The 288,358-nt window shown below is 43.0% G+C and overlaps 11 protein-coding genes and 2 long non-coding RNA genes across 25 annotated transcripts; 5 read left to right on the top strand and 8 right to left on the bottom strand.

The window, feature by feature from the left end:
• Nucleotides 1-1,649: 1,649 nt before the first annotated feature.
• On the bottom strand, nt 1,650-33,258 carry tent4b (terminal nucleotidyltransferase 4B). Its single transcript, XM_014176094.2, has 12 exons — nt 32,410-33,258; nt 12,658-12,781; nt 10,387-10,433; nt 7,027-7,147; nt 5,741-5,848; nt 5,302-5,430; nt 4,892-5,102; nt 4,495-4,621; nt 4,234-4,337; nt 3,048-3,202; nt 2,761-2,904; nt 1,650-2,538 (listed from the first exon to the last, which is right to left on the bottom strand). Exons 1-12 carry the CDS (start codon nt 32,922-32,924, stop codon nt 2,377-2,379), a joined length of 1,947 nt encoding a protein of 648 aa, XP_014031569.1. The 5' UTR covers nt 32,925-33,258; the 3' UTR covers nt 1,650-2,376.
• Nucleotides 33,259-36,839: 3,581 nt separating this feature from the next.
• On the bottom strand, nt 36,840-44,949 carry LOC106587571 (HEAT repeat-containing protein 3). Of its 2 annotated transcripts, none has more exons than XM_014176088.2 (15): nt 44,673-44,949; nt 43,751-43,923; nt 43,359-43,446; nt 42,746-42,849; nt 42,426-42,535; nt 42,173-42,313; nt 40,208-40,512; nt 39,711-39,855; nt 39,386-39,540; nt 39,104-39,186; nt 38,708-38,844; nt 38,468-38,556; nt 38,163-38,306; nt 37,813-37,989; nt 36,840-37,698 (listed from the first exon to the last, which is right to left on the bottom strand). In XM_014176088.2, exons 1-15 carry the CDS (start codon nt 44,802-44,804, stop codon nt 37,585-37,587), a joined length of 2,097 nt encoding a protein of 698 aa, XP_014031563.1. In that variant the 5' UTR covers nt 44,805-44,949; the 3' UTR covers nt 36,840-37,584. The 2 variants fall into 2 exon arrangements, with proteins under 2 accessions (XP_014031563.1, XP_014031564.1); XM_014176089.2 differs by having other exon boundaries at nt 39,765-39,855; nt 44,673-44,948.
• A 304-nt stretch (nt 44,950-45,253) lies between these two features.
• Nucleotides 45,254-48,201, bottom strand: LOC106587574 (nuclear envelope phosphatase-regulatory subunit 1). Of its 2 annotated transcripts, none has more exons than XM_014176091.2 (6): nt 47,983-48,201; nt 47,265-47,336; nt 47,026-47,099; nt 46,631-46,740; nt 45,856-45,910; nt 45,254-45,691 (listed from the first exon to the last, which is right to left on the bottom strand). In XM_014176091.2, the coding sequence occupies exons 1-6, from the start codon at nt 48,017-48,019 to the stop codon at nt 45,650-45,652; spliced, it is 390 nt and encodes a 129-aa protein (XP_014031566.1). In that variant the 5' UTR covers nt 48,020-48,201; the 3' UTR covers nt 45,254-45,649. The 2 variants fall into 2 exon arrangements, with proteins under 2 accessions (XP_014031566.1, XP_014031567.1); XM_014176092.2 differs by having other exon boundaries at nt 47,995-48,152.
• Nucleotides 48,202-48,233: 32 nt separating this feature from the next.
• LOC106587573 (arylamine N-acetyltransferase, pineal gland isozyme NAT-10) lies at nt 48,234-49,740 on the bottom strand. Its single transcript, XM_014176090.2, has 2 exons — nt 49,573-49,740; nt 48,234-49,328 (listed from the first exon to the last, which is right to left on the bottom strand). The coding sequence occupies exon 2, from the start codon at nt 49,320-49,322 to the stop codon at nt 48,450-48,452; it is 873 nt and encodes a 290-aa protein (XP_014031565.1). The 5' UTR covers nt 49,323-49,328; nt 49,573-49,740; the 3' UTR covers nt 48,234-48,449.
• A 1,307-nt stretch (nt 49,741-51,047) lies between these two features.
• Nucleotides 51,048-55,448, top strand: LOC106587525 (short-chain dehydrogenase/reductase family 42E member 1-like). Of its 3 annotated transcripts, none has more exons than XM_014175989.2 (3): nt 51,048-51,298; nt 51,689-51,754; nt 52,697-55,448. In XM_014175989.2, exons 2-3 carry the CDS (start codon nt 51,693-51,695, stop codon nt 53,787-53,789), a joined length of 1,155 nt encoding a protein of 384 aa, XP_014031464.1. In that variant the 5' UTR covers nt 51,048-51,298; nt 51,689-51,692; the 3' UTR covers nt 53,790-55,448. The 3 variants fall into 3 exon arrangements, with proteins under 3 accessions (XP_014031464.1, XP_045564389.1, XP_045564390.1); XM_045708433.1 differs by having other exon boundaries at nt 51,049-51,298; nt 51,689-51,846; XM_045708434.1 differs by having other exon boundaries at nt 51,049-51,846.
• Nucleotides 55,449-55,986: 538 nt separating this feature from the next.
• LOC106587570 (Wilms tumor protein 1-interacting protein homolog) lies at nt 55,987-88,221 on the top strand. The gene is made up of 8 exons (XM_014176087.2): nt 55,987-57,999; nt 72,895-72,996; nt 79,748-79,815; nt 81,577-81,639; nt 82,044-82,174; nt 82,337-82,388; nt 84,270-84,338; nt 86,478-88,221. Exons 1-8 carry the CDS (start codon nt 56,484-56,486, stop codon nt 86,628-86,630), a joined length of 2,154 nt encoding a protein of 717 aa, XP_014031562.2. The 5' UTR covers nt 55,987-56,483; the 3' UTR covers nt 86,631-88,221.
• An 18,056-nt stretch (nt 88,222-106,277) lies between these two features.
• On the bottom strand, nt 106,278-120,354 carry LOC106587569 (glucose-6-phosphate isomerase). 2 transcript variants are annotated; one of them, XR_006762199.1, is made up of 19 exons: nt 120,052-120,354; nt 119,149-119,239; nt 118,891-118,959; nt 118,591-118,710; nt 118,294-118,377; nt 117,991-118,137; nt 117,453-117,524; nt 117,304-117,348; nt 117,135-117,188; nt 114,875-114,935; nt 114,671-114,714; nt 114,422-114,574; nt 113,936-114,065; nt 113,648-113,724; nt 107,875-108,003; nt 107,509-107,584; nt 107,324-107,390; nt 106,662-107,009; nt 106,278-106,579 (listed from the first exon to the last, which is right to left on the bottom strand). XR_006762199.1 is itself a non-coding variant. In XM_014176086.2 (18 exons), exons 1-18 carry the CDS (start codon nt 120,168-120,170, stop codon nt 106,886-106,888), a joined length of 1,662 nt encoding a protein of 553 aa, XP_014031561.1. In that variant the 5' UTR covers nt 120,171-120,354; the 3' UTR covers nt 106,598-106,885. The 2 variants fall into 2 exon arrangements, 1 of the variants encoding a protein (XP_014031561.1); XM_014176086.2 differs by lacking the exon at nt 106,278-106,579 and having other exon boundaries at nt 106,598-107,009.
• A 2,303-nt stretch (nt 120,355-122,657) lies between these two features.
• On the top strand, nt 122,658-167,107 carry LOC106587568 (granule associated Rac and RHOG effector protein 1). 5 transcript variants are annotated; one of them, XM_014176082.2, is made up of 14 exons: nt 122,658-122,694; nt 149,198-150,559; nt 155,825-156,037; nt 158,250-158,390; nt 158,728-158,823; nt 158,972-159,133; nt 159,960-160,118; nt 161,532-161,629; nt 161,952-162,077; nt 162,286-163,325; nt 164,292-164,457; nt 164,764-164,901; nt 165,029-165,107; nt 165,299-167,107. In XM_014176082.2, the coding sequence occupies exons 2-14, from the start codon at nt 150,056-150,058 to the stop codon at nt 165,614-165,616; spliced, it is 3,240 nt and encodes a 1,079-aa protein (XP_014031557.2). In that variant the 5' UTR covers nt 122,658-122,694; nt 149,198-150,055; the 3' UTR covers nt 165,617-167,107. The 5 variants fall into 5 exon arrangements, with proteins under 5 accessions (XP_014031557.2, XP_014031560.2, XP_014031556.2 ...); XM_014176081.2 differs by lacking the exon at nt 122,658-122,694 and adding an exon at nt 123,818-123,959; XM_014176083.2 differs by lacking the exon at nt 122,658-122,694 and adding an exon at nt 123,835-123,963.
• A 321-nt stretch (nt 167,108-167,428) lies between these two features.
• LOC106587582 (SS18-like protein 2) lies at nt 167,429-175,040 on the bottom strand. The gene is made up of 4 exons (XM_014176111.2): nt 174,754-175,040; nt 168,268-168,344; nt 167,659-167,739; nt 167,429-167,549 (listed from the first exon to the last, which is right to left on the bottom strand). The coding sequence occupies exons 1-4, from the start codon at nt 174,820-174,822 to the stop codon at nt 167,519-167,521; spliced, it is 258 nt and encodes an 85-aa protein (XP_014031586.1). The 5' UTR covers nt 174,823-175,040; the 3' UTR covers nt 167,429-167,518.
• On the top strand, nt 174,626-176,531 carry LOC106587583 (uncharacterized). 2 transcript variants are annotated; one of them, XR_001324467.2, is made up of 5 exons: nt 174,626-174,701; nt 175,319-175,410; nt 175,630-175,811; nt 176,044-176,177; nt 176,301-176,531. It is a non-coding gene; the product is annotated as an uncharacterized lncRNA (long non-coding RNA). The 2 variants fall into 2 exon arrangements; XR_001324466.2 differs by lacking the exon at nt 174,626-174,701 and having other exon boundaries at nt 175,127-175,410; nt 175,904-176,177.
• Nucleotides 176,532-178,031: 1,500 nt separating this feature from the next.
• LOC106587584 (uncharacterized) lies at nt 178,032-184,669 on the bottom strand. The gene is made up of 3 exons (XR_001324468.2): nt 184,535-184,669; nt 179,158-179,276; nt 178,032-178,941 (listed from the first exon to the last, which is right to left on the bottom strand). It is a non-coding gene; the product is annotated as an uncharacterized lncRNA (long non-coding RNA).
• Nucleotides 184,670-185,053: 384 nt separating this feature from the next.
• LOC106587566 (protein LSM14 homolog A) lies at nt 185,054-193,524 on the bottom strand. Of its 2 annotated transcripts, none has more exons than XM_014176077.2 (9): nt 193,207-193,524; nt 192,432-192,595; nt 192,180-192,327; nt 189,480-189,647; nt 189,182-189,256; nt 188,810-188,989; nt 188,445-188,616; nt 188,033-188,312; nt 185,054-187,870 (listed from the first exon to the last, which is right to left on the bottom strand). In XM_014176077.2, the coding sequence occupies exons 1-9, from the start codon at nt 193,325-193,327 to the stop codon at nt 187,847-187,849; spliced, it is 1,332 nt and encodes a 443-aa protein (XP_014031552.1). In that variant the 5' UTR covers nt 193,328-193,524; the 3' UTR covers nt 185,054-187,846. The 2 variants fall into 2 exon arrangements, with proteins under 2 accessions (XP_014031552.1, XP_014031553.1); XM_014176078.2 differs by having other exon boundaries at nt 185,054-187,867.
• An 820-nt stretch (nt 193,525-194,344) lies between these two features.
• On the top strand, nt 194,345-287,691 carry LOC106587565 (transcription initiation factor TFIID subunit 4). 2 transcript variants are annotated; one of them, XM_045708205.1, is made up of 14 exons: nt 194,345-195,654; nt 204,251-204,411; nt 216,563-216,745; nt 217,037-217,159; nt 217,825-217,914; nt 218,609-218,782; nt 222,217-222,289; nt 223,184-223,298; nt 237,399-237,568; nt 240,237-240,367; nt 241,375-241,500; nt 244,628-244,684; nt 260,011-260,133; nt 287,171-287,691. In XM_045708205.1, exons 1-14 carry the CDS (start codon nt 194,358-194,360, stop codon nt 287,339-287,341), a joined length of 2,994 nt encoding a protein of 997 aa, XP_045564161.1. In that variant the 5' UTR covers nt 194,345-194,357; the 3' UTR covers nt 287,342-287,691. The 2 variants fall into 2 exon arrangements, with proteins under 2 accessions (XP_045564161.1, XP_045564162.1); XM_045708206.1 differs by lacking the exon at nt 287,171-287,691 and adding an exon at nt 263,617-267,730.
• The last annotated feature ends 667 nt before the right edge of the window (nt 287,692-288,358 follow it).

Here is a 288,358-nt window from a genome sequence, read left to right as displayed (position 1 = left end):
ATCAGGCCTTTATGGTAGTGGCCAGACGGAAGCCACTCAGTAAAAGGCACATGACAGCCCGCTTGGAGTTTGCCAAAAGGCACCTAAAGGACTCTGACCATGCAAAACAAGATTCTCTGATCTGATGAAACCAAGATTGAACTCTTTGGCCTGAATACCAAGCGTCACGTCTGGAGGAAACCTGGCACCATCCCTACGGGGAAGCATGGTGGTGGCAGCATCATGTTGTGGGGATGTTGTTCAGCGGCAGGGACTGGGATACTACTCAGAATCGAGGGAAAGATGAACAGAGCAAAGAACAGAGATCCTTGATGAAAATCTGCTCCAGAACGCTCAGGACCTCAGACTGGGGGAAGGTTCCTTCCAACAGGACAATGTCCCTAAGCACACAGCCAAAACAACGTAAAAGTGGCTTCGGGACAAGTCCTAATGTCCTTGAGTAGCCCAGCCAGAGCCCAGACTTGAACCCGATCAAAGAGCTCTGCACAGACCTGAAAATAGCTGTGCAGAGACGCTCCCCATCCAACTTGACAGAGCTTGAGAGGATCTGCAGAGAATATGGGAGAAACTACCCAAATACAGGTGTTCTGAGCTTGTAGCGTCATGCAGACTCGAGGCTGTAAATCGCTGCCAAAGGTGCTTCAACAAAGTACTGAGTAAAGGGTCTGAATGCTTATGTATGCAATTTCAGTTTTTGCTTTGTCATTATGGGGTATTGTGTGTAGATTGAGGAGGGGAGAACAATTTAATTAATTTTAGAATCAGGCTGTAATGTAACAATGTGGATAAAGTCAAGGGGTCTGAATACATTGACTATGACGCTGAAGAAAAGGTCTAAATGCAGTATGCAGGTGCCAGCTGTGAAGAGTCGAGTAATGCCACCATCTAGAGGTTAGTTGTGAAACTGCAATCAGATGTTGACATACCATACATTTCAGCGAGGGGTTGTTGACACATTACCAAAGAGGTGTTTGTTTGCATTATATTCTGACCAAAAACTCAGCTCCCTTTTAAAGTAGACCAGCCACATATTAAAACAAAATGCCACTTACGACTCAAAATGGTTTCCAAAGTAGCTTGGTCACTCATCACTGGGGGGGAAAATGGGGGGAAACAGCAACATTGGTATTGTACCTGACCAATTATACTTCCCCAATATCCCACTTGTCCCATCCAAATATAAGATACAAGAATATGGTCTCTAGTGTTAATACGTATAACATGTATAGTACTATATATTTATATCATTAATAAAAAAATACATGAACAAATACAAATTTTCATAATGGGTAAATTACCAAAGGGAAAAGATTACCTCCCACACCTATGGATCTTTGTTATATATCAAGTGGAGAATTTTTTTAAAATCATTATGTCCTCTAACTGTAATTCTATGAGTCTGGGAGAACCTCTAAAAACCGTCGCTGATGTTGTATAGAGCTGTGTGTATGAATGAGTGATTTGTCCCCAGCCAGCCAGTAATCTATAGGGCTGTGTGTGTGCGCATTACCTGACTAAGGCATACTACTAACACTGTTAGTACATCCCAAATGGCACCCTATTCCCTATTTAGTGAAAGTGGTGCACTATATAGGGAAGGGGGTACAATTTGGAAAGAAGCCTGTCAACACATTGAGAGAGCAGCCAAGTAGAAAAAGAATGCTGATGATTTATGTTGGCAATGAAACCCAAATCTGCCACTACTCAGATTAGCAGGCAAATGTGCACATCTACATTTGAATCAGTATTATCCTGTAAAAAGTCAAACAATTTTTGTGATGTTTTCTCAAGATTTCCGCATGTTTGTCTTTTTTTGTACAAATCTTTGTATAATCTGACTACACAACCAAAAAATAACCGCCCATAAAAATAAAAATAAATCATCATCATCTCCACTTACAGATTGCATTTTGGGTTTAGTCTTTCAATCTGTGTACTTTCTTTCTTTAATATAACATTTTGTAAATTTTTGTTATTTGTGTATTTTATTCTTTAAAAAAAACGTTTCTTGCTGTAGTTCGTTCGCCAGCCAAGTTCCAGGTATTGCTCGTCAATCTACATTACTTTCCAGACACTTATTCCTCCAAAACACCAGATGGCGCTATGGTAAAAGGCAAGATTTGTAGGTACTGGATGTGGTGTGTAGCTCCACTGTAGAACATGTTTATGTCAAGTAAGAAAATGAGCATTTCTTTCAAGAACTAAGCCCCAGCATTTCCTATTTCTTTTTTTTGGGTTATTTTTCAGCTATAAAAAGATGAGTGTCACTTGAGAGAAGGAAGATCCTTAATACTACTACTCAGTCAGTATGGGGTCTGGGCAGCAGAAGTGGGACAGTCAGGCTGCCAGTCTGTTGCAGAGCAGACCAAGACAGCTCTATCTGCAGAGGTCCTGGGCCTCTGAGTGCTGCTGAGGTTTCCTTTTCTTGCTGTTGCCCTGGTAGTGTGGCTTGCTGCTTGGGTGGCTCTTGATGTTGGATGAGGACGAGTTCTGCTGGACATGGTGGGTGTTTTTACTGGACGAGCGGAACAACCTGGCCTGGGAAACAAGACACACACACACACACACACACACACACACCTAGTTAGATCAGTAAACAGATCACTGGTAGGCCTATATGTGCCATTGAAATGTAACATCTAAATGGCTATCTATGTACCGACAGTGTGTTGTAACGCTCTGGTCATAAAAGTTCAAGGCATTTGTAGGTACAGTAGAGTTTTTCAGTGGTTGACTTAGGCTTCGTCAAGCTGACCCTACCTTGCCCCCCTTGTTGTCAGTAGGAGTGCTGGTGGTGTGCCTCTGTGTTCTGTGATTGGTCACGCCACCTGAGGATTCTCTGTGGGCGCTGGAGCCCCGCCCAGGCAGTTGCTTCACTGTCTTACAGGGCGTCCCGTCAGAATCCTGGGGACAACCCATCACAACTCAGTAAATCAGGTCAGCAACCAATGGGTGCATCACATTAAATGTAGTGTTAAGAGTTGATTTCCTCAGGTATTGTGGTTTTAGTGTGCACACATGGTGTGTTTGAGTGAAACAAAACTCACAACGTCGCTGGAACTAGATACCGTGGAGGATGAGGATGACGCTAATGAGGAGGAGTTGGAGGAGGTCTTGCTGCGAGATGCAGTCACCTCCTCCGTCAGGTTGTTGTTGCACTCGTCCAGCTGCTGAGGCTTCACCAACAGTGTGACATCATTTCCTACGGCAACAACAGTGGTAAGACTGTGTTTTAGATCGACTAAATAGCAGTCGGACTTCACTGATCTACAAATCACCTTGGATCCCAAACTACTTATAACGTAATTACCGTAAATTCCAGACTATAAGCCGCAACTTTTTTCCCACGCTTTGAACCTTGCGGCTTAAACAATGACGCGGCTAATATATGGATTTTTCCCGCTTTCAAATTTTTTTCTCTCCAAAAAAACACATTCTGTGACGTGCTCAGTTTTTGGCGGCATAAAGCTTTCATTAGACCAATGAAATTGACGAACGGGTTAAGGTCAAACAATGATGAGAGCCACAATGAAAACGATCCAATATCGGATGAAGCAATTCTGAGGCTATTCAACTCCGACACCGAAGGAGATGACTTCAGTGGTTTCAGTGCACAGGAGGAGGAAGATGGTGACCAATGACTTTCTTGGTAGGCTACTGTTTACTGCAAATTTTTTATTTTTTGTTACAAGCCGTGCTTCGTTAAAGCCTATTTATTTTTGTTACAAGCCGTGTTTCGTTAAAGCCTATTTATTTTTGTTACAAGCCGTGTTTCGTTAAAGCCTATTTATTTTTGTTACAAGCCGTGCTTCGTTAAAGCCTATTTATTTTTGTTACAAGCCGTGTTTCGTTAAAGCCTATTTATTTTTGTTACAAGCCGTGTTTCGTTAAAGCCTATTTATTTTTGTTACAAGCCGTGTTTCGTTAAAGCCTATTTATTTTTGTTACAAGCCGTGTTTCGTTAAAGCCTGTGTAAAGTTCAATTGTTTCAATATACCGGTAGGCACCTGCGGCTTATAGACATGTGCGGCTTATTAATGTTCAAAATAATAATTTTTAAATAATTCAGTGGGTGCGGCTTATATTCAGGTGCGCTCAATAGTCCGGAAATTACGGTAAGATGACCAATTTTGCACCTTGTCTTACTGAAACTGATCCCCTCAAACACACTGACTATCACCTCGTTAGATCTGAGACAGTGTCAAGACTTACAGTAGTACTGTGAAAACATACCATTCCGTGCAGGTTCATTCTGAGACTGTGGTCCCCAGTGCTTGGTGATCCAGTCCCTGTACTCAGCCACTTCCTGGGTCACCCGAATTATTCTGCCGAGTATACTGGAGGAAAGAAAATAGGACATCAGATTAGAATAACTTGTTTGCAGTAGTTCAAATAGGGTATTTAGTAAATAACTTAAGATTTTTTTAAGATAGCAGCCAAAGAATGTGAGAGCTGTCGTTGGTTAAAACGAGCCCTAGCTCACCATCTCCTTACCTCTCAGACTCGTTGTTGGGGTAGTACTTGGCGATGGGCGATACGGCGTGGTTGAGCACTACGTAGGCATAGTCAAAGGCCTGCTTCACCTGCAACACACCGTATGAGCTGCGGCCAACGTCATTATCTGCAGGAGGCAAGAGGCATGGTTAGATCATCTCTATTTGGGAAGAGTGACAGATTTCAGACATTGTCTGATATTGAGCTGATTTTTAAGCCTTTGCTATGGGCACCTGGGACCTCTAGCCGTCTTATTCATGGCCGTTAAAGTGTGTGATAGATTCTTAGGTTCAGTGTTATCAGTAGTTGACTGATGTTACGGATCTTGAGCGTCACAGTGCTAAAATGAGGTATCACCTGTGCAAGTGCACCCATGCTGAATGGAAGGCCTTGTTACCTGGTGCTAGGGGGTCCTCAATGAAGAGCATGGAGGGCCTGTAGAGGTCAGTGCTCTTCTGAACCTCGTCTTTGGCCACATAGCTGCCGCCATCTTTGATCCGGATACCCGTCTTCAGGTAGTTGAAGTGGCGCCCATAGAGCTCAAAGAACTCTATAAGGAGAACGCCCACGTTGGCATTGGGGCTGCACGCATCTTCTCTGTAGTGAAGCTGAAATACAAGGGCAGAGGATAAGAGGTCAACTGCATAGAGGAACAAGCCAAATCATCTTAGTTTACTGAATGAGAAAGACTTAAAATGTGTCAAAAGTCTTAAACAGTAAATTAGTAATGTTAGATGCGATCTATCCTGCACTGTGTGTGGGGGCTACTTGAGAGAATAGCAGAAGATAAGAGCAGAAGTCTCTCACCTGCAGGAAGCTGACAGCCATAAGGAAGAGGCTGTAAGAGCCGATCCCTCCAGTGAAAACCTCGTTCAGATCCCTCTGGAGCAGGAACTGCTTCAGCACCAGAACCAGCTTCGGAAGCACTGGGTATTTCTTATGGATAAAAGAAACATGTGGTTATGGTTAAACCCATGGCTATGGTTATAGTGCCCTCTAGCGGGGAAAGTCTCAAACTAGGACATTGGGTAATAAGGGACTGAGGAGGGACGTAGTTAAGTGGAGGAGGAGACGTAGTTAAGTGGATTAGCTACCAACACCTCCATTAGAACCCAAAGAACCTGACATAAATATACTACAATCTATGCGCGCTAACTGTCAAGCCTGTTTCTTCAGCTAGCCCTTTTACCGGACTGCATTAGGTAAAAGCAATGTACCCTGAATAAGAGATGCCTGCTTCACTTACCTTTTTGTAGTCTTTGATGAGAAGGGCAGCTTTGACTCCATTCTTCACATTGAAGCTGATGTCCACCTTCACCTCTGTGCGGAAGTCTGTCAGCTTGATGATGGGTACCTGGAACAATGGAACATAGTGGTGATGAGGTTGGATTTACACATACAGTCACTCGAGGCAATGACACACTGCACACAGTTAGTATGCATGCACAACGTGCAGATCACTCAACACTATATACGTCAGCTACCACAGCAACTGAAATGACACTTAAAGAGCTGCAGTTAGTTTCATGATGGGTGGCCATGAATAAGTTAGTCCTAAATATTTCCAAAACTAAAAGCATTATATTTGGGACAAATTATTCATTAAACCCTAAACTTCAACTAAATATTGCAATGAATAATATGGTAATTGAGCAAGCTGAGGAAACTAAACTGCTTGGAGTAACCCTGGATTGTAAACTGTCATGGTCAAAACATATTGACACAGCAGTAGCTAAGATGGGGAGAAGTCTGTCCATAAAGCGATGCTCTGCCTTCTTAACAGCACTATCAACAAGGCAGGTCATGCAGGTCCTAGTTTGGTCACACCTGGACTACTGTTCAGTCGTGTGGTGAGGCGAGGTACCACAAAGACGGACTTAGGAAAATTGCAATTGGCTCAGAACAGGGCAGCACAGCTGGCCCTTGGATGTACACAGAGAGCTAATATTAATAATATGCATGTCAATCTCTCCGGGCTCAAAGTGGAGGAGAGATTGACTTCATCACTACTCGTATTTGTGATAAGTATTGAGATGTTGAATGCACCGAGCTGTCTGTTTGAACTACTGGCACACAGCTCGGACACCCATGCATACCCCACAAGACATGCCACAAGAGGTCTCTTCACAGTCCCCAAGTCCAGAACAGACTATGGGAGGCACACAGTACTACATAGAGCCATGACTACACGGTATTCTATTCCACATCAAGTAACTTATGCAAGCGGTAATATTACACTTTACAAAAACAGATAAAAATACACCTTATGGAACAGCGGGGACTGAAGCAACAAACAAAAGGCACAGACACATGCATACAAACACACGATAACGTACACACTATACACACTTACACAAGGATTTTGTGTTGTAGATATGTAGTAGAGTAGGGGCCTGAGGGCACACACTTAATATGTTGTGAAATCTGTTGTAAATGTATTGTAATGTTTTAAAAAAAATGTAGAACTGCCTTAATTTTGCTGGACCCCAGAAAGAGTAGCTGCTGCCATATTAAATACAAATACAAACATACCGTGGCCTTGTCCAGCACTTTGATGGAGTTCTCGTCAGTCACGTTTTTCTTCCGCAGGGCCTCTTCCAGGGTCCAAAGGGGCAGGTTTTCCCAGTTCCCAAACACCACCAGATCGATGTCACTAGGAAGTGGAGTAAGTAGTAGAGGTCAGGGCAACATCACATTCAGATCTGAAGAGAGGACTCTCCAGTTCACTTTCACACACATCTTATTGTCACTAATGCAGAGTCCCCAGTTACAGAGTGTGTGTGTGTGTGTGTGTGTGTGTGTGTGTGTGTGTGTGTGTGTGTGTGTGACGTCGGAGCGGAGAGCGGTCTGGCTCGTCAAGAAACAAGGTTAAAAACAGCTTTGGATCAGCAGTGCTAAAATTACCACAGCCTTAATCCCAAAAAACAAAGGCAAATAATTACACCATGGCCAGCCACATCACTCTTTCTCCATATAACCACTCACAAAGGGGGGAATTCTGAACAGAGTTAAACGTGCGTAAATGTAACATTATTCCCTTTTTATGCACTTCTCTCTATTCTGACCTTGAACTTAAAGGAAAATTCCACCCAAAAACAATATTTTGGTATTTGTTTCATTAGTCCATTGCTGATATAGTCCCAAAATGTTTAGCCTGTCAGCAATCAAGTTTAAGATGTGTAACTTGAAAAATACAGCCGGTATGATGCATTTGCCTTATATGATGCAAAATGCATCATATTGACGTTACGCAACTGAATAAGGCAAGTCTGAATACCAAATACTGATTAGTGTGTAGGAAAGGCCTAAGAGCTTACCCACTTGGCACAGACTCAGTTAAACATCTGGTTTTGATTTACATGTGGTTGAGTTGTCACTTAGCATAAATTAAATTAGTAAAATCAACAAAAACAATCACCTGTCATTGGATTTAGGTTAAACAAGAAATTCCTTTACCTTGATTACTTTTTCAAAATCAAATTTAAAAAATGTGTTGAAATTACGTGGAAAAAATGTTGATTAAACCCGTTTTTGCCCAGGGGGTAGTTTTTGTAGTTTAACCCCATCAGTCCCGAGAGCCCAGCAAACATCTGCCTTTCATTTATCTGACTTACATTTATCTGCATGTCCAGCCCTTATACAATGCCTTTCGAAAGTATTCAGAACCCTTACCTTTTAACCATGTTACAGCCTTATTCTAAAATGGATTACATTTGAAAAAAATCCTCAGCAATCTACACACAATACCCCATATTGACAATGGGAAAACAGGTATTTAGAAATGTTTACAAATGTCTTGAATTAAAAACTAAAATACCTTGTTTACTTAAGTATTCAGACCCTTGGCTATGAGACTTGGAATTGAATTCAGGTGCATCCTGTTTCCATGATCATATTTGAGATGTTTCTACAACTCGGAGTCCACCTGTGGTAGATTCAATTGATTGGACATGATTTGGAAAGGCACACACCTGTCTCTTTAAGGTCCCACAGTTGACAGTGCATGTCAGAGCAAAAACCAAACAATGAGGTTGAATGAATAGTACGTAGAGCTCCGAGACAGGATTGTGTCGAGGCACAGATCTGGGGAAGGGTACCAAAACATTTCTGCAGCATTGAAGGTCCCCAAGAACACAGTGGCCTCCATCACTCTTAAACGGAAGAAGTTTGGAACCACCAAAACTCTTCCTAGAGCTGGCCGCCCAGCCAAACTGTGCAATCGGGGGAGAAGGGCCTTGGTCAGGGAGGTGACCAAGAACCCGATAGTCACTCTGACAGAGCTTCAAAGTTCCTCTGTGGAGATGGGAGAACCTCCAGAAGGACAACCATCTCTGGAGCACTCCACCAATCAGGCCTTTATGAAAGGCACATGAAAGCCCGCTTGGAGTTTGCCAAAAGGCACCAAAAGACTCTCAGACCAAGAGAAACAAGATTCTCTGGTCTGATGAAATTAAGATTAAACTCTTTGCCCTGAATGCCAAGCGTCACGTCTGAAGAAAACCTGGTACCCTCCCTACGGTGAAGCATCATGTTGTGGGGATGTTTTTCAGTGGCAAGGACTGAGAGACTAGTCAGGATGGAGGCAAAGATGAACAGAGCAAATTACAAAGAGATCCTTGATGAATACCTGCTCCAGAGCACTTAGGACCTCAGACTGGGACGAAGGTTCACCTTCCAACAGGACCACGACCCTAAGCACACAGCCAAGACAACGCAGGAGTAGCCGGACTTGAACCTGATCGAACATCTCTGGAGAGACCTGAAAATAGCTGTGTGGCAACGCTTCCCATCCAACCTGACAGAACTTGAGAGGATCTGCAGAGAAGAATGGGAGAAACTCCCCAAATACAGGTGTGCCAAGCTTGTAGCGTCATACCCAAGAAGACTCAAGGCTGTAATCGCTGTCAAAGGTGATTCAACAAAGTACTGCATAAAGGTTCTGAATACTTATGTAAATGTCATACCAGTTTTTTTTTATTTTTCATACATATGCAAAAATGTGGAGAAGGTCAAGTGGTCTGAATACTTTCCCGAAGGCACTGTATTTAGCCTTACAATGAAGTGTTTTATTGTGAGGCTAAAACAATTTGACAAAACAGTTGCATCTGAGTTTAATCTACACATTTAAAAAAAAATTACAAAATTATCTGCCAAAGTAAAAATCTGATTTAAAAAAATATGAATGCAGTAAGTATAGAAATGTATTTTTTTCCAACTGGGAAATGAATATCTAACTAGTCAGTGACAACTGTGTGGAGTTTGTGACCGCAACTGAGTTTATTACAGTATTATAGACAATATGTCCTGGGATTTCCTATGATCTTCTATGCAGAAGAACCCCTTACCTTCTAACGACGCTTATGAGCGTCAGAGAAAAAGATGGCTTTTAATAGTTTGTAGCTCAAACCATTTGGACTCTAGACGTTTTGGTAGAACAGACTAAATCAAATGGTACAACCCAGAAGTGCGTAGCTCAAACACACTGTTTAAAAGGGGTTAGAAGTCCAAAACACACCAGCGATAAGGTGGGACTCATTGGGTTAAAGGTCAGTTTACACTCACTAATGGTGCGCGGGTCAGCTGTTTGTTCACCCGCACCCACCCGCTATTGCTAATAACCCATCCACAACCGCATGTGAAAAAGTGAATCTGAGGCCCGCAACCGGCCCTAACCCGGATTTTTTAAGGTATTGTTTGCTCTTTATTCAACCCGCCACCCACCCACCCGCCCTTCATCCACACAATATTTAATGGCCCTAAACCCGACCACCCCACGGTTATATCCGCAGGGTCTGCAGGTTATGAGTCAACCCGCATATCACCAACATACTATAAGAGAGATTACGATAGGAAGGCCATTATGTACTCCATTACCTGAATCAAACAGCTTACCTGGTTGGCAGATAGAGGCCCGTGCTGAAACTCCCAAACACTTGAACCTGTAACAAAGTCAAATGTGTTATTCATGATTTCACTTATCAATCAGAGAAGCCGAGCTATACATTAGCTTTGAACTGATACAACGGCAGGTAATTTGTTACAAAATAAAGACAAATTATTTGATTTGACTTCTGTCATGTCACGTGATATGCTACTCGCCTGTGACAACAGTCTGATACTTGAAGACAGGTGTCAACTAAAGCGATAAAAATATAATATTTATGCTAAGTGGGGAGGGAGTCTAACATGCATCAACTTACTTCACCTTTTATGCAAGTCGGGGCACAGTCATTATCTGACAACCATGCACTGTTCCTGGGAACTGAACCAACCATTACTACTGTAGTTATGAGAACAAGGATAAAATTATGCTTTAAACCCCAACGGTTTAGACAAAATAGAAATGAAATAAGCTTTTTATTTAATGTGTCCAGATTCCAGACAAATATCCCGCTTTATCTGAGCTTTGTGGGCATTAACCAATGTCACATCACATAACAGTATTTCACATTGGTTCTGAGGGCTCAAAAATAGCCTTTGCTAAGCCTTAAACCAGCCGTTATTCCCTTAAACCTCCCTCCTGGGCTGAGCTCCTGCCTGAACCGACCAAGGGGGTTAAAGCCTGGGCTCCAATCTGCTTACTAGAGGCAGGGCATGTGATTGTGATGTGGGTGGAAATGAGAGGGGTGATGGTGATGGATTGCCACTGTGTGGACGAGTTCCAATTCCAGTGAGGGGGAACACACATCCACACAGGTCCCCAAGGTGAACTTAACTCATGGCTCGGCTCTCTACTGTATAAAGAGCTAGTAGTCATCACTTACATTATCGAGAGACGGAGTGAAGTTAGAGAGGGAGAGAAAGACATGGTGGCCGCCTCCTAGACTAATTATTCAGCTATCTGGTGGGTTCACAGTTGTTCAGTTCACCCAGTCACAGACAGGTCTCGTATTGAGTGTGTGTGTAAGAGGTCAGGTGATTGCTGGAAGTCTTAGTCCTGTTCTTGTTGTGGACAGGATATGAACTACTCTCCTGCCTCAGTGGATGGAGTAAGAGGTAGGAACAGCAGTGGGCTTTTCTGTCTAGCTCAGGGATGGGCAACTGTTTTACAGTTTTTGAGATTAATTCCTGCGATACTACACAATTTGCCATGGGACAGAGAGAAAAATGTGCAGTTTTACAGCGAATTCCCTGTAATTCTACATATTTTGCCATAGGGTGAAGAAATTAAATGTCTTTATATGATGTCTGAGTAAGAGGGACTAATAAAATCCATAGGGGACCCCCGGTCGGTAATTCGACCATGAATACTACAAGATAGCTGACCACTAGACATTTTAGCTGACATGGGCTAATTGAGTTACTGTCAGTGACTGACATAAGAGAACTGCTGATGTACAACCACATTACAAAACTGCACCTTGTGTATTCTACTATTCCAACCCAACAGTAAATTGAGACCCAGACTGAGTTCCTAAAACAAACAAAAAGTGATCCGCGGGCCTACAAAACGGCAGTTGTCCATCCCTTGTATAGCTGAGAGCAGACACACACAGCTCTATCAGCAGGCTCAAAGTCAGCAGGAACAAGGACACCTGGAGCACTGTCGATTACAGGCCAAAATATAACAGCAGGGAGATAAGAGCGGACCGACCAGGTGCTTTCACAAATGGCTGCTGGTCACACGCCCCACCATATATGGCCTGTCTTTCATCATCATTACAGCTCAGCCCATAGGGAGAGAAAATCACTCTCCCCTACAGAGTCACGACTCCTTTCAGACAGCTATAGAGCCAGCCAGAGAAAGACTAGAAAGATGTAGAGACAGCATTTCTACATAGAGCAGCAAGTTCTCATGCTGTCTCTAGCAATGAAGGGAATTTGTTAAATGAGGGAACAGGAGAATGTGAGAATCTCAAGCAGCTTGCTGTGTGGGTGAGACCTGTCTGTGTAGCTAGAAACCACTTCCATTCCAAACCTTTGCTCTGCCTGTCAATTCTAGTAGTTGGTGTTGGCTTTTATGAAAACATGAACTCTGCATGGTTGCAATATTTATTTGAACGATGACCCATATTAGCCTGGGCCCAGATCTTTTCAACTATGTAAAAGTTTCAACAACCAGAGGAGTCTGCTGTACACTAATAATGGTCAAACAGATCTGGGACCTGGCTAGGCCTGTATGGGCTTAGGACTGGAACTGTAGCGATGTGAGTGATCTCTTACGTCAGCAGTGGGCCACAGGTCTTTGATGACCCTCTCGATCCTGTCCACCACCTCCATCCTCATCCTCTCCTCCTCCGCCCGAGGAGACATGTGTTTGTAGAAGTCATTGATCTCCTCATGGAGCCTGCAGAACACAATGAAAACAGCATGATCAGGGTTAGGGGAGACAAAGAGAGACTGAGCGAGAGAAAGAATAAAGGGAGAAAGTAGCATGGTCATGGGGATAGTAGGATAGAGTCTGAAACAGATCAAAATACACTGACAAAGATTGAAGGCAGAATATATTGATTGAAGGCAGAATATACTGTAAGACAAATATAAATAACAAGTCTACAATACATATTTTATTATGCCAGTCAATGCAATCTGTTAACAGCTTTCACAGGTAGCTCACTGAACAGCCACCAGAGACAATTACCCTGCCCTACAATCTAATGAAATAGTGAAAACAGAGACAATTACCCTGCCCTACAATCTAATGAAATAGTGAAAACAGAGACAATTACCCTGCCCTACAATCTAATGAAATAGTGAAAACAGAGACAATTACCCTGCCCTACAATCTAATGAAATAGTGAAAACAGAAATGACACTTCCTCAAACACACTAGGCATTCATGAGGAGTTAATTGCAAAGCATCATTATTACATAAACTGGCTTCTTTACTGGAGGTGTGTTGTGTTAAAGGCTAACTGCCAACAAACTGTAATCAAGTAGCATCTACTGAAGACTGGAAGAAATGCATTAACTACAGGATTGACATGTTTTGACAGGCTGACATGTGAGAAAAGATCACAAAGCCACAATAATGCAATACATCTACACCTTTGGTACAAATCATAGGGCATATTCCCACTGTTAGGGGTATGGACCAGTTCTTCCCTGGTACCAAAGCAGTTGGCATAAATGTAATGTCCCTTGCCTGATTCAATAGTTTGGGAGGACAATGCTAATAAGTACAAGTGTTGCTGTCCTTGAGTTAAAAATGGATGCTTAAATCAACTTTACTAAACTATCAACAGGTCCGCTTCCCTTCACCTTGGCCCCGATAAGTCAGGCAGGTAAACTTGGTCCTTGACTGGGTGAGTATGAATGCCAGGGCTCGTTTAGGGAGACCAGGGACTGTGCCAGTAATTGACTGACTGGGGTTATTTCTGCCTGAAATTCACCCTGCTGTCTGTCTATTATTAAAGCTGCAGATTGACCAACACATCCACCCACAGGGCCTAGACCAGAGGCTATATCAATAACACTAAAGACTGTGTCATGACGTTGGCCTCTTTGAGTACAGGGAGGACAGTTGACCCCCTCCCCCCTTGCACCATCCCCCAACCTACCTTCCCCCACCCAGTCCCTGTGTGAAGGAGTGGTAAAATTCCAGGAGAATCTCTTGCCACATGGCCCATAGAGAGACACAGGAAATTCTTCCAACTCACAGAATTGGGGAGCCAAGCGACATTTGTGTTCTGGAGAAGGTATGGAAGACTGGTGAAGAATCAAGCTACGAACTGGTCCGCTTGGTACAATTTTGTGACACTCAGAAGAGACAATATAGCCATATTACCATAAAACTGTTTATATAGCCTCAGCGATGGGACTTGCATCCAAATGGTTGTATAGAATGTATTAACCTCTATGGGCAAGGCGGGACGAATTCGTCCCACCTACGTAACAGCCACCTGAATTCAGTGGCGCGATTTTTGAATCGTTTGAAATACTATTACTTCAATTTCTCAAACATATGACTATTTTACAGCTATTTAAAGACAAGACTCTCCTTAATCTAACCACACTGTCCGATTTCAAAAAGGCTTTACAACGAAAGCAAAACATTAGATTATGTCAGGAGAGTGCCCAGCCAGAAATAATCAGACACCCATTTTTCAAGCTAGCATATAATGTCACAAAAACCCAAACCACAGCTAAATACAGCACTAACCTTTTATGATCTTCATCAGATGACACACCTAGGACATTATGTTATACAATACATGCATGTCTGTTCAATCAAGTTCATATTTATATCAAAAAACAGCTTTTTACATTAGCATGTGACGTTCAGAAAAAGCATACCCCCGCAAACTTCCGGGGAATTTACTAACAGTTTGCTAAATTACTCACGATAAACGTTCACAAAAAGCATAACAATTATTTTAAGAATTATAGATACATTACTCCTCTATGCACTCGATATGTCCGATTTTAAAATAGCTTTTCGGATGAAGCACATTTTGCAATATTCTAAGTACATAGCCCAGCCATCACGGCTAGCTATTTAGACACCCGGCAAGATTAGCCTTCACCAAAATCCTATTTCCTATAAGAAAAATGTTCTTACCTTTCCTGTTCTTCGTCAGAATGCACTCCCAGGACTTCTACTTCAATAACAAATGTAGGTTTGGTCCCAAATAATCCATCGTTATATCCAAATATCCTCTGTTTTGTTCGTGCGTTCTAGACACTATACGAATGGTAAATAACGGTCGAGCGCATGGCGCATGGCGTGACAAAAAAAATGTCTAAATATTCCATTACCGTACTTCGAAGCATGTCAACCGCTGTTTAAAACCAATTTTTATGCCATTTATCTCGTAGAAAAGCGATAATATTCCGACCGGGAATCTGCAATAAGCTAAACAGCCGAATGAAATTTCTCCACGGGGGCGAATCGTGCACGCGCCTCATTCAATGGTCCTCTGATCGGCCACTTGGATAAGGCGCTAATCTGTTTCAGCCAGAGGCTTCCTCGTCATCGTTCAGGTTTTTCCCGGGTTCTGAGAGCCTATTGGAGCCCTGGGAATTGTCACGTTACAGCTAAGATCCTTACTCTTCAATAAACAGATGCAAGACGCACGACTCCTTGTCAGACAGGCCACTTCCTGCATGAAACCTTGTCAGGTTTTTGCCTGCCATAGGAGTTCTGTTATACTCACAGACACCATTCAAACAGTTTTAGAAACTTTAGGGTGTTTTCTATCCAAACCTGAACAATAATATGCATATTCTAGCTTCTGAGTTGGTGTAGGAGGCAGTTAAAAATGGGCACATATTTTTTCCAAAATTCTCAATACTGCCCCCTAGCCCAAACAGGTTAATAAGGATAAAGCTATTTGTAATACATTGAGATGCTAGGTACTGATGTTAAACTCTATGGGCTAGGTGGGACGCCCACCTACTCAACAGCCAGTTGAATCCTGTGGCGCGTTATTCAAATCCTTAGATATGCTATTACTTCAATTTTTCAAAAATATGACTATTTTACACCATTTTAAAGATAAGACTCTCGTTAATCTAACCACACTGTCCGATTTCAAAAAGGCTTTACAACGAAAGAAAAACATTAGATTATGTCAGCAGAGTACCGAGCCAGAAATAATCAGACACCCATTTTTCAAGCTAGCATATAATGTCACATAAACCCAAACCACAGCTAAATGTAGCACTAACCTTTGATGATCTTCATCAGATGACAACCCTAGGACATTATGTTATACAATACATGCATGTTTTGTTAAATCAAGTTCATATTTATATCAAAAAACTGCTTTTTACATTAGCATGTGACTAGCATGTGATTAGCATTCCCACCGAACACTGCCAGTGAATTTACTAAATTACTCACGATAAACTTTCACAAAAAGCATAATTATTTTAAGAATTAAAGATACAGAACTCCTTTGTGCAATCGAGGTGTCCGATTTTAAAATAGCTTTTCGGTGAAAGCACATTTTGCAATATTCTGAGTACATAGCCCAGCCATCACGGCTAGCTATTTAGACACCCACCAAGTTTAGCCCTGACCAAACTCCGATTTACTATTACAAAAGTTTGATTACCTTTGATGTTCTTCGTCAGAATGCACTCCCAGGACTGCTACTTCAATAACAAATGTTGGTTTGGTCCAAAATAATCCATCGTTATATCCAAATAGCGGCGTTTTGTTCGTGCGTTCAAGACACTATCCGAAGTGTAAATAAGGGTCACGAGCATGGCGCAATTCGTGACAAAAAAAATTATAAATATTCCATTACCGTACTTCGAAGCATGTCAACCGCTGTTTAAAATCCATTTTTATGCAATTTCTCGTAAAAAAGCGATAATATTCCGACCGGGAATCTGCGTTTAGGTAAACAGACAAAAGAAAACAAAGCATGAGGTCGACGCGGGCACGAGCCTGAGTCTCACAGTACTGTAACCAGCCACTACCCAAACGCGCTACTTTTTTTCAACCAGAGCCTGCAAAGCCACGATTCAGCTTTTTGCCGCCTTCTGAGAGCCCATGGGAGCCGTAGGAAGTGTCACGTAACAGCAGAGATCCTCTGTAATGGATAGAGATAATCAAGAAGGGCAAGAAATTGTCAGACAGGCCACTTCCTGCATGGAATCTTCTCAGGTTTTGGCCTGCCATATGAGTTATGTTATACTCACAGACACCATTCAAACAGTTTTAGAAACTTTAGGGTGTTTTCTATCCAAAGCCAATATTTATATGCATATTCTAGTTACTGGGCAGGAGTAGTAACCAGATTAAATCGGGTACGTTTTTTATCCAGCCGTGTCAATACTGCCCCCTAGCCCTAACAGGTTAACTCAGTCATCGGCACGCCCCCAGGGACACAGACAGGACCAGGCGTCATTTGACAAGCCTGTTCTATGGTCACTATAAAACCCCACCCTGATCTACTTTCTTCAGACCAGGCCTCCACTCCATTGTGAGTTGGCCAATAGGTTTGAACATCCAATTCCGCTACTGAAAGTGAACTATACCACGTGGTTAACTTTTAGACTATTGATACCGACAGAATTAGAACAAGTCTTTGATATCAATTAATAGTCTGTAGCTAGAAATTATATCATTGAACGCGAAGACCAACGAAACATCCATTCTATAACGACATTAATGAATGTCGCTTCGAAAGATCCATTCTAAGAGAGCGAGAGAGAGAGAGAGCGAGAGAGGACAAAACTCTCTAACAGAACGACGCTCCAACAAGGATCCCGACGACACACTGAGCGTAAATATATATTGATTGCAATTGTTCCCGAATGAGTGAGCGCTCATGTGCAAAGGATTAGCATATCAATTGTTAATATTAATGAACTCTGTGTACCTCCTCAGCTGAACTTTTATGACCCTTTGTCTAACAGACCAGCCATGCCTGTTTAGCCCACTAAGGCACATTACTCTACCAATTCTTTGTGACGATAATTACTGTTTGTATACTTTCTGTGAATTACTTAGTTTAGTAAATAAATGATTTTAAGACAATTGATGTATGGATGACTCTTAGTAAAGGCTGGGTTCGTGCAGATACAACAATTTACGAGGTTTGGAATGAGACTGGACGCGAGGTAAAATACACCATTTAAACCAGAAGATAATCGGCCTATACTATAATAAAATATACAATGTTATAATATAGGAAAGTTATATTAGGAAAATTATAACTTTGTAATCTGAATATTTTCCTTGGTGCCCCGATCTCCTAGTTAATTACAATTAAACGATTAATCAGTTTAATCGCGTGATAAAAATTACAGGGAGTTAATTGATAAACATGTTTTCAGTTTAATGGTACCCCAAAGACACGACAACTGGGTCACACAAACATTCACACGTGGTACTGATTGCCGCCCACACACACACACACACACACACGGTGCAGCCTAAGCCAGCTGCCACCTCAACCTTTGACCCAACCAACACACTTCCTTGTCGTTCCAAACTCTACTGGTTAGCTCTTGTATGTTCTGGCCAGTGCTTAGTGTGGGGACAGGAAGTGGAGCAGGAACAGAATGGAGAGAAATCAAGCCAGTCAAAGGGGATCGGAGCAGACAACACGTGGACACTACCTCTAACACTCAGTGACCAACCAACACAGTAAGGCCGTAGGGAAACTCAGTCATCGGAGGATAAAATACGTCTTTCCTTATCTTACAAAGGAAACTCTACTAACTTGATTTGAATAGCAGGCTGCACATACAGCATTATGATTGTGAGTAGAGCAGAGGCAGCAGTCCTGTTGTGTGAGTAGCTGTAATGTGAGTGAACACCACATACTGGAGGGGGTGTAGTAGAGGCCAGGACAGCTGGGGCTGTCATGGACTGGCAGTGGAGCAGGTCACTCTGCCCTGGCTGCCCCTTTACTGGGTCTGTTCACACACAAACACAATCCCAGTCACCCACAGGGCCATGTAAACACAGTACCCAGCCAATGACAGGCCTGCAGCACAGCTTCCTTTGGCAGGAAAATCAAAGAGAGAGTGGGAAAGAAACGGTAGCTACTTCTGAGCTTGTTTAGCCAAGCTGTGTACCTGAGAGGGCTCAGTTGTGAGAAACACTAGTAGCTACTGTAGAGGATTCAGCCTGCCTGTCATTTGGGTAGCGCTCTGTGGAGCGCTGCGTTTTAGATAAGTCTTCCCTGGCGCTTACAGCAGTCTATGTTTCACCTAATCCTCATCGACACCCAGACAGACATTCCTGGTGTAGCAGCCAGGAGTCCTATTGAAGGGCCCTGACCCGGTTAGACCCCAGCCGATAGCCGCCCCAATCACCAGCCTGTCTGTTGGCCCAATCTACACAGCAGTCCAGCCAGCCAGACAGTCATGCAAGTTCAATACCATCAGTCCCTGGGTAGAAGTACTCCTCCCTGACGTGATGATACCAGGCCTTTCAAGCTACATCACTGCAGGTGTTAATCCTCAAACAATGATCCCTTTATATTCACACAGAGGAGTGTATCACACAGCTTGTAATATACACAATAGGCTGGTAAACTAATCTAACTTCTACACCTTTCCTCACCCAAGCACCAGCCTCTCCCATTTTAAGTAGGCCAAGCTAACTCCTCAGGGCAGGCACGTTAATTGTGTGTGAAGATACCCACCATGAGGTTCCCTGTCCTGAGGTACCATGAGCTGTTTTTCTGGACGGGCCAGGGCCTCACATTACAGTGTATTCTGAGCTGACTGAAGCAGAGAGCACTATGCAGGGGATTCCATCCTTATCTTTCCATTTGTCTCTTCATTTCTGGTGTTGGTCAGACTGACATGGGAACAGGAGTTAAGTACCTTCAACACGTGATACACACAGGCAGCAACAGGCCCACAGATAGCCTCTGCAGAGGCAACCTGGCTGACAGCATTCATCACGCCCAGCCAGTCACTGCAACAAAGACTGCACCGTGACCACACCTAGAGTCAACATAGCACGGTATGACTACAGTGGGAACTAGTGATGGGGGAGGGAAATCTACACAAAAACATCTAAATTAATGACAGATTTAATTCTGACTATTTTGAAGAAGTGTATACTGGCTACAGCGTCTCAACATGGCCAAACAGTACTATTGCCGTTTGCTTTTCAAGTGAAGGTCTTTTAAAGAGAATATGTGAGCACTAGAGGTCAACCGATTAATCGGAATGGCTGATTAATTAGGGCCGATTTCAAGTTTTCATAACAATCGGAAATCGGTATTTTTGGACACCGATTTGGCCGATATTTTATTTGTATTTTTTTGTACACCTTTATTTAACTAGGCAAGTCAGTTAACCTGTTGGGGGTAGGGGGCAGTATTGACACGGCCGGATAAAAAACGTACCCGATTTAATCTGGTTACTACTCCTGCCCAGTAACTAGAATATGCATATAATTATTGGCTTTGGATAGAAAACACCCTAAAGTTTCTAAAACTGTTTGAATGGTGTCTGTGAGTATAACAGAACTCATATGGCAGGCAAAAACCTGAGAAGATTCCTTACAGGAAGTGCCCTCTCTGACAAGATCTTGTTCTTCTTGTCTCTGTTTATTGAAGACTGAGGATCTTTGCTGTAACATGACACTGCCTACGGCTCCCATAGGCTCTCAGAGCCCGGGAAAAAGCTGAATGATATCGAGGCAGCCCCAGGCTGAAACACATTTGCGCGTTTGGCAAGTGGCCGATCAGAGGACAATGGGCTTAGGCGCGTGCACGAGAATATTATCGCTTTTTTACGAGAAAAATGGCATAAAAATGGATTTTAAACAGCGGTTGACATGCTTCGAAGTACGGTAATGGAATATTTAGAATTTTTTTGTCACGAAATGCGCCGTGCTCGTCACCCTTCTTTACCATTCGGATAGTGTCTTGAACGCACGAACAAAACGCCGCTATTTGGATATAACAATGGATTATTTGGGACCAAACCAACATTTGTTATTGAAGTAGAAGTCCTGGGAGTGCATTCTGACGAAGAACACCAAAGGTAATAACATTTTTCTTATAGTAAATCTGACTTTGGTGAGTGCTAAACTTGCTGGGTGTCTTATATGCATATATATGCATATTCTAGTTTCTGGGCAGGAGTAATAATCAGATTAAATCGGGTACGTTTTTTTATCCGGCCGTGAAAATACTGCCCCCTAGCCATAACAGGTTAACTACACATGGTTGATGATATTACAAGTTTATCTAGCCTGTCCTGCGTTGCATATAATCGCTTAGGTACACGTTGCTCCAACCATAAACATCAATGCCTTTCTTAAAATCAATACACAGAAGTATATATTTTTAAACCTGCATATTTAGCTAAAAGAAATCCAGGTTAGCAGGCAATATTAACCTCTCTAGGGGAGGTGGGACGAACCACACTATTCAACAGCCAGTGAAAAATCAGAGCGCCAAATTTAAAACCACAAGATGTCATAATTCAAAGTTCTCAAACGTAGGACTATTTTATACCATTTTATAGATAAACTTCTCCTGAATCGAACCACGTTGTCCAATTTCCTAAAGGCTTTACAGCGAAAGCAAAACATTAGATTATGTTAGGAGAGTACATAGACACAAATAACCACAGCCATTTCCAAGCAACTAGCATGCATCACAAATACCCAAAACACAGCACTAACCTTTGACGATCTTCATCAGATGACACTCCTAGGACATCATGTTACACAATACATGGATTTTTGGTTCGATCAACTTCATATTTATATCTAAAAACAGCATTTCACATCGGCGCGTGACGTTCCGAAAATATTTTGCCTCCAATACTTCCGGTGAATCAGCGCTACAATTTACAAAAACACTCGTCATAAACGTTGATAAAATATTAACCTGTTGGGTCTAGGGGGCAGCATTTGCACGTCTGGATAAAAAAAATGTACCCGATTTAATCTGGTTACTAATCCTACCCAGTAACTAGAATATGCATATACTTATTATATATGGATAGAAAACACTCTAAAGTTTCCAAAACTGTTTGAATGGTGTCTGTGAGTATAACAGAACTCATTTGGCAGGCAAAACCCTGAGACATTTTCTGACAGGAAGTGGATACCTGATGTGTTGTATTGACTTTAAACCTCTCCCATTGAAAAACACAGGGGTTTAGGAATATTTTGGCACTTCCTATTGCTTCCACTAGATGTCACCAGCCTTTACAAAGTGTTTTGAGTCTTCTGGAGGGAGATCTGACCGAACAAGAGCCATGGAACGGTGATGTCCCATTAGACACCTGGCGCGCTACTTCATGTTGGGTACCCTCGTTCCAATACGTTATAAAAGGCTATGCATTCGTCCACCTTGAATATTATTCATGTTCTGGTTAAAAAGGCCCTAATGATTTATGCTATACAACGTTTGACATGTTTGAACGAACGGAAATATATTTTTTCCCCTCGTTCATGACGAGAAGTCCGGCTGGCTTACATCATGTGCTAACGAGACGGAGATTTTTGGACATAAATGATGAGCTTTTTTGAACAAAACTACATTCGTTATGGACCTGTGATACCTGGAAGTGACATCTGATGAAGAGAATCAAAGGTAATGGATTATTTACATAGTATTTTCGATTTTAGATCTCCCCAACATGACGTCTAGTCTGTATCGCAACGCGTATTTTTCTGGGCACAGTGCTCAGATTATTGCAAAGTGTGATTTCCCAGTAAGGTTATTTTTAAATCTGGCAAGTTGATTGCGTTCAAAAGATGTAAATCTATAATTCTTTAAATGACAATATAATATTTTACCAATGTTTTCTAATTTTAATTATTTAATTTGTGACGCTGACTTGACTGCCGGTTATTGGAGGGAAACGATTTCCTCAACATCAATGCCATAGTAAAACGCTGTTTTTGTATATAAATATGAACTTGATAGAACTAAAAATGCATGCATTGTCTAACATAATGTCCTAGGAGTGTCATCTGATGGAGATTGTAAAAGGTTAGTGTATCATTTTAGCTGGTTTTATGGTTTTGGTGACCCTGTCTTTGACTTGACAAAACATTACACACAACTCTTGTAAATGTACTGTCCTAACATACTCTAAATTTATGCTTTCGCCGTAAAACCTTTTTGAAATCGTAAAACGTGGTTAGATTAAGGAGATGTTTATCTTTCAAATGGTGTAACATAGTTGTATTTTTGAAAAATTTGAATTTTGACATTTATTTGGATTCAAATTTGCCGCTCTTGAAATGCACCTGCTGTTGATGGAGTGCACCACAGGTGGCACGCTAGCGTCCCACCTAGCCCCAAGAGGTTAAACGGCCATTCAAAGAATTATAGATGAACATCTCCTTTATGCTAACACTGAAAGATTTCAAAAAAGCTTCACGGGGAAAGCACACTTTGCAATAATCTGAGTACTGCGCTCAGAAAAATACACTAGGCAATACAGAAAGCAGCCATTTTGGAGTCATCTAAAATCATAAATTGCATTAGAAATATTCCCTTACCTTTGATGATCTTCATCAGAAGGCACTTCCAGGAATCCCAGGTCCACAATAAATGTTGTTTTGTTCGATAAACTCCATAATTTATGTCCAAATAGCTCCTTGTTGTTCGCGCGTTCAGTTCAGCTACTCCAAATGTAGGAAGCACGCCGAAAAGAAAAGTAAAAATCTATTTACGTTCGTTCAAACATGTCAAACGTTGTAAAGCATCAATCTTTAGGGCCTTTTGAACGTGAAACTTCAGTAATATTCCAACCGGACAGTTCCTGTGTCTTGAAAAACGTTTTGGAACACAGGTTACTTCTCACATTTACGCGCGCGCCAATGAACTAATGGGTCTACAACTTCCCAGCATTATTGTTCAGCCTCTGTTCATCATTAGACGCCTCAAACAACTTTCTAAAGACTGTTGACATCTAGTGGAAGCCTTAGGGTTCATTTTGCGGTTCCTAACTCACTGTGTGTTCCACTGGCAATGACTTGAAAGGACTAATCTACTCATAATATGCATATTCCAGTTCCTGGGCCCGAATAGTAGGCCATTTAATTTAGGTACGTTTTCCATCCGGCCGTGAAAATACTGCCCCCTACCCTAGAGGTTAACCAAGTGAAATTGTGTCATTTTGCGTTCATTGCACGCAGTCAGGGTATTTGCAACAGTTTGGGCCGCCTGGCTCGTTGCGAACTAATTTGCCAGAATTTTACGTAATTATGATATAACATTGAAGGTTGTGCAATGTAACAGGAATATTTAGACTTATGGATGCCACCCGTTAGATAAAATACGGAACGGTTCCGTATTTCACTGACAGGAAAAACGTTTGAGATGATAGTTTCCGGATTCGACCATATTAATGACCTAAGGCTCGTATTTCTGTGTGTTATTATGTTATCATTAAATCTATGATTTGATAGTGCAGTCTGAGCGATGGTAGGCAGCAGCAGGCTAGTAAGCATTCATTCAAACAGCCCTTCATAATGCATTGCGCTGTTAATGACTTCAAGCCTGTCAACTCCCGAGATTAGGCTGGTGTAACCGATGTGAAATGGCTAGCTAGTTAGCGGGTGCGCGCTAATAGCGTTTCAAACGTCACTCGCTCTGAGACTTGGAGTAGTTGTTTCCCTTTCTCTGCATGGGTAACGCTGCTTCGAGGGTGGCTGTTGTCGATGTGTTCCTGGTTTGAGCCCAGGTAGGAGCGAGGAGCGGGACGGAAGCTATACTGTTACACTGGCAATACTAAAGTGCCTATAAGAACATCCAATAGTCAAAAGGTATATGAAATACAAATCGTAGAGAGAGAAATAGTCCTATAATAACTACAACCTAAAACTTCTTACCTGGGAATATTGAAGACTCATGTTAAATGGAACCACCAGCTTTCATATGTTCTCATGTTCTGAGCAAGAAACTTAAACGTTAGCTTTTTTACATGGCACATATTGCACTTTTACTTTCTTCTCCAACACTTTGTTTTTGCATTATTTAAACCAAATTGAACATGTTTCATTATTTATTTGAGGCTATATTGATTTTATTGATGTATTATATTAAGTTAAAATAAGTGTTCATTCAGTATTGTTGTAATTGTGATTATTACAAATAAATAAAATTGTCCGACTAATCGGTATCGGCTTTTTTGGTCCTCCAATAATCAGTATCGGCATTGAAAAATCATAATCGGTCGACCTCTAGTGAGCACATTTGTCCGGTTTGCCGCCAGCTGAACTGAAGCATGCTGACTGCTTAAGTCACTCCATCTAGAGCCACCTGTAACAATAGAGGACAGGGGAGGGGGCCATCCTCGGACATACGCACAGGAAGGAAGCAGTCTGGCACTGGGCCAGGAGATACAGCCATCAGAAATCCATTCATATAGAATTCACATATAGCCATTAACTTGGACACATTCAATTCAACTGACTGACACACACGTCACATATTGATATGATGCGCACGCACACACACTCTTCCATACATACACTCCCACAGAAAGTCCATAGTCAAACCTTTGTCACACGTACCACACAATGACTGATACACTTATCGGGGGAGATCAAACAAATCTCCCACCAATTTGGAGGCGATGGCAATAGAAGTGTATTGTGTGTGTGCCAGTCTCCTAGCAAATGTAGTTGTCTCACACTGCCAGCCTCCTACACTGTGCTTATAACAAACAAAACCTGTGCCAGAGTCAGTTTCATTTCAGAGAGTCAGCCTCAGCATAGACTCTCTATTCCAGCTCAGTTTCATTTCAGAGTCAGCCTCGGCATAGGCTCTATTCCAGCTCAGTTTCATTTCAGAGAGTCAGCCTCAGCATAGGCTCTCTATTCCAGCTCAGTTTCATTTCAGAGAGTCAGCCTCAGCATAGGCTCTCTATTCCAGCTCAGTTTCATTTCAGAGAGTCAGCCTCAGCATAGACTCTCTATTCCAGCTCAGTTTCATTTCAGAGAGTCAGCCTCAGCATAGACTCTCTATTCCAGCTCAGTTTCATTTCAGAGAGTCAGCCTCAGCATAGACTCTCTATTCCAGCTCAGTTTCATTTCAGAGAGTCAGCCTCAGCATAGACTCTCTATTCCAGCTCAGTTTCATTTCAGAGAGTCAGCCTCAGCATAGACTCTCTATTCCAGCTCAGTTTCATTTCAGAGAGTCAGCCTCAGCATAGGCTCTCTATTCCAGCTCAGTTTCATTTCAGAGAGTCAGCCTCAGCATAGGCTCTCTATTCCAGCTCAGTTTCATTTCAGAGAGTCAGCCTCAGCATAGACTCTCTATTCCAGCTCAGTTTCATTTCAGAGAGTCAGCCTCAGCATAGACTCTCTATTCCAGCTCAGTTTCATTTCAGAGAGTCAGCCTCAGCATAGGCTCTTTATTCAAGCTCAGTTTCATTTCAGAGAGTCAGCCTCGGCATAGGCTCTCTATTCCAGCTCAGACCAGTGGTGCTGCTAAGTTTCATTTCACAGCAGCAGTGTCTTTCTGACTGGCTGTCCGTGTGAGAGAGGAGAATGGGTTTCGTTTCAGGGTTAAGCCACATCGCCTCATCACCCAGGGAACCGCCTTAGACCAAGGGGAGCAGCCCAGTGCCTCTGGAGCATGTGACAAGCAAAGAGCAGGACTAGGCAAACCCATTTGGGAGCCCTGGGTTTGGAGGAAAGGCTTTGCAACTGAAACAGGCAACATCTTTTACAAGATATAGATACTGTAGTGTACAACTGAGCAGCAAGTACCAGTAGGTTAGTGAGGCAGCAGAGTAGGTGTGGTGGAGGAAATATGTCTTCACATGAAGGAGATGGGGGGAGAAGCATAACTTCAGGGTCTCATCTGCAGGTTTACGGTTGGAGTGGCAGACTGGTACTGCTTATTGACCAGCTGCTCAGATGGACTGACAGTGTAAAGGTGTGTGAGAGCCAGAGGGTGCACCTGTCTCAGTTCAGAAACAGGCAGTAAAAGACAGAGGAGGGAAATCAAACTGGCTGCCAAAGGAGAGGGTTCACTGGCAGATGGCTTTTCGGATGTGCAAGGGCAGCCCCCGGGTTTAGAATGGCCTCCACCGAACAGCATTAGAGCAACCAGCTATAAATAGTGCAGAAGGACCAGGGACAGAAATAACAGGGTACTGTACTATGCCCATGTTTCATAGCGCTGCCAGAAACAGTGAGCGACACGTCATCCAGCAGGCATTCTCTTCACGTGAACCTGCAAAAACTTCCCTCACTCACTGCTTATTAGGCAGTCCCTCTGTTGGCAGTGCTACATGTGTAAATATGCCTCTCACACAAAAACATGAGTAGGCTAGCCTGAGTGACAGGGCCAGCAATATGCATAGTCACACACACACAGGAAAGGATGTCAACCCAAACCACACACTGAACATAAGGTGGCCAATTCATTAAGCTTTCATCAAATGCCTGACTTATCCTCCAGCAGCACAACGGTGGCTCAGACTGGCTACCATAACCAGAAGATTTGGGTTAAAGACAAGCGAGGGCTACGAGGACCGCAGTTGTCTCTGATCGTTAGTGACCTGCTTGGCCTCAGTGGAGTTATCTGGCACACACTAGCTGCGGTTGAAACCATGTGTTTAGTGCTGCAAAAAAAGCTCCCGGCTCCACAGGCTCCAAAACATCTGGCGTGCTGGAAGTCCAGCCAGAAACACTAGACTACACTTATATTACACCATCCTCTTCAATTAAAGCCCTAAGGCTCGATCCACCATGACATTTAGGCCTATATTCAGCAGTACAGAGACCCATGGACAGACAGATATCAAAAGAACAATCTGACCTTTATTAATTGGGCTGCTAGTTTTTGGGCTTCCACAAATACAATCCGCAGACACACTGCTAACAGATTTGAGCCATTAGCACCAGGCTAAACATTAGCAACAAGAGTCTAGTCTACTCAAACTCGTGTGTTTAGTCTAAACGTACTGCATGTCATGTCCTCTGATCACCGTGACAATTTCCACTCCATCTCTGAGCTCACAGGCTAGACTCCAAATCACTGCATGACCCTAGTCTGCCTGTCAACCAAATCATCATGGCTCCTCCCACTGTGTGAGGCCTTTGAAAAAAGAGCCAGGATGCTACATGTGAGTGGCAACCTATCAAACAAGCATAGAGATCTGTGGTACAGGTTGCATATAGAGTTCATCAAGACTGAAGGAGAGAAGAGAGCACACGTGTGCTTTCATCATGAAGTGATGCCTGTACCTTGGTAGGTCTCTCAATCTCCCTGGTTGAAAGGCATTTATGCAGGCTTATTAAAATGCAATTGCCAGAAATGTTTAAATACTGACCGTGAAAAGAGATTTCAAACATCCAATACTTTAACAATTACCATAATTTGTACAACAGAAACGGACACCAAAAAAACACAGCAGTCTCCAATAATTTAAACTTATTGTCAAACAGTACGACATTCACAAAATAAATATGATTGTCTTTCAGTATTGAATTTGTCTGGGCTGTACCAAAACAAGAAACAACCTAACAACTTGCTACCCCTTATGCTGTTCAGACTACATTAACCCAACAGCTTTCAAATTGGCCAGAAGGGGAGAACATATAAATGTAAAAAACATTCCTCTTTAAGCACATGCGATGGCTGAGATAGAGGGTTTCCCACACGTGCTGGTAGAGGGAAGGGTATATTACCCACAGTCCAAAGGACCAGCAGCATGTATAGCTCTCTGCAAGTCCTCGCCTCACCCCCTGGCTGTATGCCAGAAGGGGGGGGACAATGGCCTTTTCTCAATTAGATTTGCAAGACATGTCAAAGACAAAATTATAAGTAGCATGTCATTTTAAACTGTTTGCATGCTTTTCTCCTTCAAGAAAACAATAGCTGATTCAAAGGGGGTGTGGCAGACTTCAAAACTCTTCCGTGAAGGACTCAGGTAGGATACACTTGTGTTTGTTTCCTCGCCTAAAGAAGGCTATCGAGGAGGCCCATCTTCCGTTTGCCAAATAACGAAATGACAAACTCAACGACCGCTTATCGGTTTCCGGGTCACCGAAAAGAAAAGACAGAGGACGGACATTTGCCCAAATGAGAAAACTCCATTGATATCGCTAACAGCCAGTACAGTACAGACCGACTCATAGCTCTATGAGTGGTGCTGTGTTGGGGTAACATGAGGTGATATCTGGAAGCTGGAGCTGTGCGACTTGGATCATAAATCTCAGAGATGGTTATAAAAACAATAATGTGCCTATACTGATAGTCACCAAGCAATTAGCAGCACATTTAGATGGCCCATGGGTCAACAATGTACAAAACTAATCTGGCACTGTGTGACCCCTGACCTCAACACATAGGACCAAGGCCAGGATTATGTTCAATAGCACACAAGTAGGGCACACTGTAGCTAAAGGTAACGAAACAAACGTTTTTTATTGGACAAGTTCAGATAGTCTCTCCCGGTTTCACTCCATTTTGGGAAGTTTTCTTCTGTTTTGCGCCTAGTGAACACAAGCCAGGTCTTTCCACAGCTAGTTGTGTGTGACAGCACAGTGCAGTCATACAAATACTATTTTAGGCAGTCCACTCCACTCACACACCAATAACATTTCTGGTTCTTTCGCAACAGCTTTTGTTTCAGTGAATCAGAGGTGGCAGAACGCCATTGCTGCTCCAGAGCTCATTGGATGGAGGGCTCTGTGACAGAGAAAGAGCTCAGGTTTCTCTCCTGGAGGGGCGGGTTTGTTTTGGGAGAGCGAAGCCAGGACATGCTCAGCGTGTGTTGCATGTAAACACAGCACCCCTTATACAGGGCGGCTGGACCTTCTGGCCTCAACCATGCAGTCCAACAACTCTGCATGCATACACACCTCCGCCCCTATTCGCCCTATCCCCACCCCCGCAACCAACAACAGTGCCTTACTCGTCCAAGGAAAATCGTTCATCTTCTCCCACCCTTTTCTTTCCCCTCCTCATCAAATTGTGTATGCCACAGTGGTCACAGTCACACGAATGTAAAATCAACCCCTTGACTAATGCGAGCCCGAATAGGCGATCCCTCAGGTATCACAAGCACAGGAAAATGCACCTGGATGTGAATCACTTTCCAATTTTGCGCTTCCCAGTCAGGGACTTGGGGAAGAAAGCTAATGAAACGTTTCCACAACCAGAGATTACAAGCCTGTAAAACACTTTCTGAAAGCGACACTATCAATTGGCAGATATTTAGGCTTTAAATGTATATATTGTGAAATATATGTTCATAATGCAGCTCAGTAACTAAGCATTGTGAGCAGAATAAGAACCAGGAGTGTGGGAGAGAGAGCCTGGTTGTGACTGTGATCCAGGCTGTATAGTAAAGGTTGTGGTATTAGAGTAATCACTAAGGAATGTCCTTACGCAAACAGTGTGCTTCATATTACTATAAATGAGGATCAGCTTAGCTAAGACTTTGCTCTGGGCTCTTGCATGTTGCTAGCCTACGCTTGTCAGGCACGTAGGCACTTGTCAGCCTTTAAAACAATACCCCACCCACCTCAGGACTTCTCTCTAGTTTAAACTAGTAAGAACTGCATTTCTGAAATAGCTGTCACACTAAATTTCTGTCACACTAAGACTATATAAACTAATTGGTCAATATGTTTTTTCAAGACAGACCTGCTCCTTTATACCTGGACGAATAAACAGAGGGGGGACTCAGGCAAAACAACAGTGATAAGATACGGAAGTTATTTGGATGGTTGTAAAGCAGCACATTTCATTTCAGCGTCACTTGTCTGTGGAAATACCCTCTGTCATTATAGAGAAAATGGTTACAGTAACCTAACCTCTATATCTGCTTTGTACCAACCTGACATATTGATCATAATCAGTAAGCTAGTATAGCCAACCTATATGAAAGACGGAGTGTACTCGGGGCTCCCGAGTGGCACAGAGGTCTAAGGCACTGCATCTGAGCTAGAGGCGTCACTACAGACCCTGGTTCGATTCCAGGCTGAATCACAACCGGCCATGATTCGGAGTCCCCTAGGGCGGCGCACAATTGGCCCAGTGTCGTCCGGGTTAGGGTTTGACCAGGGTAGGCCATCACTGTAAATAAGAATTTGTTCTTATCTGACTCACCTGGTTAAATAAGGGTTAAATAAAAATACCATACTAAGAGACTCTACTAGGAGGTCTGGACCTTTATGGCTGAGAGGGTATACTTGCCCTGTAGCTACACGGCCCCACTGACTGTCCCTGATAACTACATTTGTGTCAGAAGTGGGACAATCTGTCAACTCTCAGGCCTTTACTTACGGAACACTTCGAGAGAAGGGGAATAGTTCAGCCTTCCTATATATGTTGTGTACTACGGCTTCTGGCCAAGATTTCTGAACCTTTAAGATACATGTTGTGCATTTGCATCTGCCCAGTCGCTCCCCTTTAAAGGGGGGCAGAACTCACTGATGTCACCTCGCTTTTCCACAGTCATTAAGAAATAGATACCATTTCCAAATTGCAACTTGGGGTTGTGGTTTGATGTGGGTGTGTTATGTTTGCTATATGTACTATAACAGTTATCATTGTTTGTTCCTATTCACTCACAGTAGTTAAGATATCCCCGAACAGCCACCCTATTATGACTTTGGCTAAAGGAATAAATTGTGTTTGTGATGCCAAAGTTAGCACTGAGGATGTGTGATTTGGAGAAAAAAAACACGCTGTTTAATAAAGAACAAGTATTGTTCCTGGAACATAACATTGGTGACGATGTAATATTGTTGTCTCATGTAAAGAAGTCAGAGGGATGCATGCTAATGGATAGATCTGCTGTCTAAAGAAATTGATGGGTTTCTTCAATCTCGCAAATCTCAATTTTGGAAAATACTGACTATGACCAAAAAGTATCCTATTTACACCTTTTAGTACATTTTGGAACTAGAATAGATGCTTCTGACTATTATATCCACCAGAGAAGTTGTTTTTTCAGTTTTAATTGCAGCAAATAGGCAACAGTGAAACAGACGAGAAATACCAGCATTAGTTAGGTAGGCTTAGCCTGACAGTCAGTCACATGTCAACTATCAAGAAAATAGTTGTGCATTGACTTGACTATGGTTACTGCTCAGTACTCGTGCTTTTAGCTAAATGTCATTCGGATTAGATTTTCTTGTTTAGCTCGTCAGCGTAGGGAACACATGCAGATGTTGGCAACCACGAGGTAGCTAGCTACCAAGGTCATAAAACAAACTGCTGGATGTAGCTAACTAACTAGCTAGTTAACGTTGACTGTCCCATTGCTTTCACCTGACCGTAGCTGGTTAGGAACGTCCCCCAAAATGACGGATTATGACGCTGACGGTCAAATTAGCACACCTAAATATGGCTATGATGTCTAACCATAGGAATATGTGCGCTCACTTCACCAGCCAAATTAGCTGGCTGGCTAGTTGTCTAACCAACTAACGTTAGTGTGGCAGAGATATATAACGTTAGCTAGATAACGCGTGATGTATGATTAATTTGTAACGTTATATGAGCTAGCTAACGTTACTACTATCTAGTTTTGATGAGTGTCATTGTTTCTTACCCCAAGATTCCTTCAGAGTAGTTCTTGACTTTCCATGGTGTTCCCGTGTAACCACAGCCTCCGGTCTCGAGGCTACTGTTGAATCCATAAGTGCTAGCCTTGTTATCTCTTTTCCTTTTGTTGGGGTGTCCTGAGACCCCAGAGACCCGAGTGCCCACTTGCCACCCTCCACTGCCCCTCCCCAACGATGAACGGTTGTTGTGGTTGTTATTAGCTTCCAACGGAATAAAGTCTCGTTGTTCGACCACATCTATGTCTTTCGTTGAGTTGGACATTCCCTTGTTCCTGGGTTCGCTGTTAATGACAGCTCCGTTCTTGCTCGAGATCTCGTTACCCAATGTCCCGTTGATGTTCGATTTCGGACTGAGGCTTGACGTGCTAGACAAACTACCCGTGTTACAGTTGTTATTGAAGTACAGATTCCCCAGTCCTTGTGTTGTTTCCCAAATCTGCATCCACAGGCTGTTGGCTGGCCCACGTTGTTCTGGCTGAAACCAAGCGATTCTTGGATCCATCAAACGACAGTGCAGGCACACTGCCCCAGAGCAAGGCTCAGTTCGTGTAGCTAAAGCTAGCCAGGTAGCTAGCTAGCTAACCTCCCTCGTAAGCTTTACAGCGGACTAACGTTAGATATGAAGGTTACTTCAAATTACTATAAAATATCTAAACCTGCTATCCATGAATTAAAACGACTATTAGATACTATTATTATTAAACAGTAGGCGTCGTGTTTAATGAAAGAATGTTGGTAAAGTTTGGATTGAAGAATGAAGGAAACGTGCAGCCATTGCCTATCGAAGCGATTTCTGACCCTTTCCTTCTGATAGTGAGTCCTCAATGGCGGACACTGCGCAGCCGCAGATCCGCACAGAGTGAAATGGTGATTCGAAAAGGGCGGAGAAAGTGTAGTTCTTACGCAAGAGCAGAACATGTTACCTGTTGCGTAACAATGGGCGATTGATGAATTATTTTCACATGAGAACATGAGGTAAACACACTGAAATAAGTCTGTGGGAGGTTTGTAATACAATTAAAAAAAAGCCAAGATAGACCGAACTTAAATGGTTACTTCATGTCATGACATGATATTCTATCCACTCGGCTGATAAATTACATTTCCGTTATTTCAAAGTATGAAAGCAGCATATCAAAGTGGAGGCTATATACCAACAGCTGTGCCTTCTCCCTTCAATGAAACCACCATTGCGGAACTATTTTCTAAATCCAAAACCGCAACTTGCTACCTTGACCCCATGACCACTGCCTTAGTTAAGGCATGCCGCCCTGTTCTCTGCCTCCTAGTGGTCAAGATTGTAAATGCATACATTAGAGTGTCAAGTTTGAGAAACAGACCCCTCACAAGTCCTCAACTGGCAGCTTCATTAAATAGTACCCGCAAAACATCAGTCTCAACGTCAACAGTGAAGAGGTGACTCCGGGATGCTGGCCTTCTAGGTAGAGTTCCTCTGTCCAGTGTCTGTGTTATTTTGCCCATCTTAATCTTTTATTTTTATTGGCCTGTCTGAGATATGTTTGTTTCTTAGAAACTCTACCTAGAAGGGCAGCATCCCGGAGTCACCTCTTCACTGTTGATGTTGAGACTGGTGTTTTAAGGGCACTATTTAATGAAGCTGCCAGTTGAGGACTTGTGTACTTGTCCTTTTGCTCAGTTGTGCACCGGGGCCTCCCACTCCTCTTTCTATTCTGGTTAGAGACAGTTTGCACTTTTCTGTGAAGGGAGTAGTACACAGCGTTGTACTAGATCTAAAGTTTCTTGGCAATTTCTCGCATGGAATATCCTTTATTTCTCAGAACAAGAACAGACTGACGAGTTTCAGAAGAAAGTTCTTTGTTTCTGGCCATTTTGAGCCTGTAATCGAACTCACAAATGCTGATGCTCCAGATACTTAACTGGTCTAAAGGCCAGTTTTATTGCTTCTTTAATGAGAACAACAGTTTTCAGCTGTGCTAACATAATTGCAAAAGGGTTTTCTAATGATCAATTAGCCTTTTAAAATGATAAACTTTGATTAGCTAACACAACGTGCCATTAGAACACAGGAGTGATGGTTGCTGATAATGGTCCTCTGTACGCCTATGTAGATATCCCATTAAAAATCAGCCGTTTCCAGCAACAAAAGTAATTTACAACATTAACAGTGTCTACACTGTATATCTGATCAATTTTATGTTATTTTAATGGACAACATTTTTTGCTTTCTTTCAAAACAAGGACATTTCTTAGTGACCCCAAACCTTTGAACGGTAGTGTACATCCACACAAAACCCAACTCCACTCTGCCACCCCACTCTGTCATTGCCTGTGTCTGTGAACTGAAAACTTGGATGAGCAATACATTTTTTCAACTAAACGATGACAAAACAGAGATCATGGGCCCAATATCCCTCATCAATAAACTGGGTCAACTCAACATGAAAATCTACAGCTGCACCATCCGCTCCAACTCCACAGTCAGGAACCTTGGTGTTACATTTGACCCCACTCTGTCGTTGAACCCCACATCCAAAACATCACCAAGTCAGCCTTCTTTCACCTCAAAAACATCTCACAACTCAGACCTTCTCTCACTGACCCCAATGATGAAAACCTCATTCACGCCTTTGTTTTATCAAGCCTGGACTACTGCAACGCCATTCTCTAGTCTTCCCGCCAAAATACTGGACAGACTTCAACATATAAAAAAATTCAGCTGCACAAGTCCTCATACACACACACCAGACCTTGGGACCACATCACCCCCATACTCATCAAACTCCACCAGCTCCCAGTTCAATAAAGCACACACTGGACTGGCACCCACATAACTTACTGATCTACTGGCACCCACATCATTTACTGACCTCCTGCACCCCTACCTGTTCACTGCGCTCCTCGGACACTGGCCTGCTCACCATCCCTCACACCAGGCTCCGCTCTATTGAAGACGAGGATTTTAGCAGTGCAGGTCCCCAACTCTGGAACTCCCTCCACTCCATGTCAGAAACTCACAATACATACACATATTCAAGTCCACACTAAAGACAGACCTCTTCACACAGGCTTACCCGTAGTCTCTGTTTTAGTTTTTATCTTTTCTAGCTCACTTCCTTGATTGGTCTGTCATGTTTAGTGTTCTCCATGGCTAGTCAGTCATCATGTTTAGTGTTCTCCATGGCTAGTCAGTCATCATGTTTAGTGTTCTCAATGGCTAGTCAGTCATCATGTTTAGTGTTCTCCATGGCTAGTCAGTCATCATGTTTAGTGTTCTCCATGGCTAGTCTGTCATCATGTTTAGTGTTCTCCATGGCTAGTCAGTCATCATGTTTAGTGTTCTCCAAGGCTAGTCTGTCATGTTCAGTGTTCTCCAAGGCTAGTCTGTCATGTTCAGTGTTCTCCATGGCTAGTCAGTCATCATGTTTAATGTTCTCCAAGGCTAGTCTGTCATGTTCAGTATTCTCCATGGCTAGTCAGTCATCATGTTTAGTGTTCTCCATGGCTAGTCAGTCATCATGTTTAGTGTTCTCCATGGCTAGTCAGTCATCATGTTTAGTGTTCTCCATGGCTAGTCAGTCATCATGTTTAGTGTTCTCCATGGCTAGTCAGTCATCATGTTTAGTGTTCTCCATGGCTAGTCAGTCATCATGTTTAGTGTTCTCCATGGCTAGTCAGTCATCATCTTTAGTGTTCTCCAAGGCTAGTCAGTCATCATGTTTAGTGTTCTCCATGGCTAGTCTGTCATGTTCAGTGTTCTCCATGGTTAATCTGTCATCATGTTCAGTGTTCTCCATGGTTAATCTGTCATTATGTTCAGTGTTCTCCATGGTTAATCTGTCATCATGTTCAGTGTTCTCCATGGTTAATCTGTCATTATGTTCAGTGTTCTCCATGGTTAATCTGTCATTATGTTCAGTGTTCTCCATGGTTAATCTGTCATCATGTTCAGTGTTCTCCATGGTTAATCTGTCTTTATGTTCAGTGTTCTCCATGGTTAATCTGTCATTATGTTCAGTGTTCTCCATGGTTAATCTGTCATTATGTTCAGTGTTCTCCATGGTTAATCTGTCATTATGTTTAGTGTTCTCCATGGTTAATCTGTCCTTATGTTCAGTGTTCTCCATGGTTAATCTGTCCTTATGTTTAGTGTTCTCCATGGTTAATCTGTCATTATGTTCAGTGTTCTCCATGGTTAATCTGTCTTTATGTTCAGTGTTCTCCATGGTTAATCTGTCCTTATGTTTAGTGTAAGAGTACTTTTACATTTTTGTGATTTTGTTGCTTTTTATCCTTCTGATTTGTTTGTATATAAAGTCACTTTGGGTGTCGTGAAGAGCACATCAAATAAAATGTATTATATCCTCCCCAATATCAGAACAAGGTAATCAATGTACTTCCAGCAACCCAAATCACGTTAAATAAATCCCCTTGTAAATGGATGGCGAGTTCTGCTTTATTCGACATCTCACATGATCAGTAGACACTGGGGGGAATAAACAGATGGCCTTGTCATACAATGGCAAATGCCTACAGGCAGTAAAGCCATAGCAAACCAAAGGTCAGGAAACACTGGGCCTGTCCATCTCATTTTCCATGACAGCACAACATGACACCAGAGTCATGACATGGGGTCAGATAGCGGATTCTTGGGTGAGAAGCACATGAATACTACAACTGGTCATTCCTAACATGGAGGGCTACAGTATGATAGTGTGTGACGTGAGAGTTGGTTTATAAAGATGTGTAAAATAAACCATAAAATGTTCTGTCAATTTCTTTAAAATACAGCACATTGAAATGTACTTTTATACATAAAGTAAAACAATGTCACTATGTACTGCAACATTAATTCAAAATCTTTTTTTAAATTTTTGTACAGATAATTATGTAAACACTCACCTACCAAGGAAAATAGTTATGCATTTCGGTCAGAACGTTAAAAACAAAAAGATAAGCAACATGAAAATCAGTTATATAGATGTTAAAGGGATAGTTCACTCCAAAACAATGATTTTGGAATGAACTTTCCCTTTAATGAGGGTCTATTAGGGAATTCCCCTCAACCCCATTCCCTCTGTTCTGTCCCAAGGCTCTATGGGCAACTCTGGATCCATTGTAATGTATATTATGAGTAATTTCATCTTATGTCAGCCAGATGGTGTAGTAGTGTCAGGCTGCTGTCATTTTTTCACCACAGTCTCCAGGTAGCCAATAAACCTTCTTAGGTTGACTTTGATGTTGTCCAGCACACACAGCTGCTCAGGGCTGTACTTTCCCTTCCCCTCTTTACGAATCTGCACACAGAGGACACATAAGAGGACAGGAAACAGCAACTAAACAGATGACAACAGTGATTTGCATAAAGAATGCATACAACTGTTCCTAGTGATGGGCTGCAGCTCTATTACCTTAGCCTTGAAGACGGGTTGAAGTGCCTTCAGAGCAGACAGTAAATTGATGTTTTTAGCTGCTCTCTCTGCCTCGTCTCCATCCGCAAAAACATCAAACAGAGCATCCAGGGCCTCTCCACAAACCACAAGGTTGGCATCCTTTGCAGCAACTTGGAGTAAGGCATTGCCAATCATCTATAAAAAGATATTGCAGTGTTATTACATCATGGTCACAAAGCCAAGATGGGTTAAAACATTTTTTTTTTAATTAAAAAGAGGAACAAAAATAGCTTATGATTTCTTCAGAATTAACTATCTAAAATAAATTTCATCCGAATCAAAAACTAGGGATGAAAATAATAAAGTACCTGCAGAGTTTCAGCTGTCCCCTTCTCTTTAGCCAGTGTGCTTCCTGTGATGCCTAGGATGGCCAGGGCATTCACCCTCACACTGACAACGTCACAGCGGGTCGCTGCCTCACTCAGGCTCATCAGCTGCTGGGGGGTCATACACTGGCAACACACACACAAACACAGACAAAAACAATGAGTCATCCAAGAGACACATCGGGATAGTGCTGTGGTACTTTATAAACTAACAGACAGATGACAGTAAGGCTAGGTAAAATGTACTTCAGAGGGAAACTCTCCTCTGCTTCAGTCAGCTGTCTTACCTGTGGGATTTTCATATAGGCTATGATCTGTAAGAGGGATCGCATGGCACTGGTAACTGCCTCAAGGAATTCCTCCTCCTTAGGGATCTCTGAGTTAGCAAATTAACCAAAAATTAATTATGACTGAGACAATTAGTCTCCTTTTTGTTAAGGCCATTGTTGTAAAAGTGAATCAACCTATCTAGTAAAATTACGATTTAATAAAAATAATTAAGAGATGGTACGACATGTAGATCTAACCTGGAGCACTGAAGACCAGCGTGGACAGGTGTTGTGCGACATCCTGAAGAGCGGCTGCTCCCCCTAGGGACTCAGCGTCCATAGTAGACAGCATGTTGTGAAGGCACGTCAGGGCCCTGTACTGCACCCGATGCATCCTGGGGAGGAAATTGATTTCAGTCAACTCCTAAAGGCATGTAGCGGTGTGGTAAACAAAGAGTACACCAGTAATGCCATTATAAGCCAGAAAAATAGAGTACCTCAATCAAATGAGTGTACACTGATGCATATTGGTTCAGGGTTACTAGGATCATGACAAACCTCTCAAATTATCTTGTGATCTACTATATCACAGAATATCTAGTGTCTCATTCTTTAAGGGCAAAGAAAATGAAACCATGCTTGACAGATAATTACTTTTTCATCAAGATTTTCCAGGTAGGATTGTGACGACATACGTCCATGGCCTCGCTGCTGGGGAACTGGGTCTTCTTGAGAACCTTGAACATATAGAGACATGGATGGTTATCACCTTCATACAGTGTAGTGGGTTTAACAGTAGGAACACACATTGGCCTAGTACCATGACATTACTTATTTTATATTTTGCATGTGAAAAACAGAGGGAACATAAAAAAAAAAAAACATGAGAAGTGAAGTGAAACAATTATGCTAGGTGAGGAAAGAAATCCCCCACACCTTTTCTGGGATGTTGTGGTTGATCAGGGCCCCGTGGACCTCAGCAGACAGACACAGTGGGGACAGGAGGCTGGTGTTCCCTTCAGAGAGGCCGTCAGGACACATCTCACTCTCGTCGCTGCTCGACGCCTCTTCCCACTCATCGTCTGATGGGTCTACAAAAACAAACACAATGAGTCACAACAACCGACATACACCTCAAAAGCAACAAAAGCTAATTTTAAATCCTAAATATGCATTTGAGCATCAGACAACAGTAAAAATGCTGTCCTCTTATCTATGAACATGCACCAGACAGCTGTGTCAAACAGTAATGAAAACAAACCTCCCCAGGTCAGTACTGCTCTGCTGCCCAAACACTGCTGCCCACAGCACTCACCATCAGAGCAGCACATGTTGACGATGATCTCCAAGGACGTCTGCTGGGCTGTCAGCAAGGCCGTCGCCTCCCTCAGCTCCTCCTTGCCCCTCTGGAGAAAGAAAAGCAGACTATTGACACTGCAGCAGGGACACAGCCACCTCTTTACGTCCCTGAGTAAACCCTGATTTGTGTGTCCCTCTTTTCCTGCCTGGTGAACAAAGCAGTATCTCCCTGAGGAGAGGGCCACTACAGCTCTGAATACCAACTGAAATACTCTGTGCTACTTTATCAATATTCAGCTGTTTCACAGCATTCAACAGTGAGGAGTCAGGTACGTACTCTGAATATTAAAAACTGAAAATGCAATACTCTTTACTCAACCCTGTCACTTTGGATCTCTATAACCATAACTCAAAAGGGTTTGATGGGTTTGTTTCTGAGTGAAAAAGGACAGGACTTACGGGCAGGAGGTCAGAGAAGTCTTTATCCATCTTGGTTGCCTTTCCATTTGTCCTCGGTCCTACTCCCTCCTCCTCATCATCATCATCCATCTCCTCTACAGCCATATTCCCTGCAGCTGCCTGGTGGTCCTCCATGTTCCCTGCCTCTGAGGCAGTAGCACTTTGGGCCACCTCAGCCTGGCGGAGCTGGGGTATCAGCGTGCCAGCATCCAGCTCCAAGCACTGGGACAGGGTGGCCATCAGGGCATTGAGGGTCTGGGCCTGGCGGGCCGTGGGCAGGCTGCTCTTCAGGTTCCACACTGACCCTGTTAATGGACGAAGCACAAAGCACACAATGAGCACTGGAATCAGACTAGTTATTTAGTTAGGCTATTAACAAACCGCTTCCAAACTAGAGGTCGACTGATTAATCGGAATTGCCGATTAATTAGGGCCGATTTCAGGTTTTCATAACAATCGGTAATCATCATGTTTGGACACCGATTATGGCCGATTACATTGCACTCCACGAGGAGACTGCGTGGCAGGCTGACTCAACCTGTTATGCGAGGGCAGCAAGGAGACAAGGTGCTAGCTAGCATTAAACTTATCTTTAAAAAAAACGATCAATCTTAACATAATCACTAGTTAACTACACATGGTTGATGATATTACTAGTTATTCTAGCTTGTCCTGCGTTGCATATAATCGATGTGGTGCCTGTTAATTTATCATTGAATCACAGCCTACTTCGCCAAACGGGTAATTTAACAAACGCATTTGCGAAAAAAGCACTGTCGTTGCACCAATGTACCTAACCATAAACATAAAAAAAATCAATACACAAGTATATATTTTTAAACATGCATATTTAGTTAATATTGCCTGCTAACATGAATTTCTTAGAGAAATTGTGTCACTTCTCTTGCGTTCTGTGCAAGCAGAGTCAGGAAATGTGTAGCAGTTTGGGCTGCCTGGCTCGTTGAGAACTGTGTGAAGACCATTTCTTCCTAACAAAGACCGTAATTAATTTGCCAGTATTGTTCATAATTATGATATAACATTGAAGGTTGTGCAATGTAAGAGCAATATTTAGACTTAGGGATGCTACCCGTTAGATAAAATACGGAACGGTTCCGTATTTCACTGAAAGAATAAACGTTTTGTTTTCGAAATGATAGTTTGCGGATTGTGTCATATTATATTATAATTAAGTCTATGATTTGATAGAGCAGTCTGACTGAGCGGTGGTAGGCAGCAGCAGGCTCGTAAGCATTCATTCAAACAGCACTTTCCTGCATTTGCCAGCAGCTCTTCGCTGTGCTTCAAGCATTGCGCTGTTCAAGCCTATCAACTCCCGAGATTAGGCTGGCAATACTAAAGTACCTTTAGAACATCCAATAATCAAAGGTATATGAAATACAAATGGTATAGAGAGAAATAGTCCTATAATAACTACAACCTAAAACGTCTTACCTGGGAATATTGAAGACTCATGTTAAAAGGAACCACCAGCTTTCATATGTTCTCATGTTCTGAGCAAGGAACTTAAAAACGTTAGCTTTCTTACATGGCACATATTGCACTTTTACTTTCTTCTCCAACACTTTGTTTTTGCATTATTTAAACCAAATTGAACATGTTTCATTATTTATTTGAGACTAAATTGATTTTATTGATATTTTATTGTATTATATTAAGTTAAAAATAAGTTTTCATTCAGTATTGTTGTAATGATCATTATTACAAATATATATAAAAAATAACAATAAATCGGCCGATTAATCGGTGTCTGCTTTTTTTGGTCCTCCAATAATCAGTAAAAAAAGAAAATAAAACAAAAAATAAGCCAAATCATAATTGGTCGACCTCTATTCCAAACTCTGACTTTAGTCAGAGAATGAATGCAGAGTGAATGACCGGTTGACATTGTGAGGTAAAAAAAAATCTGTAAATAATGTGATAACAAAGATGTTGTAGCCATACCTGCAGCCAGTGTCCTGAGCAGTGTGTGAGCCATGTCCACCTGTGAGGATAGCAGCACACTCTCTAGAGTCCCTAATACAGCATTGTTCATACTACACAGCAACTCTGCGTTGTCCTCAGTCACAGTGTGCAAACAGTGGGCTAAAGACAAAGAGGGAGCAGGGACTTACTACAAAATACATAATCAAGTCAAATATTTAAATGGTGAAAATGCTCATTAAAGTCGTGTGAAAATTGGTTTGATGAGACTAACCTGCAGACAAAGCCAGCTTGATGTTGTGAGTGTGTCGCTCCAGACACTGTAGGATAACATCCAGAATGCCTGCTTTGTTGAACACAGAGAGTGCCTGGCTACTGCTCTCACTGACAGACAGGGTGATGATACAACAGGAGTATGGTGTGAAAGAACCATAGAAACATTGGCAAGCTAACAGAATTGAATTCAATTTTGGATCTCTATGGGAAGGCTTCTCGACGGATGTCCAGATCACTAGGTGGAACTATGAAAGTAGGTTGACCGACCAGCTAACATTTGTGTTACTACTACTGTGACATTAACTACTTTTTTCTTACCAGAGATTCCACAGCAAGTTAACTGCTTCATTGGCTACATCTTCCACTGTGTTTTTCTGCCCTTTTAACGAGAGGGCATCATTGGTCTCAAACCCAGCACAGCACTGTGGAGAAACAGTACTGGGGTTCAGACACTATGAAAACACCAGACCTGGGTTCAAATACATATGTATTTGAGTATCTAATATACTTTTTTCAGTGAGTATTTTCAAATACACAGCCCAGAACAAGTACCTTTATTTGAGTATTTTCAAATACTTATTTCAAATACTGTTTCCAAGTGTATTTCCAAATACTTGTCTTTTCAAATAAAATATACGCCTAGCTATCTTAATACTTACTTTGAATGTATGTGAAAGTAATTGAGATATTTGAAATAGTATTTGAACCCAGGTCTGGAAAACATACAGCCCTATAAAATAGCTATGCATTGATGCGACTAACCATCAAGGAAAGGAGGTATGTAGGTGCTTCACTTTTCAGACATGCACACCATGAAACATGTTGTTCAAAATGTGAAAAAAAAACAACCTTGGCGCAGCAGGGCCACACCCATAAATACATTAACTTTAAGGTGTCAATCATGGGAATGATTGATGAGGGAAGGCCTCACCTCTCGAAGCAGAGCAGTCAGAGGAGTCATGACGTCCTGTTTCACCATGTCCTCACACACCTCATGACCCCCACAGGCACTCAGGTTCCTGATGTGAGAAGAACACATCACTCAGTCGTTGAACGATAACTATCACATCTGTGCTAACAGTTAATTGAGGGTGTGGTATTTCAAGAGGACTCTCAGTGTCTGTTTAGCAAGCCAAAGCATCCTTCACTAACCTACTTCTGTCGTACAGCACATAATGGCTTCAACTACCATCTACATTCACATCTAACATTTAGCACACTCTCTGAGTGCAATATCTGATAAGCTTGATCCTCAGTCCAGACTCCACACCATCCCTCTCACATCTCTCAGGGGGCCTGTTAAGTGGGAGGTTGAGCGCTCACCTGAGTGCCCCTGTGGCAGTCTCCCTGACAGCCAGGCTGCGGTCCAGCAGTAGGGGCCCGAGACGTCTCACCGCATCCCGCTGGAGGAAGCCTGGGATGGTCTGGCTCTGCTGCACCACGCGTGATATGCTGGCACACGCAAACTCACGCACATCTGCACTGGGACTCTGCAACTAAAACATACAGTATAAACAGGGGTTATTTGGATATTCACTTTTTCATACCATCTCTGTGTTCTTTTATCTTCCAGTTGTATATGTGGGAAACACTTTAGTGGCACTGAACTAGATTTTACAACGTACTGAACAAAAATATAAAATGCAACAAGTTTACTGAGTTACAGTTCATAAGAAAATCAGTCAACTGAAATAAATTCATTAGGTCCGGCCTAATCTATGGATTTCACATGACTGGGCAGGGGAACTGCACATGTCAGTGTGGCCTTATGTCCCCAGCACAAGGTGCACCTGTTTATTGATCATGCTGTTTAATCTTCTTGATATGCCACACCTGTGGATGGATTATGAGTTATTTTGGCAAAGAAGAAATGCTCACTAACATGGGTTTAAACAATTTGTGCACACAATTTGAGAAATACACTTTTTGTGCATATGCAAAACTTCTGGGAACTTTTATATCAGCTCATGAAACATGGGACCAACACTTTACATGTTGTGTTTATATTTTTTTCAGTATAGTTCTGTGAAATATTAATGCTTTTTTGGGGGGGGGCACGTGTTTGCCTGTTTTTTTGCATCTGCGGGATGGTCCTTAGGAAGACATTTAATTTGTCCTATGGAAACATTGGTAAACATTGACATGCTTATGAAAAGCAGAACTGACCTGCAAGCTTTTCTAAAATAGAGTGCAACATCCATTAGACCGAAATAAAAGTACTGTAGTCAGATCTTGGGGCTCTTACTTTCTCCAGTAACTCCCCAGCTGGAGAGTCGACTCCATCGTGGTCCTCTTCCACTTCCTTTACAGCAGTTACCGACAGTCCCTCTGCGTTGAACTGTGGACGTCTAAATTTGTTAGTCTTACTTTTACCCATAGTTTATTTCGATCAAAATCCCTTCTCGATTCGCACTTAATCTATCATGTAGTAGGCTGTCACACTCTCACGTTTCGCATCATGTGGAACATCGGTGGAGATTCGTCGGGGTGCCGTAAAATGGTGCTTACTCTCGCAATACAGAAGGGATGTCGTATTTATGTCGCAAAGACGAGACCAGGGCCCCGTTTTTACGCTTCATAGGCTAATATTTCTACTCCCTTCTTTGAAATAATTATCGGTCTAACATGGCTGGAAAACCACAAACTAATTTGCAGTGAATAGTGTTAAACAATGCTTAAAAGTATGAATACAATAAAAACTGTAAAGACCAAATTACACATTGAGATTTACTTTCAAACAAGTTGTATAGACAAACAATCTGGATCAAAAGCATAGCTGTCTACAGGTTGCAACCATATACTACAGTAAATCACAGGAAACACATCTTCACACAAGTATTTATTAGGTATATAACAATTAGTTTAAAAATAGAAAGATATCTAAAACAAAATGCATGTCATCATTAGAAATGAACATCTGAACTCATGGCGAATGAGTTATGTCAAAGGGTGTGTGAGCCCAGAAGCAGCTTTAAGGGAGACCGTAACACTGACTGAGATGCTGTTAAAAAGGCAGTTGATGTCCTCTCCCCTCACAATCCTTCATTAATACATAATGGAGCACATCAACATAAACACCCCTCAGTATTTCCCCAATCTCCTTCCTTCTTACGTTAATTCAGATCCTCCAAACAGGATTCTGGTCCTTGTGTCAGTCTGTCGTTCAGTGGCAATCAACATAGTCATTAAGAACATTTTATTCCCCCCCCCAAGAGTTTGTGGTTATTGGATGTGTGGCCGTGGTTTGAGAATTAGTTTCCCCGTCTGTAAAAGAGACAATTCCATCAAAGTCAATAGAATGCATAGATATACAGGCAATAATTCCAAATCATAATTTTAAATTATGTAAGGAAAGGCCAAAAAACGTGACAGCTGGATTGAATTGATTATGAATTAAGGTAACCTCAAAGATGACTAATGCAACTTACATCATCACAGGACATGTTGTATTCTGCTAAAACTGTCCGACAGCGAGCTGCAATACTTGAGGAGAGTGAGTTAAAGGAGAATTGTCCTATTTCTGAAGTAAATCTCTATTTTCTTTATGTAAATGAAATGTTACAGAAGGGTCCAGACACTTTTCTTGTGATTTGGCTTGTTTTTGAGAAACTAACCACAACAGCTATTTCTCATTGCTTGTTGTCCAGTATCAGGGCAGACATGAACAAAATACATTTTTTTTTTTTAAAACATCCTTTTGGAAACAAACACGGTCTCAGTATAGCGATGTATAGGATTATTAAGGCCACCGGGTCCATAGCTGTCATTTACCATCCAAACAGTATCACTACTTCCTTAATGGATTATTTTCAGTACAGTGATGTAGGTCTTTAGATGTTGTACACATGAAATTGTGTAATTTCGAACTTTATCCGCAACGCTACAATCAATTTTGGTCAAGTAGCGCTGTTTCCCCCACGCAGCTGTGCAGGACGAGCGAGTACACGGACATGGGCCGTGCAGCACTACTGGTAGAAGAAACATCGAGTTGCACAAAATGGAATATAACGTTGCGGATCAAGTTTGGAATGACACAATTTCATGTGTACAACATCTAAAGACCTGCATCACCATACAGAAAATTCTCCTTTAAGGAAGTAGTGACACTGTTTGGATGGTAAATGACAGCTATGGACCTGGTGGCCTTCTTCATTGTCCTACTGAGTAAATGAAGTGTGGAACTTTAAGCAAGAGGAAGGATACATTGATGGTGCAACGACTCGTTTGTGTATTCCAGCAAAGAACAGAGCAATCAAAGTGATGCAGCTGATGGTGAAGAATGGATGGTTCCACAACGATGAGAAGAAAGACACCTGAGAAAGACAGCCAGAGGTACAGAGAGATTAGACAGGCAAACACACACAACCAAATTAAAATCACCTCTAAGGAATACCTGGGATAGGATAAAGTAATCCTTCTAACACCCCCCCAAAAAAGATTTAGATGTACTATTGTAAAGTGGTTGTTCCACTGGATATCATAAGGTGAATGTACCAATTTGTAAGTCGCTCTGGATAAGAGTGTCTGCTAAATTACGTAAATGTAAAAACACACTGATCTGTGTGAAAGGTATCCTACTTTATCACATACACACTGACCTTCTGTGTGTCAGGGTCTATCAACCAGTTCCAGGCTCCAGTCGCCGTACAAACTGAGACCACTATTAGAATCACTGAAACAAATGTGAGATATTGATGTATATCCCCTGAAAACAAGTGGCAGAATAATGTAGGCCTGAATCCTTTACAATAAAATTCAAAATACTCAGGCTGAGAGCCATTTACTCTTGAAATGTTACTGATTATGGTTAGACAGAGTTGGAACTACAAATACTTACTTCGCCACCTCCCGGTTGCAGGTTGCAAACAGGAGACGTATTCTGTCAATCTTCTCTCAAAAGCTTTTAGGTCTGCAAAAACAAGCAGTTTTTGATGTTCTTGATCAAAACCACACAGAAGAAACATACAATATCCTTTTTTTTGTGCTGTGCTTGATTGATTTGGAACCGATGGAGTAATCCAAAAGTAAATAAACGACTGAATGTTTAGTTTGGACTGGCAAAACAAGCCTATAGTTAACGACCTTCTGAGATATCCAGGTTATGAATAGAATCAATCAAATGGGGTAAAGTGTGCGGATACGTTTGCATTGGTTAACAGTTCTGGTGAGCGTGCAGCGGTGGTCTTCTGGGGCTAACAACTACCGGTATGCTAACTATTTATAGCATAGCTAGCTAGCCGGCTAATTAGATAGTGTAGCTAACAAGCCTTTGTGTGAATTTTTTGGTACAAGTTAATGTCGAACCCCCGAGGAGGGAAATCAGCAAAAATGTAATTAGCTTGAGTTTGGCATTTTGACGAATTTACCAATTAATGTCCTTTAAGAGAAAAGGTTAGCCTAGCTAGCTAGGTCAACGCGGCTGGCTAATCAAGCTAACAAACGACTCAAGTGAATTGCAAAGGCACGTTTGTCACCGTGCATTTTACTTTAAAGCGAAACTTCACTTATAATAACATGCATCATGATTTGTGAGAAAAAAAAATGAATTTGCTTGCCATGTTGACTACCTTCGGCCTGTTCCAAGGAATTCATTGCTCTTCTCTCCGGCTGTTGGGCGTGCTAGCTAGTTCTCATGGGCAATTTGGAACAGGCGAAAACCTTAACGTGGATTGGCTGATTTCGAAAAATGTACGGTGATTGGTTTAAACAAGTAACTGCTACGGCGCAACCCCTAGCACCTACTCATCCACTCGTCAGATATTATCTGAAAGTAGGTCGCAGAGACCAAATAGCCATTGAATATATATTTGTTTAAAAGCATGTTTATTGAGTGTTCAAATACCTCACAATCAGCTCTGGTGAAATAAGTTTTTAATATTGACAGAAAATACGAAATGTGTTTTGTAAATCTCACTGATCTCGTTGTGAGGAATCTTTGGTCAGTGTAGCAGCACCTAAATTTGCGAAGGCTACATTACAATTACATCGCATTAAATATTAAATGTTACAGGCAAACAAGTTCTTAAATAGTGTAGCCAGCTTTGTTGTTTATGGGAACCAGCTTGTTTGCTAACAACACATTAAACATTTCCTTCAGCACTTTATCCACATCATCATCAGATATGTCTTTCATGTCCAAAACATCAAAACCATCCTGGTTGTTGTAGGTGACCTCGCTGAAGGTCCAGCCAATTAGAGCTCTGAATCCTGTAGCAGTCTGCAGTGAGCAGATAGACTTGTTGGTGAATAGAGACTTTGGATCTGTCTGAAGGTAGTGGGAAGTCTCTAGGAAATGATCAACCCCACGGGGAACCAGGGTGAAGCCATAGATCTTCTTGGTTGGGCTCTTGTCTACCAGAGGTGAGTTGGTAAAGGCCTCATTGAGAACCAGAGGCTTTCGACCAGTCTTCTCCAGGGTCCACAGGTCTCCATCTTGTATGAGACGGAAGACACCAGGGGATTGTGGCTGGTCCTTCCCGGAGACGAGCTCAAGAGGGTGCCATATTTGGGAGGATACCCCAAAGCTCACGTCTGCAATGTAAGCAGTCCCATCAATGACTACCTTGTTGATGAGGTGAGAGTCTATTGGCCCGAACTGGTTTATGGTGTTGTTGTAGACTCTTGAACCCAGTGTTATTGGATTATAACCCATCTCTTTTAGTACCCAAGCAAAGAGGAGGTTATTCTCACAACACCAACCCCCCCGATTGCTCCTCACAATCTTATTGAAAATCAACTCATGGTCCATAGTGATCTTCTCACCACAGTGAATGCTGAGGTTTTCAAATGGTATTGACATCACATGGTGTTTGTGGACCTGGTTCAGTGTTTCAAGGTCTGGTTTAGAAAATGGGCCGTAGAACCCGATCCTCTTGAAGTACTCTTCCAGATTCATTTTGTCCTAAGAGTTAACAAAACAAAGACACTGCATGAGTTTCTGCTTTTGCAGGATTTACGACTACATATACAGAAACTGACATCTGCTAATGTCTCATTCACAATTTGTTTTTCACATAGAGTAAGATCCTCTTTGCAATTGAAACACCACCATGTAGGCATTATCCTTAAATTGAAGGATAAAAGATTAAAGAATAGACAAAAACTTGTGATACACATTTTTTCATTTCCATTTGATGATTACTTACTTTCAAAGGCAGTGAAAAAGTAGCTTCTCAAAGTATTGCTTGCTGTTCAGAGTTCTTCAGGGCAAGAAGGGCAAAGCAGTTGTGCATTAAAAGAGATAAGAATGGCTCTTGCATAACAAAAAAACAGAACACCCTAGACTTTGCTCATGTACTGGAAAGCAAAACTAAAGTTCACAAGTGAGCCTTGCATAAGGGACCTCACTTGTAAAACACTGGAGCCTTGTGGTGTGTATGGGAAGTGTTGTACATTTCAGATACACTGACATTTTTATTGTATTTTTTATTTCACCTTTATTTAACCAGGTAGGCCAGCTAAGAACAAGTTCTCCTTTACAACTGCGACCTGGCCAAGATAAAGCAAAGCAGTGCGACACAAACAACAACACAGAGTTACACATGGAATAAACAAACATACAGTCAATAACACAATAGAAAAGTCTATATACAGTGTGTGCAAATGAGGTAAGATTAGGGAGGTAAGGCCCTTCTTTGGACACAGCATGCATTTAGTTTTACTTGTATTTAAGAGCAGTTGGAGGCCACAGAAGGAGAGTTGTATGGCATTGAAGCTTGTCTGGAGGTTAGTTAACACAGTGTCCATAGAAGGGCCAGAAGTATACAGAATGTTTTTTATCTGTGTAGAGGTGGAACAGAGAAATACCAGCAGCAAGAGCGACATCATTGATGTATACAGAGAAAAGAGTCAGCCCGATAATTGAACCCTGTGGCACCCCCATAGAGACTGCCAGAGGTCCGGACAACAGGCCCTCCGATTTGACACACTGAACTCTGTCTGAGAAGTTGTTGATGAACCATGCGAGGCAGTCAATTGAGAAACCAAGGCTGTTGAGTCTGCCAATAAGAATGCGGTGATTGACAGAGTCGAAAGCCTTGGCTAGGTCGATGAATACGGCTACACAGTATTGTCTTTTATTGATGGCGGTTATGATATCGTTTAGGACCCTGAGCGCGGCTGAGGTGCATCCATGACCAGCTCGGAAACCAAATTGCATAGCGGAGAAAGTACGGTGGGATTCGAAATGGTCGGTATCTGTTTGTTAACTTGGCTTTCGAATACCTTAGAAAGGCAGGGTAGGATAGATATAGGTCTGTAACAGTTTGGGTCTAGAGTGTTTCCCCCTTTGAAGAGTGACAATGGGATGTGACAATGGGATGTTCCTGTGACAACATCCTGAATGAGGTCCCTGGTGCTGGCAGGGACAACACATAAAATCCCTGCTATATGGGCTCCCGAGTGTCGAAGCAGTCTAAGGCCCTGCATCTCAGTTCTAGAGGCGTCACTACAGACCCTGGTTTGATTCCAGGCTGTATCACATCTGGCCGTGATTGGAAGTCTCATAGGGCGGTGCACAATTTGCCCAGCGGCGCCAGGTTACAGTTTGACCGGGCTAGGACGTCATTGTGAAAAAGAATTTGTTCTTAACTGACTTGCCTAGTTAAATAAAGGTCAAATAAAAAAATAAAAAACATTCTCTACCCTGTCAATAAAGAGGAGGAGTTACCTACCACGTCAAAAGTGTAAAGTAGGAAGTTCGCGTAGCCCATGCACTGACAAGTCATGAAACCGCTCGCAGTTGCCTTCAAGAATTTCACTAGCTCCGCCCAAGGAAGTTGTTTGTAAAATAGTAACAGCCTGTCACACCGATTAATTAATGAAAGCATTAATGCTGGACAAACGATAAGGTTGCTAAGTTAAAACGCCAAGGTAAAAGCCAGTTTTCAATTGAAATTAAAGTGTTTGCTGTTCAATAGCCTAGATAACAACCTGTAGACTAGTAGAATATGTCAGCGATCTTATTGATACAGTACAGGTTTACACAACTGTCATTGTCGTACTCTTATGTAGCTAAACTAGTTTGCATCAAATGTTGCGTTCATGACCCTAATGTAGCCAAACGTCAACGTAGCATTATCAAGTAATAGGCCACAATCTTACATGTATGGCTACAGTAGACGTGATGAGGTTGCAGGTTGTTGGTTGTTATACATTTCGGCACGTGTCTCTTTTACAAATTCAATACTGTAAATCATGCTCTCTCTGAAGGTACTGTGTGGTGTTATTTCAAGCATATTGAACTTCAAGTTTTCTTTTCAGTGAAATGGAGAAGGCGCGAATATGCACGTTTTTGATTACCGGTGGCAGTGGACACTTTGGTTTCCGGTAAACCCATCAAAATATACATATTTTACATTATTTGTTGCCTGTACATAGTCTTCATCTTATCAATACAGAAGAGAACTTGACATTACCAAGTGAGTGTGCAAAATAATTCTGTAACGGTGGTTCTAAACCCCACTAGGGGGAGTTATCATACCAGTTATTCTAATGATGTTATTCACTGTTGTCTATTTATTCTGTGTTACATACTAAAGTGGCAGAACCTTATCACCCCATCAATTGAATCCCTGCTTACAACAAATTGTTGTGACTTACTAATGGTAGCTTCATAAGCAGTGCTTAACTTGGACAGGAGCTCACCGGAGCTGAGTACCGGCACCTCAAATGTTCTACTGCTTAAGCTCCTGTTCCTCTTATAGAATATTAGCTCAAAAGTTTTGTGGAGCTCCTGCACCTAAATATAAACAGTATTGACACCCAAAATGAGTACCTGCACCTATTTCAGTCCAAGTCAAGCACTGTTCATAAGTAGGCTAATGACTTTCCTATTATTGTTTTTTAGTGTTGAACTGAACATTCCTAGAATATCCCTCACTACATGTGTAAGGTTTCCCTATACCCAACGTTCCAGATTAGCATTTGCACACCAGTATTTCTACTTGCACATCTTCATCTGCACATCTATCACTCCAGTGTAAATTTGCTAAATTGTAATTACTTCGCTACTATAGCCTATTTATTGCCTTACCTCCTCACACCATTTGCACACACTGTATAGAGACTTTCTTTTTTTCTATTGTGTTATTGACTGTACGCTTGTTTATTCCATGTGTAACTCTGTTGTTTATGTCGCACTGCTTTGCTCTATCTTGGCCAAGTCGTAGTTGTAAATGTGAACTTGTTCTCGACTAGCCGACCTGGTTAAATAAAGGTGAAATAAAATAAAAATAAAAAACAGGATCACACATTGTTCATTTCTTACAGCCTTTCCTGCTCACTACATAAAAAGGAAGCTGAAGTCATTCTGTTTGATATGAGCCCGCCCAGCCTAGAGGTTCCAGAGGGCATTGTGTTCCTAAAGGGAGATATTCGTCAAAATGCTCAGGTGGAGAAGGTGGTCACTGGCATGGACTGTGTTTTCCACATCGCCTCCTACGGCATGTCTGGCAGGGAGCAGCTGAACAGGAAGCTGATTGAAGAGGTGAATGTCCAGGGCACAGAGCATGTCCTCGGGGCCTGTGTAGAGGCTGGAGTCTCCAGGCTCGTCTACACCAGCACCTTCAATGTAGTGTTCGGAGGCCAAAACATTGAGGGTGGTGACGAAAGCCTCCCCTACCTACCTCTCCATCTCCACCCTGACCACAACTCCAGAACCAAGTCGGTAGCTGAGATAGCCGTGATGAAAGCCAGTGGTACAGAGCTGAAGGACGGGACAGGTGTGTTGAGGGCCTGTGCTCTGCGTCCAGCCGGTATATACGGGCCTGGTGAGCAGAGGCACCTGCCCAGGATTGTTGGGTACATAGAGAAGGGGATATTCAGTTTTGTGTATGGAGATCCGAGAGGTTTAGTGGAGTTTGTCCAAGTAGACATCCTGGTGTCTGCACAAGAACTGGCTGCAGAGGCTCTGACGTCAGAGCACCAGCACTCTGCTGGACAGGTATACTTCATCTCAGACGGAAGACCTGTCAACAACTTTGAGTTCTTCAGACCTCTGGTGGAGGGTTTGGGTTACTCTTTCCCCAAACTACGTCTACCCCTCTCTCTCATCTACTTTGTTGCATTCCTCACTGAGATGATTCACCATCTCTTCGGCCCGATATTTAACTTCCAGCCTCTGCTCACACGCACAGAGGTGTATAAGACCGGCGTGACGCATTACTTCAGCATGGCGGCCAAGGCCGAGCTGGGTTATGAGCCCCAGGAGTATAACCTGGAGGAGGTTGTGCAGTGGTTCAAGAGTAGAGGTCACGGAAGAAAACCTAGGGGTTCACTTCTCCAGCGACTGATACTAGATGGTCTTCTATTAGCAGCTCTAGTAGCTCTGGCCCTCTCATCCCTCCCAGTGGTTGGCAGTTAATCAGCAGGCAGTAATAAAGTGATAAATCTCAATGGCACATTTAAATGTTGAAACTTGTGCTATACTAGTGGTGATGGATTGTTTGGTTCTTCTTTTATTAATTACAATGTTGGCAGTTTGTAATAAAACAAAATACTATTATTAACCAGAATTAGATCTGTTCAAATGAAAGACCACATTCCCTTAATAAATGTCCATGAATGTGTTTTGTGTAAATTCCAACAATAGATATAGCTAGTTAGATATACTATAGCTAACTTTTGTCTTATATTGACAATTGTTGGTCACAATGCATTTTGTTTTTGGCAGGGTTTTTAAAGCCAGAATGGAATGTTTGTTTTAATTTGTGCCTGTCCATGGAAGTACCTGACCATAGTCCACCAACCAAATGCAGTATTTACATAAGGTTTGTCTAAACTTGATTATGTATAAGAGACATATCTTGGTGCAGATGTCTGTTGGTACAAACAAAATTTGGTCCCACTTTAAATGAAGTACAACTTAGAAAGGCTTTATAAAGCATACATAAAGACTTCATAAGCACTACATAAATGCTTCAAAAATCATCTATAAGCATATGTCATAAAGGGTGACAATCATTCACACTGTAGGGTGAATTACCAAATGTAACACACTTATGTTTATACACCATTTAATCAGTATTTTTCTATTGAACCTTTATTTAACTAGGCAGGTCGTTAAGAACAAATTCTTATTGACAATGACGGCCTACCAGAGAACAATAGGTTAACTGTTTTGTTCAGGGGCAGAAAGACAGATTTTTACCTTGTCAGCTTGGGGGTTCGATCCAGAAACCTTTTAGTTACTGGCTCAAAGCTCTAACCGCCCTGATGACATACGCTTATAGATTTATGACGCATTTATGTAGAAGCCTTTATGTATGCTATATAAAACCCTTTATAAGTTGTACTTCATTTAAAGTGGGACCCAACATTTACATTGGTTTTGTTTTTACACCTCAATTGAAGATGGTAATAAGAAATATGACGGACAATGTATTGTAATGTTTAACAGATAAGATTTTTTTTATTTTTATACTGTATAACTTTGAAATGTTTCATGATGACCGACAGATTCTTAGTCAATGTGTGATATTGTAACGGCTGTCGGAAGAGAGAGTAGACCAAGGTGCAGCGGAGTTAGTGTTCATCATGATTTTAATTTAATAAAGAACACCACACAAAACGAGAAAACTGACAGCCAAACAGTCCTGTCAGGTGCAAAACACTCAACAGAAACAATTACCCACAAAACCCAAAGGAAAAACATGCTCCTTATGTGTGACTCCCAATCAGCAACAACGAACTTCAGCTGTGCCTGATTGGGAGCCACACACAGCCCAAAACAAAGAAATACAAAAAAAGCTAGAAAACGAACATAGAACGCCCACCCAATGTAACACCCTGGCCTAACCAAAATAAAGAACAAAAAACCCCTCTCTATGGCTAGGGCGTTACAGATATCTTTTATCAGGTCTGCTGCTGAATTCCTAACCTTTCTGGTTGTTTTGTGACCAAATCCTAATGGGGATCAATCATTTGTTGGTATTTGTAATAACATTTCCTATAAGGGATATTTGTATTTATTTTAGTTAGGTAATGTTCTCATAATATTATTGAATAAAAGTACATGACTGACCAGCCTGTGATTTATATTTCTAATGAGTTGCACAAAGTAATTGGCTAACTTCATTATAAATTGGGGACAAGTCTTAGCTTAATCATCACACATTATATACACTTTTTTTGTATCTTATAAAACATCAATGTTTTTGAGACAATGCAATATTTTGCTGTCAAGAATTAAAATCATAGATGCGAGTCATGCGACAAATGAGAGCTGCATAATCTTGGTGTGAAAAGCCCTTTGTTGATAGACAGAAGAGAAGCCTTCCCTGCATTCGGCATCTAAACTGTAATACATTGTGTTCAGCATGCTCTAGAAACAATCTATTCTAAATTCAGTGAAGCTGTTTCTGTCCCGAAACCGAAAAGGGCAAATGAAATTGGGCCAGGTGAGACTGGTCCTTTGTGCAGTTTTTTAAGGCTGAGATGAATACAGCCATACTCTCTAGGGACAACTCTTTTTCAAACTCAGGCACCCCCTTGCTGAGTTGGTCGCAATCATTGTTTCGCTCCAGCATTAACCACATTCCAGAGAGGCGGAGTGCACCCCGTCCACTTCCTCGCATTCCTTCTCCACAAACGAGTCCCTTGCGCTAAATTGTGTTTAAAACGTGTTTTGGCGCACTCTGTGTATTTTAAAATGTAAGATGTGCCTGTTAGGGGTGTATTGCAATATTTTCTGTACCTCAAATTTACATTTGAGACTCTTTTGGAAAACTGGATAAAAACTGACAAGGGAAAATTCCTCCGCGCAGCGCGCCATTGACTGTAAAGACCTTTCAACTTAACAAAAACTGAAGTTGACAAACGTAACCTGACGTTGAAACTTTGTTGTAAGGGTTTATGTTTTCGAAGAAAAAGATCATGCACTGCTCCGAGATTTCCAAGCACACTGGCCGTTCAGCAAACAGGCGACGATGCCTGGATTGAGCCTGCGTTTTGTTATGATTTCCAAGTGAAATGCAATTACTTCTATCTCACTCGGTAGTCGGTTTGTGGACTAGTGCGCTTTTTCTCTGAATTTCGTTCGTCGCCTCGGGAGCAAACCATGGATCACTATGAGGAAGATTTGGGACTCCGGGCGAGTAAATTAATGGAGGACCTTACCTTATATGAAGCATACAAGGATGGAATGTACAGTTCAAGGAGGGACATGGTTATCAACCCCGATTTGGATTTTTCGTCTCCAACGATACCCGAGCAGAAAAGTAAGACAATGAATGGCAGCTCTGCGCCTCACCAACAGATACACAGCGTTGAGAATTACATGTCTGGGAATAAAGTGTACACTGCGGCTCCCGTGCGCCCCGTGAATGGCAACAGAGCCGTTCCTGTGGATTATTGCACCCCTCAAAGAGACATAGTTTATCCTAATGAAGATAGCTATTGCACCAAATCCGAAATTGCTTTGCCGTGTTATAGCGGCGCGTCCGAGCGGCACAGGAGGTACTCATTGGAGGTGCAGGGGCATAGGTACAGCACTGGTAGCGCGTACGATGGAGTGGTTTTGAACAAGCCAGTACCCTCACCTGGCAACAGATGCAACAGTATCTGTGTTACCACCAGCCACGACGGCAGATACAATGCTACCAGCCCGCGGTCCAGTTTCGCATCCTCCCTCTCCTCCCAGGAGCAAAGTAAACATGCAAGCCCGAGGTCGAGCATCAGTAGCCCGCGCACGAGTTTGGTGGTACCCGGTCAAGACAAGTACACTAGTCCCAGGTCCAGTCTGGTACACTGTGAAGGGAGCAGTGCCCTCAGCCCCCGGTCTAGCTATGCAAGTACAGCCAGCGACACAAGTAAACATTCCAGCCCAAGGGCCAGTCTGAACAGCTATGACTGCTGCAGTAAGCCCAGCAGTAACCGCACCAGCGGCATCAGTATGGGCTACGACCAAAGGCACATCAGCCCCAGGTCCAGCACAGCGAGCCAGTATTCTTGTACCACCAGTCCACGTTCTAGCTATTCAGATTCGCGTTACATGCCTGTGGGGAACCATGATCTGGAGGGTGCAGTTTTGCATGGCATGCCGGTGGCCAGTCCCCGGTCAAGCATCTGCAGCCAGGACGGGTGCGCAAGACCCGGGACAATAGCTAACAGTGTCGTTAGTCCCCGGTCCAGTATCTCCAGTCACAGTTCCAGAAGTTCCCGGAGCTCCAGGGGATCTATGAGCACCTACCCAGATCTCCAACTACCTTCACCCAGGTCCTCAATCCTGGGGACTGGTTTGCAGGAGGACATACTAACACAAGATTGTGGCGATACCAACGGTGTTCATAGTCGTATCCATCTCCAAGCGCTCTCTGGGATGCCAGAGGCCCTGCCACAGCATGCACCACAACAGTCAACCCAGGCAGGTATGAATACAGAGGTGACCGCTGGATCACCATCATCTTCTTATGGGCTCCATACGAAAACACCAGCCTCAGGGCAGAGGTTTAAACTACCTTACCAGGTGACCCCGTGCCGGGAAAGTGGCCCAAGCCAAGCAGAAAGGAGTCTGGAAGCACTCACCTTGGAGCTGGAGAAGGAGTTAGAAATGCACATGAAAAAAGAATACTTTGGTAAGTGTAACTCCTCCTATGAACACTGTTGATTATAAGGAACACTATGAGAGTGCAATGAAGTGAGAATAAAGCTTTAAAGTAGAAAAACAGAAAATGAAATGAAACAATATTTTGATTGATCTTGGCATATCTTTTTTTAGACTACTTGTAAACTTATGACAGCTCCCTAAACATGTCTCAATAAGAGGTCAGAATGAAGCTTTTCTTACACAAAGTCAAATGAATTAGTCAGGTAAAAATGTAAAAGGGCCAGACTACATCCTCCACGTTCCATGTGTTTGGTGGTCTGATAATAACCCTCATGGTTATGAACTTCAACTCTGGTGCCCTGTGGTCCATACATGTGTGGAAGATAAGTCAATTGATGGGCTTCACTGGGTGACTTCATCTTCAGCTGGGTCACTAACCTCATTATAGTGGGAGGCTGAGGCGGCGTTAGGCTAACTGGAGCATTAACTGAGTGATCAGGCCCATTTTGTCCATGGAGCCCGCTGACCACTGATTGGTCAAACAGTGTTGTGGCCTGGCCACAGCAGCCCTGCCACTGATCAATCAGAACTGGCTGGTCACGCCTGAGGTAGCCCTTTGCCTCAAGTCCTTGGGTGTTTTGTGAGGTGAGGTGGGGGTTGGGGGAATGTTGTCCAGAGAGCTACTGGGGATCCTTTTCATTATAAAATCACAGTCCTGATCTCCATCTCCATACCTTGCACTGCAAGTGTAATAACAATAGTGTAAGAACATAGTAATAACAGCCTAACTACATTACATATTGACATAACTGAGGGATTTTCTTATGTGTAACAAGTCAGGTGTTATTAATTGTTGTTACCCATGTTACTACAAAGCAGCTATTTTGTAGTGCTAAGTAATTCCATTGTTTACAATTCCAGTGTAGTTGTGGAGCTTGTACAGTTTGTCTGTTAATCGTCATGCTGTAGTTAAAAGGGGGCGTTGAACACGACTTCAGCCTAGCTTCACTGAGCTTTGTTGTCATCTCAGCTAGTGGCTGGTTGCAACCTTAACAACTAACATGTGTATTCTATAATGCCAACAACGACTCCCTCTGTGGCAGATAAGAGTGGCTTTTGCAGGAAAATACACATTTCTGTTTTGGCAGAGCTAACGTTTACACAGCGCTGAATGGGGCTGAATGGGACCTTCTGTTCTGTCCCAGGGAGCGGAGTAGATACCCTTCAGTGATTCAGTGGTCTTGCTGCTTGGTGAAAACGCCCAGCCATACGGCCAATGAAGCGGGCATTCTCTGGAAGACTTCTCTCTGCCGTTTCTCGCTGTGCTTTCCTCAAGATATATATATTTTTTAGCATTTTTTCTCCATGAGTGCTCTGAGCTGTAACTTTTTTGCAACATATTCCCTCCCTGAGACTTGAAATCATTGTTTTTGAAGGGGTAAACTCTCTCCTCCCACAGGAAAGAAGGGAGAATCTATCCACCTTTTGAATGTGCTGATGAACAAATGGCTCCGGTCTGAGAACAGAACAGTGGTTTGATTTTGTTTTCCTCCAGTGCGCTGGCTGGCTCAGAGTGACGCTGAGACGGCTGTTCATTTGTCACAGAGGAGCAGGTGAGAGCTGTAGAATGTAGCAGACAGAAGCCCCTCACAGTACGCTGGGCCGAGAGAGAGAGAGACACACACACACACACACACACACACACACACACACACACACACACACACACACACACACACACACACGGCTCTGTTTCCGTGGCGACAGTGGAGAAATTGATCGCCCGGGCTTTGAGGTCTGTGCTGTCACACTGCGTTGCTCTGCTCTGTGCTCTGCCTCACTGCAGGCCCCTGTGTGGCCTCTGTTTGTTGTGGTGGCGAAGGAGCTGTGAATCAACAGCTGGCCCGGGACAGACCAGCATTGAGGCCTCCAGAGCAGAGCCGCCCCGCCCCCGGCTCGCCCCCGCCCAGACCCCCCCCCCCGCGAAGCCCTTCATTAACCAGCCAGTGGGGAGTCGGGCAGCACCAGACACTTGGCACACGATCTTGGCTCGCGGGCCAGACATGGCTGTCGGGGGTCAAGTCTGATCACCTGCTCAGAATAATAATGACGGTATAGTAATGTTACATGGTTGACTCAGAAAGGGTTTGGTCAACTTTTATTGTGTTGGTGGTGGTGTCAGTCACCCCAACTCTCAACTCTCACTGCAGCCGCTCTGGAGGCCAGTCTGAGCTACAATGTATGGCTTAGAGCTAAATGGAGCAGATACAGTTGCTCTTTTGACAAAAACACTTATGAATACACAAAACACAAGGCAGCCAAATGTTTTAGGGTCATTGGTAACTCTTGTGTTAGTTGATATGTGAACATAGCTCACATTAATGATACATGTTCATGATGCATTAGCTTAATCACAAATTCACTCTCATTAGTGAAGTGTGAGTATTTTAGCTCCCTATCATGAATATGGGAAGTGTTTAGAGTGCTGCCATTACCCTTCCTACAATAGACCATGAGTAGAGAGAACACACTGTCCCTGGCCTGCCTGAACAACAACAGAACACAGCATAATCACTTAAATATTGTGAGAGATTTCAGACAGAGTTTCTGCCTCATTTCCAGTTTTATGCCATTTCTCAAACATCTAGGTTTTGGACAAACATTGCAGGCAGCTGTACATCAACATAATGATTTCAAGTACACAAACAAATTGAATGTTACTATTTCTTATTATTTCCATTCTTGCTTATGTAGCCTAATAGTCTATTTCATATGTCCCCAACAGTGGTGTACTGCTATTTTTTAGGTGAGGGTGCACAAAAAAATGATGTAAATGACATTATTTACTCAATCAAAGTTTGTACCGACAGATGTAGCCAATTTAATGGCCTATCATTATAGAATATGCATAAAATGCATTCTCCAATTGCAACATCTGCCTTTGTCTAACCATATTGTCCAAAGAAAATGTTCTATTTTTAATACCCTCAAACACAAAGTTAGACATAGGCTACCTCATTTCAAATAGGCCATCATCTCTGTCCATCGTGAATTATTATTCTTCACATTTTACAGCTGAAACATCCAAACTGCATCTCCATGCCAATCATTTGTTTGATCTCAATCAGTTTAATGGGAATATGCAATTAGAGCTTCTTGAATTAGCCTACTGTTTTATGAGCCAATTAGAGTAGATTGTGATAACAAACTATTAGCCAACTGTTTTATGAGCCAATTAGAGTAGATTGTGTTAAACTATTAGCCAACTGTTTTATGAGCCAATTAGAGAAGATCGTGATAAACTATTAGCCTACTGTCTTATGAGCCAATTAGAGTAGATTGTGTTAAAAAACTATTAGCCTACTGTTTTATGAGCCAATTAGAGTAGATTGTGATAACAAACTATTAGCCTACTGTTTTATGAGCCAATTAGAGTAGATTGTGATAACAAACTATTAGCCTACTGTTTTATGAGCCAATTAGAGTAGATTGTGATAACAAACTATTAGCCTACTGTTTTATGAGCCAATTAGAGTAGATTGTGATAACAAACTATTAACCTTGTATTTTGTTTCAATCAATGCGTGCCTAGTGGCGCGCGCTGTTGAGTTGGCGCATGTGGATTTTTTTTTACTATTCAGTTTCAGCTAACCATCCTAAAATGTCATTAGAAATGAGGTGTTTTTGGTGTAACAGTATCGTTATAGGCCTACTATGCTATTATATTTGGTTTTGTTATGTGATCTTGCTAGACATTGATTCAGCTTTGTTCTAACTTTACTAAACGAGTATCGTTGTGTGAAGTGATAGTCTTCTATTTGTAATAATAGTAATAAGTGATGACTATTCGGTGTAAGCAACAGATCTTGATGAGATTTCATTTTAAGCAATTGGAGTGCTCTTCGTAGTGTTGAAAGGACAACGCCAGGAGCGCACAATGATCTTAAAGTAGTTGAACCAACTTGTGGTGCTGAAGGATAGCTCTGCCATTTGGCCAGTTCAGGAACAAACAACTACGTGGTATAGCTATTTGGTTATAGCCTAATGTAAAACAAGTACTTAGCTTAATATCATTGCACTGCTTGCGAGGAGAGCTTTATTGCGAGTATTTCATTGTATTATGTAGCTTACATGCTCTATTATAAATAAACTTTGATTTGATTTGCTTGAGCACAATACAATATACCCTATTACAGAATAAAAGAAAACAGAGGTGAACTATCAATTCATGTAATTTATTTGCATAGATTGAACATATTATCAAATCAATTGACCAAGTAGTGAACATAAATCATTACCATGTAGAATTGCAGGAAATGTTTTTTTTTAAACCACCATAAAATCAAGCTTTTAGTGTGATGTATTCATGCATCATTACCTCCAACTTGGCCCAATTCACAGTTCCAATTGCCCATCCTAACATACCAAGCTACAACAGGCCCTGCGTCTCAACTAATAGCCAATGTAGGCTAAATATCCCAAGCAGGGCTACAGCAACTTCCAGAGAAGGTCATGCTCTCAGGCTTTGCGGTGGCCACTCTGGTTTGGGTGTCCTCGGCAGAACAATGTTGCTCTAACCAAGTGGTCACATTTCGTTCTGGGTTCCACTGCACAGAGGGGGTCCGTGGAGTTTTATGAACATCAAGGCAGACACACACAGGGAAATGTTGTTTTTCAACGTTTTCATTGGCCATTTTGGTCCATCCTCTGACGGGCTTCCACAGTGCACACACACAGCTTATAGTTCATCATTCTCACCACCAGAGAGAAGAAAAGGAACAAACCACCATTTACCTACCTCTAGGCTGCTATACATATTTATTTGGTTTGTCATTCTATCGTTTTTCATAGAATTTTAGTGGTAATTAAATATAATTTATTTCAAATTTATCAGAATTAATTTTCCAGAAATAGTTTTACCAGCTGCGTTTATTCTCAAATTGATAAAAGTGAGGGAGCGCCACTCCTTCACGCTCCGGCAGCACTACACCCCTGGTCCCCAAAGGTGTGGAACTCTCTGAGTTCTGGGCAGCATCACTGAGTGTGCTACTGACGATGAAGGGCAATGTTCTTTCTTCTCCACATGTGTCCAGTGGTGTTGTTCTGTCCAGATCACACTGGACATAATGATTTAAATTAAGAACAAATGTGACTTTTCGTGCTCAGTCCATCTCCCTCTCTAACCCTCTCCCTAGTCCCTTCAGTCATGTAAAACACTGTCCACATCCGTTTGAGAGGGCCTTTCACGCTTTACAGCAACATATATGGGAAATCATCTCAAGTCAACTTGGCTCAAAATGCCATGAACTTTTCCTTAGCTTGTAGCAAGTTCCCTATTCTGTTCAGTTTTTCCTGTCAAGCTTTCCTTCCTCAGGGCATGGCTTCCACCTTGGGAGATAAAGTGGACATGTACCTGGCGGTGTGCACATGGACATGGTCCATTGTTTTGTTTACAATTCTGACTGAAGCTCCAGCAGGACTGTACTATAGAAGTACAGTGGAAATAAGCAAAGCCTTAAACTACAGTGGAAATAAAGTATAGTGGAAAATAAACAAAGGCAGAGAAAGAGGACAAGTTGCTCCTATGAGTATTCAGAAGATATCAGTTCAACAAAGCCTCTAAGAATGTTGCTCTATCCTACCTCATTGTCAGCATATTCCCCTGCAAACATCTCAGCACCGCTATCTGTCTCATAGTCAGATACCGTAGTAGACAGAGGAGGCTTCAGGCAAGTGCATGAGTCTGGAATGCAGCGGAATGGGACTGAGATAGCTGGAGGAGACCTTCGTCTGGAGAATGCACAATAAACTGTGTGGGGGGGGGGGTTGTGATAATGACCTGCTTAGCAGAGATATCGTCAAGTGGTGGGAGTCCACACTCCCTCCAAAAATCAACCACCCTGGAGTGCAGTCTCCCCCCTACCTTCCCCACCTCACTATAACACATTTCAGCTCTACTCCCTGGGAGCACTTGCTCCTTGCACTCAAAGTTCAGACACTCCAAGATCAGAGACCACAGATAGCCTTTGCCTTGTGAAGACTTGTCACTGCTAGCTTCACATTTCTCCAGCCTGTATCTCCTAGGAACAGCCATCTTTTCAAAGCAGAGCAGAAGAGGTGCAAGTGTGGTACAGATGGTATAATAGAGGTGCCGTTACATTTTCAGGACCTGCCATTATCAGTGCAGATCCATGTGTTTAAATTGTATGGCAGCCAACGGTTGTCCACACTGTTCATGGAATTGTTCGATGCCAATGCCCCAATTATGGGAAAAAACTAAAACATGTTCAGAAATATTCCTGGAAGTTCTGGAACAGTGGGGGAGTATTAAAAGACCATTAGCAGTGAGATACAGGGACATTGGCAGACCAGACCAGACTAGAGTAGTATGCTGGGCTTGGAGTTTGGAGGTAGTACAGATCGGCCAGCAGCCTTGGCGTAATCAAGAGAGTCTAACTGCTGTCAGCTGAGGCAAGGCAGATTATAGTCAATGACCATATTTACACATAAATAGGCTATATATGTTTATTGTCACATACACATAGTAGTACGGTTAAGATCCTTGCTGAAGGCTACTAGCCCAATGCTCTAACCGCTAGGCTACCTGCAGCCCTACATGCACACCAATATCCCTGTTTTTGAGTTGACGCATATAAACATCATATCCGTTTACAATAACCCAAATAAGCTCCTATCCTGGTTTTAAGAAACCCAGATAAGATGACTGGGATATGCTGATCTTAGACGGGATACTGTGGCATGTAAACATCTTTTCCGATTTACTGTTGTTTAAATGGTCTGCGCAGACTCAGTTTCACATAGTATCAGCTTTGAAGTTCAGATGGGAAAAGTAATAGTTGGAATAGTAACTGAAGTCTGGACACTGACTGTAGGCCTCACATGTAGCCTATTATAACATTAACTCATGCAGAATGAATTGTTTCTTGCAGTAAAATGATAGACCAAATGTTCATTTTGTCTTGGGAACAGGAGTGGAGAAATATGATTTCTTTCTTCCATCTTGAGAAAATGCGAATGCACGCTTTGGGACCTGTTGTGCAGCCTAAACGTGCATTTTTTTCCTGCGACATAAAAGCTGACCGTATTTCACTTTCAGTCATATAAAATATGCTTCCAAGGCAAACTGAATTACTGTCAGAAACATGTTGGATTGTTTTCACAGATTTTCATTTCCTTAAAAAACCTCTTTGGGCTAGGCGTCCCGCTAGCATCCCAAAACTGGAGGGCGCGCAATTCAAATAAATTATCATAAAAATTGTGGATATTAAACATTTATCTACATACAAGTGTCTTATATCAGTTGAAAGCTTAAATTCTTGTTAATCTAACTGCACTGTCCGATTTACAGTAGGCTTTACAGCGAAAGCATGCCATGCGATTGTTTGAGGACGGCGCCCCACATCAAAATATTTTTCCACTGGCACAGGTTTCATAAATTAATAAATAGCGATTATAAATTCCCTTACTTTTTGAAAATCTTCCTCTGATTTGTCATCCAAAGGCTCCCAGCTATAACATGTAGTGTCGTTTTGTTAGATAAAATCCTTCTTTATATCCCAAAAGGTCTGTTTAGTTGGCGCCATCGATTTGAGTAATCAACTCGTTCAACATGCCAAGATAGGAATCCGAAAATCTAGAAAAAAGGACCCTAGCCCTAACCGGTCAACATACTGATGTCAATTTTGAACGGAAAATCTCCCCAGTCCCTAAATGTCTTCGCTCCGTGAGAGAAGCAGAAATGAAAGAGAACGCTACCGATGTCAACTACATTATTGATAATGCTTTCATTCTATCGATGAATGACATTCTGGTGAGCAAGGCTTTATTTAGTGTTCTAGAGCAACAAGCAATGACAGAAGAGAAGCTGTGTGTATATAATTATAGACTAACAAAGTTGACAAACAAATAGCCTTCCTATTGTCGGAAATTATAAGCAGAAAAATGTCTAAATTAGGTGTACAAACCTTTTTTACCGCTCCCCATTTCAAAAAATATTTTCACCTTTCTTGGGTAAGTTAGCAATATTCTGTTTATTTATGGATACAGAGACACTCATGGGTAGTAAATCAACGGTGCATGTAAAGCTTATCCTGAATAAATCAAATCAAAGTTTATTTGTTGCGTACACAGATGAGCAGATGTTGAAGCAGGTGCAGCGAAATGCTTGTGTTCCTAGCTCCAGCAGTGCAGTAAACAGTACAATACTGATATACAAATAACCCCAATAAAAAAATAAAAGAACTAAAGAAGAACAAACAAGAGATTAATAAATATAAGAAAAATAAGACCATAACCAGGATATGAGCTATTATCCAGAATACTGTGCGCACGTTGACATTGTCAGAGTGCTTGCAGTTCAAGATCCGGAGTCTTCAGAAACACCATGGAACACTCCAATCCAATCTGATATCTTGTTCACTTTTAGTACATCTAACTAGTTCAGGTGCTGGACAGATACAAATAAAAAAGTCTTCAACTCCCACAGTAGTTTATTGAGACGCACAAAACAGACAACATTTCGACCCCACTGGCATCTTTTTCATGTTCACTTTTAGGTGGTTACATAACTACACTTTCCAGTCTTTTGGGTGTCTCGTTAAAGGGAATATAGAGGTAATATGGGATCTACCAAATCTGGACAGTAATATTTTATTTTCTTGCCAATGGCTATTCTAGATATTTATTTTGGCCAAGCTGTTGTGATTAAGATGATTCATAGTTTGGCTCTTTAACCTTATCAGAGAGAATAGCCCTAATTTTTCCTCTTATATTTTCTGAGTGCAGGAACAGTGTCATGAGTTTAAGTTGGAATAGGAAATACCAATATTTGACTTTGGTCCAGCTGAATGACTTGTTGACAGGAAAACATGTGGGCCTATCCTTTGGATAGCCTTGGGGTACCGTAGTCCTTGATTTAAAAAAAAATCATACAGAGTACGAATTACGGAGGATGAATGAGACATGAGCTCCTCTAAAGGCAACAAAGGTTCACCTTTGGGAGGGTCATTAAATATTTATAATTTGACGAGATGCGCGCCAACGGCAAGACGCATCAATCTCACCGGAGAAAGCATCCAAGTGAGCGAAACAGCGCCTGTCTTACTCTTTTTGGCCAGACAGCATCAGATACATGTGATACATATACTGAGACAGAGGGCCGCAGTTTCGATCACTCGGATGCTTTCTCCGGTGAGATAGATTCAACCACTTGCGAATTGAACAATTATGAAACCTTATTGAAGCATTATTTCATATGCTTTTTCTTTTTTTATTGTTCACATTTTTGGGGAAGTATGGCTTCCATTGGCATCCATGAATACACACACCACTGTAGTAGGCCTAATGACAATCGCTGAATGTCATTATGGTGTTTTTAACAGATGTCTCTTTCCTTTCATGAAATGACGTGTGCACAGTGCACTGTTTGGATGCTGGAATTATTTTAGAGTGGACGAACGTACTCAGCCGCAGTTAGCCTACTTTTTGAAGTGATTTGTTTGAGAATCATATTTCAGCATCATTACTGGGTGTGTTCATGCCCCATTAAAATGTAATGCATTTTTGTCTTTACTATTAGGCCCATTAAAAAAAAAGATTTTGCATGCACGAGGCTCCCAAGAATGTATAATTCGCACTCTGATGTCATAGATGTAAAAAGCAGGCATGGGGTCAGTTCAGAATTTGGAGAATTTAATTAAATTCAAACAATGAATTTGAATTTAATTTGAATTGGCCACACCCCACAGGAAGCAGAATTTGAATAGAATTTGAATTGAAGGAAGTAGAATTGAATTCAAAGCAATTCAACAGAGAAGTGAAACATGAAAGTCTCATTTAATTGGGGTGTGGCTAATTCAAATTCAAGAATTGAATTGGAATTAAAAAGCAATTCGCAACTCAATACAGAATTGACCCCAACACAGGTAGCCCTTTAGACTCGTACCCGTATACGGGTTGAAAATGGCAGACTTGGACACTTATAAGCACCTAAATTGGAACGCAGTGGCTGTACTGTAATATGCTATACTTGACGTCAGAGCTCAGGGTCTCTTCCATTAGGCTCTGTATGGGTTTTGACTGACAACCATTCTGAACTTGAGCACCTCATGTGACAAGAAGTTGCCCCCATCCCTCCCGCTAATTGGGCAACTTTTGCAAATGTTTTGATGTCTAATACCCTGACTACAATTGCAAAATAAATTTAGGAATATATGTTATTCAATTATTACACCCACACTGCTCGCGCGCGCCAATGAGCGTCTGCGTTGCCAAGGGCTAAAAGAGAAGTCATTCCTATTTCTGATGCAGATCACGCTGCAAGTCCTGCCTCTCCCATCTCCTCATTAGTTTATAGAAGCAGGTACCCACGTGCCATCTCCTCATTGGTTATACCCACGTGGGTGATTGAAAGACTAACTGTTTTTCCAGTTGTCGTGGTAATACTATGAAAGTGTAGATGCCAATCACCATATAAGTTCAAAGAAGAAAAAGCCTCGGAGGAGAGAGCGCTAGAAACGATTCAGTTGACCGTTTTATGTGTGGATTAATTGTCGGAGTAGAGGACCTTGTGCATTTCAGGTAAAATAACAACTCAATGTTTATATCCCAGGGCAAATTAGCTAGCAAAAGCAAGCTAGCTAAATAGGACAAATTAGCTAGCAAGTGCAAGCTAACTAGCTAAATTGCCATACATGTTTAATGCTTTTCGACCTGTCCCCAAATTAATGTCATTGGTTCAGAGTTTGTTTTGATATTTAAACCTGCGTGTCGTGATCACGTTTGGTGTATGGGGACAAAATAAATGTATGCACGATAGCACACGATGGAGCACACGCGCAGCCAGTTTGGGTTCCGTGTAAGTGAGGGAAATGCTGTATATTACGAGGACTGTATTTCTTTTGGAAGATGAAATGTTGAGGATTATAATAAATACCGCTTTGATGTCATACAAGCAAGCCAAGCAAACGTGAGTCCAAATGTGCACTTCACATTTATATATCATAAAACACAGGGGTGCATCTTTGGTTTTAGAAGTGGGGGGGACATCCCTTAGAAAAATATACCAGTCAAAAGTTTGGACACACCAGACAACTACTACTAAGAATCGAAAATATAAATATATTTAGATTTGTTGAACACTTTTTTGGTTACTACATGATTCCATATGTGTTATTTTATAGTGTTGATGTCTTCACTATTATTCTACAATGAAGAAAATAGTAAAAATAAAGAAAAACCCTTGAATGAGTAGGTGTGTCCAAACTTTGGACTAGTACTCTATATGAACATGACTGGGCATTCTAACATATCTGTATCCATTCATCATCATCAATAGCATCTCCCAGGTCTTCCTCACATTTTTGTTTTACATGTTTTGAGTCATCGGGAAAAGCCTCTATTAACCCTTGATACAGTTTGGAAATCAACTTTGGAGGTTTGTCAGACTGCCTTAAAATAGCATCTGGCTTGTCCAGTGTTTGCTGGACAGAGAGAATAAAGTGTTGTATCTGCAAAAATTCACCTCACCTCTGTCCCAGACTGATCTTCCCTGTCTGCCTGACCCTGCTGAGACCCCTGTCACCATCTAATCCTCCTAAAATGAGGCATGAGAAAGAATTACCTTGGTGTACATTGATTCTATTCTTGGATAATATAATGAATAAATGGTTCAATAATTGAAATGACCCTTATTCTCAGATCCCAGACTGTAGCTTTAAGCTGCTGTCCTGTAGCTACTGTAGGTCTACCCACCAATTCAAGATGAAACTTTGTGTCATTCACAGGCGGGAGCAGGTGTTCAGACAGACGATTAAAATATTTTTGTTGTCCCACAGATTATTTTGATACGGTCCTTAAAACTTAAATATGTAAATAAATATTGATAATCACAAAATGTAATCATCATTGAAAAGGATTACTCATTTATTGGTCTCTGCCTGCAAATCGTCCTCCTAAAAGGTAGGCTATATCCAATAGGACTGCAAAACTTAGCAAGTGTGACTGTCATCATTCTTGCTGCTTCCAGTTCAGTAGCCATACCAGTGAGATCAGGTGCCTGTGTGGTCTCAATTAAATAGAGTAGGCTATAGCCTATGTGTACATGGGCGGAGAAGCACGGAGCAGTTATCTTTCCAAGGAAATGTACTTCCTAAATAGGTCTATGATTAGGCTATAGTTTACTACATTGCCTAGAAAAGGCCTACATATTTATCACCCATATTTCTCAGTCTGATATAGCCTATAGGGCGCAAAATTGCTGGGACCATGCCTGGCAAGTGAGCTGTGTCACATACGCCTAAAATAACATTGCGGGACTGCGGTTGGGTTTGGGACCAGTTCTTGCTGTAGCGGGTTGGAGTCGGACAGAAAGCCAGCGGGTGCGGGCAGGAGCGGGATTATAAAAACCAGTCCCACGCAGACCTCTACTGTGCACCATGACAGTGAAGCTTGTAACTTTAGAGCTGTTTATTACTGTGTCAGTGTGAAAAATCGAGAATTAGCTTGAGAAACTGACAGATAACGTTACATTGACAACTGACTAATACAACTCACATTGCACTGAAAAAACATCAGAATATCAATCTTCAATTGCTTGGCCGATGGTTTCATCGTTTGATTGAGGTCTAGTGTGATTGAGGAAAAAATAATAGCAAATGTAATTCAACTTTTGGCCAGCTCTCTCTGACGGTACATAAACTGGCAAAAGCTTGCCAAGTTCATTTTTAAACATGACAAAACAAAGGCTACAAAACATTTCTATACATACAACTGCTGTTAGATAGTAATAATAGCCACCTCATGTCACTATCTGACAGATAACTAGAGGCTAGAGCAGACCTGGCTGTGGTAGCTACTCACTAGCATAGCTTTTTCATTCACCTCAGTCGAGAGGGGATGAAACATTAGCTAACATCACACAGTTGCCTCGTTTTATATCACATTCCAATACTAAAACTGGGGGGGACAAAAATGCAATTTTTGAATGTGGGGGGGACATGTCCCACCTGTCCCCAGTGAAAGTTACGCCCCTGATAAAACTCATGTAATATACAGTGTCAACAGTGTGATGTTTGGATTCAGTCTTGTCAGGTGAGCTGTCGTGTCCTCATCTTTAGTTTAATAATATTCCCATAATCTCCAAAATGTTCCCTTTTAATTGCTACCATGGTTACGCATATGCTTTCCATATTTTTTCTGTAAGAAACATTTACATTTAGCCCTATCCATATAGGCCAATTATGAGTCTAAGGGGTTAAAACCTGTCAAAGAGACATCTTGCATCTATAGCAGTATAAGTCCAGCACATATTTTAAATTGGCCTGGCTCTAGAAAGTATCATTGCCTTGAAATACTGTCAGAATAAAGTGTTAGAGAGAGGACTAGATGATGACACTCTTTCTTCATTACTGTCATCATGGGAGGAAGTTGGGGGGGGGTCAGCCCCCTGTAGGGATGTTGTGTCCTGTAGGCGTAATGACCCTGGACTCACCCTACCCAGGCTTTGACCCTGCACTCGCTGTGGAATGTGACCCCGGCGGAGGCCATCTTGTGCGTGAGAGGAAAGCAGGGGAATCATTAGTCCAATGCTATGTCCAAATAGTTGTCACCTGCTGGGTGCCTTCCTTCTCTCCTTCCTTAGTAAGGGTTTACCATTAACCTAAAAAGAACCACATAGATGAAAGTTTGTAGTCCACACCTGTGGGTAATTCACCTTTTTCTTCTAAATTGTCTAGTGTTTCCAGGTCAGTGGTCGTCCGTTGGGACATAGCCCACTAACTTTTGCTGAGTCACTTTGTTATTGTGCCACATTAAGAGAATGCTTCCTGCCAACCCCTAACACCTCTGGTTAATGTATTTTTAATTTAGATACAACATAGATCAATGAACCTCACAGAGACATTAGTTTGGTCCAAGTACTGTATATACACCCTTTATAGATCATTGATGGAACATGGAAGTTACTAGCTAAAGCAGTTACAATGACGTGTACTTTACTGCTGTATGAAAGCTTAAGTAGGATTCATGATGAATATGTTGATGATAATGGTTGGCAGGTAGCCTAGCGGTTAAGAATGTTGGGCCAGTAACCAAAAAGTTGCTGGTTCGAATCCCCGTGCCGACTAGGTGAAACATCTGTCAATGTGTCCTTGAGCAAGGCACTTAACCCTAATTGTTCCTGTAACACGGAACCCAAACCGGCTCTGCGCGTGTGCCATCGCGCATAAATGTATTTTGTCCCCCCACACCAAATGCGACACGCAGGTTAAAATATCAAAACAAAGTCTGAACCAATTATATTAATTTGGGGACAGGTCGAAAAGCATTAAACATTTATGTCAATTTAGCTAGTTAGCTTGCACTTGCTAGCTAATTTGTCCTATTTAGCTAGCTTGCTGTTGCTAGCTAATTTGTCCTGGGATATAAACATTGAGTTGTTATTTTTCCTGAAATGCACAAGGTCCTCTACTCCGACAATTAATCCACACATTAAACGGTCAACTGAATCGTTTCTAGTCATCTCTCTTCCTTCCAGGCATTTTCTTCTCTTGACTTTATATTGCGATTGGCAACTTTCATAAATTAGGTGCATTACCGCCACTGACCTCATTCGTCTTTCAGTCACCCACGTGGGTATAACCAATGAGGAGATGGCACGTGGGTACCTGCTTCTATAAACCAATGAGGAGATGGGAGAGGCAGGACTTTCAGACGCTCGTTGGCGTGCGTGAGCAGTGTGGGTGCAATAATTGAATATCATAGATTTCGAAATTTATTTTGCAACGCATGCGACTCGAGCGGTGTGGTCAGCCTGTAAGTCGCTCTGCCTAATGACTAAAATGTCAATGTAAAATAATGATGATTATGTCTACAGATGTTAACCTGTGTCTCTTCCCTCCTCCAGGTATCTGTATAAAGTGTGGGAAGGGTGTGTATGGAGCCAGCCAAGCCTGTCAGGCCATGGGGAATCTGTACCATACCAACTGCTTCACCTGTTGCTCCTGTGGTAGGTGTATATATCCCTCTGTCCGCTACTCCTACTCAGCACCTGCATCATTGGCTGGCATCACAGATGTCCTGTATTTTCATTTCTTAGCACAACATTGATGTTGGTTGCCAGAGTGTCTTTGGGAGTTATCAGCAGAATGCTCTATTCTCTGTTTGACAGGAACACGGATGATATATTGGAACGAGTGGGTTGTAGAGACGGCTGTTGAATCTGCAGTCAACCTGAAAAAAATGTGTTTATGCATGGTGTGTGTATGTGTGTATATGTGCATGTGCGTGCGCGCGTGTGTATTTGTGTGTGTAGTGCTGCCCTGTCACCCGACTCCAATTGTCCTCTCTTGTTTCAAGTGGAGACGAGGGTGAAGTCGGAGAGAGTTTGGAGCAAGGTTGCTTTCATTCATGTGCTGATGTACATGGATGCTGATCCCTTGGCTTTGGAAGAAATGCATATAATTGACATGTAATTGAATACATATACTTTCAGGTGTATTGTGTGGTTGAAGAATGAGGGGCAGTGTTTCTAATCCTGACGTTTCTCTACAGATTCCTTTCGACCTGCTTTGAAAAGTGTACTCGAGTCAGACCAGAGCGATATACTGTAGTCTGTTTCTATTGGTCAGACATTATTGCCCATCTATAATGGTTTAAACAGTACAGAAAAAGGGAATCTACACTTCTCTGTTATTCAGAATTAAATAAGTTTGGTGAAATCTATCTAGAAGTGAAGCAGGTCTTCCCCTTCTTATTCTAGTGGTCTCTGTATATAGATGATAACAGGCCCATCTTGGCTCTTGCGATGGTTTATTCCTAACGTAAACTCTGTGATGTATTATTGGGTCTCTTATGAATGGGAATGTTTGCTTTTTTAAGTGTTTTCAACCCCTCTAAGATGTTTAGTTTTAAAGTGCCTGCAGATCTCAAAACACGCCTAATGATGTATCAACTTATTTGTTGACAAACGGTTTTTGTTTTACTTTTTGACTAAAATGCCACAAGCGTTATTCTGTAAGAGTCAGGAGCTCCGTAGCAGAGAGAGTTCAGTTCTCTGAGACATTGCTGGCTGGTAGCCTTGGGCTTTGTTTAACCATGCATAATTGAGCCCTCCTCTTGGCTTGCTCCTATGGTTGCACCCTCTTTTTCATGAAATGGCCAGGAATGCAAACTACCCCCCTCCACTTCAGCCGGCCTTCCCATGAGGACCTCAATCAGACAGTCACAAAGTGTACCAGGCCTGCTTATCAGAGGGGGCCGGCCTGGCATGGGCTCTGAGCAAACAACACACACATAAACACACACACAGATAAGAGCACACACACTGATAAACGCACAAACCGATAAACGCACACACACACACACAGACAAATGTGTGCGCGAGTAATTACACGCTCACACATCACGCACGCACGCACACACACACACAATCACCCCCCACCCCCACCCGCCCAAACATACCCACACACACTCCTCATTATTTACTAGTCTCAACTATACAGTCATAAGACATACCTCTGTGACCAGTCTCCTGTTTATTTCCTGTACTGGTGTTGACGCCCAGCTCCTGACTGGATCACCAGCCACTTCCTCCTTCCACATGCCTTTTGTCTGCTAGCTCACATGTATCCATGCCTTTAATGGGGCACGCTAGTGATTAACTAGTTACCTATGTGTTACTGTAACACATCCTGCTAGTGCCTCTCACACCAGCCAGGAGAAAACAGCCAAGGGCCATGTATTTCTGAAACCTGTTTATGATGCATTGTGGTTTCCTCAGTCACTCACCAGCTGCACCTGGCTGGCTGGCAGGCTGGCTGGCTGGCACAGGGCACACATCTCAATGTTGTGCTGTCTGCTATGGGGATCTGGCTGGGGTATGGTAGATGGCTGCACTAAGTAGAGTTAGCCTGGCTACTCCCCATATAAATAGAATCTAGTCATTCTATTTCTATGCTACTCCCTCATCTGAGTGTATATTGTGGGATCTGGTCAAGGTTTTCAATGATGTACAACAGCTTGGTAGTGTAACCCATGCTGCTTTTGGCGATGGTTCGACTACTTGATCATGACTTTCGCTGTGATTTAGTTGTGGAGGAGTTTCTGAGAGAGACTGAGTGGGTCATGGTTTTATCCTAGCTCTTAATGATATTAGAGAGACTGAGTGGGTCATGGTTTTATCCTAGCTCTTAATGATATTAGAGAGACTGAGTGGGTCATGGTTTTATCCTAGCTCTTAATGATATTAGAGAGACTGAGTGGGTCATGGTTTTATCCTAGCTCTTAATGATATTAGAGAGACTGAGTGGGTCATGGTTTTATCCTAGCTCTTAATGATATTAGAGAGACTGAGTGGGTCATGGTTTTATCCTAGCTCTTAATGATATTAGAGAGACTGAGTGGGTCATGGTTTTATCCTAGCTCTTAATGATATTAGAGAGACTGAGTGGGTCATGGTTTTATCCTAGCTCTTAATGATATTAGAGAGACTGAGTGGGTCATGGTTTTATCCTAGCTCTTAATGATATTAGAGAGACTGAGTGGGTCATGGTTTTATCCTAGCTCTTAATGATATTAGAGAGACTGAGTGGGTCATGGTTTTATCCTAGCTCTTAATGATATTAGAGAGACTGAGTGGGTCATGGTTTTATCCTAGCTCTTAATGATATTAGAGAGACTGGGAGATTCCGTAGCGTCTGTGTTTTCTATTTGAGAGATGTGCTTGTGGCTTTGTTGGTGTCTTAACTTGGCTGTTCTCTTTAAAGAGAGACTTAAAAACAATTTGTAAGCAGCAGCAGGCCAGCACATGCTCACGTTGCCGGGGTCGAAACATTCCTGTCTGAAGTCCCGAGCAATCTGAGTGAGTCACTACCTCCAGCATCCTTCTTTTACTTACCACGGTACTGGGCAGGTCCTCCCTCCGCCTCTCCCTCTCTGCCTCCTCCCCCTCAGATCCCCACTGCCTGCCTGCAGGTGATAAAGGCCCACTTGTTCTGAGAGGAGAGGAGGAGAGGAGAGGAGAGGAGGGGAGAGGAGAGGAGAGGAGAGGAGGGGAGGAGGGGAGGAGAGAGGAGAGGAGAGGAGAGGAGAGGAGAGGAGAGGAGAGGAGAGGAGAGGAGAGGAGAGGAGAGGAGAGGAGAGGAGAGGAGAGGAGGGGAGGGGAGAGGAGAGGAGGGGAGAGGAGAGGAGAGGAGAGGAGGGGGAGAGGAGGGGAGAGGAGAGGAGAGGAGAGGAGAGGGAGAGGAGAGGAGAGGAGAGGAGAGGAGAGGAGGGGGAGAGGAGAGGAGAGGAGAGGGGAGAGTGGGTGGGGTAGAAACTGAGAGGGTGCAACATGCTTGATGTTTCCCTCCTACAGGAAGAATATGGGGATACTGAACATTTAAAAGATGGTAATGTAGGACATTATTCAGATTATTTACATAAGGAGATATTCATTCAGTATTTATTGTGAGCTCATGTCTTGGCTTAGCAACTATAGTTTTTATTTTTTAATTTTTTAAGTTGCCTATGGCCAACAGCCAGGTCATTAAAAGTCAACATAGTAGCATAGGGATTTTATAAATGACACAGGTCATGTTCAGATGCCGGGCTGGTTGGCACCAGGAGTAGCAGTCAGCAGTGCTACAGTACCGCCACCAGGCTACCGCAACCAGGCATCCATGACTGCTCCACAATCTACCACACTGACCACATGATCACAAGACTTTGATTGCAGGAGTATGACTCACTAAGGATTTCATTTTTCCTCAGAGAATTATTTTATTTGAACAGTTCACTGCAGTTTGTTGTAGTGCTCTAAAATCATTTCTGAATGGTTAAATATCTAGCTGAGAGAATCGCTCCCATTATTTCAAGATGCACAGCCCTTTATGTGCATGTCTGTGAAACGCAGCACTGAGTCATGGGAAACCAATGTTGGGGCTGTAAAAACTAAGTACAGTATCTTGAGTGTAAAATCCCAATCAGGGAGCCATTTGGTCCTGAACTCCATGGAAAATGCCACATGTCCCACCATGCTCAGGGGCTGTGAGCTGAGGAGAAGAGGAGAGGAGCCCTGAGCCCCAGCCCACTGCAGCCAGCCCAGCACTTTCCTCTCCTGTGACAAAGGCTAGAGGGAGAAAGAGCGAGGCAGGGAGCCCTCCCCCTCTCTATGAGGGAACGAGGGAGGGAGGGAGCCCTCCCCCTCTCTATGAGGGAACGAGGGAGGGAGGGAGCCCCCTCCTCTCTATGAGGGAACGAGGGAGGCAGGGAGCCCTCCCCCTCTCTATGAGGGAACGAGGGAGGGAGGGAGCCCTCCCCCTCTCTATGAGGGAACGAGGGAGGGAGGGAGCCCCCTCCTCTCTATGAGGGAACGAGGGAGGGAGGGAGCCCTCCCCCTCTCTATGAGGGAACGAGGGAGGGAGGGAGCCCCCTCCTCTCTATGAGGGAACGAGGGAGGGAGGGAGCCCTCCCCCTCTCTATGAGGGAACGAGGGAGGGAGGGAGCCCTCCCCCTCTCTATGAGGGAACGAGGGAGGCAGGGAGCCCTCCCCCTCTCTATGAGGGAACGAGGGAGGGAGGGAGCCCCCTCCTCTCTATGAGGGAACGAGGGAGGCAGGGAGCCCTCCCCCTCTCTATGAGGGAACGAGGGAGGCAGGGAGCCCTCCCCCGCTCTATGAGGGAACGAGGGAGGCAGGGAGCCCTCCCCCTCTCTATGAGGGAACGAGGGAGGGATATAGCCCTCCCCCTCTCTATGAGGGAACGAGGGAGGGAGGGAGCCCTCCCCCTCTCTATGAGGGAACGAGGGAGGGAGGGAGCCCCCTCCTCTTTATGAGGGAACGAGGGAGGCAGGAGCCCTCCCCCTCTCTATGAGGGAACGAGGGAGGCAGGGAGCCCTCCCCCTCTCTATGAGGGAACGAGGGCGGCAGGGAACCCTCCCCCTCTCTATGAGGGAACGAGGGAGGCAGGGAGCCCTCCCCCTCTCTATGAGGGAACGAGGGAGGGAGATAGCCCTCCCCCTCTCTATGAGGGAACGAGGGAGGCAGGGAGCCCTCCCCCTCTCTATGAGGGAACGAGGGAGGCAGGGAGCCCTCCCCCTCTCTATGAGGGAACGAGGGAGGGAGGGAGCCCTCCCCCTCTCTATGAGGGAACGAGGGAGGGAGGGAGCCCTCCCCCTCTCTATGAGGGAACGAGGGAGGCAGGGAGCCCTCCCCCTCTCTATGAGGGAACGAGGGAGGCAGGGAGCCCTCCCCCTCTCTATGAGAGAACGAGGGAGGGAGGGAGCCCTCCCCCTCTCTATGAGGGAACGAGGGAGGGAGGATGGTGCAGGGGGGGTTGAATGGGACCAACTAGTGACCTCAGGCAGAAAGAATGTCCCCGTTTTCTCAGGCGGCCCGCTCCCTTAGCAGAGCACCACAGTCAGCGAGCGCCCAGGGCTTTGTGTTTCACCTTCCAGATGCACTCGCCAGAGCAAAGGTCACCAGACAGACACACAGCAACATGCCCCAGCTCCGGCTCACTGGGGTGTTGTTGATTTGAATGTAATGGTTTTTATCAGTTTAGTCACTATGAATTAAAAGAGCTCCTCCTCTGTAGTCAACAGGAAATATGTTTTTTCTCTCTCCAGCCTCCAACTCTAAATGCTAATAGTTTCTCACTTTCAGTCTTAAGTCTCACCTATTGTGTGAACAGCATTCTTCGGCTGCTATAGCAATTTATGTGGGTGTTAATGTATTGCTATCTCCCAGCAATGTGACACTGTGTGTGAAATACAGTGATTGCATTCATTTGGGTGTAAAAAGGGGGACATGTCTTTCCCAAGCCGGGACACCCATACAATCAATGGCAGCTCAGGACGGCAATTAAATCTGACTAATTCTGCAGATTTATGAGCTCCGTGCGCTCTGTCTGCCAGGATAAAGTCACTGCGCTGCCAGAAAGAGAAGACTGCTGCTGCCATTTAGTGCATTTGAATGGGCATGCATTAAGAGAAGCATCACAGGGGGCGCAAAGGCCAGGGCCAGTGGGAGTGAGCAGTGAGGAGATCTTTCCTTATAGGTGGAATTCCCTTTTATCCTGTGGAATTTAGTGCTACTGTGCTCATGGAGCCCCAAAATGGTGACTTTGGGGAGGGACTGACTGTTAGTATGGCCCTGGCTATACCAGTCAGGGGGACATCCTTTGCTCAGGCTCCTATATTTAGGCTGTGGTGTGTGTGTGTGTGTGAGCTGTACACAATGGCAGGGGTGGGGGTGAGGAGGAGGGGGAGTTTGTAAAGCTGCTTGGGCCTGGTCCGGCCTGGTCTGGATGGTGGGGCTGTATTGATTGTTTGCTGGTTCTAAGTAGAAGGAGTCCAGTGGTGATCAATGGATGACCAGAGTATTGAAACAGTAGTGTGGACCTCAAACGAGTAAACCTACATTATGCTACTATCATCTGCTTTGGTCACTGGTGTTTCCTGTTGACATCTGTTATTGTTGTGGCATTAATGGAACAGAGAGGAGTCAGGGGAGTAGGAGGCAGAAAGTCAACTCCCATTTCTGTTTATTCTCAACAATGCAGTTTTGGATAATGTATTTCAAATATCATCAGGAGAACCCCTGGAGCATTTCAGCATTGTTCAAAAGGCTGGAAACACTATTTCCTTGATGTATTCACTTTCTTATAGCCTACGGGTTGGGTAAAAATCACATAGCAACACTTTGACAGTCTTCACTTTGACAGGGTCTGATACAGGAACACTTCTATATCCCAGCTCACACACTTACTTCTCTTCTTCAGGGAGGAGGCTGAGAGGGAAAGCTTTCTACAACGTCAACGGCAAGGTCTACTGTGAAGAGGACTTCCTAGTGAGTTACATCATCTGTTGTCCCTGCATGCCTCCTAATGCACATGCATTTATGTTTATGTTATGTTCATTATGCAGATGTTCAGAGGTTGAGTTCTCCATGTCCTTCATACACACTCACCCCTCGATGACAGACTTGGGAGAGGAGCTGTTGCACATTCAAAACCCTCCAGAGGAAACAGACGTTTCACTGCTACAATTAAAGTTAAGCACCACCCCTCCAATTCCCACTAATTTCCCCCAAATTTCCCCAAGGAGCACAATTACCCCACTGCTCCCATCCCATTACTCCCCAGCACTTAGAATTATAGAGGGAGGCGGAGTGGCTGTGGGCAGCTGCAGGCCTCAGACTGCCTCCTGTATGATGTGTCCATCTGCCCAGGTTGGACACAATGGGAAACAGACACAAGTTATTAGTATGTATTGATCTCTTATAGACATCCGTCAATCTATAATCAATAGGAACCAGGTGTTTTATAGCAGTTGTTTTTGTCTTCCAAAAAGATACAGACCTTATTACTACTGAATTAGGTTGTTAGGTTGCCATTTACTTACTTAATGTAAATTAATCACTCCATTACACATAGACATTGCCCATTGGCCCCTAAAACAGACTTTCAATTGGTTCAGAGGATGAGTGCTAAGAGTGCTATTGGGTCTCCTCATACTGTAGATGTAAAGAATAGATCCTAAAGGGGTCAGATGGTGGATGTGACAAAGTCCCTAGCTTCCTCAGAGTATTGACCACCAGCTCTGCCCTGTCATCGGGGCAGATGGTCTGTTTTGGGGGGTTAAAGTGGAAATCTGGAGTCACCCTCCCCAAGCACCCCTCACCACCCCATCTCCACCTGCTGCCCCTGTCCCACCATTACCCTCCCCCTCCTCTCATCAGGTCATGACCCCAGGGTCATGTGCTTTGCAGATGGTCACTATGGGACAAACCTAACGATGGTAATGCATGTATAACTCACATTTAAATCCCTCATTGACTTCAATGTGATATCTTATGTTCAAGTTACACATGTCTTACCTCGAGTTCGGGTACATCTCCTTGTGTTTGTGTGACTGTGGTCCAGACTTTAGGAGACCACCAATAGTAGAGAGCTGAGGACTGGATATGTGCTGTACTCCTTCTGTTAGTAGAGTGCTCTGATGGGTTTGGTTTAGGACAGGTATCGTTACAGCAATGCCACTGGTCTCTCATATACATCTCAACAAAGAGAGGAGACAAAGGAAAAAGGACCAACTCCTTTCACATCAATATAAAGAGAGCAGCAGCACCCCCTGTAGATGGTGTTATTTAGGCTGTACTCTGGGTCCCTACATTTAGGTCATAGTGTTAGGGGTTCTCAATTGGAATTGACTTGGAATTAGACTATTTGGACTGTTTGAATTGAAATGGAATTGAATATTTGTGGAATTGTTCAGGAAAATATTGAATTGGGAATTGAATTATTGGAATTGACTTAACATTGGAATTGAGAGGAATTTAATTATCTCTGAATTCAAAGACTGACATACAATTAAAACTGAATTGAATGGAATTTACAGGGAGAAGGAAATTAGAATTTAGTTTGTGGAATTAACCCCAGCTCTGTCTCAAACATTTAAAGGTGTCAAATTTAGCCATCCTCTCTTTTGTAATGCTGCACTCCCAAGTCTCAACCATACACAGTTATCATTCACCATGTAACACTTTCCATTGCTACATGTTAGAATCGAAACAAACCCAGTGGTACGTTTCTTTTTTTATCTCCCACAGTACTCTGGCTTTCAGCAGACGGCAGAGAAGTGCTTTGTATGTGGTCACCTCATCATGGAAATGGTAAGAAATAACCTAATACTGTAGGAGGGCCTGCTAGATAGTGATACAAGACAATCAGCAGAACAGTATGCCTGTCCCTCTCTGGGATTTCTCTTTAGCAGTACTGTATCTCTTCTTGACATGTGGCATCATACCTCCTAGTTTAGTTTTGTTTCTGTATCTGAATGCCAATGGGCTGGTGTGATTGACTTCTGAGAGGCCTCAATCTCTAGCCTTACTGTTATCTGTGTGTGTGTGTGTGTGTGTGTGTGTGTGTGTGTGTGTGTGTGTGTGTGTGTGTGTGTGTGTGTGTGTGTGTGTGTGTGTGTGTGTGTGTGTGTGTGTGTGTGTGTGTGTGTGTGTGTGTGTGTGTGTGTGTGTGTGTGTGTGTGTGTGTGTGCGTGTGTGTGTGTGTGTGTGTGTAGATCCTACAGGCACTGGGCAAGTCCTACCACCCTGGCTGCTTCCGCTGTGTGGTCTGCACAGAGGGTCTGGACGGAGTGCCTTTCACTGTGGACGTGGAGAACAACATCTACTGTGTTAAAGACTACCACACGTAAGGACATGTGTTTCTCATAGATAATGCCAACATGTGATGAAGTCAGCATGCAAGAGTCTCTTCATTCCACAGTACTTTTTAAATCCTGGTTTGGGCTGAAACTGATATAAATTATACAGCATGTACCAAGACTTGGCTTCTACTCTGTTTCCCCCACAGGGTCTTTGCCCCAAAATGTGCCTCATGCAACCAGCCCATCCTCCCTGCTCAGGTAATGATGAGCCAATGACTGCTTGTATCCTCTCAGCTCCTGGTACTAGTTGTTGTCAGAGTCATATATAGTATATACTGTAGAGGGTTGGGCCAATGCGGTTTCTGTCTGAACGTTCCGAGATTGCCATTTTCTCCTCCATAGCCGTTGCTAAGTGATAATTCAAATTTTTCAAATCAATCAATCAAATTTATTTTTATATAGCCCTTCGTACATCAGCTGATATCTCAAAGTGCTGTACAGAAACCCAGCCTAAAACCCCAAACAGCAAGCAAAGCATGTGAAAGAAGCACGGTGGCTAGGAAAAACTCCCTAGGAAAAACTCCCTAGAAAGGCCAAAAACCTAGGAAGAAACCTAGAGAGGAACCAGGCTATGAGGGGTGGCCAGTCCTCTTCTGGCTGTGCAGGGTGGATATTATAACAGAACATGGTCAAGATGTTAAAATGTTAAAATGTTCCTAAATGACCAGCATGGTCAAATAATAATAATCATAGTAGTTGTCGAGGGTGCAACAAGCACGTCCGGTGAACAGGTCAGGGTTCCATAGCCGCAGGCAGAACAGTTGAAACTGGAGCAGCAGCACGGCCAGGTGGACCGGGGACAGCAAGGAGTCATCATACCAGGTAGTCCTGAGACATGGTCCTAGGGCTCAGGTCCTCCGAGAGAAAGACAGAAAGAGAGAAAGAGAGAATTAGAGAGAGCATATTTAAATTCACACAGGACACCGGATAAGACAAGAGAAATACTCCAGATGTAACAGACTGACCCTAGCCCCCCGACACATAAACTACTGCAGCATAAATACTGGAGGCTGAGACAGGAGGGATCAGAAGACACTGTGGCCCCATCCGATGATACCCCCGGACAGGGCCAAACAGGCAGGATATAACCCCACCCACTTTGCCAAAGCACAGCCCCCACACCACTAGAGGGATGTCTCCAACCACCAACTTACCGTCCTAAGACAAGGCCGAGTATAGCCCACAACAATCTCCGCCATGGCACAACCCAAGGGGGGGCGCCAACCCAGACAGAAAGACCACGTCAGTGACTCAACCCACTCAAGTGACGCACCCCTCCCATGGACGGCATGGAAGAACACCAGTAAGCCAGTGACTCAGCCCCTGTAAAAGGGTTAGAGGCAGAGAATCCCAGTGGAAAGAGGGGAACCGGCAAGGCAGAGACAGCAAGGGCGGTTCGTTGCTCCAGCCTTTCCGTTCACCTTCACACTCCTGGGCCAGACTATACTTAATCATAGGACCTACTGAAGAGATAAGTCTCCAGTAAAGACTTAAAGGTTGAGACTGAGCCTGCGTCTCTCACATTGGTAGGCAGACCATTCCATAAAAATGGAGCTCTATAGGAGAAAGCCCTACCTCCAGCCGTTTGCTTAGAAATTCTAGGGACAATTAGGAGGCCTGCGTCTTGTGACCGTAGCGTACGTGTAGGTATGTACGGCAGGACCAAATCGGAAAGATAGGTAGGAGCAAGCCCATGTAATGCTTTGTAGGTTAGCAGTAAAACCTTGAAATCAGCCCTTGCCTTAACAGCCCTTGCCTTAACAGCACAGCTTCCGCGCTGTGCTGTTTATTTCTGATAGTTTTCTAAATCTCTGAAGATGTCCATCGAAGGCAGATGAGCAATTAGTTGACACCACAACACAGTACCTACGTGGATACACCTTAACCCGAATGCTAATCAATAAAAACGTATGTTTAATTCGCTGCTCTGTTTTGCTTGAGAATAAAGGCACTAACATGGTGTCCCTTCTAAAACCAATGGCATCCGTTCTGACCCAACTCTCTTAATATACAGCTCTGGTTGTTGGTGCCAGTGGAGTGGTGGGGAGGGTCTGACTGACTGTGTGTGTTTCCTGACAGGGCTCTGAGGAGACCATCCGGGTGGTGTCCATGGACAAGGACTACCATGTGGAGTGCTATCACTGTGAGGTGAGACAATGTCATTACCACCCTGTTTGTGTGTCTTGTCTTATTTATGTGTTGAACGTAGCCAGCTCATTGGCTATGATCAGGAATCCATTTTAGTGTAAATGCTATGGCAGTGTGGGTGTATGTTTCTGTGTCTCTGTGAGTGTGTGCACTACACACACAAACTGAACCTGAGTGAGGGGCAAACCAATGTGGTGACTCATTGTCCAGGCACATTCCAGAGATGACCTGTGGGAGAGGAGAGGGTAGGGCTGATAGCTCTGGACTCAGCTGGACATCCGACCAGGGGTTGTTGTTTGACTACCCTGGAATCTCAGACCACTTACTCACTCAGACACATGTACAGGAAATCATCCCACGTGACCTACAAACCTCAGTGTAATCAAAGTAATTAGTCAAGTCAGCCAAATTGAATTCCTGACAGTGCATTCATTAACACAGCAGTTCAATGATAGCTGTGTCAAGTGTGAGTCATTGTAACCAGGGCTCAAATAAAGTGTATCATTGTAAGTGTGTGTGAGTTTGATCAAGAATTCCGTGTTTAATGGAAAAAGCTGGTTGACTCATTTCATTGTCACACATTCCAGGGAATAGCTCATATCCCGTCTAGGTATTAGGTATTATGTAGACAATAGGTAATCATTGCCTCTGTGTGGTTGATAGTCATTACAGGGATCTAAAGTCCAGGTCGGCAGGGGATGGAAAATTCATCACATATTTAAGAAATGGTTAAGAGCCCCGTATGTAATGATTATTTTTTAATTTAACCAGGCAAGTCAGTTAAGAACAAATTCTAATTTACAATGACGGCCAAGGAACAGTGGGTTAACTGCCTTGTTCAGGGGCAGAACGACAGATTTGTACCTTGTCAGGTCAGGGATTTGATCTAGCAACCTTTTGGTTACTGGCCCAACGCTCTAACCTCTAGGCTACCATGCCGCCCCACATAAACTTGACAGGAATACCCACCAGTGGCCTCTCATATCAGTCGAGAGGTATAAAAGGTAGTACAGTAAATATCTGAAATATGGATAGTTTTGATATCCAGCACCTGCTCAAAGGCATTGGATGGGTGGGCTGGGCAATATGGCCAAAATCTCATATCCCGATATAGGTCATTTCATATCCCGATTACGATACATATCATGATATAGCACGTTTTCTGTAATAAATAAATAGCTTATATAAAATGACCACATGTAAAGGCCTATTTCTTATTACATTTTGAATTATACTCAACAAATAAAAGGTACTTACTCATATTTGATTATTTCTCCTTTTATTTAGAACCTTTGTGCAAAGTTTCAACTAAAATATGAATGTATAAAATCTTAAAAGGTAAATAGAATACACTTCAACTATAGTTGCAAACAAAATAAAAATAGGCCTAAAATATATATATATTTTGGGGGGCTTGCCTGTTTTGCATGTTATTTTGGCATTAATACATGTCACATATCAATTTGTTTTTGGTACCTTGGGTCGAGTGTCAGCACCAACTCACGAAACCCCCGTTTTTCGACCCTGTAAATTGGGGGCCATGTCTTTGCAGATGTAAGTTGTAACAGCAGCTGTGATTCTTTGCCATATGGTGCCGCCGGAGTCGGGGTTTGTTTTGAGCACTCGACTGTACTTTTTTGGGTCTCATCTGTAGACTCTCTCCGTACTGTTTCACATGATTCTTGTGTAGGTGGTAAAAGAGGTTAGTGGTGTTTGAGCCTGTTGTCGGGACCGGCCTGCGGCATATTTTGCAGAGGACGGTTTTCTGGTCCGTGTCAGACTTTTCATACCCAAACCACGTCCATGCGACCGAAGTAGCCCCTCTTTTAGCTACGAGCTCCGTGTCTCTGTGCTCTGTGTCACGTTCACTCTCCTCCATGTTTGTTTGTGTTACAAATTTCCGTGTGGAAGAACGCAAAGTGTTGTCCAACTGACAAAAGATATTGCCGTAAAGAGTGTGATTTGCGACACAACAAAATAAACGATAGAGCATAATATGAAACGATAGACGTTTTTCTATCGTCACACGATATATATCGTCATATCGCCCAGCCCTAGATGGGTGTATATAATATTTTCCTTCATAAATGTCCAGCTACTGCAGTTCACTGAGTCTATCTCTCTCCCTCGGTGTTGTAGGACTGTGGCCTCCAGCTAAACGACGAGGAGGGTCACCGCTGTTACCCCCTGGATTGCCACCTGCTCTGTCATGGCTGCCACATCCGCAGGCTAAAGGTCCCGGTGCCCGCCCACCCGCCCCCCAGCTACCCACTACACGTCACTGAGCTGTGAGAGGGCAGGGTCGGCGAGGAACCAACCCCAGCCAACCCCAACCCACTGCTGACCCACCTCCCAGGTGACCTGAGACAACATAGCAGAAAGAAGATGGAATCCCCCGCCCACGGAATCCCGGAACTTCGGAACCTCTTCTTGCATGACAGAACAGAACAGAGAGACCCTGGGAGACTTCGCTCTCTACTTGCCGGCCGTGCCCTGGGGAGAGGAGATAGATACAGGGCTATGGACAAGTCACAAGACCGGGCTGGGAGAGAGTCCACGTTCTCTCTCTCTCTCTCTCTCTCTCTCTCTCTCTCTCATCAGTTTTTTTCTCCCTCCTTCCTCCTTTTGGTCTGTGAACAGTGAAGCAGGCTGAGGCCCCAGCCCACCCAGAGGCCCTGGCTGACGTCAGCACCGTGACCCCTGCACATTCATCACAGTGGGGACTGGCCTGGGTGGAGGGAGGGGGCCACTCTCTCTCTATCCCTCTCTCCATCGCTCTCTTTTTTCCTCCCTTTCTGTTTTCTTCATTCCTTCGCACTGAAGCCCAATGCCATGATGCATTTACTGCTCCTCTGTCAGAGAGAGAGAGAGAGAGAGAGAGAGAGCTGGACATCATCTCTGCCAGGAGGCTGGGAGGCCATGAAACAGGCTGCTACATAACATTCCAGCACTGTCTGGCAGGGTTAGAGGGTTGGACATGCTGTGCCTTCAGAGTGGCCTTCCACTGAGAAACCTCACCGCATGGTGACAGTGACAATGCCACAGTCCAGCTAGCTACGGCTCCTTTTGGCTATGCAAGGGTACCGAGTCTACCAACAACAACCGAGCTCCTTTATGTGACTCTGTGACACACTCTCCTGTCCCATCCCTTTGCTCCAGTGCTCCTTGGCATAGCGGATGTTCGTGGCACCGCATGCGCTGTCAGTAGCCAGTAGCCACAGCGCTAGCCTGGGCTGGCACTCATTCCACTTAGCAGTCTTAGAAGACGTGACCTCGAGAGATTCACAAGCAGTGTCTCAACGATTATATAACGAGAAAAAAAGTTAGAAGCACGTAGATTGTCTTTTATACATGCCTATATATTTTGCAGACATTTTCCACATAAGATTCTAGAAGTGTAGTGTATTTCTTTGCTGCATTATTATTATCAAATGGAATCGGAGGCCAAACGAGCTGTCACAGTCTTAACGGTCCTCTGAAGGGTTGTTTAATTTCTCTTCAAGGACACATGTCATAGAGGCCTCTGTGTTGTCGCTCTGCTTGGTCATGCGATCCACAGACCTGTTAACATGTACAGTTCCACACACTGGTTATTTGACCCATATGGTAGCACTGAGTAAGTGAGTGTCTGACCATCGAGAGTCCCCACATATCCTCCTCATGCACACGTTACTGTGTCATACCTACTGGTTGATCTGATTGTCTGGTTGGTTGTGGGAGTTGCTGGTCCAACCCGTGTCTCTGGGGAATCCATCCCCTGTGTTTTCCCACGCTGGTTGTGCTGTTGTGTGTGTGTGTGTGTGTGTGTGTGTGTGTGTGTGTGTGTGTGTGTGTGTGTGTGTGTGTGTGTGTGTGTGTGTGTGTGTGTGTGTGTGTGTGTTAGAGGTCGACCGATTAATCGGAATGGCCGATTAATTAGGGCCGATTTGAAGTTTTCATAACAATCGGAAATCGGTATTTTTGGACGCCGATTTGGCCGATTTTTATTTTTTTTTAATTTTTACACCTTTATTTAACTAGGCAAGTCAGTTAAGAACACATTCTTATTTTCAATGACGGCCTAGGAACGGTGGGTTAACTGCCTTGTTCAGGGGCAGAACGACAGATTTTTACCTTGTCAGCTCGGGGATTCAATCTTGCAACCTTACGGTTAACTAGTCCAACGCTCTAACCACCTGCTTTACATTGCACTCCACGAGGAGCCTGCCTGTTACGTGAATGCAGTAAGAAGCCGAGGTAAGTTGCTAGCTAGCATTAAACTTATCTTATAAAAAACAATCAATCAATCATAATCACTAGTTAACTACACATGGTTGATATTACTAGTTTATCTAGCCTGTCCTGCGTTGCATATAATCGCTTAGGTACACGTTGCTCCAATACACAAGTATATATTTTTAAACCTGCATATTTAGTTAATATTGCCTGCTAACATGAATTTCTTTTAACTAGGGAAAATGTGTCACTTCTCTTGCAACAGAGTCAGGGTATATGCAGCAGTTTGGGCCGCCTGGCTCGTTGCGAACTGTGAAGTCTATTTCTTCCTAACAAAGACAGTATATATTTTTAAACCTGCATATTTAGCTAAAAGAAATCCAGGTCAGTAGGCAATATTAACCAGGTGAAATTGTGTCACTTCTCTTGTGTTCATTGCACGCAGAGTCAGGGTATATGCAACAGTTTGGGCCGCCTGTCTCGTTGCGAACTAGTTTGCCAGAATATTACGTAATTATGACATAACATTGAAGGTTGTGCAATGTAACAGGAATATTTAGACTTAGGGATGCCACCCGTTAGATAAAATACGGAACGGTTCCGTATTTCACTGAAAGGAAAAACGTTTTGTTTTCCCAGCAGGCTCGTAAGCATTCATTCAAACAGCACTTTCGTGCGTTTTGCCAGCAGCTCTTCGCTGTGCTTCAAGCATTGCGCTGTTAATGACTTCAAGCCTATCAACTCTCGAGATTAGGCTGGTGTAACCGATGTGAAATGGCTAGCTAGTTAGCGTGGTGTGCGCTAATAGCGTTTCAAACGTCACTCGCTCTCAGACTTGGAGTAGTTGTTCCCCTTGCTCTACATGGGTAACACTGCTTCGAGGGTGGCTGTTGTCGATGTGTTCCTGGTTCGAGCCCAGGTAGGAGCGAGGAGCGGGACGGAAGCTATACTATTACACTGGCAATACTAAAGTGCCTATAAGAACATCCAATAGTCAAAGGTATGTGAAATACAAATCGTATAGAGAGAAATAGTCCTATAATTCCTATAATAACTACAACCTAAAACTTCTTACCTGGGAATATTGAAGACTCATGTTAAAAGGAACCACCAGCTTTCATATGTTCTCATGTTCTGAGCAAGGAACTTAAACGTTAGCTTTCTTACATGGCACATATTGCACTTTTACTTTCTTCTCCAACACTTTGTTTTTGCATTATTTAAACCAAATTGAACATGTTTCATTATTTATTTGAGGCTAAATTGATTTTATTGCTGTATTATATTAAGTTAAAATAAGTGTTCATTCAGTATTGTTGTAATTGTCATTATTACAAATAAATACATTTAAAAAATAGTCAGATTAATCGGTATCGGCGTTGAAAAATCATAATCGGCCGACCTCTAGTGTGTGTGTGTGTGTGTTAGTCTATAGACACTGAGTGTACTAAACATTAAGAACTGCTCTTTCCATGGCATAGACTGACCAGGTGAATCCAGGTGATGTCACTTGTTAAATCCACTTCAATCAGTGTAGTTGAAGACAGGTTCAACCGGATTTTTAAGGCTTGAGACAATTGAGACATGGATTGTGTATGTGTGCCATTCAGAGGGTGAATGGGCAAGACAAAATATTTAAGTGCCTTTGAACGGGTTATGGTGTAGGGGTCAGGCGCACCGGTTTGTGGCAAGGACTGTAATGGTGCTGGGTTTTTCCCGTGTGTATCAAGAATGGTCCACCACCCAAAGGACATCCAGCCAACTTGACACAACTGTGGGAACCATTGGAGTCAACATGGACCAGCATCCCTGCGGAACACTTTTGACACCTTGTAGAGTCCTTGCCCCAACAAATTGAGGCTGTTCTGAGTGCAAACGGGGTGTAACTCAATATTAGGAAGGTGTTCTTTATATTTGGTATACTCAGTGTGTACAGAAGTGTGTGTGTGTGTGTGTGTGTGTGTGTGTGTGTGTGTGTGTGTGTGTGTGTGTGTGTGTGTGTGTGTGTGTGTGTGCGCACCAGTGGCAGTGCCATGGTGCATGTACCTTGTTGAGTGAGCAGGACAACAGCCATCCAGCTCCACAAAACGACCCATGCTCTCTCAATCCCTCTCCAACAGAAAGGATGGGTTAAGGCTCTGACTCAGGCCTACCCAGTACCTGCTCACAGTAGCCTAGTCAGAGGAACTGTCCTCTCATACTACTGAATCTAACAGACAAGGAGGCTGACGTAGAGATTACGGAGAGGAGGGGCCGACACAGGCATCATGTGCTTTCTGATGTATCCCTCGATGAGATTCTTTGGAATGTAGTTATTAGTGTATGTTTGGAAAACTGTTGTTTATTTTCTGCTCTGCTCCCAGTTGTACATTTACAAAAGTGAAAAGGCTAAGTATCCCTGGAGAACATGTTTTTGCTGGGAAATTCCCTTTGATGGTAGATAAACTGAATCTCAGCATAGTATGATGAGACTCCTAGTCAAGGAATGTGTAATATACTTGAAGAATGAGGCAATGGCATTTTCTGAACTGTAGTTTGAATAGGACGATAAGACCCACTCATATCAATCTCAAATCATTTTTCATGAAAGCAGAAAATGTTTAAACTTGACAAGAGTGGATCCCCTTTAACGATGTCTTAATACACCTCTTTATAAAAATACTACTCCATTTCTATTGCATAGCACACAGCTAGTTTCCCCATATCTGTGCATAAAGAGGCTAGTTTTTCTTTCATCCTCTGTCATAAATCACTCAAAGTGAAGACTTCTCTCTCTCCTACCAGTAGTTTTCAATAAGCACATATGACACCTCTGTCACATCACTTTTGTATCGCTTTTGTATAAGTGTTTGATTACCTAGATGGTGCATAAAAAAGGAAACTAGATTTATTTATCTAAACATGAAAAAGTCTAAAGTTATTTAATGTATTAAAAATCGGGACGTATCATTTAACTGTAGATTATATAATCTGCTTTTTAAATAAAGTGGTTTAAACCAAATGATGATGTATTTTTTGTTGTTGTATGTGAAGTCATATGATCATTTCTATCCAAATGATGGCACTTTGTTGAACTACAACACAAATACCTTGTTACCATACTATTACCATGTTATTACCATTGTATTGCATGCTGTAATGTAGTGCTGCCATTGGACATAAATCAACAACGAAATGTGGTAAACTTGGGAAGGATATGGGAATGATTTAGCCTGAACTTGGGAGTGATATGGACAACTGGCTTTCCCATGGCCGTGCCTTGTCTCCCTCTGGAGAAGATGGATGCTTACAAAGATGAAAAATCCCAGCTCTGGATGAAAGTCCCATGCTGTTGTTCATGCCGTCAAGTTACCTCTGTGTACTCAGAGATGTTTGTTCTAGAAAGATATCATCGTCAGGTCAGAGCTACTGTAATTGTGGTGTGTAATTACATCCCCGCACGCAGGTCTCTCCAGCAAGTGGTGTGATGGAGGATCCCTCAGAGAGCAGAGCAGAGAGCAGCCCCCACCGTGGTATGTACTGTATGATAGCTCTGGTCCTGACAGTCATCACTGATAGGGCAGTCTCTGGGGTATTGTTGGCTCTGGAAGTAAACAGTCCATCTGCACTTTACTGAAATCAGAGGCCATATGTATCATGCATCTCAGACTGCGATTGCTGACATCGTTTTCCCTTTTGCCCATTGTGATCTATAAGGCAAAACGGATCCTAAATCAGCACTCCTATTCTGAGACGCTTGATACTTACAGCCCCAGACCCACATTACTGGGCTTGTTATGGTTACTAAGTTTTAGTTATGATGAGTTGGGGTTGACCATCAACTCACTCAACAAGTTCTGAATCATAAAACGAGATCTAAGTATCTAACACACACAGACAATCTGCTCCGGGTCTGTTTCTGCTCATTTACCCTTTGTTTTCTGTCTATAATCAGGTTTAAATAACACTACAGGGATTATAAACTGAATCAAATTACCAGGCTGTCTAGATGAACAAGAAGATGGCACCCCCACGGTTTCCTATTGTACAAGTGAGAGGATTTAAATACTACATTTGTGCCAATTGGAGCATAAAGTAGGATGATTACTGTAATGCTCCTCTTAAACTCTTGAGTGAATCCCCCAACTTTATAATACCTCACAATAACCACACGCCTGGAGGAGCCACCTCAAGTATACTGTACAAATACCACACAGTCACACATTGGGCCTATGGAGATTTGGTTTGCAAAGAAGTGGTGTTTGATATATTTTTATTTGTGACAGTCTCTGAGGTTGTTAAGTGTGTGTCATCCCACTTGACAATTTATCATTGATCTTTTGGCATCACATTAGGTAAGAAATAATCACATAATCAGATACTTTGAAATTTAAAAAAATGTATTCACTATTTGCTGTGATTGCAGCATGAGATTCTCTGAGATGACTTGTATTAATTAATTTGGGTCATGTCATGTTCATGATTAGATGTTTATAGAGAACTAATAATACTTTTGTATTTGTAAAGAACTTTTCATTATAGATGAAAAATCTCAAAGTGCATAAAATATAAATAATACAATGACTATGAGGTTAAAGTGCAGACTGTCAGCTTTAATGTAAAGCTATTTTCATCCATATTGGGTGAACCGTTTAGAAATTACTGTCCTTTTGTACATAGTCCCCCTATTTCATGGGACCAAAAGTATTGGGACAAATTCACTTATACAGTATGTGTATTGAAGAAGTCAAAAGTTTAGTATTTGGTCCCATATTCCTAGCACACAATGACTACATCAACCTTGTGACAACAAATTTGTTGGATTAATTTGCTGTTTGTTTTGGTTGTGTTTCAGATTATTTAGTGCCCAATAAAAATTATTGGTAAATAATGTATTGTGTCATTTTGGAGTCACTTTTATTGTAAATAAGAATATATTATGTTTCCAAACACTTCTACATTAATGTGGATGCTACCGTGATTACGGATAATCGTGAATAATGATGAAATGAAAATTACAGAGGCATAAATATCATACCCTCCTCCATAAATGCTAACCTCCCTGTTATTGTAATGGGGGGAGGTTAGCATGTCTTGGTGGTATGATATTTGTTTGTCTTTAAGTTTCATTATTCAGATTCATTCAGGACTATTTGTAATCATGGTAGCATCCACATTAATGTAATAGTGTTTAGAAACATTCTATTCTTATTTATAATAAAAGTGACTCCAAAATGACACTACTTTATTTACCATTAATTTCTATTGGGCACAAAATAATCTGAAACACAACCAAAACAAACAGCAAATGCAGCAAACAAGTTTTTAGAGTCACAAGCTTGATGTAGTCATTGTGTTCTAGGAATATGGTCCCCTAAAATGGGGGGACTATGTACAAAAAGTGCTGTAATTTCTAAACGGTTCACCCGGTTTATATTTAATATTTTATTTTATGCACTTTGAGATTTTTCTTCTGTAATGAAAAGTGCTTTTCAAATGTAATAAAGGATTATTATTACTATCATTTCAAACCCAAAGTGCTGGAGTACAGAGTACAGAGCCAAAACAAAAACGTTTCACTGTCCCAATACATTTAGAGCTCACTGTACAGTGCATTCGGAAAGTATTCAGACTCCTTGACTTTTTCCACATTTTGTTACGTTACAGCTTTATTCTAAAATTGATGAAATTGTTTATTTTCCTCATCAATCTACACACAATACCCCATAATGACAAAGCAAAAACAGTTTTTGTGAAATTTTGGCAAAAAACATACAAAAACTGAAATATGACATTTACATAAGTATTCAGACCCTTTACTCAGTACGTTGTTGAAGCACCTTTGGCAGCGATTACAGCCTCGAGTCTTCTTGGGTATGATGCTACAAGCTTGGCACACCTGTATTTGGGTGTTTCTCTCAATCTTTTCATCAGATCCTCTCAAGCTCTGTCAGGTTGGATGGGGAGCGTCTTTGCACAGCTATTTTCAGGTCTCTCCAGAGATGATCGGGTTCAAGTCCGGCCTCTGGCTGGACCCCTCAAGGACATTCAGAGACTTGTCCCGAATCCACTCTTACGTTGTCTTGGCTGTTTGCTTAGGATCGTTTTCCTGTTGGAAGGTGAGCGCTCTGGAGCAGGTTTCCATCAAGGATCTCTCTGTACATTGCTCTGTTAATCCTTTCCTTGATCCTGACTATTCTCCCAGTCCCTGCCTCTGAAAAATATCCCCACAACATGATGCTGCCACCACCATGCTTCACCCTAGGGATGGGGTATTGTGTGTAGATTGATGAGGGAAATAAACAATTTAATACATTTTAGAATAAAGCTGTAACGTAACAAAATGTGGAATTTCTTTCCCAATTTCTTTCCCAATGCACTGTATATAGCCAAATCATAAAAGCAACAATCAAAGTCTAGGAAGAAGGTTAGGCCTGTCACGATCTTCAGAAGAACTGGACCAAGGCACAGCGTACGTAGCGTTTCACATCTTTATATTGTAAAGTGAAACTTCAGCAAATACAAAACAATAATCGAACAAACGAAACGTGGCGTTCTGGAGTGCTCACAGGCAACTACACCTAAACAAAACAAGATCCCACAAAGCACAGTGGGGAAATGGCTGCCTAAATATGATCCCCAATCAGAGACAACGATAAACAGCTGCCTCTGATTGGGAACCATACCAGGCCAACATAGAAATAGAACAACCTAGATTATCCACCCTAGTCACACCCCGACCTAACCAACATAGAGAATAAAAGGCTCTCTATGGTCAGGGCGTGACAAGGCCAGCCAATAAAAATGTGTCTTAAGCCCTTCTTTAAAAGCCCCAGAAGTCTGATCAGTCCTGAGATTGTCAGGAAGGGAGTTCCAAAGGCGTGGTGCGTGGGAGGGAAAGGCACGGTCTTCCATTGTCCGGAGCCGGGTCCTGGGTGCATGAAGCATTTTGGCTTGACCATAGGGTGCATGGAGGTTCATAGGGGGAGAGTACATACCCCATTTAGGGCTTTGTAGAACAGGAGGATCATTTAATTTTAAAGTCAATTATTTGAGGGACAGGCAGCCAATGGAGGTCAGCAAGGATGGGGTGATGTGGGCAGAATTTTTGTTTGTGTCAGAAGCCATGCAGCACTGTTTTGAATGAGCTGTAATGTATGAATTGAGTGTAAAGGCAGGCCCCCAAATACTGCATTCCCATAATCAATTCTGGAGAAAACTAATGCATGGATAAGCTTTTCTGCATCAGAAGTGGTGAGACAGGGTCTTAGGCGGACTAATGTGGGCATTGAAGGAGAGAGCAGGGTCGAATTTCACACCCAGGTTGATGACTGAGGAGAGGCGAATGATGTGGCCATCTATGGCAGGGAATATGCTGCAGGAGTTGGTGATCTGCTGTGGGGGGCCTATCAGCATTACCTCTGTCTTGCTGCTGATGAGTTGGAGGAAGTTATTCTGCATCCAGTATTTAACCTCTTCCAGACAGTTGGACAAGGTTGACAGAGCAGATGTTGTGTCAGGCTGTGTCAGGGTTTTAATGTAAACCTGTGTGTCATCTGCGTAGTGTAATTGGACACTGTTGTCTGAAGATCTGGCCAAGTGGAAGCATGTAGAGCAGGAAGAGAAAGGGTCCTAGCACCGACCCTTGTTGGACACTGCAGGTTATGGTGGACTCCTCTGATCATGCCTCACCAAGGGTGAAGTACTGCTTGTGGTTAGAGAGGTAGGAGGTAAACCAGTTTAGGGCAGTCCCACAGATGGCTCTCTGAGGCGCTACAGTAGAATGGTGTGATCTACTGTGTTGAAATCAGCACTTGCAGTACCAGTCAAAATTTTGGACACACCTACTCATTCAAGGGTTTTTCTTTATTTGTACTATTTTCTACATTGTAGAATAATAGTGAAGACATCAAAACTAGGAAATAACACATATGGAATCATGTAGTAACCAAAAAAGTGTTAAACAAATCAAAATATATTTTATATTTGAGATTCTTCCAGGTAGCCACCCTTTGCCTTGATGACAGCTTTGCACACTCTTGGCATTCTCTCAACCAGCTTCATGAGGTAGTCACCTGGATTGCATTTCAATTAACAGGTGTACCTTGTTAACTTTTTAGTGACAGGGGGCAGTATTCGGAAATTCAGATGAATGACGTGCCCAAATTAAACTGCCTGCTACTCGGGCCTAGAAGGTAGGATATGCATAGTATTAGTAGATTTGGATAGAAAACACTCTGAAGTTTCTAAAACTGTTTGAATGATGTATGTCTGTGAGTATAACAGAACTCATATGGCAGGCAAAAACCTGAGAAAAATCCAACCAGGAAGTGTGGAAATCTGAGGTTTGTAGTTTTTCAAGTGATTCCCTATCCAGTATACAGTGACTTAGGGTTCATTTTGCACTTCCTAAGGCTTCGACTAGATGTCAACAGTCTTTAGAATGTTGACGCTAGCGTCCCACATTTCCCAGAGAGGTTCAAAGTTTATGAGTGGAATTTATTTCCTTCATAATGCTTTTGAGACTGTGTGAATCAGGCCTTCATGTTCGAATTGCTGCAAAGAAACTACTACTAAAGGACACCAATAAGAATAAGAGACTTGCTTGGGCTAGGAAATATGTACAATGGACATTAGACAAGTGGAAATCTGTCCTTTGGTCTGATGAGTCCAAATTTGAGATTTTTGGTTCCAACCGGCGTGTCTTTGTGAGACATCTCCGCATGTGTGGTTCCCACCATGAAGCATGGAGGAGGAGGTGTGATGGTGTGGGGGTGCTTTGCTGGTGACACTGTCAGTGATTTATTTAGAATTCAAGGCACACTTATCCAGCATGGCTACCACAGCATTCTGCAGTGATACACCATCCCATCTGATTTGTGCTTAGTGGGACTATCATTTCTTTTTCAACAGGATAATGACCCAACACACCTCCAGGCTGTGTAAGGGCTATTTGACCAAGAAGGAGAGTGATGGAGTGCTGCATCAGATGACCTGGCCTCCACAATCACCCGACCTCAACCCAATTGAGATGGTTTGGGATGAGTTGGACCACATAATGAATGAAAAGCAGCCAACAAGTGCTCAGCATATGTGGGAACTCCTTCAAGACTGTTGGAAAAGCATTCCAGGTGAAGCTGGTTGAGAGAATGCTAAGAGTGTGCAAAACTGTCATCAAGGCAAAGGGTGGCTACTTTGAAGAGGATTATATATATCTTGATTTGTTTTGATGTCTTCACTATTATTCTACAATGTTGAAAATAGTAAAAAATTAAGAAAAGCCTTTGAATGAGTAGTGGTGTCTAAACTGTTGACGGGTACTGTAGGTCCAGGAGAATATCTGTATCTGCAGCCATGAGCAGGTGATTTACAACCTTCACCGATGCTGTCTCAGTACTGTGCATGGGCCTGAAGCCAGAATAGAGAGCCTCATAAAGCTGGTTAGTGCTGAGGTGTGAGGGAAGTTGAGCTGCCACTATCTTCTCCAGGACTTTAGATATAAATGGGAGGTTGGAAATAGGCTTGTAGTTTGAGAGGAGGGTCAAGGGATGGTTTCTTGAGCAAGGGGGTGATGGCAGCAATTTCGAAGTGTGACAGCACCTGCCCAGTGTGTAGGAACTTGTTGAACAGGTTGGTTACAAACTGGATGAGAGCGGCTGAGCATGTTTTGAACAGTGATGTTGGAATAGGGTCGAGGGTGTCACTGGTAGTTTTCATTTTTGAGATTAGTTCTAACACAGCAGAAGGTGAAACCAGAGCAAAGTAACTAAGAGGATGACCAGATATGGGTGGTGGGGTAGGAGCCAGAGCGAGATTAGGGTTGGAGGATACAATGTTCTTTTGGATGGTGTTGATTTTAGCCTTGAAGAACTCAGCAAATATGTTGCGTTTTTCGGTAGTTGCTGTGGGATGGCCAGAGTCTGTAGGGTGGAGGAGATGACTGATGATGGAAAACTTTACATGTTTTTTCAGGGGCTAGGCTGTTTAAGTTGTTCCTTAGAGCACTATTATATAGGTTAACCATCTCATCAGGGGTGGACTCATGACATCAGCTTGTAGGGGCAGGGCAAACAGACTCCTGGAAGACGGACATGTAAAGGCATTTGATGTTTCTGAATTTAATAGTGTGCTTGGGCGGAGCTGAAGTGCAGGATTACTCACAGACATTGTCACATCTCTATCGTCAGATACACCTACCTCATGTTTATCCAGGTCTGAGGCAGGGACTTCTCCAGCGATAATGAGGTCTAGGGTATGTCCACGATTGTGTGGAGTTGTTGGCATGCTGTACCAGGTGATCAGAGAGGTGATCAGCTTAGAAAACTCTGTATTAAAAGAGACTGTGTTGCTTTTAAGGGGGCGATAGATTAGTATCATACTGGGGAGATTGGGAGATTTAGGGCCCTTTCACATACAGTATGACTGTATGGATCTTAGAGCGTTTGGTACCCTAATCTGTGCTATAAAGCACATGCGAAACGCAAACTAACCCTGTCTGAAACAAATTCAGGACCTGCGTGAGTAGCACTTCCAAGATCCAGGACTAGAGTACTAGGTATTGTGACACGGCAGCGCGAGTCGCATGGAACTTTTTGCCCGTTGTAAATGAGCTACCCACTGGACACACATGTCATTTCAACGTCTAGTTTTAGTTTACATTTGGTTGAGTTGTCAACTAATGTGAATTCAACATGACATCAGCAAAACATTTCTCCATGTCACTGGATTTAGGTGAAAAGTTGGGTGAAAAAAAGTAAGAAATTCCCTTCACGTTAACTTATTTCAAATCCAATCAGTTTTCCACGTTGATTCAACATCATCACATTGCATTTTTTTGTTGAAATTACATGGAAACAACATCGATTCAACCAGTTTTTACCAAGTAGGTAACTTGCGAATGTCATGTAAAATGTGTCTCGCAAATCACATCCTGAAAAGGTTATTTGTAGAATTCTCACAAACGCTCCAGGAAACCAAACTAGGGAACCGAATTCCATATCTGAAAACGCCCTTAATTTGAAAAACTATGCACTCAAATGATAAGCCAGCAGGGACAGGAAACATTTTCAGGTCAAAGCATTCTTTGTGGAAAACAAAAAGACCACCACCCCTGCAATGGGCAAGGGCCTTTTCCAGATATTTATAACCAGATGGTGTTGTTCCATTTAGTAGGTAGAAATCTCCATTTCTGTGCCACGTTTCCGTCAAGCAGGGACGCAACTTTCACTGGGGACAATTCTGAAATTGCATTTTTGTCCCCCCCCCACTTTTATCATTGGAATGTAATACAAAACAAGGCTACGGTGTGCTTTAGGACCATGCGGACACACTCTTGGCATTCTCTCAACTAGCTTCATCTGGAATGCTTTTCCAACAGTCTTGAAAGAGTTCCAACATATGCTGAGCACTTGTTGGCTGCTTTTCCTTCACTCTGTCCAACTCATCCCAAACCATCTCAACTGGTTGAGGTCGGGTGATTGTGGAGGCCAGGTCATCTGATGCAGCACTCCATCACTCTCCTTCTTGGTCAAATAGCCCTTTCACAGCCTGGAGGTGTGTTGGGTCATTGTCCTGTTGAAAAATAAATTGTTGCAGAATGCTTTGGTAGCCATGCTGGATAAGTGTGCCTTGAATTCTAAATAAATCACTGACAGCGTCACCAGTAAAGCACCCCCACAACATCACACCTCCTCCTCCATGCTTCACGGTGGGAACCACACATGCGGAGATCATTCGTTCACTTACTCTGCATCTCACAAAGGCATGGTGGTTGGAACCAAAAATCTCAAATCTCTTTCGTAGTGGTTCCTTTCCAGCAATTCTACCACGAAGGCCTGATTCACACAGTCTCCTGTGAACAGTTGATGTTGAGATGTTTTTTATTTTATTTTTATTTCACCTTTATTTAACCAGGTAGGCTAGTTGAGAACAAGTTCTCATTTACAACTGCGACCTGGCCAAGATAAAGCAAAGTAGTGCGACACAAACAACAACCCAGGGTTATACATGGAATAAACAAACATACAGTCAATAATACAATAGAGAAAGTCTATATACAGTCTGTGCAAATGAGGTAGGATAAGGGGGTGAGGCAATAAATAGGCCATAATGGCGGAATTATTACAGTATGGCAAATTAAACACTGGGGTGATAGATGTGCAGAAGATGAGTTGTGTTTGTTACTTGAACTCTGTGAAGCATTTATTTGGGCTGCAATCTGAGGTGCAGTTATTCTAATGAATTTATCCTCTGCAGCAGAGGTAACTCTGGGTCTTCCTTTCCTGTGATGGTCCTCACGAGAGCCAGTTTCATCATGGCGCTTCATGGTTTTTACAACTGCACTTGAAGAAACGTAAAAATGTCTTGAAATTTTCCGCATTGACTGACATTCATGTCTTAAAGTAATGATGGACTGTCGTTTCTCTTTGCATATTGGATCTGTTCTTGCCATAATATGAACTTGGCATTTTACCAAATAAGGCTATCTTCTGCATACCACCCCTACCTTGTCACAACACAACTGATTGTCTCAAACGCATTAAATAAATTACACAAATTAACTTTTAACAAGGCACACCTGTTAATTGAAATGCATTCCAGGTGACTACCTCATGAAGCTTGTTGAGAGAATGCCAAGAGTGTGCAAAGCTGTCATCAAGGCAAATGGTGGCTACTTTGAAGAATCTCAAATATAAAATATATTTTGATTTGTTTAACACTTTTTTGGTTACTACATGATTCCATATCTGTTATTTCCTAGTTTTGATGTCTTCATTATTATCCTACAAGGTAGAAAATAATAAAAAATAAAGGAAAACCCTTGAATGAGTAGGTGTGTCCAAACTTTTGACTGGTACTGTATATATTTTTTTTATAAAAAATAATATGTCCCCCCCACTTCTAAATCCAACGTTGCGCCCCTGCCGTCAAGCATAATAGTCCTAAGCCATTGTCACTGATGAACTCTTGTACAAGTAAAGTCTTGTTTGTTACAGAATGCGCATTAAACTGTGCCAGTCTTAAAGGGGCTAGAGTGAGAGGCAGAACATGGACTTTTTTTAACTGTCTGCAGAAAGTCAGAATCTGCACTGCATAGAGGGGAAAGAGAGGGAGGTGTACAGTTCTGTATTGACTATTTTGGCTCATGAATGGATTTCCTACCACCTCTCCATTCTCGATGTTTGAGCTTTTTCCATAGGATTCCAAGTTGAAGAGGTCCTTTTTTTGAGTTCCTTACTCAGGGTTTGTTTTCTCTTCTTCAAACTATGAAGGAATCTTCCTAAGTAAAAGATGCCAATGTGCCCCATTCCTGTACTTTGTAGTCCATTGTAGTCATCCAGGAGATAATAGGTGAAACTCTTCAATGCAGGTATTCAAAAGAAAACAGCTAGCTTTACTTTGTTGATGCAATTTTTTGTCTGATTTCAACATTGAGGTAAAAAATGATTGGATTAAAAATATCAATACCTGATTAGCTACTCAAAAGAAAAATGCACATTAAAAAACACTTATAACAATAAATTACAATGAAAATAGCAGAGCATTCAGCCTAGGCTGCCACAAGGGCGCCATGGCAACAATGCCTTGATTCTCTGTCAAGTGTACAGAGAATAACATCAGTATACACAATTAATGCTATTCTGAGTGTAGAGAGGTTTATATTTGTCATACAAACTGAATTGCCTGACTTTGCTTTTAAAGTAGTGAACAAAATCAATGTTGAACAGGAAATGTGCTGCTTTTGATTTTGAGGTATTCCCCCTCTGAAGTCCAGAACAAAGGCTGTTAAGGCCAGAGGTTGGTCAGTCAGCAGGCCTGGAATTCAGGAGCGGTTGGTTGTGACAGAACAGAGCCTAGAGCTAACACGGATTGGGAAAATGTTTATCAGGGCCAGTGCAGAAAATGAAGGTCAGCACAGGGTTGAGATAGAAAGCATACAAACTGACCTGCTGGACTAGAGTGTTGGGATGGTTCAAGGACAGGTTCAGTGGCAGAGACCACCTTCATATAATTTTAAAAATGTATACTCACCAAAATGTATTTACTTCTGCCGTTTGGTTGTTCTGTGTAATGGATAATTGATAGGCATTGCATTTGGCAGGATTGCAGGAACTGGAAGTAGATAATCTAACTACTGTTATCCCCTCAGGCCATCTCTCTTTCAGACTGTATTGGTGAATGAGTGGGCAGGTAGATTTCACTGGTAAAATATGTACTTACAATAGAGCTCATCCACGGTCAGACGCGAAGGAGGACGTGTGAGGTTCTTACCAAGCCTCCTAAAATACACCTCAACCCATCCAGATAAATCACACTCAATGTCATTGTAATCTGTTATGACTAACTGAGACATGCTCAGGTATAATTCAGTATGGATGTGTACTGTACTGTATATGTGTAGACATAAACAGCAGAACAGTCTGTCCCCAACTGGGTAGCCGAGCTGAGCGCTTCTGAACAGTCATGTTCAGTTCAGTCTTCATGAGGAAGAACTCTGGTGTTGGTTGACAGCTCCAGGAGTTGGGGCACAAAGCACTCTTTATGTGTGTGTGAGGGTACCGCCCTGTTACTCAGGGAGCTCTGTGTGTGCGGTATAGCTGGAGCCCCAGGGACCCACTGTGAGGTGAGATCTGTTACACCATACAAAGGAAAGCCTTCCCTCTGGAGCACAGAGATCCTTCCACCACCAGGAGCCCAGGCTGAAATATGCACACAACAGAATGACCTCATACCCAACATGATTCTATGGTTACAGACACGTTAGTCTGTGGTGTTATATCTAAAAGTGAACCAATGAAATGTGTTAATGTTAAATACTTAACTAGTTAAACATCAAAGCGTGACCTCTGACCTGTTAATATCAATTTGCATAACTGCCCTCTATGACCATCAACAACGTCACCGTGCTGGAGCGATAGAACACCAACTGAAGGCTCAAGTCGATTTACTCTTCACTTCAAAATCACATGGCTTGAATAAATGACAGAGAGGCGGCCAGGGGCCTGTGAGACTAAACAAGCCACAGCTGTCTGTCTGGAGGTTTGGCAGAAATCAAGTTAAAAAGTTGATTGTCGTGGGGGTCATAAAAACCTGGCATGTACTGTATGTCTCAGAGATGTGACTGACAATATCAGTGCCACCCCTGGCAGACTGGGATCCACAATGCCAGGGACCACCCAGAGCCTCAGGCCCCCAGCCCCACTGTTCCCACTGTCCCCCTAGCTTTTATACTTGTCAGCAGTATGATGACGAGGAGCAATGCCTGCCCACGCACTTAGACTAACCTTTATATAACTCTAGTAGCCATGGGAAATATGGAACAGGGCCTGACTAAATGGCCCCTTTTTACAGCTGTAGGCCGAGGGTCCCCCATGTGAGAGATGTCAATAGCAGATTCAGACTGGAGACCAACTGAGAAAATGAGAGGGCCATCCTTATACGAGGGCAATCTGTGAGTTTGCTTTGCAAGTATTTCAGGAGTAATATTTGCCTTAGAAATTAAATATCCCATGGAAAGTGTGTTGAGGTATGAGATCATATTTGATCAATGGCATTCCTGCAAAGTTCAAGTGACTAGCAAACATAACTGTCGAACTGCAGGGTGAACTTCTCCTCAGAATGAAGTTTTCATGGTACATGTTACACATGCAGAAATGTGTCATACATACAGTATTGACTTCAAAATATTACAGGAAGTTTGTGCTTGTCCTCATTGTTAAGCACATAGCTTAAAAGCAGGAATTCAAATCATCTCTCAAGTGGTGATGAGGCATAGACAAACACAAACCCCAGCTGGCTAATAGCCAGTTAACACAGATCCACTCCCAGGTCCTACTTTCTGTCACCTCTGTGAACTTGGGAATGTGTGTACAGACTGGAGGGGTGACGTTGCCTTGGCGACCGTGGTGTTGGGGCGATTGAGGGGCAGCCCTTAAACAGGCCTCAGTGTGAATGACTGACAGGTCAACCAATAAAGCATGCAGGGGGAATGTGGGGGAATGCAGTAGGCATTGTTCTTCAAACATCTCAGGAACATGCTCTGAACTGGCAGTCGTATTCATGTTCAAAATTCATGGTTTCAATGGAACAGTTTGAGCTGCATTCCTGAATGTAACTTGAAAAGTGCATGGGTCCTAGAACAGGTTGGTAGGCTATTCAGCAGACTACTTACTCAAATACTTTTCTCCCTGAACAAGCAGGTGCAAATATAAATCAAGAAACATTTTTTCTATTTTTTCTCTCTCTCTCGCTCCAAAATGATATCAAAACTCTCTTGTTATATTCTGTGCCACTGAGCCTGAAATAACTCAGGCTAAGTTATGATTGAAGTATAGAGTTGTTGCCAAGCAACAGGATTGCTTAGCCCATCCCAGTGTCTTGGGTCCCTGGTTTTTTCTCTTTGTGCTCTTTGGCACTCAATAAACTATAACCAGGAGCAGTTTGGTACAGAGAAAAATAGTACTTCTAGGTTGGGTGAAACAAACATCACATATTCTTGCATACAGTATTATGGAAAAAGCATGTGCGCAGCAAAGTCATCTATAATGTACTTGCTGGTCTTATGATGAGACATACACTGAGTGTACAAAACATTAGGAACACCTGCTCTTTCCATGACATAGACTGATCAGGTGAATCCAGGTGAAAGCTAGGATCTCTTATTGATGTCACCTTCAATCAGTGTGTAGATGAAGGGGAGGAGACAGGTTAAATAAAGATTTTTAAGCCTTGAGACAATTGAGACATGGATTGTCTACGTGTGCCATTCAGAGGGTGAATTGGCAAGACAAAATATTTAAGTGCCATTGAACGGGGTATGGTAGTAGGTACCAGGCACACCGATTTGAGTGTGTCAAGAACTGTAAAACTGCTGGGTTTTTCACACTTAACAGTTTCCTGTGTGTATCAAAAATGGTCCACCACCCAAAGGACATCCAGCCAACTTGACACAACTGTGGGAAGCATTTGAGTCAACATGGGCCAGCATCCATGTGGAACACTTTCGACACCTTGTAGAGTCCATGTCCGATGAATTGAGGTTGATCTCAGGGCTAAAGGGGGTGCAACTCAATATTAGGAAGGTGTTCTTAATCGTTTGTACACTGTATTCTTGCATACAACATCATGGGAATGTACTTGCTGGATTTATGACGAAACATATTCATGCATTGCACAGCAAAGTAATCTGTAATGTACAAGCAGAAATTATGATGAGACATGGTTTGTTTGAAATTCACAGAGTATTTTGTTTAATGGAGTTTTAGCCGCATATCATAGAGCTTAATGATGATTAAACTGTCTCACATTGAGGGGCCTGCATATCACATGATGTTTTCCAGATGTATTTCTGCCTGCTGTTTGTTTTTCTCTATGGATGCTACTTAGCAGTCTGTGATGTCTGGGGATTTGTGGGGATGGAAAATATAGGAGATAGATTGACCTCTGACCCTGTGTTCCAGAGAATAAGCACAGCAGTGATTTGCTCTGAGGCTGGTTTGGTTTACACTGGGCCAAATCTGGGGTCCTCTAATGCCATCTAGTGATGGTTTGGACATAAAGGAACACTTTCATTCCCCTATGAGTAAAACTCATTGGATTTATTGAGTGTAAATGACACATTCTATAATTTTGAAAGTGGTTTCCATTATTCATACATAAATGCATCATTATCCTCAAGGGTTGTCTGCAACTGCAAACTTCTGAACAGAATGCAGGCTAGAATCAACTAAGGACACAGACAATAGCTTGGTGTAAAGATGTTTATTAAAAGCTTTACTCCCCATCAGTGGAGTGGGATAGTCGGATGTAGTTTACACTCCCCTCCACAGGCTCACTCTACAGTAGCGTACCCCTTTACAGTGGTAAACCCATAACTATAAACTGAGTGGTTCAAACCCTGAATGCTGATTGGCTGACTGCCGTGATATATCAGACAGTATACCACGGGTATGACAAAACATTTATTTTTTACCCTTCTAATTACGTTGGTAACCAGTTTATAATAGCAATAAGGCTCCTCAGGGATTTGTGGTATATGGCCAATATACCACGACTAAGGGCTGTGTTCAGGCACTCCGCGTTGCGTCTTGCCTAAGAAGAGCCCTTAGCCGTGGTATATTGGGCATATACCACACCTACTCGGGCCTTATTGCTTAAACATACAACAGTACGTAAAATACAGTCCGATCTCACAACAAACAGACAGGACACAGACAGATGATTACAGACATAGAAAGTGCTTCTACTCCTCTGTGTGGTGACTGATGCTGCATTGAGTCTACCTTCACTACAGCCCAGACACCCCCGTCAGCAGGGGGGCAGGACAGGGAGGATGGATGATGGTGGTGGGCAGGTTAGGCGTGGTTCTTCTTGATAAAGTTAATGAGCCCGTTGGTGGAGGAGTCGTGAGAGTGGACCTCATTGGAGCCATGCAGCTCAGGCTCGATCTTCTTACACAAAGCCTTACCCAGCTCAACTCTGAGATAGATAGATAGATAGATAGATAGATAGATAGATAGATAGATAGATAGATAGATAGATAGATAGATAGATAGATAGATAGATAGATAGATAGATAGATAGATAGATAGATAGATAGATAGATAGATAGATAGATAGACATAATAATGGACGGAATAGAATAGAATGTCACCAGAAAACTCACCAGAGTGGACAGAATAGAATGTCAATGAAACATTTTTTCATACAATATCATAGGATAAAGGCTCTGTGTGTAATCTGTCATAGACTACACATTATCGAGGAGCTTGGTTTCAAATAGTCACACTTACCCCCACTGGTCAAAACTGTTGATCTCCCACATAACACCCTGGACAAAGATCTTGTGTTCATACATGGCTGTGAAACAAACAACACCATACATTGTTACTGGGAACATAACAAGTAAATACATTATTTTGATCAATATTTCAAATATCATTGGTTGTTGGTTCACAGGTCCATATTCAGCTCTTACCAATAAGTGCTCCCAGTGTGAATGGGTTCAGTTTCTTGAAGACAATAGAGTTAGTTGGCTTGTTTCCTTGGAATACCTTACAGCAGAACAAGAGGAAACATTTTATATCACACAACCTGTTGTAAGACAGTTATTGCATACTTGTAATTATACAGTGTTGCACCCTGTTTGAAGCTTCTTCCATCCTGATGCAAAACTTATTTTGTCCACAAGGAGGACGCACGTCCCTATCAGAGCGACAGTGTCTGCCCTAGCAATAGACACACAATCTCCCCAGTATAACAACAGGGTTTAAGCCCATAGAAAGTCTTAGGCCGGACTGGGGCTGCAGTGGACTTGCGCCATGAGGGATCTGCTCCCACTCACTTTGTGTGGCAGAATGGTTTCCAGGGCCTCTCCTGTCAGGCCGCCGGCCTCCAGTTCCTTCTTAGCCTCCTCTGTGGTCTTTCCTTTCATCAGAGCCTCAGTCTGGGCCAGGAAGTTGGCCATCAGGATCTACAGACACAGAGGATACAACAGGTAAGGCATTATCCCATTATGACATTACCCCTGTGCATTATCCCCAGTGTCACGCAGCATGAACACTGCATAGGCTCTTTTGTCAGATAGACAGTAAAAGTAGGCATCACTTGAATAACTGAATGATTTGTTCAGTCACTGAATGGGAAGGTATTTACTCCCAGATCATTCCCACATACACCACATTATTTCAATGTGGATAATTGGGTAATATTCGGTTGATATGTTGATCAATTAGATTACAACCTATATTCACCCACTCAAAAAGACAGCCAGAAGTTTGTTGAATTTCCAAAGTGTTATCACTATGCTTTCAACCATCTATATAAAAGCATAACCAAATTCCAATGGAAAAACAATATCTGATTTTTGGTTTAATTGTCACCAAAATGTCTGTCATTGCGCTTTTATCCATTTAAAAGCACAGGAAAGTTAAAATAGGAATACACTGACAGATATTTTGTTTATTTCTACAACAGATTAATGTGTTATGACTGTGCTTCATCTAATAGCTGAACCAAATGGCCTGGATGGAAGTTGAGACTATTTTAAAAGTACATGGTGCAAATGATCAATGCGGTTTGAGATTCTATATAGCTTATTACAGCAACATGCATGTTTTATAGGATTACATACAGTAAGAAGAAATGTATGGTGACAGTAACTTCATAATGTGACCATGGATGTGTTACTCATTTTAAGGTTGAATGTTACATTACTTTGTAAGAAAGCCTTAACTTAAAGCTATTTACTATAATACAAAAGTAGTATGGAATTTTGTTTAGTTGACAACGCAACCAAATGTCAACATTTAAAAGGAGATGTATCTACTGCCTGGATAGCTCCATCTGAGCCACTGGCTTAATCCCATTATTTAACTTTTTGGCTGAGTTGGACACGTGAATCCAACATATCATTTGTTAACTTGTCGACAAGTTAACAATTGGCTACAGTATTTATTGTATGTCAAAAGTGATATTGAATTGTGTTTGGTTGTCAACGCAACCAAACATCAACATTTGAAGCAGACTTATCTTCATTATCTTCATTGCGGATAGTTCCATCTGTGCCACTACTTAGTCTGGCTTTAATTTTAGTTTGTCTACAAATTAATAATTGTTTGTCTACAAATTAATAATTGATATTCTGGATTACATCTCCATCTCAACCAAAAATCTAAATTAATGAATAGGACTAAATCAAATAAATTCAACCTTTTAATGCTCTTGAAATAAAGTTTGATTTGATTTAGTCCTATTCTTTAACTTTGATTTTTGGTTGAGATGGAGATGTGAAACCAACATATCAATTATTCATTTGTATACAAGCCAGACTAAGTCAATGGCACAGGTGGAACTATCCAAGCAGAAGGTACATCTCCTTCAAATGTTGGAAGCGTTGACAACCAAACACAATTCAATTCAGTATCACTAAATATCAATACATTTGAAATCAACGACAGCTTAAAACCCAAGGCCTATTGTATGGTCTATTTTTAGTTGAATTCTGGGTTGAATTAAAACAATAGCTGTTGATTATTTTGAGAATGCTATATAGTTCTAAATAGCATCATCGATGATATATGAGGGTCACCTTTCATACGCCTCTGTCCCGAAGCAAGAACCAATTAGCCTGGAGCTAGCCTTACTAGGCCCATCTGCTAGGCCCAATTCCCGGCTAGCCGAAGAAGTCCATCAGCCACTCCTTGGGCTTCAATACCTATTTTGCCGATTGGCATGGATCCCCACCGACCCATCACGACTGGACTACCGACGTGATTCGTCCGAGGGGGTCTCTCAACTGGCTCCTCCGTTGCGACGTCCCCTGAATGCCCATCCGCTAGCCTGCTAGCCGCAGCCTGCTAGCTGTCAAGAGCACATCGGACTGTTAGCTTAAGAGGCCCATCGGACAAATTCTTTGGCCACTATACCTATTTTGCCAGTTGGCCTGGTTTACCACACGGAGCCCTGCTGATCCGTCTGCAGACATAACAGCACGAGGGGGCCACAACAGACTTTCTTCCGTCGCGACGTCCCTCAAAGGCCCTTCTGCTAGCTTGCTAGCCCAAGCCCGCTAGCTGCCTGAAGCCACTCATTGGACTCCTATGATCACTCAGCTACGCATGCCTTTCCCTAACGTCAATATGCCTTGTCCATTGCTGTTTTGGTTAGTAATTATTGCCTTATTTCCCTGTAGAGCCTCTAGCCCTGCTCAATATGCCTTAGTTAACACTTTAGTTCCACCTCCCACACATGCGGTGACATCACCTGGTTTAAATGATATTTCGAGAGACAATATCTCTTTCATCATCACTCTATGTACAGGTTTACCCACACTGTATTCACATCCTACCATACCTTTTTCTGTACATTATGCCATGAATCTATTCTACCGTGCCCAGAAATCTGCTATTTTTACTCTCTGTTCTGAATGTACTAGACAACCAATTCTTTTAGCCTTTAGCCGTACCCTTATCCTACTCCTCCTCTGTTCCTCTGGTGATGTGGAGGTTAATCCAGGCCCTGCAGTGCCTAGCTCCACTCCCATTCCCCAGGCGCTCTCATTTGTTGACTTCTGTAACCGTAAAAGCCTTGGTTTCATGCATGTTAACATTAGAAGCCTCCTCCCTAAGTTTGTTTTATTCACTGCCCCAGCACAATCTGCCAACCCGGATGTCCTAGCCATGTCTGAATCCTGGCTTAGGAAGACCACCTAAAACCCTGAAATTCCCATCCCTAACTAAAACATTTTCCGACAAGATAGAACTGCCAAAGGGGGCGGAGTTGCAATCTACTGCAGGGATAGCCTGCAGAGTTCTGTCTTACTATCCAGGTCTGTGCCCAAACTATTTGAGCTTCTACTTTTAAAAATCCACCTCTCCAGAAACAAGTCTCTTACCGTTGCCACTTGCTATAGACCTCCCTCTGCCCCCAGCTGTGCCCTGGACACCATATGCGAATTGATTGCCCCCATCTATCTTCAGAGCTGGTGCTGTTAGGTGACCTAAACTGGGACATGCTTAACACCCCGGCCATCCTACAATCTAAGCTTGATTCTCTCAATCTCACACAAATTATCAATGAACCCACCAGGTACAACCCCAAATCCATAAACACGGGTACCCTCATAGGTATCATCCTAACCAACCTGCCCTCCAAATACACCTCTGCTGTCTTCAACCAGGATCTCAGTGATCACTGCCTCATTGCCTGCGTCCATAATGGGTCTGCGTTCAAGCGACCACCCCTCATCACTGTCAAACGCTCCCTAAAACACTTCAGCAAGCAGGCCTTTCTAATCGACCTGGCCCGGGTATCCTGGAACAATATTGACCTCATTCCGTCAGTAGAGGATGCCTGGTTATTCTTTAAAAGTGCTTTACTCACCATCTTAAATAAGCATGCCCCATTCAAAAGAATTTGAACCAGGAACAGATATAGCACTTGGTTCACTCCAGACCTGACTGCCCTTGACCAGCACAAAAACATCCTGTGGTGCTGCATTAGCATCGAATAGCCCCCGCGGTATGCAACTTTTCAGGGAAGTTAGGAACTAATATACACAGGCAGTTAGGAAAGCAAAGGCTATCTTTTTCAAACAGAAATTTGCATCCTGTAGCACAAACTCAAAAAAGTTCTGGGACACTAAAGTCCATGGAGAATAAGAGCACCTCCTCCCAGCTGCCGACTGCACTGAGGCTAGGAAACACTGTCACCACCGATAAATCTGCGATAATGGAGAATTTCAATAAGCATTTTTTCTTCAGCTGGCCATGCGTTCCACCCGGCTACCCCTACCCCGGTCAACAGCCCTGCACCCCTCACTGCAACTTGCCCAAGCCTCCCCAATTCTCCTTCACCCAAATCCAGATAGCTGATGTTCTGAAAGAGCTGAAAAATCTGGACCCCTACAAATCAGCAGGGCTAGACAATCTGGACCCTCTCTTCCTGAAATTAAAAGCCGAAATTGTTGCAACCCCTATTACTAGCTTGTTCAACCTCTCTTTCGTATCGTCTGAGATCCCCAATGATTGGAAAGCTTCCGCGGTCATCCCCCTCTTCAAAGGGGGAGACACTCTAGACCCAAACTGCTACAGACCTATATCTAACCTACCCTGCCTTTCTAAGGTCTTCGAAAGCTAAGTTAAGAAACAGATCACCGACCATTTCGAATCCCACCGTACCTTCTCCGCTATGCAATCTGGCTTACGAGCTGGTCCTGTGTGCACTTCAGCCACGCTCACGGTCTTAAACGATATCATAACCACCATCGATAAGAGAGAGAGCTCTTGCTGCTGGTGATTCTTTGATCCACCTCTACGCAGACGACACCATTCTGGCCCTTCTATGGACACTGTGTTAACTAACCTCCAGACGAGCTTCAATGACATACAACTCTCCTTCCGTGGGCTCCAACTGCTCTTAAATGCAAGCAAAACTAAATGCATGCTTTTCAACCGATCGATGCCCACACCTACACACCCGTCCAGCATCACTACTCTGGACTAGAGGTCGACCGATTATGATTTTTCAACGCCGATGCCGATACCAATTATTGGCGGGCCAAAAAAGCCGATACCGATTAATCGGCCGATTTATTATGATGATTTTTTTTATGTATATATATATATATATATATATACACACACACACAGCTCTGAAGTGACAACGATACTGAAGAGTCTGCTTAGGAGACAAATACTCTCAACTGTTTGAATAATAAAAATAGAGTTTAAGTTACCTGTGATGAATGCTGAAAATAAAAACTGTAATTTCTATATGCAGGAAATCCTATTTTAATAATGGGCATGGTAAGAATTGACTACCAAAGTGCGAGTCACAATTCCCATGACACCTTCTAGCAAAATCTGAAAAGCGGTTCCTTCATTTATTCCATAGGATATTTTTAGATTAATTTAAAATAAGGTCAGTGTTTGGTTTAGGCTTACACCACCTTGCCAATTTTATAACTGTGTAGATATCCATAGGATATAACTCTGATAAATATAAGCGAAGATACATTTATATAGACTTTCTCTATTGTATTATTGACTTTATGCTTGTTTATTCCATGTGTAACTCTGTGTTGTTGTTTGCTTTGCTTTATCTTGGCCAGGTCGCAGTTGTAAATGGGAACTTCTTCTCAACTAGCCTACCTGGTTAAATAAAGGTGAAAAAAATAAAAATAATAATAAAATAAAATTTGCTCACTTAAACCTTCCCTTTGGAATGACTTGACAGCAATAGCAAATCTAATTCGTTTTTAAGTGGAGATCTCTCAACAATCATTCTCACAATAGCATATTGGTAATCGTCCGTAACAAATATCATAGCTAAGCAGTGCTGGGCTTGGTTAAAACCCTGGATGGGAGGTCAAAGGGTAGCTGCAGATAGATACATTCTCCAGTAGAAGGAGCTGCCCAGCCTATTGTTTTGAAGATCTGACGTTGTTTTAAAGGTACAAATTCAACATATTTTAGATCCAATGTATTTTACACATAGATTAGACATCACAATACGTTTTGCAAATTGACAAATTATGTTGAAACAATGTTGATTTAACCAGTTTGTTCCCAGTAGGTTGGTAGTGCTGGAAGATGTGTCCTGTAGGGGTAGCCTACCTTATGGTGCTTACTTTCCCTGATGGGGTGCTGTGTCTGGGCAGGGATGAGGAAGTCAGCGGGGACCATGCGAGTTCCTGTGGAGGACACAGCAGTCACACTGCATCTGGGACTAATATAACATATTACTCTTCCATAACATACATACTCATCCATTTCAGCTGACCATTAATCAATATGTTGAAGAGCTTCTGGACCAGTCAGCAACATTATTTGGGTATGAGTTAAGAGAATATGAACTTTCAAAAGTCAGATTTTAACTGGACAGTTACTTTAAGGAGGCAGTACCTTGGTGAATGAGCTGGTAGAAGGCGTGCTGTCCGTTGGTGCCAGGCTCTCCCCATACGATGGGGCCGGTATGGTAGTTGACACGTTTGCCATGGATAGTGATGTACTTTCCATTGGACTCCATGTCACCCTATAGACATCACATGAATTGAACATCTTCAGTGTTCCATTTCAGTTAAATTTAAACTAATACTAAAACAACATTATCATCAGGCTATTTAACCTTGACTTAGTATGGACAGTAAAACACATTTCCATTTGATCAATACAAATCTGACAATATATGCGAACACAGCATACCTTCAGGGCAAGGAGTGGGTGTATACATTTTTATAGTATTTATAGTAAATTGCCAAAGTAGACTGACACATTCTTCACTGTGTTTTGCTTTGGCTGTTTACTTATGTTACACTCAGTCATGTCTTAACTGTGGTAATGACTCTTAACCCTGGTAAAGGCTCTTAACCCTGGTAGTGACTGGCGGACCTGCTGGAAGTAGGCAGCAAATCGGTGCATGTACTGGTCATAAGGCAGCATGGCGTGGGTCTCGGCCTGGAAGAAGTTGATGTACCAGACACCCAGCAGAGCCAGGAGCATGGGTGCGTTCTTCTCCACAGGGGCTGTTTTGAAATGGTTGTCCTACAGAAACAAGAGGGGGTCAACTCACACGTATTCATCTGACCAATAGAAAAGTTTCCAAGTCTTTGGACAGTGAGAATAATTGGCTGTACTTACCATCCAGTGAGCCCCTTCTAGAAGCTTCTCGAAGTTGTCATAGCCTGGGACGAAAGAAAAGACCCGAGACTTTGAGTTATACTTCAAATATCTCCTTTTAACAACTGATTACAAAGGTTATTCTACTCAGGTAGAGTAAAGGCAGTTGATCAAAGCATTAGAATATCTAACCGGGAGAATAAACCGACAACATAATGTACATACCGATGTGCAGAGCAATGGACAATCCAATACAAGACCACAGGGAATAACGTCCACCAACCCACTAAAACACAGCAACAATCTGGTTAGAAATGTGCACAATATAAACAAACATTTCTTGAGCTTAATCATAATTTTCACAGTACAACTTTGAATATGCAACATGTATTCTTTCCCCCCAAAATGTAGTGACCCTAACACCAATGTTATGTAACTGAGAAACGTGACTCTTACTCAAATTACTTGACTATTTCAGTGCTGTGCATTCTGGTCTATGTATTTGATATTAATTGGTGTCTGGTGATGTCCTGAGAAGATTCAGAAACCTCAGAGAACTCTGAAGCTTATGTAATTGAATGTGACACAGAGACGGGGCACTGTGCCCAAACTCACTTGGTCCTACAGCTTGCCCCAGAAAGACGCCCCTGCTTCTAGAAATTCCATACCATTGTCTTCAAATTCCTTACCATTAACCCTTATCTATCTGTGGTGACACATTTCAGCCCACTGCAGAGAATGAATACCCCATATTACACAGCACTTCATTTGGGTAATAATATAATAAACAGTGTGTAATAAGTCACAAATAGCCATGTAGGCCTATATATGAAAAGGCAGAGCCCAACTTCTAAATATTCTCACATCTCATAATTACTTTCAATGTGAATGCCACCTTTAATCAGTAGTGGTGCGTGGGTAAAATCACTGGGGAAGCCAATCCAGAAAAAAAGCCATAATACAATCTATGTGTTGTGATAATTGCGTTGTTTGCTCTATAATCTGGTAGTTCATACGCTATGACACCATGATACACTATATAGGCCTAAGGCCGAGTGGCAGAATAAATTCAACCACACATTTGTTACATTACAAAAACAAAGATAAACATCTGTCCGGTCAAGTCCACAAAACATATTGCATGTAACAAACAGTTACATGACCTACCTACAGCATGGTCAAGCAAGGTAATGTTTTCAACATTTTCGGACTACTAAACAACTATTGATTTAGAACACAGAGAGTTACCGCAAGTCGTAAAGAAAACAGGAGCTGCCTCCACTATTCCAGCACCATTATAACTTCAACATTTCAACATCTAATCACCTATTCTTAGTATAATACAGTGACAACTAAAAGATACAAAAAACGATTTAGTCCAATCAACGTAAGTTAAATATGACGTGACTGTCCATGGTAATGATGTATCTCTCTGTGTGTGTGTGTGTGTGCGTGCGTGCATGCATGTGTGCAAGTATAAAAAACATGTTGACTCACCCTACGTGTTGAGAAACGCTAATACCATCCTCCTCTTGTATGTTGCCTAAACGGTCTATGACAGTACACACTTTTAGTTTTTGTTGTCCTAGGCTACCTAACTAACATACTTGCTCGCTAGCCTAACTTCCTTTCATGGGCAACGATATGCCAGGCCAACTAGTTAACATTACCATACTACATCTAGCAACATGTTGAACTTCCATCCTCTCAGGCCAGGGGCCAATGAATTTATGATTGGGTCAGAATCGCCGTTACAGTCATTGACCAGAACGGAAAATTAAGTAAAACCACAAGTCCAAATCCCTATCTCCATCGATGGCTAATTTAGGAAAGGGATGATTTTACCTAGCTATCTAGCCACCAGAGGACAACAGGACAACGAGATTCCACATTTCAAGGCTTTTTCAGATATACGCTACACATACTGAGACAGAGGGGCGCTGTTTCGTTCGCTCGGATGCTTTCTCAGCCTCTTGCGAATTGAAGGAAATTGATGAAACACAGAGTAGAGTAAATATTTTTTCTTGGTCCATTTTTGGGGAAGCCTGGCTTCCCTTGGCATCCATGAATACGCACCGCTGCCTTTTATACATATTACTTCTGAGAGCAAGCAGCTATCTTTGCTCCGACGTGAAAGGGCACGGCATGTTATAGCCGTTGCCCTTTAAATACCAACAATGTAACTAAATGTAGCTGTCTGACCTTTGATGTGACCCAGCCTTTACAGTAACCTCTCCAAGGGAGAAGGTCGCTACCAATAATATAATACTCTTTGAGGGCAGAGCTGGAGAGGGCGGCTTCTGATTACCCCACAGCTGCCAGCCTGTGAGCCCAGGCACCTACTTCACAGGTCAGAAGTCTATGCTATTTATAGTTGTTGCCTAAGTCCCCCGTCAAAAGCCTGTGATTGCAGGAAGAGCACTGTACTACCCCAAATGCACTGCACGCATGACATATTCTGCATCATCAGATAACATGCACTCACATCCCAGAAGCCAAACATGTTGTCAGGATCAATGCCAAAGGCCTTCACTAAGGGCTGCAGAAGAGAGGAGATAGAAAGAACAGAATTAGAATGTTATTTTATTTTACAGCAACACATGCAGAGCATATCACTGCATTTATGATGGTGTGTTGCAAAAATAAGAACTTACGCCGGCAGTGGAGAGCGCCACAAAGTGCTTGGCAACAGCAGATTTCTGTAAAGAAGACAATGTTTAATTTAACATACTTTGCATTCATCTTCAATAATAGAATTCAACTCCTTTCCTTGTATTTTTCTAAAGGTAAAAAGGCTACCCACATCTTTAGCGTGCTCAATGAACCATTCCTTGGCAGACTCTGCGTTGGTGATGGTCTCTTGGGTGGTGAAAGTCTGAAAAGGGACAGACAGTTAGATCACTACAGTAACACCAAAGACATTGCATTTCTAATGTGTGTTTAGGCTACTGTGTATAGTACTAAACCACTAGCAGTTCATACTAATCTCTTCATCAATTCTCAGGGCTGGGTGACAGTAGGAAAGCCATTCAGACACAATTTTGGCTGCAACTCTACAGATGCATAGGAGAGAACGTACGACATGGCATGCAGCACCAACTGATCCCTTTGTTTCAATGGAATCGTCCATTGTATCAAACAACTGTTGCTGCTAAAGCTGAGTGGAACTTTATGAGTTTCCATATTATCAGATGCACAGTTTCTTTGCTCTTTGTCAATGTCTTTTTGTATGTCTTTCTTGTAAATTTTTTAGGCCAATTTTGAAGAAGAATATCTCTCTCTCAAGTGTTCAGACAAAACAATAAAACCAATGAATGCACTGGTACGGTAAAGACAACCACCTTGGAGGCCACGATGAACAGGGTGGTCTCAGCATTTAGCTCAGCAAGAGTTTTGGCGATGTGTGTGCCGTCAATGTTGGAGACAAAATGCACACGGGGACCTCCCTTGGAGTAGTTCTTCAGTGCCTCAGTCACCATTAGAGGACCCTGGCAAAGAAGACACAACAAATACACAGTGATGGCCGAGGTAGCTTTCACACCTAATAGTGAAACATCATATTGCGTTGTTAAATAAAGGTTAAATAAAAAATGTAAATAAAATATTGACACTTTAACAAATGATACGTTGAGAATTTGACTTACCAGGTCAGATCCACCAATGCCGACGTTGACAACGTCTGTGATGGACTTTCCAGTCCAGCCCTTCCACTCGCCACTGCGAACTTTCTACACCAGACACAAACGAGTAGACCATTGAAAAAAGTGCCTACACAATTCAGTCAAATTGAATTTGTTATGCCTTGAATGCCACAGGGAGATAGCTAGCAATTCTATGTATAAACGGTACTGTAACTATTCAAATTGGAAATACAAACGGTCTCACTAAGAGATTTGGGGGATTGCTACGAAATTGAGACCCTTGAGTCAGCTCCCACTCACGTGGCAGAAGCCCTTCATCTTCTCCAGGACTTTGTTGACCTCAGGCATCACATCATGTCCGTCAACCATGATGGGATGGTTGGAGCGGTTCCTCAGAGCCACGTGGAGCACGGCACGACCCTAACCAAACAGGAGGAGGAGAAGATACAGTAAGGACACACACTGATATACGAATTACAGCAAATGTATGTAGTGCCAATTTCTGAGGAGGTGTCAGGTGTGTTACATTTGGCCATTCATTATCACAATGATAATAACATTGGTAATAAACCATGCTCAGGCTAAAGCTCAGATAGGCACCTCAGTGAAGTTGATCTTGTCTCCATGGAACATCTTGTCCCTGGCGGCCTCAATCCCCCTCGACTTCCCCTAGAGAAAACATATATTCATCTATTGGTGGGCAAATGGGCCTTCCATGTCAGAAAGGTTGATAGAGTACTGGACGCACAGCAGAAGAAGAATGTTTTTGTAATGACTGTAGGTAAATGCCAAATTCAGTATGGCTATTTGTAATTTTTGTGTTATTTGAATCATTATGATAGAGAAGCAGCCATTTACCAGTTCGACCAACATCTTCATGACATCCTCAGTGATGAGATTCTTAGAGTAATCAATCAGAATGTCTCCATGATCTGTCTTCAGCGTTGTGCTGTTCAGACACAGAACATTTGACAGGGTGAGTGATCTGTTTCCACAGAGATCCTATTAAATGAGAGATTCTATATGTAATTCTATGTCTGTTTCTGGATTTAGGCAATTCGCTCAATAACCTTTTGCCCACAAGTTACAAAATCAAACAGCCCTTTACTATGAAACAAATATAAATCTGTTTTGTTTCACCACAAGCATTTTGTAGTGAATTTGAGGGGTAGCCCAATCGCACCTGAAGCCACTTATTTCTAATTCCAAGGCAAGCAGGGTATCCCAATTCTACTGTTTGCTTGTGTATGTGGAAGCGCTTGTAATGCACTTGAGAAGGTTAGGGTTATTACAATACAGACAGCAATACAGACAGACATCAGACAACAAACCCGCACATCACTAGCAGTACATGAAGAGAGTTCAGAGTTCACAAGTCTACATATAGTGACAGTGCTGTGCATTTTTTATGGTGTGGAAGCCCATAAGCTACTCTGATAAAAGGCACTACTTCATATTTTGGGGAAGGAGACAGTTGCACCTGAATGAATTATGTCACTGATGCAATTGCAAAGATCTCAAATGGTATAGTCGTTTTTTATTGGCAGTGGCATCTGTTCATGATGACACATTATGTGCTTTTAGCCTATGTCTAAAGGTAATAACCTGAAGTGAAGACAACATTTTCTGATGGACAGCATTTGAATTTAAATCACATTTTATACTGGTGATGTAATAATGTTTTTGAGAATAAGGATACTGTGTGTATCTTCAACAAATGAACACTGACAATTTCAAAATAAATGCCAACCATAAAGATACCTGAATTTGTGGAATCTCTCCTTGTCTTCCTCAAACATCTTCCTCATGTTGAGGTGCAGAGCATGTTCATGGTACCATTTCTCCAGTTTCTGGAAGGTTGGGTCGTGTGTGAGTCCCATGGTGTCGAGAGGTGTTGGGCGCGGTCCTTTCAACTCAACTACCCTGGCTGAGTGAGACGGTAAGGCGCGAGAGGAGAGGCATTTGAAGGGCAACCAACCCGCTACACTCGCCCCTCCTATAATAACGTGATACTTCGGATCGTGCAGCACAGCCACAAATACTGTATCAGTAATGCAGCGATCAAGACTACCTCTTACATCTAGACGTTCCGCTAGCGGAACACCTGCTCCAATATCCAATGATAGGCGTGGCGCGAATGACAAATTCCTCAAAAATACAAAAACTTCAATTTTTCAAACATATGACTATTTCACAGCATTTTAAAGACAAGACTCTCCTTTATCTAACCACACTGTCCGATTTCAAAAAGGCTTTACAGCGAAAGCAAAACATTAGATTATGTCAGCAGAGTACCAAGCCAGAAATAATCAGACACCCATTTTTCAAGCTAGCATATAATGTCACAAAAACCCAGAAGACAGCTAAATGCAGCACTAACCTTTGATGATCTTCATCAGATGACACACCTAGGACATTATGTTATACAATACATGCATGTTTTGTTCAATCAAGTTCATATTTATATCAAAAAACTGCTTTTTACATTAGCATGTGACGTTCAGAACTAGCATACCCCGCAAACTTCCGGAGGAATTTGCTAACAATTTACTAAATTACTCACGATAAACGTTCACAAAAAGCATAACAATTATTTTAAGAATTATAGATACAGAACTCCTCTATGCACTCGATATGTCCGATTTTAAAATAGCTTTTTGGTGAAAGCACATTTTGCAATATTCTAAGTACATTGCCCGGCATCACAGGGCTAGCTATTTAGACACCCGGCAAGTTTAGCACTCACCAATATCAGATTTACTATTATAAAAGTTTGATTACCTTTTGTTGTCTTCGTCAGAATGCACTCCCAGGACTGCTACTTCAATAACAAATGTTGGTTTGGTCCAAAATAATCCATCGTTATATCCAAATTGCGGCGTTTTGTTCGTGTGTTCCAGACACTATCTGAAAGGGTAAATAAGGGTCGCGCGCATGGCGCAATTCGTGACCAAAAAAATCTAAATATTCCATTACCGTACTTCGAAGCATGTCAACCGCTGTTTAAAATCCATTTTTATGCCATTTTTCTCGTAAAAAAGCGATAATATTCCGACCGGGAATGTCCATTTAGCTAAACAGAGGAAAGTAAACAAAGCTTTCGGTCGACGCGGGCACGAGCCTGAGTCTCACAGTACTGTAACCAGCCACTACCCAAACGCGCTACTTTTTTTCAGCCAGAGCCTGCAAAGCCACGATTCAGTTTTTTACCGCCTTCTGAGACCCTATGGCAGCCGTATGAAGTGTCACGGGACAGCTAAGATCCTCACTCTTCAATAAACAGAGACAAGAAGAACGACACCTTGTCAGACAGGCCACTTCCTGCATGAAACCTTGTCAGGTTTTTGCCTGCCAAATGAGTTCTGTTATACTCACAGACACAATTCAAACAGTTTTAGAAACTTTAGGGTGTTTTCTATCCATATGTAATAAGTATATGCATATTCTAGTTACTGGGTAGGAGTGGTAACCAGATTAAATCGGGTACGATTTTTATCCAGCCGTGAAAATACTGCCCCCTAGCCATAACAGGCTAAGTAGCTAAGTTTACCAACCGACTAAACTTACAATTCATGACATAGAGTAGTTTTACCAAATTCCATGACAAAAAAAGTCACACTGTCAATTATAAAATGGAGTGACAACAGTATCAATGAATAATTAAATACAACTTCTACAGTTACATAAACGTCAGTGCACACCAGTAAAATCTAATTAATACACTCTAATAGCCTCCAGATGTGATACTATTTTTATAAAATTATGTTTATAAACATAGGACCAAGGGAAATCTCAATTCATGCTGAATATTGTAGCTCCGGATGATAATTATATTATTAGAACAGCATCAATGTGTGGACCACCTAAGTGCATCTCGTCCAGTGGGAGACATGTTAGTGTCGAATCTTTGTCGCACGCTAGTGTTTGATAAGTGATACTTCACCTTTTCAGTTTAAAAAGACCACTAGAGGGCGGATAACTCCACGGAATAAACATAAATACCCTTGTGCGAGAATTCGAGTCTTGTAGCAAAAACATTTTTTACTGTTTCAGTGGGATTGTTTATAAATACACCTAATCGATTCAAATAATGATCAAATTAGTTATCAAAAGCGTCATGTATTGTTCTTCCACACTTGAATTTGTAACCAATGTCATGCCATATTATCTACATAAAACATAATCTTTGTGATGAAGTAATGATGTTATAAAAATATGTTTATATCTGAAGCTTTCATCTTTGCATTCGCTTCAGTTCGAATTCGCTGTTTTGAGTGTGTCTGATCCGTGTGATCTAGCGATGTTTGTAATTTAGCTCACGTGCTCTGGTTTATATAGAGAAACGTCACATCCGTTGTATACAGACTTCATTCGCTGTCAAGAGGGTGGATGCCTAGCTAGCTGGTAAGTGATGCGCTTATCAACTGTACTTTCATTAAAAACGTTTTATCAAAAGCTTTTAACAAATTTCCTCCCGTCACAAATAACAGTTGTTGTAACAACGAATAATACCCTAGTGTCCCAGTTGTATTAGGTTTGTTTTTTTATTGTGTTCTAGCTTAAAAAAACGTGTCGCAGAGCGCTAGCTACAGTACCTAGATAGCTAATGCTAACATTAGTTGTCGATAGCTAACTAGCTAGTTAGCTGTGGTCTTTGGGAGTTATGTTGCAGTTCAGTAGCTACAAGAAACCTACAATTTAGCAACAGTTTCAAGAAATTCTAAGACATTCAAACTATGAATGCTTGGTAGTGAACTGGCTTTTAGTATTTATTTTAAGATATCCCTGATATAATGTAAATGTGCACTAACTAACGTTAACTAGTGTGATTTGATTAATTGGTTTTGGGACATTATTTTTGCATTTTTGTCTTTGCCCTTCCAGCGAGGCAATTTCAAGGAGGGTCTGGGAAGATAACTAGCCAGCTAACTAACGCTAGGTAACTAAGCTAGGTAAACTTGTCTAAGGAGGGGGCAAACATGTTTACAATAGGTATGGAATCCTTCTAATAGTCTATGGTATTCTGCCAATTTACAGCCTACTAGTTACTTGGCTGCTAACGTGAGATCTTTGGGTGTGTGGTTTATGGGGGCTAGTGGTTAGAGCGTTGGGCCAGTAACCGAAAGGTTGCCGGATCGAATCCCCGAGCTGACAGGGTAAAAATCTGTCGTTCTGCCCCTGAACAAGGCAGTTGTTCAGGGGCACTGTTCCACGGTAGGCGGTCATTGTAAATAAGAATTTGTTCTTAACTGACTTGCCTAGTTAAATAAAGGTGAAATAAAACATGCTTTTCCAAACCGGATAGCGTTTGTTACGGTGATCTTTTCTTATGTATTTTGTGTAACTATTATGTTGCCGAACTTTTTCTCCACTCGAGCCTGACAGGCGATTTCGTTGTAGTTTAGGGCGTTAAAAGGCTGTATTAATAGCTTGCAACATAGTGCCCCGTGTTGTCTGCATGAGTTTCGATGAAACCGGCGTACTGCGCTTGCGGAGATAATATTCCACCTTCCTGCTAAATAGTGATCAGATTCATAAATACTAGCCTACGAGCTACGTCTATGCATTTTTCTATGCTTCAAAGCTGGTTAACTCGGCTCACTTCAACTGACCACACAACCGACTAGTACCAAGCTGGTCGGATTTGAAAGAGGATCACCGATTTTATAGTAGGTAAAATCTAGTGTGGCTTTTTATAACTAGCGAGCCGGGTGGGCATTTTTGCGACCTCTTTACTTGAAAGAAAAATAAACCTCCCCACAACTGGTCTTCCGAGCTCATATCTGCTTACTGTAGTTAGTTAGATATCTACTGACTTTACGCTCGTGATCTATCGGTATTTAGCCGTGCTAGTATATATAGGTTGAGTTATGTCTCGCTTTCATAAACATTTGCTTGTGTGTTATAGCAAGCTAACCAGTGAGTGACAGCCGGAGCAAGCTTGCTGCATCCTCAGAACGGTAGTAGCCCTTACTATCCGTTGCATTTGGTAGCTTGCTTGATAGATAACATCAATAATGCTGCACCGTTGTTTTCGATATTCTACATTGATCTGGGTATTGCATGATTTGTTTAATGTTATAGTTTTTTGCTTGGGTGGTAATGTTGGATTGAGAATTTGATACATTTTGCAAAGATATAGACCAGTAAGTAGTACAGTATCGAACAACTCGAATGAAATTGTATTTGTCACGTGCCAAATACGACTACCGTGAAATACTTGCTTGCTTAGGAGTCCTTCCCAACGATGCAGTTCAATAATAAAATGATAACTTGGAATAAAATACACAAGAATGGCGATACAGTATATACAGGGAGTACCAGATCAATGTTCAGAGAGGTACAAGGTATTTTTGGTAGATATGTACATGAAGGCAGGGTAAAGTGACTAGGAATCAGGATGGATAATAATAAGAGTAAAGAACAGAGCAGCAGCAAATTATGAGTGTTAAAGTGTGTGTGTGTGGGGGGTTTTGTGTCAATGTAGTGTGCGTGCTTGCGCATAGGGTCAGTGCAGATAGTTTGGGTACCATTAGTTGGCTATTTAGCAGTCTTATAGGTAGAAGCTCTCGGAGCCTGAGCCGATGCTCCAGTACCATTTTCCCAACGGTAGCAGAGTGAACAGTCTGGCTTGGGTGGCTGGAGTCTTTGCCAATCGGGCATTCCTGATATAGTGGTCCTGGATGGCAGGAAGCTCGGCCCCAGTGACGTACTAGGCTGTCCGCACCACCCTCTGTAGAGCTTTGAGGTCAAGGGTGGTGCATTTACCATACAGAGTGGTGATGCAGCCAGTCAAGATGCTCTTGTTGGTGCTGTTGTCCAAGGTCTTGGCATGGGTCCGTTCAGCCTGAGGGGGAAGGGGCTTTGCCTTGCCCTCTTCATGACTGTGTGTGTGGAACATCCTTAGTGATGTGGACGCCAAGGAACTTGAAGCTCTCAACCCACTCCACAACAGCCCCGTCGATGTTCATGGGGGCATGCTCTCCCCTCTTTGTATTTATTTAACCAGGTAGGCCAGTTGAGAACAAGTTCTCATTTACAACTGCGACCTGGCCAAGATGGAGCAAAGCAGTGCGACATAAACAACAGTTACACATGGGATAAACAAACGTCGAGTCAATAACACAATAGAAAAACCTGTGTACAGTGTGTGCAAATGAAGTAAGGAGGTAAGGCAATAAATAGGCCAATAGTGGCTAAGTAATTACAATTTAGCAATTTACACTGGAGTGATATGTGCAGATGAGTATGTGCAAGTAGAAAAATACTGGTGTGCAAACGAGTACAAAAATTGGTTGGATGGGCTATTTACAGAGGGGCTGTGTACAGCTGCAGGGATCGGTAAGCTGCTCTGACAGCTGATGCTGAGTTAGTGAGGGACTTATACATCCAACTTGAGTGATTAAAAAAATAAGTGTGTGTGTGTATATATATATTTTTTAATTGCAATTCATTCCAGTCATAGGCAGCAGAGAACTGGAAGGAAAGGCGGCCAAAGCAGGTGTTGGCTTTGGGGATGACCAGTGAAATATACCTGCTGGAGTGCGTGCTATGGGTGGGTGTTGCTATGGTGACCAGTGAGCTGAGATAAGGCGGCGCTTTACCTAGCAAAGACTTATAGATGACCTGGAGCCAGGGGGTTTGGCGACGAATATGTAGCGAGGACCAGCCAACAAGAGCATACAAGTCGCAGTGGTGGGTAGTAAATGGGGCTTTGGTGACAAAACGGATGGCACTGTGATAGACTGCATCCATTTTGCTGAGTAGAGTGTTGGAGGGTATTTTGTAAATGACATAGTCGAGGATCGGTAGGAAGGTCAGTTTTACGAGGGTATGTTTGACAGCATGAGTGAAGGAGTCTTTGTTGCCAAATTGGAAGCCAATTCTAGATTAAATTTTGGATTGGAGATGCTTAATGTGAGTCTGGAAGGAGAGCTTACAGTCTAGCCAGACACCTAGGTATTTATAGTTGTCCACATATTCTAGGTCAGAACCGTCCAGAGTAGTGATGCTAGTCGGGCAGGCAACGATCGGTTGAAGAGCATGCACTTTGTTTTTACTAGCATTTAGGAGCAGTTGGAGGCCACGGAAGGAGTGTTGTATGGCATTGAAGCTCGTCTGGAGGTTAGTTAAGTGTCCAAAGAAGGGACAGATGTATACAGAATGGTGCCGTCTGCGTGGAGTTGGATCAGAGAATCACCAGCAGCAAGAGCGACATCGTTGATATATACAGAGAAAAGAGTCGGCCTGAGAATTGAACCCTAGAGTCTGCCAGAGGTGCGGACAACAGGCCCTCCGATTTGACACACATGAACTCTATCTGAGAAGTAGTTGGTGAACCAGGCGAGGCAGCCATTAGAGAAACCAAGGTTGTTGTCTGCCGATAAGAATGCGGTGATTGACAGAGTCGAAAGCCTTGGCCAGGTCGATGAAGACTGCTGCACAGTACTGTCTTTTATCGATAGCGGTTATGATATCGTTTTGAACCTTGAGCGTGGCTGAGGTGCACCCGTGACCAGCTCGGAAACCAGATTGCATAGCGGCGAAGGTACGGTGGGATTTGAAATGGTCAGTGATCTGTTTGTTCACTTGGCTTTCGAAGACTTTAGAAAGGCAGGCCAGGATGGATATAGGTCTGTAACAGTTTGGGTCTAGAGTGTCTCCCCCTTTGAAGAGGGATGACCATGGCCGCTTTCCCAATCTTTAGGAATCTCAGACGATATGAGAGAGGTTGAACAGACTAGTAATAGGTGTTGTAACAATGGCGGCGGATAATTTTGGGAAGAGAGGGTCCAGATTGTCTAGCTGAGCTGATTTGTAGGGATCCAGAATTTGCAGCTTTTTCAGAACATCAGTTGTCTGGATTTGGGTGAAGGAGAAGCAGGGGGGGTCTTGGGCCAGTTGCTACGGGGGTGCAGAGCTGTTGGCCGGGGTTGGGGTAGCCAGGTGAAAAGCATGGCCAGCCGTAGAGATGCTTATTAAAATTCTCAATTATCGTGGATTTATCTTTCTCCTATAGTGCACAATCATCGCCTTGGTCTTATTGAGGTTGTTGTCTTTGCACCACACTGCTAAGTCTCTGATCTCCTTCTTATAGGCTGACTCATCGCCGCCGGTGATCAGACCTACCACCGTGTTGTCGGCAAACTTGATGATAGTGTTGGAGTCGTTCGTGGCCACAGTTTTGGGTAAACAGGGAGGACACTAAGCACAAACCCCGAGGGACCCCCGTGTTGAGGGTCAGCGTTTCTGAGATGTTGCTAGTGCTGTGACGATTATGGAATTTTGGGTAATTGTTATGCAAATAGACACTGTCATTATCATAATTGTCATTTTAAATGTTTTGAGCTTATAATGCCGCTTTGAAAATGATCTACGACATACGTAATGAATAAAACACAGCTTTGGTGACACCAGATTTAAAAAATGAATGGTTTTGACCGCTTGGGACTTTTGGAAATTAAGCTTCTCTTTCCGACTGTGCCGTTTTGCTCGTAAAATGATTACCAATTTTACCCACTTCATGTAAAACTTAAAGTTTAGCCAATAGCAGTTATCTGCTTGAATATAAAGTTAAATTCCCCCTTCTCCTAAAAATGAATGTACTAAGACTATTATAACGAATTGCTTTTGTTCATGGTTATTGTCCATAATTGTCAGTTACCCGATTATCTGAAAATTGAGCCAGCCCTAGTTGTTGCATACCCTCACCACCTGGGGCTGGCCTGTCAGGAAGTCCAGGATTCAGTTGCAAAGGGAGGGGTTCAATCCCAGGGTCCCTATCTTGTTGATTAACGATGAGCTGTAGTCCATGAACAGCGTTCTCACAGTTATTTCCCCACCTTTGTGTGGCTGAATGTTACACACACAAGACACATTCAATCAGTACTGTCCAACTCAACTGACTATCTTATTAAAGGATTTGAATAATCCCCTCATATGTGCTACTACAACAGAGGTCTTTGGTTTTGTTGTTGATCTGAAGGCAGGTTCTATTGCTATGTCTGCCTTCTGTGGTCATGTGGAATGTATTTCCTGTTTGGGTTGCTGCAGTTTGGCGAGAGAGAGGGGTGGGGGGAAAGTGTGACCTTCTACCGAATATCTTGTTGCTCCACAAGTGATCTGAAGAATGGGGAAGTTTTTACCAATATAAACATCTCTCATTTTTGGGCCATTTTTATCATTGTGGAATCATGTTGTCAATGCTGCTGTCTCTGGTTTTGATTATATATAAAAAACAAAATAGGCCAACTACACTGTTAGTAGCCTAAATGTGTCACTGAGTTTGAGTACAGACCAAGTTTTGGGCATCTCAGCTCTCCTCTGTAGTAAACCAACATTTCCAACACACATTTGTCACAGCCCCCTCTTTACCCTTGGGTTTCTGTTTGCTTTGAGCTTGTCACATTTTAAGACATTGCATTATTGGCTGTCGTCCAAAGCTTGAGGAGATATTCTACTTAACAGAAGTTTGTTTTACTGCATGCAGATTGAAGAAACTATCCTCTATGGAGATTGACTTGATTTAAACCATGTTTTTATGCAAGTAAAGTCATGCTGTATAATTTAATAAAATGATGGAAACAGGAAAATTAGGCAAAATTGTTTGACATGGTGACATGACGCTGTAAGGTTGGCACACCTGTATTTGGGGAGTTTCTCTCATTCCTCCAAGCTCTGCTAGGTTGGATGGGGAGTGTTGCTGCACAGCGATTTTTCAGGTTTGATCAGGTTCAAGTCCAGTCTCTTGCTGGGCCACTCAAGGACATTCAGAGACGTGTCCCGAAGCCACTCCTGCATTGTCTTGGCTGTGTGCTTAGGGTTGTTGTCCTGTTGGAAGGTGAACCTTCGCCCCAGTCTGAGAACTTGAGCGCTCTTCATCAAGGTTCTCTCAGTACTTTGCTCTGTTCATCTTTGCCTTGATCCTGACTAGTCTCTCAGTCCTTGCCACTGAAAAACATCCCCACAGCATGATGGTGCCACCACCATGCTTCACCGTAGGGATGGTGCCAGGTTTCCTTCAGGAGTGACGCTTGGCATTCAGGCCAAAGAGTTTAATCTTGTTTTCATCAGACCAGATCATCTGGTTTCTCATGGTCTGAGTCCTTTAGGTGCCTTTTGGCAAACTCCAAGTGGGCTGTCATGTGCTATTTACTGAGGAGTGGCTTTCGTCTGGCCACTCTACCATAAAGGCCTGACTGGTGGAGTGCTGCAGAGATGGTTGTCCTTCTGGAAGGGTCTCCCATCTCCACAGAGGAACTCTGGAGCTCTGTTAGAGTGACCGTCGGGTTCTTGGTCACCTCCCTGACCAAGGCCCTTCTCCCCCGATTGCTCAGTTTGGCCGGGCGGCCAGCTCTAGGAAGTGTCTTGGTAGTTCCAAACTTCTTCCATTGAGTAATGATTGAGGCCACGATGTTCTTGGGGACCTTCAATGCTGCAGAAATGATTTGGTACCCTTCCTCAGATCTGTGCCTCAACACAATCCTGTCTCGGCGCTCTATGGACAATTTCTTCAACCTCATGGCTTGGTTTTTGCTTTGACATGCACTGTCAGCTGTGCGACTTTTTATATAGACAGGTGTGTGCCTTTCCAAATCATGTCCAATCAATTGAATTTACCACAGGTGGACTCCAATCAAGTTGTAGAAACATCTCAAGGATGATCAATGGAAACAGGATGCACTTGAGCTTAATTTTGAGTCTCATAGCAAAGTGTCTGAGTAATTATGTAAATAAGGTATTTCTTTATTTTTAATACATTAGCAAACAAATCTAAACCTGCTTTTGCTTTGTCATTGCTGAGGATTTTTTTATTTAATCAATTTTAGAATAAGGCTGTAAAGTAACAAAATGTGGAAAAAGTAAGGGGTCTGAATATTTTCCGAATGCACTGTGTGAAATGTCACCATGCACTGATTTTTTTATTTTATTTGTTTATTTTTTATGCATCAAGTCAGTTTGGTGGAAACACTACTGGTAAGAAAATGCGCTTATTTTCTTTATGCAGATTTTAGAATATTGGCAATTGGCCCAATATTCACCTGGATTTGTTTACCTGTAGAGAGAGGACTTTGTCAGACTGTGTCTTCTAACACTTACTGAGAAGCTCTGGTTTGTTGCATCATGCTCGACATAGATAAACCCTCTTATCGCAGATATCCCTGTTGATTTATGTCACAGCTCTGTTGCTATGGAAATAAATGCATTGCTCTGCAGATTTACATTTTTACATTTTTTTTTTCTTACATTTTAGTCATTTAGCAGACGCTCTTATCCAGAGCGACTTACAAATTGGTGCATTCACCTATAATATCCAGTGGAACAACCACTTTACAATAGTGCATCTAAATCTTTTAAGGGGGGGGTTAGAAGGATTACTTTATCCTATCCCAGGTATTCCTTGAAGAGGTGGGGTTTCAGGTGTCTCCGGAAGGTGGTGATTGACTCCGCTGTCCTGGCGTCGTGAGGGAGCTTGTTCCACCATTGGGGTGCCAGAGCAGCGAACAGTTTTGACTGGGCTGAGCGGGAACTGTGCTTCCTCAGAGGTAGGGGGGCCAGCAGGCCAGAGGTGGATGAACGGAGTGCCCTTGTTTGGGTGTAGGGCCTGATCAGAGCCTGAAGGTATGGAGGTGCCGTTCCCCTCACAGCTCCGTAGGCAAGCACCATGGTCTTGTAGCGGATGCGAGCTTCGACTGGAAGCCAGTGGAGAGAGCGGAGGAGCGGGGTGACGTGAGAGAACTTGGGAAGGTTGAACACCAGACGGGCTGCGGCGTTCTGGATGAGTTGTAGGGGTTTAATAGCACAGGCAGGGAGCCCAGCCAACAGCGAGTTGCAATAATCCAGACGGGAGATGACAAGTGCCTGGATTAGGACCTGCGCCGCTTCCTGTGTGAGGCAGGGTCGTACTCTGCGAATGTTGTAGAGCATGAACCTACAGGATTGGGTCACCGCCTTGATGTTGGTGGAGAACGACAGGGTGTTGTCCAGGGTCACGATTTCTGTGTTCACTCTCTCCCTGACCACTGATCCAACGCCTGACTAGCCCTGTCTCTGACCATGGATCAGTTTTTAGTTTTTGTCAGTGTAACTGATGTATTGATCAGCAGATCCCTTTTTAATTTTGTTACGTGTGAGAGAGTGAGCCCAATAGTCACAAGATATCTATTTTTGCCTTTTGTCTCATGGCTTTGTCTATTCTTTCAACTAACTGGACGAACCAGAGTGATATTTCCATTAACAAAGCATTCTAGTGTTGCTCATGCTGCAATGCTTAGAATATGCTGTTCTCTCAGACTCTCATCAGAGTTTAGAATGTCACAATGGAATCTTTGATGGTGGTTAGGGGGAGGGGGGTGTAATGAATCCCAGATGAACAGGAATGTTTCTAGTGTTCCATGTTTTTTTGTTTTCACTTAATTTTGGCTATGAAATATGACTACCATTACAATGTACGGTAGGCATGAAGAGTTTTTTTATTTTATAAAAAAAAACAATTAGTTTGATGGCAGCTTTTAGCAAAAGTGGCAGGACTTTTGTTTTGCAATTTTTCACTGGAGTGTCTGATTGGTGGCCCCCGAGGGCTAGTCTCTCAGATGAATTCCTAGATCCTGAGGGAAGCGGCACTCTCAAGAATGTCATATAAAAACAGGTGTAGCAGCAGGAAGGAACGCCTAATGTTACCCAGGTTTGAACCTCTTGAAAACTACCCCTAGGAAAGACAGTAACCAGGTCCCATTTCAAACCGTATTCCCTTCCCCTTCGGTGTTCACAGATCTGAAATAGCTTGATAGATGATTCATTCCATCTACTCCCTCCAATCAGCTAGGTTGAGGGTCTGACATAATCCTTCAACTACCAATGTCTTTCAGACATGTGAAGGCTGGGGCTACTGGGTCAGAAATTAAGCCATACAAGTGGAGGTTATCCTCACTTGCCTCATCCTGTATTTCTCAATAACATATATTTAAACCTCTGTGCCCTCTAATCAGTGCTAACCCTAAATGAGATTTCTCTCGAGACCAAACAATTAATTCTTGCTCTATTCCCATACAGTAGACTACATCAAATGAAACAGCAATAGTATTTTTGTGTGTCAGGAGAATGATTTCCATACATAATCTCTGCTTCATATTTGTAGAAAGTAAATGTTAGGCATGGCATATACATGGTACTGTACATTTGTGGCTTTTCTGTTTATTGGCAGAAAAATCACATTGATGAATAGGCCTCATGCATGCCACAGCCACATTGCCTAGGCTCTGACAGTGGTAGTGCCAATAACAACTTTCAAAATGTCTGAAAGAGAAGCCCTAGGACTCTCTTTTTGTGGAGCTTATACGTAGGCAGAGTAAGTGTCAACAACATCCCTTCCTAGGATATTAACAGTTTCCTGACACCAATACAGATGAATTAGGCCTATTCCTAAACAGCTTATACTTATACCTTTTGAACAATAAATCCTACTTCATGTGTGTCTGGGTGTCATTCCAGCTATTGAAAATCAAAGGCTAGAGCTGTCATTCAGGTCAGGCCTAGTACAAGATGCTACAAGGTTATTTTCCCCTTTGACTTACCCATGGACTGCTCAAATCTAGGCCAAATAGAAGGTACAACATTTGCGTCTCAGGAGGCATTTCCATTTGTCAGACACATAGCTAGTCTTGACCTGATAGCTTTCTTGGTTTAAAAATATAGTATTCTTGGGGGAATTGATCATTCATTGATATTTTGATAAGTTAGCCTAGCTAGCAGCAGGGAATCTTTCAGAATGCACAAGCAATTTCCTGTAGGTTCATATCAAGCAAAATGAATGATTCCCCAATGACCTTTTTTTGTAGTTACACATACTTAAGATGGTTACATAACACAAATATACAGTGGCAAGAAAGTATATGAACCCTTTGGAATTACCTGGATCACATCAAATTTGATCTGATCTTCATCTAAGTTACAACAATAGACAAACCTAGTGTGCTTAAACTAATAACATTCAAATTATTGTATTCAATATAGACGAAAAATACATTTAAACATTCAGTGTAGGTTGGGAAAAGTATGTGAACCCCTAGGCTAATGACTTCTCTAAAAGCTAATTGGAGTCGGCTAACAGTAGTGTCCAATCAATGAGATGAGATTGGAGTTGTTGGTTAGAGCTGCCTTGCCCTATTAAAAAACACTCTCAAAATTTGAGTTTGCTATTCACAAGAGGCATTGCCTGATGTGAACCATGCCTCGAACAAAAGAGATCTCAAAATACCTAAGATTAAGAACTGTTGACTTGTATAAAGCTGGAAAGGTTTACAGAAGTATCTCTAAAAGCCTTGTTCATCATTCCACGGTAAGAAAAATTGCCTGTAAATGGAAGTTCAGCACTGTTGCTGCTCTCCCTAGGAGTGGCCGTCCTGCAAAGATGACTGCAAGAAAGCAGAATGTTCAATGAGGTTAAGAAGAATCCTAGAGTATCCGCTGAAGACTTACAGAAATCTCTGGAACATGCTAACATATCTGACGAGCCTACAATACGTAAAACACTAAACAAGAGTGGTGTTCATGGGAGGACACCACGGGGGGGGACGACATCTGAAGTTTGCAAAAGTGTACCTGGATGTTCCACAGCGCTACTGGCAAAATATTCTGTGGACAGATGTAACTAAAGTTTAGTTGTTTGGAGAAAAGGCACAGCACACCAACATCAAAACCTCATCCCAACTGTAAAGTATGGTGGAGGGAGCATCATGGTTTGGAGCTGCTTTGCTGCCTCAGGGCCTGGACAGCTTGCTATCATGGACGGAAAAATGAATTCCCAAGTTTATCAAGACATTTTGCAGGAGAATGTTAGGCTGTCTACCAATTTGAAGCTCAACAGAAGTTGGGTGATGCAACAGGTCAATGACCCAAAACACAGAAGTAAACCAATAGAATGGCTTCAACTGATGAAAATACACCTTCTGGAGTGGCCTAGTCAGTCCTGACCTCAACCCGATTTGAGATGCTGTGGCATGATCTCGAGCGGTTCATACTAGACATCCCAAGAATATTGCTGAACTGATATAGTTTTGTAAAGAGGAATGGTCCAAAATTCTTCTTGACTGTTGTGAAGGTCTGATCCGCAGCTACAAAAAACAATTGGTTGAGGTTATTGCTGCTAAAGGAGGGTCAACCAGTTATTAAATCCAAGGCTTCACATACTTTTTCCACCCTGCACTGTGAATGTTTACACGGTGTGTTCAATAAAGGCATGAAAATGTATAATTGTTTTATTAGTTTAAGCAGACTGTTTATCTATTGTTGTGGCTTAGATGATGAGCAGATCAAATTTTATGACCAATTTATGCAGAAATCCAGGTAATTCCAAAGGGTTCACCTACTTTTTCTTGCCACTGTAGCATTGTAATACGTCTCAGATGAAGGACGCCCCATAAATCCAGACTGTTGCGCTGTCAGTCTCTAGTATGGGGGATGGTGCACTGAGTGTAATAGACTGTCATAAGGGGCTTCCAGAGGGGAAGTCTCAGCCTGCTGTATCCTGGGAAACCAATGCAAGCCTGCTCTCAGCTATTTTTCTCCCTGTGAGTCTGTCAGAGGGGCTAAAGTTCTTCGTCACTGCGACTGATTTCCTTCATATGGATTCTGGAGAGGCCATTTCTTTTGTAGATGACATAGAACAACAATGCTTCAGTATGTATTAAGCTATGAAATAAATTCCAAAATTAATGTATTCTGAAATTAGATTTTTTTTCTGTTACGCTGTGTGCGCTGAACTGACATGCATGATTGTTTCTGACACTCCGTTGTTCAGATGAAGGGTTATTAAATAGTCTAAAATGCTCACCATCGTGGTGCTCAACTCAAACAGAGCTGTGTAGCCTACTGTAGCTGCTGGTGATGTAATTCAAAGCCTGTACTTCATCACTCAGGATGTAACTTTCCATTGCTCCTGTTTTTACCATGTAATGTTATAAAAACAAAATCCGACAACCCCATAGTAGAACAGTTGACCTATTTACCTAGTCTGCTTGTTGGTTGTTCTAGAAATATTATTCTCGAGGTGATTTTAATTTGCGGGAGCCATAAGGAGGGAAACATGTATTTTGACAAGTTGTCATTGCAAAACAGTTCTTAATGCCGCAATTGCGGGAAGACCCTTTTGAAGCAGTTTTGGCCTTTGTTAAAAAAAGAGGGGGATCTCATTTGCTACTATGGGTGTGAACTTTAAAAGGAAATTGGGATCCGTAATGTTAAAAATCCCAAACTGAAAAACAGTTTCTATTATTAATTTAAATTGCAGTGTAGTTATCAAAAACCATATTTTCCATGTTAGTCTAACTAGACGATAGGCTATAAAGGCCTGGGGAAATTTGAGGACCAGAGGAAGAGGTGAACTTTAGGTTACTTTAGTGAATTTGTGAGGCAAGCAAGACCGACTTCTTTTTTTTTATCAAGATGCACTATACGCACACACACACAAGTATGTGGACACCCCTTCAAAATAGTTGATTTGGCTATTTCAACCACACCCGTTGCTGACGGGTGTATAAAATCGAGCACATAGCCATGCAATCTCCATAGAAAGACAAACATTGGCAGTAGAATGGCCTTACTGAAGAGCTCAGTGACTTTCAATGTGGTCCTGTCATAAGATGCCACCTTTCCAACAAGTCAGTTTGGCAAATTTCTGCCCTGCTAAAGCTGCCTCGGTCAACTGTAAGTCCTATTATTGTGAAGTGGAAATGTCTTGACGCAACAACAGCTCAACTGCGAGGTGTTAGGCCACACAAGCGCACAGAACGGAAGCAACGTCGGCACAAGAATTGTTCGTCAGGATCTTCATGAAATGTGTTTCCGTGGCCAAGCAGCCGCACACAAGCCAAAGATCACCATGTGCAATGCCAAGCGTTGGCTGGAGAGGTGTAAAGCTCACCGCTAATGAAACGCGTTCTCTGGAGTGATTGAATCACTCTTCACCGTCTGACGGATGAATCCGGGTTTGGCGGATGCAAGGAGAATGCTACCTGCCTGAATGCATAGTGCCAACTAAGGTTTGGAGGAGAAAAAAATAGTGCCAGTGAAGGTAACTCTTAATGCTACAGTATACAATGACGTTCTAGACGATTCTGTGATTCCAAGTTTGTGGCAACAGTTTGGGGAAGGCCCTTTTCCTATATCATCATGACAATGCACAGAAATTGTTTGTCGATCTGTGTGGAAGAACTTGACTGGCCTGCACAGAGCCCTGACCTCAACCCCATCGAACAACTTGGGGATGAATTGGAACGCCCACTGTGAGCCAGGCCTAATCGCCCAACAGTGCCTGACCACAGAGCCCTGACCTCACTAATGCTCTTGTGGCTGAATGGAAGCAAGTCCCTGCAGCAATGTTCCAACATCTAGTGGAAAGCGTTCTCAGAAGAGTGTAGGCTGTTATAGCAGCAAAGGGGGGTACAACTCCATCTTAATGCCCATGATTTTGGAATGATATGTTTGACGAGAAGGTATCCACATACTGTACATCAAAGTATGTGTACCACTTTTCTGCCTGCCTCCTCCTCTCTCTTGCGCTGGCTTGCCTGGGGCGTATTCATTACATTTCTTATATGTAAGCAAACAGAATGAAATGGGAAGGAACTTACCTGAATTTGTCCAATAGAAACTTGTTTTAGTTGCAAAACGTTGCAACTGTTTGGACTAATGATTACACCCCTGCTCTTTCTTCGCTGATGATGCAAGTGTGTGTTCAGTCTTCGGTCTGTGTGTAGAATATCCTATTCATTTATAGGCCCTGCTTTACTGAAGTTGCAAGCCAAGAAATTGCAAGATGCAGCTTTTGGCTGTCTATAAATGGGCCTAGTGCACGGTTCTGCCTGTTGGCCGACTTGCCTATACTGTACCCCTCTCTCTCTCCGTCCCTCGCTAGCTCACTATGACAGATGGGAGTGTTTGTGTTCTCGGAAGTACGGCAACTAGTCTCCTCCTTTCAAAAAACAGTGTCTTAGGAGTTGATTCCTAGTGGAAAAATCGAGAAAGGAAAACAGCAGTGAAGTCCTGTATGGCAATACTTTGAAGTTAAATTAGAAGGAAATGCAAACTTTGCGGAGTTGGAATTGAGATACAGTAATGGTAGTACAGGTGCAACGCTAAACCATCTGAAAGGGAATCACCGTTAGATCCAAACTGTTTGCAGCAGCACAGCTGCCTTGTGAATTCACATGGATATACAGTGCTTTCCGAAAGTATTCAGACCCCTTGACTTTTTCCACATTTTGTTATGTTACAACCTTATTCTAAAACGGATGAAAAAACAATTTTCTCAGCAATCTACACACAATACCCCATAATGATAAAGTGAAAACAGGTTTTAGAAATGTTTTGCGAATTTATTAAAAAGTACAGATGCCTTATTTACATACTGTACTAGTCAAATGTTTGGTAGCCATGCTGGTTAAGTGTGCCTTGAATTCTAAATAAATTACTGACAATGTCACCAGCATATCACCACCACCACCATGTTTCACGGTGGGAACCACACATGCGGCGATAATCCGTTCATCTACTCTGCGTCTCACAAAGACACGCCGATTGGAACCAAAAATCTCAAATTTGGACTCATCAGACCAAAGGACAGATTTCCACTTGTCAAATGTCCATTGCTCCGGTTTCTTGGCCCAAGCAAGCGTCGTCTTCTTATTGGTGTCCTTTAGTAGTGGTTTCTTTGCAGCAATTCGACCATGAAGGGCTGATTTCACAGTCTCCTCTGAACAGTTGATGTCTGTTACTTGAACTCTATGAAGCATTTATTTGGGCTGCAATATCTGAGGCTGGTAACTCTAATGAACGTTTAAAGTACTTAAAGTAATGATGGACTGTCGTTTCTCTTTGCTTATTTGAGCTGTTCTTGCCATAATATTTCCTTGGTCTTTTAGCCCAATTTGGTATCTTCTGTATACCACCCCTACCTTGTCAAAACACAACTGATTTGGCTCAAACGCATTATGAAGGAAAGAAATTCCACAAACTTTTTAACAAGGTACACCTGTCAATTGAAACACATTTCAGGTGACTACCTCCATGAAGCTGGTTGAGAGAATGCCAAGAGTGTGCAAAGCAGTCAAGGCGGGGGGTTGCTACGTGATTCCAAAAGTTTTGGTTTTTTTCATAGTTTTGATGTCTTCACTATTCTACAAATATATATATATATATATATATATATATAATTGAGCTCCGGTGTATCCTGTTTCCATTGATCATCCTTGATGTTTCTACAACTTGATTGGAGTCCACCTGTGGTAAATTCAATTGATTGGACATGATTTGGAAAGGCACACCTGTCTATATAAAGGTACCACAGTTGACAGTGCATGTCAGAGTAAAAACCAAGCCGTGAGGTAGAAGGAATTGTCCGTAGAGCTCCGAGACAGGATTGTGTCGAGGCACAGATCTGGGGAAGGGTACCAAAACAACATTTCTGCAGCGTTGATGATCCCTGAGAACACAGTGACCTCCATCATTCTTAAATGACCAAGGCTGGCCAAAGCTTGCGACTCTGTCAATCACCACATTCTTATTGGCAGACTCGACTGCCTTGGTTTCTCAAATGATTGCCTCGCCTGGTTCACCAACTACTTCTCTGATAGAGTTCAGTGTGTCAAATCGGAGGGCCTGTTGTCTGGATCTCTAGCACTCTCTATGGGGGTGCCACAGGGTTAAATTCTCGGGCTGACTTTTTTTCTCTGTATACATCAATGATGTCGCTCTCGCTGCTGGTGATTCTCTGATCCACCTCTACGCAGACGACACCATTCTGTATGCACCTGGCCCTTCTTTGGACACTGTGCTAACAAACCTCCAAACGAGCTTCAACACCATACAACACTCCTTCCCTGGCACCCAACTGCTCTTAAATGCAAGTAAAACTAAATGCATGCTCTTCAACCGGTCGCTGCCCGCCTGTCCAGCATCACTACTCTGGACGGTTCTGACTTGGAATATGTGGACAACTACAAATACCTAGGTGTCTGGCTAGACTGTAAGCTCTCCTTCCAGACTCACATTAAGCATCTCCAATACAAAAGTTAAATCTAGAATTGGCTTCCAATTTCACAGCAAAGCATCCTTCACTCATGCTGCCAAACATACCCTAGTAAAACTGACCATCCTACCGATCCCTGACTTCAGCGATGTCATTTACAAAATAGCCTCCAACACTCTACTCAGCAAATTGGATGCAGTTTATCACAGTGCCATCTGTTTTGTCACCAAAGCCCCATATCTATTACCCACCACTGCGACCTGTATGCTCTCGTTGGCTGGCCATTGCTTCATACTCGTTGCCAAACCCACTGGCTCCAGGTAATCTACAAGTCTTTGCTAGGTAAAGCCCTGCCTTAGCTCATCTCACTGGTCACCATATCAGCACCCACCCGTAGCACGCACTCCAGCAGGTATATTTCACTGGTCACCCCCAAAGCCAATTCCTCCTTCGGCCGCCTTTCCTTCCAGTTCTCTGCTGCCGATGACTGGAACGAATGCCAATGACTGGAATTAACTGCAAAAATCACTGAAGCTGGAGACTCATATCTCCCTCTCTAACTTTAAGCACCAGCTGTCAGAACAGCTCACAGATCACTGCACCTGTACACAGCCAATCTGTAAACAGCCCATCCAACTACCTCATCCCCATACTGTATTTATTCATTTATCTTGCTCCTTTGCACCCCAGTATCTCTACTTGCACATTAATCTTCTGCACATCTACCATTAGTGTTTAATTGCTATACTGTAATTACTTCGCCACCATGGCCTATTTATTGCCTTACCTCATTTGCACTCACTGTATATAGACTTTTTCTACTGTATTATTGATTGTTTGTTTATTCCATGTGTAACTCTGTTGTTGTATGTGTCGAACTGCTGTACTTTATCTTGGCCAGGTCGCAGTTGTAATTGAGAACTTGTTCTCAACTAGCCTACCTGGTTAAATAAAGGTGAAATAAATGGAAGTAGTTTGGAACCACCAAGACTCTTCCTAGAGCTGGCCACCTGGCAAAACTGCGCAATCGCGGGAGAAGGGCCTTGGTCAGGGAGATGACCAAGGACCCGATGTTCACTCTGACAGAGCTCTAGAGTTTCTCTGTGGAGATGGGAGAATCTTCCAGAAGGACAACCATCTTTGCAGCACTCCACCAATTAGTCCTTTATGGTAGAGTGGCCAGACGGAAGCCACTCCTCAGTAAATGGCACATGACAGCCCTCTTGGAGTTTGCCAAAGGGCACCTAAAGGACTCTCAGAACATGAGGAAACAAGATTATCTGGTGAAGCATGGTGGTGCCAACATGCTGTGGGGATGTTTTTCAGCGCAGGGACTGGGAAAGTAGTCAGTATCGAGGGAAAGATGAACGGAACAAAGTACAGAGATCCTTGACGAAAACCTGCTCCAGAGCACTCAGGACTGCAGACTGGGGTGAAGGTTCACCTTCCAACAGGACAAAGACCCTAAGCACACAGCCAAGACAACACAGGAGTGGCTTCAGGACAAGTCTCTGAATGTTCTTGAGTGGCCCAGCCAGAGCCCTGACTCGATCGAACATCCAACCTGACAGAGCTTGAGAGGAACTGCAGAGAAGAATGGGAGAAACTCTCCAAATACAGGTGTGCCAAGCTTGTAGCGTCCTAGCAAAGAAGATTTGTGGCTGTAATCTCTGCCAAAGGTGCTTCAATAAAGTACTGCGTAAATGGTCTTAATACTTGTGTGAATGTCACATTTTCAGTTTAAATGAGCAAATATAGAAAATAAACTGTTTTTTGCTTTGTCATTATGGGGTATTGTGTGTAGATTGCTGGGGGGAAAAACGATTTAATCCAGTTTAGATTAAGGCTGTAACCTAACAAAGTGTAAAGTCAAGGGGTCTTAATCCGAAGGCAGTGTGTGTTTTTCAAACGGTAAACTTATAAAAAAATATATATATTTTGGCACATCCCTAACAGTTACCGCATTTATTTATTTGCTCTTAAAATTGCTTGCGGCATCATTTTAAAAATGCAGTTACGCTGATTAGCATCACTGCGCAAATGGTACACAGCATCTAGATATGTGTGCAACAAATGTTCAACATTCACCTTCTGCTACCATTTCTGTCAAGCAGTCTACGCAAGCAGTTTGACACAACGTATGCACCACACAGAACGCACTGCCTTTGCAAGGCAAACACAGCGTTACATTGGAAATGAATGCATTTCTGGTTTACCAAAATGCAATGACGCTGTCGGTGTGATCGAGGGATTAGGCACAGCGCTTTTAAATTACATACTTTGTAATAGAAACCCCTAAAAATCAATTGGAGTGAATAAGAACAATCAATATGTGTGCAATGGGGTAAATAGAGATGGATAAGCCCCATGCTTCAGTCTATGTATTTATAGTAGAGGTCGACCTATTAATCGGAAGGGCCGATTTCAAGTTTTCATAACAATCGGAAATTTGTATTTTTGGATGCCGATATAAAAAATATATATATATATAAAAATGTTACACCTTTATTTAACTAGGCAAGTCAGTTAAGAACACATTCTTATTTTCAATGACGGCCTAGGAACGGTGGGTTAACTGCCCTGTTCAGGGGCAGAACGACAGATTTTTACCTTGTCAGCTCAGGGATTCAATCTTGCAACTTTACGGTTAACTAGTCCAACGCTCTAACCACCTGCTTTACATTGCACTCCACGAGGAGCCTGCCTGTTACGCGACTGCAGTAAGAAGCCAAGGTAAGTTGCTAGCTAGCATTGTTTTTTATAAGAAGTTCAATCAATCATAATCACTAGTTAACTACACATGGTTGATATTACTAGTTATCTAGCCTGTCCTGCATTGCATATAATCGCTTAGGTACACGTTGCTCCAATACACAAGTATATATTTTTAAACCTGCATATTTAGTTAATATTGCCTGCTAACATGAATTTATTTTAACTAGGGAAAATGTGTCACTTCTCTTGCAACAGAGTCAGGGTATATGCAGCATTTTGGGCCGCCTGGCTCGTTGCGAACTGTGACGTCTATTTCTTCCTAACAAAGACAGATGACTTCGCCAAACGGGGGATGATTTAACAAAAGCGCATTTGCGAAAAAAGCACAATCGTTGCACGACTGTACCTAACCATAAACATCAATGCCCTTCTTAAAATCAAGATATACTTCTGTGTATTTTTTAACCTGCATATTTAGCTAAAAGAAATCCAGGTTAGCAGGCAATATTAACCAGGTGAAATTGTCACTTCTCTTGCGTTCATTGCACGCAGTCAGGGTATATGCAACAGTTTGGGCCGCCTGGCTCGTTGCAAACTAATTTGCCCGAATTTTACGTAATTATGACATTGAAGGTTGTGCAATGTAACAGGAATATTTAGACTTCGGGATGCCACCCGTTAGATAAAATACGGAACGGTTCCGTATTTCACTGAAAGAATAAACGTTTTGTTTTCGAGATGATACTTTCCGGATTCGACCATATTAATGACCTAAGGCTCGTATTTCTGTGTTTTATTATATTATAATTAAGTCTATGATTTGATAGAGCAGTCTGACAGAGCGGTGGTAGGCACCAGCAGGCTCATAAGCATTCATTCAAACAGCACTTTCGTGCGTTTTGCCAGCAGCTCTTCGCAATGCTTCAAGCATTGCGCTGTTTATGACTTCAAGCCTATCAACTCCCGAGATTAGGCTGGTGTAACCGATGTGAAGTGGCTAGTTAGTTAGCGGGGTGTGCGCTAATAGCGTTTGAAACGTCACTCGCTCTGAGACTTGTAGTTGTTCCCCTTGCTCTGCATGGGTAACGCTGCTTCGAGGGTGGCTGTTGTCGATGTGTTCCTGGTTCGAGCCCAGGTAGGAGCGAGGAGAGGGACGGAAGCTATACTGTTACACTGGCAATACTAAAGAACATCCAATAGTCAAAGGTATATGAAATACAAATCGTATAGAGAGAAATGGTCCTATAATTCCTATAATAACTACAACCTAAAACTTCTTACCTGGGAATATTGAAGACTCATGTTAAAATGAACCACCAGCTTTCATATGTTCTGAGCAAGTCACTTAAACGTTAGCTTTCTTACATGGCAAATATTGCACTTTTACTTTCTTCTCCAACACTTTGTTTTTGCATTATATAAACCAAATTGAACATGTTTCATTACTTTGAGGCTAAATTGATGTATTATATTAAGTTAAGATAAGTGTTCATTCAGTATTGTTGTAATTGTCATTACAATTTTTTATTTTTATTTTTAAAACGGCCGATTAATCGGCAGTGGGTTTTTGGCCCTCCAAATAATCGGTATTGGTATCGGCGTAAAAAAAAAATCATAATCGGTCGACCTCTAATTTATAGCCACTATGCTGCATCAGTTGGGCTACAGGTGATAATGTGTATTGCTAATAGCATAGTCTCCAGAACTGAGCTTATCAGTCCTCCTCCAACATACAAATGATCCTGGGAAGGACCCTGGACACCCTAAGCAATTAGACTAGAGTTGGTCAAACTCGCAGTTTCATACATGTACAAAATTACACTCTTTCCCTAAAAGCAGGATGGTCATTATGGGGGGGTTACATGAAAGGGGAGGTTAACTCGGTCCTTGACAATCGATCTGAGACCGACTTAAGTTTCACTCATGTTCGTTTTGTTTTTTGCTTTATCCCCAGTGTGATGCATGGAAGTGTTGTCAATGAAATTACTCAGTTAGTATGCACATCATGTATAAATTAAATGGCAGATGTTTGTCATCTGTAAATCATGGTACTGAGTCTACTAGGTAAGAGTTGAGAAGGGTGGTATTGGCTACATAGTGTACTGTTTATTTACTAAAGGGCAGTAGGTTTCTCATTCTGTAATATTAAGAGGAATGATATCAGATTTGCTCAATGGGAAATCTCAATTGTGAAAGTAACTAAATGGGCTCTGTTTCCATAGGAACCCCATATCCTGTCCACTCCTGGAGTTAAATAGAAAATTCTTACTTTTGTCCTGGCTAACAATAAAATGGTGTTTGGCAAATCATGAAACCTTTTGACCTTACTCTTTTTAAGTGAACCATTTATGTCTTGAATGGATATGACATCCCATTTTGTGGTTCTGTAGCCTTCAAGTTGTCATTTTACATATGGGGATAAAAGTACCTTCATATCACACACATTCCCTTTTTTTTTAAGAATAACATTGCCTTATTCGAGGATGCTTACAGATGTCATGCTGCTTTTGTAGAAGAGAAACTCAAACTCCATCCGCTAGGCTAGCCAGCAGAGCTCCCTCTTCCAATGCTGTGCCTCGTGAGAGGTCTGTGAAATGTGAGCTTCGTTCGCTATTGGCCTGTTGCTGAAACGGAGCTGTAGTTAGAAGGCTTTGAATAGGAAGCTGCTTGAGTCAGGTCACTGTAGTCTCCAGGGCTGGGCATTGTGCTTCTATCTATGCCCAACACAGTTCATGTGCTTTACTCATGACTACCATTGATAAGAGATTAATCTGAGCATTTCTCTATTCGGCTCTTTGTTTTATTTTTATAACTCAGTCGTAGTGAACTGTAGGAATCCTCTTATAAAGTAATTTTGGTTTCTCCATACATCCTGTAAGTGGTTGTTGGGTTGCTGTTGACCGCTTGTACGATTTTAGGTTTGCATTTTGCCTTGAAATAGTTACTCAAGCCACCTATACCAGTTTGTCAACATTGTGAAACCTATAAGGGAAGTTCCGGTATGTGTAAGACAATAGGACATTTTTAGTTAACAATTTGAAAATAAGCATCTCTCCTTATGACTTGTCTAGGAAACGATTAAACACCAGGGCCAACATTTTGTCCTTCGAGCTATATAAACAAGTGCACGAGTGGCGACGGAATGTAAGCTTACATAGTTAGGAGCCTCAGACCTTTTTAGTCTCCAAGCATATCCCCTCCTTTCTTTCAGCAGCCAGCCTGCTATTGTTACAGGCATAAGCTTCTTATATCACATGTTATAATATCTAGGCCTACTAGCGTACAGCCAGTTAGTCAACCTCATTTCAGAACGAGACTCCCGTATACTACGTTTTTTTTAAGATAAACATTCAAATCATAGACCATATTTTGCCCTTTTTTTTTTCTATGGGAATCCTGCTGCAGCTGGCTGAGGGTGTTTTTTTTTTCTATGGGAATCCTGCTGCAGCTGGCTGAGGGTGTTTTTTTTTTTTCTATGGGAATCCTGCTGCAGCTGGCTGAGGGTGTTTTTTTTTCTATGGGAATCCTGCTGCAGCTGGCTGAGGGTGTTTTTTTTTTCTTCTGTGTGGTGGTATGGAGGAGGCCGGTGCTTGCCACAATGCCCTCCTTGTGTTTTCTGGACAGGCAGAGCCTGGCTCTGCTCCTGTCACACAGTTGCTTGCAGCACTTGTCCTGCCACTTGGCTTGACACTTGACCTGTCTGCTGCCTCGGAGTCTGGGGGTAGGCTACCCCATATCCCATCCATCTACAATGTGACTATGTAAGAATGTTTAACTACGAAATACTAGTAATATCTTCTATTTTTAATGCTTTTCCTGCTCATTTTAATTATTGTAGAGCTATTTGTGCTTATTGCTTTTTTGAAATGTTTCCTTGTTGCATATTTAGGTTGACACCCATTACCTTAGATACTAAAAATGTTTGAAGTAGAATATCAATGAAATGGGGCACATGCTACATAAAAGGGTACGATGGGATTGAAACGGTCTCTCTACCTGTTTTTGACGTGTTCTTGTTTGAATCCATATAAGAGCATTCTGGGGGAAAGCATTCCTTTGCTTCATTGGCAACAGATGTAGAGGACATTTTTGAGCTGAACCTTTGAGTCCTAAAAGCGGTATGGTACTGTCTAGTGTATGGCAGCTGTTTGGCCGAGGAGGCTTAAATAGACCTCATGAGGGGAGACTGAGGGGTTGTCTAATGGTGGCCATGTGGTTGTACCCTGCCATCAGTGGGCCTGGTGCCTCAGTGGCAGAAGGAGCTGTCAGCTTGAGGAACAGCTGCCCCGTCCACCACCATGAGGCTACCTTTAGTCGTTGATGTTGAAAAGAGTAATGGATACACATTTGTTATATGCTGCCTGTGCCATTATTTTATATATCAGTTGACTTTTTAGTGCTGACAAGTTCCTTGAAGGTCTAGCACAGGTTAATCATACTTGGGAGCTCATTTTGTATCTGGCGACAGAGCTTGCTTCAGGAAACCTAAGCTCCTTGTCCAAGTAGCAGCAGCTGAGATACACAGTGAGGGGTGGAGGCAGCACTAACATTAGCCCTGAGTGCACCCTGCCGAAGGAAGGACGTTAAACTGGGCGCTGAGCCAGCAGAATAGACTGGGGACCCTCCTATTACATGTGTTTGTTTGGGTGTAAGCTCTAATACTTTCCGCATTGGAACAAGAAGCTTGGCTGCCGAGAGAGGATAGTGGGACCGGTCACATCAATATTGATGCCGTGCCTTGCCTGGCCTGCTCATCTTAGCCAGACCTTAGGCAGGCAGGGCAGCAGTGTTTCACATGGACACTTGGACACAAACTGAACAGTTTTTAATGGTGTGACGGCTGGCTGGGCGTCTTATCCAGTCAGCAGGACACCAAGACCCACAAACTCACTTTTGGAGTCAGAACAACAAACCTGATAGCCTACACTTCATGGTTTGATAAGTCAAAATGAGAATATCAGAGGCAATATTGGCTTTGTTTATTCATCACAATACTTGGCTGGCTCTGCCTCCTTTTGTTATGACCTGAGTACTACTGTATTTCACAAGTTTCCTTATTGGATTCATAGACCTCTGACGTAACTTCCCTTTTCTGTTCTGTAGTTTCTAGGATTTAGGACCTTTTGGGCTGGACCTGGCTAGTCAGGGTCCTGTTTCCTTCTGTATCCCTATTTTAAGCAGCAGGCAGTGTGGGGCATCTGGCAGTTACCGCAGTCACTGTAATCCATGGGATTTTGCAACAGGAGAGACTGCTCATTTCACTAGTTAGACTACCTCTCTCAAAGCACTGTGTTTGAAGTAGACTGCTCATCTCTTTTTTTCAAAGGAAAACATAAGGAGCAAAATTTTACCTTTTTGGTTATAATGAGAACTGTGAACCTTGACATTAGGTGTAATGGCCTTAATGGTTTTTGGAACCAGTTTGCTCACTTGGAAATTGAGGTACTGACCTGTTACATCCTTTATAACCTCCTGTGATTTATTATTTGACCCTGCTGGTCATCTATGAACGTTTGAACATCTTGAAGAATAATCTGGCCTTAATGGCCATGTACTCATAATCTCCACCCGGCACAGCCAGAAGAGGACTGGCCACCCCTCAGTCTGGTTCCTCTCTAGGTTTCTTCCAAGGTTCCTGCCTTTCTAGAGTTTTTCCCTTGCCACCGTGCTTCTACATCTGCATTGCTTGCTGTTCGGGGTTTTAGGCTGGGTTTCTGTATTTACATCTGCTAAGGTAAAAAGGGCTTTAGAAATACATTTGATTTGATGTCTGTCTCTCCGCTGCTGCCTCCCATGACATGGAAGGTCCATGGGCTTCCCTTCTTATCAGGTCCCCTCTGTCTCCAAGGCAGGGTCTTTTGGTGTAGGCTGTCAGGCTCTGTCTACACACCCCTCTGTTTGTGAAAGACAGCGAAGTTTGAAGGTTTATTTTTTTATTTAACCAGGTAGGCCAGTTGAGAACAGGGTCTCATTTACAACTGACCTGGCCAAGATAAAGCAAAGCAGTGCAACAAAAACAACAGTTACAATTTAGCATTAATACTGGAGTGATAGATGTGCAAGTAGAGATACTGTGGTGCAAAAGAGCAAGAGGGTAAGGTCAGTGGAACATTGTAGATACAAACAGTGGTGGAATGTTTGTGGTTGATAAAGGCCATGTACAATGCACAGGCTGTCTGAGCAGCATACAATGACGGGTGTCTTGGTGTTATCCTGAGGAAAAGCTGTGGCTTGTTTTTTTTTTCCATGAGTTTCTCCCTCATCCCAAAACATTGTAGCTGTTAGCATGGGGCTGAGTGATAACTCGGAGCGTTCCACAACAGAATTAATAAAACATAGTGGGACTGGCCTATACAGTATGATTTACTTAGATTTTTGCTAGCTAGGGCCTACATCTGGAAAGAAAACGGGTACATTTCCAAGTATTGACATGGACATCTCTCCACTACTGTGACATATCACCATTGTTCTCAAGCTAGGTAATGATACATGCAGGCATTTGTTTCTCCTAAACATGCAAATAGGATTATGCTTATTTGCATAATTACATAACTAACAAGGGGAGAAACAACAGGTTTCTATGGACAATTTGCTGCTTAGATTTTGAGGGGATATTGTTAACTCCCACTGTGTGTGTTCCATTAAGACAGATCGCAACTGTTTTCCAACAATGACCGCTTGCAGACATTTGTCTGTGGCTGTATTTCCTTTTGTAGAGGAGTTATTAATGAGTGCTAGGGTTAATTCTTCAGAGCTGCTCTTCATGAGGTACAACGTTAGTACCCGTCAAGAAGTGTTGATTGTGTATGCAGGGATCTACAGTGCTGTCATGTCTACCATTTATTTATGAAGGCTAATATGAAATTAGTCTAATGGGTTAAAGAATTAACACCTGATTATGCTAAACCCTCAATGTTCTTCTGTTTTCTCTTCGGTTTTTGTGGCTGTTGAGTTGGGCTGCTGTAAGTAGTTGCACAATATTGTCACAAAACCTAGTGTAATTCATTTGACTAAATGCTTACTTGAGTTTCTAAGCATTCATAATTATTTTTCTTATCTTCCCAAGAACTACCTCAACTGCCACGTTTAATTGGAAAAAAACAGCACATTTGAATCCTTCCTCTGAAATCATTAACTTTCTTTTGTTTCTCCCTTTTCCTCCCTTAGGAAATGACCTAGAGGCCTTACAGATACATTTGCGCTTTTGTCGCTCTTCTAATCTGCATTTTGTGGAGGAGAAGGGGCGAGATCTGGGAGCACATTTTTGTTTCCGCAGTGATTAACTACCTCAGCTAGCAGAAGGAAACGGCAAGGACGTTGAGGCCGGTAAAGTTTTCAACAGCAGTCCTATCAGCTGGCTTCTGCTCACCGCCACAGACGGTGTGAAGAGAATCTCTGACGGACTGGTTGTCTGTCCTCCGCTCTGCTCCATACACACAGAGAGGAAGTGAAGTGACAAGGCACTATTGTCCTACTGGATAACAGATTTGTCTCTTTTTATTGTCAGACTCCTTGCTGTTGACCAGTGCCACATTTCTTTTCAGATTCTACGCTTTGTTTTTTTGCTTACAGCTTTTAAAGATTTTCTATCTATAAATATAAAAACTATATACATGTTATACAAAAGGACATTTCTGCTTCCATTTGAAGGAATTGTTATGCACATGAATCTTGTCTTGGAATGAGAGAATCGTGGAGTGTTTTCATAAACCATTGACTCCTTTGAGGCCGAAAATACAGATTTGGGAAGGTGCATTTCTACCTTTTTATTTTTGCTGGGACTGTCCACCGTGAGCTGCAGCAGGGCTGCACATAAACATCACACTCAGTCAGCAAGTCGTTACCCTGCTGTCTCTGCATCGCTCTGTTAGTTCCAAAGCATTTTGAGATGAGCCTCTGGCAGAGGGAGCCCTTAAGTTGTCTTTTTCCATAAATTCCAGGACTATTGGGTTGTTGTTTCTATAAGAGCGAGATAGAGCTTCTGGTTGGCAGAAATCCGGAGCTTCCAGAGTCAGCCTGACACTTATGTATTGTTGTAGTGCACAGGAAAGTAAAATGGACTACAAGCGGCGCTTTTTGCTCGGCGGGTCCAAGCAGAAAGTGCAGCAGCACCAGCAGTACCAGATGCCTGAGCTGAGCCGGACCCTCAGTGCCCCCCTGGGCTCCACCTGCTCCCCCATGGGTGGCTCCACCGGGGTGGGCATGCCCGGCAGCTGCCAACCACCTCCCTCCACCCCCAACACCACTGCGGTCGCCGACATCCAGCAGGGCATCTCCAAGTACCTGGATGCGCTGAATGTGTTCTGCCGGGCCAGCGCCTTTCTCACGGACCTGTTCAGCAGCGTGTTCAGGAACTCCCACTACTCGAAAGCAGCTATGCAACTTAAGGACGTGCAGGAACATGTCATGGAGGCGGCCAGCCGGCTGACTGCAGCAATAAAGCCAGAGATCGCCAAGATGCTGATGGAGCTGAGCGCTGGGGCTGCCAACTTCAAAGACCAGAATGACTTCAGCCTGCAGGATGTGGAGGTAAGGGGTTGCCAGGGTTACAGTTACCGACCTGGACACCCACTGAACACCTGTCGAAGTAAAGCTATTACATTATCCTGACAATTAGGCCTACCTGTAAAATAACATGTTGAGTCTTTCCCCTTTCCTCATCAATCACAGTTCCATTTATGCCATTACAATGAGCCTGTCATCCTATAGCTCCTCCCACCTGCTGTCAATAAAGCATGTTTTGCCAAAAGGCAACATCTAAAAAATACCCCATTTTGTTATGAGGGTCTAAACAAGAATTTTTGCAATTTCTTTTGCACTTTTTGCTTTGTTTCTTATGTTCCATTTTTCTAGGGCAAGGCTACTGCTAAGATGCCCAGCTGAAGTCTCTCAGAATGCATGGCTCCTTGATTCAGAATTTCTTGGCTGAAATTAGGCCCTGACGCCCAATGTTAAGCGGGTGCTAAGATCTGAGGGCGAGGTGCGAAAAGCACTGAGGATGTGAGAAGAAGAGGGCAGGAACCATCGTTTATGCTGAGAGACAGTCTGACTGAGCATGCAGGGTGATCGGTCTGTCTATTACAGGCCAGCAGAGTTGCTTACGTCTCAATTGTGAAATGTTGCCCTTAAAGTATTTCTTTATTTTTTTGCAGTGAGTGTTTGATTGGTAAAATAGTAACTGAAATTAGACTTCACTGGCATTTGTGGATGAGAAGCCTTATGTGCTCCTGACGCTACAGCTGTGCCTACTGCCTAGCCAGTCAGAAATGAAGAGGTTCCAGGGTAGTGCCACTCCTAAATAGTACTCAAGAGAAATGCCAATTTATGTATTTATTTATGTATCTGTTTAGGCAGCAAGCAAATTGCCTCTTGTGTAGTGAATATTTGAGGTGTCTATGCTCTCATCCTGGAGATTAAACAGATTTAGGGAGCAAGGCCTCAGTGGCAGACAGTGAGTGAATAAGCTGAATGTTCAGGCCAGGGCTGTTTTATGAGAGGGACTGCAGGGCCTCAGTGGATGTGGTTGTGCCCAGAGCAGGAAAGACTTTTGCACCACAATCTGTAATTTCGACTGTGGTCTTGGATATGCACAGATAAATATTAAAGGAGGGGAAGCCCAACTCAGTGAAAGTTCAGACTGGGCAGGACTGTCTGGCAGCCACACTGACTCACTCTGGCTTCAGCTAGCGTCTGTGAATAACAACAGTGCGTTTGTCAAATGAAAGTGTGCTTTTGCTCTACCTCTCTTGCCAATATGCATGAATTGAGGAACAAATAAGATATTCAGACCTGGTTGATTAGAAGGAATCTATCAACAAAGTCCAAAATGGCCATGTGCATCATAGGCCTACTGTATATTTTGACTAGACCAGTGGGTTTCACTCTATTCCACAGATTACAGCATCACTTTTTATTCAACCTCCATTTCCTCCATAAGCAGCTGAATATTGTTTATGTAAAAAACCATAAGTACATGGCGCACCTTCAGAGTTGGCCATTTCCATGCCCCCAGAGATTTATTACATTTGTGACGGGAAGGACTTTTCCATTTGTGCGTGTGTATGAACATTTATCTTGGCAGTTGTATGTAAAAGATAGAATTGTGTCTGTATGAAGAACAAAAAAAAGCTATTTTGAGTTTGGAGAATTGTGGAATGTTGAAGGAAGCAGGATAATTTCCACCCACCATCTTTTTCCCCAAAATCCAGAAAGTCCAGTCAGTATGGAAAACAAAACGTGTGTTTTTATTGGAGCTTGGCTACCCTGGCTGCTCAGTGTCTCAGCTGCCAAATATGCATGAAAATGTCACTGTTTATTAGGGGGCAGTCTACTGAGTGTATGAGCGAAACCACAGAGGGAGCGACGGTCAGGCCAGCCAGACAGGAGTCCTGGTCTCGATTGCATACTCCTCGCATCCTCTCTCCTGACGTGAGGAGAATGCAATTGAGATCTTCTCCTGGTTCTGAACATGAGGCAACCACAGTGCAGGCAGGGCCAGAGCCAGGCAGACAACTGCACTAGCAGCACTCCCAAAACACCCCTGAAAAATAGAATGGCAAAAAAACACTGTTTACATGTTGCTTACGAGTGCATTTCAAAATACTTTTGGATTATGATTGGGTTTTAAGGCTCAAATGAATGTTTTACTTACTTTTGTGTCATCACAAATCAACAGCATTCTACTTAAAAAGCACTTCAACCAGTAAAATGGCTCTTTGGCTAGCTTTTGCTACAGCCTATATCAATGAGCGTTAGCATTATAGCAAACTGATACATCAAAAATTAGTTATTTTGCAAAGATCACAACCAAATATAATCTTAGCGACTGTTCAAGCAAGTATGAAAACCCCCAAAAGTTTTGTTTAGAAGTAATAAAAACATAAATCTAGGCTGTTGAATGGACACAGATTGCGATGGTTTTCTTACTGCCGCCAAGTGTCGCACGCATCTGTAAGTGACGTCAGTGTGTCGTGTACTGGAAAAGGGTCTTTAGATGTTACCTTTGGAAATGGCCATCCTACAGAAGACAGGCTAGGATGGTGAGGCCACTCACTAACAGCACTAAAGAGGTATTTTAGACAGGAAGAAAACATGAAACACGAAGGCATCTGGTTTTTATTCTCACTCTCCTAGGATAGATGATTTCCCCTTCAAGAAGACAATAGATGTGTCCTCGCACTACATGTGCCCTTAGTTAATGGGGAAGATTAGTTGTTTGATTCATTCTTCTCACTGTTTAAGCCTGCCTTTCAGCCCTGTATGCGGCTAAAAGTTGGCTTGGCCCTGTAGTTTTATTCCTCATATTTTCCATGAGCCGATTTGAAATTTCATCTTATCCCCATGTGTGATTAATCTTTTGTTGCTACCTTTAGATTTTTCTTGCTACATAATCATGTCCTTTTGTAGTTTGATTGTATTTCTGTCCTTTTATAGTGTTCTGTGCAGCTGGTCCAAAAATAATAGTATTAATGGTATTCTAAGAAATTTGACATCACTTTTCAGAATGCAGAGTTATTCATTACCCTTTTTGCCACTTGGCCTTTGGACAAGTAGGACTGATTTTATAAAGTTTTAACCAAAAGCGTAAGTCACTTAAAATAAATAAGTGGTCTTTAACACCATTTGTACATCATTGTATGACTTTGCAAAAGAAAATGCATTACCATCTTTTTAATCATAGAGAATCAGACAAAAATGTCGGCTACACTCTATTGGCTATTCATATTCGAGCCTGTCTCAAATGGTTGGCAACCTTTTGGTAGCCTATAAAAATATTGCAACATTACAATTACAACCAAATACTTTTTATGTCTTTATAAAATAATTCCCTCCAGGGATGGTAATTAATGGCCACATTTTTGTCCCTGGGACGATCAATATGTCTACGTTTCAAAACAGACACTGGGACAGTTCTGGGATGACACCTCCCAAATCAATACAACCACTGCACTTAAAAAAGCAATGAGGCTGATCAGACCATTTTTAGCTTAAAATGTTAACTTTTTATTTCTTCATATTATAAGCTCAACAATGCGCACATGGCTGTTTGGTTACGTGTGAATGTTCCAAAATGCAATTAGCGGGAAACCACCGGAAAAACACTGTTCTCAAAATATCTGTTTAGAAAGGAAGAAAGCATTCAAATTGTTTAACCATAATCTGTAATATGGCTTTTGTTACATTCACTGATCAAGTGGACAAATTTGACCGCTAAGAGATTTTATGTTAAACAATTTGCCACTCAATTCTGTGACAGTCTACAATTTGTTTGATAGTCTGCATTAGGAAAATGAGGAAAGAAAGACCATCTCATATCATTATTCGTTGAGCCAGTGTTTGGTATGCATTAGTCATTTGAGAGTGAGGTGTTACAAGTGTTTATACTGTGATTAGCAGTCCAACATAAGCAGCAGGCGTTTCACACCCTCATAACTCATGGTTCAGAACCAATACTGCATGTTTGACCAATTCCCTTATGTTAACTGTTATTTGGTCCTATTTCAGAATCAGAGCTGAAGAGGGCTCTAAAGGGTTTGGACCTAGCCTTGGAAATGGTCAGTAAGTGTATAGGCCTAGTCGGTGTCTATGCCCCCATGATGTGTTAAAGAATGAGGACAGCCCAGCCTTGTTGTTCCTGTCTGCTTTTAAACAGGGCGGCATATTTCTGTCCTTAACAACTCAGCCAAAATATATTTTCAGCACGTACCTGAAAAAGAACCCAGTGACCACAGTGAGCCGCCTGTGGTGTCAAGTTGCTCTTGTTTTTGCTAACTGGACATACAAACATGTCTGACTCCTACACATTTACAATTATTTTCTTCACTTATGTAAATGTGAACCTCATTGTTTATATGAATCACCCATTGCACAGGGTCTGGAACGGTGCCATCATGATGTGGAAAAATCTGCTCCACTATTAAGTTGAAGGAGAAGAGCGAACTTAGTTTCCAGTTGTAAGCATTGCTTGTTGTGCTTTATGACTACAGTGCTCGGCCTTGACTCTCAGAGTAGACTGATTTTATAACACAAACTGAGCTTCCCAATTATGGTAGAAAGTTATTTGCTGGTGTAACATTGCACTGTTGACTGGTGTTGTGTGGAAAATGAGAGGACGTGTTATCAGGCAGAACATGGCCTTGACATGGAGACATTTTTTATTTCATCCTACCACAACTTGAGCTGTGGCTTTGTTGTTGTACAATGTTAGCCTGTCAAATGTTTTCCATAATGTCCTAGTGATATGAACCAGTTGAAATGTAACTATTTAATAGACAGTTCTCTTCAGTGACTCACTGGAATGCAGCCATTATCCAGCCTTGAACTGTTTTGAGGTTATAGCCCTTCACAATGTACTTTCTTACAAGTTGTTTTTGTGGGTAATAATGTCATGTTCTCAAGCTGGGTTTTCCTCAAACAAGAGCATCTTTAAGCAGTAAATTGATGTGACTCTATTTAGGACTGATTTAAGAGGACTCTGAGGGTTATCAAAGATGTAATCATTTTTAAACAACCAAGTCACTGAAGCCAACATCACTTAAGTAACAGTGTCTGAGTAATGAAAAACAAGGAATGCCAAGGCCATATGCTTTGAGAACAATGATGAATGATCAAGGCTCCCACTAATGTAATCTTGTCAGGGGTGTGATTTCTTTGTTGTTGATATTATAGGGAATTTCTGCTTTTCTGCCTTCTCTCTTCATTCATCATTGACCAATCCCCCAAACCAATAGACTAGTGTTCCTGATTTTCTATGTTGTCCTGATCACAACCTTTTGAATGTTGTGTTCTCTCCAGGTGCTGGGTCGGTGCTTCCTAACAGTGATGCAGGTGCACTTCCAGTTCCTATCCCAGGCCCTGCAGAAGGTGCAGCCTGTGGCCCAGTCGTGCCTGGCGGAGGCCCTCGCCCAGGCCCAGGAGCGACGCAGCAATGTCCGCTCCCAGAGCTCCTGCCCTGGGCCCCTGACGGAGCTGGAGGAGGCCTCACGATCATGGAAGGGTGCAGCCGAGGTATTTGGACATGGAGGCCAGGGCGCCCCCAGGACTCACCAAGGAGCTTCCTGATGTGACTAGCTGGTGGAAATAGGCTGTGTTCAAAATGTGACAAGCTGACTGTTATACATTCCTATGAAATGCAGTCAGCTACCATTACAGCCACAATTTCCACTTATTTCCCGTTGAGAAGTTTGTATATACAGTATATGAGCCTGTATTGCTAGTTTTCCCTCCTCCACTTTAAGCTAGGCCTACACATCCCCAAACAAACCCTAGCTAACTGAAATGGAGGCTGTTTTGTGAGAGGAGCTAGCTGGCTAATCCCGTAGCTAATAACATCCCCCTCGGCACATTTGGAGCTTTGTTCTGTACATTGGAGCCAGAATGGAGAATCGTGAGTGGCCTGATTGATCTGTTAAGCCCTGGCATGTGGGGTGTTAGCCCTGGAGGGAACGGGCTGGATATCCTGCTGGAATGTGCTGCTGCGATATGGCCAGGCCGGGCCTCACTGCACTGTTGGGCAGTTTCCATAGAGGGAGGCGGTCGGTCTCCCCTCTACAGCAGCAGTTATTCACAAATCTACGCCCAACACTGTTCTGAAATGTACAATCTACCAGATGTGTAACCAAGTCACTATTATTGTAGTCACAAGCAAGTCTAAAGTCAAGGTCCGAGTCTCAAGTAGTCACAAGTAGAACGGGTCGAGTCTCAAATCAAGTCCAAGTTGTGTGTTCTAAGTGCGAGGCGAGTCAAGTAAAAAGATGTAATCTATACATGCAATGACTTGTTCAAATACAAATGACTGTTAGAGGCTACCAGAGAGCCCTTTTCATTATTTGTCTACAACACACTTTGATTATGTAATTAATTTTAACAAATTCCAATTGCAAGCTTCATAAATAAATGATACATTTCGAGCAATTTTGACATGCCAAAAGACCAGTATGACATACCGAAAGACCAGTATGCCTATGCTAGTAATTAAAGCCTGCAAAGTAAACAGTTATTGTTTGGTGATCAAGGATATTTATGGAAATCCGCTCTCCATACAGTTTGACATTTGCACTGCACGCAATCCTATAGCTCTACAGAAAATCGTCTGTTTTTTGGCTCATTGGTTCTCAAACTTTTTGACCCGCAACCCCCAAAAAGAAGTGGTTCAAAGCTTGTGACCCCACGCAGGTACATGGACGCACAATTTCTGCGCCAATGTAGCCTGTCATTACAGCCATAAACGGTGATGCAGTTTCAAATGCAACATACAGAAATAAACTGTTTTACACATTTTGCATTTGTAGCTGAAAGTCATTGTTGGCAGCCAATATCAACTAGGTATGGATGTCACTTCTCTGGAGTCCAGAGCAAGCAGAATCATGCTGCCTACCTGTATGCAGCGGGGGTTGCAGGATCGGATGGAAAGCATGGTCTGTCTGCACTGCACGCTATCACTTTGGAGAGCCGCCTACGGTATTGCACTAAAATGCTTGTTGCCAACTGGGTAGCCCTTTTCTTCCTCACAAATACCGTAATTAATTTGCCAGAATATATTATCTTCATCCCATAATATTGAATGCAGTGTGACGTTACAGCCATCTTTTAAACATGTAGCCACCCAAACTAGGCCTATCTGAAGGTAGCCTGTTATTGTTCTGGCAAAGATGCCTCCGTAGTAGATTTTTCAACTGTTTTATCTGGATAATACAAACATAGGCCTACTGTTTTTGTCTGGTCATCAATCAATATGTGCAACTTTTTGGTTCTGAAGCACAGATGAGATGTTTGAGATGACAATTTAGTGCAATACCGTAGGCCTATATTAGAAACCAGATGAAATGGGTGAAGGTATATAAAATCCAAATGGTAGGGTATATGTATTTTTCCCATTCGGTTTCACACTCGAGGCCAAGCCATGATGACTCTGGTACACATCTTGATGACTCTGGTACACATCTTGATGACTCTGGTACACTTTTTTTTCTATTTTTTTTTTTAACAATCTACTGTGTACTTGGTGGTTAGTCTTTTACGTTGATGTTGAAAATGTTAGCTAGCTACTTACCATTCCCTTACAATACAACACTGACACATTTTCTCATGCCTATTGTGTAAGTTGCTGTAATGCAGATTAGCTGTACAGAGCAGATGCAGGGTGTGTAAGGGTTGTACTAGGGTATGTGATGCTGTGTGTAAACTGCTATGTGACCTGAGACTGTGTGCTGTGTTCCAGGCCACGGGACGTCTGAGGGAGAGGGGACGTGACGGCTGCCTGGCAGGCATCCAGGTCCAGCAGCTCTTCTGCTCCAACAACCCCAACATCCCTGATCACCATCTGAAGGAGCTCAACATGAAGATCGACAATGCCTTACAGGTAGATGGCGCTCCCCGCAGGACCACCACAGCCTTGGTCAATGTCTGAAATGACACCCTGTTCCCCAATATAGGCTTGTGCACTGCTTTTGACCAGAGCCTTATTCCTGGTCTTTTTCCCTGTAAAGTGCAATATTTTTTATCAGGGCTCTGGTAAAAAGTATTGCACTATATATGAAATAGGGTTCCATTTCTGACTGGGTCAATAGTGCCCTACAGAACAAGGGCTGCTTCAAATCAATGTGCTGATGGCTTGGATATGAAAGGACTGAATGAAGCAATAGCCAGCCTGACTTACATGTTGAGTTTATACAAATTATTTTATTTTCTTTCGCCAGGCTTATAAAGCAGCACTAGAAAGTATGGGCCACAGTGAATATGCACTGAAAGCTGGCTTTCACCTCAATCCCAAATCTGTGGAGGCAGCTTTACAGGTATGTTTACTCTAAGCACAGGACATATTACAGCTCATTAGGAATGGTAAAGCCTTGGATTATAGTGGCTGTGATAAGGGCAAAACCCTGTCTCTAACCTATTTGTACGTCCCATGTCTGCGCCTGTGTCTCTCGCTCTACTATGTAGGGTTGCTGCAGTGAGGCAGAGGCCCAGCAGGCTGGCAGGATGCAGACCATCTCCCAGCCCATTCAATGTGAGCTGCCCACCATCCCTGTGCAGATTGGCGCCCACTTCCTCAAAGGAGTGTCCTTCAACGAGTCGGCGGCTGACAACCTCAAACTGAAAACGGTATGCTCTGCGGTCTGTTATGGAGGACTTGACGTTATAGAATGTTCAGATATTGCATAGAACATGTATGATTGTCTGTCATGTTAAATTGGGAGTCATCAGCTCGGGAGTCGTATTCAGCTCTATTACATTTCTATCTGCAACATTGTGAATACACCCCTGGCCTTGGCTTGCTCTCAACCTGGCGCTAGGCTACTGTGATGGGTGGTTTCCTAAGTCTTTCATAGTCCGACCTTGCTGACCAGAATGGATCACTCTGCTCTCTCTAGGAAATGAGAGCCGCTTAGACGGTCATTTCAACCACTGACTTACGTGGGCTGTGAGTCTTGTATTTGGCAAGGCTTTAATGTTTTGATGTGGATGTCTTAACACTTATTCCATGGTACATCTGATGCCTTGGGTCTGGATAGAATCTGCATCTGCTTCGTTAGTTTACAGTGGGATTCTCCCCCAGTCTGTGGGACAAAACTATCTTGTATGATAATTGCACACTATCTGTCAGTTATCTGACTCACCATTTACCGAATTCAGAAATAAACAGCACATTCATCAGGACCCTTTAAACTAGAGAGCCTAGACACTTTAACAAGAGGGGACTTAGTCCCTGGATGTTGTAGTTGCTACTGTTTCCTGTTCTGGTGTATGTTTTGTGTTTTAGAAGAGATGAATAGGACCCACACTCACTATTGCTCCACCATGCCTTTATTTGGCAAAAAAAGTACAAGTTTCAATCCAAAGTGGATCTTTGTCAGGTCCACATTAGTGCCTTGCATCAGCAGCAGAAGTCTTGTGTTTTCACACCGGCCACCCTGTTTTGTATCCTCAGCACACCATGTTGCAGCTCATTAAAGAGGCAGTGGGGCAGAACGGAGTGACCCTACGGGATGACTCCCCCGTCACTGAGGTCCTCAACCAGGTCTGCCCTTCCAGCTGGAGAATGGCCTGCAAGACCGCTGTCCAGTTACTGTTCGCTCAGGCGGGACTGGTGAGTACAAAGCACTTAAGATGTCAACAAGGGCAGCAAACGCACCCAGCTTAAAATACTTGTCAACATAAACTGTCTCAACTAAAATTAGCTGATGGATTGTTTTTCTTTAGCAGTAGGGCCATGTGGTTCAACCAACTTCATTTATTTGATGAAAAGGTAAAGGAGTATTTAATTCGTTAGAGGTCCCTGCCTTGAGCAGATTCACTAACTCTACAGCCTCGTGAAGCTTAGTGAAGCCTCTACATTATAGCTCTGGGCCAGGCTGCAAGTTGTAGTCTATTGTAACCTAGAGCCCATTGTTCGGGAGGTGTGTAATCGAGATGATGGGAAGGTATGTTGGGTGTAAACAAACTCATTGTAGACAGTGAAGCCAACATTCCTGCAGCATCTGGGTAAAGGATGGGGTCATCTGGTTGGTTCTTCAAACAGATCTCTGGCTGTTCACTTTGAAACGAGTCTCCCCCAGCCAACAGAGAGAAAGCAGCAGTCCTCCTACTCTACTTTATTTCCTCAGTGTGGTCTGTAATATTTAGTGCGTCAGGCCTGGGGAGTGTTCTTATCCACCCAACAGCAGCGCTGAGTGTAAAACAAACCCTGGTGGTAGATGGGAGCTTTACATGAACTCCTCCTTATCTGAGCTATGAGCTCTGAAGAACACAGACAGTGGGAGCCTCCATAGCAGCCTAAGAGAAGACCACCTTCTCTTAACATTACTCCTAGAGCGGATCTGCCAGACAGTGAAAATGGCTTTATTTCTGGGATGTTAATTTAAGTTCTCAACAACTAAATTGGCCAATTCTCCTTTTTTGGGGGGCCTATGCTGTTGCATCTCGCTCTCTCGTTTTTTCTCTCTCTCGTTTTTTCTCTCTCTCTGCCTGTGACCTTGTGTCAGGGGCCTGGTGGGTGTGTCGGTATGTTTCTCTCACAGGCCTGGACTCAGCCCTCTGACTGCCCAGGGGTCCTGAGGATACACCTGCTATATAAATGACAATAGGCTGACTTCCTGTGAGACAGGAAGGGTCCTCCCTCCCCATGACCCAGTTTCATTTGTCTAGAAGGTAGTGCCTCTTTTTCAAAGAACTACTGGAAAATATTGGGCTGGATACCTGGAAGTGTGGATATTTGTTGTTCACCCAAAGTAGCTTACATTGCCTTTGCCCACATGCTCTGACTATGGGCAGAGTTAGTACTAGATCTTATTTCATTATATCCATTTTCCATTTTAGAGGAGACAGGTGTGTTAGAATACCAATTTCTTTCCACAATATCTGCTTTGCTTACAGTCAGAGTCGAGATAAAAAGGGCCAATATAATCCTGTAGAATTGCTTGCACAAGCGTAACTGGCTGTGAGGGAATGCATTTTATTAGAAGCTGTGCTGATGCAGCTCTCTGAATGACTGTGTGGACAGGTGGTTGTTGACACTGCTCAGATCGAGAACAAGGAAGCCTATGCTCCACAGATTGCTCTGGAGGGCTCCAGAGTTGTGGTACAAGTACCCTCCACATGGTGAGTAGGATTATTCAGAATTGTCTCTTTTGCCCTCTTTTTTTCCACAATCTGCTTGCTTTACAGGTCCAAAAAATAATTTGGATAAATAAATACATTTTGCTTGCTTTAGCTGTTTTAGCAAGGGAATTCCAAGTATTCAGAACCCTTAGACATACAATTAGCTAAATCAGCAAACTACATACTTTCTATCCACATAAGCAAACACTTAACTCAATCAACTATCACATTTGGACAGTAAAGTGAAGTATTAACAGACCTTCTATAAATGTATTATGTTGGACATGCCAGTCGTGCTCTGTCCTGACTGTCCTGTGTGTAGGTGCCTGAAAGAGGACCCAGCCACCATGTCTCTGTTGCAGCGGAGTCTGGACCCAGAGAAGACCCTCGGCCTGGTGGACGTGCTATATACCGCCGTCTTTGACATCAATAGGTGGAAGGAGTGCAAGTGAGTGGATGTGTATTGTCCAAGGCATTTTCACGTTTGCATGTTCAATTCCTAGAAAGAATCAACCTGCTGTGTGTTCGCATTGGTTGACAGAGGTGTAGCTCTCATTCTCAAGCTTTAGTTTACATTTGCCCTGAAAGAAAATTTTAAAAGCTAGCTATTGTAATTTTCCATGCCATTGAATGCTTATTCTCTTCTCCCTCCACAGAGAACAGGCGTTGCCCACCATTCAGATGCAGTTACAGCGGGAGAGCCCTGACTACGGGATGCAGGTAGACCTGCCTCCTGGAAATGGCTCCAAAGCCTACAGTGGCCTGCCCAAAACTATCTCCAAGCTAACTTCCAAATTCACAAAGAAGGCCTCTTCCAGCTCTGTGTCTGGTGGTGGTGGGGGCAGCTACTCCATCCCCAGCACCCCGTCCCATAGCATGCTCTCTAGCAGCAGCTCTGAAGACCAGCAGTTTAAGAGCCTGGGCCAAGCAGTAGACGGGAGACTGCAGAGCATCTTACAGCTAGGCAACCTGTCCAGCAACCCCGACCCCACCCAGCCCCAGAACGGTTCACTGTGTGACGACCAGGGCATGAACCTCCCCACGGACCAGGAGATGCAGGACGTCATTGACTTTCTCTCAGGTTTCAACATGGGCAAGTCCCAGCAAGCCTCCCCACTGGTCAAAAGGAGGAACTCTGTAGCGTCTGCCAACGCCGCTGAGCTGAAGCCCCCGAGCGGAGCCACCGACCGAACCCCAATCTCCCAAGCGGTCTCACACAGTTCACTGCAGCCCCCTACCCAGAGTATGCCGCAACAGCAGCAGCAGCCACCACCACAGCAGCCCTCCCAGCAGGCACTGCAGTACTACCAACACCTCCTCCAGCCTATTGGTCAGCAGCAGCATGCTCCACCTCAGCTGCCCTCCCAACAGCCTCCACCCCAGGTTCTTCCCCAGCAGAGAATGCCAAGCAAGTGGCTGAGTGGTTCCAGCCAGCAGCAGCCTCCTCCCCAGGGCCCCCCTCCCCCAGCAGGGCTCTCCCCCCTGGGGCCCATTGGCCAGTGGGGCTCACCTGGCCTCCCAGACCTGAGCTCAGACCTGTACAGCCTGGGGCTGGTCAGCACCTACATGGACAGTGTCATGTCTGAGATGCTGGGGCAGAAGCCACAAGGTCCCCGCAACAACACCTGGCCCAACAGGGACCAGAACGAGGGGGTGTTTGGGGTGCTGGGAGACACTTTGCCCTTTGACCCTGCAGGTGAGTAATTTTTGTCCCTTATATCCACAAACCCAGATAACACTCTGGGTTCCTCTGACTAATGTGGGTGGTGGTCAGTAGGGAGTAAACATTTTGGAACAGAGTGAAATGGGGAGGTACTATGGTGTTCCTCACTGAACATAACCTAGGTGGTTGATAACACTTTAGGGTGAGAGCCAGTGTCTTGGCCTCCTTTAGGAAGGTGTTATTCACCCTCCCTCCCCATTATCAGTAGGCTGTCTGGGTTGTGGTGGTAAGAGGCAGGCAACTCACAGCCTCCAGGGATTCCATAGTAGGAGAGAACTGTCAGCAGTGGGGCTTGGAGCTGTGTTGACTGGGCTGTTTCATTACAAAGACTGAGAAGGAAAAGGGAGACACTGCTGTTTAGCACTGCAGTCATTATGCCTGGAGAGGATGGGTTGCTTTTGATTTTTCTTGGGGTTTTGTGGTTTGGAGATGTGCTTACATAATCTCATTGTAACCATTAAAGACATTTGGGGTGGTGATATTTCGCTGACAGAAAAATGTATGATCTAGTTTCTGATTTCCATATGATTTCCTGAATGAATAGTGCCCATTATCAGGTGCAACCTGAGGAGGAAGTGAAAAACCTTCATAGCCACATCTCTCATTCAGATACATTTTCAAAGACTGAACTACAGGACCTTACTAGAATCTCTCCAAATGTAGGTTGTTGAGTCTGACAGTGAGCAGTGCTGCACCCCCAGCAGTTCGATGTCATTTTAAATGTTATGCTGAATTTACAATGTGTCAGTTGCTGTTTTTACAGTGCAGCAGACTCTTTATTTCAGAGCAGAGGCCATTGTGTTCAGCTGACTTACGGTTATTGTGCTTTTTCTGCTATGGTAGACAGTCTGGCTGAATGGATTGAGCTGTGGAGTGCAAACACACAGAAAAGCTGAGGATGTCAAACTGAACTGTGTGTTTTCTCCCTTTCATATGCAGTTGGCTCTGACCCTGAGTTTGCGCGTTACGTTGCCGGAGTCAGCCAGGCCATGCAGCAGAAACGGCAGGTGCAGCAAATCCGTCGACCCAGCAACACCCGCGGCAACTGGCCCGTCTCTGATGAGCAGCACAGGACCTGGTCCCACCCAGAGTACTACAGCGAGGGGTATGTTCCCCAATCACAATCAACACCTAACATCTCATTGATACACACATCTCTGTATATGGCATAGGGCTCTATATAGTCCGCCCAAAGTAGTACTACAGGGTACATTCATTCAAGGCTCTATACACCGCTCCATCTCACATGACACATGCCCACTAGTACAATTTATTCACACCTTTTGGTATATAACATATCTATAAAGTATGCCAATCAATCTTACATGCCTCTTAGTGATGTTCGATTTGTAGAATGGTAAGAACAAGATGTTCATAGTAGTTCTGACTGAGAATGCCTCTTGTGAAACAGGGAGGCGGTCAACAGCAGCTGGTCAGCCAATCAGGGAGACTCTGCCAGCTCCAGTGATGAGACGTCCTCAGCCAATGGGGACAGCTTGTTCTCCATGTTCTCTGGACCTGATCTTGTTGCAGCCGTCAAACAAAGAAGGTACAACTGAGTCACCATGTGTTAAACGTACACCATAGTCTATTACTGTTCTTTTGGTTTCCCTACAACCTGTTTTGAACTATTGATATTGTGCTGTAGAGCTTCATGTCATCTCTTCTGCCTGTAGAAAACACAGCTGTGGTGAGCCGGAGGTGTGTACCCTGCCCTCTCCTCCTCTCCATCACTTGGGAGATGATAATAACCAGGTAAGGAAAGAGTGTGTACTTAGGAGTCTGTGTGCAGTACAGTAATTGGGCCAGAAAATGTAAGCCTCTATCGTTCACTGCATATATCTCTATGATATTGAATCCCCTTTAATTGTTAACATTTACCCCCTTTTATTTATTTTTTGCTAAAGATCTTGTATTGATCAACTTCCATCCATTCTACTCCACAGGAAAGCAAAACGAAAACTTGGCCGCCGAAGGCCCCATGGCAGCACTCCGCTCACACTCAACACAACACCATGCCCAATCCAAGCTCTTCCCTGTACCAGATGAACATCCCTTCCAGCCAATGGAGTGATTCCATGCAGATGTTACAGTCGCCGGTGTGGTCCACTGCCAGTGACTGCCCTCCCTCCACCGGGATCTCCTCTAGCTTCTCTCCCTACACCCAGCAGCAGCAACAACAACAGCACAAACCCATCAGCAAGGGCTTTAAATCCTTCCCCATCAAACATGAGCACAGGCCCTCCTATCTTCACCAGTACTGATACAGACCAAACAAATGAGTCCATTGGCATGGTAGAGTAGCTGTATTTCTGAAGCAAGTTCTACTGCGACCATTAGTAATGTTGCCCTTTTGGAATAACCATTCAATTTAAAACAGTCTAAGTATGTGTTAAGGCAAAATTGCATTGTTCATACTGGCTTAACATTTTGTATGTATTTTTCCATTTCAAATGCCCCCTATTTGTAAAAGCTGTACGCAATGCATGTCCTACTGGCAGCAGATAGTCTGCCTTATAAAGTTTATACTGTTTCCTCAGACAAGAGCTTGAGACATGCATGGCCATCATCCACTTTTCTTCTCCTTCTGAAAATGTAAGGGATAAGATTAGGGGGTGGGCTCTACACGAGACACTCCAGTTTTCCCCATAGCTGTAACTGCCAAATCTCATGTAAGATGACTCAGACTACAGCTAACATCTACTGTTACATAGCTTGGAAATTACTGAAGTTTAAATAATAATTTACTACTTTTTATTAAGAGGCTTTGAGCAGGCTCAGCATACATAAATCATTGCAGAGGTGTAATTGAAAAAAATATAAAACTTTTTCAACAACTGACAGAGTAAAAAAATATATAGCAGTAACTATGTGCCATGTTGGTATTAATAGCACTTTCACAATATTATTTTCCAACCAAAGCGTTGTTCAGAAGATAAATGGTGCTGAAGAGAAGTCAGATTATTATATTGTTCATTAAAGTTACGAGCCCTAGTGTAAGCATTAGGGAGTCTTCGATCAAAAAGCGCATTCATTTCCTTTTCTTTCCCTGATTTGGCAGTTCGCTTCAGAATGACACTCATAAACCTAATGTTTGTTCCTTTTAAAATACAATATTTTCTTGTAAGAATATTGACAGTATTAATCTTATTTTTGTATTTTCTAACATGTTACACCCCCCCCCCAAGATGTGAAGGCACATTAATTTCTTTAGTACAGAGTTTAACTACACCATATATCTAAAGGTTACCAAATATGCCATTATAAACACTAAAACATTGTGTAGGGTATTTTTTTAGCCCATGTTTCTTCAGTTTCTATGGCTACGGGCTGTGTTTAAATGCCCAGAATGTTAAATTTGATGTTTGCGGATGCCAATGTTGCCTGTATTTATGAAATGACACCATGTTTTCTGAAAACTAACATACTTACCATGTTTGCTGTATATACATAAATATCTTTTTATAGTTCTGTGCTTTGCACAATCAAAATATAGGGTGTGTTGCTTTGTGTTTCCCAAACTTTTGCTGCCTTTTTTTTTTTATCTTTATAGACCTTGGACTGTAACCATTAGCATCTTTCAGCTGTGTCAATGGTTTACTAGTGGCATCTACAAAAAAATAAAATGTTACCCTGACAGTAGATATGAAGGGGGACTGCTTGGCTTATGTTGCTTTTTGTTCTCTTGAGCTGGCAACAATCTTCCCAAGTGTACCAGCAATGCAACAAAAAAATAAAAATGACTAGCAATTGAATGTTGGTATTTTCTATGACTTCATGCGGTCACAAATTACAGTATGATCTTTTTCTTTAAGGGGTGACAGGCTGCTGCACATCCAGTTTTCTAGCAGTGTTGCAGTTCAGTGGAATCCTTTGTCAGTATAATAGCCATTGTCCAAGGCTACCCGGAAGTAGTGTATTTCAAACTTAACAATTCTGGGACCCAATGCTGGTGATTTGTTAATGAACTGACCTGTTGGGAGTAATTGATATTCTGCAACAGCTCAGTATGCCCAAACTATATTAAATGCACCCCATGTTACTTTACAGCACTAGGTCAGGAAAGAACTCCTGGGCAGAAAAAAAATTGCAAACTTTATTTTCAATAAAATAAAAGATGTGAATCAATTCAGAGGAAATTATTCCTTTATATCCATTCTGGGCTGTCAATGTTGGTGCCTCTCCATTGGTGGAGATCTGAAAATTGGAATCGGAGTCAATTTGCAACCTGTCACTGGTTAACATCGACAAACAATTGAAGCAATGAATGCAGCTGGTTGCATTTTCATTGAGGGACAAAACATACATTTGTGGTTGGAGCCAAGTTTGGCTGGCGTCTGCTATGGTTCCCAGGTAAACAATATTGCGGTGCAAGATTTGTTGATATCTGGTGGAGAAAAGTTGTTTACAGTATGTTAGTTGGCAGGGTGGCCAACCCTATTCTTCAGCAGGATTTTGTTCCAGCCCTACCATAATTATTTACTCATCAGGACCTTCAAATTGTATTTGTCACATGCGCCAAATACAACAGGTGTAGACCTTACCCAACAATGCAGTTAAGAAAAATAGTTAATAAACTGAAGTAAAAAAATAATAGCGAGGCTATATATACAGGGGGTACAGGTTAGTCGAGGTACTATGTGCATGTAGGTAGGGTTAAAGAAACTGCATAGATAAAACAGCGAGTAGCAAGTCAGTTAAGAACAAATTCTTATTTACAATGACGGCCTAACGCTGGGCCAATTATGGGACTCCCAATCACGGTCGGATTCGAACCAGGGACATCTTGCACTGAGACGCAGTGCCTTAGACCGCTACGCCACTGAATCAGGTGTGTTCGTATAGAGCTGGTTAAAAACCTGCAAACCCAATAGCTCCAGGAGAAATAAATAGATATGGATATAGTTGAACTTACTGTACACATTCCATTGCTCGTCCTTTTTGCATGTACTCTGTGATGCACCTTACCAGCTGGTCATTTTCATCCAGCAACTGAAAGTTGGAAAATATGAAGAAAGAAAAAAAACTGTTACAGCTGGCAACTTGTTTACCTTGTATGATATGTAGGCCAAATAGCAAACCAGCGGTACTGCCACGAGGTAAAGTTGGTTTTATATTCAGACATTCGCCAAAAGCCATTTAAAATTGTAAAAATCAATAACTAATTGTCACAAACATAGATATGGTTTATTTTAAATGTCTAGCATATTTTTACAACCTTTGCTTTGAGTAAACATTCCAGTTCTGATTTGATAGAAACACATCTATAAAATGCCATTTAAAGCTATATAAATCATAAACATTTTCACTGAATATGACAGAAAAATCTAACTAGGTATGAGTTATTCTATAAATGTCTGGCATACTTTTACAACCTTTGTTTTGATTTTATAGAAATCTATCAAATGCCATTTAAAGCTGTATAAATCAATAACTAATTCCCCGTTAGTTACAGAAACATCAAACTAGGTATGATCTATTCTATACATGTCTAGCATACTTTTAAAACTTTTGTTTTGAGTAAAAATTCCAGTTTTGAATTGATAGAGGGCATGTAGTCTGTCTGGAGGGCATGTGGTCAAAGTTTAAACGAGTCAGTTATACCCTGTTAGATGGGGCCTGGTATAAAAATTCTGCATCTTCAGTCATATTAAATTAGATTACAGGAAGAAAAAAACTATGGGATGAAGTGGTCAGGCTTGACTAACAAAGAAGACAGGTGGATGGATCAAGACAACCAAGAGGATCAACGTGGAAATAGGGAAAACTAAGAGTGAACCATAACATACACTACCATTCAAAAGTTTGGGGTCACTTAGAAATGTCGTTTTTTAAAGGCACATTTTTTTGTCCATTAAAATAACATCAAAAGGATCAGAAATACAGTGTAGACATTGTTAATGTTGTAAATGACTTATTTTAATGCAATCTTTGGAGAATAAAATCGATGACCTACGCGCAACATTAAACTACCAACGGGACATTCAAAACTAATATCTTATGCTTCACGGAGTTGTGGCTGAACGATGACACTATCAACATACAGCTGGCTGGTTATACGCTGTTCCGGCAGTATAGAACAGCGGCGTCTGGTAAGACAAGGGGCGGCGGACTGTATTTTTGTACATAACAGCTGGTGCACGACATCTAAGGAAGTCTCAAGTTATTGCTCACCTGAGGTAGAGTATCTCATGATAAGCTGTACAGTCGTGGCCAAAAGTTTTGAGAATGACAAATATTAATTTTCAAAGTCTGCTGCCTCAGTTTATATGATGGCAATTTGCATATACTCCAGAATGTTATGAAGAGTGATCAGATGAATTGCAATTAATTGCAAAGTCCCTCTTTGCCATGCAAATGAACTGAATCCCCAAAAAACATATCCACTGCATTTCAGCCCTGCCATAAAAGGACCAGCTGACATCATGTCAGTGATTCTCTCGTTAACACAGGTGTGAGTGTTGACGAGGACAAGGCTGGAGATCACTCTGTCATGCTGATTGAGTTCAAATAACAGACTGGAAGCTTCAAAAGGAGGGTGGTGCTTGGAATCATTGTTCTTCCTCTGTCAACCATGGTTACCTGCAAAGAAACATGCCGTCATCATTGCTTTGCACAAAAAGGGCTTCACAGGCAAGGATATTGCTGCTTGTAAGATTGCACCTATATCAACCATTTATCGGATCGTCAAGAACTTCTAGGAGAGCGGTTCAATTGTTGTTTAGAAGGCTTCAGGGCGCCCAAGAAAGTCCAGCAAGCGACAGGACCGTCTCCTAAAGTTGATTCAGCTGCGGGATTGGGGCACCACCAGTACAGAGCTTGCTCAGGAATGTCAGCAGGCAGGTGTGAGTGCATCTGCACGCACAGTGAGGCGAAGACTTTTGGAGGATGGCCTGGTGTCAAGAAGGGCAGCAAAGAAGCCACTTCTCTCCAGGAAAAACATCAGGGACAGACTGATATTCTGCAAAAGGTACAGAGATTGGACTGCTGAGGACTGGGGTAAAGTAATTTTCTCTGATGAATCCCCTTTCCGATTGTTTGGGGCATCCGCAAAAAAGCTTGTCCGGAGAAGACAAGGTGACCGCTACCATCAGTCCTTCTCAGCCAAGGGAGTGGGCTCGCTTCTCAGCCAAGGGAGTGGGCTCACTCACAATTTTGCCTAAGAACACAGCCATGAATAAAGAATGGTACCAACACATCCTCCGAGAGCAACTTCTCCCAACCATCCAGGAACAGTTTGGTGACGAACAATGCCTTTTCCAGAATGATGGAGCACCTTGCCATAAGGCAAAATAGATAACTAAGTGGTTTGGGGAACAAAACATCAATATTTTGGGTCCATGGCCAGGAAACTCCCCAGACCTTAATCCCATTGAGAACTTGTGGTCAATCCTCAAGAGGCGGGTGGACAAACAAAAACCCACAAATTCAGACAAATTCCAAGCATTGATTATGCAAGAATAGGCTGCCATCAGTCAGGATGTGGCCCAGAAGTTAATTGACAGCATGCCAGGGCAGATTACAGAGGTCTTGAAAAAGAAGGGTCAACACTGCAAATATTGACTCTTTGCATCAACTTCATGTAATTGTCAATAAAAGCCTTTGACACTTATGAAATGCTTGTAATTATACTTCAGTATTCCATAGTAACATCTGACAAAAATATCTAAAGACACTGAGGCAGCAGACTTTGTGAAAATGAATGTGTCATTCTCAAAACTTTTGGCAACGACTGTAGACCACAATATTTACCTAGAGAGTTTATCTGTATTTTTCGTAGCTGTTTACATACCACCACAGTCAGAGGCTGGCACTAAAACAGTATTGAATGTTCTGTATTCCGCCATAAGCAAACAAGAAAATGCTCACCCAGAGGCGGCGCTCCTAGTAGCTGGGGACTTTAATGCAGGGAAACTTAAATCTGTTTCACCAAAGATCTATCAGCATGTTAAATGTGCAACTGGGGGGGACTCTGGACCACCTTTACGCCACACACAGAGATACATACAAAGCCCTCCTTCGCCCTCCATTTGGCAAATCTGACCATAATTCTATCCTCCTGATTCCTGCTTACAAGCAAAAATTAAAGCAGAAAGAACAAGTGATTAGATCAATAAAAAAGTAGTCAGATGAAGCAGATGCTAAGCTACAGGACTGTTTTGCTAGCACAGACTGGAATATGTTCCGGGATTCCTCCGATGGCATTGAGGAGTACACCACATCAGTCATTGGCTTCATCCATAAGTGTATCGATGACGTCATCCCCACAGTGACAGTATGTACATACCCCAACCAGAAGCCATGGATTACAGGCAATATCCGCACTGAGCTAAAGGCTAGAGCTGCGACTTTCAAGGAGCGGGACTCTAACCCAGAAGCTTATAAGAAATCCCGCTATGCCCTCCAACGAACCATCAAACAGGCAAAGGGTCAACACAGGACCAAGATCGAGTCGTACTACACTGGCCCTGATACTCGTCGGGTGTGGCAGGGTTTGCAAACCATTTCAGACTTCAAAGGGAAGCACAGCCGAGAGCTGCCCAGTGACATGAGCCTACCAGACACGCTAAACTACTATGCTCGCTTTGAGGCAAATGGCACTGAAACATGAATGAGATCACCAGCCATATCTCAGACTGGCCAAAAAAATTTAAAGATTAAGATGGGCAAAATAACAAACACTGGACAGAGATATGGCTTTTTCTTTGCAACTCTGCCTAGAAGGCCAGCATCCCGGAGTTGCCTCTTTACTGTTGACGTTGAGACTGGTGTTTTGCAGGTACTATTTAATGAAGCTGCCAGTTGAGGATTTATGAGGAGTCTGTTTCTCAAACTAGACACTAATGTACTTGTCCTTTTGCTCAGTTGTGCATCGGGGCCTCCCACTCCTCTTTCTATTCTGGTTAGAGCCAGTTTGCGCTGTTCTGTGTAGGGAGTAGTACACAGCGTTGTACGAGATCTTCAGTTTCTTGGCAATTTCTCACATGGAATAGCCTTAATTTCTTAGAACAAGATTAGACTGACAAGTTTCATTAGAAAGTTATTTGTTTCTAAGCCATTTTGAGTCTGTAATCGAACCCACAAATGCAGATGCTCCAGATACTCAACTAGTCTATAGAAGGCCATTTTTATTGCTTCTTTAAATGAGAACAACAGTTTTCAGCTGTGCAAACATAATTGCAAAAGGTTTTTCTAATGATCAATTAGCCTTTTAAAATGATAAACTCTTGGATTAGCTAACACAACGTGCCATTGGAACACAGGAGTGATGGTTGCTGATAATGGGCCTCTGTACGCCTATGTAGATATTCCATGAAACAAATCTGCCGTTTCCCACTACAATAGTCATTTACAACATTAACAATGTCTACACTGTATTTCTGCTAAATTTGATGTTATTTTAAATGGACAAAAATATTGCATCTCTTTCAAAAACAAGGACATTTCTAAGTGACCCCAAACTTTTGAACGGTAGTGTACGGTAGTGTACGTATATACAAATTAGCATGGGTATTGAAAGATACCAGAGGGTGCATAACAAAAAAAGCACAAATATAAGAAAAGGACAGTACATGTTTTGTTTTTGTGCTAAATGTATACATTATGATTTGCCTCTGAACTGCATGTGAACCCTTCTGAAATCTACTGGCACTAACCATTAAAAACTAGGACTTCAACCAGGCTGTCCCTATGCTATTTGCTCTCTTTCTCTCTTAAACTGCTAGCACAAACACTACGTGAAAATTGGGCTTTTCACAAAAGATCATGAAAAAAATATCACCTGGCCCAAATCAGCTCTACATAATTCAGCAGGGAGGTGTGCAACTACCACACATTATACCCATTATACCAGTGGAGAAACTACGTCACCTACATAGGTATTACCATATCCCTTTCAATTCACATTCCTTGAAAAATAACTATTTGCAAACCTTTTAAAATGTCCAGAAATAGTGGCCTTTGAAGGGTATTTATACTTTAAAGGACATTTTATATGAATGGATGTGGATTAAATAATTCAGCCAGTGTTCTAATGTCCTAGTTTCATATTTTTTTCTTTACTTCAAACTATATATCCAAGTGAGTCTATGAGGACCTTGGGGATCAGATTTACCATCACACCCATTGATCAAACGTATAACAGACAGACACTGCTCAACAGGAGTTGTTTGTGATATCTACAGTCAGTTGCCACTTTATTAGGTTCCTCACCCTATTCACAAAAATGAATTGTTCCTACACACACCAAGGACCGTGGTCTTGGCTTGCTAGACACTAAAGCATGCAGCGAAGTATTCAGGTATTCTGTTACTGTTGTTTGAACTTTAGAATGTGTAAAATGACAGCACAGTCTGATGGTATTTGTATCTCAGAAATGTTCAAAAACTTGTACTGACTGTAATGAACTCCAACTGGACTTAACTTGAACAGTCCATCTCCTTTCCCAGTTCCATCAACAGTTTTGAATTCACACTGTTCCAGATGCAAAGAGGATTGTACCTAATAAAGTGACCACTGAATCTATAGACTTTCCAGAATGTGTTCTGGGAATAACCGGGGTATTAAACATTTGGCTGTAAGTGTTGAACAGTTGAATCTATTACCTCAGGAGATGGTACCATTCAGCTTGTCTGAGGATGACAAAGAAGGACTTTAACAAAGCCAAAATAGAGAACAATTGGAAGGGGCCTCTTGCCGTTAAATTTGAGACATAAATAAAGTACTGTTGTGCCTTCTAACTACTTTAAAATGTGTTACTGTTGCACTAAATATGCGAACATTGATTTGGCATACAATTTAAGATTGTAAACGTTGTACAACTTTATGTAAACATTGTCTAACTTCATATAGATCAAATTGCACTTAATTAACATTTCTTTAAAGTTATTGCAAATAAATGTATATTTTCACTTTTTTCTGTGACAATCAGTGAATTGGTTATTGATTTCATCTTTAAATGCAATATGACATTTTATGTATTTATATCAAATCAAAACTTGAATTTCTACTCAAAGAAGCAAAGGTTGTAAAAGTATACTAGACGTTTATAGAAAGCATACCTAGGTTATTGATTCTGTGACAAACGGTGAATTAGTTATTGATTTATACCGCTTTAAATGGCATTTTATCGATCTAATGTATTTCTATAAAATCGAAACTCGAATTTCTATTCAAAACGGTGAATTAGTTATTGATTTTTACATTTTTGAATGGTTTTTGGCGAATGTCTCTTGAATGTCTGTTGAATGTGCGAATATAAAACCAACTTTACCTCGGTCTGTATTGCTAGCAAATGAGCTAGAAAGTTGTAAACATTCGTGAACGCAAACCAACATTCTAGCTAGCTAGGTAAATGCTACATAGGTTTAACATAACCAAACTGATAGCTAACGTTACTTACTCTTTGGATGGTTTCTTGGTTGATCTGAGCTTTTCCTCTATGTCTTTTTGGTACAAAGGCAACAGACATTTTGAGTTACATTGAATGATAGACGTTACCGCCTGGGATTTTCGGCCGTCACGATATATGGAACGCCGTTTGGGTCTTAAAGCACGTGGTCAAAACGTATGGAACGCCGTTTGGGTCTAAAGTACATGGTCAAAACGCGATAGTTTTAATGCTGCGTGTGTAAAGTAAGCCGGTGCAAGCGCTAAATTAACGCATGCAGGTGCTAAATTAACGTCTTCACACGCTAAATGAACGCCTATATGCGTCAAATAAGCGCGTGCAAATGTGCTAAATAAACGGCTGCAAGCTTCCTGCACATGTCAAATTAACGCCAACAGCGGCTAAATATTCACCTACACTCGCTTACTTAACGCTTTCTTTAATATGCTAATTTTACCTGCCAATTTCCCTAGCTCCTCCTTTCATTAAATCGATGTACAGGCAGTTTGATGCAACAACATCACAATTGAAAATGGCTAGAAGGAACTTCCATTTTGTTGTTTCTCCGTGCTTCCAGCAACAATCGCAGCAGTACTGTAATGGATTGCTTCATGAATGCTGTCTCCAACGGACCATGGAGGAGAAAACAACACTGTCTGCTTGTTGAATGTAATACATATTGAAAATATTATTTACAAAATAGAGCTACATGCATCCTTAAAATGTCTTCTTGACCTACACATTGATTACATTCTATAATGAGTGATGCATGCGGCTACATTTTTTTTTCTGTAAATCATTTTCAGAATGCAATTACATTATGTTTGACAGCTTTATTGCTTTCTCCATGTTTTTGAAATGTATAAGCCTTTAAATTACCTTTTACAGACTACTTCTACAAACGAGGCTACACTTGTGGCAGCACCTATTCCTGTGCCCCCACATCTTCTGCACCACTTCTTGTGGCCCCCTCCACCTATACCACTTCCTGTGGCCTCCCCTCCACCATTCCCTGAGGCTTATCGTCCACCTTCACCACACTCTTTTGTTGATGTTGGTGATGACAATGAGTAAGTCATCCCTGTAAATAATTAAATGTCTTGTTATTACAGATGAATTGTGGGAAGTATCTGAGCTTTGTTATTCTGAATGTCTCCTTTAGTGTTGACCTCCAAACCATGTTGAAGTTAATGAGATGCCAACGAAATTAATGCGATGAGGGACAGCGTTTATGATTGTGCAATGAGAGGCTTTAAGAGAGCCCGCTTTAATCCGGAGGTAAAAATAGACATGATTTTTAAGGACGCTGACGGAAAAGGGGCAGCTGATGAGGGTGGTCCATCGAGAATCTCTCCGGCTGCTAATGAGTGCCATCCATTCCTCTGGAGTCTTTGAGGGACCTGATTGGCAAAAATGCCTTTCTTGCAACTCTCAAGGTGAGTTACACTTTTACACCAACAAAGACATGTTTGTTTATGGCAATATATATGACTTGAGTAAGATATTTGATTTTTGTATGTAATGTGTCCTTTATTTACTGTTTGTGTTCTGTGTGACAGCACTCTATGATGGCGTATACAAACAGGTGGGCCCCATGACTGCTGTCTGTCTGGTACATGGGGGTGTAGAGACACATTTTTTCAGAGAGGCTATACAGGCAAGTGTGTGGCCTACAACCTCCTGTGCCAGAACTGAAAGAAATTGCGGAATATGACTTCAGAGAGAAGTTGGAGAAGGTAAGTAACTTTATACTGTGATGGATGTTGTTACTGTTAATTAGCACTAAGTTTGAAAAAAAATTGGCTTGTAGTTCATGAATACTTTTCCACATGGATTTGGTTTCCTTTTGTTGGCAGTCAATCTTTTTTAAGGGTAGTGATAATCAGTTTATTGTTTTGCTAATTTGTCCCAAAACACAGTTCAATAAACAATTTAAGATCCAGTATGCACAAACCATTGATGAGGCACTGGAAGCGGTCATGTTGGGTCCAGTGTGATTCATTCGTACATTGAAGAGGGATGTCCTGGTGGAGTCAGCCACAAAGTTTTACGGGATGCTCTTGAGTAGTGAGTTTCCATATATCTAAGGAATCTCAAGTTTAGTTAAATTCTTCAGGGCAAATTCATTGACTTTTTTTACTTTATAGATTCAAAAAGGGTCTGGAGTATCTAGGTTTCCTGCCTTACATGAATAGACACTCAAGCTTCTTCAGAGAGGTTTTCATCTAAGCTGAGAAATCTCTTTTGGCCAAAGACATAGCTTCTCTCTTCAAAGCAGAGCGCTCCCCACCTGGTACCAATCAAAGAGCGATCGAGAGAAGAGTCATGTTTCTGGAGGGACTGGCTTCTGGAGGTGGAAGGTTAGATGCAAAACCATGATCATTGAAGTAATACGGCCCACATCAGTAAAACATCACCTAATTACTCTCACAACTGTGGGACAGCATTTTATAGCCTTATTCTTCCATGGGCCCCCTAAGAATGTAATAGATAAATTAAATCCCAAACTACTTTTACTTAAGAGTATTGTTCTCCAACAAGTGTTACTTATGGACTTTAATGTCCCCCCCTTCCCTGTTTTCAGGGGGGAACACATACCCTTTAACCATGGAGGTTTTCATTTTCACTTCGGGGGCTTCAGCATTCCTAGGCTGGGATTGCCAGTGGAGCCACAGCTACAGTTCTCTCTGCTACCACACGGCAAGCAGGACCGGAGTGCCAAGTCTAGGTCCAAGAGGCTTCTAAACAGATTCTAACCCCAAGCCATAAGACTACTGAACATCTAATTAAATGGCTACCCAGACTATTTGTTGCTACTCTATCTATGCGTAGTCACTTTAATATCTCTACCTACATGTATTTATTAACTTGACTAACCGGCGCCCCCGCACATTCTCTGTACCGGTATCCCCTGTATATAGCCTCGCTACTATTTTACTGAATGCTCTTTAATTATTGACTTATCTTTTTTTTTTTGTACCGCATTGTTGGTTAAGGGCTTGTAAGTAAGCATTTCACTGTAAGGTCTACACCTTGTATTTGGCGCATGTGACAAATACAATTTTATTTGATTTAAATAATTAATTTAAAAGGGAATTATACAAAACGTTTATTGCATGACTACCTAGTAAGTTCGGAATACTGCAGCCAATGTTAATTGGTGATGGGTCCCAAAATAATTGATATTAAAGTTTCCGACAGGATTGTCCATCAGCAAAATAAAGTTGTGTAGTGAAAGTTTTCAAAAACATTACAACCAACCAGAATCAATTGGACACAGTAATACATAATGCAGCTTTAATATTTTAATACATGTATGATTTCTTAGTGGGTAAACTGAGCATTATGCAAAGTAGTTAAGTCATGTATGTCAAGGGACTATGTTACCATAAATAAATCTTCCAGTAAATATGGACATTTCATTTACATGTGTAATGGCAAAAGACACTGTAGTTGGTACATAGGTCATGGTGCAGCAAGTTTAAGGGTAGTGGAGAAGCACAAGTGGGACTTTGATTGAAGTAACTGAGGGCAGAAAAGGATATCAGGGTGCCCAGGAACTTGAAGCTGCTGATCATCTCCATGTCAATGTACAGTACATCTACTGTACATTGACATGGAGATGACATGGAGATATCCTTTTCTGCTTTTCTGGAGAATGGTCAAGTATCACCAGCTACTTTGTTTTGTTTACGCTGAGACTGTTGACGTATCACCATTATGTCAGGTCCCACAGCTCCTTCATGTACTTATGTGTACCATGGTAGTGTCGGGTCCATTCTGGGGATACACATTCTCATGATAATGTAAAAAAATCTAAATTTGTTATTACAGAATTTACACCCAGAACCCTGAGTCTGCTAACCAGTTTCTAGGTCAGGATGGCGTTGAAAGCAGAGCTATAAAATAAAATGCACTCTGACGTATGTAAAAATGTATAATTGACATTTGTTGTGACAATAGGCAAACTGGAGTTGTACATTGTGCTACACAATCTATTGTTCTAGGTTTTTAAAATCGATATCAACTGGGCTGCAGTGGAAATGGTAAGAAACTTCGATATCATGGGGCCCTATCTTCTAACTTCCTTTCCTGGTACAGACACTGCCGTCAAATGCCAACCAGAGGCTCTCCGTCCTACGGTGGCTGAAGACGTTTTGCCTGACGTCAAACATTAACAAGAGTGTCAGATTAAAGTGTCTGGAAAAAATGTAAAGAGCACATTACTTTTGTCATCTTTACTGGCACAGTTTTAAAATGTCTAATTGTAGTCACTTTCAATTGATTTATTGACTCCAAGAACCATAGATTGTTTGTAGTTCATAACATTAACACAACTGACAAACACTGCTTGACTGTATTTGGGATGCATGTTTTAATAACATTGGCTATTTGATTGGGCTTAACGTTGCATACCTTGTCATGTTGTGCATGCATGCCAACCAGGTGAGAATCACCTGAATTAAATGATACTTGATGAATCAGGTCTTCAGCCTCCCCCTTGCCCACTCCAAACTCCCCTTCAATGTTCCCTTCTGCAAGACACAATTGTGTGAAAATAAAGCAGAAGGAATGGGAACCCTATTCCTTTGAAGAAGTACTGGGTATATGCCTGAAGTTATTTTACCCAAATAAGCTTCGATGGAATATAAATATTCAAAAAGTGAACGTGCACATTAAAGTCTACTCTGTTCGAAAGCTGACATGTAACGTTAGCAAAGGTTTTACAAGGTTGTCACTAGCCAAAATTGCTATATGTGAGCTTTTCTGTGTTCATGCTAATACCGAGCTAGCGCAGCTAACGCTAGCATTTAAACGAAAGCCAGTCAGGCTGAAGAAGTTGCCTACCTTAAGTTGTTGTTTTGCTTAAATACAAGGCTTTGGGCTAAAAACGTAACTCAAAAACATGTCCTGCTTCAGTACTAGCCGATAAGTCACATTTAGGTAGCTTGTCTTAACATTTACATTTAAGTCATTTAGCAGATGCTCTTATCCAGAGCGACTTACAAATTAAGTCAATGATAAAGCAAAATAAAGACAATAGTCCAAAAATCAAGAACTACCAGGATTTTGAGCATCTCCGTTGAATCTACGTATGCCTGGCCCTGCATTCAAGCAACAATCTTGCTAGTATGTAATTTACCTTGATAGTATTGTAATGACCTCACTAGATCATGAAGGAACAATTGTCCAGACAGAGGATGGAGTTAACGAATGGACGGTTTATTAACCCAACTTAACACAGGCTACTGTTTGGCCGTAGCCCACGCCAAATAAATGAAAGGTACACTACAAACCAACCGTGACCTTCTCTTGTGAAGCCCAGACGTAAGAGAGAGAACAATGGCTAAACCCGGTCTTAACTTCCAATGCTCCATCCACCTGCCCAACGCCCCTCCACGCCACTCCGCCAACCACCAGGCTGCCCGGTATCAGAACATTCCAGGCATTCCCGTGATTGGCAGATAGCAGGTTGATTGGCATGACCCCGCGAACACTGGTAAGTACGACACAACCCACTAATAGCCTAACACATAACCCACAACTGTCTGTGCGGGTCGCTACACAGCCCCCCCACCACAAAGTCCCTCGTCCCAGAGGGAACAAACAAAGTCTCTGAAGCGACCCGGAGGTCTACTTTGCCTGCGTGGCCGTGATGGTCGCAGAGTGTCCAGATGTGAAACAGGGGGCTCCATCCGTGGCAGGGGGCTGCCCCTCTGGGACCCAGGGGATGAAGGAAGGGATATGGGAAACAAGAAAGCGGGAACGGGGAATACAGTCCGTGGCACCGGGGAACCACGCGGTGACACAGGGAGGGAGACAGGGGGAGTGGGCCGTCTGGAGCCTTGCCGACGGCACCTGGGGGTGGGTGCCTGGAGAATGTCATTGCCAGAGAGGGGACTTGTGGGGGTCCCTGGGGTTTGGGGAGAAGCGGCCCCTCTGTATGGGGCTAACCTGTCCCGGTGCAGTGCCACCTTTCTCCCCCTGGAAGGAAGCTGCACCCGGTACACAACCTCCCCTACCCTCTCCAGGACGCTGCAGGGCCCCACCCAGTGACTGTCCAACTTGGGGCATCTGCCTTTTTTCCTTAGGGGGCTGTAGACCCAGACCAGCTCCCCAGCCACAAAGTGCCTTCCCCGGGTGTGCACGTCATAGTTCCTCTTCTGACTCACACCTGCATTCACCAGCTGCTCTCTGGCGAAGTTGTGGGCTGTCTCCAGGCGGTCCTGGAGTCTCCGGGCATACTCCGGCCCCGGGGGAACATGAGGGCTATCCAGGGGCCGACCAAACGCCATCTCCGCAGGGGTGCGGATCTCTCTCCCCAGCATGAGGAGGGCAGGCGTGCAGGAGGTGGAGTCTTGGACAGCGGAACGGCATGCCATGAGGACCATAGGCAGGTGCTTGTCCCAGTCACGCTGGTGTTTGGCAGAGACGATGGCCAGCTGCTGTCCAAGCGTTTTGTTGAAGCGCTCCACAAGGCCATCACTTTGAGGATGGAGAGGAGTAGTGCGGGTCTTGTGCATACCCAGCCTCTCACACATGGTGGCGAACACACGGGACTCAAAGTTTCTGCCTTGGTCGCTGTGGATGGACTCCGCAGCTCCAAACCTGCTGAACATTCCCGCTGTCAGGGCGTCGACGATGGTCTCTGCCTCCTGGTCAGGCAGAGCATAGGCCTCAGGCCATTTTGTGAAATAGTCCATAGCTGTGAGCACCCAGCGGTTTCCACTGTCTGTGGTGGGGAACGGCCCAACTACATCCACTCCCACCCTCTCCATGGGAGCCCCCACTGGGAACTGTTGGAGCTGAGCACAACTGTCTGTGCGGGTCGCTACAGTATTGTAACGACCCTGGGTTTATAAACGCGGAAATCGACTCTGCCGCACAGTCGATAGCGCGCTGGACTTCGGGCTAGAAGGTTGAGGGTTCGAGACCTGCTCTCTCCCTGTTTCATTACAGTATTAACACAGTCCAATGTTTCCGTGGCTGTTATAGTTTACATGTATTTTCAGCAGGGCTTTTAATAAAACACAAGACGTTGTCGTTCACTGCGGCTATTAGTGTGACCGGGCAAAGTTTGAGGCTAACTACACTGCTCAAAAAAATAAAGGGAACACTTAAACAACACAATGTAACTCCTAGTCAATCACACTTCTGTGAAATCAAACTGTCCACTTAGGAAGCAACACTGATTGACAATACATTTCACATGCTGAAGTGCAAATGGAATAGACAACAGGTGGAAATTATAGGCAATTAGCAAGACACCCCCAATAAAGGAGTGGTTCTGCAGGTGGTAACCACAGACCACTTCTCAGTTCCTATGCTTCCTGGCTGATGTTTTGGTCACTTTTGAATGCTGGCAGTGCTTTCACTCTAGGGGTAGCATGAGACGGAGTCTACAACCCACACAAGTGGCTCAGGTAGTGCAGCTCATCCAGGATGTCACATCAATTCGAGCTGTGGCAAGAAGGTTTGCTGTGTCTGTCAGCGTAGTGTCCAGAGCATGGAGGCGCTACCAGGAGACAGGCCAGTACATCAGGAGACGTGGAGGAGGCCGTAGGAGGGCAACAACCCAGCAGCAGGACCGCTACCTCCGCCTTTGTGCAAGGAGGAGCAGGAGAAGCACTGCCAGAGCCCTGCAAAATAACCTCCAGCAGGCCACAAATGTGCATGTCTACTCAAACGGTCAGAAACAGACTCCATGAGGGTGGTATGAGGGCCCGACGTCCACAGCTGGGGGTAGTGCTTACAGCCCAACACCGTGCAGGACGTTTGGCATTTGCCAGAGAACACCAAGATTGGCAAATTCGCCACTGGCGCCCTGTGCTCTTCACAGATGAAAGCAGGTTCACACTGAGCACGTGACAGACGTGACAGAGTCTGGAGACGCCGTGGAGAACGTTCTGCTGCCTGCAACATCCTCCAGCATGACCGGTTTGGCGGTGGGTCAGTCATGGTGTAGGGTGGCATTTCTTTGGGGGGCCGCACAGCCCTCCATGAGCTCGCCAGAGGTAGCCTGACTGCCATTAGGTACCGAGAAGAGATCCTCAGACCCCTTGTGAGACCATATGCTGGTGCGGTTGGCCCTGGGTTCCTCCTAATGCAAGACAATGCTTGACCTCATGTGGCTGGAGTGTGTCAGCAGTTCCTGCAAGAGGAAGGCATTGATGCTATGGACTGGCCCGCCCGTTCCCCAGACCTGAATCCAATTGAGCACATCTGGGACATCATGTCTCGCTCCATCCACCAACGCCACGTTGCACCACAGACTGTCCAGGAGTTGGCGGATGCTTTAGTCTAGGTCTGGGAGGAGATCCCTCAGGAGACCATCCGCCACCTCATCAGGAGCATGCCCAGGCGTTGTAGGGAGGTCATACAGGCACGTGGAGGCAACACACACTACTGAGCCTCATTTTGACTTGTTTTAAGGACATTCCATCAAAGTTGGATCAGCCTGTAGTGTGGTTTTCCACTTTAATTTTGAGTGTGACTCCAAATCCAGACCTCCATGGGTTGATAAATTGGATTTCCATTGATTATTTTTGTGTGATTCTGTTGTCAGCACATTCAACTATGTAAAGAAAAAAGTATTTAATAAGATTATTTCTTTCATTCAGATCTAGGATGTGTTGTTTAAGTGTTCCCTTTATTTTTTTGAGCAGTATATATGATATTGTAGCAACCCGCACAGACAGCTGTGTGTTGTGTTAGGCTATTAGTTAGTTGTGTTGTACTTAACAGTACCCAGTGTTCGCAGGGTCCGACATGCCAATCAACCTGCTATCTGCCAATCATGGGAATGCCTGGAATGTTCTGATGCCGGGCATCCTGGTGGTGGCGTGGGTGGGCAGGGGGATGGAGCATTGCAAGTTTAAGACCAGGTTTAGCCATTGTTCTTTCTCTTACGTCTGGGCTTCACAAGAGAATGTCACGGTTGTTTTATAGGGGTATCCTTCATTTATTTGGCATGGGCTACGGCCAAACAGTAGCCTGTGTGAAGTTGGGTTAATAAACCGTCAATTCGTAAACTAAATCCTCTGTCTGGACAATTGTTCCTTTATGATCTAGTCCGGTCATTACAATATAATATGGCCGAGGTTCGAGGCTACCGGCGTTAGCTAAATTAGTTAGCAAGTATCTGACTTAGCTTATGCTAAGCACTGCTGATCCTGGTGCTAGATTAATGTTAGCTGCATTTTATAGCCAGTGATGAGAAACCGATCCTTCCACTGTAAACTAGCTGATAAACTTTACGATTCAGTAACAAATTTCAAAGACAAAAGCGTTACCTTGTAAAGGTTCAAACTCTGTTTGCAGTGGAAAAGGAAGTTCCTTCAAACTGTGAAATCTGTTTGAAAGGAGAAGCTAGGGAAATTGGCTAGTAAAATTAGCATATTAAAGAACGCGTTAAATTAGCGTGTGTGGGTGTATAGCAGCTGTAGGCGTTAATTTGACGTGCGCAGGACCGCTTGCAGTCGTTTATTTAGCACATGTTAAACCGCCTGCAAGCACATTTGCACGCGCTTATTTGACGCATGTAGGCGTTAATTTAGAGCCTGCACCTGTTTACTTTACACACATAGCATTAAAAAGATCGCGTTTTGACCACGTGCTTTAAAACCAAAACGGCGTTCCATATCATAACCACACTGCTAATCTTATGCCTAACCCGAACCTTAAATTATGACCCAAAAGCCAATTTTTGTTTTCAGGATTTTTACGATATAGCCATCCTGGCTTTGTGGCTAGTGGAAACGTTCAATTTCAATCCATATTCCCGTGTCCTTACCCTGATATAGACTCCTGCTAACCTGTGGATAGGCTAATTGATGCTTCCTGCTATATCGCGTTTATCTATCCAGTTGTTTTGGACAGGAGTAGGACGAGAAGTAGCTAGGGAGCGAAGTGAAAAAACGGCCCTGCCCGTGCTAGTGCGCATGTCAAAATCTAATATTTGTAAACAAACTACTGAAACTTCAGAAAAAGTCAACCCAATGCTTTCCACAGAAGCATGTCTATAAAAACTAACTCAAATACATTTTCAAACTACATATACATGTTCCCCCTTCTCTAGAAAATACCATGACCATAAACATTTCAAATAGTAACTGAAGTTAGAGCCCCAAAAAGTAATTATAAAACATGGACATACACAAATGCTATGTGCCTGGAAGGTTTGCTAGAAGGCAATAACTACATTTCTCCTAAAATCTTGAAAAATATGTTAACTGAGTAGTGTAGAACTTGTAGTGTACACAATTCTTGGAAAGCAACTCAACTGTCAATATAATAAAAACAAGGAGATGGCTATTGAACAATTGTTTATTTTTATAGAGTAAAAACCTATCTGCAGAGGGTGAGCCCACTTGAAGTACACCATGCTGTTCAACTGCTTTATTTAGAAACAATATCTGGCTTTATTATTCCAGAGGTCAGAAGGAGTAACTAATGTAATCAAAACTTTACAGCAATATGTAGGTAATATGTACTGTTTGAAATCTCAAATTAGCTCTGGACCTTACACCGATGTGGTTATTGCAACTGCCCAGGCTCCTGTGTATAATCCTTGTTCGGAGTCATTATTTTGTGTTTAATCACAAGGCAAGGCTGCCATAGCCCCGTACAAGCCATCCTGATCTCACGAGCTCACGGATCAGGATGATTCATACGAGGCTAAGGCTGCCATACATTGATCTGTATTATCAATCTGTACAACAATTCAGTCAAACTGCACATTTATGAACTACAGGATATATTGGCCTAGCTGCCCAACATGTTTTATGTTCTAGATCAGGTTTATCTTGTAGTGTTTTCAAATAGTACATCTTACATATTGTCATCATACTGTAGGTCAATTGAGAGAAAGATAAATGCATGACCACTCCCAAACATACTGACAAAAAGTGAGAACATCTGAAAAACCCACCCGCATTAACCGCTGGCCTCAACATCCAGTTCACATCCCTTTATCTTATAAAAAGAAAATATCCCATTAAAAATCTGAATCGCTTCAAGAGGTATGATTTTATGGACAATCCTCCAAACTGCAAGTGCTGGACAATAGACAGTGCTCAATAGACTTCCACAAGCATAGGGAAAGGGACAAACATAGCAAGCTTAAAGCACCGATGCGGTTTATTACAAATGCTGGAATTGGATCACTAGGAATTCTTCCAGAAGCTTAGTAGATTGGTTTTAAGGCCTGGAGTAACTTCACTACTTTTCATCTAACTTCTTCCAACAAGTGAATTTGTTTCCTTCAACCTCATGTAAATCTATGAACGTATACTCAAACCTAGTTGTGAAGAAAATTATCTCTGATGGCTGAATGAAGATTTTTCCCAAGTTATACAGCCCTTTACTCTCCCCCAACATATTTTGTCACTTCAACAAATAGATGTGTAATCCTCAATTTCTTTTTTCAGGACAAGCTTGAGTTAGAATCACTTCTGTGCCATGCTACTACAATGTCAATACAGCTGGTGAATGATACTATTACTCACTGAAGTTGCATTAGTGGGACTGAAAAACAAAAAACACCAGCATCTTTCTGTTTAGAGTTGAGCACACCAGATTGTTGTTTCAGCTGCAACACCATACAAGGAGCAAGCATGCCAATAGACCATCAGGTAAAGCAAGACTGTCTGCTAGAGAAATGTCAACATACATCAGTAACACTTGAATTGCAAATTGTTTTGAAACAAACAGAATAAGTAGCCCAATGCTCCCAGTCTGGGGACAAGATCAATCTGGTTACACAGCAGTCGAGGCCAGAAGCAGACATCTTCTCTTGCAGGGCAAACATTTAGAGGTCAACAATGATTTAATTCCATAGACACTTGTTAAGCAGCTAGTTAAAACATGGCAGTTATTTCATATTCAAGCACTGGGGAGATGGAGAAGGCTAGATAGACATTTCTAATGACTGATGCTCCAAGTTCAGCCATGATTGTTGCAGAAAAGCCTCCTTTGACTACACTAAAAAGGGCAATAGTCACCAACACTACATTTAACAAAAATATGCAGGAGCAAATATGTGCAGCGCACCCCATCACTGAATCACAAAGACTGCAGTCCTTCCCAACATGACCAGTAGTTGGCGACCAGCATTAGCCGGTGTTGGGAACCACAGGTCATGCTTAGGGGTAGAGAAAACATCCCAACAGCTCTGAATCAATTCATTCATATGCATTTCTAAAACCAGAAGTTAAGTGGCAACCACACAATATCTTTGGGGCAGAAATAACAGCGTGATGCAGTAGAAATACATTCATTCAATATTCAGTAAGATTATAAAACATTATCCCGATAAGTGAAAACGCTCCAAAATCCAAAGTGTTTTCAGGATGTCTGACCTACTCCAAGCTTGTATAAATAGCTTATGTTAAAGGTCTGAACTGAACACCTTAATTTGAAAGCAGGATCTCTACAACAAAAGTGAGCCTATGATGTAAACCACTTATCTACTTGATGTACCCCAAGAACATTTACATTTTAGTCTTTTAGCAGGAACACTGAAACAATAGTTTCTCTAAGAAACTTGGCAAAGTACAGCAGAACGTCAAAACACGGGATAAACGGCTACGAAGATGTACACTAGGAGAATATAAAAAAACAAAAACTGTGACCCCGACAGGCTATGTAGGATTTTAGTGCTCCTAAGGTACATTGCAGGATATATCCCAAAAAATAAAGCTATTTTTCAGTGATCAAAGTACTCACAGTATCAGCGGGCTTCTGCATACATCTTTACACAACAGAACATTATCAAATACAATTTTAGTAAGAAAGGAACTCAAATAGATGCAAAAATACTGAATAATTCCACTGGAGTACGATATTTACACAAGTTCTTGTCCCTCTGATTACTGTATAATATCAAACAATGCTCAAATTTTCAAAAGCACATTATAATCCTCTGTTGTATTTTTGGGAAAAAAAAAAATGAAATTGGTAAAGAAACTGCATTCACACCCGTTGAAATCAAGCAGTCAACCCCAGTGCTGGTGGCAAATTTACAGAGTATGTCATCATTCTTTTTGACAAAAATTTCTGGACCATGAAGGGCTACAATTCTTGGTGGATCCATCTCTCCGGTGCACTACGCAGCCACTTTGTTATCCTTCTGGAATAAAGCAAAACATGTTTAGACTTGAACACGCATCCAGCCTTTAATATTGAGACAAAGACTTGCATCATATTGAACTTTACTTGCATTATCTCTGATGTTGGGTTGTCCACAACATTTTTACATGTGGTGTAAACCAAATGGTAAGGAATGATTTACCCTGTATTCATATTCAACAAACTCCCGGCCACCTCTGCTGCCTCCTCGGAATCCTCCCCTGAAGCCGGGTGGGGCCCCGTGGGGGGGTCCAAAGGAACCTCTGCTCATGGCACGCCCTCTGCCCCCACGGAAGCCCATGCCACCACGACTTCCTCTGAAGCCTCCTCGGCCTCGGTTGTGCCTCAGTGGGATGCCAAAGGTCTCCGAATTCATCCTCCTCTCCTCAGCCCAAGTCTGCCTTCTTGGGAATCCTGAACCTCCAGATCGCTCAGCTGCTTTCCTGTAAATACAAAATGAGACCTTTAATGCCAAAGACTAACCGACATGCTTTGGATTTCCATTAGTATGAGACACTATCAATACAACAAAGCACAAATAAAAATAGAAAAATTGGAGAGCAAAAGGGACATGCCTTGTATCATCAGAAGAGATGTTGTCAAAGAAGGACTTAGTCTTGTCGTAGTAAACGTTGGCCACCACAGGTTCCTCTTCCTCAGCATTGCCTTCACTGTTCTGGGTCTCCACTCCAGAATCTGCCTTCTCATCTCCATTAAGAGCCTTCTCTGGTTTATCAGGCTTGTCATCTATGACAGACAATTAAAAAGGGGTAAACAATTTTCTTCATAAACTTGGATTAAGCTAAGAGGATAAAAAGAGTACACAAAACATTGACAAGTTCCAAGTCAACAGTGGCAGCCTGGGAATTTAGGTAGGAACCCAGGCTAGGCCATGCCATTACTGCTGCATGGAACATGCTATAATAATTACAAATAGTACCTTTCAGTTTGAGTTTACTCTGAAACTCTTTTTCAATCTCCTCCTTGTTGAACTGAGCGTTAGCAGTTTCAAAGTCAAAGTCTTGATCAAACTTCATGGGACCGTCCCTGTGTGGGTTGAAGCGGCCTCTTCCACGGTGACCACCTCCACGACCACGGCGCTGAGGGGGAGGACCACCGGCTGGGAAGACAGCAGAGTCAGACAAACAATAGCAAAGCAGCATTTAAATTATATTTTGTTTGAATCCGTATAGATCTTATCTTGACAGAAAAACATGGGCACATTAACACCAGTAAGACAGTGTACAACAGAAGCCAGGGCAAGAGCTTACAGGTTAACAAGTACACTGGTATTTCATGAGAACCAACTCACCACATTGACGGTTATTCCGGTTGTCGCCACCACCTTGCTCAGAATCTGGTCTGGGTATTTTCTGAACCTCAGGGCCTAAACAGCACAAAATAAAAGGACCAAACTCGCAATTATTTTGGCATATCAGTCAAGACCAACAATATTCTAAACTAGAAAGCCATATGGCCAGGTGCTTCACTTAGAAAGATAGGCAATCAAGCAATTGTTCTAAACAGGCAATGTAGACTAGTCTCTGTGACAGCAGTGTATTGTGGATGTTCAGGCAAAGCCTGGCTACAGCCTCCCCTGCCAGCCTCACCTCTCCTCTGTTCCAGGATGTCAGGAGGCTTCTGGTTGCCCGGGGTAGTGATGGGCCTGGCTGATGGGCCAGCTGGGCTCCTTTGTCCCACTGTGGTGGGGGAAGTCTGCACTGCCTGCTCCAGGGAAGGGCTCTTCCTCAGAGGGTCCAGCTGGGGACTGGTGCGACCTAGAGGACAAGGCAGGGGTTAGCCCAAGATGAACACTTAAGGAGCATACCGTTACTCTTTAAGGTCCAAGGACATTATATGATATATTCAAAGGTAGACTGGCTCTGGCAGCCAACACAGCCAAATAAGCAATATAAATATATTATTTTACCCCCTTTTTCTCCCCAATTATTCGATCTTGGTTCATCGCTGCAGCTCCCCAATGGGCTTGGGAGAGGCGAAGTCATGCGTCCACTGAAACATAACCCGCCTAACCGCGCTCCTTAACCTTTTGGGGCTAGGGGGCAGTATTTTCACGGCTGCATAATAAAACGTACCCGATTTAATCTGGTTACTAATCCTACCCAGTAACTAGAATATGCATATACTTATTATATATGGATAGAACACACCCTAAAGTTTCTAAAACTGTTTGAATGGTGTCTGTGAGTATAACAGAACTCATTTGGCAGGCAAAACCCTGAGACATTTTCTGACAGGAAGTGGATACCTGATGTGTTGAATTACCTTTAAGCCAATGCCATTGAAACACACAGGGGCTGATTAATGTTTTGGCACTTCCTATTGCTTCCACTAGATGTCACCAGCCTTTACAAAGTGTTTTGAATCTTCTACTATGAGATCTGACCGAACAAGAGCCTTGGAACGGTGATGGCCGATTAGACTCTGGCGCGAGGTCATGTTGGGTACCCTCGTTCCAAAACGTTTTAAAAGAGAATGCATTCGTCCACCTTGAATATTATTCATGTTCTGGTTAAAAAAGGCACTAATGATTTATGCTATACAACATTTGACATGTTTGAACGAACGTAAATATATTTTTTCCCCTCGTTCATGAAGTGAAGTCCGGCGGGCTTAGATCATGTGCTAACAACACGGAGCTTTTTGGACATAAATGATGAGCTTTTTTGAACAAAACTACATTCGTTATGGACCTGGGATTCCTGGAAGTGACATCTAATGAAGAGAATCAAAGGTAATGGATTATTTACATAGTATTTTCGATTTTAGATCTCTCCAACATGGCCGTTTGTCTGTATCGCAAAGCGTATTTTTCTGGGCGCCGTGCTCAGATTATTGCAAAGTGTGATTTCCCAGTAAGGTTATTTTTAAATCTGGCAAGTCGATTGCGTTCAAGAGATGTAAATCTATAATTCTTTAAATGACAATATAATATTTTACCAATGTTTTCTAATTTTAATTATTTAATTTGTGGTGCTGACTTGACTGCCGGTTATTGAAGGGAAACGATTTCCTGAACATCAACGCCATAGTAAAACGCTGTTTTTGGATATAAATATGAACTTGATAGAACTAAAAATGCATGCATTGTCTAACATAATGTCCTAGGAGTATCATCTGATGGAGATTGTAAAAGGTTAGTGCATCATTTTAGCTGGTTTTATGGTTTTGGTGACGCCTGTCTTTGAATTGACAAAACATTACACACAGCTATTGTCAATGTACTCTCCTAACATAATCTAACTTTATGCTTTCGCCGTAAAGCCTTTTTGAAATCGGACAACGTGGTTAGATTAAGGAGATGTTTATCTTTCAAAGGGTGTAAGATAGTTGTATGTTTGAAAAATTTGAATTTTGACATTTATTTGGTTTCAAATTTGCCGCTCTTGAAATGCACCTGCTGTTGGTAGGGTGCACCACGGGTGGCACGCTAGCGTCCCACATTTAACACCCACCAGCTTAACCCGGAAGCCAGCCGCACCAATGTGTCGGAGGAAACAGTTCAACTGGCATACGTGGTGAGCCTGCAGGCACCCGGCCCACCACAAAGAGTCGCTAGAGTGCGATGAGTCAAGTAAAGCCCCACTGGCCAAACCCTCCCCTAACCCGGACGACGCCGGGCCAAGTGCGAGCGGTGCCATTGGACTCCCGACCACGGCCGGTTGTGGCACACATGAAGCCGGGACCGTAGTAACACCTCTAGCACTCATGCAGTGCCTTAGACCTCTGCTCCACTCGGGAGCCCCAAATACTCAATTTAAACATTAATCGATTATAAATTGCAATACGGTTGTAGAAACAATGCCCTTTACTTTCAAAATAATTTCACAACTGCAAAATATACACTTACTGTACACTGTTTTAACCAGCTTTATCACAGTTGAAGCCAACAGTATTTTTCAGTGTCACATTTCTGGCAACCTTCTACAGTTACACACAGGTGTTTGGAGCATGCTCGATAGCTAATTAGCACAGGTGGTGCCTCCGTCTTCCGTAAACACGCGCTGTGTTTATCGACAATTACTTGTGTAATGCAATGGAACTGAGAGTCATGATCAAAGACAGGTTGTGTGATTATAATAATGCAAGAAGTGCAGTTCTCCACTGATGTTAACTGCAAGCAACATATCGCATAGAACATAAAATTGCATGATATTGAGAGGCAGATATGTACTAGCTCCAACAGCATTGCATTACACACTGACAATACAAGAGCTTTCAAGATCATTCTTCTTTTCAGACATCTCAGAGATGATAGAATGGCGAATCAACAAGATGAATGTACCAACCTCCACCGACAACTCCAAACTGCTGGGACACCAGGGGGCTTGGGTTAAACTGGCTGTAAGGGGGGACAGGAGCCCTGCTGCTAAAGGGTGCATATGAGCCCACAGACTGGAATGATGGGGGTGGAGCATTGGTGGATCCAATAGAGGACTGGGGAAAACAAAATGTTAGACAACCACATACAGAAATATTAAATATGTAAACAGCAAATACATTTGCAAATGAATCATTGACTAGATCAATGTCCTGCTTACTTGAACAATGGCAGGGTCCTGAGGCAGGGAGCTGGTGGCTTTTGGTGGCTCGCAAACAGTCAGGTCCTTGATGTCACTCCCTCTGAAGATTATGTACTCAAAAACTTCATCACGTGGTGGAATTGGCCTGTCAGTAGGGCGGTCCTCAGTGCCAAAGGAGCGGACTGTTTGGATAAACAAATGCAGGGACAAATTACAACAGTGTATCTCATTGATTGTCTGCAAGATCATCCACCATTCATTGTACAGTCTTGTATTGACAAATTGAAACGCCGTGCAGGACGTAAACAAAGAATGCAAGTGAGCGCATGCACATACCAGTGCAAACAGGCAGCTGCCACTGGAGAAACAATAGAACTGTCGCTAGTTAGTTAACTTGCACTTTCTAGCCATCAAATTAAGGTCAACGTCGTTAGCATTTTATCTAGCCGATTTCCCGTCCACATTAACCGCTAACGTTTACTAACTCATCATGCAAGTTAGCTGAAGTGATTAACCGGTCAGTTAAGCAATGCACCAACAACGCATGAATGAAACAGGCCAGAGCGTCTGCAGTGAAACGGGCTAGTTAAATTAGTTATACTAACTTAAACTAGCCAGCCACACGCATGATTACGCATTCGACAAAGCTAGCTACTAGCTATGCTAACTAGCATTGTGAACAATTTGACAGTGACAGACTAAATACCTGCACTCCACTGCTAGTAAAAAAAAAAAAAAAATGTGTTTTCAATTGATCGACTTATTTGATTGCAAGGTATATGTTTTAGCTTACCTTTGGCGAGAGCAACAGTCGAATTTTCGGTGTCAATTGTGTATAAAATTCCTTCATAGCGAATCTCGGCCTTCGAGATTAGGCTAATTTTACTCCCGATGTAGGGCGTCCCACCACTCATACCGTCTTCCTTTTTATTTGAGTGTGGGAAATAAATATATAGCTTCCAAAAGTATATGGAAAGTAGCTAGCCACTTTATTTAGTCCTGTTTGTACACTTCTAACAAAGATTATTGCTCTTTCGTTCTTCCACCAATTTGCTAGCACCACGACATGGCCGTTTTCTTATGATGCCTTGCCTCACCGCAAAGAATGATGGGAAATCGTCTCTGTCAACCGTAGATATCGCGGGTTTTCATGGGATCATTGCTACCTTTCAAAGATTACTGATCTAAGGTTGGTTTTGTGTTTTTCTCCCTACTGGATACTTTCTGGGATTGGGAGAGGGCAAACTGACCCTAGATCTGAGACTGCCAACTAGAGTTTATGTACATTTTTCATCGCTGCCACTGGACACCTTATCGCCCATCTCTCTCGCCCATCCCTTATGCATAAAAATACATAAAAATACAACGTTTGTTTAATTAAGCAGTTTCCACACATGTATCATGTATCTTACTCTAATCTGCAATAAATACAAGGGTGCAGTTGCAATCTTCTTCATCCAACAAAATGTTCTTCCAGCAATTCTAACAAACCAGCAGCCAGCCACAGCTAGCCGAAGCAACAAACCTTGATAGGTGAAATTAGGTGAAGGTGAAATTATTTGGTTCGGAAACTACTAAGTATTTCCAGTCATGTCTGTGGCAAGTGTCAAAATAAAATCTCTATGACAAATAAAATATGTCCTAGGGACCATATGCTACTCTATACTTGATGTCCCCCCAGACTAAAGCCTATTTTCATTGTCATAATAAAATGTGAGGTTTCTGTGAGAACTCCGACTTTATTACGCGCTGAAATGTAACGTGCTAAACAATTTCCTTACTACAGTATTTTGTTTAGTAATACATTTATTAATCAATGAAATTTGAAGAAAAAAAAACTAAATATCTTTGACGTCAGATTAATTCCCACAATGCCTAGTAACACGCATGCGCATTTCATTAATTTACACCTTTTTTTTTTTAGACAGCGATCTATGATCAAAGATGGCGAGCACCTCCGACCCACTGGAAGATATGCTATTTTCTGAGGTGGATGAAAAAGCTGTGAGCGATTTAGTGGGCTCTTTGGAGTCACAACTTGTTGGACAAAGCAACCCTGCAGATACTCAGTCGGAAAACAGAGGTGCTGGGTCTACAGTCACTGCAAACCATCACTTAGGGAAAACGCTACCAGCCCAAGTGGGTACTACACTAGTACAGCAGCAGCAACAAGGACAACATAAAGCTGTGATGCACCAGGAGATGAACTCTAAAGAAATTAGCTCAGAGAAAACTGTTACATCTTCTTCGCTGAGTTCTATTCCGTCCTTTGAGGAAGCTTCCACCACTTCAGGGACTGGAGTAAACGCTACCAAGTGCGGTTTGCAATCACATGGAACATCATCTATCACAACACTACCTGCATCTGGTGGTGTAGCAACTTCTCCGTTTGTCAACAGCATCATCATCAGCAGCAGCAGCACCACCACCAGCCGAGGTTCCGCTCTGGCTTCAGGTCAGACATCAACAGACATTGTCGATCATCCAAGAAAACGCATAACTGCATCGTTACGGAGTGCATCCGCGGGAATACAGAGTTTGAACGGTACCGGAGGAGCGGTAACGTCAAGGAATAATCCCCCTGCGGCGGGAACTGATGCGTTGATTAGCAGTGCAAGTGCAGCAAACTCAAATCGGACCGTTGACGTTACATCTTGTGTAAATACGACGAATTTCACTTTATCAAACTCCAGCATTTCTTCAACTCAATCAGCGATTCCCCTGGATAAGGGGACTCCTACTATTGCTTTGCAAAGACTACCAAGTCACATTGTAGCGAGCATCGCACATAATGGAAATGGCACTACCGTCTCGGCCTTGGTTAAACAAGGCGCGATAGGACCGATCACCTGTGCAGCAGCTTCGCAAGTGAACCACAAAAAAGAGGGTTCTGAAGCGAAGTCGGACGCTCCCGTACAGTCTAAAATAGTCATGTGCAGTCCGTTAGGTGTTGTCAATTCCTTAATAAACGCTGTTTCCTCTCCCTCTGCTGTTTTCAACCTAGCAGCGACTTCTACTGCAAGTCATGTCATGGCAAAGCCTGCTGTCAATGTTGTTGGACAAACAACAACGGTTGGAATGGTAAGGCCAGCATCACCGGCTGTGGCCACAGCTACACAGCCTCTGCTTCGACCAGGAGTCCCAGCGGCTCAAAGGATTGTAGCCCCCCAGCTGATTGTCAGACCCCCCCAACAACAACAGACGACCATTCAACTGCCTCCTGGGTTTACCATCCCACCGGGTAAGGTGTTAGAAGGATGAATTGCTCTTCTCTTCAAATCAGAGAGAGGGGAAATCTGCTCAGATCAAAACAATGAAACTGGGCAGGTCTTTTTGAGAGCCCTGTGCTTTGTCATTACATCAATTTTGTACTTTAATGTAAACATTACCTGGACATGTGATGTGTTCCTTCATCATTTCCCTGTTCACTTCCTGAAGATTCCCAAAGACGCAGCAGATTCTGAATGTGCTTTTGGCAAAGTAGCATTCATTTGATTAAACACCTGTCAATACAGATTACATCTGTAAATTCTATACAGATTAAAGGAGAAGTAGTTTTTACAACCAAATCTCTATTTTTGATGTAAATGTCATCTGGGTCCAGGCACCTTTTGTGTGATTTCACATGTTTTTGAGAAACTTGCCCCAAACAGCAAATCTCTTCTCCTCGTTGTGTAGTATAGGGGCCCTGAAAAAACACGAACAAAGGCTCCAAAAACAAATGCGTCCTTTTTTGTCAGTATAGCGATGCAGGTCTTTAGATGTTTTACATATGAAATTGTGCCATTACGAACTTTGTCCGAAACATTATAGACACTTTGGTGTTACTCGAGCCATACATCTCTGTCCATTTTACACGTAACCACCAAAATAAAGGAAACACTTGGATACAAAGTGTACTGAAAGCATGGGTGCTTTAACACAGGAAGTTCCAGGCCCTTGTAGAATCTATGCCAAGGCACATTGAAGCTGTTCTTGCCGCCCGTGGTGTCCCAACATGCTATTAAAATGCTTTATGTTGGTGTTTCCTTTATTTTGGCAGTTACCTGTAGCAGCAGGCTACATGGAGAATGGAACAGCTGGATAGGGGAAACAGCTCGATTTGTGCAAAAGGGAATATAACATTGCGGATAAAGTTTGGAATGACAATTTGTGTACAACATCTAAAGAACTGCGTCACTATACTGAGAGCTTTGTTTTTTCTATGAGAATGTATTTGGTTGTTTCTGGAGCCTTTGTTCATGCTTTTTCGGGGGCCCCATATTACACAAAACGGATGAGGAAGTGATTTGTTGGAGGTAAGTTTCTCAAACATGTGAAATCACAAAAAAAGTTGTCTGGACCCTATAACATCCAATTTCCATAAAATAAATTAAGATTTGGTTGTAAAAAAAACAACAACAAAAAACTTCTCCTTTACATCTGTATTGATTTTAGGTTAATTCTGTATAATGTTGAAGAAATATCTGAAATTGAATAAAGTTATTACATGATTCATGACACCCATTATCAACACAAAGATCACAACCAACACTGCATGTGAGCAAAATGTTCGCTGCTCAGTTGGTATGGTGACAAAAATGCTTACTGGTATACTGAATATAATATACAGTATATTTCAATGGCATTGACAATATGACAGAACACAGTACACAATGGCATGCATCATTCCAGTTCTAAGAAAGTTCCACAAATCTGTTTGATATCACCCAATCAAATGACTTTTCTGACATCACAAGCATGCACATATTTTGCCAATGGGCAAGTTTAATGAAATGGCAGGACATAAAAAACACACCAGACATGATCTCCTCTATTGGTATTCATCTCTCAAAGTTGTTACCATGAGCTGCATGAGGCACGTGAAAGAGCCACTCAAGTTCTTCAAGAAACAATATGACTGTGTTGGCCCAGCGGACTGATAGGCCTACTCATGCATTTTGTGTGCACTCATAATTCTTTTTAATTTTACATTTTTTATTTCACCTTTATTTAACCAGGTAGGCCAGTTGAGAACAAGTTCTCATTTACAACTGCGACCTGGCCAAGATAAAGCAAAGCAGTGTGACAAAAACAACAGTTACACATTAACAAACGTACAGTCAATAACACAAAAGAAAGGAAAAATCGAAAAATCAATGTACAATAATTGCAATTTAGCATTAATACTGGAGTGATAGATGTGCAGATGATGAATGAGCACGTATTGATACTTGGGTGCAAAAGAGCAAGAGGGTAAGTAATAATATGGGGATGAGTTAGTCAGGTATGCTATTTACAGATTGGCTGTGTACAGGTACAGTGATCGGTAAGCTGCTCTGACAGCTGATGCTTAAAGTTAGGGAGGGAGATATAAGACTCCAGCTTCAGAGATTTTTGCAATTCGTTCCAGTCATTGGCAACAGAGAACTGGAAGGAAAGGTGGCCAAAGGAAGTGTTGGCTTTGGGGATGACCAGTGCAATATACCTGTTGGAGTGTGTGCTATGGGTGGGTGTTGCTATGGTGACCAGTGAGCTGAGATAAGGCGGGGCTTTACCTAGCAAACACTTATAGATGACCTGGAGCCAGTGGGTTTGGCGACGGATGTGTAGTGAGGGCCAGCCAACGAGAGCATACAGGTCGCAGTGGTGGGTAGTATCAGGGGCTTTGGTGATAAAACGGATGGCACTGTGATAGACTACATCCAGTTTGCTGAGTAGAGTGTTGGGGGCTATTTTATAAATGACATCGCCGAAGTCAAGGATCGGTAGGATAGTCAGTTTTACGAGGATATGTTTGGCGGCATGAGTGAAGGAGGCTTTGTTGCGAAATAGGAAGCCAATTCTAGATTTAATTTTGGATTGGAGATGCTTAATGTGAGTCTGGAAGGAGAGCTTACAGTCTAGCCAGACACCTAGGTATTTCTAGTTGTCCACATATTCTAGGTCAGAACCGTCCAGAGTAGTGATGCTAGTCGGGCAGGAGGGTGTGGGCAGCAATCGGTTGAAGAGCATGCAATTAGTTTTACTAGCATTTAAAAGCAGTTGGAGGCCACGGAAGGAGTGTTGTATGGTGTTGAAGCTCGTTTGGAGGTTTGTTAGCACAGTGTCCAAAGAAGGGCCAGGTGCATACAGAATGGTGTCGTCTGCGTAGAGGTGGATCAGAGAATCACCAGCAGCAAGAGCGATATCATTGATATATACAGAGAAAAGAGTCGGCCCGAGAATTGAACCCTGTGGCACCCCCATAGAGACTGCCAGAGGTCTGGACAACAGGCCCTCCGATTTGACACACTGAACTCTATCTGAGAAGTAGTTGGTGAATGAGGCGAGGCAATCATTTGAGAAGCCAAGGCTATTAAGTCTGCCAATAAGAATGAGGTGATTGACAGAGTCCAAAGCCTTGGCCAGGTCGATGAAGACGGCTGCACAGTACTGTCTTTTATCGATGGCAGTTATGATATCGTTTAGGACCTTGAGCGTGGCTGAGGTGCACCCATGACCAGCTCGGAAACCAGATTGCATAGTGGAGAAGGTACGGTGGGATTCGAAATGGTTGGTGATCTGTTTATTAACTTGGCTTAAAAACTTTGACTCGGTAGAGAATGGGAATTAGAATAGGGACTTTAAAAAAAAAAAAAAAAATTACCGACAATACTGATCACTTATCGCAGGCATTTTGCTGGTATTGTTCATTACGATAAGTAGCCTATATTAGAGAAATGTGAAGTTTGAAATGAAATAAGTTTACTAATATGTGTGATTGTTAATGGGACAATTGATGGCTACAAGCATCACACTAGTAGTAGTTTAAAGGATAATAAAAAGAAACAGGTGCACATTAATGTTATAAACTTATCGTTATTGCATCAATTCAGGCAATTTATCGCAATATGGATTTTTGTCCATATCGCCCAGCTCTAGTGGAGAGCATTTGTCCATATCGCCCAGCTCTAGTGGAGTTACACATTTTAAAATAAACAAATAGCAGGATATGCATACCTCTGATATGGTTTATTCTGATTTGAAGAATAATTTTAACCTCAGTTAAATGGAGAAGAGAAGTTTCATGGAGTGCAGGGAACTCCTGGCCCAGAGCACATCACTGTCTGGCAATTCATGAGTTTATGAGCATTTCTCAACCTCTAAACCATATTGCATCTCATCTCACCAATACATGCCTGAAGACAATCCAATGTGAGGGCTGCATATGTGCTCAGCGTGGCGCATGATTAGGTTTCCATGTGTTTGCAAGCGCTAAATGAACAGTCTGAATGAATCCATGCTGTTTGCATTTAAAAACAATGAGCCAGTCATGCTCTAATGACTTGAGGCTCACTTTTATGACTGAGATTGAGGTTGTGTTTAAAGGACTTAGTGTTCTGATTGCCTGCTTTCAGAGGATTCAATTGAGGTTACTTGTTTATGAGTTGAAGGTGGCAAGTTGAAGTTCATCTGTTGTTTAGCAAGTTCATCTGATCTGTTTTTCTAACTGGGGTTTGAATGAGTGAGCACCTGTCTATGAGGCTGTTCAGACAGGCTCAGAATAGTGAAGGGGACAGATCACATGCAACGTGCTTTTTAAGAGATTATTTGGTTATGTTATTCAACCTTATTTTACCAGGTAAGTTGACTGAGAACACATTCTCATTTACGGCAACAACCTGGGGAATAGTTACAGAGGAGGGGGGATGATAAGGTGGCCTTGATGGTATGAGGGCCAGATTGGGAATTTAGCCAGGACGCTGGGGTTAACACCCCTACTCTTATGATAAGAGCCATGGGATCTTTACTGGCCATGGAGGTGGCGTTTTCACAGGCAGCCTAGTTCAGAAATGTTGGTATGTTGACTAATCAGATCAGCTCTGAAAAATATCTGATGTCAAATAAAATTGTATTTGTTTGTTTTGCTTTGTAAACATCAGGTGTAGACTAACAGTGCAATGCTTACGGATCTTTTCCAACAACAAAGTTAAAGATAAAATTACAAATACTGACATGAGGAATGAATACACAGTGAATAAAATGTTTAAATAAAGAGTAAAAATAACATTGCTACTATAGTATATACATGGAGTACCAATACCGAGTCGATGTGCAGGGGTATGAGGTAGTTGAGGTGACTATTCAATGCCTTCAGAAACTAATTACACCCTTTGACTTATTCCACATTTTGTTGTGTTACAGCCTGAATTCATAATGGATTAAAAAAAACTAAAACATCTACACACAATACCCCATAATGACAAAGTGAAAACATGTCTTAGAAATTTTATCAAATGTATTGAAAATGAAATATAGAAATATGTCATTTAAATACTTTGTAGAAGCAGCTTGGTAGAGATTACAGCTGTGAGTCTTTCTGTGTAAGTCTCTAAGAGCTTTCCACACCTGAATTGTACAACATTTGCACAGTATTCTTTTCGAAGTTCTTCAAGCTCAAATTGATTGTTGATCATTGCTAGACAACCATTTTCAGGTCTTACCATAGACTTTCAAATAGATAAGTCAAAACGGTCACTCGGGAACATTCACTGTCTTCTTGGTAAGTAACTTCAGTGTAGATTTGGCATTGTGTTTTAGGTTATTGTCCTCGTGAAAAGTGAATTAATCTTCCAATGTCTGATGGAAAGCAGACTAAACCAGGTTTTCCTCTTGGATTTTCCCTGTGCTTATCTCCTTTCTGTTTCTTTTTTTATCCTGAAAAACTCCCCTGTTCCTTAATGATTACAAGCAGACCCATAATATGATGCAGCCACCACTATGCTTGAAAATAATGGAGAGTGGTACTCAGAACTCATTACTATTGGATTTGCCCAAAACACAACACTTTGTATACAGGACAAAAAGTTAATTGCTTTGCCACATTTTTTGCAGTATTAGTTTAGTGCCTTGTTGCAAACAGGATGCATGTTTTGGAATATTTGTATTATGTACCTCAGAGGAGGCTGTTGGTTAGGAACTAAAGGAGGACGGGCTCACCATAAAGACTGGAATGGAATTGATGGAACGGTATCAAACACATCAACCAAATGGAAACCACATGTTTGACGCCATTCCATTTATTAAATTCTAGACATTACAATGGGCCCGTCCTCTTTTAGCTCCTCCCACCAGCCTCCTCTGATGTACAGGCTTCCTTATTTTCACTCTGTCAATTAGGTTAGTATTGTGGAGTAACTACAATGTTGTTGGTTCATCCTCAGGTTTCTGCTATCACAGCCATTCAACTTTAACTGTTTTAACGTCTGCTTTGGCCTCATGGTGAAATCCCTGAGCAGTTTCCTTCCTCTCCATTAACTGAGTTAGGAAGGGATCTTTGTGACTGGGTGTATTGATACACCATCCAAAGTGTAGTTAATAACTTCACCATGCTCAAAGGGATATTCAATGTCTGCTTTTAAAAAAATCTTTACACATCTACCAATAGGTGCTCTTCTTTGTGAGGCATTGGTGTTAAGGGAATTTTTAATCCCAATAATGCATTTAATCTTTAACCAATTAAACGAGGTTTGTAAGACCCTTGATTCACTAATAATTAGGCAAAGTCTCAGATTTTATAAAAAAGGTTCAACGGTCTTTATTCATGAGATCTCAAGTCAAAAATGAATAATCAGTCCTTTTATAATACACACACACATTCCTATCTTTAGACCACTCCCTTCTCAAACAACCAGTACTTTTCTACTAAACACAAAGAACCATAAAAATTGTCACATTCTTCAAGGCTTTCACTTCCCCTCCCCCGTTGGGACCCTCTTGGTTTGAAACCCTCTAATGATTTTCTATTATCTACTCTACAACTTCACTCTGTTTACATCCCTACTAAAGAATATAACATCATAGTATTTCACTACTAACAGATCTACCCCAATCCTGGTTTTATCTTCTCATAATTATCAAACTTTTCCACCTATCCTACAATTTCAGAGTGGAACACTTAAGTCATTATCCTAACACATACAAATTATTCTAACAATTGGAAAACCTCCCAGGTCTTTGTTATTGAATCTGTGTTTGAAATGCACTGCTCGACTGAGGGACCTAAAAGATAATTGTATGCATGGGTACAGAGATGAGGTAGTCATAGAAAATCATGTTAAATACTATTATTGAACACAGAGTCCTTGCAACTTATTATGTGACTTCTTAAGCACATTTTTACTCCAGAATGTATTTAGGCTTGCCATAACAAAGGGGTTGAATACTTATTGACCCAAGAAATTTCAACTTTTAATTTTTTATTAATTTGTAACATTTAGAAAAACAATTCCACTTTGACATTATGGTGTATTGCTTGTAGGCCAGTAACAAAACATCTAAATTGAATCTACTGTATTTTAAATTCAGGCTGTAATTATGTAGTGTATGTGTGTGTTGGGGTGTAGGTACAATATGTATGAGTGTGTGGGTAGAGTCCAGTGTGTGTGCGCGTAGAGTGCAAGAGAGTTAGTGCTAAAAGGGTCAATGCAGATAGTCCGGGTAGCCATTTGATTAGCTATTTAGCAGACTTGTGGTTTGGGAATAGAAACTGTTCGGGGTCCTGTTGTTTCCAGACTTGGTGCATTGGTACTGCTTGCTGTGCGGTACTATAGCAGAGAGAAAAGTCTATGACTTGGCTGGAATCTTTGAAACATTTTTGGGCTTTCCTCTGACAAAGCCTGGAATAGAGGTCCTGGATGGCAGCTCGCCCCCAGTGATGTACAGGGCCTTACTCACCACCCTCTGTAGCCCCTTGCGGCCGGGTGCCATGCAGTTGCCGTACCAAGTGGTGATGCAGCCAGTCAAGATGCTCCCAATGGTGTATCTGTATAACTTTGAGTATCTGGACACGTTCATTCTTTAGAGCAGGATTTCCCGAAGTCCCCCCCCCCCGTTTTGGTTTTTGCCCTAGCACTACACAGCTGATTCAAATAATCAAAGCTTGACGATGAGTTGGTTATTTGAATAAGCTGTGTAGTGCTAGGGCAAAATGTGCACCTGGGGGGCCCCAGGACCGAGTTTGGGGAACCCTGCCTTAGAGGAACTTGATGTGATTGGTCAAAAGACCAATTAGTGGAAAGCATTTCAGAATGGAGCTTCCTGTGTAAACGCAGCCAGAGAGTCAGGACATCTGTTTAACGTCCCATCCAAAATTCTGCACCCTACACAGGGTAATGTCCCAAATCACTGCCTTGGGGTATTGGGATATTTTTAAGGCCAGAGGAAAGAGTGCCTCTTACCAGCCCTCCAACACTATCTGGTATCCCATCCAGGGACTGACCAGGACCAACCCTGCTTAGCTTCAGAGGCAAACCAGCAGGGAGATGCAGGGTGGTATGTTGCAGTTTCAGTTGTTCCTCCGCAGAGATCTATATATTGTAAGTCACATAGGGTCTACTTGTGTCTGGACATTACTCTTATAGCATACCCATTAGCCTACCCAAAATGTTCAGTGATTAAAGTATCTTTTGTGTGTTAGTGAAAAAATTGTACTATAATATAGTTACATTTTCTCTGAGTTAATCTCGAAGAGGCTTATGGAAATTTATTTGAGGCGTTTATGTTCAGTAACAGATACACTGTGTAATAAAAGCTCTATCATTTCTCATTCTATTTGATGCTGATGTAAATGGAATGAACTGCTCTCATGGGCAGATTGAACATGGCATTAGGAAATCAGAATCAACATCAGAATTGATTCTACTGTTTCTTAAATCCAACGTGATCTCCTTGTCACTGGTCTCCTTGTCACTTTCTAGGGTCACTATGTGACTGAAATAGTTGCATTTCATTGACAGCCAGCCCAGGTGCCTTTTATGTCAGTGTAATGACTTTGACTGTGGATATTGTGTGTGATTGCTTTGTCTGCACTCTAGGAATGGTGTTGGTGCGCACTGAGATGGGTCAGCTGGTGATGGTCCCACAGCAGGCCCTTGCCCAGGCACAGGCCCAAGCCCAGGCCCAGGCCCAGAATAACATCTCCCCCCGAACTGCCACCCCCACTGCAGGGGCCACCTTCAGAGCAACTACCCCACAGGTAAGAGTTACTACCCCACTGTCACTACCACAGTGTGACATGCCCTTAGTTGTTCTGTGAATCAGTTACACAGAGGGATATATTCATTCAAAAATATGGATTTAGTTCATTACATTGAAAAATACAGTTGCTGAATGTATGTAGCCTCTGGCTTTTGGGAAACTCATCATTTGATCTTCCTTATGATGGAAAGGCCTGTATTGCATAGGATGTTGAAGAGGTAATCTATTTCATAGAAGACTAATCTACACACAGGGCTGCTCTAGGTAGCTAGGTTTAACCATTAGGTATAGTAGTAAAGAATTTGACTGTCAAATATATGCAGACACATTCCCTGAGGATATCAAAAGAGATGAAGTGGTTATAGCCTGCCACCTAGCTGTCTCTCTGTAGTCTCACTTTACATTACTGAAGCCTCTGAGACAATTGGAAGAGATTTATGGTTGTCGTAACACTTTACATTATGTCCTTCTGGTAACTGTAATTGCTGTAATAACAACATTGTATTTGTATGCTTATAGTGTAAACTGTCAGCTGAAACTAGTAAACAAAATATAATCTACCTGACTTACATTATGTCAGTTTAGACATGTTACATTTGTCAGGTCTTTTTTTTAAATCAAGCTTTTATCCAGACTGGTCTGTATTTGACACAAACATTTACATTAGTATTGTGTTTTTATGTGTAATTATATAGTATTATTTTGATAGAGCAGTAGATCTGGATTAAGATCCTTATTTTAATGACTCTTCTGGGTCTCCTATTTTCACCTGTGGAAACATTATTAATTGCAGTGGCGATTTTAGCATGTATATCCTGGTGGGGCAAATTCATTTTATTTATTTTCTGCATGCCAGCATAGCCACTACACAACACAACACTAAACAATACATGACTTGCACTACAATGGTGACAAATGGTGCCCACAAACTGTTAGGGCCTACATAAAGCTGTCCCAACAGCAGAGCTTTCTTTTCAGCTTCATGAATCCTTAACACCGCAACACCATCAGCGGAACGTTGTCTGGGAAACGAAGCAGTTCATTCAGCCTCATTTACTGCCTTTTTAAAAAACATACACTACCGTTCAAAAGTTTGGGGTCACTTAGAAATGTCCTTGTTTTTGAAAGAAAAGCAAATTTCTTGTCCATTAAAATAACATCAAATTGATCAGAAATACAGTGTAGACATTGTTAATGTTGTAAATGACTATTGTAGCTGGAAACGGCTGATTTTTAATGGAATATCTACATAGGTGTACAGAGGCCCATTATCAGCAACCATCACTCCTGTGTTCCAATGGCACATTGTGTTAGCTAATCCAAGAGTTTATCATTTTAAAAGGCTAATTTATCATTAGAAAACCCTTTTGAAATTATGTTAGCACAGCTGAAAACTGTTGTGCTGATTAAAGAAGCAATAAAACTGGTCTTCATTAGACTAGTTGAGTATCTGGAGCATCAGCATTTGTGGGTTAAATTACAGGCTCAAAATGTCCAGAAACAAAGAACCTTCTTTTGAAAATCGTCAGTCTATTCTTGTTATGAGAAATTAAGGCTATTCCATGCGAGAAATTGCCAAGAAACTGAACATTGGTTACAACGCTGTGTACTACTCCCTTCACAGAACAGCTCAAACTGGCTCTAACCAGAATAGAAAGAGGAGTGGGAGGCCCCGGTGCACAGCTGAGCAAAAGGACAAGTACATTAGAGTGTCTAGTTTGAGAAACAGATGCCTCACAAGTCCTCAACTGGCAGCTTCATTAAATAGTACCCGCAAAACACCAGTCTCAACGTCAACAGTGAAGAGGCGACTCCGGGATGCTGGCCTTCTAGACAGAGTTGCAAAGAAACAGCCATATCTCAGACTGGCCAATAAAAATAAAAAATTAAGATGGGTAAAAGAGCACAGACACTGGACAGAGGAACTCTGCCTAGAAGGCCAGCATCCCGGAGTCGCCTCGTCACTGTTAACGTTGAGACTGTTGTTTTGCGGGTAATAGAACTGTTTGGCCATAATGACCATCGTTATGTTTGGAGGAAAAAGGGAGAGGCTTGCAAGCCGAAGAACACCATCCCAACCGTGAAGCACGGGGGTGGCAGCATCATGTTGTGGGGGTGCTTTGCTGCAGGAGGGACTGGTGCACTTCACAAAATAGATGGCATCATGAGGACGGAAAATTATATGGATATATTGAAGCAACATCTCAAGACATCAGTCAGGAAGTTAAAGCTTGGTCGCAAGTGGGTCTTCCAAATGGAGAATGACCCAAAGCATACTTCCAAAGTTGTGGCAAAATGACTTAAGGACAACAAAGTCAAGGTATTGGAGTGGCCATCATAAAGCCCTGACTACACTCCTATAGAAAATTTGTGGGCAGAACTAAAAAGGCATTTGCGAGCAAGGAGGCCTACAAACCTGACTCACTTACACCAGCTCTGTCAGGAGGAATGGGCAAAAATTCACCCAACTTATTGTGGGAAGCTTGTGGAAGGCTACCTGAAATGTTTGACCCAAGTTAAACAATTTAAAGGCAATGCTACCAAATACTAATTGAGTGTATGTAAACTTCTGACCCACTGGGAATGTGATGAAAGAAATAAAAGCTGAAATAAATCATTCTCTCTACTATTATTATTATTATGACATTTCACATTCTTAAAATAAAGTGGTGATCCTAACTGACCTAGACAGGGAATGTTTACTAGGATTAAATGTCAGGAATTGTGAAAAACTGAGTTTAAATGTATTTGGCTAGGGTGTATGTAAACTTCCGACTTCAACTGTAGATATTCCATAAAAAATCAGCCGTTTCCAGCTACAATAGTCATTTACGACATGAACAATGTATACACTGTATTTCTGATGAATTTGATGTTATTTTAATGGACAAAAAAATGTGTTTTTCTTATAAAAACAAGGACATTTCTAAGTGACCCCAAACTTTTGAATGGTAGTGAAGCTGATATGGCTGACTTGCATAAACAAATGTGGTTTCTACTGACAATTGAGATGTACAAACTATGGCATAAGGGAATGATAAGCGGATAAGAGGCAATCCGTTATTTCGATTAAGACATTAATGAGCGAGCTAAGACGAACAGTCAATATAACTATTTGTTCAGCACTTTTGAAATGTACAGCGTCAGAATTCAGAACATAGGCCTTTTTTACAGTATTCTCCCTGTACACCAAGTCACAACCGTAGGATAAATAAAGGGGGCATATAAGCAGACAATGAAATCTCTTACAATATTCAATGATATTTCTCTAAGACAGGCTATAGGCTACATGTGCACCACCAGTTATGAGGGGGAAGGGACCAAAGTATTAGGGTGAGGCACACTGTCTACTAGCAGCTTACTACACAACATACAGTATTACTTTCTTAGCTACAGTATACATATCTCCCTGGCATATTGCATAATTGATGCAGCAGCATACAAGACATTTTTGGACTCACAATTGTTGTGCTGCTCACTTGAACAGGAAGGTGGCGCAGCGGTCCTTCTTGTGGGCAAATTTTGTCTTAATTTTGTCATAAAATTTTGTCATCAAAATCTGCCATTCTCTGGATTTATGGTGCTTTTAAGACAACTGGGAACTCTGAAAAAAAACAAGGTTGAATAGTTATGTCAGTGATCTTCAGGTCAAAGCTCTAGAAAGACACCCAAGTTCCCGACTTGGAATTCCGTGTTGGATGACCGTTGAAAACATATTTTCCCAGTCTGAGCTCATTTTTTTCTGAGTTCCCAGTTGTCTTGAACTCACTGACATCTGAGATTTCCCAGTTCCAAGTTTCCAGTTGTTTTGAACGCGGCAGAAGTCATGCTGCTGAATTGACAGCATGACCAATGTATTCAGCCTCTTCTGGCCCATGGTATTGCGTGTGAATGTTTATTTTTTTTACCTTGGAAATTAGACCCTTAAACCCAGACTTGGACCACACACCCTCTCCACCGAATAGCAGGCAGGGGAAGCAAAATAGTAATTTATTTTCAACGCTTGCAGGCATCCACTGATTTCTTACAAACCACTCATTGTTGAATTTCGATTTCTAACTTGTTGTGTAATGTTTATGTCCAATGGCCGATAAGCACCGATACATTTTATCTATAATTTCTCTTCATATGACAATGATTGAAAAGGATTTGCCAGTAGATTGTCGACATGATTCATGATGATGACTGCTTGTCTAGCTTGCCAGCTAAGATTTTGAAAGTATGATGTTGACATGATCAGTCCAATCAAAGCTACGGTAGATACAGTATAACGTGATTTGATGTAATTTTATCTGTGGCCAATGACCTTGAGCCTTCTTGGATGGGCGCTTCATCATGTAAATCTATGTCAGCATTCAAGGGGGCTTGAACTGCCTAGCTCACCCTGTAGATTCTGCGGTGACGTAGTGTCCCCATGAGTGACAGAACACTGAGCCAATCCTGGCGCAACTAGAGAAGATTACCAACATCTACGCTCTGTATTTTCCGCTGGCTGCCCTTCCACCACAGAAAGCGCTGAGCTAGGCTGAAACACCTGCACTTTGGAGCTGCCATCAAGAAAGCAAAAAAAGAGACCATCTTTGTATGCAGCTTTATTAATTTGTTATTTATTTTTTTACATTGTTTGCAAACTGATATGTGACACGTCTTAATGCTAAAATAACATGCCAACAGGCAACTAATTCTTTTGTCGCCTCTGATTCATTGTGAAGCTTGTTGTATTGAATCCAGAATGTGGTAGGAGGACTAACATGTTTCACAACTCTTGTTGGATAACTTGTCAGTAGACGTGTTTGCTGAACTTGACTGTGCTTGACAAAAGTAGATTTTGTATACTCTGTTGTCAAAGTGTCCACTTTGAACAGAAAGGGTTTGTAGAATGGCAATTTGATGAACTGAAATGAGATATCAGGGGAGTTTTGTCACCAAAGCCCCATATACTACCCACCACTGTGACCTGTATGCTCTCGTTGGCTGGCCCTCGCTTCATATTCGTCACCTACCTGGTTAAATAAAGGTGAAATAACATATAAATACCACCAGGGGGCAGCATTTCCTTGACTTGCGTAATTCTGCTGAACAAAAATGCATTGCACTTCCTTTGATTACCATTGGGTGTCATTATGCCAGTATTTAGCCTCTAATTCTGTGTGATTGCAAGTCAATAGATTGTTACTCATTTGAAAAATGATAGAATTCTAGAATTATAAAAAATATATATGTTACAATTACAATGTAAATGGTAATTGCATTGTAATAACCTAAGTACGTGTTTGTTACTGGAGGACTCCACTAGACACTGGTACCAGTAGGCTCAGACTTATTTTCACATGAGCCGTAGAAATGAAGACGCTTATCTTTGAGTTGCTGAACTTGTTATCCTTCTTCCTACCTGCTCATCCTGAGATAAACACTGTAACAAGGTATTGCAGAGTTGGTTGTGATAGTGATTTAGGTTCAGAGTGAATTGAAAGTTCGAAACTGTCACTGATAGCAGATTAGTGAGCTGCCAGCATTGACATAAACATCAACACGTGAAAAGAAGAGGAGCTGGAATATGAAAGGGAATGGTGTTTATTCCGGTGCTCCTCTCCTCTCTGTCAGGCTGTCTCCTGTGACCGTGAGTGAAAACAGAAGGCATTTCAAACCGAGCTCCTTCCTTCGACAAGTGTTAAATCATTCATCATCCAACTGCCTGATTGGTTTAAAAAGCTAACAACGCTTTAGCTGGTGAATGAGAAATGTGTTATGAAGGCATGGCTGGCGGGGCGATGCACTCCCCTGCTCTTCCCCCCTCGTGAGCCCCATTCTCTTCCCACCTAACTGCACATTATTTGAGCCCACAAAACATTCTGCTAAGGAGAGACATTCTGCTAAGGAGAGACTCTTCATCTAACCCCTATCCCCTCTTCATTTCCCCCTTCATTCCCCCTTCCCGTCTCCCCTCTCTCGGTTGTGTGTGTGTGTGTGTGTGTGTGTGTGTGTGTGTGTGTGTGTGTGTGTGTGTGTGTGTGTGTGTGTGTGTGTGTGTGTGTGTGTGTGTGTGTGTGTGTGTGTGTGTGTGTGTGTGTCAGTGAACGGACGTGTGATTGGATGGATGTGTGATTGAGAAGAGGCAGTCAGGTCTTTCCCTGGGTTTGATGGGCTGTTGCTCCCCCTGATCCCAGTGTGTGTGTGACACCAGGTCTGCTAAAGTTTCAGTCCTTTTAAAACAGCTCACCTGGTCTGGGTCCAACATGATGAGATTTTAAGATGAACTTATCTTTAACTTCTTTGCATTTTATGAATGAGTGTGCTGAGTTTTAGGGCTGGAGTGTGTGTCTGTGTGTGTGTGTGTGTGTGTGTGTGTGTGTGGGTGTGGGTGTGGTTGAAGGGTGTAGTTACTAGTTAGATGGAGATCAGGTTATCCTCTCTTACAGAACAGTCTTGTGGTGAGTGTGTGAGTGAGATATATATATATATATACATTAGAGGTCGACCGATTAATCGTAATGGCCGATTAATTAGGGCCGATTTCAGGTTTTCATAACAATCGGTAATCGTCATGTTTGGACACCGATTATGGCCGATTACATTGCACTCCACGAGGAGACTGCGTGGCAGGCTGACTACCTGTTACGTGAGTGCAGCAAGGAGCCAAGGTAGGTTGCTAGCTAGCATTAAACTTATCTTAAAAAAACAATCAGTCTTAACATAATCACTAGTTAACTACACATGGTTGATGATATTACTAGTTATTCTAGCTTGTCCTGCGTTGCATATAATTGATGCGTTGCCTGTTAATTTATCATCGAACCACAGCCTACTTTGCCAAACGGGTGATGATTTAACAAAAGCGCATTCGCGAAAAAAGCACTGTCGTTGCACCAATGTACCTAAACATAAACATCAATGCCTTTCTTAAAATCAATACACAAGTATATATTTTTAAACCTGCATATTTAGTTAATATTGCCTGCTAACATGAATTTCTTTTAACTTGGGAAATTGTGTCACTTCTCTTGTGTTCTGTGCAAGCAGAGTCAGGAAATGTGTAGCAGTTTGGGCTGCCTGGCTCGTTGAGAACTGTGTGAAGACCATTTCTTCCTAACAAAGACCGTAATTAATTTATTTACTTCAAGCCTAACTAACACAGTACCATGCTGGTGGGAGGGCTGGGCACTAAGTAACACAGTACCATGCTGGTGGGAGGGCTGGGCACTAAGTAACACAGTACCATGCTGGTGGGAGGGCTGGGCACTAAGTAACACAGTACCATGCTGGTGGGAGGGCTGGGCACTAAGTAACACAGTACCATGCTGGTGGGAGGGCTGGGCACTAAGTAACACAGTACCATGCTGGTGGGAGGGCTGGGCACTAAGTAACACAGTACCATGCTGGTGGGAGGGCTGGGCACTAAGTAACACAGTACCATGCTGGTGGGAGGGCTGGGCACTAAGTAACACAGTACCATGCTGGTGGGAGGGCTGGGCACTAAGTAACACAGTACCATGCTGGTAGGAGGGCTGGGGCTGGGCACTAAGCCCTCCCTCTCACTGTCTGCCCTGCTGCTGTGAAGAGAGGCTTCTGTCGTGACAGTGGGTACAATAAGTCTAGTAAAGGACTGTGCAGTGATGAGTCATTACAAATTGTAGGGATGTACCAATATAGGATTGATTCTTGGCTGAAACAATAACAGATATATCATACCGATATGGCAAAAAAGCAAGTTTGCATGTTAGCATGCAAAGGACACATTTGCCTCTCGAGTGGCGCAGTGGTCAAAGGCACTGCGACCGGGAGGCCATTGGGCGGCGCACAATTGGCCCAGCATTGTCCGGGTTAGGGGAGGGTTTGGCCGGCAGGGATGTCCTTGTCCCATCGCGCACTAGCGACTCCTGTGGCGGGCCGGGTTCAGTGCACACTGACACGGTCGCCCGGTGTACGGTGTTTCCTCCGACATATTGGTGTGGCTGGCTTCCGGGTTAAGAAGGCATTGTGTCAAGAAGCAGTGCGGCTTGGTTGGGTTGTGTTTTGGAGGACGCATAGCTCTCGACCTTTACCACTCCCGAGTCCGTACGGGAGTTGCAGCGATGAGACAAGACTGTAACTACCAATAGAATACCACGAAATTGGGGAGAAGAAGGGGTTAATAAAAAAGACCAAATTTAAAGGACGCTGATTCATTCATATTAGTTGGGACCCTCATTGTATTAAAGGAACTTTTTTAGTCCTTCCCATTGAATAGTATTACTGTAACTTACCCTCGGCATCAGCATCACAGTGTTTTCTCTTCTGTTCCTCTCTGGATCAGATCAGATCCTCTCTGTTTCATCCTTTGGATCCACAGTGATTTACTGTCACTTCCTACTATAATGACCTTTCTCCTCCACGTCTTCAGGGCATGTTGCACTTCTCCTTCTCCTCATCCTGAAGGCACGTTGCTTTTGTGTTTTCTCTCTGTCCCCTCTCTCTTTGTCATTCTCTCTCTCCTCCTTCACCCCCCCCCACCTGTGACCCTGTCTCACCTGCCCCTCCTCCTATACTGACCCTGTCTCACCGCCCCTCCTCCTATACTGACCCTGTCTCACCGCCCCTCCTCCTATACTGACCCTGTCTCACCGCCCCTCCTCCTATACTGATCCTGTCTCACCGCCCCTCCTCCTATACTGACCCTGTCTCACCGCCCCTCCTCCTATACTGACCCTGTCTCACCGCCCCTCCTCCTATACTGACCCTGTCTCACCGCCCCTCCTCCTATACTGATCCTGTCTCACCGCCCCTCCTCCTATACTGATCCTGTCTCACCGCCCCTCCTCCTATACTGACCCTGTCTCACCGCCCCTCCTCCTATACTGATCCTGTCTCACCGCCCCTCCTCCTATACTGATCCTGTCTCACCGCCCCTCCTCCTATACTGACCCTGTCTCACCGCCCCTCCTCCTATACTGACCCTGTCTCACCGCCCCTCCTCCTATACTGATCCTGTCTCACCGCCCCTCCTTCTATACTGACCCTGTCTCACCGCCCCTCCTCCTATACTGACCCTGTCTCACCGCCCCTCCTCCTATACTGATCCTGTCTCACCGCCCCTCCTCCTATACTGACCCTGTCTCACCGCCCCTCCTCCTATACTGATCCTGTCTCACCGCCCCTCCTCCTATACTGACCCTGTCTCACCGCCCCTCCTCCTATACTGACCCTGTCTCACCGCCCCTCCTCCTATACTGATCCTGTCTCACCGCCCCTCCTCCTATACTGACCCTGTCTCACCGCCCCTCCTCCTATACTGACCCTGTCTCACCGCCCCTCCCCTATACTGACCCTGTCTCACCGCCCCTCCTCCTATACTGATCCTGTCTCACCGCCCCTCCTCCTATACTGACCCTGTCTCACCGCCCCTCCTCCTATACTGATCCTGTCTCACCGCCCCTCCTCCTATACTGACCCTGTCTCACCGCCCCTCCTCCTATACTGACCCTGTCTCACCGCCCCTCCTCCTATACTGACCCTGTCTCACCGCCCCTCCTCCTATACTGACCCTGTCTCACCGCCCCTCCTCCTATACTGACCCTGTCTCACCGCCCCTCCTCCTATACTGACCCTGTCTCACCGCCCCTCCTCCTATACTGACCCTGTCTCACCGCCCCTCCTCCTATACTGACCCTGTCTCACCGCCCCTCCTCCTATACTGATCCTGTCTCACCGCCCCTCCTCCTATACTGACTCTGTCTCACCGCCCCTCCTCCTATACTGATCCTGTCTCACCGCCCCTCCTCCTATACTGACCCTGTCTCACCGCCCCTCCTCCTATACTGATCCTGTCTCACCGCCCCTCCTCCTATACTGACCCTGTCTCACCGCCCCTCCTCCTATACTGACCCTGTCTCACCGCCCCTCCTCCTATACTGACCCTGTCTCACCGCCCCTCCTCCTATACTGATCCTGTCTCACCGCCCCTCCTCCTATACTGACCCTGTCTCACCGCCCCTCCTCCTATACTGACCCTGTCTCACCGCCAGTCGTCCTATACTGATCCTGTCTCACCGCCCCTCCTCCTATACTGATCCTGTCTCACCGCCCCTCCTCCAATACTGACCCTGTCTCACCGCCCCTCCTCCTATACTGACCCTGTCTCACCGCCCCTCCTCCTATACTGATCCTGTCTCACCGCCCCTCCTCCTATACTGACCCTGTCTCACCGCCCCTCCTCCTATACTGACCCTGTCTCACCGCCCCTCCTCCTATACTGACCCTGTCTCACCGCCCCTCCTCCTATACTGACCCTGTCTCACCGCCAGTCGTCCTATACTGATCCTGTCTCACCGCCCCTCCTCCTATACTGATCCTGTCTCACCGCCCCTCCTCCTATACTGACCCTGTCTCACCGCCCCTCCTCCTATACTGACCCTGTCTCACCGCCCCTCCTCCTATACTGACCCTGTCTCACCGCCCCTCCTCCTATACTGACCCTGTCTCACCGCCCCTCCTCCTATACTGACCCTGTCTCACCGCCCCTCCTCCTATACTGACCCTGTCTCACCGCCCCTCCTCCTATACTGACCCTGTCTCACCGCCCCTCCTCCTATACTGATCCTGTCTCACCGCCCCTCCTCCTATACTGATCCTGTCTCACCGCCCCTCCTCCTATACTGACCCTGTCTCACCGCCCCTCCTCCTATACTGACCCTGTCTCACCGCCCCTCCTCCTATACTGATCCTGTCTCACCGCCCCTCCTCCTATACTGATCCTGTCTCACCGCCCCCTCCTCCTATACTGATCCTGTCTCACCGCCCCTCCTCCTATACTGATCCTGTCTCACCGCCCCTCCTCCTATACTGACCCTGTCTCACCGCCCCTCCTCCTATACTGACCCTGTCTCACCGCCCCTCCTCCTATACTGACCCTGTCTCACCGCCCCTCCTCCTATACTGATCCTGTCTCACCGCCCCTCCTCCTATACTGATCCTGTCTCACCGCCCCTCCTCCTATACTGACCCTGTCTCACCGCCCCTCCTCCTATACTGATCCTGTCTCACCGCCCCTCCTCCTATACTGATCCTGTCTCACCGCCCCTCCTCCTATACTGATCCTGTCTCACCGCCCCTCCTCCTATACTGATCCTGTCTCACCGCCCCTCCTCCTATACTGACCCTGTCTCACTGCCCCTCCTCCTATACTGACCCTGTCTCACCGCCCCTCCTCCTATACTGATCCTGTCTCACCGCCCCTCCTCCTATACTGATCCTGTCTCACCGCCCCTCCTCCTATACTGATCCTGTCTCACCGCCCCTCCTCCTATACTGATCCTGTCTCACCGCCCCTCCTCCTATACTGATCCTGTCTCACCGCCCCTCCTCCTATACTGATCCTGTCTCACCGCCCCTCCTCCTATACTGATCCTGTCTCACCGCCCCTCCTCCTATACTGATCCTGTCTCTTTTTCTTTCTCTCTGTATATTTTCTGCAGTCTCCTGTGACCTCTCAGGCTATTCGGCCATGTCCTCCTCCTGTCCAGGCCAAGATGGTGCCGTCTTCCTCTCCCACTCCTAGTCCTGTCCTCCAGATCTCCTCCTCCACTGCGCCACCTTCTGTGAGCAGACTCTCCACTACAGAACTTCCCATCTCTCCATCCTTCCATCCCTCTCAGACCCTCCTCCTCTACCCATCTCTTCATCCTGTTTCTCTTCTTCCTTCTTCCCTTTCTCCTCCTCTTCGTCGTCGTCCGCCTCCTCCTCCTCCTCCTCGTCCTCACCTCTTTACCAACACAAACCTAGAAGTTTTTCTAATCTGGGCGCATCCCATCTGACCCTTTTAACAGAGTAGAGAGTTAATTATTGAATGATATATTCAGTAAAAATGTAATTATTTGTGTATTGCTGGAACTTTACAGAGTTTTGGCCAAGACCAGTGGGGGGGGGACACAGGTGGGGGATTACTGGTATGGTTAGGGTTTTCTAGTCAGGTGCATCATTATTGGGAGGAGCTGTTTTGCATGAATGTCCCCCAGTCCCCTCTCCTCCCCTCCTCTCTGTTAAGAAATGTCCACAGAAGTCAGGACACCCGATGTGACAGGAGCGCCGTGCTGTTTCCCTCCTGTTCTCTGTGGCCTTGCTGGAAGCTCCCTTCACGTCCTGTTTATCTCTCTGTCTGCTCCTTGCTCTTCCAGAAGGGCCCCATGGCGCCGGCTGTGGCATTGATGGCTCCCCAACAGGCCCCCGTGGTGTTGGCCCCCCAGGCCCCCGACGTGATGGCCCCCCAGGTCCAGGTTGGGGCCCAGGCTGCCTCGCAGCCAGCCCTGCCCCCACAGACCAGCGCCCCTGCAGCCCCAGGAGCCTCTGTCATCTCCCAGGTCTGTACTCTGCTCTGCTCCAGTCTGCCGGCCTCCTCTGAGCTGGTTAGGCTCCTCAAGCCCCAGTGCTGCCACAGCTGCCAGCTGGCTGGCTGTGTCACCACCATGGCCATGGCCCCACACAGCTGGGCATAGTGGGCATAGCCTCACACACAAACACATGTACATACACTAACACACTCTTCCCCGGTGTCCTCTCCGATCCCCAAACACTGAAAGATAAAAAAGTGTCCGACATATTTATTGATAAAATCATATCTTTACATGCTTATTGAATTTGCCATTTCCTAGGAGATGCAAGAGAATGTGAAGAAGTGTAAGAACTTCTTGGCCACCCTGATAAAGCTGGCTTCCCACAACTCTCCGTCACCTGAGACCTCCAAAAATGTCAAGTCACTGGTCCAGGATCTACTGGTGAGTCTCACTACCTTAACTCATTATATTACCTCTACATTACCACTGTATTACATCATTACATTATTTCTACATTATCTCTACATTACTGTCTTATCAACAGAGAAACATGGAATACTACTTTCCTTGCCCTACGCTCTTACAAAAAAAGGTGCTATATAGAACCAAAAAGGGTTCTTTGGCTGTCCAAATAAGATAACCTTTTGAAGAACCCTTTGAAGAACCCTTTGAAGAACCCTTTTGGTTCTAGGTAGAGCCCTTTACACATGGAACCCAAAATAATTATACCTGGAACCAAAAAGGGTTCTCCTATGGGGAGCCTAAGAGTGTAGGAAGAATATTTCTGACATTGACAGGTTGTGTGATGTAATATATTTCTTCATCTGTAGATGGCAGCATTAAACTGTTACATAATCCAGAATGATGCTGTTGTTTAGGATATTATTTATTCAGAGTTGTTAATGAGATGTTTCCCAGGGGGATGTTAAAATGTAAATCAATATCAACACCGTGGTTGAGGTGATTTCCCCTCATCTCAATGTGCTCAGAAATCACATTGCACATCGCCTCAATCACATGCTCTGCTCTCTGTTGTACAAGTGTGTCACATCACATAACAAGGAGCTGAGGGGTTAAAACACCTCCCTCTCTTCTCCTGCTCACAGGATGCTAAGATTGAGCCCGAGGAGTTCACCAACAGACTGCAGTCAGAGCTCAAGTCGTCTCCTCAGCCCTACCTGGTCCCCTTCCTCAAGGTTTGTACTGTATCTACTCAGGCTACATTTGGACACTACTCGTCATGGATGTAAAAGCATTGGTTGGTGAAAACATTGTCTGGAGGGAGTTTCTACCGTTGTAAAATCAATGTAAGAAAGTGTTCAAGTGTAGCCTTCAGGAGAAAGGTGGAGAACATAAAACAGCCAGAGTGGCAGTGGAGAGGCCAGCCCATGTGACCCAGGCAGGGGCCACTCCCCTGGCCTGACTCCAGACTGTGTGTGACAGTGGCCCCTGCAGCTGTCCGTGCCACTCGCCAGCAGGCCTCTCCAGCCATCCGTGATGAGTGTCACATCATGCCACTGCCACCCAGCCCTTCCTCCCTCCGCAGAGCCAGCCAGCCACAAACACAGTCATGTTGTCATGCAATGTTAGGACGTTTATGTCAAAATATGCCACAGACCAAACATTTTTCAGGTCTACTACTGGAGTGTTTGTCCCAAATGTTTGGCTAATAGATGAGCACTTGTCCATTACATGTCAAGTATAATACACGTCATTTTAATATTCATGATTTGGGAGATTTATTTCTTATAATGATATCTATATTTGTACAACAATGTAATAATAATTTGCACATTTGATAATTTTGAATAAATAAAAACATTTAATGGCTTGTTTTTACCATGTACTGTATGTTAATCCCCCTGTTGTGTGTGATCTGCCCGTCAACAGAAAAGCCTCCCAGCCCTGCGGCTGTCTCTGCTCAACATTCAGCATTCCCTGATCCAGCCTCTGCCGCAGGCCACCCCCACCACAGGCACCAGCCCTGCTGTCCGCGGCCGCCTCCCCAACAGCGTCAGCACCACGGGGGCCAGTGTCGGGGCCCAGGGACACACAGCTGCCCTGGTAGGTACAGTACACTCACACTTCCAGCCACAGTCATACAGTCCACTGGCCCAAACATAGATGACCCCTGGTTATGACCCCCTGTGGAAGTATTAGAACTAATAGAACATGTTTTGGCCACAGTTCTGTTGTTTAAGGTTGATGATACTGTAATACTCTGATACTTACTTATCAGTGGGGTAAATAAGTGTTTGTTCTAGATTTCCAAAGTTTGATTGCGTCTTCACTAAATCCAAGGTCATTTGTCTTGGTATGTACCTAAGCACCAAAGGAGTAATGAGTAAGGTTCCGCAGGCCCCAGTAGTAGAGATGTCTCTCCCAGTGCTCAGAGACTGAGACAGCTGGATGTGTTCCAGTGTTGAACGGCTTCACTGACAGGCTAGGCCAGCACACCACAGACCATACAGAGGCTTAGCCAAGGCAGCTGGCCACGGGGCTGGATCAGTGCACTCCCATGGGGTGTGTGTGTGTGTGTGTGTGTGTGTGTGTGTGTGTGTGTGTGTGTGTGTGTGTGTGTGTGTGTGTGTGTGTGTGTGTGTGTGTGTGTGTGTGTGTGTGTGTGTGTGTGTGTGTGTGTGTGTGTATGGCTATGCCTGTGCCCAGCGGTGTGTGTGTATACACATGTGAGTCAATTGAGCGCTTTGCTGGCTCACAGAGGAGAGGCCTCCATGGAGACTACCCAAGGTCAGAGCCCGCTGGCATCCGATGCGGGCGGGGACATCCCCCCTCTGAGGACAGACTGGCAGGGTAGCCTGGGCTGGGGCACAGGGCTGGGGCACAGGGCTGGGTGGTGGTGGTGGTGGTGCCCTCCGCACCACTCATCTGCTGCTGCTGGTTGGGAGGGTCGTGGGTGAGGGGAGGTAACTAGGTCATAGCTGGGTCAGTTTGAGAGCTGCTGTGTGTGGCTGCAGCTGTACAGCACTTACTGTAGTGGAGCACAGTCACAGAGGACTCTGACTCTGCTCTGCCAGCCTACACACACACACACGCACACACATAGAGAGACACACACTGCTCTGCCAGCTCTCTGCTCTCCCACCAGGCTATTGGCTGGACTGATCATGTGTCAGCTCAATCACCAACGGTCTGACATTCAAAGCAGTTGTAGTTACTAGACTATAGCTCCTGGTATAACACCAGTCTGAAGCTAAAACGTGGTTCAGGTTTTGGAACCAGGGAACCCTACAGTGGGGGAAAAAAGTATTTGATCCCCTGCTGATTTTGTACGTTTGCCCACATACAAAGAAATGATCAGTCTATAATTTTAATGGTAGGTTTATATGAACAGTGAAAGACAGAATAACAACAAAAAAATCCAGAAAAACGCATGTCAAAAATGTTATAAAATGATTTCCATTTTAATGAGGGAAATAAGTATTTGACCCCTCTGCAAAACATGACTTAGTACTTGGTGGCAAAAGCCTTGTTGGCAATCACAGAGGTCAGACATTTCTTGTAGTTGGCCACCAGGTTTGCACACATCTCAGGAGGGATTTTGTCCCACTCCTCTTTGCAGATCTTCTCCAAGTCATTAAGGTTTCGAGGCTGACGTTTGGCAACTCGAACCTTCAGCTCCCTCCACAGATTTTCTATGGGATTAAGGTCCGGAGACTGGCTAGGCCACTCCAGGACCTTAATGTGCTTCTTCTTGAGCTACTCCTTTGTTGCTTTGGCCGTGTGTTTTGGGTTATTGTCATGCTGGAATACCCATCCACGACCCATTTTCAATGCCCTGGCTGAGGGAAGGAGGTTCTCACCCAAGATTTGACGGTACATGGCCCCGTCAAATTATGTGGTGAAGTTGTCCTGTCCCCTTAGCAGAAAAACACCCCCAAAGCATAATGTTTCTACCTCCATGTTTGACAGTGGAGATGGTGTTCTTGGGGTCATAGGCAGCATTCCTCCTCCTCCAAACACGGCGAGTTGAGTTGATGTCAAAGAGCTCCATTTTGGTCTCATCTGACCACAACACTTTCACCAGTTGTCCTCTGAATCATTCAGATGTTCATTGGCAAACTTCAGATGGACATGTATATGTATTCTTGAGCAGGAGGACCTTGCGGGCGCTGCAGGATTTCAGTCCTTCACGGCGTAGTGTGTTACCAATTGTTTTCTTGGTGACAATGGTCCCAGCTGCCTTGAGATCAATGACAAGATCCTCCTGTGTAGTTCTGGGCTGATTCCTCACCGTTCTCATGATCATTGCAACCCCACGAGGTGAGATCTTGCATGGAGCCCCAGGCCGAAGGATATTGACAGTTCTTTTGTGTTTCTTCCATTTGCGAATAATCGCACCAAATGTTGTCACCTTCTCACCAAGCTGCTTGGCGATGGTCTTGTAGCCCATTCCAGCCTTGTGTAGGTCTACAATCTTGTCCCTGACATCCTTGGAGAGCTCTTTGGTCTTGGCCATGGTGGAGAGTTTGGAATCTGATTGATTGATTGCTTCTGTGGACAGGTGTCTTTTATACAGGTAACAAACTGAGATTAGGAGCACTCCCTTTAAGAGTGTGCTCCTAATCTCAGCTCGTTACCTGTATAAAAGACACCTGGGAGCCAGAAATCTTTCTGATTGAGAGGGGGTCAAATACTTATTTCCCTCATTAAAATGCAAATCAATTTATAACATTTTTGACATGCGTTTTTCTGGATTTCTTTGTTGTTATTCTGTCTCTCACTGTTCAAATAAACCTACCATTAAAAGTATAGACTGATCCTTTCTTCATCAGTGGGCAAACATACAAAATCAGCAGGGGATCAAATACTTTTTTCCCCCACTGTATGTGTTCTTTATAGTGTGTTCCTAAAACAACCCAAAAAATGTCCCCAATTTTTGAATCTGGTACTTAGCTGTGATTTTCTCAAACTGTGTTGTGAGAATGCCAGAGGTGCTACCTTCTCTATTCTGGCTGCTGAATGTATTTTCCTCTTTGAGGCCTTGCAGGGGATCTCTGGGAGAAATGGCCTTTATCTTTTTCAAGCCTTGAACAGTAATATAGCATGTGTCAGGGAATGGAAAACAAGGCTAAAAAATATGCAGTGAGAAGCAAACTGGTGTGAATGGATGGCTGGGCCTCAGGCCTGTCCCACAGCTAGGCTGCATGCTAGGAAGGAAGTGACTCTATTAGTGCAGAAGCATCTCCTCTCCTCTTCTCTCCTCTTCTCTTCTCTTCTCTGTCTTTACTTTTTCACTCTGCTGTTCCTCCTCTTCCTCCTCCCGTTGTTTTATGCCGACACACACACACTGGCCCATTCCTCCCTCCCCGTACAGAGATAACTTTTTTAATGTCAAAATGAATTGGGATCAATCAATTTAAATGTCACAAGACCTGCTTTTCATTGTATTTACCATTCTTCTTCTTCTTCCCTCTCTCCATCTCTCTCTCTCTCTCTCTCTCTCTCTCTCTCTCTTCTCTCTCTCTCTCTCTCCTCAGGGTATCAAGCAAGCGGGCACCGCTGGTTGCCAGGTCAGGATGCCCATGGTGATCACACCATTAAGAACGCAAGGTGACTATTGCGTATCTCCATTCTTTGTTACATATTTCCTATGGTACTACAGAGAATCCTTATCTCACACCAGACAGATAGGAGAGCTGAGAACAGGTGTTTCCTATCCTGCTGTACCCCATCCTTTCATCAAACATTTACACTGCTACCATCTCACACTGATTCACAAACACTGACTGAACACACTGAGCAAGCCCTAAAACATCCCCTAAATACCATACTGGTCCCCAAAGAGTGTGGTGTGCTCTCAGGTGTGTGTATTTGTGCGTGTGTGTGCATGTGTGTGATCAGAGGTGCATACACATTGGATTTGCCCCTTCCTCAGATTGCCTGCAGTGAAAGATCTGTAGGTTGTTTTATGCCCAGAAATTGGAATGTGGGAAAAGTTTCTAAAAATACTTTGTGCCTCTTGGCTAGGAACATGCCTGTTAAAATCAAGTTTAAATTCACTCTGGCAGTCCTTGTGCCTCTCCAAAAAACGTGTCTCCAAGCAGGATGCGGTTTTGGAGTGTAAGGAGAACCGGTGAAGCGCAGTGATATTGACAGAATGATGTTGTCTATACAAACCTGGGGAGAGCTGTCTACGTTGTGATGCTCCTCTGTCTCCCCTGGTCTCCCCTGGTCTCCCCTGGTCTCCCCTGGTCTCCCTCTTCTCTCCCCAGTGTGACAGAGATGGTTAAAGAAAGCCTTCAGACAGGAGCAGGTTTGACAACAATACGAGGGGACAGCTCATAATAATATTACTGTGTGTGTGTGTGTGTGTGTGTGTGTGTGTGTGTGTGTGTGTGTGTGTGTGTGTGTGTGTGTGTGTGTGTGTGTGTGTGTGTGTGTGTGTGTGTGTGTGTGTGTGTGTGTGTGTGTGTGTGTGTGTGTGTGTGTGTGTGTGTTTCCCAGGCACTGTCAGCAAGGGAGCCACGTTCCAAGCAGGCAAAAGTCCTGTGGGTTTTGCCGTTAAGGGCTCTGGAAATCAGAACAACAAGCTGAACGATCCCGGAGGCGGTTCTTTCAGGTACAAAACGCTGGTTCTGTGCACTTCTTCAGGTAGAGAGAAGAGGGAGGAGAAGAGAGAAAGAGTTTTACTGAGTGTTATGGACAGCCAGCACATGGGGGCAGCATTTCACCAAGATAACTTGGATGACTACAGGCTACACTCTCAGCTCAGGCCATGAGTTTTCATCCTGTCATCTGCCTGACTCTCACTCTCTCTCTCTCTCTCTCTTGTCTCTATCTTTCTCTCTGTCTGTCTCTGTCTGTCTCTCTCTATCTCTGTCTCTCTGTCTCTGTCTCTGTCTCTGTCTCTGTTTGTCTCTCTCTCTCTGTCTCTATCTCTCTCTCTGTCTGTCTCTGTCTCTCTCTCTATCTCTGTCTCTGTTTGTCTCTCTCTCTCTGTCTCTATCTCTCTCTCTGTCTGTCTCTCTCTCTATCTCTGTCTCTGTTTGTCTCTCTCTCTCTGTCTCTATCTCTCTCTCTGTCTGTCTCTGTCTGTCTCTCTCTATCTCTGTCTCTGTTTGTCTCTGTCTCTATCTCTCTGTCTCTCTGTCTCTCTCTCTCTCTGTCTCTATCTCTCTCTCTGTCTGTCTCTGTCTGTCTCTCTCTATCTCTGTCTCTGTTTGTCTCTGTCTCTATCTCTCTGTCTCTCTGTCTCTCTCTCTCTCTGTCTCTGTTTGTCTCTCTCTCTCTCTGTCTCTATCTCGCTCTGTCTGTCTTTCGCTATCTCTGTCTCTGTTTGTCTCTCTCTGTCTCTGTCTCTCTCTCTCTCTGTCTCTGTTTGTCTCTCTCTCTCTGTCTCTATCTCACTCTGTCTGTCTTTCGCTATCTCTGTCTCTGTTTGTCTCTCTCTCTGTCTCTCTGTCTCTCTGTCTCTCTCTCTCTCTCTCTCTCTCTACTTTTTCTTCATCTGTCACATAGCAACATTCCCTCTCTCCCAGCCAATAGATCATTCTGAGTAATTCATACTCTCATCAATGCTCTGGATTCCTGTTCCAACTCTTTGGTAGGAATGATAATGAACTACTAAAAGTTAAGTACTAACAGGGTCATTATCGAAAACATGTACATGGATGAACACTAGCTAATGACCCTGTTCTAAATAAAATGGCACAATGTTGTCTACACTTGTGTTGCCCCCTGTTAATATAGATGTTTATGGTTGCCCCCTGTTAATATAGATGTTTATGGTTACCCCCTGTTAATATAGATGTTTATGGTTACCCCCTGTTAATATAGATGTTTATGGTTACCTCCTGTTAATATAGATGTTTATGGTTACCCCCTGTTAATATAGATGTTTATGGTTACCCACTGTTAATATAGATGTTTATGGTTGCCCCCTGTTAATATAGATGTTTATGGTTACCCCCTGTTAATATAGATGTTTATGGTTACCCACTGTTAATATAGATGTTTATGGTTACCCCCTGTTAATATAGATGTTTATGGTTACCCCCTGTTAATATAGATGTTTATGGTTGCCCCCTGTTAATATAGATGTTTATGGTTACCCACTGTTAATATAGATGTTTATGGTTGCTCCCTGTTAATATAGATGTTTATGGTTACCCCCTGTTAATATAGATGTTTATGGTTACCTCCTGTTAATATAGATGTTTATGGTTACCCACTGTTAATATAGATGTTTATGGTTACCTCCTGTTAATATAGATGTTTATGGTTACCCCCTGTTAATATAGATGTTTATGGTTACCCCCTGTTAATATAGATGTTTATGGTTACCCACTGTTAATATAGATGTTTATGGTTACCCCCTGTTAATATAGATGTTTATGGTTACCCCCTGTTAATATAGATGTTTATGGTTACCCCCTGTTAATATAGATGTTTATGGTTACCCCCTGTTAATATAGATGTTTATGGTTACCCCCTGTTAATATAGATGTTTATGGTTACCCCCTGTTAATATAGATGTTTATGGTTACCCACTGTTAATATAGATGTTTATGGTTACCTCCTGTTAATATAGATGTTTATGGTTACCCCCTGTTAATATAGATGTTTATGGTTGCCCACTGTTAATATAGATGTTTATGGTTGCCCCCTGTTAATATAGATGTTTATGGTTACCCCCTGTTAATATAGATGTTTATGGTTACCCCCTGTTAATATAGATGTTTATGGTTACCCCCTGTTAATATAGATGTTTATGGTTACCTCCTGTTAATATAGATGTTTATGGTTACCTCCTGTTAATATAGATGTTTATGGTTACCCACTGTTAATATAGATGTTTATGGTTACCCCCTGTTAATATAGATGTTTATGGTTACCTCCTGTTAATATAGATGTTTATGGTTACCCACTGTTAATATAGATGTTTATGGTTACCCACTGTTAATATAGATGTTTATGGTTACCCCCTGTTAATATAGATGTTTATGGTTAATATAGATGTTTATGGTTGCCCACTGTTAATATAGATGTTTATGGTTACCTCCTGTTAATATAGATGTTTATGGTTACCCCCTGTTAATATAGATGTTTATGGTTACCCCCTGTTAATATAGATGTTTATGGTTACCTCCTGTTAATATAGATGTTTATGGTTACCCACTGTTAATATAGATGTTTATGGTTACCCCCTGTTAATATAGATGTTTATGGTTACCCCCTGTTAATATAGATGTTTATGGTTGCCCACTGTTAATATAGATGTTTATGGTTACCCACTGTTAATATAGATGTTTATGGTTACCCCCTGTTAATATAGATGTTTATGGTTACCCCCTGTTAATATAGATGTTTATGGTTACCTCCTGTTAATATAGATGTTTATGGTTGCCCCCTGTTAATATAGATGTTTATGGTTACCCACTGTTAATATAGATGTTTATGGTTACCCACTGTTAATATAGATGTTTATGGTTGCCTCCTGTTAATATAGATGTTTATGGTTACCCACTGTTAATATAGATGTTTATGGTTACCTCCTGTTAATATAGATGTTTATGGTTACCCACTGTTAATATAGATGTTTATGGTTACCCACTGTTAATATAGATGTTTATGGTTACCTCCTGTTAATATAGATGTTTATGGTTACCCCCTGTTAATATAGATGTTTATGGTTACCCCCTGTTAATATAGATGTTTATGGTTACCCACTGTTAATATAGATGTTTATGGTTACCCACTGTTAATATAGATGTTTATGGTTACCTCCTGTTAATATAGATGTTTATGGTTGCCCCCTGTTAATATAGATGTTTATGGTTACCCCCTGTTAATATAGATGTTTATGGTTAATATAGATGTTTATGGTTACCTCCTGTTAATATAGATGTTTATGGTTACCCCTTGTTAATATAGATGTTTATGGTTACCCCCTGTTAATATAGATGTTTATGGTTGCCCCCTGTTAATATAGATGTTTATGGTTACCCCCTGTTAATATAGATGTTTATGGTTACCTCCTGTTAATATAGATGTTTATGGTTGCCCCCTGTTAATATAGATGTTTATGGTTACCCCCTGTTAATATAGATGTTTATGGTTACCCCCTGTTAATATAGATGTTTATGGTTACCCCCTGTTAATATAGATGTTTATGGTTGCCCCCTGTTAATATAGATGTTTATGGTTGCCCACTGTTAATATAGATGTTTATGGTTACCCCCTGTTAATATAGATGTTTATGGTTACCCACTGTTAATATAGATGTTTATGGTTACCCCCTGTTAATATAGATGTTTATGGTTACCCACTGTTAATATAGATGTTTATGGTTGCCTCCTGTTAATATAGATGTTTATGGTTACCCACTGTTAATATAGATGTTTATGGTTACCCCCTGTTAATATAGATGTTTATGGTTACCCACTGTTAATATAGATGTTTATGGTTGCCCACTGTTAATATAGATGTTTATGGTTGCCCACTGTTAATATAGATGTTTATGGTTACCCCCTGTTAATATAGATGTTTATGGTTACCTCCTGTTAATATAGATGTTTATGGTTACCCCCTGTTAATATAGATGTTTATGGTTGCCCACTGTTAATATAGATGTTTATGGTTACCCCCTGTTAATATAGATGTTTATGGTTAATATAGATGTTTATGGTTAATATAGATGTTTATGGTTACCCACTGTTAATATAGATGTTTATGGTTACCCCCTGTTAATATAGATGTTTATGGTTACCCACTGTTAATATAGATGTTTATGGTTACCCCCTGTTAATATAGATGTTTATGGTTACCTCCTGTTAATATAGATGTTTATGGTTACCCACTGTTAATATAGATGTTTATGGTTACCCACTGTTAATATAGATGTTTATGGTTGCCCACTGTTAATATAGATGTTTATGGTTGCCCACTGTTAATATAGATGTTTATGGTTACCCCCTGTTAATATAGATGTTTATGGTTACCTCCTGTTAATATAGATGTTTATGGTTACCCACTGTTAATATAGATGTTTATGGTTACCCACTGTTAATATAGATGTTTATGGTTACCTCCTGTTAATATAGATGTTTATGGTTGCCCCCTGTTAATATAGATGTTTATGGTTACCCCCTGTTAATATAGATGTTTATGGTTAATATAGATGTTTATGGTTACCTCCTGTTAATATAGATGTTTATGGTTACCCCCTGTTAATATAGATGTTTATGGTTGCCCACTGTTAATATAGATGTTTATGGTTACCTCCTGTTAATATAGATGTTTATGGTTACCCCTTGTTAATATAGATGTTTATGGTTACCCCCTGTTAATATAGATGTTTATGGTTACCTCCTGTTAATATAGATGTTTATGGTTACCCCCTGTTAATATAGATGTTTATGGTTACCCCCTGTTAATATAGATGTTTATGGTTACCCACTGTTAATATAGATGTTTATGGTTACCCCCTGTTAATATAGATGTTTATGGTTACCCCCTGTTAATATAGATGTTTATGGTTACCCCCTGTTAATATAGATGTTTATGGTTACCCACTGTTAATATAGATGTTTATGGTTGCCCACTGTTAATATAGATGTTTATGGTTGCCCACTGTTAATATAGATGTTTATGGTTACCCCCTGTTAATATAGATGTTTATGGTTACCCACTGTTAATATAGATGTTTATGGTTGCCCACTGTTAATATAGATGTTTATGGTTACCCCCTGTTAATATAGATGTTTATGGTTACCCCCTGTTAATATAGATGTTTATGGTTGCCTCCTGTTAATATAGATGTTTATGGTTGCCCCCTGTTAATATAGATGTTTATGGTTACCCCCTGTTAATATAGATGTTTATGGTTACCCACTGTTAATATAGATGTTTATGGTTACCCCCTGTTAATATAGATGTTTATGGTTACCCCCTGTTAATATAGATGTTTATGGTTACCCCCTGTTAATATAGATGTTTATGGTTACCCACTGTTAATATAGATGTTTATGGTTGCCCCCTGTTAATATAGATGTTTATGGTTACCCCCTGTTAATATAGATGTTTATGGTTACCCACTGTTAATATAGATGTTTATGGTTACCCCCTGTTAATATAGATGTTTATGGTTACCTCCTGTTAATATAGATGTTTATGGTTACCTCCTGTTAATATAGATGTTTATGGTTGCCCCCTGTTAATATAGATGTTTATGGTTACCCACTGTTAATATAGATGTTTATGGTTGCCCCCTGTTAATATAGATGTTTATGGTTACCTCCTGTTAATATAGATGTTTATGGTTACCCCCTGTTAATATAGATGTTTATGGTTACCCACTGTTAATATAGATGTTTATGGTTACCCACTGTTAATATAGATGTTTATGGTTACCCACTGTTAATATAGATGTTTATGGTTGCCCCCTGTTAATATAGATGTTTATGGTTACCTCCTGTTAATATAGATGTTTATGGTTACCCCCTGTTAATATAGATGTTTATGGTTGCCCCCTGTTAATATAGATGTTTATGGTTACCTCCTGTTAATATAGATGTTTATGGTTACCCCCTGTTAATATAGATGTTTATGGTTACCCCCTGTTAATATAGATGTTTATGGTTGCCCCCTGTTAATATAGATGTTTATGGTTGCCCCTGTTAATATAGATGTTTATGGTTACCCCCTGTTAATATAGATGTTTATGGTTACCTCCTGTTAATATAGATGTTTATGGTTACCCCCTGTTAATATAGATGTTTATGGTTACCCCTGTTAATATAGATGTTTATGGTTACCCACTGTTAATATAGATGTTTATGGTTGCCCCCCTGTTAATATAGATGTTTATGGTTACCCCCTGTTAATATAGATGTTTATGGTTACCCCCTGTTAATATAGATGTTTATGGTTACCCCCTGTTAATATAGATGTTTATGGTTACCCACTGTTAATATAGATGTTTATGGTTACCCCCTGTTAATATAGATGTTTATGGTTACCCCCTGTTAATATAGATGTTTATGGTTACCCCCTGTTAATATAGATGTTTATGGTTACCCCCTGTTAATATAGATGTTTATGGTTACCCCCTGTTAATATAGATGTTTATGGTTACCCCCTGTTAATATAGATGTTTATGGTTACCCACTGTTAATATAGATGTTTATGGTTGCCCACTGTTAATATAGATGTTTATGGTTGCCCCCTGTTAATATAGATGTTTATGGTTACCCCCTGTTAATATAGATGTTTATGGTTACCTCCTGTTAATATAGATGTTTATGGTTACCCCCTGTTAATATAGATGTTTATGGTTACCCCCTGTTAATATAGATGTTTATGGTTACCCCCTGTTAATATAGATGTTTATGGTTACCCCCTGTTAATATAGATGTTTATGGTTACCCCCTGTTAATATAGATGTTTATGGTTGCCCACTGTTAATATAGATGTTTATGGTTACCTCCTGTTAATATAGATGTTTATGGTTGCCCCCTGTTAATATAGATGTTTATGGTTACCCCCTGTTAATATAGATGTTTATGGTTACCCACTGTTAATATAGATGTTTATGGTTACCCCCTGTTAATATAGATGTTTATGGTTACCCCCTGTTAATATAGATGTTTATGGTTACCTCCTGTTAATATAGATGTTTATGGTTACCCCCTGTTAATATAGATGTTTATGGTTACCCCCTGTTAATATAGATGTTTATGGTTACCCCCTGTTAATATAGATGTTTATGGTTACCTCCTGTTAATATAGATGTTTATGGTTACCCCCTGTTAATATAGATGTTTATGGTTACCCCCTGTTAATATAGATGTTTATGGTTACCCACTGTTAATATAGATGTTTATGGTTACCTCCTGTTAATATAGATGTTTATGGTTACCCCCTGTTAATATAGATGTGTATGGTTAATATAGATGTTTATGGTTACCCACTGTTAATATAGATGTTTATGGTTAATATAGATGTTTATGGTTACCCACTGTTAATATAGATGTTTATGGTTACCCCCTGTTAATATAGATGTTTATGGTTACCTCCTGTTAATATAGATGTTTATGGTTACCCCCTGTTAATATAGATGTTTATGGTTACCCCCTGTTAATATAGATGTTTATGGTTACCCACTGTTAATATAGATGTTTATGGTTACCCCCTGTTAATATAGATGTTTATGGTTACCCCCTGTTAATATAGATGTTTATGGTTGCCCACTGTTAATATAGATGTTTATGGTTGCCCACTGTTAATATAGATGTTTATGGTTACCCACTGTTAATATAGATGTTTATGGTTACCTCCTGTTAATATAGATGTTTATGGTTACCCACTGTTAATATAGATGTTTATGGTTACCCCCTGTTAATATAGATGTTTATGGTTACCCCCTGTTAATATAGATGTTTATGGTTACCCACTGTTAATATAGATGTTTATGGTTACCCACTGTTAATATAGATGTTTATGGTTACCTCCTGTTAATATAGATGTTTATGGTTACCCCCTGTTAATATAGATGTTTATGGTTACCCCCTGTTAATATAGATGTTTATGGTTACCCCCTGTTAATATAGATGTTTATGGTTACCCCCTGTTAATATAGATGTTTATGGTTACCTCCTGTTAATATAGATGTTTATGGTTACCTCCTGTTAATATAGATGTTTATGGTTACCCCCTGTTAATATAGATGTTTATGGTTACCTCCTGTTAATATAGATGTTTATGGTTACCCCCTGTTAATATAGATGTTTATGGTTGCCCACTGTTAATATAGATGTTTATGGTTACCTCCTGTTAATATAGATGTTTATGGTTGCCCACTGTTAATATAGATGTTTATGGTTACCTCCTGTTAATATAGATGTTTATGGTTGCCCACTGTTAATATAGATGTTTATGGTTACCTCCTGTTAATATAGATGTTTATGGTTACCCCCTGTTAATATAGATGTTTATGGTTACCTCCTGTTAATATAGATGTTTATGGTTACCTCCTGTTAATATAGATGTTTATGGTTGCCCCCTGTTAATATAGATGTTTATGGTTACCCACTGTTAATATAGATGTTTATGGTTACCCCCTGTTAATATAGATGTTTATGGTTACCCCCACCCTCCCTCCAGGTTCTTCAGCTCGTTTCATCTTTGTAAAAAACGTCTTAATGAACAATGATCTTTACGATCTGACCTATAAGTATAGGTGCTTATGTGTGTGTACATGTGTGATTGCGCACATCGTAGTATGTGTGTGCGTGCGTATGTATGTACATTTTCCTGTCCTGCTACGCATTCAAAATGTAACGAGTACTTTTGGTTGTCAGGGAAAATGTATGGAGTAAAAAGTACATTATTTTCTTTATGAATGTAGGTGAGTAAAAGTACAGTACAGATACCCCCAAAAATACTTAAGTAGTGCTTCAAAGTGTTTTTACATAGTTACTTTACACCACTGGCTCCGAGACCATAGTAGGCCACCGGGTTCATGGTAATGGCTTCCCCTCCTGAGGGGAAAGTAGCCGCCCTGGGCCCTGATTGATAAACCAATAAATCTTTAGTGACCTTGATAATTAAGCTGTCAGGGCTGCTTGTTACTGACAACCTTTTCCCTCTGGTGCTTCTGCCTCCGTGTTTACACAAACCATGCATTTCCTCCCTGCCCTAGCAGTCCACTATACTGGCTAACCATACAGTACATAGGCTACACACTGGTTTCATGTCAGCTCAATCAAATAGGGTTCATATATCCTCACCGGCACTACCCCCTCTACTCTGCTTGTTGACATGGACTACACCTCGCTGTGTAGTGTAGTAGTCCCTGGTAGGTCAGGGCTGTATGTACCTCTATACTGTTCCCCTCCTGAGGACATAAGAGCATGTTGGAACAGAGCCCTGTGGCGTGTGTATATCCTCTCACCTCAGAGCACTTTCAGCCACTCCCTCCCAGCATGGGTGCGCAATAGGCCAGAAATGGGGAGGGATGGTGGGAGTCTCCCCCCTCCTTAAAATAGTGATGATACTGAGATTGTACTGTAGGCATTTCTGTGTTTGATCTTAAATACTCCCCCTCCTTCCACTCCCCAGTGTTGTGCCATGTAGATGGTGTTTTGTGTAACATCAGATTTGTATTGTTTCCCTTTGTGAAGGATATAATGCTAGGGTTCAATAGCTAAGTGGATAGGGGTTGAATAGACTATGATCTCAGAGATTCAGTTTATAACCAGTCAAACATGGTCCAAATATAATCAACCAGGCATAACCCCTCTAGTGTCTCCACCTTGACCTATGTATTTATTTATCTGTTGTGTTGTGTTGTAATGTGCTGTGTTGTGTTGTGTTGTGATGTTATGTTGTGCTGTGTTGTGATGTGCTGTGATGGGTTGTATTGTGCTGTGTTGTGATGGGTTGTATTGTGCTGTGATGTGTTGTGATGTGTTGTACTGTGATGTGCTGTGTTGTGATGGGTTGTATTGTGCTGTGTTGTGATGGGTTGTGATGTTGTGCTGTGTTGTGATGGGTTGTATTGTGCTGTGTTGTGATGGGTTGTATTGTGCTGTGTTGTGATGGGTTGTATTGTGCTGTGATGGGTTGTATTGTGCTGTGTTGTGATGGGTTGTATTGTGCTGTGTTGTGATGGGTTGTATTGTGCTGTGTTGTGATGGGTTGTATTGTGCTGTGATGGGTTGTATTGTGCTGTGTTGTGATGGGTTGTATTGTGCTGTGATGTGTTGTGATGTGATGTGCTGTGATGTGATGTGCTGTGATGTGATGTGTTATACTGTGATGTGTTGTGTTGTGATGGGTTGTATTGTGCTGTGATGTGTTGTGATGTGCTGTGATGTGATGTGTTGTACTGTGATGTGTTGTGTAGTGATGTGTTGTGTTGTGATGGGTTGTATTGTGCTGTGATGTGTTGTGATGTGTTGTGCTGTGATGTGCTGTGTTGTGATGGGTTGTATTGTGCTGTGATGTGATGTGTTGTACTGTGATGTGATGTGTTGTGATGGGTTGTATTGTGCTGTGATGTGTTGTGCTGTGATGTGCTGTGTTGTGATGGGTTGTATTGTGCTGTGATGTGTTGCGATGTGATGTGTTGCGTTGTGTTGTGATGTGCATTGATGTGATGTGTTGTGATGTGTTGCATTGTGCTGTGTTGTGATGTGCTGTGCTGTGTAGTGATGTGCTGTGTTGTGATGGGTTGTGCTGGGTTGTTATGTGAGTTCCAGTGTGCTCTGTGGTGGTGGTGACGACAGACAGACAGACAGACAGACAGACAGACAGACAGACAGACAGACAGACAGACAGACAGACAGACAGACAGACAGACAGACAGACAGACAGACAGACAGACAGACAGTGTAGTTTTACATTGCTGAGTGGAAGCAGCTGGTCTCTCCCTCCATGCTTTCTGTAAACACCCAACATCCGCTTTAATCACAGCCGGCCCTCATCCCCTAGTTCTCAGCCCTCAGCCGTCTCAGACGTCGCCCCCTCAGCCCAATGCCGTGGCAGGTAGCCTAGTGGTTAGAGAGTTGGGCCAGTAACCGAAAGGTTTCTGGATCGAGTCCCGGCGCTAACAAAGTAAAAATCTGTCGTTCTGCCCCTGAACAAGGCAGTTAACCCACTGTTCCCTGGTAGGCCGTCATTGTAAATAAGAATTTGTTCTTAATCGACTTGTCTAGTTAAATAAAGGTTAAAATGCCAGCGGTGAGCTCACCATCATTCCCCCAAATCCTCCTGCCCCTCCACTCTATGTCTGGTCTGGGGCATACGTCCCTCTACCCCGGCCCCCATCCAGCTTATTCACGTTCAGACCAGGCCGGACACACAGAGAGGGAACGTGCTTAAACTACAGTACACTGGCTTTGATACATATTGGCAGCAGTCAGCGTTGTCTAAAGTGCACTACAGTCTGTCGCTTTAGACAACGCTGACTGCTGCCAATATGTATCAAAGCCAGTGTACTGTAGTTTAAGCACATTCCCTCTCTGTGTGTCCTGCCTGGTCTGGCGCATTGAGGAACTAAGGAAGCTGTAGTGGCCTGAGCCTGTATGTGTGACTGTGTGTGTGACTGTGTGTGTGTGTCTCACTCACTGTGAGGTATGACTAGCTACATGGAGGGGTCTCAGGGGTGTTAGTCACTCAGATGGCTCGGTGGACGACCCCTACCTTGGCACAGGGGGCACTCTCTGGGGGGAGGTATCAGAGACGATCCCTGTCTGGCCCTGGATCCTGGACCCTGACTGGATGCTCCCATTCCACACATACACATGCTCCTTCTAAATGGCAGAGCAATCCAACTCCCCACCTATGGCGTGCCCTCTCTCCCATCCAGTCTTGATATGGAAAATACATGCATATGTATTCATGTTTCTCTGGGTGTCATGTCCCGCAGCAAAGCCAAACCAATCATTGAGAGGTGTCTTTTCCTCCATAGTGGAACCTAATTATATCTCACCTTTATTAGTGAGAGGAGAAGGTACTGTACATTCCTTCAGGAGTCTTTTTGTTGTTGTTGTGCGTTTCATATCTAATTCCCTCCTTATAATGTCAGCCATGTCTTGCATTTCCATTTGGTTGTAGCGCCCCCACCCAAACACAGGAGACATCTAGCTGTGCTATTAAGAATCAGGAATAAGGGAGTTATTTGCATAACAACATAGCATGTCCATGTCCACTAGCTGTGTTGTGTAACTTTGTGTTAATCATCATTACATATGATGATTTATGTAAGGTTTATTTATTTAATGGATAATGAGGTTAGGAGGCCAGGGTGTTGGGTGTTGATGAAGATGACGGTGGTGAAGATGAAGGTGTATAGCCTACAGTAGGAGAGGAGATATAATAATAACATAGTGTAATCTCCTGTATTATGGAGTGTTGTTGGGTAGATTCTACATGGAGGTTCATTATTAGACTCAGAGAGAGTAGGACTGGGACTGGCAGGGTGAGTAGAGGGTCTAGTGAGATCTCTTGGTGCTGGAAGGAGCTCTAATCGTCTTTGTCAACCTCCTGCCGGGATGTCAGGACTCATATAGGTGCTTGTGGCCTTACAGAGGAACAGGAAGACATCAGCGGGGTGCGATGCCTGCCGCTGACGATGGCGATGTGTTCCCACACACGGACGCCTGCCCGCTGCGGTCAGAGACTAGGGAACAAGGCAGCATCAACGTGCGTGGCCCCGCAACACTGACGGTCAGAACCAGCGGCTGCTGGCGGTGCGAACGTCAAATAGTTTAGAGGGGAGGTGATGGAGTGGGCGAGGGAGCGGCAAGGGAGGGTGGGAGCGGCTGCCCTGTGTGTGTTCTATGGTTCTCTGTGCTCTCTGTCACCGCCACTCAGTGGTTCCTCCAGCCCAGCGGGCGAAGGAGGGAGGCAGTATTTCCATGGATGATCAGCTCAGGGCATTGCCAGCCACAACCAGGTTACCACAGCACTCGTTCCCCTGTTAGGGTACAGTAGTCATTAGTGTAACAGTGTAGGTTCCGTCCCTCTCTTCGCCCCAACCCGGGCTCGAACCAGGGACCCTTGCACACATCAACAACTGACACCCACGAAGCATCGTTACCCATCGCGCCACAAAAGCCGCGTCCCTTGCAACGCAAGGGGAAACCCTACTTCAAGTCTCAGAGCGAGTGATGTCACTGATTGAAATGCTATTAGCGCGCACCACCGCTAACTAACTAGCATTTTCACATCGGTTACATTAGCACCCCCCCGACTGTCAATTTCAGATTCACCCAACACCTAAAATTAAAGGTGAACTGTTTGGGTCAGACATCCCATTCTTGTAATGATGGTCATCCTTGTGGAGGACCTTGACCTCAATGGGTCTTCTTGGTCCTTTATCACCTTGTTACTGTTTACCTCAAATACGATATCTAATACATATTACTGATCCAAACCTAAGTATGAATTCTAAAAAAGCTCAAATGTAAGAAAATGAACAATGTATTGAGAAGCCAGCTCGTGTTGTGAATCAAAATGGTGGTGGATATTTCCTCTGGACTAGTACTGGATGATATTGCTGTTCTCAGCAGAGTGGTCTGTATACAGTGTTTGTTGATATTAGTATATTGCTAGATTCATCACACAGCAGTTCCAATCCTCCTGTGCATCCTTACCCAGCTCCCCGCCATCCAAACGTTGTCAATCCTACTATAAGCTGACTCAAATGGACTCTGGATGGAATAAAACCCATTAAAATAGTGTATTATTATGAGCAGCTTATACACCTCTGAATCATGACAATGTAAGTGCATACACTACATTCCCTGTACGATTGCACCTTGAATGAAATGAGAAAATCAGAGTCAGTTTTCCACAGGAACAGCCCTGTAATTGTCTATAGGGACATGCAAACTAATACTGTAAAAAGGAGACATATAGTATTGTTTTATACAGACATTGTTGTAAGAGCTAATGTACAGATGTAGGCTCTTCATTTGAGCCAGTTTGCTACAGCAGGAAAATAGTCCTGCAGCAACAGGACATTTGAATTATTATCTGGATTATAATTCATTGACATTTTTGTAGGGGTTGATACATTTTTCATGAGGGCAAAACAAGTGGAAATGACAACTTTAGATGCCTTTTTAAAACTCAAATATACTACAAGTTTGCAAAAACAAACTACATCTGTAGAGCCCTTAAAAAAATGAATCCTCCATCTGTTTGTTTCCAGGGATGATGATGACATTAACGATGTGGCGTCCATGGCGGGGGTGAACCTGAATGAAGAGAGCGCCCGTATCCTGGCCACCAACTCTGAGCTGGTGGGAACACACATCCGCTCCTGTAAAGATGAGGCTTTCCTTCACCCGGGCCTGTTACACAGACGCATCCTGGAGACAGGTACGGACAGAACACTACTACAGTATGTTATAGTACATGATGGCACCCTCACTAGAGAAACCTCTACAGTGTATGATGATGAGGCCTTGTTCACAGCAGTAGAACAATAGAAGTTGCATACACAGTATGTCTTTAAAGTCATTAAGTGATAGAGAATTGAGGTGGAATCATGTACAGTGTCGTTGTCTTCACGGTTAGTATTATCTCCAGTTCCATAATAATAATTCCGTAATCATCAAGTGTTGCCAATGACGCTGATCTTCATTTTCATCATAGTGATTATTATCTTCAGATTTATCTTGAATTTATTCATGAACGTGTGTACCAAACAGAATCATGTTCCTTCAAACGTGTGTTGGTTTAGAAAATATAGGCCAGACTCCTGTCTGTGTGTGTGTGTGATGAAATCTATCTGTTAGCTTTGTGTTTTCTTCTATTCTCCTTGTTGTTTGTGCATCTGTAGTGTCATCACTAAAGACAGACAGTTTGATTTACTTCCCCTGATGGGATGTTGCAGGCCGGAGCAGACGCTGCTTTCTGGCCTCCCTCATTTTAAACTTGGTGCACTTAACAGTTCTTTCACCTCCTTTAATGAATTCTTCAGTGTCTGTCTGAACTTACTAGACCCCAGGCCCTGACATAAATACTTTATAGAGCTGTCTTTTGAAGGCTGCTTGTCAGATTGTCCTGTGGACTGAAGGAAGAGAGTTACAAGACTTGATTTTGTTCTTCTTCTGTCTTTTGATTGGATCTCCACATTCAGATACTGTCCTATTTGTGAGTCTGAGATGATACACGGATATATATTACCATAAACAACTAAGTCTTGAGTACACGTTGCATTATAAATCACACAGTAGAACAGAATTCAAGCACAACAGGGAGTTTTAGCACTAAGACGTTTCTTCTTGTTTTACCTCAATTAAGTATCCACAGTGACAGTGACAATGAGGCCCAGAGGTCATGTGCTGTTAGACAGTACATTGGTGAGGTTGTTATCCCGTCGCCTTGGGGAGGAGGGGGTTAAAAATGTAAATCTTGCTCTGGGGGCTTGGTGCTGTGCGGGGGCCGGGTGGGTGGGAGGCCATGGTGCCCCCTGCTGGGGAAGTGGCACTTGGGCGGCTTTGTTGTGTCAGTGATGGGCTGTGGAGAACTCTCAGCTGGCAGCAGAACCAAGGGAGGCTCCCCAGCCTGCCAACTCGGCTCAATCAGAGGCTAGTGGGGATGTGGTCCTCCTCACACAGTGGTACACAGCCCTGACTCACCCCTCTGCTTCATGCTTCCCTCTCTGCTCTCTGCTGCCACCACTGGACAGGGAGATGTACAGCGGGGCAGGGTAGATTCAGACCCGGTGTGGACCAGGGAACCCTGTGTCTTTCAGAATGTCCACACACAGATTGGGAGGAGAGGAGCTTGTTTCTCTCTCCCTGTTTCTTTCTTTCTTTCTTTCTCCTTTTTTCTCTTTCTATCTCTTCCCATATCTCTCTCTCCTCTCACCCCCTTCTCTCTTTCTATCTCTCTTCTCTCTCCCCCTCCCCATCGTTCTTCAGGCTTGTCCTTGAGCCGTGGGCCAGTTTCATTTGTGAAACCGCAAACAGCAACTCCCTTCTGACTCCCAGGGCCTAGAACATATGCACAGCTGGAGTTCTCTAGAATAGCCTCTCAAAGTAAATGTGCACTGGTACCTCAGAGGTCCAATTCTGCAGAGACGTATACAGAAGCACTCAACTCCAAAGAGACTCACTCGTGTTCAGTGCAGAAAGTTCATTTTTCTCTTTTTAAGGGCAGATGAGATTACCAGTAAAAACAGTACAAAATAAAGCCTGTTAAGGTGGTTGAAAACTAACACTAAAGCAATTCAATGCTGTTTAGACTCTCCTACAGTCCTAAGTGAGGGGCTGGTGTGGACTACATTGTACATTGAGGAAGGTATTTCTTTCATAGAGAACTTGGCTTTCTTTGTCTCTGTGCCTTAAAGATCTGAGTTTGTAGGAGAGTGGAAGCCTTTAGTATTTTACCTTTTGACATCGCTTACGACCCAGAGAAAATGTTTTAGAATTTTCACACTAATTATCAGGCTTATACGGATCTCGATCCTTTCAAGATGTTAGACCGGGAAAAGATGTATGTACAGTACGGCTGATTTAAATAATTGGTGTGGTTTACTTAAAAGTGTACCAGAGAGAACATTCTGTTAATGGAATATTAAAAAGGAAGAAAAACAGATCCTAAACTCTGTCCTCTGAATTATGACTTCACAAACTGTTTACTGCCAGAAAACCTTTAAAGTTAAGTTTGGCCAATGTTGTTTACAGCTACACACATGAAAGACTGCAGAGTAAGAGCTTGGCAGTTCATACTTGGATACTATTCTCAACATGGCACTAGAACTGTAAAACGTCTAGACAGAGCTTTATCATTATTAAACGAATACCTTTTTCACACTATCGTCCTGACCTAAACCAAACTGTGCTGGCTCAGATGTTTTGCTTTGTCCTTTTTAGCATGGTTCCAACAACTATGGTGGATGTGGAACCAGGCCAGCTCATTACAGCTTGGTTCGGTTCGGCTCAGCTTGGTTCAGTAGTATGAAAAGCCTTTTCGGACTGGGATTTGGGGAGATCAGCGTGTATTAATGTTAGAGTCCTTCTGTCTGTCTGACCCTAAGCTAAGAAGTTTGGCATGTCAGAGGTTCCTATGGAAGCGGTGAACTTCATCTCCCACGCTACCCAGTCCCGACTCCGCACTGTGCTGGAGAAGGTCTCCTCCATTGCACAGCACAGGATGGACGGCGGTAAGGTAAGTAGTCATGCTAGAGACAGACATACCTATGAGGAGGTGGGCGCTTTTTACACTTAAGTGATAAACACGATAGCACAGTTTCCACAGAAACATATTCTTCAAAACTTGAAAAATACCTGGTAGATCTTTTTCAGGCCTCTGTCTGGCACACCAGCATGGGTGACATTAACTTTTAGCCTTGAATATAGCAATGTAACCACATTTAATTGGTTTACAATAAAGTCAATTCAACTCTGCTCCTTGTAAAAGAAATAAAGCAAAAAACATAGCAACTTTGAAAAGCTGTTTTCCTGTGTGTATGTGAGGCAGAGGAGAGGGGTGGTGGGCTACAGCTGTCCCTGTCTTGATTAGTCTTTTTTGCGGTTTGGAAATGAGGCGTGTTAGAAGCGTGAAGTCTCCTCGTCTCTGTGAAGCCACTCTGTTGACATCAGCGAAAAAACCAACCCGGGCGGGCGGCCTGAAAGAGAGAGCACGGCTCGACTGAGTTACGGAGGAGGAGAGGAGTGCAGGCTCAGCTCTGAACAAAGGAGGGAGGAAGGATGAGAGAGACGTGCGCGTGGTGACAAACCCTCAGATGTCACTCCACTCTGTGCTCTGCTCTGCCACCCAGCTCCTCACATCGCCACAGACAGGGAGATAGAGTTAGAGAAACTGATAAAGGGTGTTGGGGGAGAACAGAGAGATAGAGACACACACAGGGAATAAACAATTGTCATATTCACTTTTTGATGACCCACAAACTTTGTTTTCCTTCTGAAACTTGTCTCATCTTCCCATCTCCCAAGTGCAGAACAACATATTTAACACAACGAGAAGCGGTGATAGTGTAAACAAAGAAAAGTTGTGATTAGTTATCCAAACTGGTGGTTGAGAGAGACGAGGTGTCTAAAGTTGTAGTAATATGTTTATCCAAACTTGTGGTTCAAATGAGATCTTCTTAGGATCTTAAGTTATTTTTCCTCCACTCATTCTCTGTTTCTTTCTTTCCCTCTCTGTCTCTGCAGGATGAGGAGTGGTATGAGCAGTCGGCAGATGTGCGGTCGCAGCTAAAGTTCTTTGAGCAGCTGGAGAGGATAGAGAAGCAGAGGAAGGATGAACAGGAGAGAGAGATCCTACTCAAAGCAGCTAAAGTAAGTCCTAGTCTCCTTGTTGTTATAAAGGCATATATCAATGAAGTGTTTTCACATTCCACCCTGATCTTTAGCCCAATTTAGCAATACCCTGAAGTCTTACCAGTTTCAGTTACCCCATTTCCAAGCCTACCTAATATACCATGAAGTCCAGTGTAGGGACTGTTGTTCTGTTGCTATTGTGTGTGTTACTTGTGTGTGAGGTGGTGTGTAAGGTGGTGTGTAAGGTAGTGTTTAGCTGTGCTGTGGTGTGGTGTGTGTTCCTTGTCAGTGTCTAGGGCAGTGTGGTGTCTTCGCTGTTCCTGCCCAGGCTCTAGCTAACAGATGAAACCGAGTGTGTCCTCCGTAGAGTGCCCTCAGTGTGTTCTCCCGCCCCCTCGCTCTAGGGCTCCTTTGTCCTCTCATTGTCCCCAAACACAACAAGCAGAGGAACCACTGTGGAACTCTATACAGTCCTCTGATCTGATCCTCCTCACATACCCGCTGACACGCCCAGAGCTAAAAGCGTGTCATGTCAGCCATCTCAGTACTCAGGAGAACCAGCTTCAACAGTAGTGGGCAGGGGAGCCTCAGAGAGCCTTACAGAGTCTCAGAACAGATGAATTGCATCTAGGCAGCCTCTGCACACTCATGTGTGTCCATCCAGTCACACTCAGGCTGTTGAGACTGGTGTAAGCACTTCTTGCACACACTTAACTTGTATAAGATTGTAAAATGACTTGAATAAGTTATCACATACTTCATACAATCTATCAAAGAAGACAGGTACATAATTCATTAGACATACAGTATGATGCAAAGGTTCAAATATTGTCACCAACAGAATGTGTTTTGAAGGGAAATGCCCCACGGTGAGACATTAGAGAGAAGCTTGCTTCATTTAATACATCTTCAACAGAGACAATGTCCCACAGCTGATTGCATTATCACTTCCCTGTGTTAACAGCATTGTTATGGCCCTGCCTGCCATGCAGGACATTAGAAACAGTCAGACTGATGAACAATGACCCGCCTTGCCACTTTTATTGTTGGTAATTAGGAAACTACTGCCTTGACAGCAAAGCTGTTAAGCACCAAGCTTTATTTTGTTATTTAAAAAATATACAATCTCAGGGCCTAACTGTACGTGTCTTTAGAAGGAGTATATGACAGTACATTTTACTAAACATCAGTTTATCACACCTGAACAAATCTTTTGTATAGCTAATATGCAATATGTGTTGTCTGGGCTCATTATTATGTCATAGGAGGGTGGCACATTAATTCATCTGACTTTAATCTGTCCATTTCCACTCTACACTTCCTACAGTATATTTCAGTATCTAACTGGTGTATTCAAACAGTAGTGAGGGTGGATCCAGCATCCAGCCACTGTACTGTTATGCACCCTGTGTGTCCTGTTCCCTTGAGAGAGAGAGAGAGAGAGAGAGAGAGAGAGAGAGAGAGAGAGAGAGAGAGAGAGAGAGAGAGAGAGAGAGAGAGAGAGAGAGAGAGAGAGAGAGAGAGAGAGAGAGAGAGAGAGAGAGAGAGAGAGAGAGAGAGAGAGAGACAGAGACAGAGAGACAGAGAGACAGAGAGACAGAGACAGAGACAGAGACAGAGACAGAGAGAGAGAGAGAGAGAGGTCAGGACAGCTGAGCTGACAGAGTAGATGTAAAGCATGGCAGTACCACCATGGCCCTTTGTAAACAGGCCATTTTTGTCCCTGTTTTCTCCCCGCTGACAGCCAGGCTCCACACTGGGGCTGCCTTATAATTTGATCTCTTAAATAAGAATCTACTAAAATAATCCCCTCCTCCGCTCCCACTCCTCCGTCCATTTAAAATATGACTCAGGTCTTCAGGGATGCTCCGGTCGACTGGAGGGCAAATGCATTAGTTTTAGTTGAGACACCGACCAGTACGTGAACCGCCTGATATATTTAAAGCCAATTAGCAAGGAGTAGGGCAAGATATGCATATGTTCATGAAGGAGGGATGGAGGGAGGGAGCCAGGGAACGGGTAGCTAGACTCTTGTTTTCCAGCACCACTGAAGGCAAATAGCATTTGATTGCTTATAGTAGAAAAGGGAAACATCAGGAGGAGCATCACGTTCAGAGATATTAATGAAGTAGTCTTTAACACCTCCGGGATGACCATGCTCTTACAGAGGTTAGGCAATGTTAAAGACACATTGGACCATTACTAGTCATATCCCTAACCTTCATTCAAGCTAAATGGATTTATGCTAGTTAAACAGGAAGTAGATTTTTTATAGAATTTTTCCCATTGCTATGGCAGCACTGTTGGCTGCCTGTATTACCATAGTATAGACAAAGACCTCCGGGTCGACATGTTGTACAATACAACTGCGGGAGCATTCAACAGTGTATCTATCTGTCTTTCATAGACTCATAGGAAAAGTACACTGCGTCTCTGATAGCTACAGTAGGCTAGTACTGTGATAGTGTGGTGATCTGGCAGGGTTCCACTAACAGTGAGCTTTTAGAAGAGTCCCTGTATGGTTAATTGGAAGCCCTGTGGTTAACAGCTCACACAGACAGGTACAAGCTGCACAGGCAGCTCAGCTCTCACTGACTAATTACAGTGGCGCTCCAGTACTGTGGACTCTGGTCCTGACTCTAGAGAGATGTGCGCACGCACACACACACACACACACACACACACACACACACACACACACACACACACACACACACACACACACAGCAATGGCACTGGAACAAAAGAGGGACGGACAGACAGACAGACAGACAGACAGACAGACAGACAGACAGACAGACAGACAGACAGACAGACAGACAGACAGACAGAGTACCTGTGACTTTCTGAGTTTGAGCACATTCTCCCGGCCCTGTGTGCTCTGCTGGCTCGCGCAGAATTTTTAATAACCTCCTTTGATTAGAATCTCCCTCCAGCAGCTTATTTACGGTGGGATTTGGCGCAGGTTTAAAGGGCACTGGCCTCGGGCTCTCAATTGCACTTCTATGAATCCAAATACGATGTCCTTGACACCTTGTATCCTGTTCCCATTTTGTACTATTTTTGTGCTGGCTGCAACAGATGAGGGGGTCCTTAAACCAGCTGTTAACCTGTGTGTCTCCCCCCCCCCCCCCCAACTCTGCAGAGTCGCTCCAGGCAAGAGGACCCAGAGCAGGCTCGGCTGAAACAAAAAGCTAAGGAGGTAAGCGCTGTGCTGGAGATCATTACCCTTGACATTTTCCCAAGACTTCAACACATACATTTTTCATGCCTCGCTACATATGTAATGCCATTTAAAGGTCTGACTTAAAAAGTTGTAGGAATTATTTGTGCTGATTGAAGTCCGTCTCGTTTGGAAAAGTGGTTTCTATAGAACAGAGACACCACACCAAAGAGATCCTCCTCCTCTTTTCTCTCTCTCTCTCTCTCTCTCTCTCTCTCTCTCTCTCCCTCTCTATTTCTCTCTCTCCCTCTCTATTTCTCTCTCTCCCTCTCTCTTTCTCTCCCTCTCTCTTTCTCTCTTTCCCTCTCTCTTTCTCTCTCTCCCTCTCTCTTTCTCTCTTTCCCTCTCTCTTTCTCTCTCTCCCTCTCTCTTTCTGGCTCCCAATAACATTTTGGAGACTGCTGTTCATTGTACATGGCTCTTTCAAAGAGATAGATTGGGGGAGCCTATCGGTGCTGTGAGTACTGGTTTAATATTCACCATAGCACTTTCCGTAGAGCCATTTGCATTGTAAAGGCTGATAGAAATATGTTTACTGTCACAGTTATGTATACATTTTAGTTTAAAACATTGAAATGGCTTTGGCACTGTAGGCGCACAAATGGGAAATATCAAAAATAAAGTAGAAAGAGACTGTGCTTTTTTGTTAAATTGAGTTGTTTTAGTCTCCCAATTTTCTAAACAAATACACATTTATATATGGGGATCATGTAGATCCCAAAAAGTAGACCACTCTTCTTCTTTGCGGTTTGTTAATTTCGTGAAATAGTTTGGATACGCTGAAGTTGGTATGTGTTTATGTTAATCGACACCTGATGTACTGACGTATGTTGAAACCGGAAGAGCAAAAAATGACTTGTGATTATTGAAAGAAAGAGTAAGAGCATAAACACTCTGTACAGCTACAGTGTCTTCAGAAAGTATTCATACCCCTTGACCTATTCCACATTTTGTTGTTACAGCCTGAATTCAAAATGGATTAAATATAATGTTTTTCTCATCCATCTGCACACAATACCCAATAATGACAAAGTGAAAACGGGTTGTTAGAATTGTTTTCAAATGTATTGAAAATTAAATACAGAAATATCTCATTTACATAAGTATTCTCACCCATGACTCAATACTTTATAGAAGCACCTGACAGCTGTGAGTCTTTCTGGGTAAGCTGTGAGTCTTTCTGGGTAAGCTGTGAGTCTTTCTGGGTAAGCTGTGAGTCTTTCTGGGTAAGCTGTGAGTCTTTCTGGGTAAGCTGTGAGTCTTTCTGGGTAAGCCTCTAAGACCTTTCCACACCTGGATTGCGCAACATTTTCCCATTATTCTTTTCAAAATTCTCAAAGCTCTGTCAAATTGGTTATCGATCATTGCTAGAGAACCATTTTCAGGTCTTGCCATAGATTTTGAAGTAGATTTAAGTCAAAAGTTTAACTCGGCCTCTCATTCACTGTCTTCTTGGTAAGCAACTCCAGTGTATATTTGGCCTTGTGTTTTACATTATTGTCCTGCTGAAAGGTGAATTCATCTCCCAGTGTCTGGTGGAAAGCAGACTGAACCAGGTTTCCTCTAGGATTTTGCCTGTGCTTAGCTCCATTTAATTTATTTTTTTATCCTGAAAAACTCACAAGTCCTTAGCAATTACAAGCATACCCATAACATGATGCAGCCACCACTATGCTTGAAAATATGGAGAGTGGTAGTCAGTAGTGTGTTGTATTGGATTTGCCGCAAACATAAACATTTTGTATTCAGGACAAAAAGGTAATTGCTTTGCCACATTTTTTGCAGTATTACTTTAGTGCCTTGTTGCAAACAGGATGCACGTTTTGGAATATTTTTATTCTGTACAGGCTTCCTTCTTTTCACTCTGTCAATTAGGTTAATATTTAGGAGTAACTACAATGTTGTTGATCCATCCTCAGTTTTCTCCACCACAGCCATTAAACTCTGTAACTGTTTTAAAGTCACCATTGGCCTCATGGTGAAATCCCTGATCGGTTTCCTTCCTCTCATTGGTCTTTGTGGTTTAACCTGTGTTTGAAATGCACTGCTTGACTGAGGGATCTTACAGATAATTGTAAGTGTGGGTTACAGAGATGAGGTAGTCATTCCAAAATCATGTTAAACACTATTATTGTATGCAATATTTACTCCTGAACTTATTTAGGCTTACCATAACGAAGGGGTTGAATACTTATTGACTCAAGACATTTCAGCTTTTCATTTGTAAAAAATTCTAAAGACATAATTACACTTTCACATTATGGGTTATCATGTGTAGTCCAGTGACTAAATAAATCTCAATTTAATACATTTTAATACACAACAGAACGTGGAAAAAGTTAAGGAGTGTGAATACTTTCTGAAGGCACTGTAGACCATGGTAGATCTCTAGCAACATAGAGCTGCTTAGCCCCATTCCAATTCTATGTCCATACTAGTGTACCACTTAGTATGAAAAAATGTATTGGACATGCATTCCAAATGGTATGCTATGGACATTAAAATGGTGATCTTCTCTCCACTCTGCTCTCTGTAAAGAGATCTTACACTACCACCACACCAGTGTGAGGTGAAGTGATGCCTTTCCTTGGCTCTGTTCATTCGTTTAGAACCTTGAGACTAGATCTCAGCCTCCCCATAAGCCCTAGCTGCATATGCAAATGAGGCAGTGTAATAGGTTGTGCTGCGATAGGTTCGCCCCGGGGCGGTGTGATCAAAGTGGATCTCCTCCCCGTTAAGTGGCAGGCCGCTCATCATCTGGATGAGGCCAGATTATCTCCTGAGAAAGAAACGCGGCACGCGCACTTCTCATTTTCATTTTAGAATTTCAGAAGGAGCAGAGAGAGGGGGGTTGGGGGGGTGAAATTGTTACTTTATGTAATGTTCAGTGCGACAGTCAGGGATGACACTACTACAGGGGGAATTTTTTTTCTACGTTTTTTCATCCCCCCTTCTCTCTTTTTTTTTGCTTAATGGCCATCGTTTCTCAGTCCTGTGCCTCTCTGGTTTTCATCACCTTACTGGCTCAAGGGGACAGAGCTAGCTGTTTGTGTCACCACGGTTACCACAGAGGGAGTCTGTCGGTGGCGGCTCCTTGTTCAGCACATCTGCACAAATTTCATCAGGATAATGAGGCTGAGCTGCTCTTCCAGGTGACTGACAGACGGGTGGACAATCCTGCCACCCCTCTCTCCGAAAATAATTTTCTATGACAGTTATATACTTGTTCCAAGAAATGTGTTTGAAATTGAGTTGGCGCCTGATTTGTTTGTTAAGGCAGGTGTGGTATATTGGGAGGGAACAGTGAGGTGTTGTTGGGGAACTTTATTGAGGCGCTTTACAGGTGAATTACACCCAGTCAGAGTGGGATGATAGCATTTGTATGATAGAGACACATACTCTGGTAGTGTGATGTCAGCCTTGGCCCCATGTGGCCTCTATCAGACCTCTCCAGTTTCCACCTCAACCTAATCCATCCCCCTTCCCCCTCAGCCTTCAGTACCGCCCAGGCAGATAGCAAAAGGCATAAGGCCAAACGTGTGTAGCGCCCCTGTTTCCTCCATTCAGAAACATTCGCCCAAAAGGTCAGATGGGCTATTTTAGAAATGCCCCCAGTGAAAATCAATGGCCAAAGCGAGTATTCCTCATTTTTTTTTTTTTGGTCTGGTCTGTGTGCTCTGTCTGAAATCCCACTGAGGCAGGAGGCGAGGCAGTGCCTCATCATCAGGTCCTCTCAGCACTGAGGGGAGGGGGGGGTGGACGGACCAGGCCTACATACATCACAGTGTCAGACACACAGACACACTGCGGCCATAGATTCATCATCAGAACTCCGTCTGGAGGCAGGGAGAGGAGAGAGGAAGACTCTCTCTGGTCTAAACTCATCATCCCCAGGACTTCACATCCCACTGGGCACATCACGTCATTTCAATGTGGATAACTTGGTAACATTTGGTTGAGACGTTGATCAATGAGATTACAACCTATATTCACACAGTCAAAAAGACAGCCAAAAGTTAGTTGAATTTCCAATGTGGTATCACTATGGTTTCAACCATCTAAAATCACAACCAAATTCCAATGGAAAAACAATGTCTTATTTTTAGTTGTCACCCAAATGTACAGTATATCACTGCACTTTCAACAATTTAAAAGCACAACTAAGTTTAAAAGGGAATACAATGTCAGATATTTTGTTTTGTATTAATACAACAGATTAATGTGTTATCACTGTGCTTCATCTAATTGCAGAACCGAACAACTTGGGCTGCAGTTGAAATTACATAAAAAATATATGGTGCAAGTGATTAATGCTGTTCGAGATTATTACAGCAATTGTAAAAATCTCCACCAACCTGCAACGACCTATGCATTCTTTTTATGAATACATAAGAAGACATTTTAGTTACAGTAACCTCAAAATGAGGCCATGGATGTGTTACTCATTTTAAGGTTTAATGTTACATTAGCTTGTAAGATATTTCGTTATATTTAGGCTATTTAATGTATTACAACAGTCATTTTGAATTGTGGTTGGTTGACAACGCAAACAACATCAACATTTGAAGGAGATGTGTCTTCTGCTTGGATAGTTCCATCTGAACCACCGTCTTAATCCCATTCTTTCACTTCGATTTTTGGCTGAGTTGGAGATGGGAATTCAACATACTGTATCATTTGTTAACTTGTTAATAGGCTAAAAGTATTGTATTTCAGAAGTGATATTGAAATCTGTTTGCTTGTCAATGCAATCAAATAATAACATTTGAAGGAGATGCATCTTCTGTTGGATAGTTTCTTCTCTGCTGATGTCGTCTGGCTTTAATTCCAGTTTGTCTACAAATGAATAATTGATATGTTGGATTTACATCTCCATCTCAACCAAAAATCTAAGTTAAAGAAAAGGACTAAATCAAATCAAACTTTAAATGCACTTGAAATAAAGTTTGATTTGATTTAGTCCTATTCTTTAACTGATTTGGTCCGTTTATTTTGCTCTGTTAAACCTGCCCTTTGGAATGACTTCCATAGCAACAGTGAATCTGTTTTGTTTTTAAAACATCTGTTTTGTTTTTAAGTGGAGATCTCTCAACAATCATTCTCATGATATCACATTGGTATTAGTCAGTGACCAATATCAAACTTTATCAGGGCTGGGCTCAGTTAAAACCCTGGATGGAGTTAAACCCTGTAGATAGATCAATTCTCTTGTAGGAAGTGCTGCCCAGCCTATAGTTTTTTGTCTGAAAGTGGATATAACGTTGAAGATCTGACGTAGTTTTTAAGGTACAAATTCAACATATTTTATACAATGTTTGTCTATGTTGCAATTTGGTTACCATGATAACATAATCCTGTGGTTGAAATTTTACCATCAAAATAAGAGTTGATTACTTTTTTCAAATTCAATGTATTTTTAGTTTCCACGTAGATTCCACATCACAATACGTTGACAAATAACGTTGAAACAACGTTGATTCAACCAGTTTGTTCTCAGTGGGATGGTTCTGGCTTTTAGCCTATGATTGGTTGGGAGGAGTCGGTCAAATGTCTGTCAGCTGATTGGGATAAATGGTTTCCCTAGAATTTGTTGCCTTTTAGAAGGAGAGGTTTTTATTTTGATGATGGCCCTTATCCTCCTAATTTCATTCTCGATCAAACCAGCTAAAAAATGCGGGTCATTGATGTTTCGGGCCATGGCTTAAGAATCTAATTTGTCGAAAACCATAAATAATTGATGGTAAATGTGTTATTGGAAAAGCCCAATTATATTTTATACGCCACATGCAATGCCAAGGCTGAGTGCAAAGCTTTTTGCTTCAGGTTTCCCACTAAAAGAAACATATAGATAATTGAAATAGTTATAAAATGGGTTACAGACTTATCACAGCTTGATACACCTATGATAAACTTCCTGGCAAAATAGGAATTGAAAGAGGTGAACTTTGGCATCATCAGGTGACATGTTGATGCAGAGGAATATCAGGGGATGGACACAGAAGCCTGTCTTTTGTTCCTTCCTCAAACACACCTGATTTTAAATAATCAACTAATCATGGTCTTCAGTCTGGACATGATTAGCTAAGCAGGTGTGTTACTGCAGGGCTGGAATGAAAGCCTGCACACCCAGCTGCTATCCAAGACTGGAGTTTTACATAAAGATGATCCTCCACAAGAATTGAACATAGCCAGTTTATTTGGTGGCATATCACTATACAGTTTATGTCTTTGATTATAAGGACTGTCTGTGAGACTGTTGTTAAGACAGCTCTTGGTTGCTCTGAATGACACCCCCATATCAGCATCACGAGCAGGGCCGGTTCCAGGCCAGAGGGGGTCTGAGGGGGTGTTGGGGTGGGGGGGTGAGATGTGGGAGCCCCTGTCTTCCCTTCCTCTCTCTTCTCATCCAGCCAGTCGGATCTGTGTCCTTGCAGCGTTGCTCCACTTTACCTCAGAGTGATTTCAGACCCGTGTGAAACTGAGAGCTGTCCAATGGGAATCTCTCAGCTTTTTGTTAGAATAATTTTCCTCAAATATTTTTCCTCCTCAGGCGTTCAGAGGGAGTTTTTTCTTGCCTCGTTTGCACACCAGGATTGATCATGAAATGTCTTGAACCACGCAGCAATGAATTCTGCTCTCGCTCAACTCTCAACCTTGTATGGCACCAATTAAAAGCAAGAGGCGTTATATGTACAGTCTGTCCTAGCCAGATGCATAAACATCTACATACATCCACAGAGTGTATTACTGGATTGACTTGGAGTCAGTAGCATCAACATGACATAGAAACACTGGTCAACATTTTTACATTTTTCTCTTCCCACCTCCATCAAGTGATATTGTAGATTTATTTTAATTATAACCTCTGGATGTAACCAATGTACTCCAAGACATCATTGGCTCTAAGACACATGTTCATGATTTCCCCAGCATCCCCCACAGATGACCAGGTCACATTTAGCCTGTAAAGGCGCTTGTGCAACAGGCCCCGTCTTGCAGCGCTATTTCTCCTCTATTGTCAGAGGTGTCAGAGGACAAGGCTACAGTGCCATGCATTTATTAGTGCTTTTGTGTCTGTTGTATCTGTGGTTCACGGCCTCGCATCGCTTGGCCCCACAGAACCCGTCATCGTACCCAGTGTAGAGCGCCCGCTGTTAGGCATGCTCAGGGCTAAAGCCTGTCAGAATAATCACTATGATTATGAAGCCAGTTTGGGCTAGTTAACAGAGCGCTGACATTTGGTGATATACTGTAAGGACCAAAACATGGCAGTAAATCTCTCCGTTTCGTTTAACTTTTACGTTTGGCTTTTAAAATATGCTCTTTGAGAGTCTCTGTACATGGAAGATTGTGTTCTACTACAGGAAAAACATTGAGGTTAAGTACCTCTAACCTCTTAGTGGTTATTACAAATGTGTATGTAGATACATGCAAATATCAGATATCCACACGTCTTCTCAAATATGTTTCATCAGTGTTGTTTGAAAGATCAAAGCGGGGCTATTTAATTGTTAATTTAATTATTTCAGAATGAAGATCTGTTTTGATTAACTCCTCAATATGCACAGCCTAGTAAATAGTCCACACTAGCACTATTTTTTGTTTTATTTGTTGCTTTGTTGTCTGGAGTTTCAACTTCTCTCATTTTTTTTTCCTTTCTTTTTTTCCTCAAGACATATTATAAAGAAAAAAATCACCAGGCTTTTAAAAATACCTTTGGTGTTCCTGTGTGTTTTCGAATATTACAAAGTCCTGTAATGAGAAGGATAACAACAAAAAAAGGAGATTTGCCTCAGAGGGAGATTGCGGCTCGTCTTCTCTTGCAAAAGAAGCCTGTAGGACCACTTTTTCTTTGTGCGCTGTAGCACTCCTTGGGACTCCAGCGACAGGGGAATTGGGTACGCTGAGCTACGCTCGTGGCGGGGTGCCAGCCAGCCTCCCTCTGTTCCCGGGTAACGGAGAGGAGAGGAGGCAGGATTGAGGACACGTTTCAATTAGGGAACAAACACCACACACACAGAGGAGAGAAGAGGAGCTAAATCCTGACCAGCCAGACTACCTCATATTCTCTTAACCTCTTTCCTTTCTAAACTGTACCTGTACTGGAGAACAATAGCTCAACCAGCCTGCTCCCTTTTTATTTGAGAAATGTAATTTGTACAGAAATTCACAGGGGAAGGAAGAGGAGGGTAGTGTAAAAGAGAGGGGTCTTTCTTTGTGAGGTGATTCTCTAAGTGTGCCAGCTCTGCCCGCATGTTTCCATTAGATTGTCATGTTGGCTAATTAGAGAGAGGCAGCATGATTCACCTTGGTAATTAGCAGGACTTGCACACCACGTGCCTGGAGGCTAGTGTGAAAGAGGAGCCCAGCCTCAGTGCCCTGCAGTCTCCTCTCCCCTCCGCTGCATGCCTGCCTTCTCTCTATCCCTGATTCCCTGTGAAGATTCTCTCTCTTCTCATCTACCTTCCACTTTTTTGATTTAGAAATGAATAAATCATTGCGATCGTCCTCGTCCTCTTGAATATCTGAGTTCACATCTTTTCCAAGATGCAAATTATACGTGATCAATAGAAAGGTGATGAGCACCGAATCTAACTCTTTAAAAAGAGAGGGGAAAGAAAGAGGGAGAGAGAAGACTGCTAGCCCAAGCACGGTCACATGTAAAGGGAGACAATGTGAAAGAAGAATATTTCAAGTTGGACATTTTCCCTTAGATAAGCATTATTTTTAATGATCATCGCTTTCCTGGCGCTTCCTTATAATGCTGCTGCTTGAATATGCTTATCGGTGATCTCTGGGTTCCTCTGTTTAAAAAGTTATTCTTGAAAAAATATTCTACAAATGTTATTCTAAGGAATGAAAATACTATCTCTGTGGATGGGTTTTGGAGTGTGTTTTATACACAACCAATTTTATATACACAGTCTTTATACACGGTTTAATTTCTGCAAATAAGTTGCAAATAAATACGAACCGTAGGGTCATGATAGTGGCCCTCACATAATGACCTTAGCTCCGGGGAGGGCTCATGGCGCTGAATAATTGGTTGTTGGCTCTGGAAATAGTTCTGACGTATCCATCCAGCTCAGGAGAAAATAGAACATGCTGAGACTATAACTAGGGTTCATTTCCAACGGTAACGTATATGTATAATGTATATGACAGCAAACAGATGCTTTCTTCATCTCTCTATCTTATGGTGAAGAAAAACACTTGACTGAAATTCCTCAATGTGGTATTAATCACTGTACATTCATGTATTCATCGAGATAAGCATGTCTATGTATAATCATTCCTTAATGCAGTGACTCATACCTACCTACAGTATGTGTGTTTACTCAGAATAAATACATATTATGGTGCATAAAACAATTGTAAAAACAAAAATTGAAAGACGCTGTCCTACAATTTTCTTTCCTGTATCTATTTGGGATCATTTGTATCCAAATCCAGTACAGTTAAAGGGGCAATCTGAGATTGCTACATCCATTTTTGGACTTTTAAATAGATTATATACGGTGCCTTCAGAAATGATTCATACCCCTTGACTTATTCCACATTTTGTTGTGTTACAGCCTGAATTCAAAATGGAATACCTATTTTTTTTCTCTCTCACCCATCTACACACAATACCCTATAATGACAAAGTGAAAACATATTTCTCAGAAATATCTAATTGACATAAGTATTCACACCCCTGAGCCAATACTTTGTAGAAGCGCCTTCGGCGGCAAATACAGTCTTGGGTATGTCTATCAGCTTTTCACATCTGGATTTGGGGATTTTCTCCCATTCTTCCTTTAAGATTTTCTGTATGCTTGGGGTCATTGTCCTGTTGGAATGTAAATCTTCACCCCAGTCTAAGGTTGTTTGCACTCTGAAGCAGGTTCTCATCAAGGATTTACCTGTATTTGACTCCATTCATTGTTCCCTCTATCCTTACCAGTCTCCCAGTCCCTGCCGCTGAAAAGCATCCCCATTATTTCACCTTTTATTTAACCAGGTAGGCTAGTTGAGAACAAGTTCTCATTTGCAGCTGCGACCTGGCCAAGATATAGCAAAGCAGTGCGACACAAACAATAACACGAGGGTTTTTCTTAATTTTTTGTTATTTTCTACATTGTATAATAATAATGAAGACATCAAAACTTTGACATAACACATATGGAATCATGTACTAACCAAAAAAGTGTTAAACAAATCAAAATATATTTATATTTTTCAAAGTAGCCACCCTTTTCATTCTCTCAACCAGCTTCAACAGGAATGCTTTTCCAACAGTCTTGAAGGAGTTCCCACATATGCTGAGCACTTGTTGGCTGTTTTTCCTTCACTCTGCGGTCCAACTCATCCCAAACCATTTCAATTGGGTGAGTTTGAGTGATTGTGGAGGCCGGGTCATCTGATGCAGCACTCCATCACTCTCCTTCTTGGTCAAATAGCCATTACACAGCCTGGAGGTGTGTTGGGTCATTGTCCTGTTGAAAAACAAATGATAGTCCCACTAAGCGCAAATCAGATGGGATGGCATATCGCTGCAGAAAGCTGTGGTAGCCATGCTGGTTAAGTGTGCCTTGAATTCTAAATAAATCACAGGCAGTGTCACCAGCAAAGCACCCCCACGCCATCACACCTCCTCCTCCATACTTCACGGTGGGAAGCACACATGCAGAGATCATCCGTTCACCCACTCTGCGTCTCACAAAGACACGCCGGTTGGAACCAAAAATCGCACATTTCTACTCATCAGACCAAAGGACACATTTTCACCAGTCTGAAGTCCAATGCTCGTGTTTCTTGGTGTCCTTTAGTAGTGTTTTCTTTACAGAAATTTGACCATGAAGGCCTGATTCACGCAGTCTCCTCTGATGTTGAGATGTGTCTGTTATTTGAACTCTGTGAAGCATTTATTTGGGCTGCAATTTCTGAGGCTGGTAACTATAATGAACTTATCCTCTGCACTGACCTTCATGTCTTAAAGTAATGATGCACTGTCATTTCTCTTTGCTTTTTTGAGCTGTTCTTGCCATAATATGGACTTGGTCTTTTACCAAATAGGGCTAGTGGTTGGGTGCCTGTTTTGTTATTGTTTGAACTGCAGATTACCCCTTTAAATCAACCTGTATACCACAGCTGTACTTTAGCTCTACCAAACACAGCCCCCACATCAGTAGGTCAAGGCTGAAACATGGGGAGACATAGCAGATTGGCCCAGTCATATTGGATGTCGACTGAATTGAGATGAGGTTGGAGATCTGATTGGCGATTTAGCTTAGACTCCCCTTGCTTAACTACCAGGCATTTTAAATGAGAAAAGGCCTTACAGCTCACAGATGTTCATAGAACGGAGAGACAGACAGCCTCATAGAGTTACAAAAAAAAAAAGTCTGCTGTGCGGGTGTCAAGTAATGAAATCAAATGCATGGATTTAGGTAGCTGCATAAGTAGGAAGTTAATGCACGTACCCATGCAAGCACACACACACCAGTGTGCACACACACCCTCACTATACAGTATATAGCTTATTATATGGGTTGTTGTGGCCCTTAGAGTTCCCCTGCTGTGCCCCCTCGGCCCTCAGACCAGGTTTGGACTGGGGGTAGAGATCTGCAGAGGCCCCCTGCCCTGCCTTTATCCTGGGACCTTTTAGAGGGCAGAGAGCCCCCTGCTCCTCTCCTCCACAGCCCCACAGCCGTCTGTGACGTCAGCCCTGCCTGCCTGCCTGCCTCCTCTCTGCTCTGCGTTCTGCTCCACCAAGGACATCTGTCTGTAAGCGTCTGGGGGGCTGCGAGGCGAGCAGCTAGTCCCCCAGGCCAGGGGGTGAAGCCTTTGTTACCAAGCGAACTGCACAGATAGAAAACGTCAGGTTGGACATCGTGGCTTATGGAACTGACTCCTCTGTGTATGTGGGGTTTATCTGATTGCTGTCTGTCTGAAGAACGATCTCTCTCTAGCTGTCTGCCTTTCCTTGTTTCAGACATTTTTGCATCATGTAGAGAACATGGACATCGTGTTCTTTCCTTGTGAGGAGACAAAGAACTGTGCATGGGTTTTTATGTGGGTTTGACACTTGGAGGGCTGAATTTTATTTGAAGCATTTAGGGCATAGCCCTGACTGAGTTTGTTACTACTGTAAATAATTCAGAAAAAGGAACAACCATGTAAATAAGCATGGGAAAACCTCAGCCAACAAATGGGACAGAATAGGCCTATAAAAGACAAACAAATCCACTCTTCTGATATTGACTGTTTCTTCACTTCACTCAATCCATCTACTGAATACTTTTTCCAGTTATGTTGTTATGATGTTAAAGGTGTTAACATTGCTGTTTGTGTATTGAAACCAGACCTCTAGCTATAGGAAGTGTAGCCTGATTATTGGGCAAACACATTGATTGGAGATTCTATCGGGGGATTTTTGCATCACATCTAAGCAATGTTCTACTTCTCCTGACCTTTGTAAATAATTTGAGTTTACAAGACTCCTTCCCTGTTTCCAAAGGGCATGTGGGCAGACTGCAGGAACTGGTTTTTAAGAGACTTAGGGAGAACCAAATACTTAAGCGCAGACATTGATCGAACCTGGCAAATATATGTTTGTTGGTTATTGGTTATTTTATTCTATTGTTTTGAGCTGCAGACTCCAGTATTTCAGTGACCTTGGTGGTAATCTAGTTGAGGCTTCTCATCCATAGGTTAGACTAGTCAATAATATACCGTACACAGGCCCAGCCCAGGGGTGCGTCCAAAAGGGCAACCTAGGCATATAAACTGCACTACGTTTGACCTGGTTAAATGGAGGGCATTATACAGGGAAAACGTAGTGCACTATATAGGGAATATGGTGCCAGTAAGGTCAAATCCATCTATACTTTAGTTTTGACCTGGACTCATAGTGCTCTGATCAAAAGTAGTGCACTGCGCTGTATAGGAAATAGTTTGTCATTTCAGATGCAGCCCACGTTTGCAGTCATCTAATGTAGAGTTATAGAAGCACTATGGCAGCAGGCCTCAGATCAGATTGGAATCAGTTTCTTCTCCCAGCATCATTATGGCCTCAGTCTCCAGTGAGGGGAAATGCAGACTGGAGGAGGGAGGGTTGGGGTTGAGGGAGGGTTGCAGATGGTGAAATGAGGTCTGCATTTATCATACAGTCATAAATCTGAATGGCAGAACAGGCAGAGTAGAACGCTGCAGGCTGTGTGAGCCCATGCCTGGTGCCAACTGCCAGGCAGGGTAGAGATGCATCCCAGCATCATGGTGCTATCAATGAGATAGCAGGATCCAGACCCCTAACACACACACACACACACACACACACACACACACACACACACACACACACACACACACACACACACACACACACACAGACACATAGACACACAGACCCCAGCAGACCCAGTCCCTCTCTCTCTCCATGTAGGCAGCAGAATCCTTTGAGGTCAAGCCTTCAGAGCTTTCTGTATGTGACCAAGCTTAACAGGGTTAACATTGATTCCAGAGTTCCATCTGATATCTGTACCCTAACTGTGTAATGGAAATCTCTAGTCATAATAGCTAGCTAGTTTATCCTTGCCACTGGATTTCCTCATTTGCATAGTTCTGCCTTAATTCACACCCAACACTCCCTGGAATCACTTCCTGAACCTGTCACCTGGTTACTTGTTTATGGGTGTTTGGGAGCTGTGGTGGAACTGCTCCTCTCCTCAGGACCCCGTGTTGCTTACAGCACACAGCCCTGTAAAACGGCTACAATACTTTAATGTGATGGAAAATGCACAGTAGCAGCAGTAAAGTTTGGGTGGATTTCTGTCTGGTTATTATTGCAGTTTTTCCTGTCTCCTCGTTTCTCCTAGTTTATGTTGTCAGTGTGCTTTGAATTTTTCAACGGTTTTGCCTTGCTAAATGTGAAGTGGCAACACCCTAAAGGGCATGCTTTGCCTGGGGCTTTTCAAAATCAGAGACAACTGCATGCACATTTTGGATCAGGTTTTTGTAAACCAATGCAACCTTTTATAGAGCACCATCTGAAAGCAACATTTCCCCTGATCAGACAACATGCACATACACACGTGCACACGCACAGTTTAAATACTTAAATTGAATCAACAAATCACATTACATCAAGAAGGATTCGAACATTTCGAAGGTATTGCATACAAGGATACAAAAACACCTTCTCCATATAGCTTGGCTGCCCATAACAGCTGAAACAGAGCACCATCTGAAAGCAACATGACATTTCCCCTGATCAGACAACACGCATGCATGTACAACACACACACACACACACACACACACACACACACACACACACACACACACACACACACACACACACACACACACACACACACACATACATACACACGATCTTAGATAACGTAAAAGAACATGAAAGACATGAAAGAACACATTAATTGTCTCTGTTCACTTCGACCCAGGCCTCTCCCCCACTGGTCAGGCAGGCGTTTCTCCCCTCCGTGCTGTGGCTGTGACTGGAGTTGATAGGATAGGCACGTGGGTGTGGGGGAGAGGAGCTGACGCCCTCTGTGCTGCCATGACCCCAGGCTCTCACACGTCCGCCCTGCCCCAGCCCCATGCAGCAGAAAGGCCAGCTCCCAGCAACGCTCTCCTCTCTCCCCTCAGCCCTTCTCCCTCTCAGCCCCCAGGTCAGACATGACATTACCTCAGGCAGCGCCTCACCACTGCTTCCCCTTTACACATCACAAACTGAAAAATCACAATGAGGCATGTGACCATGCAGCACCACTCAGACTCACAGATATGAACGCTACTAATCCCTGACAACATGCTGCCATTTTGTCTCTCTCTGGGTTTGGGGAGAGAGGGAGAGAGATGGGCAATTTACTGGAGGGATGGACATTAAAATGTAATTTCTCAGCTAAAGACCTGTTCTGTGCGCACAGACATGCCTCTGCTACTGATGATGTCCATTGTGTTCATCCATTTATGATATGTAGCACCTTAGTCTGCTTTGGCAGATGGGGCAGAAATACATTTTCCCTAACAAATGATTTTGATCATGCCTTTACTACCAGCTGAGAGTTGGTCAAATAGTTACAGTTGGTTATGATAGAGGGTAGATGTACAATAGATCACTAGATCTAAACAACAAGTACAGTACGATAACTACTAACTAGGTTTTCTTCGCACATTCCCACGCCTCACCAATGTCTCTGAATCGTTACCCCCATGTAATCTGTTGACCCATGTAACTGAAGGTCATGCTGAGCTAGTAATGCTAAGCTAGCGTGTGCCTGTTGCTTTGTCTCCCTCAGATGCAGCAACAGGAGATGGCCTTGGTGAGGCAACGAGACGCAAACCTGACCGCGCTAGCTGCCATCGGACCTCGGAAGAAACGCAAGATGGACGCGCCAGGGGCCACGCCGTCAGGGACCGAGGTAAGACCGGAGCCGCCCTATAAAGTCTCCAACTGCTAGTTAGCTTCTGTTGTTTTCTTTAACCTGCTGTAGCAGGACAAAATATATACCTACACAATCACGTCTGAAACAAAACTAACAAAAATAACAAACATTGTTCGATTTCCCTCTCAATTTCTTTTTATACGCCCAGTCGCCCTAAAAACAAGTTTTAGGACCACACTGTTGAGATGCATGTCAATTGTAATTACTCACCAACCCCAATAGGAGTACTAAGGTGTACCTATTAGATGCCCAGAATGGTATGTTCACACACAACAGGTTTGCGCGCCCCATGGACTGTTTCGCTTCTGTTTCTACTGAACATTGATGAATTGCATGGCCACATGCTCTGCAGTATTGGTATTCATTAGTCAAGAACCAGATGTTGGAGGGAATGAATGTGAGGTACTAAAACCCTCCTTTATCCCTGTACTCTGATTGGCTCTGTGTTGTTGTCCTCATATTATTTAGGAAGAGTTCTATGGTGGGCCTGGTACACAGTGTGCAGGCCGTCCTCTCAACCACTACGTTGTCCTCATGCTTATTCATCTATAAAGTGGATGAAGATGAGTCCTTCTGAAGTCTCCCTTTAGATTAGAGACATGAGCCAATACCATGGTGCGAGGCAGAGAAATACAATCCCTAGAATGGGATCCCCATTCAAGTCAATGTTCTAGGGATTCTATTTCTATGAAGAGAGGTTTGGGAGCAGTTATGGTGGTTTGTTAGTTTGTTTATCAATTATTCAAGGATGGAGTTGTTGTTTTTGGGGTATTATTGTTGTATTCTTAATACCAGACCTCCTTAACAGAAATAACCTGTTATACATTATCCCGGTTTGGGGCATGTATTTAATTCACCACATTGGAGACCTCAGTAAGCTAATACAGGGAAGATGATGGGAATATATCTGTGGTACATGAACCAACATCCATATCGACTGGACCAGAGCATGTTGACTTATTCCCTTCTGACTAACTGTCTGTTGTTAATTAAGATGAATGATGTTATTATAAAATAATAGTCTCCTTTTGAAAAGAGTTAAAGAACAGCCCGATTATCACGTCTCTCCAATACGGGGTTATACATTGTCATAAACACAGTTATTCTGTAACCAGAAATATTTTACATTCTCAGAGAAAGAAATGTTGAACTATTCAAACTCCCCACGATATTCTCTGATTACTGCTGTGATTCTGTGAATATGATGAATAAAACATTTAAAAATCTTCTGAATTTCTGAATGTCAATTGGTAATTTTAATAACCTGCTTATTGGGTTGTATCTTCACATCATTCGCTTAGTTGCAATCTGCTGCAGAAAGAGCACAGTAATGCACCCAGTATAAAAAGGCAGAAATAACTAAATAAAAGCATTACTTCTGGTCCTTGAGTGCAGTGCCAACCTCTTTCACTATGTTTTACCCTGATCGGTTAGCGAGCCCTCAACCCTCTGCTTTCTGCGGAAAATAAAAAACTCTACAACAATCCGGTTTATATATCTAACATAAACAGTCACACAACATAAACATGAATATCCAGAGCTGTTTCTAATGTCCTGTCCCCGTTTAATTAGGGGGCTATAATTAAGTGAAGTCATACCCCCCTCCCTCACCCCCTCTACCCCTCTTCTGAGCGATTGCGAGAGGCGGAGGAGAAAGAGGGAGAAATCTTAACTTATTTTCACTTCATTTTCACCTCCTCACATTTCTTCATTTCACATGGGCTGGAAGGGCCGGCGGCGTTCTCTTTCCCTTCTCCAGAGCAAAGTGAATGTGACTTTTCTAAGGGGGTCACAGGATGCCTGCAGGCCCTGTGGGTGTTACTGGACTGTTGCCTGCTCTCAGCTTCACTGAGGGGCTTGTCATAGATTTCATCTCCACAGAAATGAGCCGGGGGCCCTGGCCAGGAGCAGGCAGCAGAGGCAGGCAGCATTATGAAGGAGTAGGGCCCACGCTGCCTGCCTGGCTGGCTGATTACTTCCCTCTGACATCGCATCCTGAGCTTTCCGCATTAATCCCAGACAAAGGCAGTCCTTCAGTGCTGCGCCAGAGCTCAAATTAGGAGAGGGAGGATAATGACCTTCTTGAGATCCTGTTCTCTGTTGCTCCGTTCTGTTATAGTAGAGAGAGTTCCTGTTGAAACTAACAATCCCCTCGTCTCTACCCCCTTCCGACCAACCTTCCGCCGTGTTCCGTCCGTGACAGAATTCAGGTGACACAATTTCGGTACATGTTTTTTTTTCTACCTCCATTTGATGGTGGCTTGGCCAGAGCTGCTGTGCTGGAGCCTGGTTGCCACGACTAGACTGCCAAAAGGTCTGAAACTGATAGTCAAGACTGGAGTGTCTGTCTCCAGCCTGATCTGGTCTGCAGGAGGGAACAAAGGGGGGCTTACAGGGCTCCGCAGGGCGGATTAGTTACAGGAAGCCAATGGCAGGGCCTGTTCACAGGGGCAGAGAGACGAGGGCCTGCTGTGGCCCTGACTGTGGGTCATAGCACAGACACCGGTAGCACTAACCCCCCCTACTACCCCCAACAACCCCTGGCTGAGAAGGATGGCCTTTTGAAGTGCTCTACTAAGCCAATTGGAGGGCTAGAGAATGATGAAGGAGGACTAGAGGAAGGAGGATGTGGAATGAAGAAGGAGAAGGACTGGTGAATAGAGGCTCTTTACCTTTACACCTCCTCAAACATCAGCCTACAGTATCAGCCCTGACATGGCTAGCCTCCAGTAACTATGGGACATTTACAGCTAATGGGTTAGCCATGCATCCCAGCCTGGCAGACTGAGCAGGGTCACTGTCCAGTCACCCAGACAAACACTGGATTATTCCCATTTTCATTACATTATTCCACTGTCACCATCACTTTGTTACTATGCTACTATGTTACATCACTAGTCTCACCATCACTATGTTATGGAGTCTCCTTCCTTTCACAAACAGAATCGTTTCAGAGCAGTAGTAATTCATCGCTAGTTGTTTGGGCGTGAACTGCCCATGTTGTGGTTTTATCCCTTTAAAAAGAAGACTACAACGTTTAGTATTGTTGGGGAGAGTGTCAATGTAGGATGACATTTCAGAACTGTAATATTGGCCGATATCAGGACACGCTTTAGCTTTTAAAAGTAAAGATCTCAGTGCCTCTACTATGATGGAACATATTGTAGTGTAAAACATGCTCAGAGCTCTGAAACATCCTTGACATGTTTACGAGCACACAGTTATCATCATCTATGACAGTTGGGCCATTTATCACATCAAAGGAACAGCCTTGTTTGTTGACATACAACAACAATGGCAGCTAAATTGCCTGGACTTGTACAGTACTGTATAACCACACTGTCATCCTCCTATCTGTCTCTCCCAGGCAGTGCTGGGTGGAAAAGGTAAGGCAAGAAGAGATTTAATAGCAAGCAGTCTATTTTTCCATTTGAATTCATTTCACCTTCTTACTTTCAGGGTGTTGATCAGAAAAATGGAGTGAGGCAATGGAGCAAGAGGCAAAGAGAGAGAGAGGGGAAAAGCACAAGGAAAACTGATGCCCTTTCCTACAGCTAAATTAACAGGAATCACGTGGAAAACAATCTGAGCCTCCAATGAAAAGGGAACCATTAAAATTAGCCCCGAGCTATGGACTGCACCCAATATCACTAAAGCTGCACTCACTACAGATGTGGAGGCTGGCTTACAGGCAAACTATGCTCTGTTCTATAGCTACAATTAAAATCAACCTCTCTGCCAAAAAATAGGAGAGGAGAAGAGGGGGAGAAAGGCAGACATGGAACATCAAAGACAGATTGAAATGTGTAGTCAGTAATAAGACTGGTCTCCAAGCCCTCGGGTTCTCCACGGTCCCCTTGTTAATGAGAAATTTTGACCTCTGGTTTGTAAGTTAAACTTGTAATCTCGGTTAATGAAGTAAATCAATCCCAACTTGGAGTGTGCAGTTTCTCCCCTCCATCCTCCCCCCTTCCTTCTACCCTCCCCCTTACTCCCCCCCTTACTCTCTTCCCTTCTTCTCCTCCTCTTCCTTCTTCTTCCCTCCCAACGCGCTGCCTGGGAGTAAATGGCCAGGTCTTCAGCCAGACAAACAGGAAAGAGAGTCAGAGAGGAGAAAATCGTTCTGGGGGGAGGAGGGGACTGGGACTGGGCAGGCAGGCTGGCTGTTTGGTTAAGGCATGCAGGCCAGCTGCTTGGTTAGAGAGAGGGGACATCCACCACTCCCTCCCTCCTCCTCTCCTCCTCTCCTTTCCCCTGCCCATTCCATCCGTCCAGTGGGATTTCACTGAGAGCACAGTGGAAGAGGCTAAAGGCGCGCTCCTCTATTAACCGTCCTTAAAATGTTGCTCAGGGGAGTAACTACTGTATTGCATCGGAGTGTTTTTCCCTTTGCTGTTACCATATGTATAATTTTAATGATATTTGATTGGTGCAGTCAATGTATTCATTGGCCTTGACCTCCTATTGGCTGTCATTTGAATCCCTCAACAGAAAGGAATGCAGCATGAGTAACATATGGAATTTTGAAGAGGTTCTGGAATGGAGCCCACATTTACATATGTAATGTGATGATATAATGAGCCATGCAGGAGGACTCCTGTGGGTAATCTCTACAGCTTTAACATGGAACATACATAGTCCTGATTAGAGGGGGCACCAAGAGGCTGTTATCGGCTGCGTCATGTCAGTAAGATCGTAATGCTCCTTTCACTTTTTGTCTTTAGGCAGTTCTATTTCTTTTTCCAGAGCGGGGACAAAGAGAGGAGATGAAGTTGAGTCTTTAAGAAGTGTTACAGGAGCTGCTGTACTTGGCCAGATGCCATGTTCTTACAGCTGTAACATACTGCACTTTGCCAGCCAGCATCCCTGGCATTACAGTGCAATGCTATAGTACTATAGACTACTGATCGTAGGCTGACTGCTGGTTAAAGTCCTTGAATAGAAATGCAGCTACAGTTAACATCTGTTTGGGATCTTTGTCACTTGGAAAATATTTGTTTTATACTTTTGTCCTCTTAAGAAAATGAACTCTGTTATTGTGAGACAAACATCAGGCAACTGAAGTGTGAATACAATTCGCAAATTGAATACCAGATTATATTATCTTTCCTATTTAAATGTTTCAATTTTCTCCAATGTATTTGTGTCATGCTCTTTGAATATGTATGGAATGCAGAACATATGAATTGATGAGATGGCCATCATCATGCATGGCTGGTTAGGTTTTTTATAAAACTGTCAACACGGTTTAATATCAATGTTTTTAATTCCCACATGAATGGAAATAGGGCAAACAGATTCCAAGATCAGAAAGAGTTAAATAATGATGAATCATGGTGTTAAAGATATGACACTGTGTGTGCGTGTGCATGTGTGTGTGTGTGCGTGCGGCGAGCATATTGTAGACATGACATTAAGTATCATTAATTACACTATGGGTCATTGAATATTACCAACCTTTGATCATATTCAATCAAGTTTTCCACGATAAAAACAACATTCCTATTGCACTGATTAATGCACAAAACAATGTTTACAGGATGAAACAAACACTCCATATTGATTACTCAACCGCTTACACATGTACAGACTTGGTAGCCTCTTTGACTGTGAAACTCCAAGGTCGTCTTGGTAGTTTAGTCCTGGCTAACCCAGGTAGCAGTACAGTAATTATGTCCTTCTGTGCCAGTCTGGAGGACAGGTGGCTGTTGTAGTAGGTGACAGTGTGTGGCTGGGGGCTCCTGTCCTCCTGCAGCTCCTGAATTACCTGACCCCCTCCAGTCTGCACTCAGCCCTGAATGCCCTGACCACCTCCAGTCCACACTCAGCCTTGTAAGCCCTGACCCCCTCCAGTCCACACTCAGCCCTGAAAGCCCTGACCCCCTCCAGTCCACACTCAGCCCTGAAAGCCCTGACCCCCTCCAGTCCACACTCAGCCCTGAAAGCCCTGACCCCCTCCAGTCCACACTCAGCCCTGAAAGCCCTGACCCCCTCCAGTCCACACTCAGCCCTGGCCGCCCACCAGCTTCAACAAGCACACCCCACAACTAACCACCTCATAATGACTGAGTAATAGAAGCTACAGGTTTCCAAGAAATTAGACCACAGTTACCATGTAGTCATGAGAGGCTACTGCCTAATGCATTCAAGCTCAGAGGATGATAGTGGTTTGTGAGGTGAGAGGAATACCGGTGAAGATTTTGCCTGAAGGGTTAAAGAAGCACTGTCAAATGAAATGGACAGTTGGACCAGATTCCTTCCTTATTAGCTGGATTCTCTGATGGCCCTATCATAGACATTGCAGTGACCATGCTGAATGTATTTGCTAGCTGAGAGGACTCTGGACATAGTAGCAGCGAGGCTATTAGGTGAGTTGTCTCAGTTGTCCGGCAGACTGATGAACGGTCCCTGTCCAGACTTGCAGAGAGAGAGAGACATCAGGGAAGCTTTTCAACCCTTCCAGAGTAACACGCCTCCCACTGGCTCTGTGCTTGTAAAATACTTAGAACAGTCATCATCGCATCACATCGTTGAATTGAATGATCTTGTACACTGAGGAAATTGTTCAGTCAGAAACATTTACATATCGGAAAACTTATCATGACAAATGGTTTGATCACACATTGTTCTGTTGTAGGGTTTCAAACAGACAGCAGCGTACTCTGTCTCCTCAGACAACAACAGCTCTGTTACCTAACCACATTCCCTTGACTGTAGTCATGTTTGTGTTTGTGTTGTAGAGCAGTTGGCTTCGTTTCTCAGACAATCTGCTGGGCAGTGTGAGATCCTGGCCTGGAGAATGGTCCAGAACCAGACAATGGGCCAGGGTTAGAACCTTGGATCTATGACATGGAGACCAGGTGTGTGTCCAAAATGGCATCATATTCCACATATAGTGCACTACTTTTGACCAGAGCCCTATGCAGACCCTGGGAATAAGGTGCCATTTTCAGACGCAGACTAGCTGTTCTGTCCATTCTACACAGCCCATTAGCTTAGTACACTAGATGGCCATGCCTGTAACAAGCCAGTGGAATGGAGCAGTCTGTCCAAGCTGTAAAGATATACAAACTTACCACGCCTCATTATTTTAATTAGAGTGAAACTCCAACAGATTTTTATGGAATTCACAATATTCTTAGTCAACTTCTTTGTGGCATTAATAAATACATTTTTACATGTATATATATGTACATAAATGCGTGTATTTGTGCTAATACTGTAAAATAATCGTTTAGATAAGAAACTCCTATATTTCCATATTCATGGTGAAAGCAGTGATCCTCCGCTTTTCTCTGCCTTTAAAACTTTGCCCTGAAATAATGGTTAAATATACAGTTTTGACAACAAAGTTGAGCCCCAGGCAATTAAAAGATACCCATCTTAAAGAAATTAATTACCTCCCTTGTTAATCTTGATATAATTAAATTTCTGAGAATGAAATTTGCTGCAGTTTTTCTTGTGCTACTGGTGCCATGGAGACAGGGCCGATAACGCCTGGTGCTTCAGCCCACAGACGCTGCCTGCTGGCCAGGGACATGGGGACATCCCAACATCCAGGGCCCCATCCAAACCCCCTCTCCCCATCCCACTGCCGTCCTCCAAACCCCCTCTCCCCATCCCACTGCCGTCCTCCAAACCCCCTCTCCCCATCCCATCCCACGCCTCCAGTCCACTTACAGAGAAAGAATAGTTAGAATACCTCTATAAAAGGCGTCATTTTATATTTTCTGTCTTCTACCACTCTCTCTGTTTCTTTCCCAGTCCCAGAGGAGCTAGCTAAGAGCTCTGGGTCTCCAGTCTAAATTGCGCATCTCAGTCTCAGTCAGTAATAACATAACGTGGTTGTATGAATTGAGGGTCTGGGAGGGCAGCTAATGAAGTTGTCGATATGAAGCGGCCTAGGCAGCCTGTGTAACTGCAGTGGCCCCTGAGAGATCAGTCAGAGAGTATGCTCCCTCCTCGCTGCTCTGACTCGCTCCAGGAACTCCTGTGTGTGTCTTTGTGTCACTTAGTGGAGTTATTTATAGTGTGTTTTCTCTCCCTCTCTCTCTGATGTTAGAATTAGCCGTGATTGGTTTGTGCAGCGTAGCATTGTGACATCACCAGGAAAGCGATTGGATTTCTTGTTACTATTTATTAAAGTTAGTTTTTCTTTTGACTGGATTATTTTTGTCAGCTACATTGTCAGCTCTAAAGGTTGGAGCCTTGGGGAAAGAAACAAGTGAAAATGCTGCAAATTATCTTTCATTAAAAGCTGGCATGGGGCAGAGAGAATTTTTTTGTTGTTGAAATGTATAGCAGTAGGCAGAATAACTAGATGGCAGGAATGCCAACATAAACATAGAGATTCAAGTTTTCCACATCAGGATCTGATTTAGTATGTTTCCTTGTGGAGGTTAATGTATACCGCTCAAACTGAAGAAAAACAGCAGATCTGGCCTCAACTTTCTAGATAAGACGAGGTGACTGTATAATGAATGTTCCATCGTTATATAGTGTACTTATAGTGCAGCATTACTTACATGTGCTCTTTCTCTAAGCAGACTAGAGACACAAGTAGATGCTTTTTTCAGAATTAACATTCCACATATAGACAGGCTAAGTTTGCTTATTAGAATTTAAAATGTTTCTTTCGTTTTGGTTGATCTCAGTGCCTCGTGTCCGCAGCATGAGTTAGAAAGAGCATTCCTGGATATTACTTTTAATTTGAAGGGCCTTTGGTCGCTTGCCGGGGAAGGTTTGATTAAAAAGAAGGGCACCGTATTGTTTGCAGATGGAGGCGCTTCAGGAAGACTCTAATTGAATTTATGCATTGAGATGCCAGGCTAGTCAAAGCACCTGTCTGGTACATACTAAGACAGCATGCATATGGAAGTATTACTGGAAAATCTGTCAACTGGTTCTCCACTATCAAATTCATGATATATGTTACTGTTTGCAATGCAGAAGAACTCAAAGAAGAACCAATGAGTAAATAGATTGTTGCTGGTGTGGTATGTAGATAATTCCCTCTACATTAAAATAATTTGTTGTGGGAGTAGACTTGGTATATTTTTTCCATACCTTGCTTCACATCTCAAACATAAACATACTTCAATCATAAACAATCCTTTCAGCCCCCTCTCAGTACTACAGACCCTAGTGTACAGTAGACCCCATCCACCCCCCTTTCACTCTCTAGCCTTCCACTGTGAGAGAACCTGCCTTGTTCTGGCAATTACTCTGCATTACCCCTCTAATATAGAGCCAGCCACCATTCCTTTATCTCATATCAATCAGTGCTTCATTCAAATGGCTGACATGCCCTTTGTTGTGATGCAATTTATTCCTCTCATATGTTATTTTTTATGATAAAAACAGTGTGGCTAAAATTAGCCCTCTAGAAAATAGAAAATGGTGCACGAGAATAAACAAGGCAGCAAGTGGCTCCGTTAGTGAGGATGGGTTATTGGCTGACTTGCCTCTTCTCATGGCGGCCCATTAAAAGTGGTAATGTCTGCCCGCAGCAGCGCCTGGGGGAACAGAAGGAGGCCATGAAAGGCATATTTCACATGCATCAGACACTGGAATTAAATAGACCAATGTTCCCTAAAAATACTGAAGTGCATCTCTTTCTGATGTGCGTCCCGGGCAAAAAATTCATTGATCTTGGAATGTCCCTTGGCAATTATAAAATATTAAATCCAAGTCACACTTTTCGGCTCCAGCTTAATTTTTTTTTTCTCTCTCGCTTTTCCACTGCTCTCCCATTTGATCAATTTAAATGGAATGGATGGAAATAAAAACAGACTGCACTAATAATAATACCATGCTCAGAACTGGACGTCCTTGTTAGGTTCCAGTGTTGTTTCTTCCTTCTTTTTCCCTAGATATTCCTGGACATTAAACAAGCGATATCTCCAGCAAAAACAGAACGGTCTACACACTTCACACTAGAATACCCCCGCAGTTCTATCAAGCCATGCAAATGACTTTCATTTCACCACACTGGGGTTTGAGACGTGCGTGTATGATATATTTATTTCTAAACACAAAGTCTGCTCAGTCTCTTATGTTCCAGAACTCTGGGGACGACAATTATTTGTCAGCTGCTTTTCATTTAGGTCGGTGGCCCCGGTGCCTCCCTCCCTGTCCCCTCAGTGTCCTCTGAGATTAGAGAAGGGGTCCACAGTTAATTGCCCAAATCATTAAACGTAACGTTGGTCTCAATAAATATATTCACCCAGCTGTTTGATGAGGTACACGGTAAGCCCTGCACTTGTTTGTCGTTTGCCTAATTAAGATTTAGAATCGATCATTGAGTGCCGTAATGTACAGTGTAGTATAGCCTAGCCAGGCTTGTTGTACAGGGCCTGGGTGCCTGTCTTCTTTATCTTGGGTGTTAAGGAAAGACATCCGCTTGATAAAGCTCTACCATTTAGCATACTGACTGCAATGGGAATTAGCACATCCTGTGCTAATTAACAAGCCCAATTAACTGTGAAATTCAGGCATTTTCTACAAATAATCTCAGCAGAATTCAGACATCATCACCCTAGACGGTATCATCATCTACCTCTCAATGAAGAGAAAGAGAGGGAGAATAAAAGACTTGTGATTTTGGAGAGGTGCTCGACAATTGTTTGTTTTGCTCAAAGGTAATAATTTGTTGTAGAACCCCATAGGTTAAGTTGTTATTCGTCTAGTATATCACATTACAAAGGTTTTCATAGTCTGTCAGGTGGGTTGGATCAATGTAGCACACTTCCTTAAGAGGGCCACCACATACATTACTGAAAACGACATTTCTATTGGATGATGCTTTTTTTATCTGGTTGAATAGCCTAATTGCCGTTCTAGAACTGAGAGCAAAGAATTCAAATAAACAGACTGATTGCTCCTATTTCTGAGTGAAGCATTAACAAGCCAGAGGGAGCGTTAAGTCTTTGTTCTCTGAGGAGAAGTACGGTACAACAGAGCTTTGTTATGGTTGGAGTGAGATCAGCTGGCCAACATGTAACTAACTAACCCAAGGCTCTCCTGACCAGTTCTTACAAGTTCATTTACTGTTCCCCCAAAACACGAAACAAAGAATTGTCATCGCTCGAGAGAACTTCGCTCTGTGGCTTTTGTGTCTCATTCCCATTTTGATTCATTATCACATGTATTTTTTAGATTGCATCAATTATGTATTTGTTGGACTAATGAACACTCTCTCGACTGATAGAACTTTGGGAGTTTGAGTTGTGAGTGTGAAGAACCGGATTTGGTCTGCCCAGATTGCGTCAGTGCGGCTGATTACATGTCAGTTGAGAGCAATAGATGTGGTCTTGCTGCAAGGCTTGGTTGGTCTTTGTCAGTGTTTATATAAACCCACAATGAAGGAGAGGGAGCCAGGGGAAGTAAACATACCTCCTGGGTCAGACTGGATTACTGTATGCACTGTGTGTGTGTGTGTGTGTGTGTGTGTGTGTGTGTGTGTGTGTGTGTGTGTGTGTGTGTGTGTGTGTGTGTGTGTGTGTGTGTGTGTGTGTGTGTGTGTGGTCCCCGGTTGAGGGGCTGACCCGTTGACAAGCATTAAACAGGCCCCTGCTGGCTTTATTACCTGTCAATTACATCCACTCTGCTGTCTGACAGAGGACACTACTACAGTGTAAACCAGGCACATTACATCCACTCTGCTGTCTGACAGAGGACACTACTACGGTGTAAACCAGGCACATTACATCCACTCTGCTGTCTGACAGAGGACACTACTACGGTGTAAACCTGGCACGTTACATCCACTCTGCTGTCTGACAGAGGACACTACTACGGTGTAAACCAGGCACATTACATCCACTCTGCTGTCTGACAGAGGACACTACTACGGTGTAAACCTGGCACGTTACATCCACTCTGCTGTCTGACAGAGGACACTGCTACGGTGTAAACCAGGCACATTACATCCAGTCTGCTGTCTGACAGAGGACACTACTACGGTGTAAACCAGGCACATTACATCCACTCTGCTGTCTGACAGAGGACACTACTACGGTGTAAACCAGGCACATTACATCCACTCTGCTGTCTGACAGAGGACACTACTACGGTGTAAACCAGGAACATTACATCCACTCTGCTGTCTGACAGAGGACACTACTACGGTGTAAACCAGGAACATTACATCCACTCTGCTGTCTGACAGAGGACACTACTACGGTGTAAACCAGGAACATTACATCCACTCTGCTGTCTGACAGAGGACACTACTACGGTGTAAACCAGGAACATTACATCCACTCTGCTGTCTGACAGAGGACACTGCTACGGTGTAAACCAGGAACATTACATCCACTCTGCTGTCTGACAGAGGACACTGCTACGGTGTAAACCAGGCACATTACATCCACTCTGCTGTCTGACAGAGGACACTACTACGGTGTAAACCAGGAACATTACATCCACTCTGCTGTCTGACAGAGGACACTGCTACGGTGTAAACCAGGAACATTACATCCACTCTGCTGTCTGACAGAGGACACTGCTACGGTGTAAACCAGGAACATTACATCCACTCTGCTGTCAGACAGAGGACACTGCTACGGTGTAAACCAGGAACATTGCATGGCGCTGTGCTCACGGTGATTTGGATGCTGTGCAGTAGCAGTTTAACAGGAAGTCTACCATTGACTGGGAACACAATGGCTTTGGGTGTGTTTGAATATCAGGCAGCGCTGGAGGTGTTAGTTGGCAGGGCGGGCGCCGGTGGGCACTCCCGCAGCTGCCCGCCCCTGGTGCAGGAAGAATGAAGCACTTCCTTTTACATGATATGTAATTATTATGGCAGACAAGGGTGTGGGTTTAATACCGAGTCAATATGTAGATAAGGTTTTATACATACACACAGTTAGATTAGCTGCCTGAGAAGACGAAATGCTGTTACTGTAGAACAGGTTGCCAAAACGCTGTGCAGGTATACTGAGGAAGCCTTTAGGGCCTCTGCAGGAGAAATCTTTTGAGAGAAATGAAGCTTCCAGTGGACGTGAAGAAGGCTGGGGGGGAGTGTGAGGATGAGTCCCAATAACTGAAGACAAACAGGGAGCTGCACATCTTTTCTTAACCTTTGACCCTGTGGGTGTCTCTCCTAATTGGCCTGAATGGAGCCTAGACTCATCCCCTAATCACCTACGTATGCTTCTCATACTCTCTAGTACTGTTCACTTTTTTCCACCAAGTCCCACAAAGCTGAACAACCATGTCAAGAAAATAAGGATTTTTAAATTAGATGGAAAATGTGCTGTAAATGTCCCAGGTTTGACAACCCCTTTCAATATGACACCCAGACTTGGGTAGGTAGGTCAAACATGCACATGGAGTTGCTCTTTAGAAATTAACTCCTCAAGTTTCAGTTGGTTCTTTCTGGGGCATCTATATAAAACATGAAGATCATCTCTGTCTGTCCCCTGCAGACCCAGGATGTTAATCAGAGCTGCTCTTCAGACGTAACCTACTCCCCCTGCCTTTAATGACACACTGTAGCTACACGCTTTATACACGCTTTACATCAGGTGGGGGTTGGTGACAGGAGCAGTACAGGGACAGAGCGTACGACGGCTAAGGCGATAGTTTGCAAAAAGGACCCATTTATTTGAGATCAAGGACCTGTTTAGAGTTTGAACCTCCACTGGAAAACTCCTCTCTAATATCTCAGTGATCTGCATAAGCAGTCCCTTGGTGCACTGGGTTACATTACATGTTCCTTGGAAGTGAAAAGTGTCGCTTCTCGTATGTGGTTTTATGGGAAAACATTGACAGTTCTGGGTAGATGGGTAGAGTGTGGTGCTCTGGGATCTACTCGTGTGCCTATAGTTTCCCTCGCATTACACTGTGAAGTCAGGATCTATTAGTACCACAGTACAATGCTCTATAGCTCTCTAATGTTGGCCACCATTACGCTAGCCTACTTTGTTCTCCCCAATTAGGCCATTTCTGTCTGGGATGTGTTCAGTAATGTGTTCAGTGTCTGGTCATCCTTTACTCTTTCCTGAGTAGCTTCTTTATTTCTGTTTGCTGGTTCCTGTCCAAGTTTAGGAGTGATTCACTTCAACAAAGACATCTGAGTCGGACCACAGCCCTCATTTGGCATCTTTCTTAAAGGCCCAATGCAGCTGTTTTTATATCAATATCAAAAAATGTCTGGGTAACAATGAACTACCACACTGTTATAGTTTTCCCTTAAAATTGAAATAAAATAAATAGCTTTTTAGCAAAAAACAAGAATTTTGCTAGGACAGTCTGGGAGTGGTCTGAGTGGGGAGGGGAAAACTTAAGACTAGCTGTTATTGGCAAAGAAGTTTGGAACTGTCTTTCTTATTGGTCTATTAATCAGTTTACAGCATGGTGATGTCATCAGGCAAGCTGAAACTCCCGCTCTGTGTAGATTGTATTTTCAACCAGCAACTATCAGGAAATAATAATGATCACATTTTTTTACTCTTTCACAGTGTTAGTTTCATCAGCTGTTGTACAATATAATATAAAATACAGGAACAACTGGATTTTCACTGCACTGGGCCTTTAAAAGTATCTAACCATCAGTTGAAAAACACCCGACCAGTGCCTTGGTTATTAACTCAGTCACCACCCTCTCATTCAACTTGAATTAAAAATGTAAAACCACAAGAAATGACACTGCCACACCATTTAAAGTGTGTAAAAACCAACAAGGGCTCATTAGCAGAGTACTTCTGAAGACAAGCATTCTGACTTGAGACTCATTACACTTTCCCCATTTTAACTCTAATTGGGTTCATTTTATATATGAAACGCTCTGAATATTTAATGCAGAAAAAGTTTGGCACAACTGATACTTTATGAACAGCAGTTCTGAAGATACTTGCCCCAATACATGACCCAGGTTATCAAGCATGTACAGTATTATCCTATTAGTAGTCTGTTGTGTTGCTCTAGATAGAACTTCAGAATGGGTTGCTAGGATGGATGGTGGTTCCATGTTCAACAGTCTAATAGTCTTATTGTTTAAATGTCCATGTCTTTTAATGTTAAAAGACAAAGACATTTCATGTTGGGTCTAATCAATTTGATTTAGGTAATAACAGCTCTGTTGTTGTACCACTGACAAACAATAGAGCTCATCTGACCATCAACCCACAATGCTATTACCAACTTTAACATTGAGGATATAACCTAGTTAATATATTAAAGTCTCTTCATTTGGTAAGATAGTCACCTAGTCCAGCTAAGAGCGATGCAATTAAACATAAAAAAGATGTTATGTTTTTTGTTGTAGTTTCTGCCATCTCCGACTCGCTCCTCAACAAAATCTTTTGTTTCTCTGAGGTTGGAAAATAAAAAACAGCCCAGAATCTGTTTCCAGGCACGGAAGTTTGAAGTTCTTTGTTTGGAAGGAAGGTTCCGGGTGCTGCACACTGTTTAGCTTGGTGACCCTGTGACTGTCTTCTGAGGAGTTGTATGAGCAGCCCTCCAGAATACTGCTTCAGGTTCAGCTTTCATCTTAGCAGTAACCTGTGGACTTTGAAACTCAAGGCGATGGAATTGCAGCTTTGTCAGTACACTACTAATTAGAAAATTCCTAACCTAAAGCAAGATGTTTTAATTATGTGTTGTGTCAACGAGTTTGCAGATTTAATCCATGGTTGGTACACACTCAAGTGTACCTCGAACTGTGTTGTTGTACTCACACCGTAAATCAACTGTTAGGGATTTGTTTTAAGGCTCTTTTTCCCTTTCCCTCTCTATCTGCCCCTATAACCTTCTGCCTTCTCATCCTCCATGTTTGTTTTAAGCCATCACATGCTTAAGTAGCCAAACTAGATTGTGAGTTAATGTGTTAGCTCGTGAAAAAGCTGGTCTGATTTGCGTTGGTTTGTGTTGTGTGTGAGGCTGAACAGTGTGACAGCTAGGCTATAGAGCTGTAGCTGGGTGTAGACTACAGCGCTGGTCTGTTGCTGTGAGTCAGTGTGAGGAAAGCCAGGAAAGGGTTAAACAGAAATTGAGCGGGGATGCTGGGGGCAGCAGTGCTGCAGAACATAGCAGTGTTCGTGCGAAGGCAAGTCATTTCCCGAAACACTGCAGACACATGGCCTGCGGCGCTCTGAAACCTTTGGAGACCAAAATGGCTTGCAGGAGTTAGAAGTAATAAGGTGTTTTTTTGCCTTCTTTCTCCTTGACTGAAATTCTGCACGGTTGCTATGCATTATTGCCATGGAGCTGGGTAGCAGTTTTTATGTTTTATGTGGGTATTAAGATGCTCTGCAACTGGCATTTTTTTGTAGATTTGTTGTTCTTTAGTGGAGAACCAAATGGAAGTTGTTTGTTTTGAAAGTAATTCCTACATTTTTTTATCATGATCAGAATACCAGACCTGACTCTTTTTCTCTCGTATTTGTTCAGTTTTTCCTTCTTTGAAATCTTTTCAAGGACAAAGGGAAAATATGAGACCCTTTTTAGATTAAAATGACTATATTTACCTAACATGGTTGAACATTCTCTCTCTCTCTTTCTCTCTCTCTCTCTCTCTCTCTCTCTCTCTCTCTCTCTCTCTCTCTCTCTCTCTCTCTCTCTCTCTCTGTTTTATGATCATTGTCATAGTGCTTTCCTGCTGGTGTATGGTTTCCTACAGAATAGGACCTCTCTATGAGCCCTGACCCTCCACAAGGTCAGATAAAGGGCAATCTGTGTACGAGTCTGAACATAAACCTGCAGTATTAGTCCAGTCTTCCTCTGTCCTCTCTCCCATCCTGACCCCCTGATTACCAGCAGACTGAACCAAAGCCTTTTCATCCCCTGCCCTGGTTCTGTTAATCTTGGCTTGCCTTCTCTTTGTGGTTCAAAGAGGGGCTCCGGCATATAATCTGGTGTATGGTACATCTGTGAATTATTATTCTAATTCTTTTTACGTTTATTAGAGCTGAATAAACTCCACATCAAATACATCACTTGGGCGATGTCAAAAGGCCCGGGGCAAATCAGCCGACATCTGTTAACTCTTTCAAAATGGCCTCATCCAGCATGTCTGTGGGCGTCTCGGGAAGAGGGAGAGAAAGAAAGAAAGAGAGAGAGAGAAAGAGAAAGAAAGAGGGAGAGAGAGATGGGGACAGAGAAAAGAGTGGGAGAGAGAGGGAGAAGGAAATGGAGGGAGTGGGAGAAAGAGAGGGAGAGAAAGAGAGAGAGGGGCTCTGTTGCTGATTAATGGCTGCCGTAGGAGAGAGGGAGAGGCAGTTGGGCAGACGGAGAGTGCAGACCGAGCGTGGAGAGAGAGGGACAGCACTCCCACGGCTGGGCTACACACTATAAACAGAACTGAGGGAGGGAGGGAAGAGAGGAGGAGAGGAGCGTTCCCTGGTTGAAATGCAGCGTGGAGGTGAACATGTGGGAAAGCTTTGTGTTCCTGGCACACTGTCAGTCAGTCAGTACGGTGGTGATGGGAGGGCCTTTTCCTAACTTCACAGAGCAGGGCGGCGGGCCGGGCTCTTTGACTAAGAGGGACTAACACACTAACCCTTTCACCACCGTCTGACCACTGGTCCCCCATTAGATGTTACCAGTTGCACAGCCGGTCAGCCACAGTCATGACTGTTGTACTGTTAATGTCTGGTTGTGCCTTGTCACATTAACTCCTGGTTTAGCATGTCAATAAAGAGGTTTCGTTTGTAAGTCTGTTTGTAAGTCAGAGAATCCATTTTTTTGCCTTGAGTTTCAGGCTTTATGAACATGTAGAAAGGGATGGTTTAACATGGAAGTTGTAGGTTAATGTACATACAGCACACATAGCCACGCTATTTCTTGACCTTACAGATTTTTTCCCAGAATGTGAAACACACACATTAGATGACTTTTGGAGAAACTGTGCAGACTGCTGTGTGCATATGCACTTTTGTCTGTCTGTGTGTGTACGTGTGTGTCTGCAGCCACCTCTCCTCCCAGCCCCCTGTCTGCAGCCTCCTCTCCTCCCAGTTCCCTGTCTGCAGCCTCCTCTCCTCCCAGTTCCCTGTCTGCAGCCACCTCTCCTCCCAGTTCCCTGTCTGCAGCCTCCTCTCCTCCCACCACCTGTCTGCAGCCATCTCTCCTCCCACCCCCTGTCTGCAGCCACCTCTCCTCCCACCGCCTGTCTGCAGCCTCCTCTCCGTCCCAGTTCCCTGTCTGCAGCCTCCTCTCCTCCCACCACCTGTCTGCAGCCTCCTCTCCTCCCAGTTCCCTGTCTGCAGCCTCCTCTCCTCCCACCACCTGTCTGCAGCCTCCTCTCCTCCCAGTTCCCTGTCTGCAGCCTCCTCTCCTCCCAGTTCCCTGTCTGCAGCCTCCTCTCCTCCCAGTTCCCTGTCTGCAGCCACCTCTCCTCCCAGTTCCCTGTCTGCAGCCTCCTCTCCTCCCACCACCTGTCTGCAGCCATCTCTCCTCCCACCCCCTGTCTGCAGCCACCTCTCCTCCCACCACCTGTCTGCAGCCACCTCTCCTCCCACCGCCTGTCTGCAGCCTCCTCTCCTCCCAGTTCCCTGTCTGCAGCCACCTCTCCTCCCACCACCTGTCTGCAGCCTCCTCTCCTCCCAGTTCCCTGTCTGCAGCCTCCTCTCCTCCCACCCCCTGTCTGCAGCCTCCTCTCCTCCCACCACCTGTCTGCAGCCTCCTCTCCTCCCAGTTCCCTGTCTGCAGCCTCCTCTCCTCCCACCCCCTGTCTGCAGCCACCTCTCCTCCCAGTTCCCTGTCTGCAGCCACCTCTCCTCCCACCACCTGTCTGCAGCCTCCTCTCCTCCCAGTTCCCTGTCTGCAGCCTCCTCTCCTCCCACCACCTGTCTGCAGCCTCCTCTCCTCCCAGTTCCCTGTCTGCAGCCTCCTCTCCTCCCACCGCCTGTCTGCAGCCTCCTCTCCTCCCAGCCCCCTGTCTGCAGCCACCTCTCCTCCCACCGCCTGTCTGCAGCCTCCTCTCCGTCCCAGTTCCCTGTCTGCAGCCTCCTCTCCTCCCAGTTCCCTGTCTGCAGCCTCCTCTCCTCCCAGTTCCCTGACTGCAGCCACCTCTCCTCCCAGTTCCCTGTCTGCAGCCTCCTCTCCTCCCACCACCTGTCTGCAGCCATCTCTCCTCCCACCGCCTGTCTGCAGCCTCCTCTCCTCCCAGTTCCCTGTCTGCAGCCTCCTCTCCTCCCACCGCCTGTCTGCAGCCTCCTCTCCTCCCAGTTCCCTGTCTGCAGCCTCCTCTCCTCCCACCCCCTGTCTGCAGCCTCCTCTCCTCCCACCGCCTGTCTGCAGCCTCCTCTCCTCCCAGCCCCCTGTCTGCAGCCTCCTCTCCTCCCACCCCCTGTCTGCAGCCTCCTCTCCTCCCACCGCCTGTCTGCAGCCTCCTCTCCTCCCAGTTCCCTGTCTGCAGCCTCCTCTCCTCCCACCGCCTGTCTGCAGCCTCCTCTCCTCCCACCGCCTGTCTGCAGCCTCCTCTCCTCCCAGTTCCCTGTCTGCAGCCTCCTCTCCTCCCAGCCCCCTGTCTGCAGCCTCCTCTCCTCCCACCCCCTGTCTGCAGCCTCCTCTCCTCCCACCACCTGTCTGCAGCCTCCTCTCCTCCCACCGCCTGTCTGCAGCCTCCTCTCCTCCCACCGCCTGTCTGCAGCCTCCTCTCCTCCCACCCCCTGTCTGCAGCCTCCTCTCCTCCCACCGCCTGTCTGCAGCCTCCTCTCCTCCCACCGTCTGTCTGCAGCCACCTCTCCTCCCAGCGCCTGTCTGCAGCCTCCTCTCCTCCCAGCGCCTGTCTGCAGCCTCCTCTCCTCCCACCGCCTGTCTGCAGCCTCCTCTCCTCCCACCGCCTGTCTGCAGCCTCCTCTCCTCTCTACAGAGTGCTGATCCAGCAGTATTGGCTCTGCTGAGCCAACCAACCCAACCCTCTCTGTGCTGGGTAGAGCTGTGTGTGTGCCAGGAAAAGTGGGCCATTAACCCTCAGCCTGAAGGTGTGACCTGAGCCAAATCCAATATTGTCTCCAGCATCAAGGCCCGGTGCCACTCAAGTTCAAAGCTGCTGATCAGCAGAAAGACCCTAAACAATAAAGGACCAAATGCTAATTCCTAAGACACCTAGGAGCTTCAACACCACCAGACAATTAGCCAGGAGAGGAGAGGAGAGGAGAGGAGAGGAGAGGAGAGGAGAGGAGAGGAGAGGAGAGGAGAGGAGAGAGAGAGAGAGAGAGAGAGAGAGAAGGAGAGAGAAAACATACATTATTAATCAAAAGTAAATTTAGCAAAGTGGGGACTAATCTTGGCCCTCTCTGCACCCAAGGTTGAACAGTAGATTAGGGAAGATAGAAAATATTGAAGGTAGACTGACCTGAGCTCACCATTTCCTCACTGTGGAAGAAAGAAATCCTCCCTTTATGGTATAGATACTATCCTATAGTAATGAGTGAATAACACAGCAGTGTATGGAAGACAAATATCTAAATGATGGTAAGCATCCTCTTGCTGTCTTCCTGATCAGTTTGTGTGCTGAAATATGTAGGTGCCATAATGAAACTGATTGTACACTATGCACATCATGTCAGTTGTATTTTTGTGTGTTTCTGCATGAACATGCACATCCACACTCCCTGGTCTCTCCCAGCCAGGGTGAACTGCAGTGTGTCTATCCCATTGGCACACTGTCATGTAAGAGTGTGGAGGTGAGGAGGTAAGGACTGTAGCCAGTGTTAGGGGACTGGGGCCCTTCTCTAGAGTATCCAGTCTCTATAGTCACCTCTCCTCTCAGCCCCCTGTCCTCTCCTCAGGTTCTCCATAGCTCTGTCTGTCTGTGTGTCTCAGGGCCACAAACAACTGAAACGTCTGAAAGGATGTATCGAGGTATCCCTGTGTGTGTTGCAGGATGGATATGTCATGTGACATAATGCCTTGCAGCACCCATCACAGATAAAATGACAGATGCTGCTTTTTGCCTCGTGGATCTTTCTCAGTAGCAAAGACGATTTTGCAAAGACGAACTCTCTTTGTCAGTCTCTCTCCCTCTATCTCTCTCTCCACGGTGACCTTACGAAGCGTGCCATTCTGCCGTTCATTTAATGTCAGACACCATTACTATATAATTGCTGTTGACGGGAAAAGCGTGGTGACTTCTCGCCTCTCCTTATATCTGACACTCAGCCATCTGCTTTGTTTTGTGTTTGTGAGTGTATTTTCCTATTTTCCCCCTTAACATGAGTCAACATGCATTTGAAAGAGGGATTGGGCTCCATAGATACAGACAACAACAGACCGTGTGTTTGGGTTGCTGGCAGGTTGCAGAGGCTTATTAAGATGAGGGGAGGGGAGGAGGAAGAGAAGAGGCTGCCTGCGACTCTGCTGCGTTAGCTAAGTGAAATCAGCTTGGCTCGCTGGCAGCAGGCTGACCTTTCTCCCTGTATTTGGATCACTTACCCAGGCTGAGGCTCGCCATGAACCGGGTCCCCACAGGAGATAAGTGAGGCATTCTGGGAGCTCCAGACCACGAGGCTAGGGGGCTAGTAGTGATGTCCAGGGCTACTGCCCATCCCCACCTCCCTCCTCACCGCTCCATGCCAGCGGCCACCCGCCCCGTCTGTCCAGGTGGATGGATGGCTTTGATTGGTGGAGTGTGTTGCTGTGTCGCAGGGCGGTAGGGTGAGTGGCAGTAATTGGCATGGCAGCGGGCAGGCCCATCTTTCACGTGTGGTCAGTCGTGATTGGCCTGATGAGCCAGGCAGGGTGAGGGTAGGGGCGCTCCTTCCCAGTGAGGACCCTGGGGACGGAGGAGACAGACGGAGACCTGTCCCGTGTGCACCTCCACCCCGACTGGCCCTCCCGACTTGTCAACATCACTGACAGGAACAGATGTGTGGAGGGAGACATGGGAGGGACAAATGGAACTCTATTCCCTATATAGAGCACTACTTTTGACCAGAGCCATATGAGTACTATAGTGCACTCTGTAGGGAATAACGTTTGACCAGAGCCCTATGAGTACTATAGTGCACTCTATAGGGAATAACTTTTGACCAGAGCTCTATGAGTGCTATAGTGCACTCTATAGGGAATAACTGTTGACCAGAGCCCTATGAGTACTATAGTGCACTCTATTAGGAATAACGTTTGGCCAGAGTACTATAGTGCACTCTATAGGGAATAACATTTGACCAGAGCCCTATGAGTACTATAGTGCACTCTATAGGGAATAACTTTTGACCAGAGGTCTATGAGTACTATAGTGCACTCGATAGGGAATAAGGTTCTATTTGGGACGCAACCTAGAGACTACAGAGAGGCTGTGGCCACCCTTACTCTACTCTCCAGTGGTTTGCAGGATATTTGAAGATAGATACTGTCATTTATACAAAGTCTATAGGGTGAGTTTGTACAACTGCACTGTAGTCTTGGGTCCTGAAAATCCATACCTTTCATATGCTTACAATTAGGCTCTGTCTATACAACTGTATGTTTATAGAGCGGTGCAATCAATGTAATTGTGGGAGGGTGTTATGGGGAGTTCCTAACGGAAATGTCTGTCTTATTTCTTTCTGCCTGGGTTACAGTGGGTGAGTGGGCATTTTGGTGGATTTGCTACCTGATGTTTTTCATTTGGAAACGTAAACGGTTGTCTGTGATTTATATCAGGGTTCTGTATACACTCATTCTATATTTTAAGTTTCCCGCTTCTTTGCATAGAATTGAATACAAACAAGGAGTTCGTTTCAGAATGGAAAAGTCAGCACAGATCTATGTCAGCTGATTTGTTTATCTAGAGAGAATGTGTTCATTTCCAGGGCGATATAAAGAGCTATGAAGACAGTTAAATATGAACGATGTCTTCTCCCTCAGTCTGAGTACATCAAGATTGTTTTCATGATCTTCACATCCTGCTAGTTTAAGTGCAAAGTAATGCTATAAATGATTTTGTTTTGTACACTAGAATGCACCTAAAGTTCTGGACTTTATTAGTGAATCAGCTTTGATCTCGTTCTCTTACTCTAAAAGAGGGTTTTACTTTGTTAAAACTGAAGTAAGGGCTTGTAAGTAAGCATTTCACTGTAAGGTCTACACCTGTTGTATTTGGTTCATGTGACAAATAACATTTGATTTGATGGGAAGTAAGTGTATGTGCCTAATTGTTGAGAGGGGCTAGCCTATATGCAGCACTCAGATGTTTCCTCTCTAACACAGATGTGTTCATTTTTAGACATGGGAAACAGTCAAGGTACAGTTGAAGTCGGAAGTTTACATACACCTTAGCCAAATACATTTAAACTCAGTTTTTCACAATTCCTGACATTTAATCCTAGTAAAAATTCCCTGTCTTAGGTCAGTTAGGATCACCACTTTATTTTAAGAATGTGAAATGTCAGAATAATAGTAGAGAGAATGATTTATTTGAGCTTTTATTTCTTTCATCACATTCCCAGTGGGCCTGTCAAGGCTGTGGGTAACTGGTGAAAGGAGTCAGGCGCAGGAGAGCTGAGATGCGTGGACAAGGTATTTAATTAAAGAAAACACCAGTATAAACACAATACTATGGTGCTGGAAAAATACCGGTACCACGAAATAAACGGGCGTAATAACAAAACCCGGTAACAATATACCAGCCGTCAGATACAGCCTTACAATAAAACAAACACGCACACAAACATGGGGGAAACCAGAGGGTTAAATAATGAACATGTAATGGGGGAATTGAAACCAGGTGTGTAAAAAACAAAGACAAAACAAATGGAAAATGAAAAGTGGATCGGTGATGGCTAGAAGGCCGGTGACGTCGAACGCCGAACGCTGCTCGAACAAGGAGAGGGACCGACTCCGGCGGAAGTCCTGACAGGGTCAGAAGTTTACATACACTCAATTAGTATTTGGTAGCATTGCCTTTAAATTGTTTAACTTGGGTCAAACGTTTCGCGTAGCCTTCCACAAGCTTCACACAATAAGTTGGGTGATTTTTGGCCCATTCCTCCTGACAGAGGTGGAGTAACTGAGTCAGGTTTGTAGGCCTACCTGCTCGCACATGCTTTTTCAGTTCTGCCCACAAATGTTCTATAGGATTGAGGTCAGGGCTTTGTGATGGCCACTCCAATACCTTGACTTTGTTGTTTTTAAGCCATTTTGCCACAACTTTGGAAGTATCCTTGGGTCATTGTACATTTGGAAGACCCATTTGTGACCAAGCTTTAACTTCCTGATTGATGTCTTGAGATGTTGCTTCAATAATTTTCCTCCCTCATGATACCATCTATTTTGTGAAGTGCACCAGTCCCTCCTGCAGCAAAGCACACCCACAACATGATGCTGCCACCCCCGTGCTTCACGGTTGGGATGGTGTTCTTCGGCTTGCAAGCCTCTCCCTTTTTCCTCCAAACATAATGATGGACATTATGGCCAAACAGTTATATTTTTGTTTCATCAGACCAGAGGACATTTCTCCAAAAAGTATGATCTTTGTCCCCATGTGCAGTTGCAAACAGTAGTCTGGCTTTTTTATGGCGGTTTTAGAACAGTGGCTTCTTTCTTGCTGAGCGGCCTTTCGGGTATGTCGATATAGGACTCGTTTTACTGTGGATATAGATACTTTTGTACCTGTTTCCTCCAGCATCTTCACAAGGTCCTTTGCTGTTGTTCTGGAATTGATTTGCACTTTTCGCACCAAAGTACGGTCATCTCTAGGAGACAGAACGCATCTCCTTCCTGAGCGGTATGGCGGCTGTGTGATCCCATGGTGTTTATACTTGCATACTATTGTTTGTACAGATGAACTTGGTACCTTCAGGCGTTTGGAAATTGCTCCCCAGGATGAACCAGACTTGTGGAAGTCTACAATTGTTTTTCTGAGGTCTTGGCTGATTTCTTTTGATTTTCTTATGATGTCAAGCAAAGAGGCACTGAGTTTGAAGGTAGGCCTGAGTTTGAAGGTAGGCCACAGGTACACCTCCAATTGACTCATGATGTCAATTAACCTATCTGAAGCTTCTAACGCCATGACATCATTTTCTGGAATTTTCCAAGCTGTTTAAAGGCACAGTCAATTTAGTGTATGTAAACTTCTAACCCACTGGAATTGTGATACAGTGAATTATGAGTGAAATAATCTGTCTGTAAACAATTGTTGGAAAAATTATTTGTTTCATGCACAAAGTAGATTTCCTAACCGAATTGCCAAAACTATAGTTTGTTAACAAGAAATTTGTGGAGTGGTTGAAAAACGAGTTCTAATGACTTATTACTATAGATTATTTCACTTATAATTCACTGTATCACAATTCCAGTGGGTCAGACGTTTACATATACAAAGTTGAATGTGCCTTTAAACAGCTTGAAAAATACCAGAAAATGATAGAAGTTAGAAGCTTCTGATAGGCTAATTGACATCATTTGAGTCAATTGGAGGTGTGTCTGTGGATGAATTTCAAGGCCTACCTTCAAACGCAGAGTGCCTCTTTGCTTGACAAATTGGGAAAATCAAAAGAAATCAGCCAAGACCTCAGAAAAACATTGTAGACCTCCACAAGTCTGGTTCATCCTTGGGAGCAATTTCCAAACGCCTGAAGGTACCACGTTCATCTGTACAAACAATAGTACGCAAGTATGAACACCATGGGACCACGCAGCCGTCATACCGCTCAGGAAGGAGACGCGTTCTGTCTGCTAGAGATGACTCTACTTTTGTGCAAAAAGTGCAAATCAATCCCAGAACAACAGCAAAGGACCTTGTGAAGATGCTGGAGGAAACAGGTACAAAAGTATCTATATCCACAGTGAAACAAGTCCTATATCGACATAACCTGAAAGGCCGCTCAGAAGGAAGAAGCCACTGCTCCAAAACCGCCATACAAAGCCAGACTACGGTTTGCAGCTGCACATGGGGACAAAGATCGTACTTTTTGTGGAAATATGAAACAAAAATAGACCTGTTTGGCCATAATGACCATCGTTATGTTTGGAGGAGAAAGGGGGATGCTTGCAAGCCGAAGAACACCATCCCAACCGTGAAGCACAGGGATGGCAGCATCATATTGTGGGGGTGCTTTGCTGCAGGAGGGACTGGTGCACTTCACAAAATAGATGGTACAATGAGGGAGGAAAATTATGTGGATATATTGAAGCAACATCTCAAGACATCAGTCAGGAAGTTAAAGCTTGGTTGCAAATGAGTCTTCCAAGTGGACAATGACCCCAAGCATACTTCCATAGTTGTGGCAGAATGGCTTAAGGACAACAAAGTCAAGGTATTGGAGTGGCCATCACAAAGCCCTGACCTCATCCTATAGAAAATTTGTGGGCAGTACTGAAAAAGTGTGTGCGAGCAAGGAGGCCTACAAACCTGACTCAGTTACACCAGCTCTGTCAGAAGGAATGGGCCAAAATTCACCCAACTCATTGTGGGAAGCTTGTGGAAGGCTAACCAAAACGTTTGACCCAAGTTAAACAATTGAAAGGCAATGCTACCAAATACTAATTGAGTGTATGTAAATTTCTGACCCACTGGGAATGTGATGAAAGAAATAAAATCTGAAATAAATCATTCTCTCTACTATTATTCTGACATTTCCCATTCTTAAAATAAAGTGGTGTTCCTAACTGACCTTAGACAGGGACATTTTTACTAGGATTAAATGTCAGGAATTGTGAAAAACTGAGTTTAAATGTATTTGGCTGAGGTGTATGTAAACTTCAGACTTCAACTGTATGTGTATGTAAACCTCCGACTTCAACTGTATATCTTCAACAGGTTGGGTGACTTAGACACAGAGGAGTGAAGGCGTTCACAGTATTGAAAGCCTTGTCATGATTGGATGATATTGATGTTAGAGATCTGTTGTCTCTTACTTACTTTACCTTCCCCTCTATCTGTCTCTTTTCTCTGTCTCTTCTCTCTGTCTGTTTGAGTGCCAACTCAAACATTTTGAATTTGATTTGGTTATTTAATTCTTACCAGCCACCTACAGCCGCTAGCCTTGGAGCACATGATGTACATGATGTTGGTGTACATGATGTTGAAATGGATATGTTATCCCAGGACTTCCCCTTGTCCTCCTCTCCCTCTCCCCAGGTATCAGGCAGCTCAGTGGGGTCGCCGGGCGCCTCCTCCTCCCCCTCCACGTCGTCACAGCGGCAACGTCAACGCATCACCCGCGTCAACCTCAGGGACTTCATCTTCTACATGGAGCAAGAGAAAGAGACAGCCCACTCACTTCTGCTCTATCGGGCTCTGCTCAAATAGCACCCTCTCCCTCCCAGCACCCTCCTCTCTCTCCCTTACCGTCTCCTTCTACTCCTGCAACGTGCCTTCAATCGGGTCAGATGTTTCAGCTCAGTGTCTGTGTTGTGATGTTGATTAACATAGCTTTTGATATAAAGTCTAGAGAAAAAACTCACTAAAATATATTGTATGTGTCTTTATCTGTTTTAGCTTCATGATAAATACACTGAGTACCAAACATTAAGAACACCTTCCTAATATTGCCCTTTTGCCTTTTGCCCCCAGAACAGCCTCAGTTCATCGGGGCATGGACTTTACAAGGTGTCGAAAGTGTTCGACAGGGATGCTGGCCCATGTTGACTCCAATGCTTCCCACAGTTGTCAAGTTGGCTGGATGTCCTTTGGGTGGTGGACCATTCTTGATACACACGGGAAACTGTTGAGCGTGAAAAACCCAGCAGTGTTGCAGTTCTTGACACAAACCGCTGCGCCTGGCACCTACTGCCATACCCCGTTCAAAGGCATTTAAATCTTTTGTCTTGACCATTCACCCTCTGAATTGCACACGTGCGCAATCCATGTCTCAAAAGCCCTTCTTTAACCTGTCTCCTCCCCTTCATCTACACTGATTGAAGTGGATCTAACAAGTGACATCAATAAGGGATCATAGCTTTCACCTGCAGTCTCCTGGTCAGTCTATGTTATGGAAAGAGTAGGTATCCTTAATGTTTTGTACACTCAGTGTATATGTATTTAGAGTGTTGAATTTAAGGCCATGGTGATGCAAACTCCTTGGGTATTATTGGGACTGGGTTTTTAAGGAGAGATGTGTTTTTGTGTCTAAGGACCTGAGCCAGTACTTTTTCCATGTCAGTTGTAAATTTGATGTCCCAGGCGAAATACTGAATGAACCATTTCAAAGTGATTTTCTTTAAAAGAATCATATTCTGAACTTATTACAGCCTACAATATTCTCTGAACGTATTTGTTGAACAAAGTTCAGTGACTATGGTTACACAAAACTAACAATTCATAGAG

Source organism: Salmo salar, chromosome ssa26, assembly GCF_905237065.1.
Source record: "Salmo salar chromosome ssa26, Ssal_v3.1, whole genome shotgun sequence".
In the NCBI taxonomy this organism is placed as follows: Eukaryota; Metazoa; Chordata; class Actinopteri; order Salmoniformes; family Salmonidae; genus Salmo; species Salmo salar.
The sequence above is the reverse complement of the archived record's forward strand: the minus strand, read 5'-3'. Positions and strand labels throughout refer to the sequence as shown.

Coding starts and splice junctions, on each gene's coding strand:
- tent4b (XM_014176094.2), bottom strand. CDS start 32,924: ATGGATCCAAGAATCGCTTGGTTTCAGCCAGAACAACGTGGGCCAGCC. Junction 4,338..4,494: donor CCCAACAACGAGTCTGAGAG/GTAAGGAGATGG, acceptor TCTTTCCTCCAG/TATACTCGGCAGAATAATTC. Junction 3,203..4,233: donor GAATGAACCTGCACGGAATG/GTATGTTTTCAC, acceptor TTGTTGCCGTAG/GAAATGATGTCACACTGTTG.
- LOC106587571 (XM_014176088.2), bottom strand. CDS start 44,804: ATGGGTAAAAGTAAGACTAACAAATTTAGACGTCCACAGTTCAACGCA. Junction 39,187..39,385: donor ACCACAACATCCCAGAAAAG/GTGTGGGGGATT, acceptor TATATGTTCAAG/GTTCTCAAGAAGACCCAGTT. Junction 38,307..38,467: donor CCTATATGAAAATCCCACAG/GTAAGACAGCTG, acceptor GTGTGTTGCCAG/TGTATGACCCCCCAGCAGCT.
- LOC106587574 (XM_014176091.2), bottom strand. CDS start 48,019: ATGAATTCCTTGGAACAGGCCGAAGGTAGTCAACATG. Junction 47,100..47,264: donor TGCAACCGGGAGGTGGCGAA/GTAAGTATTTGT, acceptor CATTTGTTTCAG/TGATTCTAATAGTGGTCTCA. Junction 45,692..45,855: donor ACAACATGTCCTGTGATGAT/GTAAGTTGCATT, acceptor TCTCTTTTACAG/ACGGGGAAACTAATTCTCAA.
- LOC106587573 (XM_014176090.2), bottom strand. CDS start 49,322: ATGAATCTGGAAGAGTACTTCAAGAGGATCGGGTTCTACGGCCCATTT.
- LOC106587525 (XM_014175989.2), top strand. CDS start 51,693: ATGGAGAAGGCGCGAATATGCACGTTTTTGATTACCGGTGGCAGTGGA. Junction 51,755..52,696: donor AGTGGACACTTTGGTTTCCG/GTAAACCCATCA, acceptor CATTTCTTACAG/CCTTTCCTGCTCACTACATA.
- LOC106587570 (XM_014176087.2), top strand. CDS start 56,484: ATGGATCACTATGAGGAAGATTTGGGACTCCGGGCGAGTAAATTAATG. Junction 72,997..79,747: donor CTTCACCTGTTGCTCCTGTG/GTAGGTGTATAT, acceptor TCTCTTCTTCAG/GGAGGAGGCTGAGAGGGAAA. Junction 81,640..82,043: donor GTCACCTCATCATGGAAATG/GTAAGAAATAAC, acceptor GTGTGTGTGTAG/ATCCTACAGGCACTGGGCAA.
- LOC106587569 (XM_014176086.2), bottom strand. CDS start 120,170: ATGGGACTCACACACGACCCAACCTTCCAGAAACTGGAGAAATGGTAC. Junction 118,960..119,148: donor TGAAGATGTTGGTCGAACTG/GTAAATGGCTGC, acceptor TGTTTTCTCTAG/GGGAAGTCGAGGGGGATTGA. Junction 114,936..117,134: donor ACATGTTTGGCTTCTGGGAT/GTGAGTGCATGT, acceptor GCTGTGTTTTAG/TGGGTTGGTGGACGTTATTC.
- LOC106587568 (XM_014176082.2), top strand. CDS start 150,056: ATGTATTGTTGTAGTGCACAGGAAAGTAAAATGGACTACAAGCGGCGC. Junction 156,038..158,249: donor CATGGAAGGGTGCAGCCGAG/GTATTTGGACAT, acceptor GCTGTGTTCCAG/GCCACGGGACGTCTGAGGGA. Junction 158,824..158,971: donor CTGTGGAGGCAGCTTTACAG/GTATGTTTACTC, acceptor TCTACTATGTAG/GGTTGCTGCAGTGAGGCAGA.
- LOC106587582 (XM_014176111.2), bottom strand. CDS start 174,822: ATGTCTGTTGCCTTTGTACCAAAAAGACATAGAGGAAAAGCTCAGATC. Junction 168,345..174,753: donor ACCAAGAAACCATCCAAAGA/GTAAGTAACGTT, acceptor TCCAACTTTCAG/TTGCTGGATGAAAATGACCA. Junction 167,550..167,658: donor ACTTGGCTCCAACCACAAAT/GTATGTTTTGTC, acceptor TCCAATTTTCAG/ATCTCCACCAATGGAGAGGC.
- LOC106587566 (XM_014176077.2), bottom strand. CDS start 193,327: ATGAGTGGTGGGACGCCCTACATCGGGAGTAAAATTAGCCTAATCTCG. Junction 192,328..192,431: donor AGGACCCTGCCATTGTTCAA/GTAAGCAGGACA, acceptor TGTTTTCCCCAG/TCCTCTATTGGATCCACCAA. Junction 189,257..189,479: donor CATCCTGGAACAGAGGAGAG/GTGAGGCTGGCA, acceptor TGTGCTGTTTAG/GCCCTGAGGTTCAGAAAATA.
- LOC106587565 (XM_045708205.1), top strand. CDS start 194,358: ATGGCGAGCACCTCCGACCCACTGGAAGATATGCTATTTTCTGAGGTG. Junction 217,915..218,608: donor ACCTGGTCCCCTTCCTCAAG/GTTTGTACTGTA, acceptor GCCCGTCAACAG/AAAAGCCTCCCAGCCCTGCG. Junction 240,368..241,374: donor ACAGGATGGACGGCGGTAAG/GTAAGTAGTCAT, acceptor CTGTCTCTGCAG/GATGAGGAGTGGTATGAGCA.